The 263,158-nt window shown below is 42.4% G+C and overlaps 5 protein-coding genes across 19 annotated transcripts; all 5 read right to left on the bottom strand.

Moving 5' to 3' along the window:
- Nucleotides 1–2,774: 2,774 nt before the first annotated feature.
- LOC138203188 (zinc finger and BTB domain-containing protein 14-like) lies at nucleotides 2,775–5,930 on the bottom strand. 2 transcript variants are annotated; one of them, XM_069157908.1, is made up of 2 exons: nucleotides 5,489–5,930; nucleotides 2,775–5,053 (listed from the first exon to the last, which is right to left on the bottom strand). In XM_069157908.1, the coding sequence occupies exon 2, from the start codon at nucleotides 5,028–5,030 to the stop codon at nucleotides 3,858–3,860; it is 1,173 nt and encodes a 390-aa protein (XP_069014009.1). In that variant the 5' UTR covers nucleotides 5,031–5,053; nucleotides 5,489–5,930; the 3' UTR covers nucleotides 2,775–3,857. The 2 variants fall into 2 exon arrangements, with proteins under 2 accessions (XP_069014009.1, XP_069014008.1); XM_069157907.1 differs by having other exon boundaries at nucleotides 5,811–5,929.
- Nucleotides 5,931–7,474: 1,544 nt separating this feature from the next.
- epb41l3b (erythrocyte membrane protein band 4.1-like 3b) lies at nucleotides 7,475–60,101 on the bottom strand. 11 transcript variants are annotated; one of them, XM_069157899.1, is made up of 27 exons: nucleotides 59,984–60,101; nucleotides 39,728–39,897; nucleotides 36,586–36,729; nucleotides 30,309–30,413; nucleotides 29,955–29,997; nucleotides 29,759–29,834; nucleotides 29,280–29,498; nucleotides 28,155–28,242; nucleotides 26,679–26,723; nucleotides 25,851–26,003; nucleotides 25,313–25,410; nucleotides 24,628–24,803; nucleotides 23,954–24,159; nucleotides 22,920–23,504; nucleotides 21,432–21,488; nucleotides 20,265–20,300; nucleotides 19,664–19,729; nucleotides 18,761–18,946; nucleotides 18,000–18,062; nucleotides 16,754–17,476; nucleotides 15,847–15,879; nucleotides 15,563–15,634; nucleotides 13,295–13,378; nucleotides 12,907–13,005; nucleotides 12,019–12,099; nucleotides 11,520–11,635; nucleotides 7,475–8,626 (listed from the first exon to the last, which is right to left on the bottom strand). In XM_069157899.1, exons 3-26 carry the CDS (start codon nucleotides 36,637–36,639, stop codon nucleotides 11,525–11,527), a joined length of 3,459 nt encoding a protein of 1,152 aa, XP_069014000.1. In that variant the 5' UTR covers nucleotides 36,640–36,729; nucleotides 39,728–39,897; nucleotides 59,984–60,101; the 3' UTR covers nucleotides 7,475–8,626; nucleotides 11,520–11,524. The 11 variants fall into 11 exon arrangements, with proteins under 11 accessions (XP_069014000.1, XP_069013995.1, XP_069013996.1 ...); XM_069157894.1 differs by lacking the exons at nucleotides 19,664–19,729; nucleotides 59,984–60,101 and adding an exon at nucleotides 48,930–49,106 and having other exon boundaries at nucleotides 39,728–39,924; XM_069157895.1 differs by lacking the exons at nucleotides 19,664–19,729; nucleotides 59,984–60,101 and adding an exon at nucleotides 48,930–49,106 and having other exon boundaries at nucleotides 21,432–21,485; nucleotides 39,728–39,924.
- Nucleotides 60,102–61,975: 1,874 nt separating this feature from the next.
- On the bottom strand, nucleotides 61,976–66,925 carry LOC138203185 (transmembrane protein 200C). Its single transcript, XM_069157893.1, has 2 exons — nucleotides 66,834–66,925; nucleotides 61,976–63,935 (listed from the first exon to the last, which is right to left on the bottom strand). The coding sequence occupies exon 2, from the start codon at nucleotides 63,900–63,902 to the stop codon at nucleotides 62,328–62,330; it is 1,575 nt and encodes a 524-aa protein (XP_069013994.1). The 5' UTR covers nucleotides 63,903–63,935; nucleotides 66,834–66,925; the 3' UTR covers nucleotides 61,976–62,327.
- A 21,352-nt stretch (nucleotides 66,926–88,277) lies between these two features.
- Nucleotides 88,278–247,991, bottom strand: LOC138203184 (receptor-type tyrosine-protein phosphatase mu-like). Of its 4 annotated transcripts, none has more exons than XM_069157890.1 (34): nucleotides 247,571–247,991; nucleotides 210,796–210,918; nucleotides 199,442–199,716; nucleotides 194,513–194,591; nucleotides 192,035–192,150; nucleotides 189,927–190,101; nucleotides 183,138–183,431; nucleotides 166,680–166,988; nucleotides 164,420–164,529; nucleotides 160,203–160,404; nucleotides 159,328–159,430; nucleotides 149,230–149,503; nucleotides 146,472–146,508; nucleotides 145,646–145,720; nucleotides 144,074–144,209; nucleotides 142,659–142,688; nucleotides 132,848–133,065; nucleotides 129,946–130,026; nucleotides 129,271–129,297; nucleotides 125,807–126,000; nucleotides 121,107–121,194; nucleotides 119,465–119,541; nucleotides 113,876–113,912; nucleotides 106,599–106,696; nucleotides 104,067–104,183; nucleotides 102,675–102,829; nucleotides 101,854–101,989; nucleotides 99,761–99,904; nucleotides 99,174–99,347; nucleotides 97,722–97,853; nucleotides 94,685–94,810; nucleotides 92,656–92,819; nucleotides 92,318–92,453; nucleotides 88,278–90,900 (listed from the first exon to the last, which is right to left on the bottom strand). In XM_069157890.1, exons 1-34 carry the CDS (start codon nucleotides 247,641–247,643, stop codon nucleotides 90,847–90,849), a joined length of 4,569 nt encoding a protein of 1,522 aa, XP_069013991.1. In that variant the 5' UTR covers nucleotides 247,644–247,991; the 3' UTR covers nucleotides 88,278–90,846. The 4 variants fall into 4 exon arrangements, with proteins under 4 accessions (XP_069013991.1, XP_069013990.1, XP_069013992.1 ...); XM_069157889.1 differs by having other exon boundaries at nucleotides 99,761–99,910; nucleotides 247,571–247,990; XM_069157891.1 differs by having other exon boundaries at nucleotides 94,685–94,798; nucleotides 99,761–99,910; nucleotides 247,571–247,990.
- A 5,655-nt stretch (nucleotides 247,992–253,646) lies between these two features.
- On the bottom strand, nucleotides 253,647–255,113 carry LOC138203181 (leucine-rich repeat-containing protein 30-like). The gene has a single exon (XM_069157884.1). The coding sequence runs from the start codon at nucleotides 254,795–254,797 to the stop codon at nucleotides 253,901–253,903; it is 897 nt and encodes a 298-aa protein (XP_069013985.1). The 5' UTR covers nucleotides 254,798–255,113; the 3' UTR covers nucleotides 253,647–253,900.
- Nucleotides 255,114–263,158: the final 8,045 nt, after the last annotated feature.

Here is a 263,158-nt window from a genome sequence, read left to right as displayed (position 1 = left end):
TTCAACCGTCCTCACAAATATACACACTCAGACATGCAGCCAGTCACGACACAAAGGCGCAAACACACGCGCGCACGCGCACACACACACACACACACACACACACACACACACAACACACAACACACCCAGCCCCAATCAGCCTAACAATGTGATACAAACCCATATCCTGCATCATTCACTGGCTTTGATACCCCCCCCCCCCCGCCCCACACACACACAACACACAGCACAGTACAACTGGGCCAGGAAATGCAGAAAACAGATCTCGGGCATCAGTGAGGCAAAGGCCCGCCTTTTCCATAAGACGCTGACGTCAGTTTTCCACAAAATTGCTTCAACCACCAAAAAAAAAAAAAAAAAAAAAAAAAAAAAAAAAAATTACAGGCGAATCAAAACTATTCTTCTTCTTCAAGAGAAAACATCAATCTGAGGCAGCAAACAGGACGACAGCTGAGGATGTTCTCTCTCTCTCTCTCTCCTCCCTCCCCGACAGACCGTCACAAATAGGTACAGACTCTCTTCCCATCTGCTCGTCCACGCGGACGGAGCAGCGATACCGCAGAGGCCTCCCTCAGGCCTCCGGACTCCCAATGTATGGAAATATATGGAAAACACCGAGGTGTGAGGGCGCATACATTTCACACAGCCACCATATGGGCTTTTTTTTTCCCCCCTTTCTTTCTTAACCGAGCCTCCTCTAATACAAACAACAACAAAAAAATAAAATAAAAAAAATAAACGAAGTCAGTGTCTTCAGCGGTTCTTGCAAGACCGGGGGTGGGGGGGGGGGGGGGGGGGTGGGGCGGCAGGTCAACATCGGTGGCAGCAACAGGTCAATCGCTGTGAACAGGGCACCATCTAGTGTCGCATGCGGAGTATGGGAGAGCTGGAAAAAGTTCTCTGTCCTGAAGAAGAAAAAAAAAACAAAACGAGGACCTGCCGCGCGTGTGGGTGACGTCCCTCCGGCCGTCCCGCCAGAGCCTGCAGACAAGAGCCGATGGGGGGGGGGGGGGGGGGACGGAAAGGTGCCGGCGCGGGAGGCCGAGCAGCAGATGCGATTGTTTGCATAGGATTACAAAACAGGCCCGATGCCCGAGGCGCTGCTCCGTCATCAAAACTTTCAACTCCAGCTGAAGATTTTTTTTTTTTTTTTAATTTCAGCTGCAACCAATGGTAGCTTTTATGATCCAACAAATGTGATGTCTTATTTTGCAAGTCATTTTTTTTTTTATTTTACCAATGTTAGAAAATGCTTGAAAAAAAAAAGAAAAAAAAAAAAGAAATCGTAAATTCTTGAGGTGGATCTGCTTTATTGAAAATGGATCTGGCCTCGTTAAGGAAACTCCAGCTGTCAGCTGGGACACATGGAGACATCAATTCCGCTTTCCCTCCTGTGATGAGTCAAAACGTGAGACAGGTCATTTTCTCTTCAGGTAGTTCTTGGTTGTGATGTTGGTCGTTAATAAGAGCAAAAGCACAACCAAAATATGACAGCAAGCTGCAATTACATTTTCAGACATTTTAATGTCACCGTGTTGCCCCCCCCCCCCCCCATACCCCTCCCTCTCTCATCGTTTTGACTTTCAATAGCTTACAATTGAATATTTACCATCCAGTGACTCTCGGGAGCAGTTTTTAATTTTTTTTTTACCTTTTTTTGGTCTTACAAAATAAAATACTTTTAATGGTGAAATTCAAACCTTTTTTTTTTTTTTTTTGTATTTTATAATTTTTTTTCTCCATCTGGCACATTTTTTAAGGGACAGAGTGTAAATGACTTATTCATACACGAGGCTGTTACATTAAAAATACTTATAAAACTCACTTCTAGAACGTACTCGCGTGTGATTTTGACCGACACTTGTCCTCGGGTACGTCCCTCTTTCTGTCCAGCAACAGTCGGCCAACACGGACACAGATTCCGAAAACACATTTGGACTCAACGCGCTAAAACGCCGAAGGAACGAGTTATTATTATTTTTTTTGCTTTGAATGGGACAAAATCTTTTGCTAAACAGTGTATTTAGAACTTTTCTCTTTTGCGATTCAGTATTTCCAGAATATTACTACTCGCTTTTAACCTGCGGCCATAAGAAACCAAAATCATCACCAATGGACAGCGACGGAGGCCGGTACTTACATCTCTGACTGCCTATAATATCCCGTTACAAACGTTGGACGTCGCTCGTATCTAATGTTTCAGACCTGAGTTTTGCACGGCAACCATCACGGATCAATAACAAAAAAAAAATAAAAAATAAAAAAATAAAAATTCTGAGCACGCTCAGTCCCGTTCCTCAAAAAAACAAACTTTAGAAAAATAAATAAAACACAGCAAATGGTGTTTATTGTCAAAGTGTAGGAGTAGGACAATGTTATATGTGCATAATTCATTATTGTGTACTCTAATTGTGCAACAAACTAAGCTACAGTATATACAGACATCTATCATTAACTGTTGATAGCTGGATGACAGTTATACTGTATAACAGTAAATCTAGTTGGCCGGTTGCTTGGGCAGGACGGCCTCGGCAGACCATCCGTCGAACGTCCAAGACTTTGGTATCATCTGCGTCAAATGCAAAATGGTGACTCTTACTCTTACAGTGTAATATCAATCAATACAACTAAACACATCCATTAAAAACATCCACATGAATATACTCAATTCAACAAATGTTATGCAGAAATATCTTTTTCTCCCCCTCCCGCCCCACAACCCCACCCCCCCCCCGCCCCCACCTCCTCCCGTCCCTCGCCCCCCCCTCCCCCCAAACTCTGCTTCTCTCTTTTATAGCCATAAAATCCAGTAATAAAACGTCAGTCCCTCCAGGAAATCACAACATAGTAACGCAAGGTCGGCCGATCTCCCGCCATTTGGGCAGTAGCTTGAAATCTTTACTAAATTCACGCAATTTCTTTTTTTTTTTTTTTTTTGCACTAAAAGGTATTCAGTAGAAAGTCTACTGAAGGCATAAACATCGTGTGTTGAATTTGTATTAATAAAAACCTTAAAAAGGACTTTTTTTTTTTTTTTTACAGAAGATGGAGCTTATGTTTTTTTTTTTTTTTACAATTTCAGTGAGTTTGTTTGGTCAATTTGAATTATATTTGTACTTTTCAAGCCCGTGATGGTTGAGAAAAAAAAAGAAGAAAATGATAACTAAAGTTTTTCCAGCTGTATGCTTATTATCACAGAGAGGGATTACATAGGATTCTTTCTTTTTTACTTAGTAGTAAAAAACAAAAAAAGAAAAGGTAATTTGTTTTTGTTTTTTTGCACGTCTTGGAAATTTTTGCCAATTCCTGACTTTATTATTTTTTTTTATTCGCGTCTGCAATTTCCATCGTACTTTTGGAGGAACGCTACGGCACAATAACGTGTTTTTTTTTTGTTTGTTTTATTAAACGCTACAATTACAAAAAAAAAAAAAAAAAAAAAGGTGGAAAAAAAAAACAACCTCGGTGAATTGCTGGAGGGACTGAAATGTTAAACAAACATTTAAATGTTACATATCCCATTAAAGTAAAAGAGAATAATGTTATGAGAACCCTCGGTCTAGATAGCAACGATGCTTTTGTGAAAAATATATGTATAGTAGAGTGAACTAAACATTTACATGATTTTACAGGTGGAAAGGAAACATCGTTTTGACATAACTCTTTAGAATAATAATACATCCCCACAGTCTTATGAACATGCTATGATCTCTCGTTACTCACTCCGCTCTCTGTCCGTGTGATGTCTGTCACAGGGTTGTGGTTGTGTCAAGTGTGTATACATGTTTTAGAGTGTGTGTGTGTGTGTCAGTACGTACGTGTGTGTGTGTGTGTGTGTGTGTGTGTTTGTAGGCTCAACAGTCCCCAGAGTTGTGCGAATGTGGCCCGGTCTCCATTTTCCAGTCTCTCTGGTCGGCGGCCTCTGCCTGGCCGTGCTGGGACGCGGCGGGGGACAGGGACATCTGTCTGCGGGGGTTGCCGCTGTGCATGGTGTTCCAGTGGCGCTTCAGATCCGACGCTTTGATGAAGGCTTTGTCGCACGAGCCGCAGTTGAAGGGCCGCTCGCCCCGGTGCTGCCGCTCGTGGTCTTTCAGGTGGGACTTGTGCTTGAAGGCCTTTTCGCACATTTGGCACGCGAAGGGCCTCTCGTTGCTGTGGACCCTCTCGTGCCGCTTCAGGTCGGGGCCCCTGATGAAGGCCTTGCCGCACACCACGCAGCGGTGCGGCTTGAAGCCGGAGTGGATCTTCAGGTGCTCCTTGAGGTGGGCGGCGGTGGTGAAGGCTTTGGGGCAGTGCTCGCAGCCGTAGGGGCGGTTGGCGGTGAGCAGCCGCTCCTTTTTGGCGTTGTGGTCCATGGGCTTGGCCCCCGCGCTCTGGCAGGAGCCGTGGTCGCGGTGGCCGTACAGCAGGTACTCCAGCTTCATGTCGCTGGACGAGGAGGAGCCCCAGCTGTGGCCGTGAGGGTCCTTGCTCATGTTGGTGTTGTAGTTGTGCGGCTGGGAGACGTGGGAGCCGCCGGGCCCCATGCTGTCCATCCCCTGGTCGTAGAAGCTGTTCTTCCTCACCTCCTCCATGGCCAGCTCCTTCAAGATGGCGTCCTGGGCCCTCATCCCGTGGTCCCCCGGCGCCTGGTTTTCCCGGGTCTTCATGTTGGTCAGCTCGCGTTTCTGAGTGCACAGGTTATCCAGGAAGTTGATGCCCAGGATTTGACCCGACGACATCATCATGTTGATGTCCTTCTTCCTCACCGCCAGCCTGGCCGTGTACATGTAATTCAACACCTCCTCAAAGATGTCGGAGCGGATGAAGTCCAACTCCACGATGGAGTTGTCCTCGTCGCTCTGCTTCTTAAAGAGCTTTTTGAAGTAGTTGCTGCAGGCCGCCAGGACGCAGCGGTGAGCCCTGAACTCTATGTTTTCCACCACCACCACCACGTCACAGTGCTCACCTTCCATCCTCTGCTGGTTGAGCATCTTCAGAAAGGTGGCTTTGTGGTCATAGTCGATATATCTCAGTAAATCAGACATGCTGCAGGTCAAATAGGAGCAACCTGAGAGATGGGGGGGGGGGTGGAGGGGAGGGGAGGGTGGAGGGAGGGTGGAGTACAACAAAAAAAAAACAACAGCAAACTGTCAGCTTCCACAACAAAACGCGGCTGCACAGCTGAGGGGTGGAGCTCTATTTGCACGCTTCTTGCAAAAGAATAAATACACGCGGAGTATGCAACACACTTTTTTTTAAATTTTTTTTTTTTTTTTTTACAAACAATTAACGAGGAGAAAGTTGCGACCAAAAAGCGCGTTTCTTAAGTAAACGACACGTCAGAGTGAAAACAAGTGGCCAAATCAATCATGCAAAAAGAAATCCTGAAGGAAAAAAAAAGCAAAAACCCCCCCGACAGGCCCGACAAGCGATGCAAGCAGCAAGCAGCAGCAGCAAAACTACCAAAAAAAATACAACCAGCAACACAAACTAACTGACGCACTTTTCTTTGCTGCAGCGACGCGATTTCGCCGCAGCGTTCGCGTGACGGTCGCGCGGCGTGCAGGAAGGATAACCTCAGGAAGAAAAATTTCACATTTCACTGCGCCCAGCCATTTTGGTCAGCAAAGCCTCCACGGGCATGTTTTCTGGTGTCTTAAAACTCAGTTCACGCACCGCGGGGGGAAGACGGCGGGGAAGCAGGCGAAGACGCGCGGCGAGAGAAACCCCCTCCAAAAAAAAACACGCACACACCGCGCGACCTTCCCGACGCCGTCCGACGAGACGAAAGCGAGAATTCAAAAAAAAAGGAAAAATGTTAATACCCGAAGCCTGAACGCGATCCCTGTGTTGTCACGCAAGGCAGTCGACGACGATCCAGAGCTGTCGTTTTTCCTCTTCCTCCTCTTGTTGTGACTGTGCGGCTCCACAGGAAATGCGGCACCGCTCGGCCGCCACCTACAGCACCGGAGCGGGTACTCCGACGAGATCGTCTGTTCACTGAGCGGGGAGGAGTCACTCCGTGGGGTTTTTGGGAGCTGCCGTTTCTCTTCCTCGAGGTCTGGTTCGAAAGTTGGGAGTTTTCTTGCATTTGTTTAAATAAATAAATAAATAAATAAATAAATCAAGGTATCCGGACACATTTTGTCATCAAAGTTAAGAAGGAAATTAAGACAACATATTTCACCTCACACAGCAGGGCTCGGTTGTATGTTACACATTATTTGCAGTATCAATACAGATCCATTTCCCGAGCTAAACTGCGTGTCCGGGGAAACATATATGATTATAGATTAAAAAAAAAAATAATAATCAATGATTATAACTGTTAACTGCTTGCACATTTTTTTCACTTGAAAAAACATCCCAAAATTCAATCTGAAACAGTTCAACGAGTCAAAGCGAACAAACTTCAGCTCCATAAATCAAACACACTTGGAAAAACAAATAAGAGTGGAAAGATTTGAGCATTTAAAGAACCCGCATATAACATTTTTTTTTCACTTTTTACTGAAGAACTACGGAGGTTACATTTAACTACACAGTGTCAGTACCGCATACAAGTTTTCCAACAAGCATCATCCCGGAATTTACATAATCACAAATAAGACTTTTAGATCAAAATTGTATAAATCAAATTGAACAGATTTTTTAGAATTTTTAAGGCTCTTCAGAAAAGATTATTTTCACTTTAATTGGATTACATGAGAAATGATTGCTTCCCTTCAGCTTCAGCTAAAACTACTTAAACATGCGGCCGAACGAGATAATAGATTTTCTATATTGTCATTATTTTTTATCATTGGAATTACATGTATGGCGCACACAGTGTAAAATTGCACAAATGAAACAGATCTAGTTTTACTTTTTTTTTTTTTTTAAGATCAAAAACTGGGCAGTAATGACATAAACAAATACAGAAATGACTTGTGAAGTTTTTCTTGCAAACTACTCTGCTCTTTCCGTGTTGGCTGGATGACGTCCAGCAACAGAGACAGAGTGAGACCTCTCACTTTCTGTCACTCTTCGCACGAATCCAGCGGGGCGGGGCTTCGGAAGCCTCCGTCTGTTCATCAGCATAATTACTCCTGGCTATAAAAAATCCGTGTCTGAATTGGACCGCGGGTTTTTCCTTTAACAGGTCAATTAACTGTTTAGAGCTTTTCCTTTCATAAATAATGGACAGATTTTTTTAAATAAAAAAAAAAAAAATGTATTTCTAATTTTAAAATTTAAAACTCAAATCTATCAGATTTCATTTCGAAAAACAAAATAAAAATAAATTATAAGCCCGAATGAATTTTAGAGTGTATCACGTGAAACAATTTGATGGTATTTGCTGCTAATCTCCATTTAAAAGCTTCACGTGGTATCTTTCTAAATGAGCCACACCCTTCAGTTGTCATTGAGTAATTACACTGTTTGATATTTGGAAATCTGTGTTTTTAAGTAAGAAAAAAAAAAAAAAATCACTGGGTTCACTGTCGACTCAAGTTTCAGTACTGTGGTCATTTTTTATTATTTTTAGAAGAAAACAGCAAATTAAAAAGAAATGCGTTCGCCACTTTTATTTCACCGTTTTGAGGAAAACATGGCTGTACACGAACAATACTCACTTATTCAGATACATTTGAACGGATATGGGAGACATACAGCTGAAATGTTCAAGATGGTGTGTGTGTGTGTGTGTGTGTGTGTGTGTGTTTTGGGGGGGAGGGCTTTGCATTTAGTTTGGGCAGCGCTCGGCAGTCTGAGCCCTTCGCCTCACAGTCACATAAACCTGGGACTTGTGCTGCGGCCGATCTTCTACCCCGGAAAACATTCAAAGCCTGCGCAGGCACGTAAAAATCGAGTTCTTTTCACAGAAATCTTGATTCCTTGGGCTTTTTGCCGGAACAGACCTCGAAAATGTTGCAGAGGTGCGATCGAACGATGGGGAAACAATAAAAAAAACAAACACTGAAATTAGAATAAAAAAGGAAAATGCAATTCAAGTAGACGTGACAAAATTCAACCGTGAAAGATAATTTGCTATTTTCCTAGGAAAGCTTTCGATATGTACAGTACTGAGCTGCAGTGATTTCTGAAGTGGCATACCTGATGGCAAAAACAAATAAAAAATAATCATAATCATTGTGTTGTTTGAGGGAATCAGGCAACGCTCGCTTGCAAATGAGGTCGGCACTTCTACTGCAAGGTTAAATAGTCTATGCTCTCTAACATACACAGCCTACAGCGATTTTAAGTTTCTGGAGTGATGGCTTTATTTCATAAATAAAACGTTGCTACAATAATTATTCTCAATAATCATAAAAATGCATCAATGTCATAAGGCAGTGAAAGCAAAAAGGTTTGCTTGCTGCACACGGGGATTCGGCGTGCAGATGGATTAAGAACCAGTTGTGAAAATCATTCGGTTTTCAGTATAATCTTGCCATTGGTTTGGACAATGCAACATTTGCGTCCTTCTCATGCAAAATGCTTTTATTAATTTTGCAGGTGATGGTAGCGACTAGCGGCAAAGCTGCGGCATTTGGAGAGTAGGAGCCTTTCTAGTCTTCTGAGAGTCCCGACGTCGCGTGTGGAGTTGTGGATGTTGGATTCTGGGAGGTTGAACAGAAAACAGCCCTCAGTGTTAGTCCTGGAGGAGCAGAGGGGTCAGAAGTTAGGACGTCCTGAAGCTCACAGTGCAAAAAGACTGGAAATGAGCCTGAGTACGGGTGAGGTCACAGAAAAACACAAGGCGGGCTTGCTGAGCTACCAAAACGCAAACGCGGATGCACGCCGGGCGAAAGACTTTTTTTTTTTTTCAAATAGTGCCGTCCCCAGAATCTATCCCAGCTACAGTCCAACCGGAGACTCCCCGAGGTCATTTTAGTCCATCAGAACGAGACGGAATCGGAGGACTCTTCTCCGGCACGTCAAACTTTATTCAGCAAAAGTTTCCGGCGGCATTTCCTTCGCGGACAGCAGAAGATTTGGAAAAATCTGCTCTGCGAGAAGATGGCGATACGGATTTCTAAATTGGGTCTCAATGAGGAATTAAAGCCACTCTGCAGCACTCAAAGATTATAAATACTAAACTGGAAGTTGCGTTAATGGATGAAAGTGTAAACGTCAAACACAAACTAGCTAAAGCTATTCAAGTCAAGGGAAGGACTTGTTTATACTGTGTTTTGAGTCAGAACAATATGATTTAAGGATACAAAGAGGATAAAAGAATTGGTTGTATATTTTGTCGTGGTAATATTGAAAGAATGATATAAACACCCCCCCCCCCTCCGCCCCCCCCGATTCTTAAGTTAAAATGAAAGATTGTATTTAACACAAAACATCCTGAAAAGATATTTATGTCTTTTTATATTTCAAAACAAAGAGAAATGGCAATTTCTAAATCGAATTTCTAAGAAAAAAACGCCGGCGGTGCTCATCGTTCACGACACGACTGAAAACGGCACATCAGGAGACTGAGAAAACGACCCCGAGACGCCGGCGGGACGACGGCACGGTCGCCGGAAATGTCCGTCGAATTAAAGGACGGCGAAACGGAGACGACTCGTAAAGGGGGGGACGCATTCTCATTTCAAAAAGAGGCTTCGGCCGAAGCCCCCCCCCCCGGGCCCCGGGCCCGACGCCTCGGCGTACGTGCGTTCTCGGAGGAAGGAGTGGATCGCTTCAAACGGGCTTTCCCGGCAACGAGGACGCCGAGAGCACCCGCGAGCGGCAGAGAGACAAACACTCGCGACGCCGGAGAAAAAAAGCTTTAGTATTGTGTTGACAGTGCTATTCAAACACAGCCGCTCTATGACACAGATATTAGAGGCGCGCGCGCACACACACACACACACACACACACACACACACACACACACAGAGAGGGACAGAGGGCAAGGCCGCAGAAACAAAGCCGAGCATTCCCATCTGGTGAGTCACGCAAGTACACGCATGCACGCTCGCTCATCCCAAACCCTGCGCCTTGGGATCGTTTCAGCGAGAAGCTAATGAAATAACAAGCCCCGGGGCCAGAAGGTGAAATTACGGTAAAGCACACCGGTTTCCAGAGACGGTGGGAGAGAGGGGAAGGGGGGGGGGGGGGGAGAAAAGGAGAAGAAGAAGAAGAAGAAGAAGAAGAAAAAAAAAAAGTCTGAAGAGGAAGAAGTTCTAACGACATGCTGCGACAGAATGGAATGAGAAGTTCCCTCATGCAGCTCCACACCTGACAAAACCCTCACGATACTGACAGCGCACAAGTTGAGACACAAATGGCTGCGTTTGCGAAGTTTTGAGGAAACACGAGGAGCTGTTTGTTTGTTGTTGGGGTTTTTTGTTTTTTTTCTCCCCCACTCAGAAAGGAGAAGTATGTCACTACTCGTGGCAAGTGTCCCAGAAACACAGTTTTTTTTTTACGTCTCGGGGATGAACGGCAACTTTCGACGTTTGTTGTTGTTGTTGTTGTTGTTGTTATTGTGTTACATTAGGAAGGAAAGTTTGACACTTTTGCAATTCCTTACACATGTTATCGGGTATTATTTTTTATGCACATTGCTCAGTGCTGCAGACTTATTTTAATCCGGTTTTTATTCACGCAAAACAGCACAAATTGATTTTTTTTTTTTTAAATGTATTTTTGCTTGCAAGTGCTATAAGTGAAAACAAAAGGAGTTCTTCGGTAAATGCGGATACGTTTTCTAGTAAGAACGGACTTGAACACGGGCTGAAGCACGTCTGTGTGCAATCAAGATCAGATTTCAGTCCACGCGGGTGCGTTTGCAGTCGCAGGCTCAGAGCTGAGAAGCAGAAGCCGGTTCAGCCGGTATTTAATCGCTCATCAATGTAAGTCTCCCTCTGTGAGGCTCCACAAAGCGGACACAACAATGTAGGACTTTTTTTTTTTTTTTACAGAATCCTGCACCAAATGAGGTCACCCTTTCAAAGCTTTTTTTTCCGGCTTATTTACTTAAGAAATGTTCAGAAAAAAAACCAACCAAAAAAACCTTTTCTTATTTAGAAAAATTGTAAAGATCGGTATTGCGAACTTTTTAAAGGAACAAAGTCTGTGTTTAATTTGCCGCAAAACACTTCAGCTCTCTAATAAAAAAATGGACTGTGTTTCTTTCCAGCAGGGGGGAGTGTTGCAGCCAGATTACAAGACATTGCGTGAGAGGGCCCGGCAAGCATTACTGTAAAGGTTTTTTAAGCCTTGTCATTACGAGCTGAGGCTATAATATCTGCTCTGTGTGCACACTCGCACCAGCAGTCCGTTCCCCTTCAGGGCGAAGTGGAGCTGGAATGACAACAGCATGATGCATTAAGCTGCAAGTGCTACAGAAGCAGGGCTATCTGTACCAGCGAGAGGAAGTGCTGATGGGAAAGCAGCATGCCCGAGAATGGAGACCAGCTAAAAAAAAAAAAAAAAAAAAAATTAAAAAAATTAAAAAAATTAAAAAAAAAAGCCAAGTCCGACCAAATTAAAACATCAGACCAGACTAAAACCGGACAGGGCCGGGACCAGGACTGGGCTCTCATTGTCTTACCTGGGTCAGTCCTCACCCTCCTCTGGCGTGATCTCTGTCTCTTTATGTACCACTACTTTGGTCACTGACATGTCAGGATGCTGTTCTTTAGCCTCCTTTATGGCCTGAGCCAGAGCCTATGTAAGGGAGTGCAGTGCCAGGAGGGATCACCAGGGGGAGACAGAGAACGGGGAAAGGGGCGGAGAGGGAGCGGGGATGTTGGATTGTAAGTCAGTATGCCAACAGGGAAGTCACTTTTAGTCACATATTGTCACACTTCCAGTATTTGTTAAGCCACATCATGAGTTAAGCATTGTTTTGTAATTTTTTTTTTGTTTTGTAAATGTCACATGCTCCATGTCGTGTGACTCTTTACAAAGTGCAAGTTTAAAGCTCTGGGGATCACGGAGGTCACCACTTATTTACCTTGCTGTGCAAATCAAGTTACTGACTTTAAGAAATTAAATAATGAAGATAGCAGAGAACAAAATGAGAAACAGAATGAAAAACTCTAAAAGACCTCGTCATGGTCGATGTCTGCGTCTCCTGTGATGACGATCCTCTTCTCGATTCTCGTCTCTGATACGCCTCCTTTCACCATCTGAACGACAGAAAACACACATTTAAAATCACAGCGCACGCAAAACATACGGCAACATCCCAATCCAAACACACGGCTAAAGAAACATTTCTCAGGCTTTATAACGCAGTATTTTCATATATATATATTATTGTAAAACCAGTCTTCCCAGGGCTGCTTGAATATACATCTGAAATCCACTCCATTAGTCCATTTTAGGTAATTCATAATTTTTTTTTTATTTTTTTTATTTTTTTTTTTACCTTATATTCACAAATTGTAGCTTCTTAAACAAAAATATCTTCTAGTTTTTCGTAATTCTGTTTGATAAAAATCGGAACGTGCTTGCGATTCGTCACGATATCACCAGGATCTAATTTATTCTGGACTTTGTTCACAATCTGCTGACATTTTTTGGTCAAAATAACTGATTAACGGGAAAAACCAATGTGTAGATTAATTGATTATGTAAATATAAACCCAAGAGTCAACAAACAGTGCTAGAAAAACAGGTATGTCCAATTTGGACTCTGATCTTTCCCCCCCTTTTATTTTTTTTTTTTTTAAGCTGTTTATTTAAAAGAGTAATCAGACTACTAAAAGCTTAATAATTTAATTCAATAACCTTGCAGCCCTTCTGATTGTTTAAGTCAAAATGTCTGCCCTTGTTAACTGCAAAATAAAACGATGTATAAACGCTGGACAGAAAGAGGTTTGACATTTAAGTTTGTGTTTACACCTCAGACGCTCAGACATTCATAAGCTGTGGAGATGTTTGAGGCTTCAAGTGTCAAAAGAGGCCAAAAGGACAATGGGGTGCACTCTGACCTTTGTGATGTGTGTGGTTGTCGTGGTGCTGCTGGTTTCCGAGGTGATGGTCTGAGCACTCAGCAGCACCCCCGGGTCCGCCTCCCCGTTAGTGTCGTTCTGTTGATAAAGCAAAACGGTCCGTATTTAAACTCCGGATGAACACAATACAACAGATTTATCAAGCTCTTTTTAAAATATAGTCAGTGGTAGCCTTGAAGCTCAATTCATTAATTTATCTATGATTGATCTGTTATTCTTAACAAGGGGTCAGAGGAATTCTTCAACATCAAATGCAAAAGCTAAAATAATTTGTGAGCAAACTGTTGCCAATTAACACATCAGACACCATTACTACTTAGCTGAGTTTTGTTTGTCAGCACAGTATTTACTTTACGAACACATGTACCTCTGCGGCCTCATAGGTGATGGTTTTTGTCTCCGTGTGGACCACGGGCGTGTCTTTGGAAGCCACCTCCACGGTGTCAGGACTCTGGAGGACGAAAAGACAAAACAGGAGCAAATAAATAACGGCCGAGGGAGACGAGCGGAACTGAAAACTGTCGACGCTCTGGTTTAGTTCGATGTCATGTCTTCTAACCGTGTTTTTGCACTTAAAGATATCGTTTAAGTTTGTATGAATGAAGGGTTGCGTGACATATCCACAGCCAGTTCACCTGTAGTGGATAAAGGTCACCTAGCAGGCAGCAGCGCGACAGCTGCGGATGGAGGCAGCAACTTTTCGGAAACCGAAGCGCTTACATCGCTCTCCGCCAGACTCTTTTGGCAAAAGCAGCAATTTTACCTCGCAGAACTTCGGAGTTCCTGTTCCGCCGCAGCCTCGAGTCAGTTTGCGTTCTTGTGTGACTTCGGCGTTAGTCCGACTCCGAGCTGGCGTGTAAGGCACTACCGCCGTCACACAATAACACAAACAAGCCGACGCATCGAGGCGGCAGCAGACCAGCAACTCACAAAATAGCCGTTTCTGTCAATCGAGTCTGGTGGCTTTGAGGACACCACAGATGGACAGAACGGCTTCAGTTCCAGATTGCACGGGGATGTCTGACGGCAGGGGAGAGCGGTGAAAATAATATGAATATGGCATTCACCGAAATGGCTAAAATATGTCGTGTTGCTGTCTCCGTCCACATCGGCACATCGGTTAGTTTCCGTGCCGGTGCAGCTGCCTGCTTCTCCAAACTGAGGACGTGACTTTGGAAAGGTACGTCTTTCAACCCCACTTCAAAGAAACCAAATCGCCTCTTTAAAAACAACACCACGCTGTTTTAATTGAAATCAAATTGACAAAAATGAGCACCGCATGCCAACACGCTAAACCAAAAGACGGTAATTGAAGGGCTTAAATCTCTAAACGAGCATGCAGTCATGCATTAGTGTCCCTAATCCGGTGAAGGAGGAGATACCGAAGAATGTAAATCACAAGGTTTCGATCAAGTGTGTGCGCCACATCACATTAAAGGTCCCCTGATCTGCGCAGCAACAAGCTGTGAAATTAGGAAGGGGAGTCACACGTCCATGCTTTTGGTCGAGGTTTGTCATTGATTACTGGTGGCGGATCGTGTCAACAGGAGGGGGTGGGGGGTGGTGGTGGTGGTGGTGGTGGTGGTGGTGAGGTTACAGAGCCGCTGGAGCTGATGCAGGTTACCTCCGACTGGGGCACGGCGGCAGGTGAACGGGCGGGAGGGCCGTCTGACGCGAGCGGTTCGGTCCGAGCGGCTTCACGTGGGCCGGACTCCGGCTCTTCTTGCTCCACCTCTTGGTTTTTCACTACTTCAGCTCCTGTTTTTTCCTCCGCTGCCGTAACGTCTCCTCTCCCCTCTGACTCTTTTCCCCGAACACGGTCTTCCTCTCCCCGCAAATCCTCTTCTGCCTTGCCGCGCTCCACCTCCTCCCCCTCCTTGGCATCCTTCACCTCGTCTATTTCGTCTTCCGAGCTCTCCGTCTGTGCATAGTGGTATTTCTCTTTGGCAAAGGTCGAACCGTTTGAGATCCCTGCAAAGCGCTTTGGCTCGTCCTCATCCTCCGACGGCGAGCGCTCCTCCGCCTCTTCATCCACTTCCTCGATGCTCTCTTCTAACTCTGCGGGGAACTCTTTTTCCTTAAAAACCTGCACCTCATCTGAGAACTGGACTCTCTTGCCGTTGACTTCTGTCTGCTTTCCCTCCCCTGCGTCGTTTAAAGCTGCCAGTTCCTCTTCTGAAGACACTTTTGCGTCCTCTTCGTCGCGTTCCGGCTGTGCCGAAGGCCGCTGTTCGTCTTTTGTGCAATCTCTGCTGCGAACGGGAGCAACAGTGAATCTGAAACCATAGTTTCTGTCTCTCGACACCAACGCCTCCCCTACCACACCCGCATCCTCTTTTTCCGCAGACTCTGCAGCTAAGTTCGCTTCTGCAGACTTCGGCAAAGCGCTCTCGTCGAACCCCGAACTTGTTGCTACTGGCTGCATTTCTGCTTCTAACTGCACGGGTGGCGCGGGGCCAGGGTTGACAGATTTTTCAGCTGGATCTCCTGAACTGTCGCCACCTATTTCTAAATGTGACACCAGGACACAGTCTAGCTGCCCCTGCGCTGGCTCTGCTGACACTGTTGTGACCGTGAGCTCCGCTGTAGGGCGCACTGGTTCGGCCTGTGCAGCCTCTGTAGTCTGGATATTCACCGTTGGCCCTGTCGACTTGGCTGGCGCTGCCTCCGTCTCCGCGGCAACCTTCTCCTCCTGATCAGCTGATGCCTGCGAATGATAATTGTACCATTAGGTGATGATTTTGTATCACTGTGAAAGAACAAAATCCAGTACAGGGGAGTTTAACATCACACCTGACAACAGAAAGAAAAACCGTGATGTTGGTTATGCATTTTGACAATTTGAGTGCATACAACCTGACGGAATTACATACAATAATATTGGAAGACGTTTTATAAGGACCAGAGAGCAGTGGTCACCTTTTGAGAGGAGGAAACCCATCCCAGCGTAGACTGATGGGACAGAAGGATGGATGGACACACGAACAAAGAGAACGGTAAAGAGAGGACAGTCAAAAGTCACAGTGAACACCGGACGAAGAGCAAAGAGGGAGGGAAAAATGAAAGGTCTGAAAAGATAACAATGTAATGATTGTATGGAACACCATTCTGCAGCTTATTGAATGCGCCAAGTTCTGCGACAAGTTGAACAAAATCCCCAAACTTCAAACGGAAAACCGGTTTTAGGATCGCTGAATCCACCATGAGCAAAATTTCCCGCTAATCGGCTTTTGAAAACTGTTCCTTAAGAACAGTGAAATATCTTTTCAGGTTGATCCATACAATTTCCCCCCTCCCCCCTGCCTTGTTTCTGAGGCAGAGGGGATTTCAGAGGATGAGGCGGGGAAAGCTGCAGCGCTGGCACTGAGCCACGGGGCTGTGAAGTCACCGCTTTCAGGGAGCTGATAACGGAGCCCAAAGAAAGGAATGGTGGAGCGTAGCAGAAAACGCTGGAACACAAACAGGAGCCAGCCACAGCCTACATTTCTTTTCCTTTATCAGCTGCGGGAGTGAGGGCAAGGCAAGTTGTTGGAACTGTCAACAAAATAAAAAAAACAAAACACAAACCCAACACAGGTGTATTCAAAAAGAAGCAGCAGGTTTGATTGCAACATAAAACCGGCGGTTTGGCAGGTGTGAGAGTAAAACGCTAGGTGTTAAGGGATCGTTAGCCATGCAGAGGGCTCGATTACACTGTTGTTAGACTGGTTTGATTGCTGCTGGAGGAAAGGCAATGGAGGGTAGGCGGCAGGTGGTGGTGGTGGTGGTGGAGATATGAAGGGAGGAAGCCAAAACTGAATTGTTGCTTTTAGTTTTCATACGGTACCACTGCTAAGGATGTAGTCGAAGATTCAGAAAGCGTAATCTGAGTCAGGCCGGACTTTGACTGCTCAGACTGGACTTCTTCGACGGTGAAGATTTCTTCTTTCAGCCCGTCACGAGTCTCCGTCTCTTCGACTTCCTTTGCTGACACGCTGATGACCTCCGACGCCTCCGTCTTCACCTCCTCGGAAATCCATGACGCCATGGCCTTCTTAGGAGAGTCAATACCTTTAATCTGAGTCATGTCATCAGTTTTTATCTCCACCTTCGGACTCAGCATCTTGACTGGTGTAGTTTGGGCTTCTATAACAGCAGAAGGGTCTTCTTGAAGAGTTTCTTTCTCTTTAGAGGCAGACGTCGTTTCGTTCTCGTCAGCTTCAAGCTCTCCGGGGACGACAGGCTCCTCATTTTCAACCAAAGCGCTCGTCTCTTTGTCCTCGGTGTCCGCTTGATCCTCCGCCTCCTTCAAGATAATGAGCGTGCCTTTCTTGTCGCTGATGGCCTGGGACACTTCCTGCCTCACGGCTCCGGGGCTGACCTTCAGCATCGACTTCTCCGACACCTCCTCCTGGGAGTCGGGGGTTTTCTCCTCCACCTCCCTCAGGGTGCCGTCCACGAAGACGTCGTCGTCCATGGTCGTCGACAGACTAATGCCGTGAGGCCCCGAGGAGGTGGCCCCATCTGTTATGATACTTTCCGCCACGTATTTCACCAGATAGCGTGCCGCCTGGGGAGACACTTGGCTTATTGGAAACGGGTCATGCAAGTTATTAGACAGATCACACAGTTGACACGCGGCGGAAAAACGTTCAAGAGACAGTTGAGGTAGAAATGACACACACAGGCTGAGCTCCACAGGTACATGGATCCAGGTGCTCTGTTTGGATGTAGTCTTGTTGGTAATCTTAAGTTTCTTGCAGATTTATCTCTTAAAGCATTATGAAAGTAAATGGTAGTAATTGAATTTAGATCTGCACTTGATAACATTGGATCCTAATTCCAAAAAAACGCTACAGTTTTTAGTCTTCAAGCAGTGGAAAACAAAGAATATTTTTATATCAGAGTGGTGAAAAAACAATTTAAATGTCAGAAACTTGGTGCTTTTACTGTGCATGTGAAGTAGTGAGAGCCAAACACCGTGCAGTGTCCACATACTTTTGGAGCTGGAAAGATATAAAGGGCAAAAACAACCACTGATTCCCACGAAACACACATGTTCAAACATGACAAACTAACAGGAAGGAGTTTACCTCAGTGACTTTAGTTTCTGCCGCCTCTTTCGTCTCATCTCCTGCCGGCTGCTCGTCATTAGTCTGCAGAGGAAAGTAAATAAAGAAAAAAAAAAAAGGTCACATCCACTCAGACAGACGCGAGCACGGACACGTCCGGTGAAACTACGTGTTCAAACACAGCAGTTCTGGATCCTTAAAGTTCCTCCAGAGAATCAGCTTCTCCTCATTTTAAGACAGATTCGCGATTCGTCTTCAGAGACTTTAGTGGCGCTCATTCGTCCGTCAGTTTATGCTGCACATCGCAAGAAAAGAAGACACTGAGCACAACAAATTATGAACGATGACTTCAAAATCCATTATCTAGACAAATTAATGATAATCAGTTGCTGATGAGATATAGTGAAGGGATGAGAGTGACGAATAGAAACACACCCACTGCATAAAACGCGCATTAAACTTTATTCGCGCACTAGCTCAGAAAGACTTTACAGATCAATTTCCTCTATCCAGGTACCCATCCTCTCCTTTAATACGCACGAAAGCCATTTTAAATATAAAATGTACTCCTCCTGACTCATTTCGATGTAATAAATATTGCTCCAGCCCCGTTATAAATATTGACTTTAATGCCCACTGACTCGTAGCGCTGTTAATCCTGAGACTGATGCCTCTGTTCACATAAAAAAAAAAAAAAAAAAAAAAAAAAAAAATCGCCCCGGTGATGTCATGCTTCACACACACGCATGCCGGCATTGAGGCAGCTGTGGACTGCGGCTTACATCCTGCGGCTCCAGCGGCTCTATCATGGGCGCTTCGTCCGCCCTGGGCGAGCGCAAAGGGGACGAGGAGAGTCTCTTCTCCCATTCTGTCAGACCCGTCGTGCCGCCGGCGGTCTCCAGGAAGGAGCGCTTCAGTTCGCTGATGTTGGTCTGGTGCTTGACCATCTCCGTCGGCGGCTCGCTGTCCTACAGTAAGCCGATCAACCGTGATAACAGGGAGGTGAGGGCGGAGGCAGCGCGGAGGGGGACGATGGCCATGCTTCATGTACGCAGCGGTAGCTTGCATGTCCAATGAATTACCAAACATACATGTTGGACAGCATGAATGCGGCCCTGAAAAGGTCTGGATCCAAAACTTCCGCAGACCTGAATCAGTTGCATTATGCGCTTCCTTATTTTTCACATTTTATCGCTCACATGCCTGTTTAGGAGGCTACCTGTGCAGCATCTTTGCATAAACTGCCAAATAACAGCAAAAAAGAAAAAAAAGAAAAAGAATCCACCCACATGACAGCTGTTATCTCAGAGAGTAGCAGCTTATGCTTAAATGCTAAAGGAGCATTTAAGACCAGCTTAATTCAATGAAAATAAATGGTTTCATGCAGTTTCACAGATTTAGTTTCATAGGTTTAGTTAAGCACAACACTCCCAAATCTCATTCGAGGTTAATGCTGTCTTATTCAAGTTCGAGCTGTTTTATTTTTAAAAATAAATAAATAATAAAGTCGGATGCTCACAGCAAGAATTAATCCACACAGGAGATCCAGAAAGTCGTATCAAATACTGGCAGGTAGCGATAATATTATATATATATATTTGTTATCAGTCCTTTGATCGGTTCGGATTCTTCATATCAAAAACAACTGCATGCATATTCCAGTCATGCGTTGTGTTCTTACCAACCTCTAGCATCAGATTACTATGCCTGATAAAAACGGTTTCCCCCTTAACTCGTCTTATGAAACTATACTGCAAAGAAACAGAAGGGGAGAGGGATTGTAAATAAGGTATTTAGGTGCTCTGCCATATTAAATTCCAGCTCTTAATAGGAGAAAATGGGAGCTTTGTCTTCAACAGTACGACTGTAAATTGCAGATGACATGATGGCAAAATTCAACTCACTGAAAAGTCACCGTAAAAGCGTTGGAGGTAAAAAAAAAACTGTGAAATCTGACTCTCAGGTGTAGCGGCAGGGAAAGAAATATGAACACGACTCCACCCTCACAAACATCAGCAATTGAGAAATGAGGTGGACTGGCGTGTTTGGAAGCAGCGACAGCTCTGCAAGAAGCACTCTGTGAAGTGAATTCAGGCAAGAGTGAATGGTCAGTCTGGTGTGGTGTGATAGTGAGAGTGTGTCAACAACAGCAGCAGCAGCAGCAGCAGCAGGCAAGCCAAGGCGGAGGGACGGCACAAAGTGACTGATGGCTGATTTCTGTGCGGCTCAGTGCATCTGATGGCGGCGTGATGCACTGAGCAGGGCCGTGAAGCGAGCCCAGTGTACCTGCGTTCGCATCTCAGAGTCCTCATCGGCTTCCGACTGACAGCGGGTGAAGAGGAGAGCACAGAGACAGTGAGACAAGGCCACAAGGAACCATCAAAGAGAAGACAGAAAATCAGGTGAAGGGAAAGAAGTGGACAACAAGTAGCAGCAAGCAGACAGATAAGAGTCCCTCTCTTTAGGATGGCATTACAAAAAAAAAAAAGAAGAAGTAACGAACGGAAACTTGATCATTTGCTTATCCTCTTAACTGAAAAGCATCGGTCCAATCATAGCCTTAGCAACTGTTACCAGTAACCGCAGGCGTGAAAAGCTTTGCATCTCCTACATGTTTAAGTGGTGCACACGTGGTTATAGTCGTAGTACGAGTCTGCATCTGTAAAGTTTAGATTTCTCCAAAAGCAAAATTGAAAGGAATGGATTAAGCCATGTTATTTTCTGCTCCAGAATAAACTGCAGTAGTCACTATCTCAAGCTACCAAGCTTAGTACATACAGCAGTAAATGAGTATTTATTTCTATAGCAAACGAAAACACTATTAACTACATTAGTTTGTAGGTTTAGCGGGTTTGTTAAAAGAGGAGACCCCTGCTCAGCACTAATATCTGTCTGTGTTTCTTTACTGCAGATGGTTCTGATGCTATCAAACGTTTAGCAGCTCTGTTCTCCTCTTTATTGTAATGTTACTTGGAGAAAATAACCTCCTAAAACTCTTTGACGTTGACTCTTTTAAAGTAAAAACCGACTTTGAAATTACGCCAAGCTGCTAAGCTAACTACGTTAGGTAAATATGTTTATATGTAAAACACAATTTCATACATGTAACGTTGTTTGCCTGCATGGCACATGTACTTAATATTGCCTGTAAAGTGCTTGTTGTAATCAAACAAACAAAAAAACCTGGAAAAATGTAACGGGTGTGTAGCGACAGTTAAGTAAGGGGCGGGGCTTAGCCACCAGTCAATAGTAAATGGAGGCAAGACATATTGACAAAGGGGAAATTTCAACAATGGTTAAATATGTTTAAAATACATAAAAACCCTGATAAAACAAGTACAAAATGGGCATAACAACATGATGAGCGTGCATCAACATGCCAGACTTTAGTTCCCTTCTCCTTCTACGGTTCTTTCATGCCTTAAACCTGACGTCTTTCCTCGATGTACAAACCTCTGTGGCAGTCATCTCTTCATCAAAGGCAAAGTCAGTTTGTTCGCTGTCGGTCTGCTTTCACAAACAGACCCAGACCGTCCAGAGTGGCGAGCAAGAAAAACGAGAAGAACCCAACTTGTAAAATGTACGAACGTGCGCTTATCTAAGTCTACAAGAGATTCTTTACAACCACAAAATGGGACGAATGGAAATGCACAGGTTGTTGGTTCTGAAAGCTACACACATTATCGGACAACACTACAGACAAGATCTGCAAGAGAAGAACAAACCAAAAGATAAAAAGCAAATGAAAAGTAAGTAAGCAAGCAAAAAAAACAACAAAAAAAAACAACAACAGGCTCAGAGGAAGTTGAAACCTTCGGTCGGTCACGTTGACATTTAAGGGCACTGTTATCAAATCTGTTTCGGATGTGGAAAAGCTACATCATGTATCATGTACATATATTCACTGAAATACATCCATGACGTTTGCCGCGTTGTCATCGGACAAACAAACAACATCTGATTATCTAGATTTGACGTGAGGATTTGGTTGCCAGACAGTAACCTGACTTTCAGGCCCCTCCCCTTCCTCCTCCTCCTCCTCCATGCATGTTGACACTGGGGGTGATCCGGATGCATTTAGCTGCCACAGTCTCTCTGCATCGCAGCATGTATTGCACTACACTGATCCCTTGTGATTTCCAAAAGGATCTTGCTCGAGGGAAAAGTGTCACATCTTGGATGACTCGACACTGGAAGTCTCTACCCAGAAACACTAAAGAGATCTTTTCAGCACAAGTTCAATTTCAATTATTCATTTTAAATTGTGCTGCTTTGCGATGCAGAGGGACTGAGTGCATAGATAAATATGGAAGTGTTCCCATGCAGCTGGTGTTGATCACGTGCTACTCCGTAAAGCGCTGAATGTAAATGAAAACATTGAGATGGGTGAGGGCACGAAGCTATGTTTTTTTTTTTAAATATGGGGCTTAGTGAAGGATTAGTGACTAAATGAAGATAGGTGACTTCTTCAAATCCTCATAATCTCTCATAAACATGCTCAGTCAGATATCTAAATATTTGCACGATGGATTGTTTCACACTTCAGTGATGTTTCATGGTAATTTGCCGGTCATGCTGCTAAGAAATTAAATCTCAGGGCCAGATGAGAAAAAAAACGTACCTGATGGCGCTGACTGTTTGTGTCTAACCCTCTCGTTAAGTAAAATACGAGCCAATCAGATATGAAGTGATGCGACTTGCAGGTTCATCTCTGCGTACTTGTGATGCTGATGAGGATTGGGGTCTACAGGATGAGAGTGACCGGGCAGAGATGAGGTTCTGAAAGTAGGAGACTGACAAGACACTGGGACACGCGCAGTCTCCAGGTCGGCTCTGAACTGGCGAAACAGCAGAGCGAGATACGGGACGGGATGAAGGAGGTTAACCTTTCATTCTAAGCCAGAGGCGGGTACTGAAACATATAGGCGTACGCACACACACCTCCTCTTCCTCTGAACTGTCATGGTCATGGTAGCCCTGGGCTATGGAGGCGGTCAGGGAGGCTGCCTTGGGCTCCAGGTAGCAGAGGCACAGCGCCAGTGGGAAAGAAAGGGTGAGGGCGTAGGGGACGGAGAAAGAGGTGGAGAGCAGGAAGAAGAAGATGAAGAGGAAGCAGGGGATGAGGGACGGGGACTTAATGGGGAGGAAGTTCTGCGCGCACTCGGGGAGGAAGCGCATCTCGGTCAGATCGGGGAAGGTGATGTAGCCGTCCTCGTCCAGGATGGAGGACAGGTCGGGCAGGTGCAGGGAGAAGGAGAAGAGCGTGCCGCCGCGGCTCTTGCCCTGCTCCAGCCTCTGCTTGCGAGCCGACAGCAGCAGCGCCTGCTCCTCCAGCAGGGCGGCTCTGCGGTCAGCGCGGGCCTGCCGGCGGCGGCACCCGTTGCCGCTCTTGGCCGGACTGACCGACGAGGCCCGCTTACGGGCGTTCTCCCTGCGCCTCCGCCGCACTTTAGTTGATGAAACGGGAGACGAGGGGAGGGAGAGCTCGGAGCGGAGGGGGTCGGTTGTGTATACATGAGGGGAGCACTGATGGGAGGGAAATGTCAACGGAAGCGATGACGTGTGTGCAAATGGAGGGAAGCGAAAGGGGAAGGGGGGCGAATACGCATGAGCACACACGAGTGTAGTGTGGGGGTCAAAGGAAGGACAAGAAAAGAAAAGCTAATTAGTCAAGCGCACACAAGATGAGAAGCATTTAGGCCAAGTCTAGTGCAGAGGGTTAAGCTCAAAGCAACTGGGAAATTCTCATCAGCCATTAAGAAATCTATTAAAAAAGAAAACAAAATTAAATAAAATTAAAAAAAAAAAAAAAAGGTTTGAAAAAAAACAACCAGTCCCTTCTCTTTTTACGAAACATCATCTGCTTTGGACAATTATGTGGCACCTCAATGAAGCCGATACAAAAAGCGTCTGAAAGGTGTTTTCGTCCAGATTAAATGCAGCTCTGGCTGCACTGAACCTGAACAGCGGTTTACCTTTGCGTCTTGTCTGAGCGGCGTTGTGGCAGTGGGTTCTGGTGTCTCCGCGGCATCTTTCTGAGCGTCCTCCTGCTCCGCCTTCTCCTCCTCGGCCTTCTTCTCCGTTGTTACCGTGGTGATAATGTCGCCCTTGGCAATGACTTTGGCTGCCCCGTCAGAGGCGTTGTCCTTCATCAGAGTCTCGTGGTTCTCCATGATGGGAGCTGAAACGCCAGAGGACAGAGAGTTGGATGTGACGGACTTGAATCAGTGACAGTTTTTTTTTGGACACCAACGCATGGTTCTGAATTGGAGAGAAAAAAAAAAAAAGGTTTGATTTGTCTACGCTGTTGTACCTATTGTGGTTTTGACACAGCGCTGCTAAATTGTGCCAGAATTTTTTTGCTTTGTCAGCTTTCAGGTGCATTTTTCTTCCTTTTAAAAAGGGAATAAAAAAAAAAAAAAAAGAGGAACAATAGAATAATTTGCACTTTTAACAAAGGAAGTTGTCACAAGTTCCTCGTACAAAACAGCACCAGCAGCATCTTTTAGTGACAGAAGGTTTTTCACCAACGCATTTACAGTTAGAAATGTCTACAATGAAAAATTGGTGCATGTGACACAAAAGGACTGAAAATAACCTGCATAAATAGTCGATATACGCTTAACCAACACCCCAAACTGCTCCTCACCTCCGTCTAAGCTGCGGGACATGTTGTAGCGTTTGCTGGAGGAGCGCTCGAATAACGGGGCAGGTCTCATGATCTGAGAGCTGGCCCTGCGGGTCTGAGCCTGCGTTCTGCCGCTGTAGCGAAACTTCGAGCCGAGGCTCATGAACTTCTTCGGCGGCGCCTCGGGGGACACGAGCCTGTCACACGGTAACAAACGCTCGCGTTAATCAAACCAAAAATAAAAACACAGATTTAAGGCAAACACTGTGAAACATTCAAGCTCATCCGGACAGTACTCAGGCTGGGCTCGCTGCTCGAAGCGACCCAGGAGACCGAGTTTCTGCTTAAAGCAGCATAAACCAGCTTTGCATGTTGTCCAAATGGCAACAACTACTGAGAGTCTGAGCGCTGCCTCTGCTTCACTACAGAAAAAAAAAAAAAAAAAAAAAAAAAAATTAAGTACAGTGACTATCAGTAAACTCATGTTTTCTATCACTCAAAACCAAAGGATACCAGAGAGCTGTGAGTACAGTGATCACATGTGGGGCACCGCAATTATATTCTGGAAACGGGGCAACGTGAAAACGTCCACAAAAGAACGAGACAGTTTCTGACAAGTTGAACGACTCTTTCGTGATAAAACCGACCTACTGCTGCATGACGAGCTGTTTCCTGTCCAAATAAAAGGGCCTCGGGTATTTCTTACCTGAAGAAGGTGTGGTGCTCCACGCAGACCTTCCACAGCCTTTTGGCAGCGCGGTGATTTGGAAGCTTGAAACCAATTGTGCTTTCAAACTGCTCAAACTGCAACACAGACAACATCCCGAGCTCAGATTGACTATGTAGGCAAATTTGATATTTAATCATCTTTTTTTTTTTTTTTTTTTTAAACCCTTAATTCTATTCATGTGTGTTGAGTTGTTGTTTATATCAGTTTTAAAGTAACTGCTTTACTTTGGCCAATATATACGTAGTGCCTCAACATTTTTGCCACGGATCTCAATACGAGTCATTTAATAATCTCCCAATTCCAATTCCTAATTTGAACAAAAAAAAATTTAAATTCACATTAAGTTTTCAACCACTTTTAGGCATAATGCATGTGTAGCGCACATGGGAGCAACACGGGTACAAATTGAAAGGTCTTTCGCAGATAACACCAATTATTAAAAAAATGTAATGGACATCCCTACAAATAAATAGATTAATGTTTTTTCCATCTACATAATTGTTCTGGTCTTTACCTCGCCGGGCCGGATTTTGATGTAAAAGTTGTTCCTCTTGTAGGAGATCTTGAGGATTTTGGGCCAGGCGAATCTGTTGATCCGCAACCTGTCTCTGTAGATGAGGAGGCCACTTGCACAAACTCCCAGCATGATCTCCACGCCCTCGGAGTCCTGGGAAACAACGCACACGCAAAGAAATGACGGAAAACAGAAAGTAAAAAATATAATTAGTTTAAAGAAACTTCTTCGTGATGTGTCACGGAGAGGAAGTCCCTGACTACAACATCGCTCTTCTTTTTTATGGCCTGCAACAAAACAAACTTCCATTAAACTCTACAGGAGATACAGGAGGTGTTCAAGCGTCAGAGCACAGCAGGACAAAAAAGATATTTAAGAGAAGTTTGTGATAAAAATGGGGCTGAAAAGCAGGCAGGTGGAGAGTGGAATCAGGCATGTGGTGCTTTAATCTCCTATACGCAGCTGCGGTGAAGTTGAATAAAGGCTGAAGGAGGAGCACTGACTGGCAAAAGCAACAGTGAAATCTGTTGGGAAAGGAAAATGGTGGATGAAGCACAGAATGATGCTCTTCACTGCACAAAGCGTGAGATGAGCAGGTGAAACCAATGGTGATGTTTTTGAGAGGGAAGCGCCGATCCAAAGCAGGAGCAACCAGTCTTAAGTGATTATTGGGGACGTTGGAAATGACATCTCTGTATGAAACCATGCACAAGTGGAAACCACACACACACACACACACACACACACACACACACACACACACACACACACACACACACACACACACACACACACACTCATTTAAGCACATGGAAAGCAGCCTCTTACCTCTCCCTCAGCTGGAGCCAAGCATTCATAGAGACTCCCTACCAACTTTGCATTTAATGAGAGAGGAGAGAAGACAAAAGAGGGGTGCTGTTCTGATTTGTACACATTTTTTTTCTTGTGTATCAAAAACTGCGACTCACAGAAGCAACACCGAGCCCCGACGTCTGCTCGGTCCGATAATGGCCCGCTTCCTCAAGTCTGTCATCTCTTCCATTCCGATCGAAATCTGTGCGAAGGTAATATCCTCCCCATCGCTCACATCTTTTGGGACTTTCGAAGCATTTTAGATAACCGATTAATATCGAGAAGACTGATGATCGTAATTTTCCTTCACGATGACTGCGGTCTGGCCGTCGGACCGGGGCTCTCTCTTTACCGACTGTGTTCTAATGACGCGTTTGATCCCATCTGGCCGGTGGGACATGAAACGGCAAGAGAATCATCCCGAGTCAAGCTGGGCTCCAGAACCCTTCATCTAACACCCACATCAATCCATCCCTCCCTCCCTCCCCCAAACCCAGAGAGGCAGCACTGATATAATGTCAGTCAATCAGCAGAGCAGCAGTGGCATGTTAAACCGCGGCATCACTGAGGCAGCCATGATGTTTTTGAAGCAGCGGTGTTGTGGTGGCAAGCGTTACTACTGACTGCATGAGTGAAGTATGTTGGTTTAAGATCTCAGATACAGAAACGGTAAATGTTCACTTCATAACTTTCCATGATTCTTAATTCATCTCGGAGACACCCTGGAGGATATTTTTAATATACTGATCATTTATAAAACTACGATTAAAGGAATAGTTCTACATTTTGGGAAAAATGCTCACCTGTCTATATGTGTGCATGAAAAAAAGGAGGTTTCAGCCAGTAGTTGGTTAGTTTAGCACCAGGAGTGTAGCGCTATTTGTTTAAGTACTGGAAAACACATGTAATGCACAAGCACACGGGCAGGCACACGTGTTAAGTTATGTAAAGGCAAGTTTACATGCAACAGTCAAAAATGTAGACTAAATATTTTAATCTCTTTATATTTGTACAAATGAGTGAGATGTTAAGTTGCTGTTAGGTGAACGTCTGACGGTGCCGAGACAAATGTTGTTAGCCTTTGTGCTGAGCTAAGCTAACTGATTTCTGGCTGTCGCATTAAACTTACATTAAGGATATGAGAATGATATAAATTTTCTTATTCAACTCAGCAAAAAAAGGAAATTATATTTTTCCCAAATTGTCAAACTATTCCTTTTTAGACAGTAAAAAAAAAAAAAAAAAAACATATTTAACATTTCATATGCATCTTTGGGACATTTACCATTTACCATTACCAACTTAAAAAGTTGTATCCAAATTCAGTTTCACCAGTTAGATACTGATAAATTATTGATAATCACTTATATACTATGTCTGACTTGTAAGAGGCGATAAAACAAAGGCAAAAATTCTATAAATATGAGTTTACAACTTGTCCCGACTTGTTACCTTGGCGTGGTGGAGGTCCACACCGTACATGGACAGCTTCTTGGCATTTTCCAGGAAGTGCATCTCTGCTTCAGCTGGTGTCATCCCCCTGATTGGACGGGACACAACAATCAGACACCAACAGGGAAACCAAAGACACATTTTATGCTTCCAAACCGGTGTTTGTATTGCAAAACTTAAAAGGGAGAATTGTCATGTATACAGGGATAATTCAAAGTTTATTGGAAAAAAACAAACTTTGGGAAATGGTTATTTTTATGGATGCTTGTAGGTGGAAGTCCACAGAGGGCCATGAGTACATCCATTTTTAGAGAGACCCTAATCCTGGTACTGTCGTTGCCTCGCTCAGCCCACTGGACTAGACAGGACCGCCTCAAATTACACACAAATGATTGCAATACGGGGAGAACGGGGGCGCAGACAGAAGACAGAGAGCAAGATCCGTTTACAGGAAAACATAAATTCAGTGTCTGCAGATATGCTGCATTTCAGAACAGATTATTATTCCAGGTTGTAAAACTTCAATCGGGTAGATTTACTGACTTTTAAAGCTGTTGTATTCAAGGTTTTATGGAAGAACTGCACATCTGGGACACAAAAACTACAAAAGCGGCACAAGTTAACATTTCTTTTTGAAAAATGTCGTCAATGGCAAGAATTGTGATGTTTTCAGCAATTTGGTTGAATCTCAGGAATTCATTCTATATTTAAAGTTAGAAAATATGAACCCAAACTACAATTAGTCCATTAATACAGTTCTGTAAAAAAGCTGTATACGTTGGAAAAATTGCAGTCAACATATGACGTGGTGAAATCAGGCTGATCAATTTTGTCTCGTGCACAGATGCATCAGGAAAACCAAAAATCGTACTTTTATACGTTCATTTGGATTTTTTAATTATTTTTTTGTCGTCCTTTTGCCCAAACATCAAAATATAAATGAGAGAAGCTCCGGGTCGATAAAACACCTTCAGTTACTCCTTCCCGACACCGATAAATTTGACAGATCTTCGATTACTTATTCTTTTCCTGCAGGCATCTGTAGTTATAACTGAACTGTAAATTCTTGTTTATAATGTCGACGACTTTATAAAAAAACTATGACGCAACGGTGCGGACACTAACTTGTAGGTCTTGTGCAGCTCCATGACCTTCTCCTCCAGCTCTTTGGTCTGGTTGGGTGCGAAGCGCAGCTCGCTGATGTAGTCGCTGCCCTGTTCCTCGGGGTCGTAGTCTCCGAGCTCCGACTGCACCGTGTACGAGCCCAGCACTGTGTGGGTGGCAAAGGAGCAGGGAAGGCGACCCGAAACGACGTCATCTCTCAGCTGCAGGCACAGGTAGTACCTGTGAGAAAGAGAAGAGAGAATACAGAACAGTCGAGTCATTTTTTGTTGTTGTTGTTGTTGTTATCGAATCAGTCTGGATTTATATTTTGTGAGCCCACTGAAATGTTTAATTACATTTCATTCACATGATTTGTTAAGTTTTTCTAATTAAACGACAATTTAAGGCATCCGAGGCGATAAAAATGAAATTTAACGTCCACTTACGGGAGAAGACATTATTCATGCCAACGAGCACAGAACAAACAAATGCTGACTCACCGTGTGATATCCTCGGTCAGCTGGGAGGGGTCTGGAGGGTAAAACTTCACGTTGAAAGCGAAGTTCCAGGGACCAGCTGAGATGTAGACAGAATATGAAATGATTGAAATCATAGTTTTACAGCTGCATACACCTCGCTGTGCTAGTCAGACCGAAACAGTTACTGTAAGTGGGTTCACTGGATTACTGCACTTACTCCTGATCTGCTTCTTCAGCTCCTTCGACGGGTCCAACCAATTCTGCAAAAGGACAAACAAAAACAACAAAAAGCATTAATCAGCAATTTGTGAGAAAATTACGAAAAAAAACCAAAGTTTTTAAAGTTATAAATCTTCATGTCTGAAAACACAAGTGACAATAAATTAATGAAACATTATCTTCGAAGGAGGTTCAGCATGTTTAGCCGAGTCATCTAATAAATGTCTTTTTGAAAAATACTTTTATTTTAGTCCATTTGAACGTATTTCCTGCTGTGAGTGAACCACTTTGCCGCAACATAAAAAAATAATATACCAATTAATATAATATGCATTTTTTTTTTTAAGATTACCTTCTGATTCTCTACATCTCTGTACGTGATGCCGAAGTAGTCCTTCTCCAGTAGGTTGAGGTGATCACGCACTTTCTCAAAGAGCATTTGGCCCTTAGCTCGTTTCTGTGAGAAGAAAAAACAAAAAATATATTTAATGCAGTCACTTAACAGGTACACGAGTACATGTGCATCATTTGACCATCTGTAATCCAGAAACTATCATTCAAAACCATTATTCCACCAAAACTTAGTTAGATTGGTCCGGTTTATTCCACGTTTTCCAGATCTTCTCTGCACTTCTTTATCTGTTTTTTTTGTCAGGATCAAAGATGATTTCATTCTGATTATTTCAACTTGGATTTCCTGACAATTAAAAAACACCAAATTAAATAAACAGAGCAAACGAGGAAGCACTATGAGCAATCACTGTTGCCGTTTGCTGTGCAACTTTAAAGATTTCAAGAGATTGCATTCCCTTCATTGTCCCGCTCTTCTCAAATTGGCATAATCAAATAAAAAATGAACTCAAACCTCATTTTTGCAAAACAACCAAATTAACTTAATTTTGTATTTACAAAACCAGCGCAATGATGCAGCACATTAAAATGCACTGCTGCGTGACAGGGCCTTCTCTGCACGGGCTCACCCTCAAAGATATTGGAGCCACAATCGACCGGCTGGGCCTCGCTGGATTGATTCCTTCTATATAAAGCATGATAGTATGAATACACATTAGAATTTCTGTGCTCAAGGTGAACATCTGCAACGTGCACGCTTCCCACCGATCGATTGCGCGTCCCGAGTTTCCGGATGCCGTCGGCGGCTCTGTCGTCTCCCCCCCCCCACCCGAGCAGGGCTGGACTTCATGCACTCAATTTGGCCAGCTCACGAGGGATATTTTAAGGCCCCGAGTCGCCACGAGCCAAAGCCAGCTCCTAATGCACGTCTGGATAGCCTGAGAACTGCCATAGCTTATTCCAGCAGCAGTCACAATGCGCCTGTCTATCTGTCGCATGCAGGCAGAGTGGTGCTCGAATGAAGCCCCCTCGAGGATGTGAACACACAAACCTGGCAGTATGACGCAGCAACACGGTCTTCTACACACAAGTTACAGTTGTACGAGCGTCCACGCGCACACAGAGAATACACCCAACTCTTTAAATGAGGCAAACTCTTGAGTGAGTGAGTGAGTGTGTGTGCGTGATTTTAACGAAGCCATAAATCTGTCTGTGGCAGAGAGTTAATCCTACCAGAACATCTAAAAGGGAATTAGCACAGTCATGTCAAGACGATTGCTTCCTGGCTGCGGCAGTGGCTTCTCAACGCCGCATTTAAAGCCGGCTTCACTGACAAGACACACAAACAAGGTTGTGAAATACAAACCTGTTTAGGATCAGTCAAATAGCTGTCAAACAGATACGGCCATAACCGGAGTAAATAGGTTCAGAGGGTAACGGTTGCAGCTGACTGATCTGGCACGAACTCTACCTTCACTCGGGGTTGTTTAGGAGGAAAACAGCAGGAATCTTGAGACGTAAGCTGATCTCAAATTGGAAGAGAAACATCAATATTGAGTAATTTCAGGATACAACCGTCTGAATTTAGTTCAATTAGAGTTAATAACAGCAGCAGCTGCACTGAGTTTGAAGATTCACATTGATTATATGAAAGAAATGGAACTAATCCTGGATTAGAAGTATGAGTGCAACTAACAGCTGCAGCTTCATTTTCTTGACTGTCTTTGTTGACTTCCTTAAACATCATTTTGGTCAGTTTCCAGTCGTATAAAAGAGGATTCCTTTAAGTCTCCTCTGAAAACTTACCACATCCAAAAGCATATCCTGATTTTATTTGAGCTGCCTGTTTATCTTACTGGGTTTTAATTTCTGTTGATAATCTTTTCTTTTTTTTTTCCCCTCACGTATGCCATATTGGTATTGCGATGTTATTTTCTCTCCATGAAGCACTTTGTGAGAAAAAGAGCACAATTATTCTTATAAAATTACAATTACGTGATGATGAAAATAGTTGCAAATACATTTTTCTGATAAAAAAAACAAAAAACCCGAATTGTTCAGCTCTTTATTAAGTGAGGGATAAAGCCAGTAGCTGTCATGTGCTTTAGAGGAAGGATAAAGATGTACATCTGAACTTAAAAGGGCTTTAAAAAGAAAACCAACAACCTCTGACTGAAAACGATAAGACCAGAGAATGGGGGATTTTCTTTCCTCCTCCTCCTGGGAACGAACACCCTCTGAAGTGAGGGGGAGGAGGTTCGGCCGTTCTGTGTCACAGAAAATGATAGGAAACGATTAGCGCAGACATTTTTCCCGCAGGAGGAAATTGAGTTGAGCTGGAAAACTACAAGGTCAGCGGGATAAAAACGTCAAATCTTGTCATTCTGGACGGGTTTAAAATGGGACTGTGAGGAGGAAGAAGACTCCCTGGCAATTATCTGAGGGTCCACTGACCTCAACTGTATTACTGTCAAACACCAGAAGATGACTGAGTTTATGTCGGCTGTGTATCACCCTCAGCTGTGAGGCCGCGTCATACAACAGAGGTTTTATTTTCGGTTCTAGGAAAAACAAATCTGCCTAGTTATGATTGTGCCTTATTGGTTGCTATGACAACTCTTTTGGTAAGCAGGCAACTAATCAGCCCTTTTTTTTTTTATCTCGGTTTTTATTGTCGTGATCGCAATGTTTGTATAATGACACCTTTTCATCGGGGCGCTATTATAAAAACTATTACCATGGCGACGCTGTTAATGTGATTACAGGTGTTGTCAGGCTGCAAGCAGCGCCAGGTGCGACTAATACCTACTGCATCAGTTAGCACAGCATAACTCTTTAAAGGTCCCATATTTGACACTTTTCAGGTGTCTTATTTGCAGTCTTGATATCCATAAGACAATATTTTGAATTTTTGCTTGATTAGTGACTCAAAATGTTATTGTTTTTTTTTTCAACTGATTTTCTGATGATTAGCTTCATGTTTTGGTACCAAAAGGACAATGAGCTGCACACAATAGCTTAGTAGGTCAAATAAATGGAGATGCTTTATGAACAGTTCGGAGGCTCATGTGCAGCTCCAAGTTGTTGTTGTTGTTGTTGTTGTTGTTTTTTAGAGCAAACCGTTTCAGACTTTTCAAGTTTTCAGGACAGACAACACAATCATTCCAGTTTTTCCTGCATTTCCTTTCTTTCTCAGTCTACAGGTTCCTTCTGCTCACGTCCCTTCTAATGCACTTTAATCCAAGGTCAGCTCTGAGTATTCCTCTTAGAGGAGGTGTCAGTGTTGTGACACAGTGCAGTGGGGTGAGACTCGTGCCAAGAGAAGCCTCGAGTCAGGCTGTCCTAGCAGGAGGGCAGGACGGGCAGATTACAGCAGCGTAAACAGATGGTTCAGTGCTACATTGGCTAATAACTGCAATTACACACAAAGAATGAGGTTTACATTTCTTTTAGGGTGTTTAAGTAAGAAGTCAAATCCCCAGATTAGTCTAATTTATTGTCAAATAAAATCCTTGACATGTTTTTAAGGAGGACCCTAAACATGAACTAATATTTAGGAAGTTTGTTGTGAATAAAAGCACAAGTTTGTCATGCGTAATGTATTACAACATAATCTTGTTTACCCTCCATATCTGCAGGATAATTCATCGACTTTTCTTTCCTGGGGAATTTATGCTCCATTCAAAAGGCCAATTATTGATTTTCTGTTCATACCAATTTGCAGTATATTCACTTAGATAATAATACAATTTTTTTTTTAAAGCGATAAATAAGCCTTTTTTGTGTTTTTAAACTGAGCGGACTTGACAATACAGACCTGTGAGAACACCATGAAGTCAGATTTAGCTGCTGTCCGGTGTTATCCCATCTATTAAAGGGGCAGTCCGCCAATTAGACACGGAGAGATCAGTTTACTTGACATAAGGAGAACTCCTCAGCTTGTTAAAACATCAACAATGTCTTCTGTGGATCTGAGGGAGCTTAGTAAAGCAACAAAAACAACCCCTGTTGAGAAAGGTTATCTAAGCTTTGGCTTGAAGATCTCATATCTTAATAGAAAGCCACGCTTGAATAATTATTACATGGCATTTTCAGGTTTGAACATTTTTTTTGGGGGGGGTTAGACAATATGTTTATTTGACATTCCAATGAATCATAACAGCTTTGAGGACATTTTACTTCATTTAAGTGAACATTGACGATATTTTGTTCAAATCTAAGTGTGCTAATATTTCAGACAGGCCTATAAAATGGCAACAATGCAGAACCTTCTCTGAGCCTATCTCAGGGGAAAGAAGTCCAGACCGACCCTAACCCCTTCCAGTGCCGCAGTGGGACATCAAGTAGTCATGCCAACACACTGAGTCAATGACACTGATTCCCTCCAACAAATGGTCCCATTTCACGGTCAGAACCCATCACTTCACCATCACCGCAAACAGTCGGCTAATCCCTCTATCCAAACCCCTGGTGGGGAGGAATCTGCTTAAAGGAGATTTGCAGAGGAAGGTCTGCTTCTCCGGTTCAGCCTGAACACATTTGGGGAATCTTGCAAAAAAAACTTTGTTTTCTTAGGGAGGAAATATGAGAGAGAGAGAAATGTCAAATAAGTTCACGAGTCAGATTTATTCCTGAATTAATGACGCTTGAACAGAAAGAGAGACTGTTTGAAGGCAGAAAGCAGCTATTATGTTGTGGAACAGTCAGTTACAACAAAAAGGCATTTTCTTTGTGGGCTCTGCTTGAATCACTGGGGGTTATTTCTGAACGCTGGCTCCTGAACAACTATAGATTACCATGGTAAGTGTTCTAATCAGAAAGTAAACAGTGCTGCTTGGAGGACAAACTATCTTTACAAAGCGGTTTGACACAATACAAAAGTACGAGTGCAGAGAAATGCACCAAAACCTTACAAGACATATGGCACAGACTAATAAAAAAAATTAACTGCACAGCAATATATCAAACAAACATTTAATTTCTTTGATACATTTTTTGACCCAGAAAGTAATAAATCCATCTAAAACCTCACCCTCCTCTCTCATTTCTGCCCATTATGATTAACAACCGACTCATGCTCCATTTCTTCTCTTCCAAAAACATCCCATGTCCACATTTAATGTCTCCACATTATGATAAAAGCCACGCTGCTGTGCGAGCGTCACATTTACAACACAAAGACACATGTTTTCCACTAATTGTTGGCTCTTCTTTCCTCGTAGAGTTTATTTCTGGAGAGCAGATGAGCCTTGAAGTCAGAACTAAACATTTAAGAAGCGTTGCATTCATATTTTTTTCTCTCGAAAGAAGCTTTCGAAGAGGAACAAAATCCCATTAAGTAGTTTTGATAATTCAACTGTGAAACTGCAGTGAATCCATGAAATCCCTGCTTCTAAAACGGGTTGTCAAAGTAGTGCAGATTAATTCTTCATTAACAGAACAGGCCAAGTATCATAATTCTAACTCGCACAGACATTATGGGTGCAGCAGAAGGATAATTTCACAAACCATCCAGTCATTCGGCTCCTTATGATTGTATCCTGACGGGCACATCTCAGTTTTCATATATTCATGAATATATCAATCAACCATCATTTTAATGTTGTGGAAACATAAATATGACTTCAGATTTCAGATTAAGTAAAATAAAGTGCATCTGAAATGAGAAAAACTGTTGTTTTTTTCTGTATGGAGCTTAATTTAATTAAGTTGTGTGCTACATGTAAGCATAAAAACAGTTTTAGCTTGAAATTTTAAAGCGTAACCAAGGACAGGGACTGCAGTTAAACAACTACATATAACCATGCATCAAATATGCTGCATTTATCCTTCACAGCATCCCACAAATAAAAACATATAGGTCCAGTGTTGTCCCAGAAAGCCAAAAGATGTCTTAATTTCTTTGTCATATCATAAAATTTGTTTGAAATATATTTCAGCTTTGATATAATTGTTTTATACTGTAGACTTATTCAAATATAACTGCTACTGCATTGCACACACTAAGCCTTTTGAAAAGAGATAAAGTACATATATATTAATTGAAATAACAACAATAATAATATTAAATAAGAATATTTTTTTTTTCCTAACGATCTCAAAGTTAAGGTCTTTTCTTTTCTGGTCCTGAACTGTTACCACGTGGGTCACATCTCCTTCAGACTGAAGTTGTGAGGAAGCTGATGTAAGTGCAGATGAAGATGCCGAAAATTTAAATAACACGACTCCTCCGTGTCAAACTGAAACAAAAACAATCAGCGCCACCTCCAGAGACTCACCTCCACGTTGAGCGTGTAGTCGGAGCCGTCCAGCAGGGTGATCTTACACTGCATGATCTTCACCTTCTTGACTCCTCTCAAAGGAGACCTGGACAGACGACTGGTGGATGATCTGTGGGACGACTGATCCTCTTCCTGCTGCTCCTGACAACAACAAAAAAAGAGAACAAGTGTCACTGAACAGTAACGAACTTGGAACACCAAAAATGTATTTACATCCAGAATAATTACAGTTTTCCACAAGTATGATGTATTTTTAGAGCTGGACTTCTTTGTTATAAAGTGGGACAGTAAACCAGTGAGACGTCTCCGCCTTCATCCCCCTGAATGGCTCCTTTATTGAGAAGTTAATGCTGTTAGATTGAAAGTGTCCACAGACCAGAGATGAAAAATACCTTCTACACACATTTCCTTCCCTAAAAGCCTCCAACTGCCCCAAAATGTCAGATGCTTAATGTAGTTATCTTTGACAAAGCCTCCAGATTTGTCACATTTGCGAAACCTAAAAATAGAGCCGGCACCCTGACTGAATGTAATCAGGTCCCACTGAGAGGAGCTGGAGGTGTGCCGCCATTTTGTCTTGAAGAGAGAAAATCCAATTTTCCACTTGGCTGAAAACAAAGCCTTTCCTGACTGACTTTATACTAAAAAAGAAGCTTTTGGCTCTGAGACATTTTCCCCTTCTTACTCACAAAGTGGATTTAATGTCCCCCTCCTCCTTTCATTCAGCTGAAGAACATTTCTTATCTCGCTCTTCGGGGCTACATCCATCACATTGTTCCTACAATATCTACTGTAACCTATGTGACCAATTCTCCCCTGTGGACTCATTCAGACGAAGAGTTCAAACACAGAAGAAAATTACTTTGAGAGAACACAGGAATTCCAGTGACTCTATCATGTAGATTTGATTAAGTTGGAATTTCCAAGAAAGACCGGTTGATGTATTTCGAGGATTTACAGTTGATTTATGACTGACGAGAACAAGGGTCAGACACGTATGAAATCACAGCGGACAGCCTTGGTTCATATGTTCCCTCTGCTGGAGCATGCGTCTCACCGGACACACTGACAGTGTTGTGTCAGACTGCTGTGATTTTTCTCACTCTTGTTGCTGCCAGTTCGCACGGCTCCGACAATGACGGTGCATCATCCATCATCCTCATTTGTGGCACTAGACGGGCTGGTTCATGTAAATAAGTGCACCTTAAAAAAAACAACAACAATCCTGTAAATCACATACTGTCGTAGTCGTGCCTGTATAGTTACCTCAGCGTGGCAAAATCTCATACAAGTACCGCTTTGTTAATTAACATTAAAACACTCCATTTTTTTTTTTTTGACGACTATTTTGCCACATTGCCGCCGAAGACATAATGGATCTATCCATCACGTCGCCCTGCTTCTGCTGCTCTCTCATTACGGCCCACAACGACACACGTGTGAGCTCGTGCTCTTATTTCTTCTCTTCATCGACCACTCCGTTTCGAAACTTCATTTTTCCACGTCGTGACAAACAGCCAGCCGGGTCGTCAAACTACAGTCACACGCTCAAACACAAGACACGTCATCAGAAGGCAAAACTGTTTCTGCTTTTTCCACATTTGGCTGCAGTGACTTTGACCTTCTGACTTCATATCGGTGTGTCGTGAACGACCGAAATCCACAACTTTAGGCATAATTCAGTGTTGCAGGACCATCGGCGACAATCCTGCTAAGCCCAAATAATGAGACGGGACAGCTCAGAGCCAAAAACCCTCTCTAACGCGCTCTGAGAGTCCTCATACATCAAACGTCAGTCAACCCTTTCACAGCCTTTTATTTTTCATTCAGATTGTTAAATCATTTTCCACTCACAACGTTACATCCATCAACAGACCAATTTTGGCCTGACAAGGAAGAGAGAAAATATGTTAATGGAATTTTTTTTTTTCTACCTTGCAGAATGAGTGAACACATCCAGCAACTAAACTGCCGTGACGACCAACTTGTGCACGGAAAGATGCGGCTGTCTGAAGTCAAAGTGTTTGTTTGGGACGAAACCGTGCCTCGAAGTGAATCAGTAACAATCTTTTGGAGCTGCCAATGTCGCACATACTGGAGACCAAATCCGTAACAGCTGGTGAAAATGTTTTCCTTTCAAGTGGTGAATAAGGGAGTAAGAAGGAATCTGCCTGAGACGGTCACTCTGTAGTTTGGAAGCTCTGGAAATTCAATCTGCAGATCGATTAGATTGTGAGTCCAGCAGGCTGTTTGGGCGAAAAATCTGCAGACCAGCACTTAAGTGTTCAGATAACATCAGTGGATACTTGGGCTTCCTGAGACAGAGAAATGGACGAGCTGCAGGGTTACACTATTCTTCATGACAGAGATCACTAACTAATTTTGGTTTCCCGCAGGTTTGTCAAATCTCAAAAGTCTGGATGATCCTCTCAACGTGCTAATAACGTGAAAATAATCATGAAATCACGGCTTTTTATGTGGCAAAGCAGTCGTAATCTTCGGCAAAACCTTTTCTTTTAAACACATTAAACAGAAAGTCTTCATCGCAGTTCAGAGTCAGCCTTCCCAAGCATTACCAGACCAATTAAACCATCAACCACTAAAAGCCACGAGGTTTTACTTTCCAACCAACGACTTCACTAACTCGGTTTACTCATCACTCCCGCAGCCGTGTGCAGCCGCGCTCATCAGTGCGATCAGCTGACGTAATGCTGGAAATAATAGCATGCGCACTTTGTTGAACGTTTTTTTTTTCCAATCGCCATTCTTCCCCGTTTTCAAAATAAAAGCACGGAGCGGTGAATGAAAGCCAAGTTTAGTAGCACATGAATGCATCTGACGCAGGGTTGTAACCACCGTGGAGGACACTAGGGTCATGTCGTCACCATTTTTTTTTTTTTTTTTTTTCATTCCCATTTTTCACACAAAGACACAATTCAGTCAGGAGAGAGATGAATGGTGTGTAATGTTTTCTCCCATTCAAAGGGATCTATAGTGTTTACACGGCGAGACAAACCGTTTCTTGACAGCATGCTAAACGTCCAAATATGATGGATGAGATTTCATGGATCTTCCGTTCATGTGTCCATGTCTCTCAGAAGGGACAGCAGTGGGTGCGTGTGGTCTTTTAGAGGCTGACCTGCTCTTTCCTGGCCGGGGTGCTGTGTCCGACGGCGGCTGGAAGCTGCTCCAGCTGGTTCTGAGGTGAGGTGGGTTCGTCTGCCGCCTGGCTGGGTTGGGACGCAGCTTTGGCTTTCCCCTTCTCCGCCTCCTTGTTGTCCTGCGGCTGCTTGGCCTCCGAGTCGGCGCCTGATTCAGTTGTCATGGTAAATCACACTGGAGTGGAGGGAAAAAAAAAAAAAAAGAAAAAAAAAAAAAAAGGAGGGTAAAGAGGGAAAACTAGGTGAGTCAGCTGACTTCAATTGATGCACTGCTGCTTTTTCAGGCCTGTGGAGTGAGAGTCTCCCCTCTGATGGAAATGCAGAGATGTGGATATTGTTTGACAGCAGAATAAAAATTGATGCAAGCGGCTTTCGGTGCACTCAGGTCCCCTTTTGAGTATTGTCAGTGGCGTCAGCCGCTGATAATGGTGAGTGCTTAGACTGCTGTTGCTATGACATCCACAAACTCTAAATATATGTGTTTTCACGTACTCTGGGAAGGTTAAAATGAATCTGAACATCTACGGCTGCAACAAATTATTCTCACAGATTAATCATTTTGTTTCTAAACTGTCAGTAAATAGTGAAAATGAGTGCAAGTCCAAGGAGATGTTTTGGTTTTTCAAAAATGTGAATGAAATATATTTATTTTACACGTACATGAACATAGAAAAAACAAAATCTGTGAATCACACTACAGAGGGTGGAAGTAGCGAATGTTTTTGCTTGGAAAACGACCGGAACAGCTGATCAATTACGAAAATATCTGCTACTTATTTTCCTGATAATTAACTCATTGGTTGCAATTGTACTCTCACCTTCTTGAAAAAGTGTCTGTATATCATCTACATACGGGAATTCTTTTTTTTTTTTTTTTTTTATACCACCGCTGAGGCAATTAGCTCATTAATTTACTCATTGGTTAAGACTAATTTGCACATTAGGAGAAAATTAACTGACAAAATGTACTAATTGATTATTGATTTTAAGTAATTAATCAAATGAAGATGCCAAACATCCAATGCGAAGCTCTGCAGATTTCCCCACAGTTAAAACACCATTACTTTGTTTTTGACCTGTTGTTGAAGGTATATATTCCTCTACATTTTATAGACTAAATAATTTAGTTCTTGCAACTAGTCATTTTCATTATTGAATGATTATTAGATATTATAAGAAGAGTCTTGCCTTGTCTGATGGCGCCAAACTAATTAATATTCAGTTTACAAGGGAGACAAACTTGAAAGGCAGCAAATCCTCCCATTGAAGAAGCAACCAGAGAACATTCGGGATCTTTACAATCACCTCATCAATTAAAAAAAAAAAAAAAAAGATCATCAGCCAGTGTTGCACTTTCTCTCGTGCTCCCTCCATTCCTCTGCAGAGTATTTACACGCAGGAATCTAAAGTATCTGAGCAGCACCGGCACACGTCTTTCACACCGTGACCTTCTCCGTCCCTGAATAGCAGCATACCAGCGACAGACACCGTCCCGAGGGCCAAAAACTGGGTAATGAAGGGAAACATTTCATGGCCAGTTTTGACAAACAAACATGACATATAGGACGAATCGCGCTCGGGGCCCCTGTGCTGGCTGTACCCACCACACGCCTCGACACTGGGATGTGGTGTTTTGGAGTGAGTGAGTGTGTGTGTGTGTGTGTGTGTGTGTGTGTGTGTGTGTGTGTGTGTGTGTGTGTGTGTGAGAGAGAGAGTAACACTCTGCGGCAGAAAGTCTGGGGTTTGTAGTACGGATGCCTGTCATTCTGCTTGCTGGCCCGCGCTCTATTTATAGGGCGGTGTTTACTGCGAGGTGGGAGGATTCGGGGGAGGATCTCCGACTCCCAGCCGTGGCCGAACGGGGACAGCAGCCTCCGGATCAACACGGCCAACCCTGCGGGGCTGAGGTGATCCCCGAAAGTGTTGACATGCCGACTTAAAAAAAACGGCTACATTTACGAGGGAGAGCCGCGGCTCCAAGAACCACAGCAAAACAAGAAAAACCTCACGGGGTATGATCGACTATATTAAAGTGCTTCAAGCTTTTTTTGGGGGTCAAGATATTTCACAAGTAATACGAAACCCGTCTCAGAAAACTTTAAAAAAAAATTCACAAAGGCTTTCTCAAAGGCTAAATTTGGCCCACATGTCGAACTTCGTGTGTCCTGCTGTGAACAGGACTGGCGGGCACATTGCTGGATTATTAACAGATGGAGTACATGACCTCATCATGCCTCCGTGTTGTTTTGTTCATCTTACACTGTGACAGATAACTTCCAAATACTTGGAGCTGAAAAGAGCTGATTGGTTTTTTTGGTTTTTTTGTCTCAGATAAAACCCCAAAGGTGTGATTGTTTTTATGTAAACTCTGCAAACAAAAAGAACCTCTAGATTCGGTATAATCAGGTATTACCACTTATTCTAATGCCCAATGATGCGATTTTTATCCTTTGAACACCAAAGGATAATTAGTCTTTGCTAATGAGCAGTGGGTCTGTATCCTGATGGAATTACTGGAAATCGGATTACATTATAATGCAGAATCAAGCTTTGCCAAATCACAAAAAAGCTTCAGAAAAGCAAGTTGTTGGTTTTTAAATGGATCAGTGATGTTGACTCAAAGCCGCCGTAAATCTGGACTCAGAAACTTTCTCTCCAAGAAGTCGATTGCATAGGTTTGAAGCTCCAAGGGTCACTGAATGCAACATGCTGATCAAACTCTTTTCAACTTGAGTGACTTCAGGTGTGATAAAAAAAAAAGACTATAAAGATTAATAAATCGAGATTACAATCCCAACCAGCAGAGATTTAAATGAAACAAGGAAGAAGTCACAGGATCCAAATTCCAACCCTTTAAAAAAAAAAAAATAACAATGTTTTCCACGTGAAGTAATCAAAAAAGAAAAGAAAAAAGAAGACCATTAAGATGAATTCAAGCAGAAATCCAGTCAAAACCTCTGTGCTGTTTTTATTTTTTATTCTGTCATGTGGAGGAGTTGAGGAGCGGCTCGGTGATCAGCTGACAGAAGATGGCTGCGTTGCTAACCTTTGCATCCCGTAACCCCTCCCCCCGCCCCCCTCACCCCCTTCCCGCCCCTTATGAAACAGGAACTATGGTAGGAGGGGAGGAAAGGGACATCTTAGCACCATAGAAATGGAGGAAGAATACGTTCAGTCACTGGTGACAGGCACGCTTCACAGGGCCACACAACGGCACACACAGTGGCCTTGTGTGTGGCCCTCGCCGTGGACCGCCACATACATTATGCATTCAGAAAGCTGTATTCACAACTCATTTTACTGCCAGTAGCTGACGATCGTGCCAACGCGGCCGTATCATATTGAGATTTGGCTAAAGACAAAAGAACTTTACATCTAATCATATGTGTTTGGCAAGTTTTTTTTGTTTTGTTGTTGTTGTTGTTTTTTTTACCGGGACAAACCTCGAGCTCACAGACAGAAAGAGATGCCGCTAAAACGGCATTTGATCAGATTTAAATCCAGACTCATCGAATCCCAATCCTTTCGAATCCGTTGCGAATCTGACTGTCAAGTAACTAAAGGCTAAAACCGCCACAACTCAAACACGAGAGCCTCCAACCAAGTGAGAAGCTGCTCTTGCTTTATCACTGCTCTTAGCTGATAGAAATGAGTCAGCAGAAATGGTCCGATAGGAGATTTGTCAGCTTCATAGCTTAACAAAGGTCTAAAAAAAGAACCGGCTATTGTTATCCCGGACAGGACAGGAAGTTTTTTTACACGTGTTTGTCGCGTCATTGGCGCTCGGCAGCAAAACACAACAATGAGCTCCTCAGACGTCAAAGGTGTCATCAAATTTATCTCTCGGATTAACAGCTTTTCACTCAAATGTCACCTGATGGGAAGCGGATATATATTCTCCTCGGTCACACCTGAAGACGAAAGCTAATGCTCCCTGACTTCCGAAGAAGGACGAGCGGAAACAATCCACCCCTTTGCAGGTACAACCTCTCCTGAGCAGGACAAATCTGTGCTGTTACGACTTCCCTCTTCTTTTTTAAAAACAAAAACGAAACGTTTTTGTATCCTTCTGTGGCTCTAAAGTGGCCCACGGTTCGTCGCTCCTGCCGTCCTGCCGCTCAACAAACCAACCGTCTCCTACGTAGACGTACCGGCGAGTCAACACATCGCAGTGGATGTTTATGTCCGCGCGCACGCTTATCGTGTGGCGACATTACATAATTGATTACTGACACTAAATACTGTGTGCTGTCCATGCATGCAAACCTCCATTTTAAGGTCCATTTGTGATTTGTAATGCACGCTGCCCTTTCCGTGCAGGCGCGCACGCACGCGCACGCGCGCACACACACGCACGCACACACACACGCACACACACACACACACGCACACGCACGCACGCACGCACGCGCACACACACGCACTGGGAGGATGAGGGACGGCCATCTGTGCCGAGTGCTATTAGCCGGAGTACACCACAGCTGGGCCCATCCCTTCCGCCCCCTGCCCCTTGCACCCATAACCTAACCCCCCTCCACCCCCACCCCCCCCGGGGGGGAATTATGGGGGTTACGTGGACGGGATAGCTGGCGTTTTTTGACACGTTAAGGCCCATCCCGAGCAGGCCCGCCGTACATGATTGCGACCCCTCTGCATGGCCGCAGGGGCTGACAGCTGTCACACACAAACACGTCTACTGTAACGGGATACCACGTAGCTGGTCCGGCCACGCAAAGGAGACACCTCCGCCGAGGGGGTTACAGGTCCCCCGAAGGGTTTTTAACCGTCCCGACTCCCAAACAGCCAAATTATTGATATGTTTTGTCATTAATGTGATATTCCGGCATATGGAAGACTTTGACGAGACACCATTCTATACTTTGTTAAAGGAAATGCAATTTTTTTTTTTTTTTAGATCTGCGACAATCGAGTAATCAGCAGTTTTGATCGGTGAATTATTGCTCGTCCTTTTAAAAAGGTCATTTTCAGGGTTCCATCTTTGTGAGGATTTGCTGCTTTTCCACGTCTCGGTCGAACGAAACAAGACATCTGAAGGTGAAATGTTGAGGCAAATAGCTGATTCTAACGTAAACAATAAAGAAAATAATCACCCGATGAATCAATTGCACTTTTTGCTCAAGAATTTTCTGAACCTGTAACAATTTTGCCAAATAAGCTCTGCAGCAGCATCCCGAAGAGTCTACCAGCTAAAAGAAGAAATGGGCGGAGCTAAATGCAGCTGTGTAGGACATCAGAAGAGGTAACAACAACGTGGCTCAGTCGGTCGAGTGTTTTGCACACTAATCGGATGGTTGGCGGTTCAATCCCCAGCTCCTCCTGTCCACATGCCTGAGTGTCCTTGAGCGAGACACTGAACCCTAAAAAAAAAATTGTTTTTGCTCCCGATGGGTGTACCATCGGTGTGTTGTAAGTCGCTTTGGATAAAAACGTCAGCTAAATGTATTGTTCACGATAATATCAGTTTAATATGATAAAAAAAAAAACTAAATTATACTGATGTAATTGAGATGACGTAATAAAATTAAAACATTATGAAGCTATAAGTACGACACGTGCATAAATTACGTGTCTGTAGAACAAACAATGGCTGAAAGCAGCTATGTTTTATACAGAATCTGAATCTCACCCTGAGCGACTGTTGTTGTATCCAAACTTAAGAATTTACAGATGACTTTTGTTTCAGTTTTACTGAATATCTGCAGGCAAACTGGTTCGCTTATGACGACATATAAAACTGTAACACTTATTTTGTTGCAATCAATGTTCTTGTTTTGTTAAATAGCATTCAACTTTGTACAGAATATCATTATCGCAGAAAACCTTAAGCACGTTGATACTATTTCAGGGCTATATCGCTCAACTTTACTTTTTCAGTAGATAATAATGACATGTGACCAACTTTGCTAACAAGCGACGAACTCATAAAAGGCTTTTTTATTTTTTATTTTTTTACAAATGTTGGACAAAGAGCAGGCGTAACACGTCCCTTCATCACATTTCATATCTCGCAGCTTTACTGCTGCCTGTAACAACTCAAGAAGTTTACATAACTCAGATCTGTTTTCTGCCACGGTGGGTTGAGACAAAACAGGCTTCTGCTCTGGGGGCAAAAAAAAAAAAAAAAAAAACGAAGCATAAAGTCAGTTCTGTCAAAACAGACCCTCCCTTTTCATTTAGAGCCAGTAAAAAAAAAACGATCTTTAAAATAAGCATCTGCAAAAGAACCATACCAAAGTAAAAAAAATGTGTGAAATTGTGACATCAGTGACTCAGCAAAACATCTTACGACTGAACCTTCATGAGTCTCTCGTAAATTTGTAAGAAACGCACTATGCACTTCCACGAAGACAGTCTCCTGACAGCTCGACACGAAAAGGCATTTGCACATTTAATTGCGAATCTCAGCAGCGGGTTCAGATGCTTGACATCAACCCTCGTGTCAATGTCACGAAGACCTTTTGGTTGAAGTCTCACAGGCTGAACAGACTCGATAGCGCCGCGGCCGAATTTGGAGAAGGTAGTCTGGTCACATGAAGGTGACTCCGCGCAGAGAGCTTTTTTTTTTTTTTTTTTTTGCTGAGGAGGCCATAAATCCTGTCAGCTTGCTGCGTTTACATTCTTAGCATTACTGTCTGTAGCAGCGATGCATTCAGGGACTCGACAGAGAGCTCGGCCAACTTATTGTTACCGCGACTTCACTGCGCACTTTGTTATGGGACACGACGAACGCGCGGCTGTTGACGCGCGGTTACTCGACGCCACGGTTGGTTGCCATAAAGGCATCCCGCAAACATTACCCGTGTGCCCGACAGGGTTAGCTTGTTGGGGTTAACGGCCGTCAATTGAGTCGTACTGCTCCTTTGACGAAAAGGGCAAAAATCCCCTGTTAATAAAAGATCAGTCACTAAATCTTTGTATATTGATGAGGGGGCTAATAACTTCTTATACAGTGGCTAAAACCGGCCAAAAAGGGATTAAGCATTTGGCGAGATTAGCTACAGGTAATCAGTAATTCAGATGTGATTTGATTACCAATAATGTCTGCAGGCGAGAATAATGAACTGTTAAAATGAACCTTTCGGCTTGTTTACCTCATCTGGGGCGAGTACACAGCAACCTCCTCGTTATTGTATTCTTTTAGATTATTTTCACGCTCACCGGGAAATGCTCCGGCCTTCACCCGGACTCTTACCTTAAAAGTATTTATACTACCGAAACAGGGCTGCGACAATTGATGATTCAAATCAATCAATCCCTAAAATACTTATAACACATTATTAAATAATGCATTTACTATTTCTTCAAATAATTGTATGGCGTGTAAATTATGCAAGTCAAAAATCCATGTTACAATATCCTAAATCTCAAATTAAGTTGCCCGTGTGTCCGGACATATTCATATTGTATATATTAAATATATACATCACAGTTAATAAGGAAATCCACAAAACATGAATCAACCAATTCCATTAATCCATTAGTTGATTGACAGAAAATGTAATGCCAACTGTTTTAATAACCAATAATCATTTTGAGTAATTGTTGTATATGAACAAAATGCTAAATTTCTGATTCCAGCTTTTTAAACGTGAATATTTTCTGGTTCCTTCAGTCTTCCATGACAATAAATTGAGTATTGGACTGACGGCTGGGACAAAATAAGACACGTCCTAACGTCTTTAAAGACCAACCAGCTAATCAATGAATCTAGAAAACAATCAACCGCGCTCAACATCAAATTTGCAGTTCCACATAACCGGGGTGTTTCCTCATCTGAATCACGGGTCTGAGGACTGGAGCAGCATACTGTGAATATTGTAGGAGACATTTTTATGATTTGGGGGGTATAAAACCTGACCCGACTTCTCGATTTAACCGCGTAAACCTACAGCATTTCTCCAGACTTTATGTGCTACCATATATCTCAGTCTTCCTAGCAAATATAAATGCTTGTCAGCAGGTTATTATTATTATTATTATTATTGGTTGTTTTGGGATTAAATAAAAGACAACAAACTCTATAAACCAGCACAACGCAAACCAAAGCTAAAAAAAAAAAAAAAGGGAATGGACTATGAAAGCCAGCTGACGAGGCCCACCGTGTTTCTGCGCCTCCACCCTACTGCAACAGCAGCTTACTGTGCATCTTAATTCAATTGTCAAGTCAAGACTCCGGCCATCGCCCGCCGTGCCTACGAGGATGTAAGGATGCTTAAAAAAAAAAAAAAAAAAAAAAAAAAAAGAGGATCCGGGACTGTGTCATCCTGCCCCCCTAACCACGCCTACCGCACTGCAGATCAAAAACACCCCGAAGTATGTCGTCCCAAAACCTCCGATAACGTTCACACTTTTAATCCATTCGTGATCTACGAATGAAAACCGTGTCTGCCGGTGACTCAGCGCTGTCCTTCACGGATGTAGAAAAAAAAACAGAAAAAAAAACACCAAAACACACACACACACACACACAAAAAAAACGTGGAGAGAAGGGGGGGGGGGGGAAGAGGAGGATTAAAGGTCGGAAACGCATCTGTATCGCGTTGTTTTCACCCATTCCCTCCCCCCCCCCCCCCCGCCGCTTTCTGCCTCGAAACTGGAGCACGTCGGGTTCGACCGCTTCACCTTCAGCGGTGCGTTTCTTTGAAATGCTCCGTCCAAAGCCTCCTCGGCTTGGAGCTACGAAACAAGCACCGCTGTAAGAACCCCCCCCCCCCCATTCAGCAGCAAAACAAGAAACGGCCACAACGTTACGCGCCGAGGGGGCTACGGTGCTAAAAAAACAACAACAACAACAACACAACAACAACAACAGCGGAATCATATAATAAAAGCATATGTGTTTCTTCGCCACGACGACTTCTTTTTTTTTTTTTTTTTTTTTTTTTTTTTTTTTTCCTCTTCTTCCTTTTTTTTTTTCCGCCTGAGTCAATACAGTCAAAAGTGTATTTTAATGGTAATTATCTGTCAGCGGTCTGTTGTGGTCACAAGAGGAGGAATAATAACAAAGAATTGTACAAACCGGGAAGCGTGCGCGTCTCCTAAGAAAGCCTCGGTGTGGGATTTAGAGAGAAGAACAGCGAGGGGTGTGGGGGTGTGGGGGGGGAGAAGAAGAAGAAGAAGAAGAAGAAGAAGAAGAAAAAAAAAAAGGGTTTTTATTACCAGACAAGACCGTCCTCGTTGAGCTGGTTATGCGAGTTGCATTCGTACTGGTGGGCTTCTGTTTCCTGACAGCGGTTGCTGCTCTGCTGCAGTTCCCTTCTCCGCCGGCCTATCAAACTCCACTGTGCAAAGCTGAGTATTGTGGGATACCAGGACAGCCGGGGTATTATTTTAGAAGCACCCCCCCCCATCCCACCCCACCCCACGAATATATATACACACACACACACACACACATACATACATACATGTCCGCACGCGCGCGTGCACGCGCAGAGCAGGGCAATTCGTGGCACGAGGTTTGTTTGTTTTTTTGTTGTTGTTCGAGCCGGGGGGGGTGGGGGGGGGGGGGGTGGGGAGTCAGCTCTGTTTAAGAACATGTAATGAAATGAGACTGAATCAGTGGTGGTACGTAACACATTACGGTTTTAAAGGTGTCTGTGCGAAACGTTCGGCCTCATACGAACACATAAAGTTACTTTCCGCTAATTGCTGTGTCATCCGAGCAGCCGCTATAAACGTCCAGCCCGCTTAACAAATCCTCACCCGAGTCTGTTGAACAAGTTAGGTGACAGACCATAACTAATTGGCAACTATTTTTTTTTTTTTTTAGTGATCCATTCATTCTTAAAGTTATTTTTTTTCAAGCAAAAAAAAAAAAAAAAAAAAAAAATGACAAGTATTCTCCAATTCCAACAACTCGGTTGTAAGAATTTTGCCTAACGTGACCGTAACTGCATACGTTTCCGACCGCTGGATGCTCAAAACATGCAAGTGACGTCTGTGTTTTCTCCCATTTTATAGCCGAAACTTCAAACAGTCGTGGCAACCTCATGAACACCACAAAGTCATATAAGCCTGGCAATACTATGTCAATAAAAGCCCCCCCCCAAAAAAGATTGTCAAAATAATTAATCAGTTTATCTGAGAGTCCCTGTCGGCAACGCAATTCATAAATCTGGAAATATTAGAATAAATACAAAACAAATAGTCAATCTTTCCTGACAGATCATTTCCACATTTTTAACATAGTTTTAAGTCAACATCTGTGTGTACGCTTTTGTCTCGTCTTTGTCCTTAAACGTATAAAACACAAAGGAAAATGGGACTCATCTATAGCTGCTATAGATTCGGCCCCATATAAAGTATTGAAAATGACCCGCCAGCAACACACAAAAGCTTTTTGCAAGTTAGTGCATCAGTACCAATGATCCATTAATATATAATATTGTAACACTAACGGGAACTACGATGCTGCACGATGAGCATTTTGATTTTTGATATTTATAGCACATTTTGCTATAAATATTTCCGAACAGTGTAGGACATTTACTTTGTGGTATAAGCACAGAATCTGAGTACTACTTCAATCATGGAAAAGCACAAAACACTCGAACAGTTGCTACTGAATCCGATGCAGACTTCTATGCAGTCTGGTGCACTTGATCTCTTAACTAAAAAACATAATCCAAGACATATTAATACCAGCCAATCGTGAGCGCATGAGCACAACATCAGACACACATCTGCTGCCCTCCCCTCGGCCCATATGTCGGTTTGTGTGCGTTCACAAACGCAGACATAAAAGCAGCTTTTTAATTAGAGTCTGGGTTATTCCCCCCAGGGATTTGTGGCTTTTTAGCCTCCCGCCTTCCAGTGGGAACTTGACCCAACTCTGTCACCCGTTTCACTTTTATTTCATCTAATTGCTTTCATGTTTAAGTAGCATACGGCATACCCATACTGGCAAGTACACTATGCAAACATAAACACACGGTCATGAACATAACGGCTTAAGAGAATTTTTCTGCTGCAGTCGAACATGAATTCAACAGAGCAACACAGGAGGCGTGCTTTGCAGACAGTAAGAGGTTGAATGCCATAACACACACACACACACTGCAACTCCTACGTGCAGCGGCCAAACAGCTGGCTCCTCATTCAATCTCTGGCTAATTGCGGAACAGTTTGTAAAACAAGCTCGATGACGACGACAACAATAATTGTTACACATACAGTGATTTAGCTACAGTACATGCAATTTTTAAATTCCTGAAATAACAACTTAAAGGGCGAGTACCAATAAGAAGGGTGACGTTTCGAGCTGCAGGATGTAACAGAGATGTAACAAAATACCCCTGGGTTTCTAACTGAAGGAAGTTTGTCAAAATGATCTCAGACCATAAAATAAATGACTCAGCCTTAATGTGATACATCAATAACCGTAAAAGGTCTAAGGATATCTTTTGCACACATCCTTATTCCAGTCATTGAAGCTATTTTTTCGAAAATGGTATTTCTTTCATTTCTCCACAGTGGGATTCTTTCACTTCCCCCCTCCACAGACATTATTTGAATGATAAACACCGCTTGCAGTCCCAGAACAAACTGTCACGTACGCAATCACAAAGAGCCTCTCTGAGAAGACATGTTGTACATCAGACACGACAATGTCTTTCTTTTTTTTTTTCTTTCTGTCCAGCCAAATAATACTTATCTACAATGAGAGCACTGGCACAGCATTGTCATGACCCGACCGATCGTAGCAGACATTGCTCATCAGAGCCTGTCTGGCCCGTGGGTGGTGACTGCGATGTAGTAAACAATCTTAAAATGGAAATGAAGGGATGTGTACTGGCTCGTCTCAGCGGGAAACATCAGTTCTCACTTTGGTATTGTTAAAAAATGCAATGCAGGCAAGTTTGGCAATCTATTTCTATGACCTCTGCAAATATCAAGTCAGGACAGTTTAATCTTAAAAGCATGTTTCAAGGTACAAAGACAGACTGCACCTGATTCCCAGGAATGAAAGCCAGATATGATGATGTATCACAGAAAATAAAATAAAAGGTACGACACTCAAGGCCACATGTAGTAGGAAGAAATACTACTAATAATAGGGTAACTGAGTTCAGCAGAATTTACACAATCACTGTTCTTCTTCCTCTCTCCTTCTTTTTTATAGACAAGAGGAAACTCCCGAGATATATTTTGGACAGTTCTGTAAAGAAGTGGATGTTATGTTCTACAATAACTTGATCAAAATGCTATTGGTGGCTTTTCCCCTTAAAGGTTCAGCATGTAGGATTTAGAGAAATCTATGTACAGGAGTGGAATATAATATACATAATACATTTTCACTAGTGTATAGTCTCCTGAAATTAAGAATTGTTGTGTTTTGGGTCCCTTACAACGAGTCCTTAATATCTACGTTGGAAGCAGGTCCTCTTCCACTGAGCTGTTTTTACAGTAGCTCAGAAGAGACAAACCAAACGCTGGTTCTCCAGAGAGCCTTTCACGAGTTTCATGGCTAGCATAGATTCCCTTACATGCTTGGAAGAGGAGGGTGGTCAGTTGGTTGCAATCTACAACCTCACCGCTAGAGGCCACTAAATCCTAAACAGGTGAACTTAAAGGTGAACGAAGTATTTGTTTGGCCACTAGGGGGCAGCAAGATCTAGATATAAACTTTCAGGAGATAAGACTATTTTTTACAGCAGATTTAAAAAAAAAAAAAATGAAATCACTCATAATGGTGGCCATTATTAAAGTCGTAAATTGAAAAAGCATTATGAGCTTTTACCCCTTTGGGTTTCTAAGGCTATTGTGTTAGCAAACAGCTGCTTACAAAGACCAACATGGGTCTCCCCTTGGAGCTGTTATCGTCCACCTCATAAATCTCCCTAAAGTCCTATAAAAGTACCAAAAGTCCTAAAAGTCAGAAAACTAACATTTCTTTCGCTTGGTGGCATTTCTTGGGTGGGTTTTTTTTTTTTTTTTTATCTCCTAAGTACAAAGAAATTAGCTAATAATAGATTAAACTGTTGGCTTTCAAATATTTGCAGTCCTAAAGTATCCGCCTCTAAACTTCGACACAGATTTCTGGAGCTGTGGTTCTCCTCTCTGTATGTATAGTGTCTCAGAGAGAAGTGTACAGCTATGACTCCTCTGAGCCACCACAACAGCCCTTGGTCAGCAGAATGATTAATACCACATAAGTCAGACAACATGTGATCTCTGGACTCTACTTAGCTTGTGTGGCTGCTTAACTCTTCACTTTTTTCTGCCGCGTACAGACATGAAGTTCCTGTGCAGACCATCTGCTGCGAACCGTAACCTTGAACTCAGTTAACCTCCAAACCTACTCTTTTCTCAGAATCCTTACGAGCATTAGCACATTTAAACAATAAGTGTTTTACTATCATACAAAAGTAACAAGCAATTCTGCCACTGACTCTTTTATTTTACTTAATTTGAAACTTTATATGAGAAGGAAGTTGCTCTCCTGCTTACACAGCAGTTTGGCACTGATTCAAGTTTAATTCAGCATCAGTATATAAAATTTGTTAATTTCAAATCAGTGTTCATTTAAAGGTAATTCTACAACTCTACAAGCATTCTCCTCAAATTTTAACCAGCAAATCCTGGTGTGTAAAATCAGTAACCTTATGAACCTCATTACAGCAATTTAATTTCCAGTGCTGCAGTCAGAACAAGCAAGTTGGCACTTCATCAATACATAATCATATTGAAGCAGATCCCTTCACTATACATGGCAAATCCGCCATTTGATCCAATTAAAAGACAAAAAAAAAAAAGTCCAGGCTAGCATTCCCGGCCATCCCCGGGGTCTCGGGAGGGGGGGGGGGATAATTGCTACTCTAAAAGGATATCTGCCCAAACACAGAATCACACTTTGATTTTGTCCTTTGGGTTTTCACACACTGATCAGAGATTCACATCAGATTATGTACACTGCATTTATGTCCTCCTTATATAAAGTCATTGCCAATTTGAGCATCCACAGGCCATTGTTTCAGTCTGAATACATTCCGTTGTTTGATTTATGGATGAATTATCAACAACTGAGACTTTATGCCTACTGTGTTGATTGCCGCAGGAAATTACACTCTGAACTGAATGAACTCAACGTGAATTAGCGCCAACTCGGCTTTGAACTTCACCTCCAGCCAGCCAAAGCCACTCTCCCCCCGTTGTCCGGCTCTACTCAGCTGTAAATGCCTTCACTCCCAGAGGGCTGCAGGTCAGCGAGCTTACATGCCAAATTACAGTTGGATTTTGACACCCCAAACCTGGGCCAAAGCTCCCAGAACAACCCCCTACCTTGAGCATACTACACCTCATCACATCACACCTCCGATTAGAAAACGTTTCAAGTCTGACACCTTTTCATGTAAAGCCAAGGGGCCACACTGTGGATTAATATGAAAACAAGTTATTACTAAGATGGTGAGGAGCATTCCCTCCTTGTTTCCTGCTTGTAGGAAGCACATCTTATCTTGAGAAATCATAAAAGTGGTGTGCACTTCTAACCTTTGGAAAGCTGCAGGCTAATGATTCGAGTGATTGTGGATGAGACAGCGTGTCGCATGTGGTGGCAGGAAAAAAAAGAAAAAGAAAACTGCAGCAGTATTTAAAATCACAGTTCCCTTTTAGAGCTTTCTTTAGATCAGTATCAGAGGAGAACGATCTGAATAGCAAAGTGTCCTGTGCAGAACAGGTAGTGATAAGATGGAACAATTTTTATCTTGACAACATAGTCCAAACCAACAGTACATAATGTGCTCATTAATCGTGCGTTTTTTCTAATTCTTGCTATCACTATGTGCAGTTTTTTAATCTATATCCATGAAAATATTTAGCTGTAAACCCAAATTCACAAACATAAGTATATATATATATATATTGAAAAAAATGAAATATCACTTCCAGATTCCTTAAAGGAATATTGTAAAACTTTGGGAAACAAGTGTATTTGCCTGTTTTCTGAGAGTTAGATGAGAAGATTAATGTTACTCCCATATAGGTTAATTTATAAAGCTGCCAGCAGCCGGGTAGCTTAGTTTAATATAGCACAAAGATGGGAAACAGGATAAAACAGCTAGCCTGACCAAAAGACCAAAAGTAAAAAATACTTTGACCAACATCTCTAAAGCACCCGAATTAAGACATTATACTGTATCTTGTGTAAATAGTTCAAAAACCATTTGGTTTGTGCTAGACTATTTCCTCAAATTTTTCTTGTTGAGATAGCCAAGAAAGAAGTGGATTCTTAAGGATGAGACATTTGTTTTCAGGGCTGCTGGTAGTAACAGTTTACCTTCGGACAAAGCCAGGCTAGCTGTTCCCCACTGCTTCCAGTCTTTGTGCTAAGCTACGCTAAGCAGATGGGGGCAAAACTTTATGGTCTTGTCTATCACTGCAAGAACATGAATAAGACAATTTACCAAAAATGTTGGACTATGATTTTAAATATACTGAATGTAAAGTGTTTTCTGTGTTTCGTTGATGAAAAACTGACAATGGGTAAAATGTGGTCAAGCTATATTTCAAACAACGCTCATGCTTGTTCTTAGAAAAACTCTAGATTTTTTGGTCAGAAACTAAAGTTCCTGCTCGATATCCCATTTGAGGAGGAGTTGAAAGACTAACCTCTTTGCTCCACTATAAATAAGCTGTGACAGTCAAGGTGCTGTCCTGGAGGCCGCAGCTTTAAGAGGCAAAGACGGTCCGGTACTGCTCTCCACTGATCAGGCAGCGCTGGGAGATAACAATACTCCCAAACAAGCTTATCGCTTAACTCAACAAGATTGAATCATAAATGTTATCTCTTCCGGTCCACCGAAACAACAGCGCTGGGAGATAACAACACGTGTCGTTGTCGGCTCACTTCCATTGAATGTGAATTAAAGGAACACCTGAGAGCAAGAAATCTGTGTTGAACGGCCTCATTTTTCATCTTACTCTTCAGTCTGATAGTCAAGTCAGCGAATTTGTTGATGTAATTTAAACAGTGAGCTTTCAAATACATGATGGGCTAATCTACGACGACTTTTCACCACATTTAGACTCACAATAAAACAGTTGTTTTCTACTATAAATTGGTCAAATGAAATTTGAAAAAGACTTTGTGGGACTGCACATATAGATTTTACTTAAAGTAGTTTCAAGGAAATAGGAAACAAAATGGCAAAAAAAAAATGTAATTACATTTAATTACATGTAATTACATTTTTTTTTTAGGGCTAAAGGTGATGTCTTCAAATTGCTTGTTTTGTTTGATCGACAGACCAAAAAACAAAGATATCCCATTTATAGTGATGTATGGCAAAGAAAAGCAGATGATGAAATTTGGATGCAAACATGGTGATTTGGGGAGGAGGAGGAGGGAGGCGGGGGGAGGGGGTCTGATCTGTTGTTCAGATAAAAACAACACTTTTGAATATGCTAATGTCACTTTTTCTAATGATACAATTAATGAAAAATTAAAACAAAAAATTGTCAAATTTATTCATATAGGTGGTTTTATTTTGAAATTTTTTTGTTTTCCTAATAGTATAATAGTACAACAGTAATCAAAATAGTACATTGCTTTCTAATAAGTGAATGTAATGTGATTCTGGTTAGAACATTTTATTTACGTTGTCAAAAAATGTAATGTTTACAAATGCTTTTAAGAGGTAAGATTGTAAAATGACCTACATTTATAATTCAATTTCAATTCTATTTTGATTAATTAAGGCTCGCCTATCTCGCTCATGCAGGGCTGTATGCGCATCCGGAGAAGTCGTGGGTGTAACGTCACAAATTGCTTGGCTCAGCACATTTAATACAAAGAAAGTGCACACATATTACTTTATACCAACCTTTACGATTCTTATCGCTAAATCGTGATAATGGCGGAGATTTACACACTATTACTTTTAACCTTTAACCCTTTTTTCCTGAGTCACACACATGGCCCCCCCTGGCCTTTGTTTCATCACACACGGCGTAATGAGTCACAGCATCAAAGAGCAGCAGGTAAAACAACGTCTGCTCCTGCAGCACAATGCAAGCGCCATTGATCATGAACTGAACTGACAGAAGGATTGATTTAAATTCCCAAGATGAATAGTCAGAGATAGTCTTCATCACTAGCAACATTACATCAAAACAACCGCAGGAAATCTCTCCTGTATGACATGAATGACTCATTCTTTGAGCTGCGGAAATTCAATTTAATCTTGTTATGTCATCCTGTGTGAGGTGCAGAAGTGCCAAAGAGGAAGTAAGAAATTGCATAACATTTAAAGGCAATCACCTCTCCTGATTCTGATTGAAGGACATTGAGGTCACATGATGATCTCTGATGGGAACATTCAATCATAACATCTTAACGATATTGTCAGACTTAATACCTGATGACATACAGTTTTGGGACATATGCTGCATTCCAGTTCAAGTCAAAATGTGGAAATTCCCGGCTGCTTGCCCGTAATTACAACCTTCGTGTGTTTCCGCAGTCCAGCTTGGAAAAACCAGGCCAGAAACATGGTCATCCACAAAATGTAAATACTCCTTTCCATGCTACAGCTGGTGTCTCATCATTTTTACAGTATTTATGACAATGTTTACAGGATAGTCTTTAAGTGCAGCTTTCCCAGTTGGAATTTTTGCTGCCAAACCACATGTTGTAAGAAAAGAGAATCTTGGAAAGCTCTTGTGTGGAAATAATGCATTTCCACCATAAAGGCCCTGAAAACTTTGCATTTCAATAGTTTTCTTACTCTGGCATAGTTCTGCATGAAAACCTCTTTTTTTTCTGCCAAAGTTAGAACAGATTGGTTGTTTAAAATGGGAGTTGTCAGGATTTCTTTCAGTTTGAAAAAAGGTGTCGCCACTAAACTATGTGCTAATCAGGTTTAAATCAAAGTCTGATGACATTAAAAGGATTGTTTGCTGACTATCAATCAAATCTGCTCAAAACAAATTTACACAGTCCTGATGAAGAGACAAATTAGATGAGATTTTGAGGGTTAACATTTGGTAATTAACAGCCCTCTTTACCTGATTTTAGCATTTAAATTGCCTCTCGTTGATGTTGTTATAGCAACAATGTATCAAGTGACCATATGAAGACAATGTGACAATGTGAAAGTGATGCTTGTAGTGAAGAACCTCGAGATAATTATCCCCTGAAGCTCCCTGTGGCTTTATGGAGCTTTATAGTCGGTTAAATGTCTAGCTGTCAGGCGTATTCACTCTCAAGGCTTGTATAACATCATTATATACTGCAATAGGCAGCTTTTCTCAGTAGAAAAAAAGCTGTAAAATACCCACTAGAAACTACCTGCTCAGCACTAAAAAGTAAACAGACAAATTTAGCGACTAGCTGATGAACACAGAGCCAGACGTTCCCTTCAGGAGCTGGTAGAGACCAAAAACAGAGCAAAAAGAGAGAGGATATTGGGCTTATTGGCTGGGTGGTTTGACGTATGACTCCAAATGATCCACTATAACTGTTGGATATGTAAATAGTTGAAAAGGTGATTACTATGTCCTTGTTATATCTAGTAGGTCCCCAAATGGCCAAAAAAAACGGTTATCGCAGTTTTATAATTTTTTTTATTTTAAGGTTTCAGGGGCTTTTCAGTTGCATAGTTGGGGAAGTTAAACATTTTTGAATTTGATTTTTTTTTTTTACAACACAGTATGAGTTTTAGTTCATGGCTTAGTGAGAGAGTTTCGACTACTCTGGAGAACAATTTTGAAGAGCCATCAAACATTTTTCTTTCTGGGAATCCTTTGGCTTCAGCTCTCCGCACAAACAATTGTAATTTATCCAAGACACAAATGGAATAATGACACAACACTACCTTCTCTATGCTTGTGTTATGATATATAAGAAATATATTTTGCACACTGGGTCTTCTTAAAGACAGGTCACGGTGACAATAAATCTCCGACCTCAGCAAATTCAACCGATCATCCATAGTAACGTGTCGGGCTCTACACGCCGTCACCATCCAATGAACATGATGCATCCCACGGACTTTGCCCGGCCTTATCTCCCTGGTCCTGCACATTCACCTTCATCATTCATAAAGCTGATAAAAAATACTGAACCGTAAAAACGGCCACTATAAAATGCACCATCCCATTAAATTTATATATCTAAGAGATTAAATAAGAATTCATTCCAGCCATATAGACCTCTAGGATATCAGGAGATGAATGTGCCATTCAGAGTCGATAAAAGAGAAGATTAGAACAAAGAGCTCTTCCTTCTTTGATTCATTCACATTTCTATTTTAGGGAGAATCTGAACGGAAACACATGCTGTGACAACTTCCCATTTCCGAACTGAGTGCCTGTGCCCAGCAAACTTTTGATCAGGTGTGTGTGTGTGTGTGTGTGTGTGTGTGTGTGTGTGTGTGTGCGTGTGTGTGTGTGTGTGTGTGTGTGTGTGTGTGTCAAGAAAAACAAGTTTATGCTTTCTCAGCAGTTGTGAGAAGGAATGAGCTCAGGAACCTTTTCAGAAAAAATGCTGATAGTTTATAGACAAGTCAACATGACAGAACACAATAAGGACATTTAAAGATTCGTCAATCAAAGTGTCCTATGCAAATTCAACTGGTTTTGTTGTTGATGTTGTTGTATTTTTAAATTCAGGAAAGTAAAAGAAGTTTTGACGTGGTTTCATTTTCAACAGCTGCTAATTCAACATTTGCCGTTCTCAGTAATGTTAAGATTTTCAAAATAAAGCAGAGCAAAGTAGTAATTCATCTTATTAACACTTAAAATGAATGTGCTTCGTGTTTGACCCCTTAGAAAAGCAAATGTGGCAGCTCCTTTAGATATTTTCCGTTCAGACACCAAAGTTTTGACTGTACTTATCGTGTCCTTAACTACCGTATGTGGACTTTCTCTTTTTGTGTGTCACGCTTCCCGCTTTTGTGAATGAAAACTTGTACTCACCATTTCACAGTCCGTGTCACCGGGAAAGCAGCAGGTTGACGTCGTGGTGGAAAGCCCGGTGGTTGCAACAGAAACACGAATACAAAAACATGAAACAGAACAATAGTGTGACGATAAATCTTTGATCATACGCTGGGAATTACGCTTTCCAGATGTTAGAAACGCCAAACAGCAGTTTAATGCTGCGCAAAGTATGCAAAGCGTCTTAATTCACTATCTCTTGCTTGTAAATTTCTCGGCTCTGAACGCCTCACAAACTGAAATAACACATTAAATACATGTGAGCACTTTACCTGAGTCTTTAGAGAGGAGACACAAACTCCCCCAAAACAGCAGCTGTGACGTGGGTGCGTGTACGGAGACCAGAAATCCCGACTTTGGGGCTCGTCCGGGTGCAAAGGACCAGACACCTGTAAGCGCCTGCTTTGCCAAACCTTCCCAGAGACGGACCGAGGTAGCCCCGCCCCTCCTGCCTAAAAAAAACAACTCCGGCCCCCACGGTACTACTAAAACGAGGCCCGCCCACGACAACGACTCCTTGCAGCATAGAGCCAGCTCCCCCTGTTGGCAGCTTGCAGTAAGAGGGGATGTGACTGATCACATGATGTCACATGACCACTAGATGGCCACGTTGTGGTGAGCTGCACTGGATCCTCCTGTGATGAGTCTGCAAACCAAGGTCAATGTTCAGGAAAGATAAGTTGGAGGTAGTGTCGAACAGCATGCACTGTATTCTGTATTCATAATCAGCGGTGGGACGAGTATTTATATCCTTTTATACAATATTTCAATTTGCATTCACACCAATACAAGTACAAGGTCTGCATTCATGTTCGGTAAAATGAAAGAATTATGAGTAAAATAAACTTAAATGAATGAAAAGAGCGAAGCAGAAGGGCCCTTTTTCTGTTATATCTTTACATACTATACTGTATTATATTGTTGGATTGTTTTTATTTATATTTAAAAAGCATTTTAGTGTTGCAGTTGGTGTACGTGGAGCTCATTTTAAATATTGTTCCTTCTATTCATTTAATTTAGTAAAACTATCATATATTTTTCATGTAAAAAGTAACTATAACTGTCAAATACATGTAGTGGAGTAAAAAGTGCAATATTTTCCTCTTAAATGCAAAACAGTATGATAAAAATGGATGTAAATGTTAACATAAATGAGATGTATGAAGTAGCACAAAACAAAAGTACTGAAGTATCTGCTACAGTGCTTGAATAAATCTACTACTTCAGCTTTTTCAAACTAAAAGCTTCTCAATGATCCTTGTAGATTTAGATAAACACTTTTTAAGGTAGACGACTATGTGGGATGTATTTCCACTACAGGATGTACCAAAGTAGCTTCATATGTGGTTAAAACACACAAAGACGGGTGACAAATTTGTGGGAAGATCTGCACAAAAAGTGGGTGAAGAAACATGGAAAAAAATAAATACAGATGCTTCTATAAAAGGTGTCGCTGGAGGTTTTGCGGAGTATGAAAATGATTTTCACACAACCAAGCTAAACAGCAAAATTGTAGTTTGTGTTCGACACTGCTCTTCTGTACCTTTGTTGGCCAAATGATTTACCGAGGCACTTTTTTCCCCATTTAATTTGTTTCCCATTTAAATCAAAAATCTGCTAACTTCCCCTTTTAGTACTGAAGACAGTTATTAGGAAGACTGTTGTAAAGGGCACGTATAGTTCACCGGTCCCACTTCAGTAAGCACAGATAATGCAACATCAATACCATTGCAGTGCTTCCCAGTAATGAGAAGTACAGGACAACAAAATCCATACAATCTGTAGGTTCGCCACACACTAAATCACTCGCACTCCAAACTTCTTTCACTTTTTAATCTTTTTAATTTTTCTTGATGCAAGTAAAACTATTCGGAGCAAACAAACTATTGAGCATTCGCTGCATTTTATTTAACATCACACGAGGACACCTATTAGACCCGACGACGGAGGTGTTACAGTCAAATTTATTCAACCATGTATGCGTCATATAAACAAGTGTGCACGTAGGGGAAGACCTCGTCCTTAAGGTCCCGATCCTAAACCAAACGTCTACCTGAGATTCAATTCAGTTCACCTATTCACGTGGTATTCACAGAACAATGCAGAGGAACAAATCTAGACTATTTAGGTTTCTGTGGCATATGTTGATGCTACAGTACAACATGTTGGACGGCAGATCTCAGTGACAGTTTTGGCAATTCTACAAGCTACAATGTTTGCCCTACTCTTATACAAAAAGAAAAGTTCAAACTCATTAGATTAGATTTACTTTTCTTTCTTTTTTATGTCGTTTTTTTTTTTTTTTTTTTTACAAATCTTTACTAAAACTCCTTACAAGTCTTTAGTATTGCTCTTGCTACATTGAAAAAATAGAAAAATTACATCTGAATATTGAGCCGTTGAGCTGTGGGTGTGGTTTATTTATAAAGAGCCTTGCTCTTGAGTGTTCATGGCTATGTTTCAATAGTCCTTAGCTGCTCACTCTCCATGTTTCCGTTCCTCTGTGACGGCCGGCTTCACATCAGCAGAAGAAGGTATGAAGCAAAGAACAAGACATCAAAGAGTCTTTTTTTAAGAGGCTCATCAGCAAAAAAAAAAAAGAAAAAGAAGAAAAATCTAGGACTCTGCCGAGGTGCTGGGTGTCACCAGATTGTCCTCTCCCTGAGCTTCTTCCTCCGCTGCCGACGCTGCTGCTGCTGCGTCCGTTGCTACTTCCTGTTCGGTGGCCACTAAAGAAGTGTCTGTGTCGGGGGCTTCGAAGGATTCGCCCACCAGGTCAGTCAGTTTGATGTAGCCCTTGCTGTTGGAGCGCTCCAGACGGGGGCAGCTGAAGCGCCTGGCTCTGTCGCCTTGACGACACGCAGACACAGACAGGCTGCAGCGGCGCGCGGACCTAGGCTGATCCGTGAGGGAGTTGAGCGACATCCGTGACCCCATCGCCCTGGCAACAGGGGAAGGAGGGGACAGCTGGGTCCACTGTGGTTGCGGCAGGGCCTGCGGCGCCCCCTGTTCCTTAGCCGTGTCTGCGGATATGTTCTCGTGGATCTGATGGGGCGGCGGGGAGTCCATCACCGACGCCTCCTTCGGCTTGCCGTCCGTCTCGTCGGTCTGGCTGCTGCCGGCCCGTCCTTCCTCACTAATGTTTTCGGCCACGGCCTCGATAACCACCTCTTCCTCTGTGCGCCCCTCTGCCTCCGCTCTCTCCGACTCCTCCACCTCACAGTTGTTCAGTTTGATCACAGGGAGGGTGAAAGCGTTCACAGAGGACGTGACGATGGAGGTGGTCTCCCACTGTCGGGGCTGTGGCGCCTGCTCGCTGCTATTGCTGTAGTCTTTGTAGATGCTGTAGACAGTGTCCGTGAAGGTCTGGACATCTCTGGACCAGCTGCGCGGCCTGCTGGCCAACGAGGAGCGTCGGAATACCTCATCGCCATCCAACTCGCCCTGGAAACCGTGGATCCCGGTGGAGGGCCAGGAGCTGCGAGTGAGCATCCCGCTCGCAGGGAACGAACCCGACGGGCCCTCGGCGCTCCTCGCCTGAGTGTAGTTCACCAGGCCGTTCAGAGGCGAGTACTCTTTCGACCGGATGCTGTGCAGATCTATCACCGTGGAGTAGATATCTCTCAGGTTAATGATTTTAGTTTTCTTGTCTCGGTTCTCATGGAGGACTGCGTTGGCACAGATGAAGAGAAAAATGCCGATTCCCATCACCAGCGGTCCGAAGACTTTGAGATTGTCTGAGTACAGGTAATTATCCAGGAAGTCACAGAGGAAGCCACAGTTAGGGGAGGGGTCGGGGACGCTGCTGTTCGAATGGCTCTGGTTGAATCGATTTTTTTGGCCAGAGGGAGGCTTGTCTCGGGTCAAGTTAGAGGAAACAGGCGGACTTTTGGAAAAGCTTATCCTGTTGGCGTGGTACGCTCCAGTTCTGCGGCGCTCCTGGTACTGCTGCTGGTTCTGGCTGGGCCAGTAGCCCAGTACAGCCATGGAAATCCCAACCATGAGAACTATAACTCCAACACCGGCCACCAAACCGGCCGGGGAGCAGAGGTTGAGCTTGCCCTTCACCACCACCACGTCGTTCTTCTTCTTTTTCTTCGATTTCCGCTTCCGTTTGTTCTCCGCTCGGTTTTTGGATCGGAGCGAATCCTGGCGCCTGTTCATGCGCAGCAGGCCACCTGTGGCTATCATGGTGGCAACTGGACAGCAGGCTTGTCACTCAGTCTGCGAGAACACAAAACAGAGACAGAAAGATGTTCACTATGTACAAACAACCAGATGCCACACAGCAAAGATGTTGTCATTGATTTAGTTGGATATCTGACTAATAATAGGCCTCATGCACCCTAAAACACAATGTAAAAAAAAGTTATCTTAGTTTACCAGAAAGACCGGAAACAAGGGAAAAGGTAGCGTGCCTTCGTCCAGAGATAAGAAACTCTGCCGACCAGTAACTCTAAAGCTTACAAATGAAACCAGAATGTCTCATTTCTATAATCCAAAATCCAAAGAAAGTAAAGTTTAGGAGCAATAATTTACTATTTTACAGAGGGTTGTGTGCTCGGCTGTTTCTTGGCCGGGGCCAGTAACATCCTCCGGTTGCCTGGCAACTTGTCTGGTCCATAACACCCCCAAAAACAATGAATTCTCGTTTTGACACTTGTGATTTTTACAAAAACACGAGGCATAACATGCTATTTATTGAGTTTTAGAGGTTCAAGTAGTTTCATTTTGTTACCTTTGAATACGGGAAGGTTACCTGCTTCTCCCTTTCCAGTAATTGTGCCTAGCTAAGCCATTCAGCTCCAGGTATATATATACTGTTCAGACACAAGAATGGCATTTTGTCACAAAACTCTCTGCAAAAAAAATCCTTTAAAGGTGTAAAAATGTTATTTTAAAATCTCTTATATTTGATTGTAGAAATACTAGTTCGATTTTGGGGGAAAAATTGGTACAAGAAAAGGGAGAACGGGGGTTAATGGGGCCCATTGCTCATATCGGCCCACAGATCTCCCAGAGGTTTAATCCAGCCCTGCATTAGAGATTATCCAACAGGTACACTGCACTAATCCAGCAAAAAGCAAATGCAATATTGGCCATTAGGTGGAGACTGAACCAAGCGATAGCAAACATCCATCAGCTGCTGCTGAATCTGAAAATACGATGATGTAAGCAAAACAGAGACAACTAGCCAAGTCGACAGCGGAGAACAAGAAGAGCTATTTGTCCCCATTCAGCTGTACTGGTGCGATATCAGCCCGTGAAAATGTAATGTGTCCAGACAGCAGGCCAGCAGGCATGTTTTCTCCACCTCACTCGGCTTCTCCTCTCTCCTACCAACACGCTCCTTCCTGCTTTCCACCCAAATCCATCTCACCATCAACCAATGCAGCTGTGTGTCAAGATGACAGCGTCCTTCACATGCAGCTCATCACAAAGGCAGACACCAGCTATTAGCTCCTTGTTTATACACCAACACAATCTCTGCCATGTGGGATGTTTGCATTTTGGGTTTCGTTTTTTTTATTTTTTTTATTTTTATGATTATGCGGTACATATAATAGTAGAAACTGTGTCCCAAAGGGGGCAAAGAAGCCATCAGACATCTGATGAGTTTCAGCCACATATGGTGACTAAAAATCGGAGGATGATTAATTAGACTGATATTCAATTTGACTAATGACGCCTAATTGTGTATGTTTTAGTGCTCAGGTTCATGAATAACTTACACAACAAATTCATTTCAGAGCAGCAATTAATAAGACGTTTTCAAACGTTACTCCGGGTGTTGCTCTGACTAAAACACGCGGGCAAAATAATGATATAATCAAGGCCCTCGACATCCTTTTATAATTCAAGTTATTACAGGCAGTTCCCACGGAAAGTGGAACACGGAGCTCTGCACCTGAGCTTCAGCAAACACCACGCCGGTACTCAGCTGCTGTTTATAGCGACTTTCTCTGGATATCACATCCAATAACCACTCAAATGCCTCCTGGGCGAGAGCAAGTCAACCTGCACTAAAACAGATAAAGCGTAGGCGGACCTCTCTCCATGTTCGGGGAGAGAAGGGCAGCGGTAACGTGGACCAGAAGTGGGTGTGGACAAGTCCGATTGTGTCTCTGTCTGCGGTGCTGAACAGGAAGCTGCCAACTCCTTCGGGTCGTCTCCCAAAAAAAGCTGCTCGTCTGGCGGCACGGAGAGAGAGGAGGGTGGTCTGAACGCTTAGTCCGTCCGGGCTGCGGGGGCGCATATTTTCGCGCAATGTTGCATGAGTAATCGACTGTTGACATTACGGCGCATCTGTTTCCCTTCTGTTGGAAAAAAATCCCGTGAAGATAATACGAGCTGCTGTGGAGCTGGAGGTGCCCTGAAAATGTCCAGAGCCACGGCGACGCGTCTCGCGCCAGCACAAAGCCAAACACGGTATTTTTGGGTCTCGCAAGGTGCTGGCAAGATGACAAACATCCATACCTCTTCCACGGCCTGACGAAGCCCATGCTTTCATTACCAACACTACAACTCAGAGCCGTGTGGTAATAATTACACCCCTGAGTAAACCATTAATGTCTCCACTGCTCTGGCTTACCAACTTATGAGAAATGGATCACATCACGACCGTAAAAAAAAGTTTAACCAAATAAAGACATTAGCCTTTAAAATATTGCTATTCTCTATATTTTTCTCTGTGTCTATCCCACATTTGAAAAATGAGGCATCCTATATGTACCAAAAAAAAAAAAAAAAAAAAAAAAAAAAAAAATCGAAATATCTTCATCAAAACACGACAAAAATCACCATTTCAATCTCGAATAAAAGTAAACGGACAGAAGTGCGCAGTGCTCCAAGTCCAACGCCTTCCTGACATCAAAACTCTTCCCCGTCGATTTATTCAGGACCAAAAATACTCTCAAACTAAACCCGTGTGTCAAAGACTTCCCAAACCTCGTTCTACATCGATACAATGGAACCAGATTCGACAATAAAACACGAGAGAAGCACAGAGTGTTCAGCTGGAGGAAAAGGCGCAGCAAATAACTGTTGGTTATTAAAATAATAATAATAATAATAATAATAATAATAATAATAATAAAGATCATAAAACAGCGTGTCTCTTACCAGCAATAGTGGCTTGACGATCAAACATCTTCAAAGGCGCACTCCTCGTTCAGCGGTGCCTGCCGTGGTGCGCCACTTTGGTGCCAAGGCTGGAAGAGTGGCTTCCAGTTGAACGCGGATTCACAATCGACCGGCAGGGGCGGGCCAACCGCATTTCCATTGGTAGTGATTATTGGGCAACGTGAAAAACGAGGTCTGCTCAGCACATTTATCATACTGCATGTTCTTCTCCAAACACTTCCAGTTTTTTTTTTTTTTTTTTCGGTTTTTTTTTTTCCCCCAAGATTTCTTACCCATTTACAGAAACATTATGGACTATGCCAGTTGCGTTTTGCCACTCTGCACAATAGTTTGGGAATTTTTATGACAAAATCAGGCCACTATTTGCATGGGCACATCTCAAATAAATAGGGGAAAAGCACAATGCATGATTAAATTACTGTGTGACTGGGTTTCAAATTGCACACCGAAGTCAGAGAAAGGCAAATTCTACTACATCCAATTCATCATCTCTTACATCGTGTCTTCCTCCCCCTCGCTTCTCCCCTTGGATTACATTGCTGTAATTGCTTGTATGTTGCGTCCTCGTGTTTAACAAAATTAAATATGACAGAGTCCAGATGTGTTTCGCTGATGCGAGACTGGAGACACAGGCAGCATCTTATACACTGGGCAGAGCAAGCATGCATATAACAAAACTCAGTGCTGATGCTCAAGAGAGTTGACTGTGAATTTATGACCCAGAAATGTGTTTTGTTTACAGCATAAATTAGTGGAAGGAACAGAGAAAACTCCAGTGTGCATGCCGCAGTCAGAGTCAACGTATACACGGACATGGGAAATAATCCGGGGGGGAGGGGGGAGGTTAAAGAGCTGTCTTTAATCCGTGGTGCAGTGTAGGTCTGGAGGTCTGGAGCAGCTTTCAGTATGGCTCTGAGCTTGTGTAATATAGGAAGATACAGTGACACACAACAGATGTTTCCGAGCTCCTGACAGAGACGTACAACTTCTTAATAAATGTTCCAAAATCAACCCAGTATCACAGAGAAGCGTGTAATAGACGCGCCGGTCCACGACAGCAAAGCATGAAATAGCCACGCTTTGGCCTGTCTAGGCGTAACAGTTACACATTTCGAAAGCGTGAAACTTACACGACCGTAAATGTCATGTGACGCGGGATCACGTGACCGAGGTCCCTCAACAAATTATATTTTTGGACATGAACTGTGTCTTAACAGAATTTAGTGATACAAGGAAATCCATGGTAGATACTTGACTGAACACAGGCCCAGTGGTTGGTGAATTACTGTGATCTATAAGTGCAGGTGGAGGCCTCACCAGCCTCTCCAACTCTCTTTACGCCCTCTCTCGCTCACTTCCAGTAGCATACTGTTTATATATGTATGATTTTTAGCTGCAGAATGCAGCAGCCAACACTTTTACTCACATCATTATCTGCTCGTCAGTCCCATCTCATGTTCAAGTGATTACTTTTTCCCCTCGACAACTCTTGATTCCAATCAGCAATCAGTTTAAGAACACACTTGTAGATTTACAAGTTTATCCTGGTGCATTTCTTCCTGTCACTGTTTATATTATTCTTTGGGGAACTTTTTGCCTTTTATTATTTGAAAGTGCAGTGGAAATAGACAGGAATGTAGGGGAAGATATGCAGCAAATGTCTGGCGAAGCCAAGGCCCAATCTCATTTCCCATCCCATGGCCCTACCCCTAGTATACTACTGGGTAGTGGTTCTTCAGATAGAGGGCTTAAAATCTTAAACTAAGGAAATTAGACACCACTCGTTGCATCCACAGTATCCCAAATTCTCCTAAATTATTTTATTAATAAATTGGTAAGTCTCAAGAATTTGATTGTCAAATTTACGGAAATATACAGGATGATGACAAAACAGTGTATCTCAGGGAATCCGCTATTAATGCTCACAAACAAGACTTCATTGAATCTGTTGAAACATGGAAAACCTTTGTTATCCCAAAACTGCACTTTCAAAATACAAAAATATCCTTGAAAAAAAACAAAAAACATTTTTTTAATTTAATGGACCATTTTTCATGTTATGCTGCTTCAGTTTATCTTCTGCCCATCCATCTGGAGTCTGCATCTTAAAGCACTCCATTTGGAGGGCTAGATGAACACTACCCCTCGATCCCTAAGACAGGCACACGCAAAACAGAGGGGTAGGGCCAAGGGGAGGAACTGGGATTGGACCAAAGTTTGTTTTTTACCTTGCTTCCCACAAAACAAGGTCTGGTACTCAACATAAGCTCCCTCAAATGGGTCCTTGTTGACAGTGGCTAATGTGCTCCGCTCCAAAGACTTGGCAGCACATGTTCTGTTTAATTAATTCAATATCTTAAATGCATTAGTCTTCACACAATGTAGGGCTTTGGGGAAATATTCAGGTTATCGGCTATCCAACAGTTATGTGTGCATGACCTACTGGTGACGGAGTAGACTGCAGGCACCTGCAGAAACTGCACCAAAACCCCCCCCAAAAAACAACATTATTTCTGCAGACTTTCTAACTTGCTCTAATGACTTTACTCTCACATACTTAATCATTTATTATCAAGACATCCCCTGGTAATTATACTCTCTAGAGCAGAGTGATGAATTAGTAGGTTTTCACTGTCATCAAGGAAGAAAAAGGTCAAATAAATGGAATCAAAGACAGATTTTTCCTTATGCCACAGTCTTCCAATACTGGGTCTTTCACCCTTGGGAGGGACATTCCCAACCACATTGCAGCAACAATTCAATAATTCAATTTATTCCTTAGTGATCATATCATGTCTGTCACGGTTATTTAAGACACCACTCTGCCGTCCTGTCCGCTGTGAAAGATGTGTCTCCTATACGCAGTTTTTGTTGAGCCCCATCGGATCTGCTCCTATACCATTTTCTGGTGCTTATCAAAAAATAGATCGTCCCTCACACACGCGGGCATCTCGGGAGACAGTGTACCACAGTGAGGCTCACATATACTGTAGTGTCAAAAATAATTCCAGTGACTCTCCCGCTGAAATCTAACCGGCTTTGTTACTGTATCTGCACAGACATTCACTTCGTCCTCGAGCTTCCTTTCCTCGTCCGACACTCTTTCTGCTGTGCAGTATGCTGGTTAGCAGCTGAAAGATCCCTCCGATTAAGCTTCAGGATCTGCGGGGGTTCATTTAGTTTCTTGAGCTTTGGACTCTACCAACTAATTGGGAATGCGGAAACTTAGAATACGGACTCAGCGAGAGATCGACTCCCTCCGGGAGGCGTTGTCATCATTAATGCCCAAGTTGTTTCTGCAGAAGTCAGAGGTCTTCACAGTTGGAAAGATAAAAGCCACACTCCCCCCTCTGTGACCTGAGGACACAGAAACAGCTAAAGGACATGATGGGTCATTAATTAAGCTGAAAACCGCTCTGGTCTGAGTTGTTGCGGAGTGAAGAATCGGCCTGATGTTTGCTGAGACGTACAACCAGTGCTTGAAGGAGAAGGCTGACATTATTCAATCTGTTAGACTGATATTTTTCTAACTACAAAACAAAAATAAAGACAAAAAAGACCAATATGTTGATCTCTCTTCCCTATTCAAGCCCACTGCAGCTTCAAATGTTAAGTCTTTTTCAAAAGATATGGAGTTAAATTTTATAAAACAGGCTAATTATTTTCGTAAAACAGCCGGACTCTGGATTTTCAAATGTTACTCAAACAGAAATAAACTGCGTGTTTGTTTGGGACGCAATTGATTCTCTGTGGTATTTACGGCAGCAGAATGGCATGTGTGGTGGAAAATAAACTAGAGTGCCCATATTCATTATAACAAAGGGACACCCAGAGTAACTGCGTGCCTTCCCCTACAGAACAAAACACAACAGTTTCCCATGGATTCTACATGTATGACACATGTAAGACACATGTTTAGTACATGTTGCAACATATGATAACATGGGGAAAATATGGGGAAAAGTTTTCACATGGGAACCTACATGGGCTACATTACACCATGAAAATGTTCAAAAACCACATTTCCCATGGGCTGAATACATGTTTCATATGTGGTCACGAGAATTTGCACATGTAAAATTGCTGTGGTTTTTCTGTAAGGATTTTTGTACAATAATGGAGCTCTTTGTCACAGATGAATAAGCTTGACTAGACCAAGGCTATATGGACAATGTTTGTTAGTAGCATCAGGTTAATCTAACCTAACCTATTGGGTGCTTTTCATCTTTTCATGGTGATTTTTGACGGTAAGAAAAGAATATGGCTCACCAGATTTACTCTTTAACTGTTGGAACTCAATGAATTCATCAAATCCTGACGTGTAAATCAAAACAGATGCTAAAAGCACACAAACGGGGTCAAAAACAAATAATAGGATTTAAAAGGGAAAATATTCTTCCTCGCCAAACCACAGCGCAATTAATATCTACTGAATCCAAACACATTAATCTGTCGACCCAGATCGAGGCTACACTTCTGTTTATTATCTTGCACAATGGTATCTCACAAATTGGAATCCTCATAAATCACACCGCGGCTTCACCACAGTAACCATCTCCTGCACCATTGTCTGCTCAGGTACTGCAGGGAGAACACCTTCTTGTGATGAATGAACATCAGGGTTCATCTGCAGCTTGTGGCTTAATGAGATGCGCGACGGCACTGCGACTGATACAGGTCATGGAGACATATGGGCTTTTGTGGCCCGTCCGTTTCTATGTCGGGCGGCCGTGTGTCTCTGACATTGAGCACAGCGCTGAAAATGGAACGAAACACCCGGTTGCAGAAAGGAAGAGTTGGTTGGATTACCAAAGAGAGAGGATCAGGAGGGGGCAGGCGCGTGGAGGATGAGCAGAGAGCAGCAGGTGGACACTTGCTCCCAGCAGGTAGCCGGTTCCCAATGGTGACCTTGTTTCATCGCCACAGTATAAATGGCTGATAAATAGGTGGCCGAGGACCAGAACACAAATAGAGGCCAGCATTAGCCCACATATTATCAGCTTGTAACACTAATGGGAATTCATGGGTAAAACATGGAGGCAATATGTTCAGGTAAGGGAAAGTAGCCCCAGAGAACAAACTCGGACAACTCTTTTAAGTTAAAGTTGTGCCAAAAGAAAATGTAAAAACGGAGTCTTAGTTTTTCACCGCGTTCTCTGAATATGCATATGAGACGGATGATAAAACAGCAAGGAGCAGAGTGTGCATCACCTCCTAAACTGCAGGATCATGAATCCCGTAGGCTGAGCAGCTACAAAAGAAGCAGTTCTTTCCACTGTTTAGCTTCACGGTCACATTTTGCAGTGCAGCGAGGCGGTTGCGCAATCAGGACTAATTCTTGGGGCTTGTAAGATGCGAGCTTCATGAGATCAGTGAAAGAGTCTTCTTTGATCTCCCATCCTAGATAATATAGGTCATCTCTTCTGGGAGAAACAACAAAGACCAAATGAGGCGGAAAATACCATTCAACCCACCTCTGTGGAGCAAGAAGCAAATAGCCCCTCAAACGCGGACTGAAACAAATAGCCTCGCAGACCTATTTTTAGGGTCTTGATCTTTGGCATTTTTAACACAACGGTCCATCAGCCTCAGTGCTGACGAGATTAAAAGGAATTTCTGAAATGTGAAATATTGCATCTGTCATTTCCTATTCTGCAGCCTGTATGTGGAGCCTGTTCAGACTCGGTATCCATGGCAACCGTTTTATAATGCCTCGCGAAACACCTTAGAAGAGGTTCCTTTTTTATCTGGGCTGGAGTGCTGGGACAGAGGCAGCGCGGAATCAAATGAGAGGGCAAAAGTGACATCTGATGGGCTGTACACCGGCTGTGTTATTTTTTTTTTCAGCTGACATCTTTGAAAGTCGCCCCTCAAAAGGGGTGACTTGCAAAAAGGAAATGGCTAGAGGGGGAAATAGTGCAAAGAGCTCGCACAGAGAGACACCAGAAAAATATATGACGCCATAAGAACATGACAGATTTACTGTACGTCAAATACATAGAAAGGCAAAACGTGGTTTCGTGTGATTCAGTCAGACATGCTGGCGCTGACATTCACTGTACGGGAGCGTGTTCTCCGGGTTCTGGAGGACGAATCTGGTCATGTGGAATACAGTAGGCGTGAGCTTGATGGGAGGGGAGCACACAGCCAGCTGGGTCTTCTGCAGGGGTGAAGCCAGAACCCATGCCAGGAGCTGACAGGACCAATCAGGGAAGAGCTCCGGCCTCAATCCATGCATGCTAATCAGGCCGTCGGAGGAGGCCGGGTCGAGGGCATCTGCAGGGGTTCATTGCTATGGATACGGCAGCCGTCACACGGTATTACCTGAGCAGGTAAACCGAGTGAAAGGAATGCGGTGGTCGTGGCACCGGCTGCACGAGGCGCCGTGACCTTCGGTTACGTCACCGCCCCTCACAACATTCAGAAGCTGCAGACAGACTGACATTTTGTATTTTTCTGGACGTTAAATAGCAAACAGTTTGGTTCACGGAGGAAAACAAAACAGAATAATTGCCATTGTTCCCTCAAAACGAGCTGGGTAGAAAACAAGAACAGTGTGTCTTGAAAAACCAAACAAGAACACAGTGTCTTAAAAACATGTCGGCTATAAGCAAAATAAACCGTTCATCACTTCAACACAATCCTATAAATGGATTTCAGGCTAATGTGGCCGGTTTGTCTTTTTCACAGCTCCGCTCTCTATTTATATTTTCTATTATGTGACACATACGGTGTTGCTTCAACTTGTGTCAGGTGATTTTGGAGACTCGGTGGTGCGGTGGGAGACCAACACGCAAACTCCCAAGTGTTTTATTCTTTAAATAAGCTCTTTAATCACTTTAAAAGGCTCCAGTGAGTCACCAGGGTGAGTGACACAAACAACAGTAGATGATAGATAGATGTGACTGCTGGGATAAAGGACCCCATTGTGTTATTTTTTAATTTGGAGTCAAATGTGCTGTAAATTTGACAACATGCACTGCCTCCAAAATGGATTTTCCTTGTTGAAGCTCCACTACAGTATTTTTCAATGCACATGTTTAGCACATTCATCACCTATCTCCATCACAACATTGCCAGTTGTGTAGCAACTGGCTGAAACTGTATTTCCAATCAAAAGGGTTTCATCTCGGTGGTCGACCTAACACAACCACTTTTGACTGCTTTTATCCCGAGCATCTTTGAGGTCATTCATCTTTTCATATGCTAATGCCTTTAATCAACATTTCCTCCTGAATTAAGCCGTCGCAGGGCTCAGGCTCATTTGTGTTATCAGGCAAATTAACCTTTACTGCTGCAAAGACAGTTGAAAAACCCCCAAGTGTACTCAGAAGATGTCAATTTTCCATCTGCCGACCGCATGAATGACTTGAGTAACGTTATATTATTAGGGGTGCCTTTGGACGAGCTATTCATTTTTCAGCCACAACTGCGAAATAGACCGACCTGACTGACCTGCAGCTTTCATCGCAGACCATAAAAATGGGCAAAATAATGAAACAAAATGATCATAAAGGGGATTCAGACCTTATTTTGACACACTGGCGGCTCCGTGTAGTCCTAATAAATACTGATTATGTATTATCCTCTTATCTGCGAGGTTTAGAAAAGCACAAGCTGTACTGTCATTGATTTTTCTTATGAAAACGTGACATGAAAAGATAAAAATGTAGAAAGACAAAAAGCAAAAAGGAAAGAGGAAGGCGACTTCTCAAGGAGATTTCATTCCAGTAGAGACACAATAGAAACATTGTAGGAATGTTACTATCTGCTTGTGAACAATGTTGAGCCCACGCGAATTGATTTTATGGCCAATTAGGACAACACAATAAGCTGTCGACGCAACACATACAATCCGCTTTATAAAGTTGATATGGTGACTGGTTTAGCAAACTGTTCCCTCTTTTCATAGCCAGCAGACATCGAGCACCATTAGCTTCTATTTGGAGTTGTGTTTCTGGCTGCCTGATGACAGTAAGTCCGATAGTCACTGTCCGCACTTATTGGTTTGCAGTGAACCGACTCCTGAGGGAAATAAGTGTTTCTTTAGCTGCTTAAAGGTGAACCATCTTCATCCTTGTTGTCTGGTTGAGAGAAAACCACATTTATCAGAGCTTTGTGTTACTACGAACTACCCGTTTCTCTCTCTCTCTCTCTCTCTTTCTCTCTCTCTCTCTCTCTCTCTCTCTCTCACACACACACACACACACACACACACACACACACACACACACACACACACACACACACACACACACACAGTCATTTGAGCAGAAATGGAGAGGTACTATGGAGCCATACAGGGCATTATAAAGAAGGAGTTACATTTTAACATTAACCAGGAGTCTGAGCAGAGATCTGAGAACAGGTGTGAGGAGATGAAAATTGCTTTTTTTTTTAATTTTTTTTTTTTTATGTTAGGCGACTCTGGCAGCTGAATTTGGAATTAACTGTACTTAGCCCACATCTCTATTGTTACAGCAGGCAGATGAGTAAAGAGTGTGTTGTAGTAGCACCACCAACAAGAAGCAAGAAGCTTTTAACTTCAAATATATTTTTAGCCATACCAGCAGCATGACTCAATGGATGTCAGCCTGTCGATTGTCCACCACTTTGGTTCTGACTGAAATATCTATCAATGTTTCCCATCTCCAGTATCCCTCCATCCTTCCATCCATCTCTCTCCCCATCTGTCTGTCCATCGTATAGATTCAGGATGGACTGTAATGTTGGGTGATCCTTTGATCTTTCATTTTGCACAATCATCCAAGTCAAAATTTTACATCTGATTTGGTTAGATTCAGGCAGAAATCGCTTGGTTAAGGTGAGGGAAAGATAATGGTTTGGGTGATTGCATCATGTTGTGCGCTGAAGTTACCATTTAATTAAAGTGATTCTACTTTTGTCATCATGGCAACAGTAAACGTGGTTTAAAAAAAACAAAAAAAACCTGTCCCACTGTTGTATCCAGTCATTCTATCCATCTCCTCCTTTAAAGGAAAAAAACTCACATTACAGAAAAGTAACGTAACGTCACGTCGCACGTCACTATATTTTTTTTAAACCGTTGTTTATGCACATGTTTATGACAATATTTTGGCCTTTTTGAATGCATCATATTTTCTGAAGAATGGGCTGTTGCTAATCTATTCAAACCATATTTTGAGCAACTGTATTAACTGTCTTTAATCAGCTTCACTGCCGATGTGAATAGTTTTGATGCAAAATATTTGCCGGCGAGTATTTAGCATTTTTGTGTCGCTTATTTATTACACCTCTGATGTGTAAAGGCCTTTATATGCTACACATCAGCATGCTAGCGTTATCATTGTCAGCATTATAACACTCATTCAAAGCACCACCGTGTCTCAGTTCGGCCTCACAGAACGTACAGCGCGCCATCGCGCTCTTGTTTTCGACGATAAAAGTCGGTTTTAATTTTGTTGGTCACCATTAACAATAACACCCAGGTGTCTGACCTCTGCGGTAAACCTTGTTATTAGGCTTCCTGAAAATACAGCCTGAAAAAACCAACAACCGAGGGGGAAAGAACATTTTGTCACAGCACTGGTCATTATGATAAACAATCCCCTCTGCCAAAAAGACTCCTAACATTATGAGCCCAGGCAGCAGAACATTTTGTGTTAAGCCACTCAGACATACTGTTCACTCTGCCATTATCACCTTTTGCTGCCGGGGGGGAGTGGGAGATGGGAAAGCAGAAAAAAGGGAGGCAAACACAGCACAACAAAGCAGCCTGTACATTGGCTCAAGACCAATCGGGCCAGTGAGAGTGCCGATTCATCACTTTCCTCTGTCTCTGAAACACACTTGGAGCAGTGGAGTGAGGCAGGATAAAGACGGATCGCCTCTTTTGTTTTAACTGCCTCATCGACACAGGCAGGGCAGAGCTTAACAGTTACTGATATAATCTGACATTTGCTTTAGGTTTGCGCACCGTCAGCGCTCATCATAACAATGGATCTTCTGTTTAGAAAAATCAATGATTAGGACCTATAGAAAGATTGCTTTTAAATGAAAGCAATCATAATAATAGTTTTATAATAGCGGTGTGTTAAATGACAATGTAAAAAAAAAAATGTCTGCGACGTCATGGAAGAGAACACTGATAAAGCCTTAAAGAATTATCACCCAATACTCCGCTCTGCAGCTGTGGAGCAAGTTTCAGCTCATCTGCAACTCAGGACATTCTTATAGCATCATTTTCAACCTTTAACAAACATGCTGCACTCACCACCAAACAACAGTAAGCAACTAGCTGGTGAAGATGAAGGAGCCTTTAGAAGAGAAATAGCAGTCAGACCAAGAGGAGCTAGAAGAGTGTCAACACTGGACTTGGACTATTGTATTAATCCAACAACATCATTTATAATAGGAATACAGTGTCCGGAAACATTGACTGCATATAGACTTATTGTTGTTCAAGCGATTATTATTATTCTCCGTAAACAGTTGCATTTTTGGCGGCTTTATCATATTCAAAAACTCATGAAAGTTGGTACACACGTCTCTTCCCGGCAAAAAATGGTATGATCTTTTTTAAAGTCATGACACAGGGTCAAGTCGAACCTCGTTGCTGAAGGATAACCTTGGTAACCACCGCACCAACTATCGCCTTAGGAAAGGTTTGCATTGTGACAAATCTTTGTCTCACTGCAAGCTATAACTTCACCTTCCCCAAATATTCTTTCAAATGCGACCAAAATTGCCGCAGACATTTTTTGGATGGTAGCTATACATGTTTTCAAGGGGGTCTGCAGTGATATTAAATGTGTCCCTTTAATGTGTAGTGTATGCAAAACTTTTTCAATTTCTCCAAACATTTCAACTTCACTAAAAGTTGAATCATCATCAACAGGCCAAGGTGGAATCTGAACCATTAATAGCAACCTTGGTGAAGTAGAATCTTCGAAGACACGGGTTCGAGCCCCGGTCAGGTATCACACATGGTTTATGGAGAGCGAGCCCTCTTCATAAGCCACACAGTTCATAGACTCACAGAGTTACCTGTAAGGGTAAGCCACGTGGTTCACGCAGCGCGAGACCTACTAAGGAGTCCCTCTAAGGGTAAGCCCCAAAACTTGTGTCAAACCAAAGGTCAACAGCAATATAAAACTCAAACAAAAAATAAAGTCCAAAAGTGACCTTTTTTTTTTTCCCTCGCAGTGAGAAGCAACTTGTCAGTTCAGAAAAAGGTCATACTGTGATAAAAAAAAAAAAGTCATCCAAAATATCCAAAGTATGTTGTCCAAAATATGACAAAAAAAAAAGTCATACTTTGTTGTCTGAAATATTCAAAAAAAGTCACACGTGTCATGTCATCCAAAAAGTGACCCAAAATTCATTTTTGTATAAAGTATATAGTATATAGCATAGAGTATAGAGTACATAGTATATAGTACAGCCAGGGCAATGCGGCTAAGTTTGATGTTTCGCCGTGACACAGGAAGTTGATGTTTAAGGTCAAACGATGCTCCAAACCTCATGAAACTTGGGTCAGGCACCAAATTTCAGGAGATTTTGAAGATGTTAAAGCCACCAAAAAAGCCTTTTTTTCTTCTTTTTTTAAAAAAGAAGAATAAGGAACGCCAGCGGGACTATGCGGACCTTGACGTGCTACACGTCGGGGAGCCAGCGGCCCCGACCCGCTGGATCCCCGACGTGCAGCGTGCGAGGACCTGCAAATCACTGCTTGCAGTTTTAATTTTACATCACGTTCGTAACACGTCACGTAGCCTATTTATGTTACGTCACGTGTGCAATGTCACTATTGTACTTGAACACAAAACATGACCTTTTCTAACTTGAGTATTCCTGGTGCCTATGATGTTAACAACGTGTTTTGTTGCCATGACGACGAAGGTTCAGTCCCTGCGTAGGCTCTACAATATGAACTGTATTGCCTTCGTATTTATTTGGCCATATAGCCTATATATAAACTATAATACTAACATACTTTATATACAAAATACATAAAGTATATATCCTAACTATATAAAGTATTATTGTTCCCGCAGCACTGTCACAACAGCGCTCAAGGTTTCATGGGGAACTTCAGACACTCAATCATTCAAAACAGCTGGAACTGTTTCAGATATGCTGATAGAAATGTCCCTCTGGGATCTTAGTCCAGCTTGACGCGGCTGCATCATTCGCCTCCTGTAGCTTTTTCAGCTGCAAATTTATGCACTGAGCGCGTTCGCTATTACACCTAATATCAAGGATGCTCTGAGCTGAGGCGAGACAGAAATTTAGTCACCGTCATGTTCCTCGGTCCATTAATGAAGGAGCACACTCAGTCAACAAGCAGGTTTTGAAAAGCTGCACACATAGAAAGGAACCCAGAGGGTGAAAAAGCTTCACAGCAGCATCGTATTACAGTCACCTTTGACACAAGGCGGTACAGATTAATCGGCTCATACTAGCAACAGCAAATTGTGACTCTGACATCAGCATTTTGTGACTTGAATTGCAATTCATCAAACCGGTCAAACATTTTCCACTGAGCTGTTCATCGTTGCCGGTCAGTGAACCCAGTGCTTGTTTCCAGCTGAAGGAGACGCTGAGTCCAGCTGCTGCAGTCCGTCCACTGGTTACAGAGCTGCCTGAAGCGCTTCAATGACTTCTCTAATAAGGAGGAGTTCCTCAAGACAACTCCCACTACGGTGCAAAGGACTGTGACACCAGATGTAGATCCCCCCCCCCCCCCTAACATCTAGACAGAAATGCTTCAAGACATCGTGGCCTAAGAACCAACCTCCCTGCCAAGCGTGACATGAAGAAGAATAGATTACTGACACATGTATGTGATGGCAGAATGTGTCCGTTTCAGCCCTGCAGGTCCTAAAGATGGATGGATGAGCACGAGGAGATCACATGGAGAGCATGTCGAAAAAAATTAAACCCCAAAGACATGCATATATGCTGAAACATGCATTGTCGGCCATTTTTTCTTCTCTGGAGAATCTGTTCAGGGGCTGTATCTTGCTGAGTTTTGATTTCCATATCAGACGTCAACTGTGGAAAGACCTGACACAGTGCGTTGCATGTAACAGGAGAAACTCTTCGGTTGGGAGAAAGGTTTTTTTTCATTAAAACAGATTCTGGGCTCCACAAAGATCGGTACATAATCCCCCGTAGCAGCACATTTTTACATTTACACACACATTAGTGCATCAGAGAGGTGTGGGAAGGCAGATTTGATGACCTTTGATCAGAGCCACGCTTGTTGTTTCCCCATTTCAAGTCTTATTATTTAAAGAACCTACATGAGAAAGGTATTCATTTTTTGATTTTACTCTTGGCAAGAAAGCGTCTTTCTCAATAAGTCAAACTATTCCTGAGCCTTGGTCTGAGCAGAAACAGGCCCCGAGTGGAGGAATGCCTCAGTGTTGAGCGTAAGGCGTCCCACTCCACGCCGGCTAAGGCTGCAGACAGGAACCCCGACACGACACTTCACACTCTCCACACTGGTGAATCTCAAGATGATGAACATTTCCTAGATTTCCACAACTAGATATCCATCAGAGGATTGGCACACAATCGCAACAACGAGGCATTAAGCCGTCCTTCGACAACACGACACCTCCACGCCGCCCAGTTGCGCTCAGCAACACGCTTCCTTGGCTCACCTTCCTCTGATGAATGGACAAGTCAAGCACCAGCAGCAGCACCGGGTGCCAAACAAGAGTCACCATGCTCATTAGGTTACCGCATGGCGGGGTGGTGGTGGGGGGGACGACGATGGATGTTGTCCCACCACTGGTATCTTCTTACCACAAGAAAAAGCCTGGTGGCGACATGAGGCAGGACCAGCGAGGATCCCGACCACAGAACAACCAGAACGGGCAGCCGGCAGTCATTCTCGGCCGTGTAGTACCAGCTGAAGAAAGGCGACCGACGCGATAGTGTTACCACGACCGTTTTCTACGGGAACGGTCTCGGTGAGGTTGGCTGAGCACCTGCTTTGAGTGCGAGGGGATGAGGACGTAAATAACAAGGCTTACGAAACACAACACCCTCCATCTGAAGGTGAAGAGTTATGTCATGTACCTTGAACACTTTGGACATCACTCATTAAAACAACAACAACCAAAAAAATCCTTAAAGTGTCTGTCCGCAACCACAGAGAGAAAAATGGTGGGGAAGATGCTGTATTTTGGTTTTGTGGCTTATTTTTTGTTTTATTTTCACCTTTTGTTTTTTTCTTGATTTGGGTATCAACCATTACTTTGATTTTAATTTGCTTTTAGAAGCTTAATTGTTGAAGTCCATCTAATTTGTTAGTTGTATTTGATGTCTAGAAGCACTTTGATTGTGTTTAAATGTACCATATAAATAAACTGGCTCGACTCTGCACTTTTTCTTCTTACTTATAAGAGATTTCCATGCTGGTAGTTTTGGTTCTATTCATCCAGGGCTTTGAGATATTTCTCTCTTGGATTTCTGCATCCAGTCCAGTACAATTAATCAGTTTAGACTTTTCTTTGTAGTGCTCAAAGCTCTGAAAAATGACATGAAAAATGAAACACCTACAATTCTTTCCAAAAACAGTGCTCTAGTTACTCTGGATAATGTCATCAGCATGTCATCATTTCTGTTTCAGTAAAAAGTATCCCAAATGAAACCTTTTCATATTTTTTTTAGGGTGAACTGAAATTTTAAAGACCCTTACTAATGAGAATCCTGTGTTTACCGTTGTTAACATGTCCATGCGGTGTTTCTTTTATATGCGACAAGACGTATCGTGACAAAATAAGCCGTCGTTGTCATGGCATTTCCACTTTGCAGCTGTAGTGTATCAATGCAGATCGGTATAAAAAAGAAAGAAAGAAGTGCAGCTCGTATGACGAGGGTCGAAGAAGGAGGTCATTTGACAAAGTAAAAAATTGGTATCGTCCATAAGGGGAGAGACCAGGATTCAAGTCCATAAAGAGGACATTTGATTTCTTTAAAGAAATCTTAACCTAACCACGTCGTTTTTCACGCCTTGGCGAGGCATTGATAAGCTGAAGTGGACTGACGTGAGTTACAGTTTTTAATATGATACAAGGGTGACCAATTTTATACATCGCATATCTAAGGAACCAATTCTGTCAATATGGAGGGTTGTGCTTTCCATACCATCGGACCGGCAGGTGAGCAGCGGAGGGGTGGGTGGATAAAGAGGCGGGGGCTATTTCCATATTCATAGATCTGCACATACACGAAGGCAAAGGTATAGAGTTATATATATGCCACTTTAAGACATTAGGGGATTTTTAAATTGGAAACAAAGATGAGTTTTTAGGAGTATTAAGGATGCCAGGAGAGAGACTTTAATATCTTTTTTTGTTTTTCTGTTTTAAACCTGCAATACCTGAATTTTGGCCACTTGGCAGCAGCAGAAACAAACTGTGAATCTGACATTGACATATCATCCCCATTTTTTTTTTAAAGCTGATATGTTGAGTTTGTTAGGAAGCAGTTGCTTAATTACACATCCAGCAGTCATGGAGCAGCATTATCATTCATTTGTGGTGTACGTTCATTACCACAAACAACCCGCTCCACACTGTCAAGACTGTTTTCACATTGTCATTTCATACAATGTTTTCATTGAAACATTCATTACAGCAACTTTAAAGTGGATTTTTTTTTAAAAAATGCCCGGCTCCCTCGCTGCACTCTACATCCTCACTGTGACTGCATCAGATTTGACTCCACACATCGACTCATTTTAATACAAAGCGAGTCAGCTGGAGAGTCCACTCCAGGTTACCTTGTCAGGCTTGTCTCTCGAACATCCACCACCTCTATGTACCTCCTCATTAGCACGCGATGAGCACACGGCACATCTAAGCGCAGCGCCGCTCCAGATCTCAATATAGATAAACTATCTTGAGATCTACCTTCTTTCCCCCTCGGCTTCCTTTTGTCTGTTCACCATGTTGCGAGCAGTGAACGCGGGCTAGCTCGGCTCAATATAATGTGTTGGAAGATAAAGGAACTGACTCCCTGCCATGCCAAATCTATCCAGAACGCTATTACGGTGCCATGGCAACAGATGAAGACATGCAGGCCGCTCTGGACGGGGGCACCGGCGGTTCACTCGTCTTCCCTGCTAGGCTGACTGGCAGGAAAGCTCCACGGGGCTGCTATGGCAACAGACTGATCATATGCAGAAGGGGGGGGGGGGCTGTTGGCTGCCACGGCAACATGGGGGCCAAGTCGTCAGTTTCCCTCTGAGTTGCAGGAAATTAGATTGACTTTGATGAGGACTTGACCTCGGGCAGATTGCCCAATATTGGTTTGCATCTTGAAGATTTTTGACATGATGGAGACTGATGTTCCAACGTCAGCATGTATGTATGTGTGTGTGTCTGTGCATACATTTTGCTTGTTGGACCCACAAGAAAACGTCACAAAAAAATTTACGCAATGAGCCAGCCATACACCAAACTAGGCTATCCACTTGTGGGTTGACACTAAGCTTGCAACTTCTAAAATATGTAGCCTCAAACTACTGAAATATGTATGCCACGTCTGTGCCCGGGAACATCGTTCCTCCAGCCTTCGCACATCCAGCCTCTAACCGAGAATACCACATACACCAGCAGACTCGGAGGGCTGACAATGCAATCACATCAAACTGTCAGGGGAATAGAAACAATGTCGGGAGAGCAGAGACATCTTACTCTCTCCTGTGTCCCCCCCCCCCCTCCATCTGCATGAAAATGGAGGGAATATGAGATATGGATTTGCCTCAGACGTGAGAGCTCGACAGGGGTGCTTTTTGTATGTTGAGCCGGTCCACCGATTGATCGCTCGCTCCCCCTTGGAAAACGCTCGATGTGCAGGAGCTGGGACCGAAAGCAAATACCCGGAATTATTGGAAGTCAGCTGCTACATCATTCTCCAAAAAAAAATAAATACAAATAAAGTCACGGGGACGACGGGATGATTACAAGCTTTTAAATGTGAGAAATCCCTGGCCGAGCATGACTTATTTTGAGAATGGGCCAAATTCAGATCACGCCCGGGCTAATTTACATTTTCACCTGCAGGCCTCTCTGTTGCAGCCACTTAAAACATGGAAAGTCAAAAGAGGGCAATTGAGGAGGTTGTCCACCTCTGCTCTCCCAGAAATTTACTTTCCAGTTTGTGCATTTGTTTCTGGTGGAAGAGCAGAGGAGGGAGAGTGGGTGATAAAGAGATAAAGGCGGGGAGAAGAGAGAATAATCCAGTCCCTGGAGATGGAAACAGGCTGTTGTGCTCCAGTTGCTTCAGCTACCCTTTGACCTGTGTGTGAATCTGCACTCGTGTCACGTGTGTGTGTGTGTGTGTGTGTGTGTGTGTGCGTGTGTGAGACTGCACGGATGCATGTGGACTTGCTGGAGGGTTGTTTGCCTGCAATTCAGCGAGTCATCCTGATCATGAAAAAGCACACCACTTAATCTTTTATCGGCAATTGCAGAGCGTTTAATTATTCATTGTGTTATTCATTACATTGTTACATCAGCGCAGAGGAGACCGAGAAAAATCATTTGAAAAAAATATTCTATCATGATGCATACGCAGGGTGGAGAAACGGGCAAATGTAATCCTACACACCAATTACATCCACATATCAATCTATTGTTGACACGCAGAAGGGCTGAATCACTGGTGACACAGTGTAAACATCACGTCTTTCTTCGGCTCATTTCACAAATCAAACAATTTATTTATTTCCCATTTTCATAAAAATGCAACTTTTGGGGAATGACTGATTATGAGCACACAAGTAGAGGTTAAAGGTGAAGTGTATAAACAGAGTGAAGTCTTCACTGCTGTTGACTTTTTGCTGATAATGTGTGGCTGCCAGTGTTGCCTGCTCCACGCTGCCATCTCCTGGACGAGTAATGCCATAAAAACAGTTCTCAAGGCCAATTTATCTGCAGCAGCAACCTTGCTCATTTTATCTGCTGGGCATACATTTTTTTTTTTTTTTTTTTTTAATCTCTAAATGAAATGACTGCTATCTTGGACAACTTGAAATCTTTCTAAGCTGTATTTGGAGCCTCTTCATTGCTGTTTTGCCTCAGTTGGTGGTTGCTGTGCATCTTTATGGTCATTTTGTGCCTCTCTTTGTGGCGGTTTAGAGTCTCTTTGTTGCAGTAATGGTTCTTTGTAGTGATTTTGATCTCTATATCACCATTTTGCACGGCTTTGTGATAGTTTTCGAGTCTCTTTGTCCTCGTTTTGTGTCTTTTTGAGGTCATATTATCTTTCTTTGTGGTCTGTATGTGATCATTCCAAGTCTTTCTGTACCTCTTTTGGATCTTGTTGGAGTCGTTTTCCATCTTTTTGCGGTCTATTTGGTCTTTTTGAATCTGTGGATATTTTTGTGATTTCTTTTACAGTCTGTCTGGTTGTTTCGAGTCATTTAGTGGCAGTTTTACTTCTCTTTGTCAACATTTTCCATCTCTTTGTGGTTTTGCTAACACTCGTGTGCACACAAATTGCTAATAGACACTAAATACTACAGGAAAATATATAAAATCATCCCAACCAGACCCTCCCTTTGCCCTGCAGGCCTGTTCAGTAATCCATCCATGCACACAGCAAATAACTTATTAATACGATTAAAAAAAATGTCACTCGGAAAATACATTTGAGGAGCATTTTTTCTGTTCAAGTCCAACTGAATAACATCAATTTCCTTGACCACGATTGATACAGACCACTGCTGCTGATTTCCCTGCTGCATAAATTACTACACAGCTCTGTGTGTCTGTTTGTGTGTCCATATGTTGTGCCTGTGGACTTTAGCTCAGGAAACATCTGGTGTGGACTCTCCCAGCAGCTCATCTCACATCCAGGCTCAGCAGCAGGATCAGCTCCCATGTCTCCTCCATCTCATCAGCTCCTCTGGTCTCCACATGTGAACACAGGAATAATTCACCAGCAGTCTTGCAATGAAATATGAAACTCTCTCTGGTGCCCCGGCGCCTGCAGTTCTGACCAGCTGGAACATTTGTAGAGGGAAAAGATGAGACTATCAAGCTTCCGTGAAGATGTGCCAAAGATTCCTTCCTTGCCATCCTGCAGAGAGCCTTCAGGGTGATGCTACAACCTGCAGAGACACACCAGCAAATGTGAAGCGGATAAAAGCCAAATATGGCATGTTTTAGGAGCTGGGATGTTGTTATGTTTTTCTGTTTTTGAATGTACAGAATATCTTGGGGGGAGACATGGAAATTGTGTTTGGTTTTTAATATTGTGCGCTGCTCATTAGCAGTCCGAGTCCAAGGCTAAATTTCTGGGACTAATAGCGGTTGAATTACCAAGAGATGCATAGTGTTTGCATAATTTGTGCTCAATTATAACAACCTTATTTCAGAGGAGCAGAGATAGAAGAGTAGCATAACAACTAAACTGAAAAAGAGCCATTGACTGACCTCTTGTGGTTGACAGCTTTGAGTCTGTTGCAGCATGTGGTCTAAAGCTGCACCTGACAGCAACACACCTCACTGTGATCTCTGGTTGTTGTTCTACATCACTGGAGGAAGGGAAAAAAAAAAAAAAAAAAACTTCAACCAGTAAAATTAGGATTCCATGTTGGATAGATTTTCATGTTTTTCTTGTGAAGAATTATCCAATAACCTCCCACTATTTTCATGTACCCACTAACCAATCAATGCAGGTGACTCATCATTTCTGAAGCCCCACCGTGCAGGGCTGATTGATAACAGCTAGTCTGAGTTGTCAATCAAATCATTTTATGTAAGCTGTGTAGTTCCAGCTCTGCCCACAGGGGCGTGAGAGAGACAGCTTTTTAGGAGCAGCAGTCTAAAGCAGGCAGGAGAGTGAGTGGAGACCTGCTGGTTTTAATCGTTGGACTTTAGACCTGCAATGTCGGGTGAATTAGCCACAAGGTTTGTGATTATTTTGCCTCCGGTGCTGCCGACGTGCTCCTTAATCAATGTGAAGGCACACAGATGATAGAATTTGAATCATACTGTTGTTGTCTGCGGTTGAAACATCATAGTTTTATGACCAAACCGCCGGCTGGTCAATTCATTGAACGCCTGATAATTCTGGTTGGGTCGAGTCATTACAGCAACTGATGTGCAAGACTGAGATTCGACTGATATGAGGTGCCATTAAGCCCATATATCAAGAAAGCTCGCATTTATTCCCACACGTACACATAAAAAGCTTACACATCCACAATTTTTTCCTCACACATACAAATAAAAGCTTGCACATACAGGACTTTTTTCTCACACATACACATAAAATGCTTTTTTGCAGGTAAGAAGTAGTCTGCGTGCAAGCTTTTTATGTGTATGCGTGAGAAAAAGTGGTTTATGTACGAGCTTTCTTGATATATCAGCAACTCGTAGCTCAGAGTGAGCAAATCCTCACGGCACGCTTGTGTCCTCAAGGTGGGAATGTAAAATTTGAATGCTGTCAAAGACACAAGAGGCCATGGACAGTTAATTGATTAAGATATCACATCTGTTTTTTTTTTTCCCCATTTGATATCGTTCCCGCTTTAGACACAATCGAGTAAATCCCTTTAGTATCTACAGTCTTACTGGACTTAAACACACAATGTGTATTGATCATACAAGATGTTGGCATACATAATTAATTCCTCGACTAACTCTGCAGTACAGTGATTCCCAAGCTTTGATTTGTGTGCCACTGGAAGTACACAAGAGCCTTAATGATGGGTCCGACAAGTTCACTCCAGCTGAGCAGGTCCACAGAATTTTCATCTAATTTCATTTTATTACAGACGACAGTCATCCTCATCACATTAGACTAAATGTGTGGTGTAATCATTTCAGTATTTCAGAAATGAAATTTTCCCGTGCTCAGTAGGTTGACATCACGTCGATGCACAAGAGGAGTTGGAGTTGGTAGTTGAGGTGCCGAATGGCGCCATTTCTGAGGCACACAGTGACTGAATCTAAATTCATAGAGCAACAATTTAAAATGATTATTTTTTTGAATTTTTGAAATTTCTTTGCTCCTTATATTATTTTATGTCAGAAAAATCTGTAGATTTTTACACGTAAACAGTGGCTGCTTTCCTGTCCTCCATGGTTTCCCGTATTATAAAGTTTGATCTCAAAACATACTCTTCTGCCTTTCCAACTCTGCAGGAGAAGACACTATCATATCTTTTTTTAATTTAATATTACAAGGACTTCACTTGCTGAGCTGTTAAACTTTTTGAATTTACACAACCTCGATAAAATGGTCACATGTATCAGTGTAAGAGATATTACTCATGTTAAATGTTTCATGTCACAATCAATTGCTTCCCTTCGACCACACATTGCATGTGTTAGAGAAGGTTCAGTGAAGTTACTCATGGTGACCACTAGAGGGAGAAAAGCTCTGAAGGCACAAACCTGCACGTCAGTCCAAGAAACACCAGATTTTACTGATATCAGATTTGCCCCAGTTACATTTTAGAATAAAGCATTAATTATACACGTTTTTACAGGAAATGATTCAAAACTTGCACCACTGGATACCAAAGAAATCAAACCCAAACCCACGCTCATTTTAACTTCATACAATCGGTCTAAAAACATGGCAAGGCTAAACATTATGTCCATTAACCATTTACTTCAAACAAGCCAGTTCTCTGCATTTAACAGTAAAGTCGAGGAGCCTATTTGCTAATCAACATGATTTAAGTTTGTTTACTGTGCTGGTACGAGTCCTTGACAAGCTATTTATAGGTCACTCTTTGATTTAACTGTGAAAAGAAGCTCAGGTCTGTTCTGGCTCATCAGTCGGTGCCAAGACTAAAAGCTCGGCGGGTCACATTACGTTTTGAGATTAAATTAATTGTAAGGAAGTGAGGCTTTGATTTGGATCTTAACTTCTCAAAGTCATGACACACTTAGCATGAAAAATGTTAAGAACTTTTTGAAAAGGAGTGTGCCGATGGACTGCGTGAAAAGAAGCAGACATTTCTTCAAGGTTAAATTGCTTATTATTCTTATTTTTTTTCCATTATAGGGAGCACCTTCACAGTATGTGTCCTTATGAACTGCGTACTAGACTCTCAAAACATCCACTTAAATCAAAACATCTTGAACCTTTTCAAAACTGAATGATGACCATGAGAAATGGAGCTGGTGTCTCAGGTTTGCCGTGATGAATTACATTAAGCGAATGCGTTGACAGGTGTTTGTTATTTCGTCAACATCATTTACATCAATGAGGATGGGCTAAATAACAGCAACACCTCATTTAAAATGCAATACAATTCAACAGGACCGTAAGCGAAATCCTCCGAAATGGTCGGAAACAGTTTCATCAAAACATTCATGAAGGGGCGACACTGTTGTTGTTTAAGCTGGGTGTGAATAATAAACTGAAAATCCTTGCAAACACTGAAGTTAAGTATAGTCCACCTTTTTGTAGATGAGCAAACACAATTTTCAAGATCATTATTAGGCAAAAGTGATCAGTAAACAGAAAACACCTAAAATTCTGGTAAACTTCATAAATATCATGAATTTACAGCAGTTATTTTGATTAAAAAAAAAAAGTAAATGGAATAAAGGTTGGTTTAGCACTCCTGATTTGTAGTTTAAAAGGGACTTTTCTTTAAATATTCCTTATTTTGATTTGATATTGCATATTATCAAGATTGCCAGATAAAAATGTTGTTTTGTTTCAAAGTGTAAGAGAATAAATGCATTTTTGGGACTTCTGCCTGTTAATATAATAATCAACTTGTTAATTATTAACTCTTTGCTAAAATCTAAGATAAATTTACAGTTTGATAGTTTTTATTAGACACTTTACTGGTGTTGTTGACCAATCAGGCTCCAGTATTATTACAGCCTTGCCTTTACGGGCATTTCAAATACATTTTATAATTATGCTTTAAAAAAAAAAAAATCTATTACCAGAAAAGTCACCATTGTAATGTTAAAACAAATTCATGTCATGTGAATCCTGTGGTACCCGTAGAAGTTCCTCATCTCTCCCGCAGATGTCGCCCTAATGTCACGTTTCCCGGCTCCATGCAGAGACGAGGCACAAATAGAGAATCCACAGTTTATATTGTAGATACATTTATATAATATCTTGTTTTCTTTACAATGGAATTGCTCCGTCATACAAGATGACCAAAAAACAGAAAAAAAAAGAAAAGAAAAAACCCAGCACACAATACAGTCAATAACCCAAACCTATAGAACATATGATTGTCACTTACTGCGAATCACAAAAAAAGTACATACCGTGAATAAATAATCTACAGAAATATGTACATTATGCACAACAAGAGATCAATGGAAGTGCAAATAAAGCTTTGGATCCCTGTACAGGAATTAAGGTAAGCAAATGTAGACCGAGCCAGCTGTCCCCAACATACAGTATGAAGCAATAGTCATCTAAGAAGTCATAAATTTACAGGACATTTAGTAACATTTAGGCTTTGAGCACCTGCATTTAATGACTTTTAATAATGAGCTGAGCAGAACAGAAATCAGAGAGAGTCAAATGGACACGTTACATTATGTACAGTATATCGCATTCCATGGAAAAACTGGAGAGCATTTAATGCTCGTCGTCCAATGAGGATCAAGGCAACAACCACGGGACTACAGGCAGCTGAGAGAGATAGAGACAGAGAGAAAGAGGGATCCAGAGAGGAGGAGACTCGCTGCAGAGGGGGAAAAAAATAAACTCACTGTGCTCCTTCCTCAGCCGGCGCCGACAGAAATGGGCTGTGATATTTAACACTGTACAACTTGGCTACCTTTCCCGTCTACAACCAAAGAAGAAGAAGAAGGAGGAGGAGGAGGAGGAGAAGAGCCAGTCAAAGGAGCTGCATGTATGGTTGTGTGTGTGTACCTCGCATCCGCTGGGTCGGTAACACACTCGTAGCTTAATGCACAAATGTGAGCTGCAGTCGTCTGTAATGTCCCAAATGTTTCATTTCTCGCGGGTGCACGGGAGCTCCGAGTTACCCAGAGTTCAAGTACTCCAGCGCCACTTCGTAGCAAAACTTGTACTGGTCCTGGGAGACGAGAAGAAACAGACAGAAACGTGAAAGAGATGTGAGGGACGTGACCCGGTCATGCTGATCTAGGAGGGCACGACGAGCAGCACGGCTCCTGTTGTCCCCGCAGGAAAACTGTCAACCCGAAGTCTGGAGGTCACAAATTAATTTAGGACGGCAAGGCAATTTCAATTGAAATAATGAAAGTCTCAAAACTATCGTTTTTACGAGGGACTGGGACGCAGAGAATTAGGTCCTTTCACTGTCGGTTAATATCGTGCTTTCGCTTTGTCAGATTCACATTTTACCAAAGTTACAAATGATGAAATCACCCGGAGTCGCAAAGTAAAGTTGGGCAATCTGGGAGTCAAAAAGAAAGGTTCTGCTTTTGCTTCAATCCAGCCATTCAACACTTTGACTCAACATCAGAGCAAGACATTTATGTTTTATAAATCTTATAGTCAGAGCTGGCTCAGGTGAACCTGAACCGTGGCGATGCTGCTACAGGCCGAGGTTGCTCGGGGGACCTCTAACGATGCGCTGAACACATCTCCTCCGCTCTCTTATTTTGCTCTCCATGCATTTGTACGCTACTTTACCTTTTATTATTTTACTCACTGTGTGCTCTAGTCTTTGTATTCTTTGGGTTGTATCAGGAAAGTGCTGCGTGGTGATTTTACACTTTACTATAAAAAAAAACGGCGGAGCTTACAGCAAATGCACTCGGCTCTGGACGAGATGAATACGAATTGATAATTAAGTGCAAGTGAAACAGGTGGAAACGCCTTAATCAGGTTTGCTTGTCACTCAGGAGGACACATCACAGATATAAATATATATATATCATCACGCAACTACAATCTCCACATACATCACTGTGCAGCGAAGGAATTTCACAACCACTCGGTTCTACTTCTTAAAACTTGTAATAAGCAGACGCAAAGTGCACTGCTCTCTCTACCACTTGCAGAAAGTGCTTAAATAATTATCAGTTAATTTTAGTTTTCTTCATTTATGATTTTTCTATGTTGCCTCAACTCTTTTATTCTGTCTTCAAAATTGTACCAGTGGAACTGGATTTTTTTTTTTGACAACTTGCGAATGGTTTAATCACATTTTCAGCTTAATTTGTACAAGAACCGCAAAGTTTCTTTCCTGATCAAGGTTAAGTCAAATAATACAAAGGGAATCAAACTAAAAAACTAAAAGTCAGTATATTTCAGTCTCCGCTGCCTCCGTTTGGACCGTCATACGTTGACCTTTGATTTCTCAAACACGGAAGTGAGCTGAACTGTTGGGTGTATCTGTTCGGATACGATGTTGTGCCGCGAGGAACTTAAAACAATCTGACAAAGATTTATAAAGTATATATAAACTGAATAAACGATGTTTTACGAGTTGAGAGAAAGTGTTCAGCTGCCACTATTTTCCTCACCAGTAGGTCCACCATGTTGGGTTTATTGTTCCTCAGTGTTTTGACAGCGTGGAAAACATCCACAGATCGCTGGTGTTGAAGCATCTCGCACACGATGCTGATGGCGCAGAACGTCCCGCTGCGGCCGCCTCCGTTCCTGCAGGTGTGATGGAAAAGTCGAGCATCAGAAAATGGTAAAAAGTTATATAAAGGAAAGCTGGTTTTCACAATAAAGCTGAGTTTTTTTTTTTTGTTTATTTTTTTTAATTTTTTTGTGCAATAACAGTTTTTAGTCAGTAGGTGGAGATGTTTCATTTTTAATGCCAGCGTGGGATTAAGTTGCTGCTGAGGAAACTTACAGGCAGTGGACCACAGTGCGTCCCTCTCCCCCGTCGTACTCCTCCTGCCACTTGTCCACCTGTCGGATGAGCTTGAGGAAGGAGCGCTTGGACATGGGCGTGTCTCTGTACATGGGCCAGCCCAGGAACTGGAACTGCTGCACCATCCGGTAGCCGTCCTGAGGCTGCATGGGGGTGGGGGGTGGGGGGGGGGGGGACGAGGACAAGGACGAGGACATACCGGTTATCCCAGGTTAACACGCATATGGGTTGAGGTTAATCGCTGCTGCACGAAGATGCAATCAGACTGTAAAGATGCAGCGTGAAGCTAAGCCTCGGTGAGGCTGGGTATGGACGAATGAAGGGACCCGATGAGTCACTGAAAGAGATGAAGGTGCAGATACGACAGGTCGATGGGCGATGCAGACAGATAGTGAAGCGATCTGCAATACAGACACTCTAAATCACACTCGGACATATTGATCAATAACACTTGTCAGTGATCATGTGTGATTAGATCCTACTGCTGCTGGTGCCTCCGCCGGCCGGAGGATGCTACAGCGCGCTCATACTGTATGAGGAGTGATTATTGGCAGACTGTTGAGAGAAAGAGCTTACGCAGGTGACTGCAAGTGATGTCAGCGTTGGTCAGAACCCTGTCTGTGCAGTGATATCTGGGAGCTCAAAGTTAAAGGGTCAGTGCACCCAAACCCCCCCCCCCCCCTCCCACACACACACACACACACAGCTGTCGTGGTGTCGAGCCGTGCAGATATTTTTGGTTTTTAACGTGAATTTGGCCCGTGTGCTCACGTCGCTCAAATACCAGATTTCAAAACCTGCTCCATATGCTGTCAACAGTTTTCACAAAGACCATTTCTTTATTAAAAAAGTAGCTTCAATAAAAAACAGTGTGGTCTGTGGATTATCTGGAACAGTGGGGGCCGTCTGTGACCCCCCCCCCCCCCCCCCCCATGAGGATAAATCTCAAGGGCCACAGGATGATTAAATGGATGCCAAAGAAAAACACATTCTACTTATAGAAATTTAGGGGGACTTTTTCTCCCAGTTGCGCTATTTTGTGTGTGAAATACAGGAGAAATGAATCCCTTTTGGGCTCTTAAAATTATTCAAATGAATTAATCTAACGAGAAAAAACACTTGGCCTGGATCTGGTACTCTGGGTCACTGGTAAATATCACTTCACTTAAAAATGGTTGGGGACCACTGATTTAAGGCATAGGGAGACCGTTTTGGCTTGAAATGTGACTCCTTATCACAGGTTCAATATGTCTGTGGCTTGTGAGCAGTGACAACAAAGGACGCTTTGATTTCAGCTGTTTTATAAGAATGATGAAAAAGGGTAAAAGTAGCCGGTATTTAGCAAGAAAGAACAGGTTGTTTTAAATAACTACAAGAAATATGTCTAATAATAATTCCCTCTTATCCCATTAATCACCGTTTGAACCCTTAGATTCATCTCGTGAACACTTTGAGGGGTCCTGACCTCCCAGGTTAGGAGCCACTGATCATTAAACATGGGAATCATCTTTCAAAAGATGAATTGTGTATTGTGCATTGGCTGAATATCACTCGTAAATGAGAAAATGTGTTTTTTTGTGTGAAAAAAAAAAACCTGAGACAAATTCACATTCTATTCAGAAAGTGTTGATTGATGAGAAACTCCGTTTATTTTTCTACCTTTTCTAACTACGCGTGAACATTCGTGAAGATGTCGAAAAGACCGACTTGTGGTCCAGTCACTGGTGCAGAGGCATCGTTAAAGAGCAGAATGACTCTGCTTCTGCACAGCTTGAACGGACAGGCCGGCGCATGAGTGGGACGTGTGAGGTGTGCAGTCACAGAATAAATTGGCTGTTGTGATCTCCGCAGGGAAGGCAAACAAGTTTCAAAAGTTACAGCAAAAGGGCAGCAGAGCAGAAAAACTGCACGTCAGCCTGATCACGATTTCATCACTTTTTCCTCGAAAAAAAAAATCTTTTAATTTTTTTTTTGGTCACAAAAAAAGGACACCACTGTGTCGCCGTACCCGAGCTGCGTTGTATATCCGAAATATTCTGCTGATGATGTCCTCCTCCAGGTCGGCAGAGACGAACTCCACCTGGATGGGTCCGTGGCGGTGGACTCCGTTTTCTGGCCAGTACTGTGGACACAGCTAAACAAAACAGGCATGTGCGCACGCACACGCACACGCACACGCACACACACACACACACAGACAAAACAACGAAAAACACACAAAAGAAAACAGAAGATGATTCATTAGTTTCAGATCCAAACTACACTGACTGAAGCCACTGACTCTTATTTTGACTCCCGACACGCACGTTGCAAGGCAGCGAGACACAAGGGGACTTCATTGGATGTGAAGTGCTTTCTTCAACAGTTCTTTTGCCGCATATCGTTTAATAAAGAAGCTGAAATATATTTTTGATACACTAAAAAACAGATGTGCTCGAAGTTTGAGCGCTTTCTCCTGATCAACTGACCCTTTGTTCCACAAATCAAACAGATAAAACATCGACTAATTCTTTCCCTCAGAAAAACAAACCCCACACGTTCTTTGGTTCTAAAATATTTCAGGCAGAGGGATAATCTGTGACTCATCTCCATGAAGAAAATTGTAATAGAAGTTTATCGAAAGATTGGTCGATGGATAGATACGTCACTGCCAACATTTTTGAATTATTATATTTGAATTGTTCCCATCGTTTTTTTGGGACAACCCGACAGCCCGACCAGATAAACACAAGACGAGATTCTTACAATGTTTTTTCATTCAACTGAACTGTTGATGTTTGAGTCTGTTTAGATGTTTGTATTCTACTAGTGTCAGAAGCTTGATGTTCATTCATTTATCCATTGTTTTTAGCTACCCGCTTCACCTGCTCGCTCTCCATTTGAAACATTTATTCATTGCTTATTGCTGGTTGGGAATCACAGAATCAGTCATTCATCAAACCAAATACCTCAGAAATGATCCCATTGGCTGTTTTTTTCCTCTATCAAACGCAATTGCAAATTGAATATTTTTCACTTTTGCAGTGTTGGTTGGACAAAGCCAGTCTGGCTCCACCTGCCTGTTGGTCACTGCTTCAGTTTTCACTCTGATTATAGTCTTGGAAACCCTGTTTGTATAAAGGTTCGCTCAGCAACTGTGAAGGTTAGACCAATCACTGACCAGCGGGGTTTGACGAAGTTAAAGACAAATGTTTGTTTAGAAATGCAGTTCCAGCAACGGTGAATGTGCTCGAGCTCCATGAAGCGATAATAACAGTTTTAGCAACACAAGCAAATATCGAGCAGAGGATCTGACTCGATCTGGATGGAAATCTGACGATACTACATCTCGGCTACCGATGGATGTAACCCTGACTGCAGCACAGGCCTGTCAATCAAACAGACACGCCCCCAAAAATACTGCTTTTTGAATCTTATTTTCAAATTAATGACAGGATTATTTGCAGATGGATGGCCAGAATACTAATAAGAAGGAACGACTTTAGCTAACAGAAGTTAAATAACTCATGGAAATTTGTTTTATTGGCGTAGAATTTTATTAGACTAGTTGAATGGGAGTCGATGGAGACAGAGGCTTTTTGGAGCCGACCTCTAGTGGCACCCTGTGGTATCGCAGCTTAAGGCACTTCCACGTCGGCCCTTATTTTTCAGACCCTGAAGCTACATCCACTTTTATATACTATCTACGGTATCGCCACGCAACATACGTCACATGGTGGTCAATACCGATTGGCTAAAGGTTGCAACTTGTCTACGACCTTTAAGATGCAACGATTGCACACAATAATACATTATATTCATACAGTGAATTTGGGTCTGATAATACCAAAATAGGACAAAGCAAGGTATTTCAAAAAGTTAACCTTGGGCTTTGCACAACTTTACAGTATACGTTCAAGTCAGTTAATCAAAATTCAATCAATAGATTCATGTACAATAACAATAATAAACCGTTGAACCTAATAAAAGTATTAAGAAACCGTTATTGATTTTGTTCCTGACTGTTCTGGCACCTGTACTGAAAGTGTGCAGAGACGTAAACCCCTCGCTCAGCCTCATAAGAGCAGTGAAATCTCTCGTATTTCTGCTCCTCAGGAGAGAAAGCCCAGTTAAGAACACGCACCTGTGAAGCAACCGCCGGCCTCACGGCTCTAAACCAGACTCGAGGAAGTGTACACACAGATGGACAGATTCTCCGCTGACAGACATACCTTCATGCAGAGTCGAAGAGTCGTGAACAAACAAAGTGAGAAAAACAAAACAAAAAAAAACGACCTTCTACTTCAGAAGAATGCAAATAACAGGCCTGAATAACCGAAATACGGATGGATACACTTCCTTTTCTCCAAAAACACAAAAGCACAAATACATATGCGGTCCGTGTGGCAGCTTAAGCACCACTTTCTAGTTTCCTTTGAGAGCCCGTCAAAACTTGACAAATTCAACAGATGCAAAAAACAAAGATGTTGATGGAGAAGATGGTAAACCTTCACCCCCCCCCCCCTCCCCATTTCCCCACCTGTGTGCTGCTTTCTTGGCTGGGCTGACAGGCTGGCTACAGTGAGAATATTGAATGAAAAGGCCCTTTTTCTATCCATCCAGTCAGTCACCGAGGGAAAGGGGATTTGGATGGGGAGAGCAGCCTGGCTCCAGGCTTTGATCCCCGGGTGTTATGACAGAGCCTCGGGCTGAGAAATCTGGAGAGTCTCTTCCACAGGGCCTGTCTCTCCGTCTACTTTCATGGCAAGTCCTCTTCCACTCTGCAGCATCTACCTCATTTCAAACATATTCTGTGTACATATAGGTTTTTCTAATGCTGGTACATCCCTGGGTTTTTTTCCATGGGTTCATGCTAGAAGAAAAACAAAAAGCAATCTCTCTCTGAATCCAATTCCCACACTGTGCTTTTGTTATTAGATACAGACTTCTGATGAAAGGAGCTGCTTCATGTGATGTCTGTTTGCGAGGGAGATCCTCGAAATATCCCTCGGGGATTATTTCTGTGTTGTTTGCGTGTCTGAGCGCACGTATCAGGTCGGGTTTACCTGGGCCGGGTCAACATCGTTGAGCATGACTATGGACGTGCAGTGGTAGTCCAGCACCAATCTCCAGAAGTCCTTCACTGTGTTCGGCAGCGGGTGCTGCGTCACTATGAATGCAGACGGCTGCTTGTAACTCTGGAGGAGGGAAGGAAAAAAAAGGAAAGAGTTGAAATCACGGCACGGGATAGAACCTCGTGCATATTTTATAGTTTGTAACTCTGTCAATTTACCGAGAATAAACCATTTCTGAAACGACCTCCATCCTTTGACCCGCCTCCCGTGGAGAGTTGTTATCTAATGGAGAGTTCATGTCTGGAGGGATTATATCAGGGCACTGCACTTTTAATGTGGTTTCTGGCTCCCAGAGGTAGTCCAGTGGTGACTGAGGCAATCCTCTACCTGAAAAGGTCAACTGCTCGATCCGAGCAAGAGCCAAAAAGTCCATCAATGAACAGGTGGCCTTGTCAAGGTGTTCTCTGTTCGGGGTAAATTTAACACCTCAGAATTGCTACACATTGCATTTTTTTTTTTTTTTTTTTTGGGGGGGGGGGGGGGGGGGATATATTGTCTTGTCCTTTAGTGTATCTCAGATATTAGGAGATTTCTACTCAAACTGCAATCAGACAATTAGACGTGACGACAATACAGAGGTGTTTTTAATGTACTTGGGGAAAATTCTAAGTCTTAAGTCTGTCAGAGGAATTCTCTGCCGAAGTCTCAAGTAAGTCCTTCAATCCTAAATCCTGGCTATACCTCGAACAAATCTTAATACTAAAGGTTACCGGGCGTTTTCTGTTCGGGCCCCTCAGTTTCGGAAAGACCTGCTGGAGGAGATCAGGGACGCCAACACGTAGTCTTCTTTCAAGTCACTCTTTAGGTCTAAATGCTGACATACATTTGTACACCACCAATGTTGTTTTAATGTGGTAGTCTTAATTTAACTTACGTTATTTCAATCGCTTATCCTTGACTGTGTATTCTTTGTAATTGTAAAATGTATTGGCACCATGTTGCTTGGTGAGCTTTCATTTTGAACCAATTGATTAAATTAAATCTAAAAAAACTTAACATTTAACATCCTCTACACTACTTTTAACTCTTATTGCACATTAAGTCCACTTACTGGAACAATAACTTATAATTGACAGTTTTGTTTTGTTTGTCTCGTGTCTTCTCTTTTGAGCATTGGTAGTCAGGAAGGAGTACTTCAAACGTGAACAATGTTACATAAAGAGGTCCATTAAAAAATAGGCTGAAATACCAATGTCACCCGTGACAGCCTTCTATTAACTCATAAATACAAAATCCCTGCCTTGATATCAGTGTGTCTGACCAGAAAAGCAACATGTGGGAAAGGCTCGTGACTCCGTGTCACTTTAAAATTATAGCGATGCAATTAGCGAGAATATCCAAGTTGCAACTGGAAGCTTAAGGTCCGAAATGTTTGACACTTACATCCATGAGGGCGGCGTTGATGTAATTGGAGCTCTCGCCGTCGATGGTGATCAGGAAGGGGAGGCAGCGGTCCGGAGGCAGGACGTCCATGCAGCGGTTCTTCTCGTGGTTCCTGGGCAGCAGGGCGATGCTGCAGTCCTCCACCCGCAGCGTGGGAGTCACCATGTTCAGAGTCTGTCGAGTCGAAACGCGGAATTACATGCTGTCAATTCCACGCAGGAAGCGAGGCACTCGGGTCTCGAGAGTGTGCTAATTATATCCCAAAATGGTAATTAACAATGCAATTCTTTAATAAGTTACATTAGCGATAGCTCCGACTCCCCTGATGTGACTGTGATGAAACTTACGGGGACGATGTGTCTCGTGTAACACTGATTGGTCCAAGGAGGGGTGCTGCTATTACACATTAATGCAAGGTGATATATTTGCCACTGATTCGCCCAGAGGGGGGGGGGCCGCGCCATTCATCAAGGGACAACATGTTTACCGTAATTTAGAACTGATCCCGCACTTGAGATAATGCTTCATTACGGGATTTGCATACACTGTTTGCGTGATCTTTTTGATTATGCTAATAAGCTCCTCACCCTGAACTCCTCTTTAATGGGGCTGGAGTTGGTCTGCGGGTCCAGGCGGTTCATGTCGTAGTAGACGGAGCGCAGCTGACTGGCGGGGATGATGGTGTCGCCACATAGACATGCCTCCAAAATGACATCGTGGATGAAGACATACTGCTCCTGAAAAAAACAGCATCCTCATTGCGGATCCATCAGACTTCTAAGACTCTGAAAACACCAGATATGAGTGGTATTTTTTATCAGCCATAGAAATACACGAGCCTCCTGTATGTTTTTGCCAGAAGAATTCGATGACCTTTCCATTACCGTTGCATGATTATTCTTCACCCTCAAGGCAATTTCAATGAGTAATATTTGTCATTGTCCATGTTCAAAGGTTACATTACATATTTTTGCATTTTTTTGGTTACATAGCTGATTTAATTTTCCCTTAAAATTTTCGAAACCTTCAATTATTTAGAGGCCTTGCAGAAAGTATTACTTGAACTTTTCTATTTTTTGTTTTTTTTTAATGATCCATTTAAACCTCCGTGATCTTCGCCAGGTTATGATTTTGTCATGATTGTTGACATGACCAACGCACGCACAAGGTTGATGTCTCAAAGACAAAAAAGGCTGCACTCGATGCCACGCAGGTCGGAAACAGGAAATCTAAACACATTTCCTCCTCGTCCTCGTCCTCCTCCCATCAGTCAGTCAAGCAGCGGACACGGTGACACAGCTTCAAGCTTGATGCAAATCTCTTCTGAAGTGACATTTCCAGCTGACACTTCCTTGTCACTTCGGACCAAAATCCGCACACATGCACAGGGGTCACTGATTTACAGATTGAGATACATGTGTTGCCATTTGTTAAGTCTACAAGCACGACGTGAACCGCCGACCCGGCGGTTCGACAATCCCGGGCCGGGGTCAGCGGGTCGGCGGTGACACGCTTCGCGCACGAGAACCCGCAGATTGGTAGACGTTATCTGAGCTCATGAACGTTAAACAACAACAAGGCGTTTCGTTTCCGCCGACAGATTAAAATCCGCGTTGGGGGAGATGGTGTGTGGCTGCGGGCGGAGGAGCCGTGCCAGCGAGCCTGAACACCTGCGAGGGGAAAACCGCGCACACAGACACACACTTTGAAGGTCACTGAACTTGAAGGAGAGTGACTCAGGGTGAACAACATTTGGTCTCCGGTTGCTCAAATCCCAATTCGGACGTCAGCGATGAAACATTTGCCCATTAAGTCCAATGACGCTTGTGATTTAAAGGGAATTACGGTGAAATGATGCATTCAACGAGACTACGGACACCTCCAGATGGCCGGTGTTCAGGAAAGTCGCTCCGGTTGTCCACGCCGGCATAAAGCTGGAGGATGAGCCAGGGATGTTTTTCAGCCATCGATATGAGCTAAATCCTCTCAGTTACAACCCTCTAAACCCTTTTATTACTGCATGTGTTGCCAGGCACTTGTGCTTAGCACCCTGGGAAATAGTTGGGGTGTGCACTTCAATAAATGTCTTTTGTGTGAAAAATGCTCATTAAAAATGTAAAAGTTGGTGTGAGTGACGACGATAAAACCCCCACCACTGCTCTGGCAGTTAAAAATATGTCTGCTGTAAATATAAACACCATTCGCAAGGTATTTAAAGCCGGCTTACACAAGTAGGGCACCTGCTTTACAGCCATCGAACAGAGGTTAATTAATATTTGGATTGTTTAGTTACATCATGAAAAACCTGTTTGAAAAACGCGACACTTGAACTTGTGCTTTCAAGTGAACGACAGCAAAAAATTAAAACTATTATACTGCAATTTAGAAGATAATGAGCATCATCAGTAAATGTCAAAATGGTTAAAAACCTCTCCTGGATCACCTAAGCTGCAGATTAATGACTAATAAATGACAGACAATCATTTATTTAAATAATACATGTTTTCTGTGGAAGTGCTTCTTTCACCAGAGAGGAATTATTTGCAAAATACTGTCCAATCCACTTTTGGTGGCTGCAGCCTGTCAAGCTGCATCTCTAACTCTTCCATATTCTACCGATGAGTCTCCGGGGACGGACGCAGCTCTAGTGAAGCCGGTGTGACGACCGGGTTTGCCGTACCTCGGTCTGGACCATGTTGACCCTCCGTGAGCGCAGCTCCCTCACGCAGTTGTAAATGTCCACCACGCCCTCTCGCTCCGCCATGTCCAGCATGATGTCGATGACGATGAAGCAGCCCGTTCGACCGGCACCGGCGCTGCAGAGGAACACACAAACACGCACATAAAGAGTCTCATTTATGGAGAGACTCAGGACATCTATTATTGCACAGGGTTATTCCAAATGTTTGCGATACCAGAGGCTTCAATAAAAAATTTTTGTCGTAATTCGCACACTACGCAAGTCATTGTTCTAACATGGAAGTGTGTGAATTGGATCCCAAAAATAGTCTTGGATTTAAGATATTTGCTGCCTCTGATTACTCCCTCTGCCGACATACACTGGGGGTGAAAGTGTGCAACACCACAAGCAGCAGTGACAGATTATATTTTAGACATGTTAAACATGTTTTAGACGTGTTAAATAACACTATGGTCTTTCCGGAAAGATTATTCCAGTTACTATAGATGATACTCAATAAACTCTTAGGGACTGTTTCTTTGAAAAAAAGGATTTCATGAAAACCCAATCATTTTGATGAACTGACCCTTTAAAAGGAAAAAAGTGTTTGGAAGATAAAGTGATTTGACTTTAGACTGAAATATATCCCAAATATTGGCTATGATATTCATTCATGCACAGCTCTACTCTGCTCTGCTGGCTTTCAGTCCACAGACTGTATAAAACAATGGATGAGGGACAAACACAAGTACACACTGGCTGCTTAGACAAAGTAGAAACACCAGCCTGAATCAGAGTGCTCAGTTCCAGTGCAAACTAACCTGCAGTGAACCACCATGGGCCCGGCGTTGGTCAGGGTCTTGGACTTGACTCTCCTAATAAAGCCCAGCAGGCCTGTGGCGTGATAGGGCACGCCGTGGTCCGGCCAGCCCGTGAAGTGAAACTGTCGGATCTCCCGGATCTCGTGAGCTCCTCTCTGGGGAACAGAGTCATCATGTTAAACACACAAAGCGCAGCAGAGAACACGGCGGGGACGTGGGGAGGAAGTGTACAGACGATGCGAGAGGTCCATCCAAAGCAAACACGGAGTCGAATTGAATACAAACACACACTTTATGGACACGGTGGAAAGAGGGTTGAGCAACGTTTCCTTTTTCTAGCAGCACACGGCATGTTTAAGGCCTGCGTTGCCTTATTTCTTTACCGACTGTAGCACTTCTGTCCCGTCTTTGACCTTCCAGTCACAAATGCTTACACTGTATGTTACTTCTACGATCTGGACACTGTAGAATATATGCCAAAAACAGCTTCTGCAGATGTAGTAAGTTGGAAAGTAAGGTAATTTTCTAGATGGCCTCATTAGCTGAAGATCTAGATTATATATATATAGAAATCATACTATACTGCAACACTTGTGAATGTAAACTAAATGTTTTTCAGGTTTTAAGGGAAACCTAAAAGTTATATGGTTCCAATAGGTTCAATTGAGAACCCTTTTCTGCCTTCCAACAGTGTTGGGGGTAAAATGCACTGTATTACTCTGATTACATGGTCTGTTTCTGTTTAAATCCTCTCTGAAATACTTCCTTTTTAAAGTGTGTAGAGTTTTAATTCAAATTTTATTTTTATTTTAGTGTCTTTCATAATATTCGAGGAATACAAGTTGTTGAAAAGAAAATGTGAAAAACCTAGTTAAAATGGACACAAACTATGTGCTGCCTTCAGCCAATTCATCAGTGATCTGCCAAGCAAACAGCACAAACACCAATAATGTTCAAATCCTACAAACAGGCTTTAAAAAAAAACAAAAAAAAAAACACATTTTGTCATACAAATATTTCTGCATCAATCTGATGGAATGAGAGGAAATCTGCTCATTTTTACAGCAACCATTTGGTAGTTGTATTGCCATGGCCTTGATGAGCTGTTAATAAAAGCAACATCTAAAACCAATTCAAACATGTAACAGTAGCAAAGAAACTTGAGAGGCTTATCCAAAGCCAACTCTCTCCACGTGCTTATGACTGCGGCGCCCATTATTCCTTCAGCTGAATTGCTGGGGAGCCGAAGGTTGAGGTCTAGTACTTATGTAAGAGGATCTCAGTTGTATGACAGAAAGCAAAAGCTAAAACAGAAAAAGGTATATGTCTCTTCGATTGTCTCCGAGATAAATAAAAAAGTTTAGAAAGTGTCAGAAAGGTCAAAAAGTGTACCTTCTCCACAGCAAAGGTCCTGATGACATACTCCGACAGCAGCTCCGTCTCTATCAGCGTCACCTTGATGTCTCTGTAGATCTCAGTGTCATCAGGCCAGTACTTACAGCACTTCACCTGCGAGTGACGAAAGCAAGGGTTTAATACCACCCCCACATATGCTGCATGCTAATTACAATGCTTTTACTTTTCATATGGCTTTATTCCACTGCACACACTTCGATTTGAATCTCTGCGAGTTGCTCGGCTGTCATTTTTTCCAATAAAGATAATTGTCACATCACATTACCTCCCATTTGCCACCTGATATTTCACTTTCTGGAGCATTTCTTTCAAATGGAAATGAGATTTGCTTCATATTAGTTTCAGCCCCCGGTCAAGGATCTGCTGTAAATGGGAATCTTATGTATCGATGGAGAGTTCATTCGCACGTTATTGCTTTTTCATTCTCACGTCGATAATGTGAAGGAAAAAAAAGAGTCTAAAGGTGGAACCGTGAACAAACCCAGGGAACAGAACGGAACAGAACAAAACAGAACAGAACAGAACAGAACAGGCGACTAAGAGGGCGTTGAGATATCTCCACCTTAAAATTTTGACTACCGGTGTGGATAAATGGGACGAAAACAAAAAAAAAAAATAGTGTGCTACAATTGAATGAGGGAGATATAATGACAATCCAATAATGATATGAAATAATAAACCCTCAGCTGTTTAAAACAGATTTCCCAACAGAAATCTAAAACACCCCACTGGAAATATTACTTGTATTAGGTATCATATGAGTGCAAAATTACCCCCACCCCCGCCCCCCTCCTCCTTGTGCCCCCCCCCCCCCTCCCCCCAGCTATCCTCCTCCCTCCCCCCCTGTTCAATTAAACTGTTGATACTGGGGGAGTAAGGCTGGTAATAGAGATTGCGATCACGGAGGTATATCAGAGAATGATAATTTTTGATGAGGGATAAATGCGACATCAGCCACCAGTAGATTCAATTTTCATTTCTGGCGTCTGTGCACTGATTACGAATGAAATGAGATTTTGGTTTGTGGAGTGACAGAGACAGAGGGGGACTTTGAGGGTCCCTCTCCCTGACACCCCTGATGACTAATCCCTGATGACAATCACAAATCCACCGTCCGCTTCCAGCCAGATTGAATTAGGCAAAAGCCATTACCTTATTAGATCACTCCGAATCAACCGCCTGGTTTTGGGGGAGGGGGGGGGGGAGAATTAGCCTTTGGGTTAAAACATGCCAGCGTCGACACAGATGCTCTTTTGTGCGGGCAGACTTCTGAGCACGTTTCTCGTGTGTACACAGTCTCTTGAACTCGTTCGCTCGCATGGATAAAGTGTACGGAGAAGAAGCACGCGGAGCATCACCTCATCTCACACATCAGCACACTAACTTCCAAACCAAATCTCTCGTACATCAAAGTGCGCCGAGCGCCGCCCCTGTGCGCGAGAGCGGCGGGACAGAGGCTGTGTGTGCTCGTCTGTGTGTGTGCCAGGATTTCCCAGAGTTCATCAGCAACTGTGCCGAGCAGATGGTCCACTGTGATATGGCGGAGCGATTTTTATGGGGCCCTCTATGGAGCCACCGTCACTGTGACCAACTGTGCCTCCCGCCCGCCATTGGACAAGGATCATATAACAGACGGTTTGGGGTGCCGGGGCCCGCCGAGGACGGCGCCTCAGCTAAGCAGGTGTGGAGAAGGTGTGGGGTGGGGTGGGCTCAGCTACTGGAGAGGAAAGGCCTAATGAGGTACCAAGAGATGGGCCCATGAATCATTATCAGCTCTGCTACATTTAAGCCCCCCAAAAATGCACATCAGCGAAATCAAGGTGTGCCTGTGTTTGAGGGGCTTTCGGTGTGAATGTGTTAAAAATGTCTTAGAGAAAATCCCCTGGCAGTCACAGCATTACACTGCGCATTAAGACCTTCATTTTCCCTTGATTATAACCTAACCAGGAGGAACTATAGTGTGAGTTAAGTGGAACAAATTAGGACTGAAGCAGGGCTGTGTTTTTTTTTCTTCCAGGGCACATGCTGTAGTCAAGGCTCTACCATTAGTTTGAACATTATGAACTCTTCTCACCACTCAATAACGGCCCCATTTTGTCCAATGAGGACAACATTAAGAGATATTTCTGCTCGGAGGAGTCCGGTAGGTGCTGGTGGCTTCGGCGGAGTCTAATCTCCTCTTATGGAGTCGCTCACATGAAACAGTAGTCAGTCGCCTGAATGCCTCTCTGGTAATGAAGGCCATCAATCAGTTTCTCCTCACTTCTCACTGATCAGATAGATGGAAAAAGAGCTGGCGGCACCCGACCCCCATGCCTCGCTGAGTTAGCGTACACACACGCACAGAAACATCTGGGTGCTGATGTTCAAAGACAAATAAAAAATAGATAAAAAAAAAAAAAAAGATAGCTGTGTTTGCCTCGAGATACAATCAGGCAGTCAGTCGACTCGGGTCAAGGTAATCTCATTTGAAATCTGAAGTTTGAGTGAAACGTAATTGATACCCACCCTGCCCACTTCCACCAGGTTGGTCACCATGACGATAGCTGCCGTGTTCTCCTGCCAGACCATCCTCCAGAAGTCAAACACCGTCTCCTGCATGGGGCCTTTGAGAGACACAGAGAGAGGGAATTCAATTTTACTTGTTTTTGTTGTTGCACAAATTCACCTTACATTCCAGAAAGTTAGTTTCACAAAGGTGATGGGGAGATGGAGTTCTGGTCCGTGCTCTTGTGCATTCAAGTTCTTCAACAACAAACTCCATTTTTTATAGACCTGACTTTGTGCACCAGGGAACCATCATTTTCAAACAGGAGAGGGCCTTCAAGGGGCCACGAAGATAGAAGCAGACAATCTTCTGCAATATTGCGATGTTGTATCCCGCAGTAAGATTGAAAAACAGCTCTGGACCAAAAGCACACAAAAGTATTGGTGTTTATCACACGTTAATAGTTATGTAAGTCTTCATAGGGCTTGCAGGCAGAACTCTAAGTGGGGAAAAGGTTCTTTTTAAATACTGTGATACATATAATTTTGCAGGAGAAATGAGAGGAAATGAATCATAAATTCAAAGATGAGGCTGTGCCAGTGTGTGTGGCAAAGCTCAAAGTAATTACCACTCCATCTCATCTGCTCCGTACCAACCTTCACACCGAACCGGACCCAAACGTGTCTGGCAAACATCAAAATAAATGAGCAGAGAGCCATTCAGTGCCTGCAATATTTAAAACTTCACTGAGCAATAATTGTAGGTTGAATTTAATTATTATTCTGGTTAATTAAAATTATTAATATTAGTTTTAATCAAGCACCAAGTGGAAAAAAATTACTTCTGACAAATTAATTAGTGAATGCAAATCTCAACAACTGTGCAGTCCTCCTGCGTTGGGGCCAAATTACCTGGAGACATCACGAATTATGCAGACACACACGGGCCGAGACACAACACGGCACATGCACAAACTGTTAGTGGTTTATTTTTTTGCCTTGATATTTGTGTGGTAAGTAAATTTAATAACGCTTAGTGCATGAAATCTCTTAAAAAAAAAAAAAAAAAATCAGATCACGCACTCTAATTTCTAAAGAATAAGCCCACGTTTCTTGCTCCATCTCGAAGTTTTGATTTGACATCCGTCATTTCAGAAAATATGTCATCCACTTACTGCCTTTAAGATTTACTACAGATTAAGCACTAAGCCACCAGCTAGTAAATAAAACACAAGTGACAATGGCGGCAGCCAGTGTCCAATGTTCTGGCCATGGTAAAGCATTTTTGGTTTTAGTGTCTTGCTCAAGGACACTTTGAGGAGTGCCAGAAGGAGCTGGGTATCAAACCAGCAACCCTGCAGTTAAAAGAGTAGTACAGCAGTTTGTGGGAGGAAGGGGCGGCTAGCAGTCGACAGTTAGCCTCGCATTGTTTAAAGGTAACAAAATTCTGCCGAGCAGCACCTCTAAAGTTCACTGATTGACGTGTTATCTCTTGTTTGTTTTATCCACATAAAAACTAAAGTGTGAAAACATCCCATCGTCAGTATTTCTTGACCAGACACGGTGACCTCCTGGAGTATTTTGGATAATTTTGAATCGAGCTGGACTGAATACTTCCCCCCGTTTTCAGGCAAAGCTAAACCCATAAGAGTGCACTCAACTCAAACCATCTTCCTCCATATTTACCTCCCGAGCCAAAACCACCTGAAAGTCCTGATTTGCCTTAAGAACGTATTTTTTTTTTAAGATAAAACCTTAAAAGATATCCTCGGTACTCAGACCGAGTTGAGTCCACTTCATTCTGCATAAACACTTGTGATTAGTATCTCTGCAGTACTGCACAGCTCGATGGAGTAAAATGATTTCAATTTTGCTGATGAAGTTAAAATACAGATTTTAATATTATTTACATATTTAGTTTGTGTTTCTATAGTTTGGGTAGCTTGTAGACGCCAGTTGCAGCACTTCCTGCATCCTTTCCTACGATTGTACTGTTTGTACTTCTTATTGGCTTCTGTCTTCTGCAACAACCTAATTTCCCTCAGGGTATCAACCAAGTGTCATCACCATTTTATTCACTTGATTGATCAAGCCGTGTTTGATCTGCTTTCTGGGGTGCCGAAACACATCCTGACTGCCTCAGCGTCTAATTGTACAGCCTTGTGTGACACAGCTTAAATCACATCTATTTTTTTGAATAAAAAACAACAACTCTGGAATGAAATTTAAAAGACTTTCTAAATAAAAGATTAGAAATGATTCCAAGCCAACCATTGTTTCCACGATCAGGTTTCTGCTGCCAGCCTGTTCATGCCGCTCGCTTTTGAAAGCAAAGACATTTTGCAGAGAATAATAATTGTATTTTAAATACAAATTTTGAAATGAACTTCTCCTGACTTTCTCCCATCCCAATTGGATATCGAGAAATCTGGAACAAAACTGCTCGATATCTTCCATTTGTATTCCCTCGCTTCTTCTGCTTTGCATGCGGTGGTGTGTCTCGATTTTAACTGTAGGACCTCAATCTCCAATTCCAGTCACTTCCAGTCTCTCCAATAACCACCCAACCTGATTGAACCACCCACTCCGCTTCCTCCTACACTTGTCCCTGAGGGAGGATACACACTGCCGAGAAGTTTGGGAGAAGGAGACAGAGAGGCAGGACAGCTGGTGTGTAGGACTTCAGTAACACAATAACACTTGGCATTATATGGTAAATCATCCAATAGGGAGACTCCTGCCAAAGCTTCAGCCGGCCAATTTATGTTTCCATAGGAATGCTGAGATGGCGGAGAGATACGGAGTAGTCGGTGGGCCGCGATGAACTTGATGACACTTGTGAGGAAGTGAGTACGGCCTTTGATGATATAAGTACGAAGAGATTTGCTAGCTTTATTCGGGAGTGGTCAACAGTTTTCAGGTGTTGAGATAAACTTTGGGTGACACTTTAGAGGAGGTTGGATATTTCTCAAGCTCGTTGTTTTAGTTTTTAATCAATCTCCACTGAAAATAACATGATTTTAAATAGGTTGTTCTGTCTCCCACTGCAAGTTGATAATTATTACTGCAGTTAATGCGGTATAAATTAAGCAGTTTTCCAATATTTGCATCTGAGAAAAAGAGTCAGATGATAGAAAGAGAGATAAATGGCTAGAAAGCATTGGTTTATTATTTTTAACATGTGAAACGACCAAGGTTTTCCAGACTCTCTTGTGGTCATTTGAATACTGACTTTTATCTGTCAGGAGCAGAGGCTGAAAAAGCATAATGCTATCATGGCACTATAAAGATTCTTAAAGAGGAGGCTGAGTGACCAAAGTCTGCTTTTAACCAAGACCCTTATCTTCCAATGACTTCAAACAATGCTTTAATCTAAACCAGAAGTTCCCAAATGTTTCAGACCATTTACCACGATGTACCAAATCAAATTTCCAAAGTACCCACTGCGGATACCAACAATAATTAAATATAACTCCCTGTATTAAACCACACAACAGCCCCAGAAAGGCCGCGTCCAATGTTGTTGCTTGCCTTCATTTTTTTGGATTCCACTCATTTCAGCTTGCTATTATCAACGACTGAGGAGTCGGAATCCGACTGCCTCTCACTAACATTAGCGTTGTGCTACGTTGAATGTGTCGAAACGTCTACAGCTAAATTTGATTTTACATCATTTTACTGGTATGTGTATATGCGAAGACTGTTATATGTAGTAATTAGTACAATATTATTGTAATATTTTTGGACTCGCAGCGCAATTGTTAGCCTTTTTCTCTTGCGTATGATCAGTGGTAAAAGTATCACTGTAACACAAATCATGAACCTACCCCAACCTTAATTACTGCCACGGAAAGTCTGAAAATAGCCATGTTTTCTCTTTTTTTTTGGACAATGCCCCCCCCAAAAAAAAAAAGGTTTTATGAGTTTTATGCTGAAACCATTTCTTGGCGACCAATGGTCATTTTTACATTTCTCTTTGTTTATGGATTAAACAACAAAAAAAAAGATACAGCGTGCTGATTAGTGCTAAGCCGAGCTAATCTGCCACTGGCTCTAGTTCTACACTCAGCGTACGCACGAGAGAGCGAGTGTCCATATTACCCAAAATGTTGAACTATTCCTTTAAAATACAGACCGCAATCGTTTAGTTTTCATCACGATTTTGTGTTTCTGACTTTATTGACTTTCACCCCATTTTCTCGATCACCGAAACGAATTTCGGATATCTTCAAGATAAAAACCAGTCAAAGTGAGAAGAGCTGAAGGAAAGATGAGCCTCGATACGAAACAAATCATCCCGATAACAAGCCGTGCTTAGGGAACGCTTTACATCCTCAAAGGCTTATCCGCAGGTTACCGGCGAGGAGCTGGTTTGAGAGCTCACTTGGGGAACTCGGAGATGAGAGCAGTGTTTGTGGTACGACGCGCGTGGAGCCTAGTTGGAGAAGTTTGGAGGAGGCACTTCACAGGAGAAGAGCACCGGTAGGAGCTTCACTTCCAGCTGTCAGGGAGCTGCGGCGGCTGATGCTGTGTTTGGGGACTCGGCCTGCTCCTCCTCAGAAAGCAAAGGAGTGTGACAGCTGCAGAAAATCCCCCAGCCAGAACTCCTGATCAACATGTGCGCATACACACTCGCAGACAAACACGCAGGCTATGTACCCCTTTTTGCCCATTAATATTACATGCGGCAGACTTTGGCATAATGTACACTCACTTATCATTGATTTGCTCTCTCGCTCTCGTTCCATCCACCCCCCCCCCCCCCCCCCCCCCCACACACACACACCTCACACACACACACACACACACACACACACACTCCCCATTGGGCTTTGAGATGTTAACCTGTAAATAATAAAACTTCTGCGCTCCTGGTGACATTTGCTGCTCGCGAAGGAGTGGGGGAAGGTGGAGGGGGGAGGGGAAAGAGAGGGAAGAGCAATGAAGACCGGAGGGGGAGAGGAAGCTTGATGAAATTGAACCCTTTCCCCGCGCCATGAATATTTTCCACATCACCGGAAGGATGCTGGGACTTATCAAAGGTGTTTTTGTATATCCAGGTGTAATTCACAGTCTGCACCAGGAAGAAGAAGCAGCCTGTGTCTGATCCGTATTTAAACGATCTGCAGGACATAAAAATGGACAGAGGCGAGGCGGCGAGCAGGGAGGGCGCGTGCACGCTGTCTGCTTTAAGTAGGTGAGCTGCAGTTTGGGTTTGGAGAATTACCGACAGACAGTTGTTGTATTGCAGCGGAAAAAAAAAAAAAAAAAAAAAAAAAAAGCCCTGGATGAGAGACTGACCTACATAATGAGGAGCAGAGCTTGGGTGATGAGGCTTTTATGGAGTGACAGCTGTTCTACCTGCCGTTGTCACCTTGACAGAGCAAAGGGACTCGTCAATAAACCCCAAACTAATGAGCGTCATTGTAGTTTATAGCGTCAGAGAACGGGGACAACGTTATCCCACCCGTCTGCCGCATTAAGCGCACACACCCCACCAACCACCTTTCACAACCAATTTATAACAACCATTTTTTTTTTTTTTTTAGCTTAGCCAGCACTATTACAGGTCTCATCATTTTCTGAGTCTCCTGCTGGTCCCAGTGGACTCGAGTGGAAGTGTCAGTCACGGGGAAAAAAAAAACTTTTTACTGTGGAGGGGCGGGGTGTGGGGACTACTTCCACATTTTTTTTTTTTTTTTTTTTTTTGTGAGTGTGTGCCAATGCCCAGGTGCTCTTTTCAGGTGCTCCAGTATGCAGTTTGTCTGACTGAGAGAGACAGGTCTGTGTCTGGCGCTCCTATCATCTCTCGCTGCTCTTTGCCTCAGTGTCAGCAGACGGAGCCTTTCCTTCCTGTCAGTCTGCCGGAGCTGATGATGAATTATAAAAGGGCCTGCTTTCCCAGAGAATACAGATGTTTCCACACACACACACGCACACGCATGCGCACACACACACGCACACACACACACACACACACACACACACACACACACACACACACACACGCTTCCACTCGCTCATACTGGATTGGCTCTACACGGTGCAGAGCCTTATCGTGCTCGCGATACAGTCGATGGAAAATGAGGACTTATTATGCAGGCTCAATGAGAAAACGGGCTAATTAACTTGAATGGAAACACGTTTGTCTTGTGGAGCTTTTCATCTTAGAGAGGGCTTCTGTTTGCAATATTTCTTTGACTGCTGATCTCCATATGCATATTTTTAAATGAAATGTGGAATTCTCTTAATGACTCCGGGACAATTATAGCAGTCATAATAACCCAGTGGAAGCGATTTCAGAGTCGAACGCGGCCTGTTACAGCGCCTTGTTTTCGTGAACCGAAGAGAGGCAGCACTTGACACACAGGCTCGTTTTCTGAGCGTTTGACTCGGGTGGTCAGCGCGAGGCAGAACATACCAGGTGCTGTGCACACAGGCAGACACGCAGCGCGATCGGCCCGTCGCCCGATTGGTATGCCGTCTCTTTTCTCAAGTAAGAGCAAACAGGGGGTTGTTTTAATTGAGACACTGAGGAAGAGAGGCAATGCACTAATAAACAGGTAATTATGCAACTCCCAGCTCCGCCAAAGCAGATTGTGAATCCATTAAGGCCTCTTCGCACAAAGAAAAAAAAAAAGAACGCCTTTCTTTTTTCTCCTCCACTGACTTTGACTTTTTTTTTTTTTTTTTTTTTCCTAAAGTGCTATGCAAAATCCCAACGCATGCAGGCCCTGTTGTGAGGGACTGAGGCTCTCAATGCAAAATTCATAACAATTAACCATCAATCAGACTTAACCTCTGGGGTCACGGTAAGTACTCCTCACTCTGTGAATCTGCCGGCCAGATTAACACAGTGACAAAATGCGCCTGTACATGTCAGCTAATCCATTTATTTATTCAGCTTTCTCCCAGTCTGCCTGATTAATCGCTCCCACACCACCGATGGAAAGGAAGGAGGGAAGAGACGGAGAGAGGAAGCGTGCTGTTCCGCTTGCTTAGACGTGTGTGTGCGCGTGTGTGTGTGTGTGTGTGTGTGTGTGTGTGTGTGTGTGTGTGTGTGTGTGTGCGCACTGAGCGGTGCCAGATTTCCCCCGAACACACACCTGACTGAGCATCAAAGAGTAGTTTGCAAGAGCGAGCGTATGTAAACAGCGATGGGGGATGTTCGGAGAGATAGTCGCGAACACCTGCACACATCCATCCGCCCGAACAAAACAGACAACCTTTAAATTCTCGCCGCCCACACATTTCCAATCCAGAGAGCCTGGCAATTTTTAGAAAGATTTCATTCTTACCCTGAGTGGCGATGTAGTGATTTGGCCTGTGGTAGCCCTGTAAAAAAAAACAAACAACAACAACAACAAAAACAAGAGAAAAGTGTGAGAAGAGAATATGAAAGTCACTTTAGGTTCCTCCTACTCCTAAAAGCACAGCTGTCGCGAGACTATTTGTCAAAGAAGACGAATGCCAACTTTGATATTTAATCAATTTTTCTGACAATGGAAGTTGACCCTCGGTTTATTTCTGCATCACAAACTTACAAACAAACACACACATCACTGCACAGAATATATTCAGACTGTATGGAATCCCAGTTTAATTAGGCAATATTACACGAGAGGGTGTGCTTTAACGTCATTATTGGCACGACAGTCAGGACTGAAGCGCTTGTGGTTATACAAGCTACCAACTAAATAACATATGTAATCAAAATGTATTCATACTGTGGGGCAATTCACTGTCAAAATTATTAGTGTGATTTCCGTTTCCATGGCAATACATGGGGTATGACCAAGCGGCAACCAGCAGTGACGTGATCCATCAGTTTGTGAACGTCCGTAATGAGGCCTTGAGTTCAGAATTTGGCCGGTGCCATCTTGCCTGTCCCGAGCGGTTTGGATCCGGTAGTGACCATATTTGGGCGAGCTGGGGCGGGAGGGAGCGGGGGATCTGACTGATTGGAAACCCGGCGATACTACGTCCCGCACACCGATAGCTGTTACCTTACTGCACCAGATGCCTGTCAACCAACCAGACACGCCCCCCTCAATACCCGACCTTTTGAGGCTTATTTTATAATTAATGATGGGATTATTTTCAGACGGACCGCCAGAGAGAAATTTTATTGACTGAGAATTTTAATGAGAAGTTGAATGGGAGTCGATGGAGCTGGAGGCTTTTTGGAGCCGACCTCTTGTGGCATCCGGTGGTATTACACTCCCGCATCCACCGAATTATTCGGAGCCGGAAGCTACGTCCACTTTTATATACAGTCAATGAGTATGACTAAGAAATGGAAAACAATAAGTCTTGTGTAATATATGCAACGTTTCCTACTCCAGGAAGTCGGCCGACCCCTCGTAACGACCGAGCAACAGAGATTATTTCTCGTCTGTTTTATTGGTTTCTAGAGATCGTTTCTCAACTGGAATAAATAGATCACATAGAAACACAAAACTGCTTAGTTAGCTCAATCTTGTTGTAATTAATATATTAGCTGAACAAAGACATCGATGGACTTCTGATTTTTTAAAGATTTTAGCACCGTGTCATGTGTTAAAACCAAACCAGTAAAGTTAGCCGCCGCTAGGATTTGTTTGGTTGTTACGGTGTGGGTGCTTGGAGCAAAAGAAAAGGACCAAAAAAGACCCGATTGCGCAAAATGGGTCACGTATAATGGGCCTAAAACAAGTTAAAAACAACATTATATTGCACATTATACGACATTCAATTCCAATTATATATTTGCCATCGACAAGGCGGAGTGATACTTCTGGTGATGGGCAGGGTGTGCTGCTATGCTGAATTGAGCACGTCTCCAAATGTACAGTTGACCAATCAGATCTCAAGGTCGGAACTACTCGTTGTATAACAGATGTTTCTGCAGCCAAAATGAACTCTTGCCTCCCCGTTGCTCCACTTTAAGAGGATTTGTTTTGAGAAATGTCCGCGCCGCTGTCAAGAAATACTTTGCATGGTAAGTCTGCCAGCTGTTTGCTCACTGTACTACCCATTCAGTTCAGTGTTTTTGAACATGTGACAGAGCTGGAGTGACGGAGGCTGCAAAAGCACTCTCTTCGTCACGCACTCTATACGCAGCACACCTCTGGAGTAAGCAGCCAAAGTGTTGATAATCCCCAAGATACAACTAACAGCGCTGATCTTCACAATAGGGCCCTCGTCTCTCAGATTACTCTAATCCCTTCAAGTTTTATTTGTCCAATTCCTTGTCTTCTCTCCAGAGATATGAGACAGGAAACAAAACATTAGGACTTAAAGGCTCTTCCCGGGCCCAGCCTCCTCTTGATTGTCTCTCTCCCCCCCCCCCCCCCCCCCTCCTTCCCCTCCTTCCCACCCCTGCTGCTCTGCTTATCTCACTCATATTCAATTTAACTTGGACTGTGATTAACGTTCCTCCAATGAACGGGAGAAAAGACACAAAGGATATTTTCCTCACACTCACTCACTCTCTCTCTCTCTTCATCCAACGGGGCTCCTTCAGCTATTCAACTGTCCTCCATTTTTAATGACTTCTTTATCTCCGGACTGAGGAGGAGATTTGTTTGTGCTTTCATGTATGTTCTGTCAAGTAAAGTGGAGGCCCAGTACGCCGTCGGATTAGAGAGGGAGAGGCAGGGCGAAAGAAAGGAAGGAAGGAAGGAAGGAAGGAAGGAAGGAAGGAGGGCCATGACAGTGACTGGCAGGTGAGTAGAGCCGACCGTAAATGGGCTTGTGGCTTTTTTGTGAGCGTGCCACATTAGACACATTATTTCCCCATGATCAACACAAAATGTCAATACCGAGATGATTAATTAAGGTTTTTTTTTTTTTCCAGGGATGTGTAAATTACTAAAGAGGAATTAAATATGTGTTTTGCTCTTTGTATCGTGTTGCATTGCTTATTACAACGATCATTTACATGAATTCTTTCCAGTAGGAGTGGGGTGTGTAAAATATGCAGCATGAAGTGTTTTTGCCTGTGGGCATGAGCTGGTAGTTTCAATTTGAATATCATTAGATAGCCTAGGTTTTGCAAATCTGGGGTTCCAGCCCTATCACCTGGAAAATATGTTTATATGCTACTTATTTGCTTTGCCAAATACATTCTGGGGCAAACACAGGAAAAGTGATCCCTCCAATACGTTTCCTGGCAATGTTTTTCTTTTGCTATCTAGGAAATGTAACATCCTTGTGCTGTACTGCAGACAAGTCATAGGGAGGGCCAATGCCAAGAAAAGGCATTATTTTATTTTTTTTATCTTATCTGAGGAGTCACATGATGACTTATGTTATAAGAAAAGAAAAAAAAATGACATGGATCTGTTACACTTGTATTTTTGTTTGTATTTTTTTTTCCCTTTCTTTTTCTTTTTCACTGGACACTTTTACCTATTCAGGTCTCTAAAAATCCTTCAAATGAAACTGAATCTGAGAAAAAAAAATAAAAAAAATAAATCAATCTCTGGTTGAACTGTTCAAGTCGAGGTCATTACCTGTGAGAAACAGGTTTCAAGCAGACATTGATTTGTTTAAAGTGGTCACAAGCCCAAAAAATGTTGCAGAGGGCTGAGTGCCAAAATTTTACACAGCATGTATTCCTCAATAAAACCTCATTTTAACAAAATTACCATAAGTAGTGGGTCAGTGGGGGCCCACTGCTCGGTTTTGCCCCGAGGCCCTATGTGGGATTAAACCAGAGAGAGGATGCACGTGAGGGGTACAAAGCACAGCGTCGAGGTTTGCGTCCGGTTACTTTAGGCTTTAAGAGCCTGAGGTTATGGCTATTGATTATGCATGAGGCTAAACACTGGAAAAAAAAAAAACCCAAAAAACTTTTGTTTTACATCTCATGTCAGTTTAGTGTCAGAAAAGTCAGTTTGCTATGTTCAATACATGTTCAATATCGACATTTTGTGGTTATACTGTAATGTGAATGGGATTATGGTCTTTTTTGAGGCCTAAAAATTGTGAATAAATATTTAAAGATGCGGTTGCGAGCACCTGAGTGACTTGATTTCTGTGCACGCGAGTAAATCTAACCACTGTACCACGCGCGCACGCACGCACAACGCTACGGCCATTACACTACGTTTCCCTGCCTCTCAAATGTTTATGAAAATACTCGATCAGCTGCAGAGAGGAGAAAGACACCTGGCTGTTTCTGCTTACTCGTACATGACTCGAAATAATCGGCAGTATAATAGAGTACAATAACAAACACGGTGGGAAATGTTCTACACACACCAGTTTATTGGGCAGGACAAGCTTTTAGATGGGTTAAAAAGCTTTCTGAAGAGCAAAAACACCATTACCCATCTGCCTGCGTTTCGACTAAGTACTTTTCCAATGAAGCTGGCAGAGCGGTGGAAATCCTTTTCAATCAGGGCCCTCTTTAATATGCGTATATTCTTATCTTGTAATGGGGCCCGCTCGCTTGCGAGACTCTTCTCCGCAGCACCCCTTTTCGCAGCATAATGGGCCATAAACTGAATAGTGGGAAAGGTAAATAATTTAAGCCCCCTGCATTTGCAGTGGCACACCTTACATTATGAATTTATGTTTGAGGGCGTAACAAGAGATTACAAATTACCACATTAGAGGGGTGGAGGAAGAGAGGATGGGAGACGGAGTGAAGAGTTCTCTCCTGAGCAGAAAACCACTTAGGGAGTCGGGTACATCGCCAGCCCATTACACATGGAGCAGAAGCATCTGCTCGAAGAGGCCGGCGAGCTGCTGTGATTGGTCACATCCTGCTACTAACACTGCTATTAACAGCAAATCAGGTCAGATGAGGAGGTTCTATATTGCCGGAGCTAAGTGAGTTGGATCTGTTTTCAACCACAGCCGCGTCTCACGCCACTTTTAAATGACTTTTACTTACTGTAAAGGTGTGCCAAGTCTCTGTGGTGCATGTAAAAGCCGTGTTGGAAGTACTTTCGTGTGGTAAAGAGTGCAACTAAACCTCTGCAGATAGCTGGGTGTCTAGTTCGATTCCAGAGTGTGGGAGTTTTCAGTGTCTGACAGTACAGAAGGAGGCAGCGGCATTATGCTGATATGAAGCGGAGATGTTCAAATACAGCTCTGCAATCTTTCAAGACTCCACTCACCAGAAAAAAACAACAACATCAGCAGTTTAAAAATATTTTAAGTCTACAATTTCTGACCATCAACGTCTTAACATTGTGCAAAAAAAACAACAACTGTCCCCTCGTAGAAGCAAAGTAGAGTGACTTTCGTGTTGTGCTACAAAATATCTAATGCGGGAAATGGGGGCAAATAGTTAACCAAACTTAAGTAATAGAGGTGGAAGATCAGAAAGAATTCCCATGAATCATTTATTGTATTTTGCTTTTAACGGTATAAAAAGTCGTTAATCTAACTTGATAGATTAAACATGACAAATCTGTGAAGTTTTTCTATCTGTGGTGTTAAATGCAATGTGCTTCACTCTGTATTGGAGTTTCATGGACTTTAACTGTGCGAAATAATCGTCCTTCTTTTTCTTCTCATTTTTTGGGTCTCAAAATGCGTTCACACTGTTGTTCAAAGTGAAGTCCGAAACGATAACCTCGGTTCTCCCTGCGCACCGGTTAGCCTTTTCTGTCTCCCAGTGCTGTCAGCCTCTGATCTTTATTCCTCTTAATATATCCAACGAACAGAGCGATACAGCAGCTCTCTAAAGTTGAATACAAAGGCTCGAATTGAGTGTGTGTGTGTGTGTGTGTGTGTGTGTGTGTGTGTGTGTATGCGTGTGATGGACAGGCAGCAGGGGCTGCGTTTGTCCCTCAGGCCCCCCCGTGTCGGCGGCACCAGCGCCCTCTCTCTCCCCGAGAGGAAGCGCAGTGACCTTTGCGTTGGTGGCGCTGGCTGGTGTGTGTACTTACATCAACGTAATTTGCATTAATGTAATCGGAGCTCTGTTCCCCCTCCAGGGCCTGCAGCCTGACACGGGAGTGATCATCTGGAAGAGAGGCAGAGAGGAAGAAACCAGTGTTGAATTAATCATATTAACGAGGGCATCAGTAGAAGAAAAGAAGCAGAGGGTAGTAGAAAAAGGAATAGAAAGGAATTGATGGTGACGGAGGAGTGAAAGCACGACCAGACCGGCGTCACACAGAAGCACGGATGAACGTGGAGTTTGAAGAAATGCAACATGGCTGATGGACAGATAAGGTCATGTGACTTTGGCTGTGTCCCAAATGGCGAACCGCATGTACAAACGCTCACTATTTTGAGTGCGCAAGCGCGTTCACACTGACAAGTATGGAAACTTGCGGTGAAGATGATGTTTTCAAAATGTGTGTGAAACGCTGGACACTTTAAACAGTGGTCGCCATCTTGGCTACGTAGCGGATAAGGACGGACAACTTTAAAGTATTTTTACACCGCAAGAAAGGTGTTTTTCCCACACAGTATACTGCCATTGGATGGAAGCCATCGGTATGTTTATTGTGTGCGCTACACAAAGGGCACAAAATTACCCATTTCTGGGTAAAATATTTAAGCCAGCAGACATGTTGGCAGGTGATGCATTCAAATGCTACTTTCCATTTAAGCGCAGAACAGCAGTGTGCAGTTTGAGAAAACATTACTCTGTTGGAATTCAAGCACTACACAAGTAAGTGTACTAACATTTAAGAGTATTATGAGTGTACTGAAATGTAAGTGTACTATATTTGAGTGTACTGAGGGAAGTACATCATTTGGAACACAGGCTTTGTCAGCATTACTATCATACTGGTGTCAAGTTTAAAACCTTGATGATAGAGAATTGGAAATTAAAACCAAAATCATATTTTTGTAACTCCCTGATAAAGTGTGTGAAAACTTGCTTCTTCTTGTAAAACTTTGTAAGCATTTAATTAATGGTAAACGGGGGTAATAACTGTGTGACAATACAGATGCTGTATAACAAACCACATTACAATAAGTTGATTTAATAATCAATTAATAGAAAGACAAGTTTAAGAACCATGATGTTAATTTCATAAACAGTGAATAAAAATTGTGGCAACTATATAATTTTCCAGTCTAAAGTTATCTAATGTACCTTTAAATTGACTTTAAAAGACAATTTAAAAGGTACATTACATTACTGTAGAATTTTAATTTAATTTAAAGGTCAATTTAAAGGTACATTACGTACCAGAAGTAGACCTTCAAGGTCTGTCTGTGACAGCAGTGATTAAAGAGTTCAAATGAACTTTCCAATCGGCATTAATTGGCAACTTTGCATCAATTTAAAAGGCACATGGGTAATAAGAATTTTCGGTGAGATAAAATTCTACATTTTGTGACCCTGTCTAAGGTACATGTGCCACATTGTGCACATAACTAAAGAGACGGTACAGGAAGATGAATATAAAAGTAGATTGGAAAGGTCAAAGCTGCTCTCATTGGCTGATAATAAAAATCTGTTTGAGCAGCTTATAGTTATCTAGTCACAAGCCTGGCCAATAAATCAGCCAGAAGAATGGGAACGGCACACAAAAATTCATGAGCGCTGAGGAGGTGCTTTGTACACACATGCAATAATATTCCCATATCGGTTCTTCATGCGGTTCTCATCCTTCTTGGCAGAGTCCCACGGTGCAGACTGTCCTTCAAAAAAGCTCTGAAAGGAAAGAAAACAGAGAACAGAGAGCGCGAGATGAAATATGGTGTCATGTGTGAGCACTCTAAATGATAACCAGGCTAAAGAATACAGTCTTCCTCTTTCAGCTCTACAAAAAAAAAAGAAAGAAAAAGGAAGGAAGCATTGGCAATAGCGGGGAAGACAGAGAGAGAGAGAGAGATACATTCACATCATCATTAGACATGAAACACGGAGAGGATGGTGGATCCCGGGGAGCTGTGTCAAACAGCGAGTGCCATTCGGGCCGAGGCAGCGGGCGCCACACTCAAACCATTCCCTCTGCGCCGCTCTGCCGGGCGGAGCAACCGCAGGGCTGTCTGTCTGCCTCATCTGAAGGACTCAATCAGCTACGTCGGCGGGGGGAAAGAAAAAAATAAATAAATAAAAAAATAAAGCCAGCTCATCGTCTGCAGATCAAAACTGCTCTGCTCAGATTACCCTCATGAAATATTTATCATCTCTCGCTGGGGAGATTTCCATTCTGATGGCACACCAGGCACAATTAAGCCAAATTATGAAAATACCTCTCCACTGCCAGTCGACCGCTGTTCAGCGAGGGGTGGGTGGGGTCGGCGTCAAGAAGACTGGCCGGGACGAAAACATGTCATTGTTCTGCCATTTTTTTCACAGCGAGCTAATGCACATTTGAAAAGTCAGCTAATACATTACAGTGCAGATCCTCTGCAAATAAGGAAAGTTTATTGGGGGGGGCTAAAGAGATTGTTTGAGAGCTCCTTTTAGTGTGGAGGAGGAAGCATTGTCTTCAATCATCACTGCTCTCGGACTTGATGGTTCCATTCATCTCGGCGCTGTGGCAGGCAGCAGGCCGTTTGTCTCGCATATAAAACGGCCTCTCAGACACCACACAAGGACGTATTCCTGTATGAAGTCCTGAGGATTAGTGATTTCACTGGGAAACAGCTTTAATATGCTAAAAATATGTCCCATCCTTCCAGTGAAGATGGAGGCATGTCTCGGAGATGGATTATATAGGCCTCTCCTTTCCGCGGCAGTATGTCTTGAGCAAACGCTCGGGCCAATGTCGCTCTCGCTGTCACTCTGAAGGATACAGGTCTAATATCAAGCATCTGAAGACAAATCATCCTCGAGAAGAAAGGCGTTACATGGCAACTTGAAAACAGTTCTCTTTTAAATGAAGCGACCCTGCTGTGGTCATATTCCTCAACATGTTCGGATGCTGTGATCATGTGATAAAGTAGGGAGAGTCCCTAAGAGGTAAAGATTACATGAAGGCTTTCAATTTAAAGACTAAACCGAGTGGAAACCAACAACAAGGTCACTCATTGGTTTGTGAACGGTCGTTATGAAGCCTCAAGATCCGATTTTGGCTGGCGCCACCTTGCTAGTTCGGAGCGGTTTGGAGCCGATAGTGACCACGTTTGGACGAGCTCCAACTGATTGGAAACCCGGCGATACTACGTCCCGCCCACCGATAACCTGACAGCACCACAGGCCTGTCAATCAAAAAGACACCCACACCCAAACACATTTTTTTAAGCTTATTTTCTAATTCATGACGGGATTACTTTCTAATGGATCGCCAAAAAACTAATGAGAAGGAGCGACTTTAGCTAACAAAACCGAGGTAACTCGTGAATAAATTCTAATGACTTTGAATCTTATGAGACTAATTGAATGGAAGTTTGTGGAGCCAGAGGCTTTTTGGAGCCGACCTCTAGTGGCACTCGGTGGTATTGTAGCTTAAGGCACTTCCGCATCGGCCTCATTTTTCAGACCCGGAAGCTACGTCTATATATTCAGTCCACGGGCTAAACACACACAGTGAAAATTCACCAGACAGACTGTAAAACCTGTAAAAACTATTTAGTAGCAAAAGTACGCAATGCATTTTACTTCCTTGCATCTGCAGGTAGTTTTTCCACCATCCCACTGGCACACAGCCAACGTCGTATGTTTTTAATTAAAGGCTACCTACTCAAATCCCAGCTCAGTTTGTCTGCTCGGCAGTTTCTTTGTCTGTAACCATTTAACTGTTAGTGAAAAGGACAATTCTTTCTCTGCATATGGGGAAAACCTACAACACTACAACAGAGCACTTGACATACAGCGCACACCGTGGACAAGTAATAAATGAATAAACAAAAATGGTAACACATAGAAGCGGAATTCTATAGTCAGTTGCTTCTGTGCTAATTAATCATCCGTGTGAGCGAGGAGACTCATTCAAACTGACTAGTGTTCATTTGGGGTTGGAGCTTAAAGAATTTCTCACAGGAGGCTCGATGCAACACATTCCTGTTCACATTTAACAAAACAAAAAAGAAAACAGGCTGAAAACAAGCGAAGTACAATGACAACATGGCACTTTGGATGCAGCTTAGACTTGTTTTCTGCTTCCTGTTTGCTCACTCAAACTCTGCGTCAACGTGCAGGAGAATTTGGACATGCAAATATTTGGTTACAGCTCATATCACACGTGGCTTTATAAAGCTTTTACAAAATACACAAAGTGGTTTTTGAAGTGTTTTACAGTCTCAAAATGTCCTTTGTTGAATTGGCTGTGATAATTAAAAAACACAAATACTTTTGGTGATGCAGCATACAGATTGTGTAGTCAGAAATTACTGGTTTGTTCCATTTTTATCTTCCAAATTACTGACTTGTTTATCAGGAACTTTGTGTATTTAATATCAAGTATGCTTTTGAAAAGCTTTATAAACATCAGATCTATGTTGTAGAGAATTTTTGGATCTTACAATTTCTCATCATGGAAAGAAAAACATTCCACAGTGTCCTTGTAAAACTAACACTGACAAAAGTTTGAGAAAAATGTTACTGTTCCATGTCAAATAATTTGGCTTCTGTTGGTAAATGCCCTTTTCAGAATAAATCATAAATGTGTGATGTTTTAATCCCACATGGCCTTAAGAATAATAAAAAAAAAAATAGCCAACAACCACCATCGATCTGTCGCGTTTGTGATATCATCTACAAGTCTAAAAAAGAAATGGACAAATAACCAAAAGTATTGGCTTACCTCGTTTATCTGATCCAAAGTTAACGTACAGAATAATAAGAAGCATGGGTCGGAGAGAGATATAGTACAGTGTAAGTCAACAGGTTTAGAGGTGCACTGGGCTCCAATCTCAGCATCAAAAAAATAAAAAAAAAAGGGCATTAACCTTAAGACAGATTGTTATAGAGAAGACAGCAGTGCAACACAACATACAAATGAATCGCTCTAGCCAAGTGAGAATGAGCTCCATTACACACTTTAAGCACTCCAACAATTCAATTTTTTTTTTGCAGCTGGGCGACAGCAGTGTGAGGGGATGAGGGGCAGTTGTTCATTGTGACGTCCCGACTGCTATGCATCCATGCAATGCTGCTCGCCTCCACCCAAAACACCTGTAATCATAATGGATTAGGCCCAGCCCAAAGCACTACCAACCCCTCCATGATCTGATGCTGCAGGTAGCAGCGGGAGGCTGCATTGTTTCATTCCGTAGTCATGATGGGGAATAGGGGAGTTAATTACTGATAAATCTGACCCACACATGGCACAATGAAGCAGGGCGGGAGACGAGGGGAGGGAAAGGAAAGCCGGGAAGGAGCAGGTAGGTGTCGATGGTAAAATTACAAAAACAAATTTGGAGGAAATAATGTGAAAATGTGAAGAAAGAAGTGATGTTAGTCAAAAAAGAGAGAAGGTGACGGAAGGGAAAAGGGACAAAGAAGATCTTAAGTATGAACAAAAAAAAAAGTGGCAGCAATATCAGTGAAAAAGGCCAATAGGATGTCAGACTGAAGTGAAGGATTTGAAAAAAAGGATAGCTTGAAGCCAGTCTGTTACGACGTGGCGTCGGGGTGAGGTGAAGCGGGCTGATGTGGTGCTTAGGGACGGCGAGGAGAGGCTGGAGCGCCGCCAAACCCTGCCAGCCTCTCGCACTAATGAGAGGAAATGAGAGTGATGTTCTTCTGGGGCAACATTTTTTTTGTTTTTGGTGTCAGATTATGGATGCTGCCGTGTGACAACGGTGTTCAAATTTGCGGTCAGACTGCCATCGCCGGAGCCTGATTCAGGTAAACGGAGGGGACACGGGCGATCCCTCGCACTTTTATTGGGGGGGGGAGCGGGGGGGGGGGGGGGGGGGTGTGGCACATATTTTGATATTTTGCATTTCACGGCGGTCTGCGGCTGAGTCTCGGAGGAGAAATGAGGACAGCAGCATTTGACACAAACGCACTCACGTCACGCAAAAATGCACAGTCGCTGCAAACAACAAGGAACAGATGAACGACAAAACGAATCACACCGTAAACACACGGAGACGGGGGTACATTAACAATTTATCATAAAAGTGCATCTGGGGAGAAACAAAACAGTTCTGCTGCGCGGTGCAAAACAGAGAGACAGAGAGAGAGAGAGAGAGAGAGAGAGAGAGAGAGGGGGGAAGAGAGCGGGAAGACAGACAGAGATGTTCACAATGACACAGATGAAGCCTCGTACTAGACTGAGGCTCTCAGTCGAGTTACAAGTCTATCACCAGGCTTTATTTGTGATTCCAACCTCCGTGGGAGGGGAGGATGCCAGCCGGGCGCGTCCTACCTCGTACTCCTCCTTGAAGCCGTAGCCCTCGGCGCACTTCATCTGGGTGATGTGCTGGAGGAGGTCGGCCACGCGGATGGCCGGGTGCAGCTGACCCGTCTGGTACGGCACGTCGACGGGCTCCCGCTTCCTCAGCGAGTGAGTGTGCGACTGCACCAGGCTGCTGGTGTCGCTGCCCATGTTCTGGCTCTCGTCTGCGGGACATAAAACAGAAGACAGGCCAGAGCGGGTCAGGACGGAGAAGAAGGGAGCCAAACACAGCACGAGTTCTCAGTAGACTGCTGTAAGATACATATTAGGTGACATAATGCTTGAAGCAGTAAATGGCGGCTGTGTCTTTAAAAAGGTTTGGTGATTTAAAAGGTCACATAACTAGCTTAAATGTTTCCACTCTTCAGACCAGTACATTGCTCTCAATACCAGATGGCACATTATCTCATTTACTGGTAAGCATTATGTCACCACCCTCCAAAATGACAAACAACTCTCAACTAGTAATCTGTTTGTTATGGATGGTCACAACAACACAACATCATTGAGTAATAGGATGAGTCATGTGGTGGGAAGGTTCAGGTCCATCTGTCTCTGCGTGGCTGGGAAATACTGTACTGTACACCCATGTAGGTACAATGCCCCTTAAGGATAACACACTTATAATACTGCAAGCATTTTAACAGAGTAAAATATGTAAAGTGGCCCTCAGCTGTGACAAACTGTAAAGATCAATCCTAAAAGTCTTCACGAAGATGCTGTAAAACAACAAGTTTACTTCTTTTTTTGTGTTTTTTTTTTTTTTTTGTGTTTTTTTTTTTTAAACTGGCAGTACAGTATGCTGGTTTGGGGGATCATATTTGAGAGTCAGACTCCAGTCCAGCTCTTTCATACTGTAATCCAGTCAGTGGCAGACATGAGGCACAGATGCTGTGGGGAGCCAGCGGACGATGGAGGGTGTCCAGAAACATGGAGGAGGAGGAGGAGGAGGAGGGAGGGGGAGAGAGAGGATGCGAGGGAGGCGGGGGGTAGAGGGGAGGGGGGGGGGGGGTGCGGTGGGCCACAGTGAGCATGTATTGCAGCAGGCACCGTCAGAAGAAGCATCACACAGACACAGCGTGGATTCAACCCCCTGCCACCCTAACCCCTCCCTTCCCTCCCCCCACCCTGAAAAATGAAATAATAATAAAAAGAAAAAAGAAAAAAGAAAAAAAAAAAAAAAAAATAAATGAAACAAAGAAAACCCAGGAAGGGAAGCGGAGATGGGAGGAGAATGCATGGGGGTGATGCTGCCATGGGGGCACTGTATGTACTTTGACCATGCTAAGCTAATGGTGGCTTGGTGGCACGGTACGGAGGGTGGTGAGATGCTAACACGTCCACTTTGTCATGCAAGAAAATGTCGGTAATGCCCGTGTCAGAAGCAGCCTGTCACTGTCGGCATTGCTTTCTGACTAAACACCGCCTCCTTCCCCCCCCCAAACCCAGGGCCCACATGGGAAAACTTACCATTAATGGGCACTTTTTAGATAGCAGATACATAAGAGGTTACGTATGTAAAGAGAAAGAGAGGAGAAGAGACAGGAGAGAGAAGGGGATAAGCAACAATACAGCATGAGAACCTGGTACAGTAGAGTGTTTTTAGAGCTACGCTAAAGGGCACGATCACATGCCTTCTCAGTTCAAACTGCCTACGTAGAAAGCCTATAGTCAAAGGGGGGAGGGGGGATGTTGAGTGGATGGATGGGGCAATTTCAACAGTGCAAGACAAAAAAAAAAATAATAGAACAAAACAAAGGAAGTCATGGATTTCAGGGGAGAAAATAATGGTGGAAACCTGGTCGTCTTCGGAACAAGCTATAATTGTTTCACATCTGTGACTTCCATATTTTTAATGATGCCAATTATTGTTTTTGAGTATTCTGACATTTTGAGTTGCTTTCTCTAATTACAATAATTACATCTGCATGTGCTAGTGGTGGCACCTGCACTTACATCGTTTTATTTATTTTTTTATTTAATGGGACTGTTCGATGAAATCCAAACCGCCACCGATCCTCTATGATCTAATCAGTTTTGATCATTAACCTCGACTGATGAGACAATGCTGTGACTGAATGTGTCACAAATGAAAGCACGCAACCTTTTTCTGGCTGCTGTAATTTCATGTTAATTGTTGCATGCTTCATTAAATGTGGAACTAACATAAGCAGCTGTCACAAGAGCGGTGATGAAAGACGCCGCTTTATGTTGCACTAAGGTGAAAAAAAAAGAAGAAAAAAAAAAATACGCCCTGACTGTATGATAAGTATTTAAAAATGCAGTTGTGGTGAAGCTGGAGTAGAGTTGCTTATTGCATCTTTCTTCTTGGCCTTGAGTATTAAATGATTACAGTTCTACTGCCCCGCTTTGCAGCCACAATACGTGCTCCGCTATTAGAGAAGCATCTGCTTCGTATAAGACGACGCACTTTGGGCTGTTCTGCATATTCAACGAAAGGCTGGTAATAATTAACAGAAGAACAAAATGCTCACCATAATTCTATGTTATCGCCGAACGAGATGAACAAAACACGGGCAAAAACAAAACAAAAACAAGTAGGTCGATAGCAGTTGGCCAAAGGCAGGGGGGGGCGACATTAAAAAGAATAATAGAAAAGGTTGTTGTTTTGGAGGGAGGGAGGGAAGTTAAAATGCGTAGTGAGGAGAGAGGGGAGGGAGAGGGGGGAGGGCAGCACAGCTAATGCTAGACGTTAGATGTTCAGACCGAACGCATCCTGGTTTTTGGAATTCTGTTTTTTTTTTATTTTTTTGTTGTTGTGGGGGGGCGGGGGGGGGGGGTTAAGAGAGAGCGTTTTTTTTTCTTTTTTTCCCTTCTCCCTTCTCACACTGTTTGCCTGTTGTGTCTCAGTGCAGCTGTCTATATGGCTTCAGCATGCTGTAGCCTGGCGTTGCCGGGGTCAACTGCCCGCCCCGTTCCCCCCTCCGCCTCCCCCCCCCCCACACACACACCTCTTAAGACACTCCCCCCACATCCAGTCCACATGTCTGTCCATGCATATGAGAGGTCAAACACGTATGTGACATCACACGCACGACACGCAATGCGGATGGGATGGAGTGAAGCCAGCCTCAGCCCGGGAGAGAGCCCCTCGTTGGTGGACGGGGGAGGAGGGGGGAGGAAGAAGGAAGGAAGGGGTGGAGAGGAGGACGAGGACGAGGAGGAGGAGGAGGAGGAGGAGGACGAGGAGAGGGGGAAGCAGCAGGCAGGTATGAAGGTGAGGAAGCCATCTTTGGTAAAAGAGCCAAACAAAAGTTAAAAAAAAATAAAAAAAAAAATAAAAAAATATTTTTTCTTTGGCCTCATATGTCTTTAAACAGCCATCTTATGAATGTAATGCACTGTAACTTTCTTTAGCAGAGAGGTACGACTAAATAATCAACAGCAATGGGGAAAAGAAAAAGGTGTCTCACCTAAGATAGCAGTTGGCACAAAGGGATCTGCTCAATACCCCCAAAACAAGTGCAGAAGTTGGAGGAGGAAAGAGAGTTAAAGTAAATAAAAGAAGCCAAGATAATCCACAAAAAAGAACAATAACAACAACAACAAAAATAAAATAAGGGACAGCAAAACAAGAAACTTATCATATTTTCCAGGACAGCTAATTACACAGTAAGTTCAGTTGATTATAGATGTAGCTACCCTTTACTCCGTCTAATCAATGAGCTGTGATCTGATTACATAAGACACACAATTATGGATATTATCTGGTAGAAACTGAGGCCGTAATTGAACAGCTAAAAATCCATCTTGGCAAAGTGGTATAAAACACAACCAGAAGTGTAGCAGGGTGCAAACCCATCTACAGTTAATTCATCTGCCTTCTCATTTGTGAAATCGTTTCCTAATTCTAAAACACATATCGGCTCCGTTAGGTGATTCCTATCACACATTACAGCATTAGTCTGTAATTTACATAAAGAGAGATCTCACTAAGAACATAATGCTTGTTGGGAAATATTGTTTCTTCTTAATCTGTTTTGACACTTAATTTTGCTCATTTCTTGATGACTGAGTTGGCCAACATCACTGCTCAGACTTTGCAGTGATTTGTTGGCATTGGTGAGAGGAAGTAAGAGTATGCTTACCTGGGTAGTACGAGTTTGTGGGGATGGAAGTACTGAGAGTGTTGGCTTTTGGCAGCGTGAAGGAGGACGGCGATGATCCAGCTACACACGGGGAGGAGGAAAAAAAAAAAAAGAAGAACAGCATCAATAGCGTGGTCTCGTATTGTTAGAGGTAGAGTAAACACGCAGCACTTACAACGCGTTGTGTAAAAATACAACTTACGAGACCCGCTCTTCAAAATAAAACGGACTATAAAGGATCGCTTCACGTTTACCCGACGGTAAACGCTACTTTGAGTGCACAAACAAAAATATTTTCCATTTGCCTCCACGACATTGTGGTGGCAGCAGAAGTCTCAGAGACCTTGAGCAAAGGCATAAAGCTGCCAGGAAGCCACAATGCAAACAAAATGACAAAAGATGTTTATGAAAGTCAGCAAATCTTGAGACGTAATCATTTAAAATATGAATATAGACGGTCGTCGCTGGAAGAAAAACGATATAGTTTCAGAAACAGAATACAGTCCATTTTCACTCATTTGTGGGTTTTTTCTCCCCACCGACATCTTTTAAAGTCTGTGTGTGCGTCTGTAAATCTCTTGAAAATATTAATAATTCAAAAGATTCATGGTCCTCAGACATAAAGGAAATACTGTGTGAATCCCCAACTCGTTTCATTTCTCTTCATCCTCTCGTGTCAGTTGCTTTAAACATATCATCATTGGGTGACCTGACAGAGCTACAGCAATGGGACCACAAGTAAAATAAGTACGTATCTCGGTGGGGTAGGGTGTTCACTTCCTGTTTTGCTTATATGATAAAACCACTGAAATCTGTGACATGTTGAAACAGCTGAGCGTACTAAAATGAACAAGAGTGTGTAAAACTGCTTCTAAATATCCCTTTTTATTTGTAAGAGGGAGTTTTTGTTATTCCTTCCTTGGTTGCAATTATATTTCTCATCACTGATAAATCTGACAATTACTTTTTTTGTAATCATTTGAATAATTCTTTGGTCCATTAAATGTAAACAAAAAAAAAAATCAATCACAGTCCGCTGAATCAAAAATTTCAAATTAAAATATCTGATTTCGGCACATTTGGGAAATGTTTTTATTATATAATAGGAATTTATTAATATTAGGTACTTCATACACTCTTGTAAATTTGACAAGATGATCATATAATCTGTAACTATGTCCTTAACACTCAAAGTAACAAGTAACTATAGCTTGTCAGATAAATGCAGTGGAGTAACAAAGTGAAGTAAAGTGCAGCTATAAAGCAGCACAGGAAGGAAATGCTCAAGTAAAGTTGAAAATAAATACTTGAGTAAATGAGTTATCTTCTCATGCAACATCAACAGAACTGTCATGCCGGAGTGTGTGTGTGTGTGTGTGTGGGGGGTGATGGGGGGGTGAGGGGGGGGGGCAGTATGTTGGACTATAATCTGTCAGCCATGAGGTTTTGAGATAAAATGACACTATGACAGTAATGTAAGGTCACGGAGTGTGAGCGGGTTTTACACACTGACGGGCCGGGTAAGAAGTAATGCATTTAAATAATTTGTGCTGGCAGACAGTGGGCTGGATTTGAACATGTACACTAACAGACAGTTAATCAAGGTCAAAGCATCTTTTTGGGGCTCAGTCCCTGCAGGGGTGTGGAGACAGAAGCTGCTGTGCAGTTTTAATCTGATGGTTTTGACTGGGATTATACCAGGTCAAGCCCCGGGTGCAGATTTAGCCGCGCTGTCCATCAACAAAGTATTAAGTTTAACCTGGGACAGAGAAAATGAATAGGTTATCGCACAGGAGCCCATCGAGTATGTGTTGTGTGTTTGGAAGCAGCACGGGGGCTGAGGTTAGGACCTCGTGACAGACTTCTTGGAGCTCTAATGTTTACTGATAAGCCTTGAGGTCAGGTTTGGGATTTCAAGATGCCGTGATTATTGATCTAAATACAAGACTCCCTTCAGGCTGTTTACAAGCATTTACACATCTATTACCACGGCCGAGCAGCTACAGTGCAGGTATCAGGGACTGAATGCTACTGGTAAAAAAAAATTAACAATGCTGATTTAAGTATATTTTTAGTTAATGTAACAAAAAATTAATTGGAGAAAGAACAAATTTAAAAGGGAATGTGTAAAAACGGAGGGAGAAACCCTCGAGGGCTTGTGAGGAAGGATGAAGCTCCAACTGAAGGAAAAAAATTTCACAATCTTTTTTTAAAAATCGTATCAAAGTGTTTCCCGTCAAATCAAGTGTAACTGTTTTGAAAAAAAAAGAAAGAAAAAAGCCGTTTCCCTGCTGACTCGCGCGTAGTTTTTCAAAAGCAACAAAATTACAGTGAAGTCGTTTATAACGACTGAGTAAAGTCTCGGCAGCTAAAAAAAAAAAAAAGGCGAAAATCTGGGGGGAAAAAAACCCAAAGACATGTTAAGACAGTTCTTTATTAAAAATCCATTTTCAACACTAATTTATGCAACTGGATGGGGTAAATGATGAAAAAAAGAAAAACACATGTCACGTTAATAAGAAAAAGTCTCAGTCTGGACTCACACTGAGTTTTGATCCCAGTTGCTGCAAGAGAATTGAGATTTTCTTTTTTTGTAAAGGAAGTCAAAACAAATTTACTTTAATTTGAGTTCTCGCTCAAAAGCAATGACGGATATGAGGCTTTAAAAGCAAGATTGGGGGTTGTTTCTTTTTTTCTGAACATGTTTTTAAATCAACAGTTCATTCGAAAGAGGATGAAGGCTCACATGCTCAGGTAGTCCCGAGGTAAATATATATATTTCCCGCTAACCCCAGTTGGATTTCTTCCTCACCTGACCAAACCAAATAAATTGCTTGCCCCCCCCCTCTCCCCGCTCAGTGTTGTGTGTAGCTGTGCGAGGAGGCAGGTGAGGCCGTCTTACCTCGGCCGTTGAGCGTGAGGGTGCACTCGCTGCGGCCGTTGAGCGTGAGCGCGCACTCGCTGCGGGTGTTCAACGTGTGGCTGTGGGTGTCCATGAAGGACAGCGCCTCGTCACAGTTGGTGCCCTGCTCCGTGTAGCTCTTGTCCATGGAGTTGACCATCACTGTCATCTCCTGGCGGGTGCTGCTCAGCGTCTCCTTCCGCTTTTTGGCCAATTTCCTTCGTAGGGGAGGGGAAAAACACAACAACAACAAAATCAGGAAAAAAAAAAAAAAAAAAAAAAAAACACGGCAAAGACTGGGCGTGAATTGATCTGATATGAAGCCGGTGGTGATGAGTCAGAGATGTAATGAGATGGCGGGGCCATAATGTGCCCCAGGCAGTGGTCACATTAGGTCCTATTAGGCACCAGATGCTTTTCCACGCAGTGGAATATAAATCCTCGAGAATGTGGAAAGGTGTGACACCCTAACCCAAATACATCAGCGGCCCTGATGATTTAAAATTAACTATAGTATTTTGGGGTGGAAGAATTAAGAGTTGTGAACTGAAACAGTCAACCTGTTTTTATTGACCTACTTTGAGTTGATGTGCTGGAGCCCACAAGCAATCTGTCCCTGATCAAACATCTAAAAAGCATTGTGTACCGACTAAACGCGCGCACGCACACGCACACACACACACACACACACACACACACACACAAATACCACCAGCACACAGACTCTTCTTTTGTAGAAGCAGTTGTTCTGGCCTCAATATTTGACCCATGATCAAATACCATCAGATTCAAGAATACTCCTTACTTTAGTAGGACTTTTCGGTCTTGGCCAGAGATTGTTGCCTGTCCTCTGGTTAAAACACAAAGCTAAGGGTCTTAAGCTTTTCCTGTTATCACTCCAGGCTCTTAAAAGGCCTTCCTGTTTTAAACAGTCTTGTACAGAGGATCATTTTTTATTGATGCTGTTGTTTGCATGGCTTGAAGGTCAGATGGTTCACCACTTTGGCCCTGACTGAAGTATATGACCTCCATAGATAATGTGAAGAAATTCATGTTCCCCACAGGATGAATCCTATCGAGTTCGGTGAACCTTTGACATCTCTTACATTCAGTGCTACAATGAGGTTCATATCTGTGTTTTTTAGCTGAAATCTCTCAGCAAGTATCGGATAGACTGCCATCGAATTGCAATTTATCCAACACCACATGCATTTAAACCAAACACAAACAAAACAACAACAAAGAAACATTAAAGATGCTCTTAACATGCCTTAAAGAGTAATACCAATGTGCTAGCTCCAAAAAAAACCCTCCAATATACTCATATTCAAAAAGCCTCAAGTGCACTAAGAAAAATACTAATTTTTCCAGCTCATCATTATGATGACAGTCGCTAAATTCACTCCTCGTGATCAGTGGCCTGGTGTTCATTTGAAAAATAATTCCAGAATGAAGTAGATAACAGGTTTCAGAGAGAGGTACGTTTGGGGACGTGACTAGTTTGATTGACAGGCCTGGTTTGGAGTGATTGACAAGGGAGAGGCAGGACAGGAGTGACCTTGAGTCTCATCGTTTTGATTCAGTTGTAATGCCATTTGTTGAAGCTGGTGGAGACCTTCAATTTTTCTTAATTTTTAAATACTTATGAAACACTTTGTTATGCTATTGATTTGTACAACATAGAAATTAATAAATAAACTTTGATGTGACCAATTAACTTTTCGTCAATTTTTTTTTTCCACTTTTCCTATAATTCATCTGTATTTATGTATGCATTTGTGGTTTTTCTGTTTATGTGAATGTGAGTGCATTTTATTCCTGTTATTTCTATGACCATACGTCTTGTTTTAAATATTTCCACCTGATTTTCCAAACTCTCTGAAAAAAGGCTGAACTGTCGCATTCACTGAATTTACAGTGAAAAGTAAGAAAGACATTTGCTGCAACGTTGATTTTCTACGACTTCGACTTGTGAATTTAGGACAACAACTGAGAACTCTTACGGACTTGGAAACTTTATTTTGGAGTGAGAGCCAGTGACCACTGACCCTGCAGAAGTATCCCAAGCGAGCCTCCGAGTGCGCTCTGAAACTGACCCCGACCTTTGACCTCCCGAAGACAGAAGTTAATTCCCCATGGTGGCAAATAAAACAACGCATCGCATTATCACGTTGACGAGTTTCCTAGTTCCTCAGAAGTTGCACTGCAGATGAATGGCAAACAGCTTGAGAGTGGGAACATACTGTAGCAGCAGCCCTATCTGGTGCCTGCCACTGCTCTGTAGCTGGAGGGGAGTGAGCGGTGTAAAAATTAACTATGGCAGCCCTCGCACTGATCCTCGCACTTTGTTACTCTCTGCGTGACCCCTCTGCCTATTTGAATTGCAGTCTCTCTCACGGACAACTGCTGTCTAATGATGCACTCCTGCTGCTTTGTTTTCGCAAATCTCCTCTGTTTATTCAATTTCGTCGCTGTCTTGTGCCATATGGCAACAGTCCCCCGCTGCCTTCAAACAGTCATTTGCTCTGAAGGCCGCAACGTGAGGCTAATAGTGGATCCGTTCCTCAGAAAGCAAAGTGACAAACTAGTGACATTTTGTTGTCTGCCGGACCCACTTTTTTGTCTTTAATCTGCAATTAGAGCGGCAAACAAAATGGTAATCTTGTCTCTTCTCTCCGTTATAGCTTCATTTTGTAATAAGGAGGAGCGAGGAGGGGAAGGATGGGGGGGGGGGGGGGTATGTACCCAAAGGCAATATTCAGACTGATTCAGCACTGTGTGCACTCATGGAGACGACTATTGAGAACAACCATAATCCCGGTTTTAATACAGTATCACTCTTCTTATTCCTGCGTCTGGATTTCCGCTTTCCTGGCCGGCGTAGCAGTCGAACGCGCGAGCGTCAAAGATAAACGAGGCTGCACAGACACCAGCGCCAAAATGAGTAAAGCACCGGCAATACTGGGATGTTTGCAAGGCACCGTGGGTGTTAGATGAAGATTAATTGGCATGCTATTCTTTCCTCATTTGTAAGAGAGGAAAATTTAATGATAGATGACTATATTACTGGGTGTGATATGCCAAGCGAGATAATACAAGGAAGTGTACAGTAGTGTTTGTGCGTGTTGATGAATGCGACTATTTATTACATCCCCAGATAGTTAGTGCAAAGCTGCACATGGAAAGATCCCAACACAAAAAAATGTATAGAAGTCGTTTGCTTGCAGGCATGCCTGACAATAAAAATCACAGCAAAGCATTGAAGGTGTACATGAAGGGCGACAAAGACAGACAGATGTCAGAGGTGTTTCTAGAAGTAAAGACTGAGCAAACACTCCAGGTAACTATATTAGGCAACTCTCATTAGAGACCTTGTCTGCAGTTCAGTACATGACAGGGCTGGCGCGTCTAGGATCTAAGGGAGCAGGGGCTCCAGGCTCCATGAGTTCAGCTGCAGTAAAAGAGGAAGCTGCACGGATTGTGTGTCTGCACGTGTTCGCCAGAATGTCGGTTCTGTGGGAGGTGACGCTGCCGCGACTTCTGAAACGAGCTTCAAAACCTCAAGCTCAGCATGGTGGGCCTGATTTCAGCCTAAACCTCGTGACATTGGGACAAAGACGGCTTCATTAAAGGATCTGCACACATCCGTCAGTGCATGTGTGTGTGTGTTAGTTGACTGACATCCAGCTGGGAGGGGCAACAGAAGCATCTTTGATTTACCCAGTGTGGGCATTTCAGTCGTTGTTTGTTCTGTGTCTCATTTCAAACTTCTCTCCATCTTTAAAACAATCCTCCAGGATGTTATCTGCCATATACGGACATCCACCCGTGTATGTGTCGATGCAGAAACAGCAGATACAAATGGGTTCTGAAGGAGCCATTCTGTCGACACTTTTTAAAGCACTTGTTTTTAAACAATAGAATAAAAGGTGTCCTTCATAGTTTTATAAATTTTGAGTGGATCTATTCAGAGACAGAAATAAATTGCACTTTAAAAAGAAAAACTAAAGTAGGATGTGGAGCTGAATTAAGTTGAATATTGACATGGACTGTAGCCTCTGAGGCCACTTTATTAGATATACTAGTACAATGTAATGCAATCCAAAGCAACTGTTTGCCCATCAAACCTACTTTTACGGTGTCTATTAATGTTCCGTTTAGTTTTTACTCTGTCTTGGTGGCGTTAATTGAATTATAATTTAGACAGGCCATCGTTCATAGTGTTGTTGTACTTGACTCCATTATACATATATATATATTAATGTATTTCTAATATGCTGACCCTGTAATGTATGTAAAGGGGAGGACAAAAATTAGTTTAAGGCCACCTTTCCTTTTGATATTGATACTAAACATACAATGACATTTACATATTTCTGACAATGTCACCAAAAACGGATTATTATAAACACGTTAAGTTACATTTATGGCTAAGCTGTTGATTTGCATTAGATTGTATGAGTGTACATTATAAAGTGACCATCAACTGAATTTTTAAATTTTGTTTCTAAAACCATGTGCCTGTGCAAAATATATCACTTGCTCATTATTTTTTTTGATTTTTAGTTATTAAAAAAACATACTGAAAGATGCTCGTCAAGTCAGAAGAAAAATCTTCATCACGATCACAACAATGAACATTTACCTTCACATCAAAACCTGTATTGAAGTTGTCTTCCTACAATTGCAATGTTACTGTTTATATTCTGCCACCACTGTTACCAGCAGATGTTTTGTAAGTGACACACGGTTTTAAACTGAATCCATTTAAACTATATCATTCCATGCATGACATCCCTTTGGCCTGCTTGAGGCGCTCTTCCTCTTTCCCCTCCCTCATCAACATGCACAGCTTGTAGGTGCAAAAGTCTGCAAGGCTTGTACCAATTAATGTGATTCTTGCTGCATGTTCGACTTGTAAGGTTTAATGAAGGTGTTTGCCCTGAGCACATTGTGTTACACATTGTACATTTAGTAGGGCTTCCTATTCTGACACTGAGTGCAACGGGGATGATAATGAAAAATTAGATTTATAAAGAATTGGATTATTGATTTTCATGTCTCTACATGTGTCTTTTGGGGTTTTTAATAAAAAAAATTGAAACAAATAGTGGTAAAAGTTAAACCAACACAGTCTGGTTCTATTTTAATTTATTTTTTTCTCTCCGTTTGGTAAATTATGGCAGGTTTTCTTAAAAAAAAAAAAAAAAAAAAAAAAAAAAAAAAAATCATGCAATACATGTATACCTTAAGGGATTTATGATATAAGTGGCCTCCTGCCAGATGGAAATGGAACATGTCACTCCTGAATGAAATTACTTTCTATGAGCTGATGTGATAAAATACCAGGTAAACAACACACCTAGCGCCACTATTTATAGACCGAGATCATTAATGGATATATGGTGCAAACACAACTTCTTATCATATATATATATATATCATATATTAATCATTATATTTCAATATAATCACACTCTCTTTGCTACCTGTATTTTATATTGTTCTGGAGAGAAACAGATGCAGGCCATTATAGGACATTAAACTGTCGGTATATATTGAAAATATTTTTTTTTATAGTCAAACAGAGTTTTGTCAGACTCCTTTTAGTTCTACTTTGTTCTTCTACAACTTGTGTGCAAAAAAAAAAATCTATCTCTTTAAATGCTAACTGCGCTATCATATCATGTTCATAGGTTAGCTGCTAAATTGATATGCTGTTTGACAGAGGCACAGGTGTGAAATGTGAAGCGGGGAAGTTTAAGGAGGAAAACCAAAACAACGGGCTGAAAAACACTAAACTGCTCGATAGAGCTGAAGGGAACTGCAGAATCGGGTGATTCCTCTTTCATCTTGTTATTAGCAGCAACCTCGTTCACATTGGACATTGGATTTAATCCAACCGTAATGGAACAAAATGGACTAGTGCAATTTTAAACAAAGAAATCAATATAAGGATTCTATGCAAATTAAAGTGCAGTGCAAGCTTTTATGTCGCTGAAATTTCAGCATCAAAACAGTGACATCACGATTAGCAAGTGGTCAAAGAAAACAGATGTGTGTCCGAGGTCACTTCCCTTGCAAACAAGTATTTATTAGTATCTTACATGTTAAATCCAGAATTTTATGTCTTGCGATTTTTTTTTCTCCCTGAGTTAAATTAAAAACTTTCCTAAGTTGTGTGTACAATCTTTTTTTTACTTTATATTTATAGGTTTACTATTGAAAGATTCAGTTTGATCCTCCTCTTCTTAATAAAGAGAGACCTGGCTAATCATACTGAATACATCTACAGAGTCAGATCACATACGAGAGGTTCGGGGATCATGAGACGAGGCCTGAAACATCCGCCAGCGACACAGTAAGCGTGTTTTTATTTAACTGGCCTGCTGCTTGATGGATGAATCCACCTCTCCCGGGAATAAAGACCCAATCCCAACCTTTGCCCCGCACCAATTGATCTCTCATGTCCCCAGCAGCAGCGGGCACAGTGGCCGGTACGGCCACCTGATTAAAGAACGGTCATATATTTGATCACACATGTAACCGCATCCCTAATGAACGCTCTGACTGATGTTGTGCTTGCGTGCTAGCCCTCGCAGCCACCACTGGCAATATACCTAGAGTGCATATTTTGGCAACTGCGGGATGTTCTCATGCCTTTAAAAGACTTTGATGAATGCATGAGAGCATTAATGGCTTTCATCAATCATAGAGGTGTGGTAAGCTCATGGCTGGCAACAGGGTTGTCATCAGGACTGCAGATGAACTTAAGAGAATGTTCTGTAGGAGAGAGGCTGAAATATGCTGGCAATAATTCATTTGACAATATGTAACACATTAGTTATATTTGCTTGTGAGCTGAGCTTTGACACCCCCGAGGAGCAGAGTAGTACAGTAAGGCGCGAAACACCTCCATGGCGACATTTTTAGCTTCTAGTCTAAAACACCCGAAAGTGCAAATCTGGGTTTTTCCAATGAGCTAACATGCATCTGCACTTTTCTTGCTCGTGTTGCGGTTCCACCAGAGCTTCTTCCACGTATGACAACAAAGAGATATTAACAGATGATGGGAGAGATGTCTTATTAGCCTTGGACATATACTCTCTCCAACATCATTTTAGACCAGGGGTCTCTAACTGCTAGCTCGCAAGCTACTGGTTTAGTATGCGTGTGTTGAGTATCAATTTGTTATTTTTCACATAAAAGAAGCTTTTTCAGCTGGTTTGGTGGAGCTCAGCTATGTGAATAAATGTTACAATGACAAAACAAAATTGTTAAAGCTAAGTACAACTTTCCAGTGGGAAATATTAGTTCTCGGGAACAGCTCAACACGGAATTTGTTTTGGTAGCTACGATAGAAGTGGAAAAAAGGTTGAAGACCCCTGACATTACCCATGATGCACAGCTGTAGCACACCTTAGTGGCCTCAGAGAACTCCTTCAATTTGACTAATGAAAGCCTTGAACATATTGTATTTGACTGAAAAGTTATTATTATGTCCTTATTCTTTTGTATTTACTCCAACAAACCACGACAGATGAAAATGAGATGCGAGATATTATTTGCATTACCCTGACATAAATTATTAGTTTGCATCGTGTTACACATCCATACATGAAGTCAAACAGCAATAGCAGAAGACTGGGTGAATACAAATCAGTCAGACAATAGTTAAACTTGTTGTGAAGTGAATTGTACCCTTTGAAATAATGTAGAAATAATGTAGACACCCTCTGGCTATTCATGAATAAATCCTTCAAATAGGCATCTGGCTCAAAAACGTCACCGGGCTTTTTGCTGTTTAGATATTTCATCATAGTAATTTAACAGACGGGAGTGTCACTGGCTACATTGATACTGTTAAAAAGAGTTAAAGGATGTTAAAGGAGGGGGGGGGGCAATCATGAAAGGTTTTCTATCCATTTTAATACATCCGTTCAACCCTAATTTTCTCCGGTCTTGTTTATTTCCACAAGTGCATTTTTGTTATCTGTTCGTATTTGCTGCCATCGTGGCATATTTTCCCCCAAGGGCATCATTAATCCTTCATCTTCACTAACTGCACATCATATTGTTATCTTGACAGCTTTGGAGGGGAGTCCCAGCATCCGTCAGCCCTCTCCCTCCTCTTTTTTTTTTTTCTTCAAATTGTTAAAGCAAACCCGCATCGCTCCTCTCCCAATTCATTTTGATACAAGAGTACGGACAAAAAGTGGACGGTTGGACTTTGTAAAGCCTTTGATATAGGTCATCTCGTTAAAACCTGCCAATTAACACAAAGTCAAAAATCACGAGCATTACTCATAAAATTAGCCAATACTGTAATTTTCGCATCAACCTCAAGCACTCATTTTTGGTTGTTTTGGTACAATAAGCATTACTCCTCCTGCTTTAAACCAGGAAATCAACATATGTACAGTATGCAACAATAAAATAACCACAAAAAAACAACAACAACAACACAAAACCGCTATTTTAATTATTTTACTGACAACCGATCTTTCCCTGCTCGGCTGGGCCACTGTGAGCGCGCTCGGCTTTTTGAAGACACCACTGCTCTAAATCACTGGGGCTTTCCATTCAAGACAGCTGTGATCTAATATGAGTGACACGCAGAGTATTCAGAGTAGTATTATCTCCAGGTGTATTCTGAGATGTTCTTTGATGTGAGGCAGCTTCCATTCTCTTCTCTGATCACAGTCATCTCAAGACAGATTAGTCGGCATCCATCACAAAGAGCGTACGGAGGGAGCCTGTGAGCTACAGCAGGGGGAAGGCAGAGCTGCGGAATAAGCTGCTTTACCATTCAGCGGCGTGATGCGGAATCATCTGTTATATTAAGAGCGAATAAAGCGGTGCTGCGGCGATTGTTTTATGATGTCGAAATAGAAAAGAGGTTACTCTGTGATCACATCAGCTCGTTTGGTAGCGATGCAAACATCTTGTCAGCTAAAGACACAACTCCACCATCACCATAGAATCAATGGGATGGACGTGCAATAACTCATGCCGGGGGGTAAAATAAATAAATAAGAAAAGGGAAGGGAAGAAAAAAAAATGGTTTGATGACAGAAGCTTGATGGAGAAGAGTGGAGAAAAACTACAAATTATCACATGCACATGGAGCCAAATTGATGAGGTCAACAAGTTAACACATGCTTCAATTTTCAGGGTAATATAGGTCTGGTTAATCCTACGTAGAGTTATTGATTGCATTTCAGCATTTGCAGAGTATATAGAAAAGTGGAATATTTGGACTAACTCATTGAAGTTCCAGGCACAACTGAAGCGCAGATGCACTGCGAAAGGCACTTCAAAAAAAATTGACAAGTCAACAGAGATGAAATCATCGGAGGCAAATAAAAAATTCACACTCAGTAAAAATGCAGTAGTTGCCGGATTGATTTTTGTTTTTTTTCCTCTCCTCCTTTCGTAAGATGAGCTTGGCAGCCGTACAATCATTAAGACAGTTTAGTTCATCATTTGATAAACAAACTCCTTAAAAGTCGAGCAGAAATTATGTCTGCAATAACATTTCAGTGGCAGGTTTATTTTTGCGGGGGTGTAGCTGCGTCTATCTGCTTTTCATCAGAAGCCGTGCCAATGTGACATACAGTATGATGTGCTCATCGTGTGGAGATGCATTGGAGTGGCGTCCTCCGCTCCTCCGGCAGAGATTACAGTTGTGGCCTCTGTAATAGCTCTGGGCGGGAGGAGGATGACATGGCTCTTTGCATGCAACGGGGGGGAGGGAAACAGCGTGTGGGTGAGAAGCATGGCACTAACATTACACAAAGTGGTTACTTACAGGTAGTAAGTGTAGGAGTGATAGGTTCTTCTGCCGAGTGGGGTGGTGGTAGGATTTAAGCAGTGGAGGAGGGGGGGAGGGGATGGAATGAAAAGGAAAGAAAAAGTAAAAATATATTAATGTTTGAAAAAAGAGTAGAAATGAACAAAATCAGATATGGTGGCATACGTGGAGGTAAACTAGTGATCGTGAGGGCAAAGGTGATCGCTTGGAGTCATGTCATGCTTTGTAAGGGGGGGGCGTCTCAGTACAGTACGGTCGAAAAACTCTCTTGTCAAATCGATCGACAGCAATGTGATGGCGAATCGGAGGCAACCGCGCTGTCCCTAAAACCCCCCCTTTTGTGAACACATAATTTTATACACCTATACAAAATTACCATATTTGACCTCCGAGGTGGAAACTTAATGAGCGGTTTGAATGTCTAAACACAACTCTAGAGTCCCTGTTGGTAACAGTAAATTACACAAAATTCGACCAATGAAGTCGTCTCCATCTCTGGTTTGATTAAGGCTAATTGAAAACAATTCCATTACTGTGTGCTGATTTTCACACCCACCCACTGATTGCTGTGCTACACAGACAGGCCCTGCTGGGGGAAAATGAGGAATCTTATATTACTGTCAAAAATAAACATGGAACTCTGTGATTATATTAGTACACAACTATGCCTTCCCACTCAGCTGTCTCTTACTTGCACGACTGTACTGACCTTTACACTTAATTCAAGACATGCGATTAAATATTAAAGAACAAATTACACCTAATACATACCAGTTTCTCTGGGGAATGTTTTTTGTTTTTTTGTTGTTGTTGCACTTCATAATAAAGATACTGCAGGAAACCAACTATTATCTGCCAAAGAAATCTCTGCACAAACTGAAATTGTGTTATTTCAAACCTTGCTGTGGACAAAACGGGGGTTGATATTTGCTGAGCTTTAGCTCCTCTGATTGCTGGGATATGTACAGAAGACCTCTCTCCAGCATGGGGTCCAGGGCTAATGTAAACTTAGCCTTCAGCTATGCGGTCATCCTCTTTCCTTTTTGAGCCTTTCATCATATTTTCTTTCTTATCTCCCCCACCCACCTCTCTCTCCATACCACAAGCCTCAATAGCATTTTTTTTTTCTCTTCTCTCTATTCCATTCCAATGTCACTGAAGCGCTGCACATTTGTTTGAGGGTGCCGTAGAAATGGATTAATTTTTCATGGCACACTGTATCTCATGGCTGTAAACAGCCTTAATGGGGCGTATCAACATAATCAAATTAATTATTTACCACGACGCTGACAATGCTACCGTTTGAGGGAGAAACACACAAAATGATAAAAACAGAAACGACTTGTCTGTGAGCACTTCTGCAAGTTAAGTTCTGAAATAGTATTTCAACGAGTAAGAGGAAGACGACGTACCTTTTCTTCATGAGGAGGACCACTCCTAAGAAGATGATGACGAAGAGGAGGATGCCGGCGATGACCCCCGCGATCTTCACCGTGTGGTCTGTTTGTTTCTCCGGCTCCACTGCGTCGGGTTTGTGAGTGGCTGCACCTGAAAAACATCACGACGCGTAAGGATCAAACACGGCCTATGAATCAATGACCATTTACTGTTGTTTTGCATGAACTAAAACGCAGAATACACATCTATATATTCAGTATTTTCCTCTCATTGACTAATAAACACACTGATATTCCATGGATCATCAACATAAATACACATTTATTGGCCGAGAGTAAGACTTATTCTAAAAGTAAGTAGCTCCCTTTTGTCCACCTTTAGTTCTGTCCTCAGTGGACATCAGCACTCTGTGGATCAAGCTGCACTGAGAGAGATAAGTGCATACCATCTTTACCCTTGGTTAATCACATTTGGGGCAAATTGTAGCCAGGCTTGTCGAAAAAAAAAATGTAGGATGCAGGGCGAGAAAGATAATACCCAGAAAGATAAAAATGCCTGAAATAACCAAAAAAACATTAAATATCGTCCCGGAAAAAGGAGATAGCCGAACAATGAGAGGCACAAAGAGAGAGGGGGGGGGGATGCAGCTTGTTTTAACAGCATCTGGTCTTTAGGAAGTGATAAGAAGTACTCAGAGAGAAGGCAACGCTGCTGGAATCACAACTGTCCACCTGAACAACACCATTACTCCTTGTCAGCACAGGTAAATTTAGAATGATAAATTGTTATGTCAGACAAATCTTCCTTCTCTCTTCAGTATTGCCATTTTCTCTCCCTCCCTATCAAAAAGGTAAAATATCCATCCAGGGCTGCTGGTGACATATTGTTCTTGCACCTACGAGGCCGTTATCAAAAACCCTCAGCCGCCTTTATTTAAAAATATACGTTTTTAAAAGGCAGAGCGGCGGAGGATTTGAAGACCGGTGACATCATCGTGTCTGAAACTGATGGAGCTGATTTTGACCCAACGTATTGTTACAGGCTAATCTTACAGACATGCTGTCAGTGTCAAATCCCCCATTTAAGCTGTGAGCGCTGCGCGTTCGCCGCCACCAGTCACTATTTTTCCATTCAAGCCTGAGAGAGCTGGAGGATTCGTGCACAACAAGGAGAAACTGAGCAGAATTCGAACAGCTACACTTCAGCGTCCCTTTTTGTGTGTTTACAGTTGTCACACCTTCAACAACCAACACCAACTCGCATTTAATCTCCAAGAAATAATGAGAAATATTCATGAAAGGGGATTAACTCCTGTCAAAAAAAATCTCCGACATTGACACATCAAATGACAATCGCACCTCAAACAGGTCTTTCATGTCCGGTAATTCTGAGGAAGATGAAGGCAGAAGACAAAGTCTGCAATTCTTTGATTTAATCATAATGACTCTATGCAAATATGCAAGACAATAAACAAAAATCGCACACATGCAGCATTCCACTTGTTTGTTTAGTTTCCTGTTGGAGGAGTTGCGAGTATGGCCGACACATTGAACACGTTGAATCACGGAGAAAGCTGCGGGTCTGACCTGTTAGTTGGTTGTCGCCGGCCGCCGGGGCGATGCGGATGTACGGAGTCGTGAGCTGGGTCACGAGTATGGCGGCTGAGTATAGTCAGTGGATCCAAGACGGCATGCAGTGAACAAAACAAAACAAAAAAAGAGACAAAGAGAGAGGCCACACTGAAGCTGAAAACAGCCATACCAACATTTCCAAACATCATCATGCAACACTGAGGCAGAGAAACAGCATTAGAAAGGATTTTACAATCATTTCAAACAGGTTAATATCTTTGTTTCTAATGCGGTGCACTAAAATGTATACCATTAGGTGATAAACTGAATCTATAATCCCTTCCACTTCTAATATCTGACTTCAGCCACGTAAATGGAGACATTTAGAGCTCCACTGGAAATCTATAGCGGAGCTGCTAGCAAACTACACAGTGTAGGAGAGCGTCAGGGCATGTGAGAGGACCTCCCATGGCCCACGACGGAGTGTGACTGCGGCTCCCTCTGGCCTTATCAATTCTGCTCCCGGATCAATGGCGCTTTGGCTCCGTCGCCCCTTAATGTGTGCAGCCGGACGTTCAAGCAGCATAGCTAAGTACCTACAGACCTCGGCCGGCACACAGGCTGCTTTCCCAGTCACGGAAAAACACATGTTCGGGATCGATATATTGACCAAATTTATGTGAAAACTACATGAGAGTTTTGTCTTGTCAGACAAACCTCCTGTGCGAGACTAACATGTGATTTCATTTTTAGCGGCTCATTTAAAAAGTTAATTTTGTTAGTTCTCAGAAACCCAAACGCGACCGACGTCAGGAACCACATGTGGCAAACACCTTCGTACCTTTGGTTGCAACTCGAACGCAGTCGATTTTGGTCTCCTGCACAAACAGATAAAGAAAAAGGAAGGGGAAAAGAAAAGAAAAAAAAGAAGATCAGAGGTTATTATAAAACACACACAAACACGCAAAGATACACTTATGTCGACAGCAACACCTATTTGAGAACCCGTCGGTTACAACAGAGCAGCGTGGCCAGGTCCGTGCTGTCCCCTATCATCTGTTGAGCTCAACGACTGTGACACAAAACGCAGTTAAGCGAGAGGGCCCACAGCACAGATTAGCGGTGCTGAGCTGCTGATTTGTCAGCCAACAGCGATCTGTCGGCAGCTTGCGGCTCAAGGTGGTCAGCCACTGTGGAAAAAAGCAGAGCCCTGTGACAAGCGACACCAGCCCGGCATGCAGGGGCTTCAAAACGACACGTCAGGGAGACTTTCTGAATATGTAATGGGACTTTCAGCTCTGACAACAGCCTTCAACAACATACAAAAAAAAAAAAGAAGAAGAAAAAACACCGCTCTCACTGTTGGCAATGAAGTTTGTTGTCAACAACAGGAAAAAAAAAAAAGAAAAAAGAAAAGGACACAGGCAGGAACAGGGAGGCAATGAGTAATACAGCACAAAAGACATGAGTGCTGTGTCCCTGTGTTTGTCCCAGCCAAGCTGTCCAATGAGCAACGAACACACATGGGAGAGGAAAAACATTCAGAGGCCATGACAGGCTTATTGAAGAAAAGAGGAGGAGGAGGAAATAAAAAAAACATTCATGTGATCCTGGGTGCATGTGCATTTCCCATTACTGCAGCTTTTAAGCTGTCATATGGTCCTTTTATTCAAGGTAAGGTTACAAGAAGTCATATTTAGATTTTTTTTTTAATTTGAGCAGAAGGCTGAAAGAAATTCTAGGTATGGATGGCACACACCTCCTCTAAGTGCTAATTTTGTTTATAAAAAGCCCAAACAAATCATAGCACATCATTAGACATCAATTAAGGCTTGCAGGACCGTGTATTGACAGTGAAGGCTTCATAAAAGACAGTATTTGGCCATTCAAGATACAATGTTAAAATAATAATGTCAGAAATGTCTCCATTACCGAGACGGAGCTTTATGCTGTGTCAACACAGGCTCTTTTATATGGTTTGTTCAAAGACAAACACCATCAGCCAATTGATATTACTCACTGATTCGACCCCGGAAGGCTTCAGACTGCCAATGCTTCACTCTCAGGAGCAGAACTTGCTAATTGGATTCAGCCCTGCCTCACGTGTTATACGTATCGCCTCCCTTGAAGACGTGACGGCGGATCTCAAGGAGGGCTGTTTACGGCGATTCTCATTCAGGACCACAATCTGCGAGGTTCTTGAGCCATCGAGCTGTCTAGCCCGTGGCCCCCGCGGAGGGACGGCCCTGCCAAGTGCCACTCGATGACAGAAGCCTGCGACCTGCACGATCGGTAACCCCATTGTTGTTCCCTGCCTCCCATACTTAGCCGCCGCTGGGACGAGCGCCTCTCCTAAACGCCGTTGATCAAAGGCTTGTCTGGCGTTTGGCATAAAGCTCCATTAGAACAGGCAGAAGAACGGGGGCCGCGGTAATGGAGGGAGAGAACGTGTCACGGCGTCGAGCTCTGCATTCGAAAGCCTGACCCCGCTGTAGCCTATTAAGGCTGCAGACACTGCTGCTGCTGCTGCACCCCACAAGAGTGCTGCCACATCTGTCAGAGGCCGCGTGAAATTCAGCTATCTCATGCATGTGTCTGCCTTTGTGAGCAGCTACTGTGTTGTCAGGCAAGTCTGGTCTCTGCACTTCAGTTCCTTCAAGTCACCTCATCAGTGAATCTGTCAGTCATACTTTCACTCAAGCTAATATTTACATTTTGCTCATGATGTGGATACGTGTAGGATTTAATAAGTAACGTGTGCTTTGACAAAGCGGTACAGTATTGTTACAACGAGTCTTAACGATTATTTTCACAACTTATATCCAGTTTCAAATTAAATGTATCAGTTTGATTTTCACTGCCTGTCGTTGATTAAATTAAGATGCAAATTAGTCCTCTTCTCAGTTATGCTAATCTAGTTATCTAATTGCTGAGTGAACTGTAAATTGGCAAAAACACAATGTGGAGGGAGTTGGACTTTAAATTTTTTGATTTGTTTTCTTTGTGTTTCATTTTGTTTTGTCACCTTTGTTATTATTCTTCGGTTGTAAGAAGTGGTAGAAGAAGTATTCAGATCCACAGTGACATGCACAGAGCAGAAGCAATAACTTTTCTGTTCCAAGTTCCGTTGCTTGATCAACAACTGCACCTGCGTTACACGTATTTGCGTAAGAACTGGTGTGTGCGCATTTGCAATTTCTCCATGGACATTAGCACGTCGACCTTTGTGTCAAACTCGGGAAATCAGCAACAAAGTCTCTTGAAATGCATCGGAAAATCTACAACAATGAAGGAACGAGCCAGGTGAGGTGTTTTGAGCGGCAGAACGTCACTGTCGAAGACTGAAGAAAGCACAAGACGGGTGAATCCGTCCTTCAGGGTCAGACTGTCAACACCGAGTTCAACTGCAACGTTCAGAGGCGTTTGAGGTAAATGTACAGAACTTGGTGACCTTTTATATAGAAGAACTGATTTGATTTTTCAAAAAAACTTAAGTGCAAGCTTAAGTGTTCCAAAAAAAAAAAAAAGCTTCAGTGTAACTCAACATCTTGAATAAAATAAAAACCGAAAAGATTAGAATAGAACTAACAAACACCCACCCCGTTGGCTGTGCTGACAGCCTGGTAGTAGATGCTGTAGCTCTTCTGCGGCAGTAGCGGCGCGTTCCAGTAACCGTTGTAGGTCTTGTTGTCCCCCACAGTGAAGGGTTGGGGCGAGTGGATGCCGCCGGCAGGGAACTGAGCGGTGAAGTAGTACTGCGAGTTTAGGAGCGTGGCATTCTGGAAGTGAATGGGAACCGGGTAGCAGCGCAAGATTTCCGCTGTGCCTCGTGCTCTGCGTGGACGTTCCTCCTCCACCACCACCTGGTACGCACTGCAAACACAACACACAAACAGAATTACCAAACTCAGACGGGCCAAACGGGCACTTGTAGAAAGCTGTTGGCAATAAAGGCAGTTTCTGTTTTTGCCAGTTTGCTTTGCAAAGTGTAAAAATGGTTTCCTTATGAATGGCACGGACATCCGTGTTGCAATGCTCCAAATCTCGGAGTAAACCAAGTCTCTAGAAATGATTCTTTATTTAGACGAGAGAACAAGAAATGTATTGGATTTCTCATCCTACCACTTCAGCATTATTCATTCAAAGTTTTTAAGTTTAAGTAATTACATGATAACTTATGCCAGGACAAAATATTATATGGATTTTTGCAACATATTTCTCCAAATATTATAAAAGTAACCGTATGCAATCTCCTGATGTGTGTGCGCTCCTCATAGAATTGTTTAGTCTTCTGCATATTTCTCTTTTCACACACTCTCTTTGCATCTATAATATAAAAAATGAGATTAAATGTGTAGAAATAATAACTGGTAGACGTCAACATTTTCAAAACTACTTTTAATCTTTTGGTGTTTAAATGTTTGAATTTAAGCTGAAAGCTTAAAGCTAGCGTAGCTTCACCGGTGCTGAAAATGGGGCCAAGCAGTTATACTGTACATTGTCTGTAGAAAAAGTTAAAACTTTTACCACTAGCACCATTTGGCTACAAAAAGACTGACGAAAAAAAAAGAAAGAATCTGTGCAATTTAATAAGGTACAAATGCATTAAAACATTTAGAAGTCATACTATAATTAATGAAATATACAGTGTAGTGTGTATTTCAAAAACATGGAGACAAACACAGTCTTTTACTTGAATGAATAAATCAGACTTCCATCATCAATAAAAATGTTTCAAAATAAATTCAACTGGACAGACTGCAAAAGACAGCACCAGAGATATGAGCGGTGACACGCGATGGGGCCCGACGTTATTTGCTTTTTCATTATTCAGCAACTGAAAAGGTTAACGGCTCTCTCCATTTCCTCTCCGTCCGAGCCTTGTGTCTAGCGAGATCAAAACTGCAGCCCTCTGTGCCTCTGACAGAGATGACATTGTCTCTGAGCCGGCCACTTAGCTCGAGGGGGAGACTGACTGTCTTATAGACCTTCATGTTAGTATGCATCACGCATCCACCTGGTAAATCTATTGAGTCGCTGAGTGACAAAGAGTCTGTTTACAGCTGCCACGGAGAATAACCAGCCATGATTGGGAACTAGTGTTCCATTTCCAAAAGAGCCTTGGAAACAACAAGTTATTACCACGAAATATGGAGCAAAGGTAGACTGCTCAACAAATGGATGAATGAACTGGACTGGGACCGGACGTGCTCTGATTTTCCAGTTATGGAAAACGGATTTCTGGTTTAATAATTTCTTTTGATCATGTGTTAAGAATCAAATCAAAAAATTTGCACATTGTATGATTTAAAGGTACTCTGTGGAATTCTTGACCACAAGTGTCAAAAAAGAGCACTGTTTTCAAATGATAAGTGGCCCCCTTGTAAGCACAGTCATACAATCCATGCAATAAATATTCAAGTTATTCCACTAATTGTTGATGGCAGCAACAAAACTGAAAAGCAGTGGAAAAGGAAAAATGGATGCTGGAAAAAGTAGGAAACACATCCATTATGTTTGTCGGACCTCAAAGATACACAGTGTGTTTTGGTAAGAAACGCCAAGGGTGCATTTGCGCCCTGTTCTCTGGAAAATAACATCCAAACCATGCATTCGCGCCTACTATTAGTAAAATGTTACTTTTTCCTGACTCTACCTGCAATGCAATTGGACTTTATTGGAAAGTTGAGTTGTATGGGCGTGTCTGAAGTCACTGCCGTGGAAGGCTTTCATCATGTTTTGCAGGGGAAGACTTAGTGATGGGGCATAGTGTCAACTTGATATAAAGACGGCAGAGAATCTATACCTGTTCGAGAACCTCCAGCCGTGTTCTGGCCAATCAGATCGTGTTACAGTCTCAATGCATTCTGCATGCATTGATACCCAATATTGATTGATTTTCCCGTCATCCAGATGCACACTGTTAATTTAAATATGTAAATAGGGTACAGATGTAAATATAATTTTTGTTTGTTAACAGTACAACTTGCCAGTGCACATTTATAAAATATTATGTTTAGAGTAATCCAAAGAAACGTATTATTATAACTTGATATGAATACATTACAAAAAAGATATTATAGAAATGAAACATATACATTACTCTCGTATACACGTTTCTTTTTAAATAGTTTGATTTATTATATGTCTGTTGTGCAACCATTTTAATCATTGTGAAGCATTTCTATCTATCTAATCATTCGATTGTACTGTGCCATATAAAAATGACAATGGGTAGAGCCTGGCAGGATGTAGAGCTCGAGTGACCATGAACATTTTCCCTCAGACCACATTATTACAATAAGAAGCAGGACAAAATTTATAAATATCCTTGTTTAAAAAAAAAAAAAGGATCTGCACTGTAGTGGGTGTACTCTTAAACTGTGTAGTTGCAGTGCAAACAGCCCTGGAGATGATCAATTGTTCCTGGCGGTTGGTACTGGATGATTAAGTATCCCCTTGTGTGTACAGCATGTGCTCTTTAACCCTATAGTTTATCATAAGGTGCTTGCAGTGTCATTAGAAAACCCTCCCCCCTTTGCTCTTGGTGGGTGTGTCCCAATTCCTCAGAGCTCTCCTATTTAGCAGTGGGTTGTGAGGTGATGAAATATTTAATCCTGCTGAGAGTCTGCAGGAGAAATCAGCCTTTAATTACTGTCCCCCTATTGAGAGCAGAGGTCAAAGGGCAGGTGGAGACGGTACATGGGAGCCACTTAAGTAGCTGCAAAGCAGCAGAGAAATAAGTGATTAGGCTGCATGGAAGCCTTGGCTGAAACACTGTGGATCTGATGTGAAGTATAATGGGACGGTACAGTATTAAATATTATATCTGCTGTCAATCATACAACTGGTCAGGTGTGATGGATTTTAGGATATAGCCTATTAAGGGCTTCCTTTGTCTACATTTGTATCATAAAAAATAACAAAGCAGTTATTCCCAGAACACATTATGGCCACAATAACCGTGTTTGTTTTTGCTCTGACTCAGCTCAGCCATATTAGTATTTATATCCCAAATTAATCTGCACATAGTGAAACAAAAACAAAAGCTGGCTCACCCCGGGTAGCTCCTTATGATATGATGATGTGGCTGTGCTATGACTTAATGACAGACACAGTATGAATAGAACTGTTTTTTCTTTCCTCAGGCAAAATACCAAGTGCTTTAGGCTATGAGGCTCCAAGGGTAAGAACTCCTGTAATGCGGAAATCTAAACCACTGCTTTTTCTTCCACAGTATATTCACCGCACCAAGAAACTCAAATCTAGCTCACAATAAATTTGCAATTTAATGAGAATGCTTTGTTCATCTTTTGTAACTGATGGAGACAATAATACCTGCTCGACTGCTGTTACTTAAAACATTTTTCAGCAGCAAGTTGCTGTATGCCTGTCAAATATTTAAAGAAACATGCGCAGTGTTTGAAAACATATACTATTTTTCACTTTAACCGTTTCTAAAGTGCTAAATTGACTGATGAGTTCACTACTGGTGATACAAAACTGCACTATTTTTTTTTCCATTTTCCTGCCATTACTGCTGGTGTGTTAACATTCCTCTGAGCAACTGACACCTCATCACCTCATGCTCAGTTCACAATTTACATTATGAGTCATTTTGACAGGCCGGAGTCATTTAGTCATTTTCTTGATTGAGTATGACATGAATGAGCAATGCGAAAAACAACAAACAGCAGATGAACAACAACGGCTCTGATCACGAGAACAAAAATCCTCTGTCGCTAATGTTTCTTTTAATCTGACATCAATCCGGGGAATTGCAAGATACATGCGCTCATATTAATGATGGAAGATGTATTCAGATCTGTTCCTGAAGTAAATGCAGTTATACCACAAGGCATAAACCCTCCATTACAAGTAAAAGTTTTGCATTCAAAATGTTACTTGAGTAAAAGCATAGGAACAAAAACTACTTAATGTGATAAAGTACCACTAGTCATTATGGAAAATGGTCCATGTCAGTGTAATACTATTGCATTAATGGTCAATTAATTCATTATTATGTTGGTAATACTTCAGTTTTAGGGTTGGTCAAAGTATTGGCAATAAAATTGACTTGGTATCAAGAGTAGAAGTACTTAATAAGAAAGTATTTTTCAGTGTAATATCACAATATTATTGTTTCATTACAATTGATACCTTGTTATGTAAGCAGTACTTTAATGAGTTTAATGCGTATACGTTGGCTTGTATACAAACATATGTCATTATATTTTTACTAAATATGAACATGAAAAATATTCTTGGGGTAAATTGGAAATACTTCTATTCGTGAGTCTAAAAAACATAAAAAATTCATATATAAATAATGGAAATAATAAGTAATAATTCCCAGTGAAGTTTACTATTTCTGTGTACTGATGTCAGTGTGGAAAATAAACTAAAATATCCTGCCTCCATTATATATCTGACAACTGTCAAACGTCTTACACCATATTTCAGGGATCATTGCAAGAATTGTATTTTATTATTTAAAATGGGTCAAATCGAACTTAAATATAATATTTTGGGAAATTTACTTTTTACTTTCAGATTTTCAGTATGCTATGTTGCAAATGCCCAAAACATGTTGTTACAAGGCAAATGGTGAACAGACTCAGTTGAGTGTTAGCTACTAATAACATGGATACAACAGATTAAAAAGAGACTACAGTTAAAAAAAAAAAAAAAAAAAGACATTTCATTCCAAAACTGCTAAAATCTTCAAGAAGCCGAGACAGGGCGATGAAGAGAGACGCTGCGCCAGAACAATGGTGGAAGCTGTTAAAAGTGGTCGACCACAGGGGCCGGCAGCGCAGACCTGGACTCCTGCAGTAGCGCTGCAACCTGAGCTGACACCAATTAGGCCTCCTCCAGCCTCGCTGCCCGATAGATTTCAGCTCTGCTGCCATGTGACGCCAACCAATTATGGCGGATTGACTCGGAATCGACTGGATTGTGACCTGAAACTCAGATTTATTTTTCATGTGGGCTGATCGGGGGAGAACTCCGGGCTGTTTGAGCAGATGAGGGAAGGGGTTATGGGGGAGCATTTCAATCACTGTCTCTGTCTCTCTCTCTCTCTCTAATGCTAATCGGTCGGCTCTATATGCCTATATGTCTGATTTAAGAGCGGTTGTAAGTAACACACTTCTCCTGACCCAGCATCCTCCTCCGTGCCTCTGTCTTCCTCCTCCTCCTTACATTTCCCTGGTGTCCACGAAGCTATAAAGCAAACAAATTAGAAGGTGCCATAGATTACATTTGCCATTAAATCGTAAAAAAAGCACCGAGTTGTGTCACGTTTAGGCACAGCTATTACCGTTTGCTGTGCTGTGATCAAAGAAAGTTGGTACTTATTTTAGGACTGTAGAAAATCACAACTGATTTCAGGCAATGGATAAATACAGATAATCTGATGCTACAGGGTAGAAACACAATACTGGAACTCCCTTTCTTCAATATATGCTCCTAAAACTGGTGTATTTTATCATTTTTTTTCTGTTTGTGTACATGTGTGTGAGCTTGCTCAAGGCAAAGGTTACGGCAGAAAAAGAGAAGGGGCTGATTTAGTGTTGTGAATGATAAGGAAAGCATCTCAAATCATTTATTCCTGCAGAAGCATGTAAACATCTATTTTGATGTTATGGAGTGAGGAGGCGTATTCTGGCCTTGACGAGGGGCCATTGCAAACATTAGTTTAACACGACATGACTGATAGACAGTTCACTAATCCTCTTAAAGAAACAGTGTCCCCTCTGGTAAAAATTGTTCCCGACAACGCGTGTCGTCCCCAGAGATTAGAAGCAAAATCCAAGTTGGAAATGTTATACCGATTAGCAATTACACAAATGAAAAATTGACTGCCTCCCTCAGCAGTGGCAACGTCTGCCCAGATCTATCTGAAATATGATTTGACTTCAGCATGACTGCAGGCAGCTGGAAGGAAATGGACATTTGTCGTCTGTTATGTCTCGATTTGCCTTATTTTTTCTGAGCCGGAGCTATCGTGTGATCTTCCAGTGATCTCCCCCTTCCTGTATTACAGCAAAACATCTGCCGTAGGAAATTCAAACGTCTGGAGGTCTATTACCTCCTAAACCCAATCAGCATGCAAGATTAGGTTATCAAATCAAGCTTCGTGCTGCTCTGCTCTGTAGTTCTGTGGATCAGTGCTATCCCTTGTCAAATCCCTGTTTCATAGGGGGCTTTAAAAACTGATTTCATATAGTGTTCAATTTCAAAATGAGTTACCCATCACTCTAAGAAAAGTGATGGGTGCCCTTGCAACACGAGCGGCAGAACAAAATGAAGTCTAACTTTGGGGGTGAAATCTAAGTTTTTGGTTAACAAAATGCAAACAATATTCAACTGACCGTTTTAAAATTTGGGACTTCAAGGACTCTTTCCAGTCCTGCAGATCCTTGAAGATTCCGAAAAACACGTATGTATACTGTATGCGCCTTAACTTTGAATGTCACTTAGTCGTGCATCTGAACCCTCGAACCCCAAAAAAGATTAGAGATGTTATTATTTATTTCTTTTAAGCCGAGGAAATTCAGATGACTACATTTACATTTATCGTTATTGGCCAGACAGCAGATCCCAACAGACCGTCTCACTCAACTCCCTCTGAACGGAGTCTACTTTATAGTCACCTTAAATGTTCAAAGGCACCATGTGTCACTTGAGGTGGGTTGGGGAGGAGGGAGGGAGGGGGTCCGAAAACACCTTCAAAAAGACTGCCAGTATCTCGTCTTGGACCTGCATCATAATCTCTCCTGTTTGCTGCCCTGCATCACCCTTCCCTCTCTTTTGCAATTCATATTTTTCTAGACATCGGGCGTGCACCTGAAGGCAGCAGCATGCCAGCCTTTACGTCCTGCGAGAGAGAAAGTGGGAAAAGGAATGTGCACCTGAAAACCTCTGGAGTTTAGATGTGGAGAGGCGCTGCTGTGATCAAAGGATGCCTCAATTAGTTTGGAGGTGTAGTTTTGCCATCTGCTGAACTCTGCTGAAGATTTGTTTTAATGGATTGTCTTGAGACTCATCAAACATACATGATGCTTAAAACTAAGTGTCTGTTTCAAAACACAGGATTTTCTCTGTGTTTAATAATTAACAAGAGCTGAGCGTGTCCTCATCTAGAATATAGATAACAATCACCACTTTTAAGATGTTTTAAAGCACGACTGCACAGAATGAAGGTCTCAAACTAAAATCTCCGGAGACAAATCTACTTCATCTTTTTCTGAGGTGTCCGACGGTAAACAAAAGAGGAGCCCCAGCATGCTAATGAATGGAAGCTCCAATTCACAAACCACTGTTAATTATAATTAGGTCTTGGTAATTACTCCACTGAAAGAATGGCAGCCTGCGTAAGGCCTTGTGAATTGTACCTGAGAGAAAATTAAAAACCTATCACTCTGTCTTTCTTGCTCAGGCCTCTGGGTTCGGCGCGGGGGCATTTATCTGGGCAGCTGCACGTACGGTAAACATGAGCTGACAAGCCTGACTAAAGATCTCCAGGCTTTAATCTTTAAAAGGACTCAGATGAGTTGATAGTGTAAAATTTAGTTTTACAGCAAGCCCAAGTGTTTATCACTCCTCACACGAAGAGGTTAACCCACTCCTGGCGGCTGAAAGCCCGAGAATGTCATTAACACAACTCTCAAAATAGACCCTTCTTTTAAAAAATATTGGTCAGTTCGCAATGCGCTTTACCACCTTCCCTCTGTGCGCTCAGACAGGGTAGAAAGACGCGCGCGTCTTCTGTCGTACGTTCGATTCTTCTTTAAGCCTCGAACCTCGTGCCTTCCTCCGGTGCCGCCGGACGCCATCCAAACCATCCGACGGGAGCGGCAGGAGCTGGATCTCGTTCTGGCTTCCCTCTGCCGGTTTAGTTTGAGCTGGGGACTGCTAGTTCAAACGTTTTATCACTCCGCGCCACCCGAGCAAAGCGATTACTAACTATTTAAAGCCGAAGTCTCCAACCCGTACCGGTAGCTCGCCACCCGTTTTTTTGTAGCTCGCGAAAGGTTCTAACAATATGCGGTGTTTTTCATACACAAGACTTTCGCACAGGTATATGGACGGCCGCCCAAGTATATTTGGTGATCCGTTTCAGCATTTTTTTTTTTTTTATATCTACTTATTTTTCAACCTGTCCGAAGGAACGATTCCATCAAGGCGATTGATGAACGAGCGGGGTAACCCGCTCCGAATGAGGCACACGGAGATCAGAGGACAGAAACACAGCAGAGACTCTCACGCGGTGCCGAAAAGAAACCGGCGCTAAAAAAAAAAAAAAAAAAAATGGAGGTGAATAACAAATACAATATTTTCGGCCGAACAGCAACGGCGGCGTCAGCGCTATAACGCGAGTGTCGCTGAGCGCGTGGGAGATAAACGTTACAACGCAGGTTGGCTGAATGCGCGACTTTTCAAGTTAAAAGGTAAAGAAAAGACTGAATGCATAACACAAGCACGTGAACGACAAATGAAGGGAATGTGAAGGGATGTTAAGTGATAAAGTGATACGTTGACAGACAGAAAATAAGGACGAGTAAAGTAAGTAATAAACACAGATGTGAATAGTGTGAGCTTCAATTAAAAGAAAGAAATACAGAAAAAGAAAGAAAAAAACATTCACATGCTGTTGAATTTAAGCTGTTGTGATACAAAACGTGTCTGTTGCGTATTCATTTATTCATTATTGTTTACATAAAAGGAGCTTATTCAGCTGGTTTGGGTGGATCTCTGCTATGTGAATAAATGTTAATAAACACGAGTGGATCTCGGACGCTCAGTTTGTCAAAAGCAGCTCTCAGAAGATAAACGGTCGGAGACCCCCCCGATATAAAGAAATAGCTCAACGGACAGCAAGAAAGACAGAAACAATGTGTTGAATATGAAACTGCATCCACCCGCCAGCGCTGCTAAAACTCACTAATTAACACGAGGGATATCTGTTACTTTTAAACACAGCCAGGCTAACTGGTTCTCCCTCCTTCCAGAGCTGAGGTAAGCCAACACAAGCAAGCAAATACAACTGAACAACAACGAGAAGAAGATGATGAAGCGAGGTGAACTCCTGCCAGAAGCCCGCAGTGGCCCTCGTAAACTAGAACCATTTACTTTTGCCCGACAGCTTGGCATTTAAACAGAACAGCTGTACTGCTTCCCTAATAATGACTAATAAAGGCGGCATCAAGCCGGCAAAATTCCTACATCCCTCCCCCCCACCCCGCCCCCCACCCCACCCAGAAGCCCGTGGTGGCTCAGGGTGGGCAGCCTGCTACATAAAAGACATGTAAAGGGAAGAGATCCCGAAGCCAGCCTCGGCTGCACCGGCCTTTGTTCTCATCTTCAAAGGCTCGGCTTCTTTTTCACGGGATCTAAATCCACAAACAAATAAAGCTCAGATAGTGCAGTAAGGTGCTGAATTCCCTGGCAACTTTCTTTCATGGTGGGATATTGATAAACACAACACGCTCTTTGATAATTATTTCTCGGTGATGGTGGTTTCTGGTGTTTGAATATGCTCTTTTGTTGTTTTCACACTGTGCTGTGTGTCGCTGTGTGTGTGTGTGTGTGTGTGTGTGTGTGTGTGTGTGTGTGTGTGTGTGTGTGTGTGTGTGTGTGTGTGTGTGTGTGTGTGTGTGTGTGTGTGTCCGTCCTCCTTGTGAAAAGCCTACCTGACGGGTGCACCTCGGCTCTGGGCGGGTTTTAGCAGTACGGTGACCGTGCTGTCCGTCTGGTTCAGGGAGGTCTCTTGGTCATATGCTGGCATGGAGGGAGCTGAGGAGCAACACCAAGCAGAGAGTTTTTATTTTTTATTTTTTTAACAACACACAGTTAACACAGTTGAGTTCTGGTCAAGGGCAAGAGCTTAACTTTTTTTTCTTGTACAATGAGACGTTCAGCTTTAGCCTGGTGCGAACCAGACACAATTTCACTCTGCGAATATGGGTCTGGGCACGCTCCGTCGGGAATTGCTTGCGGGTTCATTTAAACCAATCAGCGTCCGCCAAAACCGGATGACGCTCTGCCACTAATCACGATGACTAATCATCATCAGCAGATTGACCAGGTGCTGAGTGTATATTCTGCGCTGAGCATTCAGGTTGTTTTCTTTCCCGGTCACCGAGAACATTGTTAACGCTGCGCTCGTCACAGCCAACAGACCATCCAATCACAGTAAAGAAGGGGCGGGACAAACACGGTTAAACACCGACACCGGTCCGCCCTTCAGAGTGGCTGAACGAACGATAATAAGAGCCGAGTTCCCAGACTGTGTTTACAGCAAAGAAATCTGAAGCTATATGACAAAAAATACAATTCCCATGCTATCATAATAGACACATCAAAAAGCATAAATTTACCAAAACGTGTAGCCGTTTCAGTGGTACGGCTCATATATAGCAGATGAAAGCAAAAACAGTTCTATCTATTGCAGTGTTCCATTTTGCTTCCGCACATTTGGACAGAAAGACCTCAAGCAGCGGTAAGCGGTGCATCTCTTCACACCCATCCCGCACACTAACCAGCCTTGCAGTTTGACACCGCTGACCTGAAATCTTGGTGGTGAACTGGGTGATGACAGGGGGGCCGTAACCCTTGGCTGTGCTAGCGCGCAGGGTGAAGGAGTAGGTGGATCCCGGGTAGAGCCCTGTGAACATGTGGGTGGTCTCGTTGCCCAGCTTCACTACTTTCCCACTCTGGTTGGAGAGGTCCAGCTCAGGGTCAAAGGAGCTCACGGCCTTGTAGGAGATCTGGGAAGAAAGAAGATGAATATTCTCACAGTGGCCTCTGGTACGCCGCGTCCAGCAGGAGGAGGATTTGTATTCGCACAATAAAAAAAAATATTTTGTGTTTTAGGCATTCAAGCGGCTCGGCGAGATAAAGTGTTTACTGTAGTTACAGTGCTGAGGTTTTGTATTCCACTTAGGGTATGTGTTATCTCATTCTTCCAGTTTCCTCCCCCCCCCCCCCACCCCCGCACTACTCTGCTGGGCTAAAATGCCATGAGGCAGTTTTGAAAGCCTTGCTGCTGTGAGTTAACACCTGCGTGCCCCTGGGTTACCATCCTATTTAGATATGCAGTACCGGTACAAACGTATACAATCATTTCAAGTCTGGCATTTTGAGCTCGAACCAGAATTAGTAGAAATAGTTGCAAAAAACAAATAGATAAACGTGCAGGAGTAGAGATAAGATACAACTTGATGTTAATTGAGTTCCACTGATGTAACACATACAAAAAAAAATGGTTTGTACGCGTAAAACAAAACAACTGATTGCTCTGTGGAATTTGGCTTTAGTCCTAACGCCACTGTTTCGAGCAATCTTTCGAGCTTCTGACTTCATGTCAGAAAGGTTTTAACAGTTATTACCAAATGTAGTGAGGTACAAAAGGACTACGAGTGGAGCTGTCTCATTACAGGGGTTGGATTCGACTGTAAAAAGCAGAGGTACACGACTTTAAGCCTAAGCTGATCCAAGCTTGTGGTTTTCAAGGAGAGAGAGGAAATACACTTAATATATTCCTTCTCCATTAATAAACACGGGGAGCTCTGGAGGGAAGCATTAAGGTGAGTGTTTTTGCTAATATCCATTTTGAATAACTGTAAAGCCCCACTTTAAGAAAATACCTCTGCTTGTAAAGGAAAAAAAACTCCATTATAATTCCAATTAAGGAACACAAAGGGAGTTTGGAGAGCTGCATAATTTGTGTCCATCAAGTTCTGAAATGCTTGGAGGCCTTCTCATTTAGTCTTTGTCTGTAAAATGAGTCTGTGATGCCAAATCCTATATCATAACATTTCAGGGACAGGAATTTGAAATGACTTGTCAACACTGGGCACATGGACAGGTTTTTACCACTATAATGGAACTGATGGGAAAAATATTCGAGCAAATTAATTCGGGCTGATTTGACCTGATATATTAAGCTTTTTAATTCACAATGGTTAACATTTTTTTTTATCTGAAGGAAGCAAATGTCAAATTTTGATGCATTCATAAAATATAAATGACTGTATTATCTCCAGCACCTTTATTTGTGAAATTTGCAGAGCAAAATAAGTGAAAAATAATGCATACTCTTTTCTGTCATATGACAAAATGGAAAAGAAAACCCAGCTAAACTCATCTCAACATATTTATTTGCATAAGAGTTAAAGGGAACTTAAATGGCTGCAGACTTTCCAAGAATAGTGGCTTTTACCGAATAATACTTTTGTTTTTTCTCAAAAAATACACTCGATTTTTATAATATTGGCTATTTCCTTAAAAAGAGGTGGGAAAACCTGCTTTTATTTACCACTGAATTGTTATGATGAACAAACTGCTACACCACAGTCAATATGTATTGGTATGTATGGCTGTAGAACTGGGAATGAATCAAAAATCGTCTGTATATCTTTCAGTACATGCTGGCTCATATCTGTCGGAAAAGTTGCCAATAAAATAGCGCTCGCAGAGCGTGGTCAAAAAGGAATGGAGCTGAAATCTCTTTGATATCAGGCCTTGTCAGATATATTTCACTTTGAGTTCTTTGATAATGTCAAATCAAAGCAAGGTCCTGACATACAAGAAGCAACTTCTGGGGAATACTGGCAGAATACATTGAGGTTTACTTTCTTACAGTAGATCGTAGTGGTGTGAGGTGGAGACACCTGCAGCAAGCTGCCGGCGTGCTACGCTTCTCTTCATCTGTCGCCCCGTTTCAAACAAGGTGACGTGAATTAATCCTCTAGAAAATGTAATTCTATGTGAAGTTGGTAAATCTATGTTGATGCTTACTGTATATTATTACCTGGAAAGAGCAGGATGTCAATGACATATTGCTTACCTGAACCAGGCACATGTGGTTAAAGCTTTCAAGACAGAGAGAAGTATTTGCTGCAGTTTATGAATATGATAACCTGAAGCGGTTATTTTATAAAACGCCTCAACATAACAGAGTGAACCTGACAAATGCAAACCACGCCATTTGCTCCGAATGCTTTTACCTACCCAATGAAATTTTAAACAGATAAACAACTAAAACATGTTCCTCTAAAAGTGATTAAGTGTGCGGCAAAACCTACCGTTTTTATGGCCTTTGTTTTCATGCACGTCTTAGTGGCATACAGCCATGCAGAAGACATAACACTGCACCACAAACGCTTGAATAAACAGAGTGCTGTTATGATTCTGACTTTTCTCTGCTTTGATTAAAATGCCTCGGCCGTTGGGAGATTATTTATTTCATACTTCAGTCACCTGACGACATGGCGGTGAATAGAACACCCTATGCAGAAACCCTGTTTACATTGCTTTTTCTATTCAATCTCTTCCTCTCATGTGAGAAATAGCCCTGTCTATGAGTGCTAACCTAGTCAAAATACCAAGTGTAGAGCAAACGGTGACAAGAGGGAAAATCAACAGAGGAGAATCAATCTGTGGGAAAGGCAGGAGGATTACCTCCACCTTAAGCTGGTCAAGATCAATGTGTACATAAAGTATATTGTGAGTGTGTGTGTGTGTGTGTGTGTGTGTGTGTGTGTGTGTGTGTGTGTGTGTGTGCGTGTGCGTGTGTGTGGAGACTGTATTAATCGGGAGTCAGCGCAGCTCCTGGACGAGGCTGTGTGGAGCCTTATGTCAACAGCTGCTCAGTGCTGGATCGTGATGTGTTTCAGGTGTGTTTCAGAGATTGTATTTTCTTTAGAGGTCATCAACTGTATGCGTTATAAAATGCCATAGCTTTCCCGTTTTATTCTGTCAGACATTTTGTCATAATTTTGTAAAAATTGACCTTTGACTACCAAAATCGAATCAGTTCATTCTAGAGACCAAATTAGAAGAAATTCCCTCAAGCCATTCCTGAGATAACACGTTCATGAGAATGGGATGGATGGATGGAGGGATGGAGGGAGGGATGGAGGGAGGGAGGGAAAGAGGAAAGGAAGGAGGGAGGCGACAGACACGAGGTCACAGTGACCTTTGACTACCAAGGTCTAAACACTTCATCCTTGAGTCGAAGTGAACGCTGGTGCCAAATTTACAGAAATTCCATCCTGAGATATCGTTCACAAGCATGGAACGGCATACAGACGGATGGAGTACGGAAATCACGCCGAAGCCTGTTATACACCCGTCAGTCCGCTGGATAATAACGTGTCAGAGTCATGTTCTGCTTTGCCAAGGTGTGAAAAGTAAGGTGCCTGAGGATAAGCACCAAATCAGGTGGTTAGATTGCAAAAAAAGATCATGGTGGAGGATAAATGTGACGTGGTCGCGATTCGGTTAGGGCTCAAAAACTACTTGGTAAGGTTCCAGAAAAAAAAACATGGTTTGGCTTGAAATAGGTAATTTTACGTAAATTACATACAAAAGAAAGTTACTCAATGTACATTACATAATTTCGTTACGCAAGTAATTTACTTGTAAAACAAATCTGCATTGACTTTTGCTTGAACACCAATCGTCCCGAGGAAACGCTGGTTCCATCCAATCACCCCCCCCCCCAACCTCCGTTTTAATGTGACCTCGATCACATCAACTCCCGCTTCATCCTTTGGTCTGACATTAGTGTATTTTTCACACCTGGGCGAGGCGAACTGTGACACTGACACGATATCCAGTGGACAATGTCTCCGACCAAGGCTACAGCTACCGGGGAGGCATTAAAGAAATGCACACAATTAACAATGAGGTAGAGGAGAATGAACAGCGTAATCCAGAAACTAACTCTGGTCACGACTATAACGGGTGAACATTTAGCTAATGGTGGTACTTTCGTACCTCGTACTGAGTGATGATCCCGTAGGTCTGCGCTGGTTCTCTCCACTTCAAGATGATCTTCTCCTCATAGGCACTGCCCTGAATGGACTCCAGAGGAATGGCCCCCGGCACTGTAGGAAACGACCACAGACATGTTGCTCAAAACTGGTGGCAGAGCGACAGTTTTCAAGTTACAGATACAGTTCGTTTTTAAAAATTCAACACGCTAGGATTTTATTCCATATTTATGTTGCTGTTTTTTTTTTTCCATATAGTGACTGTAGATATTAAAATGTTGTTAATAAAAGTTCATGAAAGCAGCTTTAACCTTTTCTATCAGGATTTTTTTTTTCCAATCCTAGCACCTTTCTCTAATGTGCATGAAACAATCAATAAAAAGCTTGTCGAGGACCCACACTAAACAAATGGCTATAAGCCAAAGCCAAACACATCTTAACAGGAGTGTGTGAGAGTGTTTAAAGTCATTGTTACACAAGACAAACACTCCGAGACGTTTTACAGCAAAACTGAACACTTGTCATACAGAAAAAAATGTGTTGCAGGCAAAGATGAACTTGTAACCCCAGGGGAATTGTGGGAATCTTAATCTTTCTGAAATGTTTACTTGTACTGAGATACTGCAAAATAAATCTGCTCCTTTAACCTCTTGTGTGAATTGCTTTCATTCTGTAAGTGACACAGAGTGATGGGGAGATATTGCGTTCTTCGAGATAAATCAAAAAAAATAAATAAAAATACTACAGCTACACCCCGTCTGTACACTTTTTTCCCATGGGATCCTACATACACGCAGAACTACATAGCAGTCAAGTAGTGAGAAGCAGTTGCCACTTTTAAGTTTCCAGCCAGAGATATCTGAGCCAGACATGACTCTCTTTTCGTCAGCTGAGCCTGTTTGTTATCTGGCGGCCGGGGTTCCTTGAGACTTCTATAGAGTTCATTTCCTGTGTCTGCTGAGGCAACACAGGAGATCTTTCATCTTTGAGGGAGGTGAAACAACTACACCATACAGAGGCTTACTGTCTGACTCCTGAGCTCTACTGAAAAATATTTGGACTTTGTTTATGACTGTTCTCTCAGGTGAGAATTATCCGCCCATTCTAAATATCAAAACATCATAACTTTATTAATAAATATGAGATTTTCAGATGTCTGAGACATGTTTGTTCTCATCTAAAATGTTCCGTTAAGTAAAATGGTAAAAAGAATAAGGCACCTTTGGATATTGACTGCAATTTTTACTGTGAGATAATAAAAGATAATTCTTTTTGGAGTTTTTCCATTAAAAGCGTATCTAAATTTGATGGCTTAGAATAAGCAACACTACCATATTACAGATTACCAATTTAATTCATTTAAACAAACAGAAAAATTTATCTTAATCTCCTAGTTAGCAGTTTACAAACACTGTTTATATCATAGTATAACACAATAAAGTAGAGTTCTAAGTAAATATAAGATAATTTGCCAAGTATTTATTCATGTATTTGTCAACAACTAAACCACGTCCAATTAACATCCATAATTGGTTTCATTGTGATCAGATATATATTATATATCACATATGAAAATCCTTAACAAGTTAGTTTAAGAATTTGTATAAACTGGTTCAAAACTTAAGACCAATTTTAATTTGGTATGCTTACAACTACAATAGTTTAAAGGTCCCATATTATACTCATTGGAAATTCAGATTCCCATTTCTTTTTGTATTTTAAGGCAGGTCTTGGTATACATACTGTGAAAGTATTAGAACGCTCTTTCCACAGAGAAATGCATAAAGCCATCCTGAACTGTGCTGATTGGATGAGCCATTTGGATTGCAGCAAGTTTGTGATGTCACAAACTCGCACTCATGTCATGTGTCAGGCGTCAGTACGGCCTACTTTACAAACTTTATGTGGAAGACAACACCGAATGGTCATGCTATCGCAGAGCTAGTGAGCTACAAGACTGAAGCAAACCTATGATTGGCCTGGGCTTACGTCATTTAGAAAATAGTCAGCCAATCAGAAGAAAGGGTTATTCTTATCATTGCACCTCATAGATACAGACACAAATCAACCTGTTCTTGGTAGAGCTCTGGAGAGAAGTATAGAGAGGAGATGTAAATCTCTACCGAGATAGTTTTTGGTATATGAAACAACAAAAATATATTCTAATGGCTATCAAGACTGGAAATAAAACACCTGAAAAGTGCAAAACATGGGTCCTTTAATATTGCTTATATCTACAGCAACAACAGTGCAGTGTCACTTACCATCCTCATCAGTCTGAACCTCCAGCTCGGTGCTCTCCTTGACACCCTCCAGGTTGTGCAGCACCAGCTTGACACTGAGGTTGGTGAAGGGCGTCAAGTTGTGGATGGTGTGCTGAGGGTCGCGGCTCTGCGTGTCATAACACACCTCCTCTCGGGTCTCCTCCTTGCCAGCCACTCTGGAGCGGTACTGGACGGTGAGGTTGTAGCTGTGGCAGCGGGTCACGTTGTAGCCCAGCGGCTCCCAGCGTATCGTCACCTGCTTGGACTGGATGTCCACCACCTCCAGTCGTCGCGGGCCGTGCATGGGCTCTGTCGAAATGGGCAGAGAGAGGAGGTGTCAGCATACATCAAGATAATCAATTAGGCCATATGAAATGGCGGGTAGTGAGAGATAGTTTCAGTAAAATCAAGGAAATTACTGAGGTCTATGCCAGGGCACAGAGAAGAATGTTATTTTGGGTCGAAGAACATCTAGTACCGGATTTTTCATAACACTCGAGACCCAGTCAGTACTTTTCTTCATAGTGAAATACTATTTCTTCTGTTTGTAGTTCATATTTCCTGAAAATATTTTAAAATTTCAAAGCCACAGCCTGATACTGGGGCGTTTCCAAATCCAATCACCGTTGTTAACTTGGTCTCACAGCAGCTGCACACACCAAGCCACCACGGGTCTGTTGGTGGGAACCCTCAGCGGGAGGTGTATCATCCCTTCAGAGCGTTCCTCTGCTCCCTCTGCCTTGTCCTCTGCCTTTTTCCACTCCCTTTTTCCATCTCGCCCAGTGGCGGTCAGCTATTAGCGCCACACTGATACAGAGTCAGCCGGCCTGTCAATCCAGGCAGGACACAACCCCCACTGCCATCCTATCACCTCTAATCACATACACCGTGTCTCGCTTTGCCTTTTCTCTTCGACTTTCTCCATTTTCTCTCTTTCTCCCTCTATCTCTTCTTTTTTTCCTCCAGTCGCCTTCTCTATTTCCCGTTTTCTGTCCATCTCTTTTTCTGTGACTCCCCCTTTTCTATTTCTCTCCCTCTCTTTCTCCTCATTCTGCCTTTCCCCATCTATTTCCCCCCCTCTTGCTCTCTCTCTCTCTCTCTCCTTTCCTACGGGAGGAAAGCAACCCAAGCACAAGGTAATGGGATCAATTTCCATTCCAGGTTAAATTCGCAGTCCATTTCTCTGGAACTTAACACTTTACCACCTATTAGGAAGAGCCAGGGCTCAATTTCCCCGTTCCCCAGGAGACACAGTCCAGCAATTCAGAGGCAGCCATGGCAGCCATGTTTAACATTCTGAAGGTGCATTGGGGGGGGAGACTGGACTGGAGCGCCAGCATGCTGTGCATTTCTACAGGATGCGCAAAGGACATAACAAACAAGCAGCAATCTGCAAACAACATCTCAGAATATGACTCCTCTACACGTTTCTTCTTGTGAAGTACCTGGATACCGACTGGCATAATGTCCAGCTGATCTTTTTTTTTTTTCTTCTCAAATCGAAAATCCTTCCAAATGAATTTACAGGAATATGATATTAGGTTTTATGTAGTGCGAGAGAAAATCTACAAGACACAATGAATCGTTTCAGAAAATTAGGTCATGACATACGATATGATAGAAGCTTGTACGAGTGAGAAAGGATGGTGCAAAAAGACAAAGAGCTCCTCGGCAAATGAAAGATTGAACACTTGTAGATCTCACAAGGTGAAACAACGGATGTGAGCTCTCCTGCACTTCCAGAGCGCAGATGAAATAGCATTAGAAGTGCCCGAAGGAGGTAGAGGAAGAAGCTGTTGATGACATATTGGGGAAGGGATCTCAGCACAGCATACAAAAAGAGCTACACATGATAAAGTAATGTCTGGAAAACAGAAGAAAACTCCACTTCTAAAATGAAAACAATGGCAATTAGCTTATGTTCGAGGTTTCATCTCTGTAGGTCTACAAAAGAATTGACTGATCATGTAAGTCTATTAGCTTTAATCACAATTAAAAGAATAACCCAAGAAAATATGATGCAGTGTATAAAAGTTATTAATATTCTTTGAGAAACATTCCTGCAATGCTGTGCTGGAGTGCTCCTTTGAATTTAAAAAGGTCACCTTTGAAAAAGGGTCTCTTAGCAGGACTGACCTCCAGTGATGAATGTAATGTTAAAATTTTAAAGAAATGTTAAATCTTTGGCAGAGAGTGTGTTGCAAGACATCTGCCTTGAAAAAGAAATCAGCTGTGGAGTGAAATATTCATAATAAAAACTCTAACAGCCAATAAGTGAACCGGCTCAACACTGCTAACAAACAATGTGGATAAAAGTCATTATTTAAAAGCCGGTTTGTCATTTTAAACAAATGTAAACACACCTCAAAAAAAAGAATTTAACACAGGAGTGGTAAGAATTGGCATAGGAAAAAACTGGCTTCCTCAAATCAATGTTGGGAGAGCCATCCAGAAAATAGAAGTTTAAACCCTTTTATTTGCGGAACTATCTGTTGGCCGCACTCAGTAGGCAACGGTTACACTAAAAGCACAGAGAATTGCAGGGTGGCCAGGCACAGAAATCAAATTAAACCAGATGCTCTCAAAGTGACAAATGCACCAAAGTGTGAATCTCAAGCAGACGTGCACGAGGGGCTGAGAGCGAGTCTCATTTCTGGAGCGTTCAAGGAGAATGTCACACTCCCATCTTTGTGGAACATCATAGATAATGTCCGCTGCACCCTAATTCTGGCCAATGGAAAGATGCCAGAACGGGAAGCAATTGTGGAAAATATAATCGTGTGGAGAAATAGCACGTGGAGTAAAGAAGGAGAAAAATGGAAAAAGGGGAAGCAATTATCCATTTGTAGATACATTTACATTTGTCTTTTTTTGTTGGCGGGGGAGATGTTTTCTTTTTTATCCTGAATACACATGTAGTTGTGAAGGTGCATAGAGAAATACAGGCCATTTAGCAAGTAGCTCTTCTGATTATTCTACAGCCCTCTGCCTGCAGTTTTGTAGAGAAAAGGCTAATTGTTTGTTGCCCCCCCCTTTGGCTCCCTGTAGTGCAAATGCCAGCTGTCTGAGGGAGGCAATAAAAATGTGAGGATCTGTGGCGGACGTCCAATCACAACTTGTAACCCGTGACTCAGGATGACATCATCTGTTTTGCACGAACAACAAGGTGCCTCGTCCCTTTTAGAGCACGGCCGTGTAATCAGAATCAGCTTTATTGGCCAGGTATGTTTACAAGTACAAGGAATTTGAAATTTGTAACTCGCCCTCTCGATGTACAAACGCAAAAACAGACATGAATGGGCATATACATACGCTGTATGCACCTAAACAATGGTGCAACTGCACCTGGCGCAAATGGTGATGATGCAAATGAGTGTCGTGCAAATGGTACAGCGTTATTGCTGACTCTGGATGTGTACAAGTCCTGAACGGAGGGCAGGTTGGCACCAACGATTTTCTCTGCAGTCCTGACTGTCCGTTGTAGTCTGCTCCTGTCTTGTTTGACGGCCGATCCAAACCAGACGCTGATGGAAGTGCAATAGGCCCATCGGCCCATGAATGACAACTGATGAGATGAGCCTATTACCCCAGTCTGCTGCGACTGCTATTTTACTTTTATTGACCGAGCAGTAAGAGGCTCAGTATCAAAATCACGAGCAAAAAAAAAACACAACAAGGAATAACAGGGCCATCTCAGGAAATCCATAAAAAAAAAAAAAAAAAAAAAAAAAAATTGTAACAGTTCTCTCAAGCTATCACAGGCTGAGGGCGACAGTGGGGTGAAAGTACTGAAAATATGACTCTAATATCTCTCCAGTATGGCACATATTTCTAGTGGAATAGAGTTGTAATAATGGCGATGAAAGCATCCCTCGGAGCAGGAAATTACCGAGGTCTATCTTATGCCAGGGCACACCGAACGAGCTCCAGTGAGAGCCAGATTGGTATTCCAAGCGGTGGACAAATTATCACCTGCCCCACACTTGACGGTGTAATTGAATAATTTGAATTTGACATTTACATAGGACTATTAGTGATTTTTTTTTTGTCATTACAGTGTGACATTTAAATAATGTTTTTAGAAATTATCAGCACATTATTGCCTCTCGCTAATTTGAACGGGCCCCCGCGTACATGTGACTGCAGCTGAGGCGATAACGTGATTTCACCAAAACATGATACAAAAACAACAAATATCCGCATGTCGCAACTGCCTGTCCTAGAGGGGGCCTCAAATGGTGCACTTAGCCCCCGGGTAGAGCAAGACATTAGTCCTGGATGAAAGGAAACAAATTGGGCATGTCTGGAGCACAGCCACTTTACTGCGAGACAAGTGTGTGTGTGTGTGTGTGTGTGTGTGTGTGTGTGTGTGTGTGTGTGTGTGTGTGTGCGTGTGTGTGTGTGTGCGTGTGTGCGTGTGTGTGTGTGTGCGTGTGTGTGTGTGTGCGTGTGTGTGTGTGTGCGTGTGTGTGAGGAGGGGGTGGTGGGGAGGCAATGTGTGTTTTCTGGTGTGTTTACGGTCTTACGGGAGTACAAAAAAAGACTTTCCATACACGTGCACAGTGGCACACGTCTGGTTTCTCAGCATCTTTTTTTTCTGGCGATATGTACAAAAGAACGATTTACTTATCAGATCTTCCCTCAGGCTCCGCGGCGAACGGAGTCATTCGGAAAGCCGAGATCTTTATCAGATCCGCATCGATTAAGAGCACAGAAATGCCTGGTGCTGGCATAGACTTCCATCTCCCTGCTCAGCAAACAGACCCAGGAAGGATGGGTGGGAGGGGTCGGGGGAGGTGCGGGTGTGCAGTGAGGAGAAAAGACTACTTCCCCCAATGATTAGAAACCTCCTGCAAAGTCAATGTAGCTCCTGAAGCCTGGTCGCTATCTCATCGGGATGAAAGGACGCTCAGATTGTAGGAGCGCTTGTTGTCTGCAGATGAAATGACTCGGCTTGATCGTAAGACGCTCGGATTTCCCGCCACACAATGTCACGCGCTCAGGCGCCGAAGACGGCACCAAAACAACACGGCGACGGCGAAGATTAAACCCTGGTTGGAAGGATGTTGTCATGTAAAACACTCCATTCTCTGCCTGTTTTTTTTTCCCCGCTGTCACTTATCTTCTCCATTGCTGTGTGTGTTATTCACTCCGTTGTGTTTGAGCATGGGCGGGCTGGGAGCACCGCACATTTGTTTGCCTCTTTTTATTACATCTCAGCAACAGCACTGCGACCATTGAGGTAATGACATGGGTTTTACACTTAGGAAATCATTTTCATATCCCACAGAAGCGAGCCCGTAATGATAGCTTTTGATAACCGACAATCAAAGCTCCATCACCCTCCTAGAGTGCTCCTCTGTGCAATCCTCTGGAGGAAGCGAAAGAGCGGCGGGGTTAAGAGGGGGAGATGGAGGGAGTCAACGTGTCAGTGGATGGGTGGGTGACTGGAGAACGAAAGCCAAGACGGAGGAGGGAGGAGTGTGGAAATGCCAAGGTTTTCCGTTGCCATCAAATGCAACAAGTCAAACGAGGCCTTGGGGTTGACGCGTATACACATGTTATAATTGATAGCACTTTAAAGGCACTGTACATGGACCTCTTTGTGTTCCAACATTACCCTCTACACCCATTACAAAGTCAGAGACAAATGCTCATGCTCAGAGCACACACACACACACACACACGCACACACACACTTCGCCCATACACCTTGGAGGCGTGGATAATCACAAGGATTTATTGAATGGTGGTGGTCGCTCCTCAGTCTATCAAGTCCTTCTTTATAGGCCTGGTGATAAATGAGACTGCCATGATGGGTGAGGATGAGGGGCCCCACAATGCTCTGGATCAAATTGAAACCACCGAATGAGCCCCGGCGCCGGACCGGGCCGGGCTGCCACCTTGTCTGATGAAACCCCTGAAGCTGTAGGGGTGGAGATCAATGAGCGGACGGCTTCCTTCTCACAGCACCGAATATAAAGGGAGTGAAAGTACTCCACCAGCGCCGATGATGAATGACAAGATTCAAGACTGTCAAGTCATTCGAAGTCAGTGCTTTTCTTTGTTCGTATACAACTATGCTACTGTATGCTGCTCTAAAAATGACAAGAAGCTCAACTGTCTGAAGAAAGAAACCAAGGAAAAAAAATCTGTCTGTGTGCTCATTATTTTTGTGAGGAATTGTAAGGCTAAACCTAAACCCTACAATATTTAAGATTCTGGTTCTGCTTGATTGATGACATGTTGTCCAACCACAACAGAAAGCTTTTTCACACCCGTTCTTCACCGTCTGAAACCCAGAGGATGATGAAGTTGCGATAATCATGTGACTTTGGTGCATATTTGCTAACCTTCTTTCCTGGAAGGCATTCACAGTGTCGCACTTGGTTTTTCATATCAAAAGAACCAGAAATAATTGAGTAAACAATAATAAAAAAAAAAAAAGAGCTCGAGAGAGAGAGAGAGAGAAGTTCAAAGCTCCTTTAACACCTCCGCACAACGACGCCAGTTTTTACGGTTTCCAAAGCTATTCAACCATCTGACAAACACTTCTGAAGAGTTTATCCTTGTAAAAATGATTTTTGCTATTTCTGCGTTGACCCATTTTTTAGAATTCCTCAAGGTTAACTTTTTTGGAAAATCTAAACTATACTAATAAAACATCATGCTGTATTAGCTGACAACGGATGTACAGAAAAACAATCGACAAGATAATTTTTTGGGTAAATTAATCAGTTTTAAATGTACACTAATAATCAATGGAGATAGGGAAAATGTTTTACTAGAAAGAGAATGCATCTACCGGTATATACATATATAATGTCTATTTGCATGGAATCATAAATTTCATGAATTAATAATGGTTACTTACTGCCATCATGCTTTGCAACATAATGAACAGGGCAGTAGTTTAAAGCCCACTATAGCTAAAAGGGTCTCTACAGTCTATTCATCATGACAGTAGCATTTAGCCAGGTGGAGATGAACGAGTACAGTTGTGAAGCACTTAATGTGATAACCCTAAAGACATTTCGACAAGAAGCAAATAAACTTGTTCCACTTTGCTTCAGCTATTCAGCACCTACAGCTCATAAAAACTTCTACTCTTGATTGAAGGAGGAAGACTTCTATTTGACGAATGGAAACGGAAGATATATATATATATGTATAGATAGATAGATAGCTATAGATAGATATAGATAAAGATATAATATAATATAACATAATATAATGGTATAAAATTTCAATATATATAGCCCCTTTCTGATTTCGAAAGATTTAGAAGATTAAAAGAACAAAACTAGCAAGTGCGCCTCGGGGGCAGAAGGTGAAGGAAGTCCAGCGACCAGATGAAAACAAATGGACAGACAGTTGATGGAAGAGCTGAGACAGCGGAGGAGGAACTGGTTAAATCAATCTTTCATTTTGTTTCCACCAATATGCTGTGCAGTGATTGGGGTCAGAGTGACAGGTGGAATGACCCCCCTCCCTCCCTCCTCCTCCTCCTCCTCCTCCGTCTGTCTGGCTTAACATGCCCACACATCCATCTTTACTCTCAGGCCAGGCTTTGTCTTCCGTGTTCAGGTTCCTGGGGAAAATAGCGGTGGTTAAGACTTACAAATGGGACTAAACACAAGCCCTCATTTACCGACACAGTCTCTACAGGAGCAGTGGGAGGCTACCGAGGTGATTCTTCAACTTCAACACTTCCCAGATGGCCCGTACATCCGTCGTCATTTGTCGCCAAAAAAAACCTGCACATGTCGCGCTCAACTCTGGGTGTTACCCACAGTGTAAATCAAAGTGAAATGCTTGACTTTGCGAAATGCCTGTCGCGTTTTCTGAGCCACCTACTTAGGAGATATATGAGATTCAACATCTAGCTATGCAGGCAGGGGAATACAGGGGATAAATCGCAGCCTTCCTGACATGCATGTCCTTTAGTTTAGGAGGAGACGCTGAACTGTTCTTGAGTTAAGAGTTATACAACCAGACTGAATGAGTGCTTGTTGGACGCCTAGGAAGGGGGAAAGGGGCATCTATAATTCAGCAAAAGGATGGAGAAAATCTGTGACAGAAATTACAGCAGATAGACCATGAATAATTAAACACGGAGAATAGAAACATTTAAAGACCTTGAGAGGCGTTTCAGTTCAAATTTAAAAACAGCAGAAAAAAAAAGGATCTCGCCAAGCCTGACTAAACTACTGCTGTTTATCGTTCTCTTGAGGCTTACGAGTGGAGGTTACAAACAAATTCAATGATAATTGTTTATGAGCTGAAGAAGCAGCTCCAGAGCAGAAAAGGGACTAAGTTTATGAGGATGTCACCAGAGTATCATTTGCGCACATCTGCTCTGAGACTCTCAGTTCCTTCCTGTTTGGGGAATAGATGGAGTGATGGAGGTAAGAGAAATAATAATAATGAAACAGCTATAAATGCAGAGACTCTCACAATCCCTTTCCTTTCCAATAGCAGTTGTTTGAAGACGTGTCCTTGAGAGGAACACAATTTGCCTTTTGCGGAACCAATATCATAGAACACAATTCACCATTCTCCTTCCAACTGCCTGTGATAAAAAGACTTTTATTGTGGTCCTCCTATAACCTTCCTGCACACCACAAACTCAATCTACCCTGTTTTCTCTGACAAAAGAGCACACATTCAAGAGGCCTCAAACCAAGGCTTTTCATCCACCTTCCCATAAACAACATATAAACCCTATAGGTCACATGACTCGCAGCTATTGTGGGTGACAAACCAGACCAGTGTTATCTGAGATGGTGAGGTGAAGTGGTTTTCTATTCATGGCTCAAGGCAACAATGGTGTTAATTAGACACATTCCTTGCAAACAATTTCCTTTCCTTTGAGCGACAGGGGTTAGATTTAGCTGAAGCAATCTGCCCTGTAAAACTGCACGGAGCTGTGGAAGGAAACAAGGCGGAGATCACTAGCAAACCAAGCATCACTAAGTCCAACAGCCTCCTTCGTTGAGTCCAAATAAAAGAAAAGAAGTCTGCTGGACACCGAAAAACAAACCGATGGTTTCTGTCCGTCAGGACAATATATTTTCCCGCCATAACTGTGTGCTTTTACCCCGGGTGCTCTGATTTCTTCCCACAGTCCAAAGACATGCGTGTTAGGTTATTTGGCGATTCTAAAATGGCAGTAAGTGTAAATATGCCCTGTGATGGACTGGCAAACAAATGTACCCTGCCTTTAACCAAAGTCAGGTGGGATAGGTCCCAGTCCCCCTCTGACCCTTTAAAGCTGGTAACCCCCCTAAATGTTGGAAACCCTTGAATGTTGCAGTGTCCGAAACTACACGCGTAGCACTTGGACACCTTCATTTTGCCAAAGTAGCTCTCAGAGGCAAAAAGGTTGGAGACCCTCGCTGTAGAGGATAACGCGGGTAGAGATAATGGATGGATGGATGTCAACCACTGAATAACAACCTCAGTAAATTCTTTGTTCATGTATACTTTATGTATAGCTGCTTAATACTGGAGTGCCTCAGTTGTTAAATAAATTTATAGGCATTAACTTGTAATTCAACTGTTTCTGTCCTGTTGTGAGGATTGTTGCGGTTTGAGGAAATTCCCTCTCGAGATATTGCGTTCACAAGAATGGGATACAGGTACGATCAAAGTGACCTGGAATTTAGTTCTTTTGCCCCCCCCCCCCCAAAAAAAAAAAAAAAAAAAGATCTGACCAGTTCCTCCTTGGGAGCATGTTAATATTTGTGCAGAGTTTGAAGAACTTCCCTCAAAGCGTTCTCGAGAAAAGGCCTGAAAAAACTGAAAAACACAATGCCTCCTACCAAGATTGTCACCTGCATGCCGGAATATAAAATAGCAGTTATAGCTGACATATCTTCAGTCTCATTTTGTTTAAAAAAATGTAAAGGTTTTCTTGGACAAGAATTGGCAAGGCAGAATATACTGACTCAGTTAAGTATGACTGGAAATAATCTAAGCTCACAGAGCTAACGTGATTACAGCCAACAACAGCACCCCCTACATTGAAAACTACACACATTTTTAGGAAATGTGTGTTGTTACCCAGTATTTCTGTCCTTGGACTTACTGACAGCTATGCAGCATCCCTCTATTTCTTAAATTTTTTTTTTAAACGTGCATTTTCAGAGAATATACAAGGACTTAAGTAGTTCTTCTTGAAAGAAAGGTCACGCACACCTTTGCTATTACCACATCTGGACATCAGTAAACTCTGACCTGTGAATTTGCTTCAATTGGCAAGAAGTTGCACCAAATCGAAAAAAACTAGTTGAATGCTTGACGACACTTATCATAACTGCCGAGACCTAACTGCCCTCAGGCCAGGTCATTAAATGTTCTTGTCTATCAGAATGAATGGTTTCTTGACATATTAACTATACACTGAAAAAAAAGGGGCTTTTTATACTGTGGATTGCACTTTTCAAAGCCCTCTTTGGCAGCTGAACAATTGTAGAAAAAAAAAAGAGGAATAACATTAACATAAATCCGTTTTACCATTACTCATTACTTTGTCAGGATTAAAAGAGAGGATGGTGAAAGAAAAGTTAGATTTTTCGTGTTGTGGAACCAACACGCGGTTAACTGTACAAGCAAGAGCTTGTGTGCGATTCACAAGCTTTTCAAGGTCGAGGCAGCGGTGGTATTCTTTAGATATGATTTTTCTGTGTATAATACAGATATTCAGAGGTTCACTTTCATAATCTAATTCAGGCATCTCATTCAAACAAGAATCATTTGTTCGCGAAACACTGCTCCAACGCTAGTTACTAGCAAAATGTATTTTCTATGAAATACTTTGTCCAGAAGAATCCCTTAATGAAGAACTCAAACTATGGTGAATATTCCACACAAAGTTGCATTCCCTAACCATTGTTGACTGCTAACCCTTAGCACGAGTGGGTCTGTTAATATTTATATCGAGTACAGACACTACAGCTTCTGTTCATTGTATATATTTAAAAAGTAAAGGGATTCACATGCTAAAAACTAACTTTCTTCTGACTTGTCTACAGGAAGAGCCGAATTTTCTTACCAAGCACCACCTTTTATTTAATTTTAAGGGACTTTTTTTTTAGTAATAAAACTTAATACAGAAAGATTTTACCAAGCAGGAGGTAGCGTCTAAGCGAAGACAGTGGCGAGCTGAATTGGAAATGTTGTCATTTTCAGAGAAAATTTGTACTTAAACTGAAAAGTCCTTGCTCTAATTTTTTTAATTTTTTTATTTAAAGCTTCTGACGCACATTCAAACAGAGAAACAAACTCCAAGCATTTGTAAGACCACTGTAAATGTAAATGTATAAATCTACAAGTTTACAGGACCTCTTGTGCATCTTGTTCCTTTAAATTTATGCATGCAAGCTTGAAATGTTATTTTCTTCCCCCTTGGCATTTTAGAAAGCCGCTTTTTACTCAATGTATATGACATGTTTATTTCGTATACGACCAGCTTCACTGAGTGTGGATGCCCGAGTACCTATAGGCTCAAGTGTTTTCATTTTTACATGCAATAATAATCTTTTTCTTCACCCTGTGTATATAGCTTGTGGGTATGTGTATTTTTTTCACAGGTCTTTATTTTCAAAAATCTTTTACTTGACAGGACACCACTGGCCCTGCAAATGTATGAATGGACAGATTTATCATTAAGTTGAGTTTAATAAACACTTGTTAAAACAAAGCTAAATTTTCAAAAAAAACACAACAGCATGGATTACTTTTGTACAATTAGTGTCAAACCTTAAATATGACATCAAGAGAAGCGAAATAAACACGATTTTCTGAAATGTACGTTCACACTTTTCCCTCAATTTGTTATTGTACTTGGAAAATAAAGCAATTCTACCACTACCACCCTTTTCATGTTGCCAGACTGGCACCATTTTCCATTTGCATTATAACAGACATGGTCTTTCACAAATTAACCAGGAGGCAAAATGCAAATAACCAACCTTGGTGTGGGTGAGCAGAATTATGCAGCTCCTCCCCACTCTCCACTAGTACAAATGAATGTTTAAGCGAGGGCTGATCCCTGATTAACGCAGATTCCCCTGTGTTTAATAGCACTCAGTGCAACAGAATGGCAAAGTAAAAACAAACAGATGAGACTACTCCCACGTGGTACCAGAGCGCAGATGGAGAGAACTTATAGATGGAGATGTGGAGTTGGCAGAGCCGGGAGTCTGAGCAGGTGTTTGGACCCAGCATGGACATCGTGTACTGCCATTTTTAAAGCGCCCGAGAGCCAGCGGGACAGCGGAGGCCACAGGGTGGAGATGAGACACACAGGACAGACTGTGACAGACTGTTCCTCCACCATGGTGATGAGTATGAAATTATATCTGCTGTATCCTGACAAATACTGTTTGGAAAAACTTGCAACGAGGAGACTTTATTATATTACACGAGAAGGTGGGCTCACGGATCTCCAATAATCACGTTAAAGAACACCTTCTCGTGTAATATTGCGATTATACAACAAGTTACCAACTAAATCAAATATGTAATCAAAATGTGTTAATATTGTGGGCCAATTCACTCTCACAACATGTTTCCATGGCAATACATGGGATATGACTAAGAACGGGAAAACAATCAGTCACGTCAGTAGACTTTTCTGTAACTTATCTACTGTTTACTACTCCAGCAAGAAGGCCGACCCTTAGTAACAGACGGCTTCTAGTCCCTTTTATTGCTTTTTAGACATAGTTTCCCAAACTGAATAGATACATCACACAGAAACACAAAACTGGTTAGTTAGCTCAGCCTTGTTGTAACCAAGATATTTGCTGAAAACGCCATCCATGGGACCCCATATTTTTAAGATAGGAGCCCCATGTGACCCACTCACCAGACTGATCAAGTTATGTTGTTGTATAACCTGGTTCAATCTCTTCCAAATGGTTCTAAAATAATTATGAGAGTTCATTAATCTAGATATAGTTTAGGTAACGGTCATCAGCAGATCATTATGAGGACTAAAGTCTTCCCAATGTGTCTTAACTCAAAGTCCCTGCTTTGAGTTGTGGTATATACTTTTCCACACAGATCTCAGCTACAACTCAGACTGCAGACGAGTTGTTGTTTAAGGTTTGCTCGTCTGCGTTCCTAGTGTGGGCTGGAAATGGGCTCTCTGTCAGATGCTCGCTGTAATGTTGTTGAAATGCGGGGAACCATGCTGTGATTCCAGGGCATCACCTGATAACACAGTGTCTTCTTTCAAGTAGCAATTAGAGTGGAGGACACTCCAGTGTGGTAAATAACTTCCACACAAACACAAATTTCACACGGAATGAGAGCGCAGTTACCGAATACTCTTCTCTTTCAGCTCCAAAAATGTTGGCCAGCAGGGGGAAGAAAGAGGGGGGGGGGGGGGGGGGGGGGGATGACAAATGTTAACAAGTCGTGAAATTCAACGTCAATGGTCCGAAGACGGGGGGGGAGATATGCAAAAAGCAAAAATGTTGTTTGAATTGGTCTGCGAAGCCTTGAAACTCACAAATAACCCCCTAGAGAAATCACAGAACCTTGGAGAAGACATTCTTTTGTTATGCCGAGTAATGGAAGTGCTTCATGGGAAAGAAAACCTTTCAAGGCTGCCCTTTTCTTTCCTCCTGTCGCCGAGTTGAATTGGTGGCGTCCTTGCATTATGCATTCTCCGTTTTACAGAAGATTGAATTAAAACATCCTTTGTCATCAGAAACATTGCTCATTCTGCAAAGTGACCAAAGCATGGCTGTGAATAATTACGTGAGAGACGGTACCTTAAAGTGTCCACAGATTTTCATTAGCGCCTCCAGACAGCGGCGCAGGGACAAGGGGGAGTGAGTCTCCAGGCCTGTCTGTATCAACAGTGATGTATCACACGGCCCTGTGAGTCTTAACCGTTCAATTAGGAGCGCTGCTGACGCCCGGGCCTGTCAGTGGGGAAGATCAGCAGAGAGCCGGACAAGATCAAGAGCCGCTTCCTCAAACACACTTCAGGAGCCGGGGCCATCCATCTCCCCGACTGTGACCGGCGGGGTGGCCAGAGGGGGCAAGACCCCCCGCAGAAACCCGGCCTATAGCTCGGGAGGGCTGCGCAGGTAAAGGCCCATTCATCCCTATCAACCAGACTCAAAATGAATGAGCTCGTGACCTTCACAGTGGGGAGAGGTGGGGTACACCCCTGCTGGAGAGGGGAGAAAAAAAACTCATTTTCATCAGCGTTTCCTCTGGACACCAAACAGCATTAGCCGAGGAAAAGTGCTGAGGCTACGTTTGTTTTGTTCCTCGAGTTGGCATCGGAGTCCGGCGAGGGAATTTAGCTGGTTAATGTTGTGAGAAGGGCAATTTGCACAATATCATCAGGCCTTCTCAAAGTGTTTATGTACATGTTTGAGTTTGAATGCCCACAGTACAGCGGCGATAAAAACGATCCAAAATTTACGGTGCCACTACGCTTCACACGATATCAATCTGTGTTGCTGATGTATTAAGAAGCTCGCAGGGTGTTTGGAATGAGAATTAAGCAGAATAAACATGTAGTTATAAAGTTAACCATGTGCTTGGGCAGTTTTTCAGCTCTGTAGCCGGGGACAACTATAAATCACATCACTTCTCTGACCCACTTCAAACAGAAAGGCAAGTTGAAAGCCTTTACTTGTATTGCTTCATTGGCTAACAGATGTTTTTTTTTTTTCTGCTGTGCTTAAAAACTATTCAACTCTTCGATTGTTCCAGGTACTCAATGCAGAATACATTTACTTCGAAAAGAAGACCGTTTACGTCCAAATGATAAAAACAAATCTTACTGATAATTTATAGGTGGGAACAATAAGAACACAAAGGGCTTTGTCTACAACAGAAAAATAATTACCAAGTAAATTGGCAGTGATGTATGCTGGGCAATTGTGGGATCCAGTTATTTACTTCAAATGCAATGAGGCTTTAGAGTAAACAAATGGGGCTTTACCAACAATGGAGCCCTGATGGCTATTTATTGTACGCTGGGGGTGCATTAAAAAAAAAAAATAGAAATCTTTTTTTTAAATATTTTGTTTGTAGAAGTAAATCAGGTACAGTACAAACTCAACAGGCTGACAGGAATAATAATGAAATAATGGACTGCTTTGACCACTCTTATTACTGTTGCAATTTCCAGTATCTCGTTCTCTATTTAATCAAATGGGGCACATTTGTTCTTTGTTGTATCGGACAGTCATTGTGTGGCCGATGAAAGTGGACCTATCCCCCCCCCCCCCCCCCAGTTGTTAGCGCTCTTAGCTGTGATAGATGTTATCCTTATTTTCAGATGCTGAACACCTGTTGGCTCTTGGTGGCAGCTTACTCACAAACTGAACCATTCACAATCAGCAGGCAGCAGAGGTTTTTAGGCATTAAACAGCCCTTTCTGATCGGGAACTAAAGCTGCTATATCGCTGTATTTAAAGACTCCTCGAACAAAAACTGTATTTTACCTCTCAGAACACAGAAGTTAACTGTTCTAGCGATGCGGCGATCAATTCGTTTGTGTTTTTGTGTGACTTTGATGTTAGTTTGGATCCAAACTACCATGTTAAAAACAAAAAAATGAAGGGAATTAGGGAATATCCTAGCAAAGCCCAAATTTGAATCCCATTTAAATGTTGTGGGGGAATTTAAAATGGGCAATACCAGCAATGAAAACCCTCAAACATCTTGCAACTTGAAGGGATTTTGCATGGAAGAGTGGTCAAAAATGTCTTCAAAGGGATGTCAAAGAGTGGTGGGCAATTATGCAAAAACGCTACAAGAGGAAAATACTAGCAGAAGAATTTTACATCTATTTATATTTTTGTTGGGAAAAAAAAAGTTGAGCACCTACAGCACCTCATCTGTAGGCATTGTTTTAAAGAGGATCAAATGCTTGTCTCATGATGATTCATCTCACTCAATCAGAGTTTTGGCTTTAGGATTTCATCGTTATGTGAGTATTTATGATATACAAGAGACACATTTAGCTTATTTGCGTGACACTATAAAACAACACTTTGTATCATTGTAAATAATTGGTGGCGGCACAGTGGTGCAGTGGTTAGCATTGTCGCCTCACAGCGAAAAGGTTCGGGTTTCGAATCCGGGCCTTTCTGTGTGGAGTTTGCATGTTCTCCCTGTGCCTGCGTGGGTTCTCTCTGGGTACTCTGGCTTCCTCCCACCATCCAAAGACATGCACCTCAGGTTAATTGGTGATTCTACAAATTGCCCTTAGGTGTGAATGAGAGCGTGAATGGTCTTTGTTTCCGTCTGTCTGTAAATGTCGGCCCTGTGATAGACTGGCGACCTGTCCAGGGTGGACCCTGCCTTCGCCCAATGTGAGCTGGGATAGGCTCCAGCCCCCCCCGTGACCCTGTTCAGGATAAAGCGGGTATAGATGATGGATGGATGGATGTAAATAATTGTATTTTTTTTACTCACCTGCACATTTGGTCCTGGCCCTCAGAGGCGGTCCGGGAGCTCCGGTTCCTCCCTCCAGAGGTCTGGTCAGCAGGACACTGATCTCGTATTCGGTGTCTGGGTCCAAGTGGCCGATCTTGTGTGTGGTCTTGTCTACGGGCTGCAGGTCATACATGGTGCCCGACACAGTGCGGTATTCCACCTCCCGGTCAATTATCGGACCGTCCCCGTTGATGGAGTTGGCGTTCAGCTGGATCCAAAGGTAGGTGGCGCCTACAGCAGTCAGCTGTGGTGGTGCAATAGGCACCGGGGGCTCTGGGGATATAAGATGTTTTTATTGACATTCAATATCTATTAAATGGCAGAAAGTCTTCACAATACAGACAACAATTATATATTTTTTTTAGTTTTGGTAAAAAAGCATGGACATTTTCACACAAAAAAAATGGATACTTAAAAGCAAACGAGATGCCTAAAATCAATGTTTTCTTGTAAACAATCAACCACATCAAAATTCTCCTGAAGCACGTAAAAAATATCTTCATGTTTTTCAATAATCGAGGTATTTAACAAGAGCAATGTTACAATCAATAGTTCCTGCTTGATGAATGGAATATCTCATCATCAGTTGTGCACTGAATGAGTCATGTAATCGCTCACATTTTGAAAGAGATGGAACTTTGAACAGAGGTGTAAATAAAGTTACCCAGACCTTGGCAAATGTAGCTCACATTGAACATTGTATTGATTTTAATCAGTGTACTTCAATGGAAAAGCCTCTGGTAATTGACAACTACTATAGCTGTCATCTCGCTTGTCTGATTGAGGAGCTGGTTTAATCTCTCAATTTATGACTGTTGGAGAATTTTGTACATGTATTTCAAGTGAAAAAGGACTGATGGGGAAGCTTAAAACACAACTTCCACAGAATATTAACTGCAGTCGGTTAATTATTCCTTCTGCTACAGTTAGTCGGTATGTATGGGTAATAACTAATTAAACGTTTTTACACAATATAAGTGCTAATAAAAAAAACAACAACAAATAAATGCAGTTATGTACTTCTGCATGAGATACAGTAAGTACGTGTAGCATCCACCCCGTGATGCGTGTGCAAATTCTTCTCATGAAAAAGTTACTCTGCGTTCTTGAAATTTGATTTAAAGTGAATTTAAAGACAACAGGCCTGCAGTGGTGGAGGATAATTTCAGATCTTTCCCTGAAGCAAAAGTATAAAAAGTAACAAATTAAAGTCCTGCATTGAAATAATTACTACAGTAAAAGTATGCAGTATCAATACTTTTTACTAGAAGAGTAAAAGCACTGTATGCAGAAATACGGCCCATGCAAGAACAGGAAATTGTGTCACAATCCGGCAAATAATTGCAAGTTTAGTCAATCAGTTTCACCCATTTTTATCCCTCCGCAACATTGTTAAAATATTATCCAAGTGGCAGGAATTGTATTTTTATATCAAACTTTGAATACGTCTCACATCAGAATTGTGCTTGGGCCTTTCAAAGTGAAAGACCTTCACACAAAGTTAATTAAAAGGTACACAATTACAGGCTTATTTAAAATGTTAAGGACACTTGATATTTCCACTGTCGTTATTGAACAAATATCTAAAGAAATTAAAGACAAAACTAACACCATAATAACCCAGAATAGATATTTTTGTCTGTTTGGATTGTCGGAAAAAAAAAAAAAAAGAAAAAAAAAAACCTTGGGGAAAAAGTTCTTCAGTACAAGTTTTATCCCATTCAGCAAAATATGGAGTTCAATGACAACCTTGAAGATTACCTTTTTCTCAGTTATGTCACCACTGTTTGTTTAATCTTGCTTAAACCTTGTGCCATTTCTAGTTTAATGAGGCTTCTCGAAATGCCACACAAGTTATTTCAACTGTGGGGTATTTTCAGGACTGAATTATCATAAAACCAGGTCAGGTTACGTTTCAGTAAAACTTGAGGAATTGTTAAGGGAAACTTCCGAGGTCTGCAATAATAGTTTTTTGTTTTCTTTTGTTTTCACAGTTTTTAAGTCACCTTTGACAAAAAATGCATATCCTGAAGAAAGTTATGTATTTTTATAACATAAAAACTATATATTCTTTTAAAATCTATGTGCCATTTTGGTTTAAATGACCTGTTAAATATACAGAAAACAAAACAAATTCACCTCCACCATCACACCATTATGTATTTCATGCTTTGAAAACAGTCTCCCGGTGCAAACAAAAACCTGCCACAGTCAACAAAGAGCTCTGACCCACAGCTAAGGAATTGCTCAGGAATCTCCCTCTGTCACATACTACAATAGTTAAGTGTGCCGGCGGCCACGGTGAGTAGCTCTAATGAGCACACACGTAACAGAATAATGGCATTAGTCGCCCGGCTGCTTCTTATGGAGTTGTCATGGTGAGGGAGAAGTCCCCTTGCAAATGAGGAGCAGGCCGAGGTGTCCGACAGAGAGTTGGAGGCTCGTCCCTCAGCAGATGGTTACCCTATGGTGACCTCCGTCGCAGGTCCCTAAACTCCAGCTAATCCAAAGCCTTCAGTGTTGCCGTCAAATATCACCTAAAGCGAACCAGCTAATCCACCAGGGCGTCTTCTACACTTCCACGCGGGGCATTAGTCCGAACTGATAGTCTGCCAGACAGGAAACCGAGGTAACCCATAATCGGGGTTCAACCATTGGGTTGTTTTGATGGTCTCTTAGGGTCTTTTGTTATGTCTTAAAAGGGGTTTAACTGCATTAAGTGGATGTATGCGTAGATTCATTTAAGTATCAGAAAACATCACAACATCATCCCTCACAAAAAAGTTTGATGTCATAGACAAAAATATTGGTTTTTAATCATTTAAAACATCAAATGAAACAAAGAGCCGAGATGTTAAGCTATTCGGTCTTTGGATTATAACACCAGGTATAATTAATCTTATTCATAATAAGTATCTTTCGTCATTAAAGACCCAAATTAAAAGCAAAAATTGCCGACACTCATTCTTCACTAACACCTGGTGATGCACTGGACCAAATGGCCCTCAAAATATGACAACGCTTTCCCGCTGCTGACTCAGTCATGACTGGTTCACACAGGCCGCAGAATTTAACCAACTAAATGGTTCATAAAAACAATTTAATTTATGATACTGCGTCAAGCAAGAGCTTCTCAGTCATCCAATCAATCCTTAGTCTCTGCGGAGAACGTGCTTTTCATATGCGCTGCAGTGGATGGACGCCACCGCGGCCATTCAATCCAATTTTGTTGCTGTTATCACTTGAGACCATTGCTGCAACAGCACGACTAAGCAGCATGATGTATTACAGCAATGAGCATTTCATTTAACTTTGAAAAGTTACTGCTTGACAAAAGCAACAGCAGCTTATGGTGATGAAATAATTCCTGTAGGTGCAGTAATCCTCTGTTCAACAGCCACAGCAGATGCATTGAAAATAAAGGATTACCGGTGTGAAATGCACTGAAGTGCTGGAACACTTCAGGATATTAACTACTCGTTGGTTTAAAGCCTAGCACGGCGGTTTGGCAGCGTCGGAGGCCGCGGAAAGGTCTTCCGACTGAGCTCCGCGCTAGCTGGAAACGGGCGACGGTGCGCAGATGACAGCGCCGACCGTTACGCGAGGGTCAGTGAGCAGCTGTTGCCATGATGTTGACCAGACAGGCAAACGGCCTGGCGACAGCTGCTTCTTCCTCCACCACAGCACCTGCCCGCCTGCTGGACCGCAATCACACGAATGCACACATATGCAGCAAAAAAAAAAAAAAAACACACAAAAAAACGCTCGCACATGGCATGCACATGGACCCACAGACATACCGTAGTAAGAACTACTATAGTAAGACGGCAACTGACGGTTATTTTCATCATCAAGTGAAGTGAGGTCTATTTTTAAATTCATCTTTTATATGGGCCAGCAAAGTTTCCAAGAACTGCCACCTCAATGACTTAACCCTTGAAACCCTGGGCTATTTCCAAGGTAATTCCACTACCTTCACTTTTAAGCTCATATCTCGTCGTTATAGGGGCTAACCGTTCATGCTACGTCTTGGGGTTTTTTTCAGGGCAGTCTAGGCTATCCAGATCTTGTATCATTTATTTTGATAATACTTAGAGATTTTTTTTTAATATTAGCCTTTATATCAAGGAAGAACATCTGTATTATGAAATTGTTATGTGTCTCACCAGAAAATATTGTCAATAGAGATATGTTTTTTATAGTTTTTATAGTTGGGATTGTCTAGAATCTGGCAATATCTGAACCATGTTTGTCAGAAAGGGTAAATTATGATGTTTATTTTGATATGCAGTTACGTTACGAAGCGATCAGGACTTTGGGAATTATTCAGTTAAGAGTAGTCGGTGTGGAGATGGACGTAGCGCTTCATGCAAAGTGCACCAAAGATGCAACTTCAACTTCGACAATCTACACAACGCTTCACGACACAGACGAGACACCGATATTTCTGTAAAGCTTAAGTTGTGCAGTTTCATGGGATATGTGCTGCATCTTTCTGTGATGAAAACCTGCTGTGCTATTCAACGGACAAGAAGGGGTAGGAATTTGGTCGCAATTTGCGTCCATCTGGTTTTAACATTACTTGTTTGGCAAAACCAACCGTCTATAAACCCAAATATATTTAATTTACAATAACAAAACACAAAGGAAAGCAGCAAATTTGCAGCTGGAACCAGTGAATCTTTGACATTTTTGCGAAATCACTTAAATGATTAAACGGTTCTCTAAATTGTTAATTTTCTTTCTATTGACTCATCAGTTAATCAACTAATTGTTTCAGAGCTTCGCATACATCACACACACACACACACACACACACACACACACACACACACACACACAAATACAGACACATGCGCACACATCTTGCCACCTATTTGCCATTCACCACACGGGGAGCGATAATAAGAGCTGCCACTCTGCTCCGTTAGATTAGTTAGACCTCACCGTTTTTAAATCCTTCTTTCATTTGCGTGTTATTCCCACCGAGCCTCTCTTGTTAAGATGCAAGAGGTCCTCATTACGTTGTGTGCTTTCCTAATTGGGCTGCTGCGAGTAAAGAATTGATCCACTCCTGACATGAGGAGAGGTGGCCACGAGAAAATGACGAGCCCGACTGTCCGCCCTTTCGATTTTTCGGTGGCTGTTCTCATTAGACCCGACACGGCTGCACCTCGGCATCTTTGGAGTCGGTGGCGTGGCGCAGAATACCGTGTTAGAGCTCAACGAAATGCTTTGCGGGCTCCAGGTGATTTTAACCAGGCCGAGAAAGGAGCCAAGCTCTCGGACGGGGAGTAATTATCGTCCTTTCAAAACCACTGGCTGCACTACAGGAGAGCTCATCACGGGAGGGGGAGGGGGCAAGCCGCACGGCACTCGGGGAAATACATGCAGCGCACTTCCACCATAGGCACATAAATCTGACGGAACACTGGCATGAAAGGCAGAAGTGATTATCTGGGATAATCAAGCATTCACTCTCCTCATGTTGAAGGAAAAGGCAGTGTATGGTAATGAGGGTGGTGGTGGTGGTGGTGGTGGGGAGCCGGCGTTGGGACGGTAGCGGGCTCATAATCCACAGAATCGCTCCGTGGTCACTCCTCCAAAAAACGAGTCACGGACGCGGTGAATACACATTTAAGGAGGATTTACAACTCAGACACATTGCTAGGAGGGTTAAGCACTTGTTTTACGACTGCTACGATAAGAGGAGATATCAGCCTTTTTATGTGTGACACTTATAAAGTGTGAAAACGCCTCTTTTTCGCCCTCCGATGAGTTGGCTTATGTCAAAGTCATTGAGGTGTGAAATCTCTGTGGAATTTCAAAGTGGGATGAGCTGCAAGATTTGATACATGCCTATACAACCCAGCAAAATTACTGCATTTTAGATATTTATGACAAAGGCGCTTTACACTTAACTGGTTTATCCTGTGCGACAAAATACATCCCGAACACACCGAAGGCAGCGATCAGCAAAAGTATTGCCGTCGAGTGTGTGAAGCGTGAGGACGTGCGGGTGATTGTCTTGCTGAATTTATGCACGAGTGTGGTTTTGAGTGCCTCCAGTGTGTCAGTAAATTTTCCTTGAGTACACCGCTGAAACCCACTGATACACTCGGGCAGAGAGACTTTATCTCCCTGTACACTCTTACACTGTGTCTGGGCACAGCCATTCTCGCATGATTGACAGACCTCGATCTGGACAGCCAGGATTAAACCTATCAATCACATAAAGCTTGGAGACAAAAAAAAGGAGAGGGGAAAAAGAAAAAAAAAAATCGGGGCAGTAAATTCAATTGAGAGCGCGGAGAAAATTGAGGTGAAGAAATATAGAAGGCCATTACCGGGCTATAGGGCTGTGGGAAAGAGAGGCCTTGCAGGATTTAGTTTCGGACGACTCCATAAATTCATATCAAATGACTGCAGGAGTGAAATATCAGTGAGGTTACTGTAAACCCTGCTGCCTATTGCCTTTGTGATCTTTTAGGTGGAATTGTGCTTAGTCAAGGACAGCCTTTTACAGGGGCAGTATTAAAGTCCTCCGGATAACAAATCAACATAAAAAGCTTGTATTTTTAGTACGGCCTCAGAGGACGTTTTCATCTACAAACATGCAGCACTTCCTGTTTATCTCCGGTTAACTTTACTGAACGCATGGAGGTCACGAGGATGGGGGAAAAAAAAAAAACATTCCAGCTTTCAGTGCCGTTTTCATTTAAATGGGCCCATGTTTGTGTTTGTCTCGGCTTTGGGACAAATACTCACGTTTTATGGTTAGTTCTCCATAATTGGACACTCCAACCCCTTTGTCTGAGTGGACAATGCAGCGGTAGCGGCCTGAGTCGCCCTTGGTTGTGTTCTCCACGTCGAAAGTGCCTATGAAGCGGCGGTTGTTCCAAGGTTTAGTGGCTTTCATCGGGGCCTCCCGTCCACCGATGCCCTGTTTTGGAACGGAGACAAACACACGAGTGAACCTCCAAAATGGGAAAGGTTTAATAAGCAAAGTGGCCCGACCTTGTGGGTTTCACAAACTCTGGTGGAGTGTGCTTGTTGTCTGCTCTTGTGCGTGTTTGTTTGTGTCCTACCATTCCCATCGGTGGCTGATTGTAGGAATACATTTATCACGGCGGAGTGCACGCGCACACACACAGGCACACAGTGGGCTCTCCCCAGCTGTCACCCCTCACAGCAGGCAGATGGGGGACATTTGTTCATTAGAAATATTTCTTCATTACTGTCATCGGGGGACTTCACTTAATGTTTGTTTTCCAGCTCCTGTGCTAATGAGGACGTGTTTGTTAAAATGATGGAGTACCTGGCAGAGGACCTTTACTCGGCGTCATGCTCCCACTGATCACACGTGTGACAGTGTGCTTAGCAGCGGAGCCAGCAGGGTTATGTCTGCCAGATGCACTACCTTCGCCGCTCAGAACAAGGTCAATTCAAGACTGCTGCGCGGCTCAGCTGTGCCGGATATAGTACACGGTATCCACAGAGCCAACATCTATATAGGTTAAGACCATACTGCGGTGATCTAAAACCACTGCGATCCCCTGCCTTCCAGATGCAGAGGCCTCTGGAAAAATCTGGCGAGCAGGTGAAATCGCAAACACAAAATAAAACAAAGAGTGAATGCTTTCAGCTTGAAGCAACTTTTTAAAAGTGGCTGTGTGGTTGACAACCAGCTGTGGTTCTTACATTTAAAAAAATATATATATTTAAAATGTTTTATGTAGGTTTAAAACATGAAGGTACAATGTTATCAGAAGAAATAAATATGACTATACCGCCCTTCTTTTTTACTTGTTATTTTATCCTTGCAGTGCAGAGTGCATTAATGTGCTTCCACAAAGATGAAAGTTTGACTTTTATTTGTAGCAAAGTAAGTTCAACACGTGCCGTGTTCCAAATGGTGTACTTGTGAACTAACACTCACTATTTTGAGTCCAGTAGAGAAACATGCAGTGCACCACAAGTACTTATGCATTCAAAACTGTCCAAAAAAAATTGTATGAAACGCTGGAGACCTTCCACCCTGAACAGTCGCTATCTTGGCGATGTAGATGAAGGGCAGGGCCACCGATGTAAAACATGTTCAGAAATAAACGAAGGCTTCTGAGAAAGCTGCAGCTGTTCCTGAACACCAAACAAAAGCGTTTTTTGTTTTTTTTCGCTTCTGCTGCTGGACAGAAGCCATCAGTGTGTTTGTTGAGTGTGTTAAACGGAGGGCACGAAAACATGTTGATTTCTGGGTAAAATACTTAAAGCAGCAGATATTTTGGCGGGTGGTGTAGTGTACTAAGGGAAGTTTGTCATTAGGAATACAGTAATGGTTAGTTTCACTTTAACAGTTAACACAGTTTAAAACATAATTACAGTTATAACTACCTTGCAAACTGATTAAAGGTTGTTGTTAAAGTGCTAACCAGATGTCTGAAGACTGCGGCTCCTTCTTCCTCCCGTTTCTACCACACTTCTCCCTCTTACCCAGCCATTTGGATGCAAATAATGTGATTTTTCCAACAAGAAATGTGTCGGTGTTGACTGTACCATGGGTTCATTTTTGGTTTGAATGGCTTGTCAGTACATATTTAATTCAAAATGCTGTTAAAAAGGCTGTTTCACGTTTAATCCTGTTCTGATTTCATTTTTATTCATGCATTTATCCTGATTGTTTGGAAAACATGCTACAGTATATTTTAAAGAAAGCCTTACAAGTCTGATTTCAGAGGCGAAGATTTACTTTTCAGATGGCCGGTCTGTTCAGTTAATAGACATGAATTTCCAAAGGGGGCTGAGTTCTAATACTAATTCCTTACTCTGATCTAGTGTCTGATGTCGAGTGTAAGAAACAGGATAAAAACCTCTCTCACCTGAAGCCAGAGGCGGAAGTTGTCTCTCTTGCGTCCGTTGACGGTGCAGTGAAACGATGCAGTCTGTCCAGCGTTGACCTCCACTCCCTTTATGGTCAGGAAATGAGGAGTATTCACTGGGGGAGGGGGAGGGGGGGGGAGGAAAATGTTTATATAAGAGATTACTTTCTTAAAATGGGTTTACATTTTATGAGAATTATTTGCCAGAACCGGCCACTAGAATAGCCACTCATTGTCTGCACCAGGACCAAGCGGCAACCAACAGTGACGTCACCCACTGGTTTGTGAACGGCCGTAATGAAGCCTCGAGTTTGGAATTTGGCTGGCGCCATCTTGCTAGTTTGAAACGGTTTGGACACGGTAGTGACCATATTTGGATGAACTGGGGGGAGGGGGGGGGAGAGAGAGGGGGGGGGGGGGGATCTGACTCGATCCGATTGGAAACCCGGCCATACAAGTCCCGCCCACCGACAGGCGTAACCCTGAACCACAGGCCTGTCAGTCAATCAGACACGACCCCAAAAACACAGCTTTTTGAAGCTTATTTTCTAATTAATGACGGATTATTTTCAGATGGACCACCAGAAAACTGATAAGAAAGAGTGACTTTAGCTAACAACACCGATAACTCGCGGAGAAATTTTATTGACCGAGCATTTTATAAGACTAGTTTAATGGGAGTTTATGGAGCTGAAGGCTTTTTGGAGCCAACCTCTAGTGGCCCTCTCTGGTATTGCAGCTTAAGTCACTTCCACATCGGCCTCATTTTTCAGAGCCGGAAGCTACGTCCATTTTCGCAATCTACGATCAGAACTATGTTTTCGCACTGTTAATCACTCTTGACTTAAAATGTATATGTTAAATTGGAAAACTGAGAAAGTACTGAACGAATACACAATACACTTTAGTGCCAGAGGCCAGCAGAGTTTTGTGAGAAACATTCCGCACAAAATCTTTAAAATAAGATGCCACAGGCCAATCTTACACCTAATTAAAGCAAATTTCTGCTGTCTCTTAAATGCATTATTTCTATGATTGAGGAGATTTTTTTCAAAAAGCATTATTCTCTTTTCCAACTTTTTCGCTCATTATCAGCATGTTTACTAACTAGGATAGTCCACAGAAACTAACTTATGTAGAACATTTTTGATTAGTACCGCTATTCTGCATAGAAAAATAGGGCAATTCGGCGAGCGACCTTGATACGAAACATAACCAAATCTCTAAAGACTTGGCAAAAGCTAATTCTATCACTTTCATCATCAAGACGTTCACTTCTACTTAATATTTTACAGCCTTGTCTTTGAACTGCACCTCCTTTAACTTTTTTTTTTTTCCTTGTCAATCCATCCAGCGACAAACAGACAAATCTATTTTTCCTCATCGCTTATGTCTTCTTTAATGATGGAAGGAGGGGCAGACCACCCAGTGGCATAATCACACCTTCGTGCTAGATATTCCACATGGTCTTATAAATAGAAAATGAATTGGCTGCGCTACGCTGAGGAGCCACTCTGATCACTTTGCTTATCACTCAAAGAAACTCCAATTGCCACCAAGTGGGTTATTGATCCGCTCACACGTACACATTTAAACACTGACCACGTCGTGAAGGTTGCATTGATTTACTCCAATACATTTATATGCAACACCTATTGCTATATAAATCCATCTTATTGACATAACATTTGTAGGAATTCAGCCACTTTCAAATGGTTAGCAGGTCATTAGAGCCTCACAATCGGAGCTTGATACTTCAGCTATGAAGCGCAGAGTAAAGTATAAATCAATCGATGAAAACCCGTGTGGTATTGATTTAGACTTTAAAGTGTGCAGTGTGAAAACTTCTTAGTATAAACTTAAATGAGGTGCCATATGGATTAACATGAGTCTCAAAGAATAGACACGAGGAATACTAAAAGAGACTTCTTCCTTCTGCTGCCAAAGCAGCAGCCGAGCCCAAAAACCTAAAGCTGAAAAAAAAAAATCCTAAATATGCCGGTGATTACATGTTCATTACCTCTGTAGTGCACTCTGAAGTGCTCGTACTTATATTCAGTAAAGATGGCAGATCTGCGAACAGATGTTGATGAGATACTTTATTGAATCTCCTTCAGGGAGACAAAAAATAGAGTAATCCAAACAGGAGAAGCGGCGTACTGTACTGAGATTTGTTTCTCATCCTTTTTTTTTTTTTGTACAGTTTTCTCCCATCTCTCACAGGATATATTTAACACAGCCACTCCGACATTATATCGCGAGCACACTTCGGCGTGTCAACTGTATGCTCGTAAATCTTGAGGGAGCTGGGAGGAGGCAGCCTCACACTTGGATTGACTGTAGCATATTCTTTGAAGGCCCTTTGGTTGACTGGGAGGCCTTGAACAGAACAACGATACAGGTATTTGGGAGGGTGTCATGGAGAGGACAATGACTGTTTGATGATATTCTTTTATGGTGAAGGGAAAAAGGACTTACTGCACTGGTGGCCCTGGACCACGACGTCTTTGATGGCCAGCATGCCGCGCTGCCCTGAGGTTACGGCTTCAAACACAATCTGAGGAGGAGAAAGGAGACTCATAACGCCAGTGATAAATGGCCGCATGTCTTCAAATGGCACCTGAGAGCAGCCGTCGGCGTGCGCAGGGAAGTCCGGCTCCTTGCTAATGCGCTCTGCTCCTTCGCCGGGGCTGCAGCTGGTGACACAGCTGTGGGCCACTGACATTATTTCCACAATATGTCACGGTTGATAGGTGTTGTGACATGCAAGTGTTAAATTAAGTTTGAGCCTTGAGACGATTAGCACACAGTCTGTGACAAACACAGAGAGTATGAGGGGTGAGACAACAAACATCGGTGCAGTGGTTAAAAGGACAATTCCGCCCAATTTCCCTGCTCACTCAACTACATCTTAACATTTTAATTTCTACTTGCTCAGATTCTGCCTTCGCCCCAACCCAATGTTCGTGAATGGAATTGTGTTTGTAAAAATTAAAAAGAAAAAAAACAAGATATAAGATATAGACATATATAATATATACACATTAAAATATATATAAAAGCATCACCTCTTTCAAAGATCAGGTTGCACCATCTACTTGTAGCTTCATCATCAAGTTTGCATGTACCGTCTACGTTTTTATTAATGCTTATTTTCAAACTGTTGATTTCATTAATTGGGTTGCACCATTAAAATTGAATGGCTTACATGGCATTAGGTGGTTGCTAGGAAACATTAAAAAAAAATCTATTCACATATTTGTGATCTTAATGTTTAGATTGGGTTAGATAGACTGTCAATATGTGTCAGCCTTAAAGCTTGTGTGCGTTCAGGTGGAAAGGGAAACTATTCAGAGGGGAGAGCATGAGCGAGACCAGGTGAACAATTACAACAACAAAAAAACAATTGCAGAATTGTTTATTATGTATTTAACTCTCTCATATACTGGAGAAAAAAATTAATTGAATTATTAATTCTTTAAATTAAAAAAAAAAAAAAAAAAATTGTTAACGGGAAGTCACTGCAGCATCGCAACATGGGATATAACTTCCAGATAAAGGGGGCAAAGGATATACTAAACCTACCGGCCAAAGGTGTTGTTTTATTTACATTGTTTATGGAAACATGGACAAATATGCATTAATCAAAGTTATACAAGTAGTTCCGACCCAGCAATCTGACTGGTCAACTGTACATTTGGAACGTGCTCAAATAACCATGAAGCTTCACACCCTGTTCATCACTAGAAATATCACCCCGCCTTTTCAATGGGAATATATAATTGGAATTGAATTTCATATAATATGCAATATAATGTTGTTTTACTTGTTATAGGCCCATTAGACAAGACCCATTTGGCGAAATTGGGTCTCGTTTGATCCATTTTTGTCGCTCCGAGCACCCGTACCGTAACACTACGGATAGTCGCACACTCATAGCGGCGGCTCGCTTGACCGGCGATGTTTCAACACGACACGGTGCTAAAATACATGACTCCATTCATACCTTCTTTCAGTGGACATCTTACTTGCAACGAGATTGAGCGAGTTAAGCAGTTTAGTGTTTCTATGCGCTGTATTTATTCAGTTAAAAAAAAAAAACATCTCTAGAAAGCAATAAAACTGACTCGATCTCGTCTCTGTTGCTACGTCGTTACTAAGGGTCTTTACGGACCGCATCACTGTCGTGCCAATAATCACATTAGAGCACACCCTGTCATGTAATATTGCTTAATTAGAAGTGTTCTTTTAGGGTGAAATATACTGTTGCACTAACTTAACTAGCATGATTTGGCCACTTATGTAACATTATTGGCATAAATCTATTGTCATTTTATTTTTGTGAAATGACGCAACAAATTTTTATCCATTTACATCAATATCAGTCAGCAAGTGTCAGATCCGGATACCATATTCCATTCCATATTTCTTGTTTTACTCTTCAGTCTAAACAGATGATATGTTGGCATGTGGGCAGCTGGCTTACATACCGTAGGTATTGAAACTATTACTCTCTTGTGAGTTACTGAGTGTAAATTTTTAGCAACAACTACTGTGATCTTTTTGTAAGAGCTAGTTTGCGTTTAAACTTTGTGACAATCTCCAGTAACACTCTGCTCAGATTATAACTACAGGTTAAAGTTTAAATTTACAAACATCTCGGGTCCTATTACTCTGGATTTACCACAGTTTTCATTGGCACTGATTTCTATTGAATAAATAGTCCCGATGAAAACTGTGGATTCGGGTGGAAAGTAAAAACCTAAAAACCCTGAAAATGCATGCCACTGGAGGTAAATGTGAACATATCATATTTCACTTTAATACAAAATTAAAACGGCATCTCTTCCACGAGAAGGAACTGCTGCCTTCAACAGTTGCTCTGTGTCTAGCGTTACTAAGCTGACATGTTTGTTTCTATCTCTGAAAAGAGAAATGTGAGAATCAAGTGCAACTGTGCAGTGTAGGACTAGTATGACCCTATTTTAAGGGGCCAAGTTCTTGGGTAAAAACAAATGGCCCTAAGCTCTGATGGAGGGCGTGTCCCTGCATGATGCCAGAGTTATGTACTCCCTGGTCTGCTGTGTGATAAAAAGGGAAACAGAATGCCAGTCCCTTCCCAAACCCAGGGTGTGGTGCCGAGACCCATTACACCACACACGCTGCAGCTACACATGTTTTGCATTCCATTAACCCCTAAATATAATCCTGTATGTTACAGCCAATCATATATATTGATGGTAATGTTCCATGTATGGTGCCATCCAGAAACTTATGTCCCGCAAGCTCCACACAGATATATCTCTGAGATTCCTTTTGTAGCCGAGGAATGTGGAGGCGGGGATGGTTACCATTGTCATCTGGGAGGCAGGATGCCTTCAGATAAGGCTGTCTAATTATACATTTCTTTTTTTGTCTCATGAAATATGAAAGTGAATGTCTTGGGTGCCAATTATGGCCTCATTACAGGCTAATTTAAAGGAAATTAAAAGGCCAACCACTCCATATATCGCCACCAGACAAATGAACTGGCCCCCACACTCTAATTGAAATCCTTTGTTTGTGCAACAGACATCAGTCAGCCTGCCTAATAGCTGTGATATAATTGATTCCAACATCAATGATAGTGCAGTGCATAATTGGGCCTGACCCACAGAGCGAAAATATTCACACGGGACGAAGCTGTTGATGTCACAGGAAAGTTCACCATTCTCATTTGTCAGAGAGACAGACAGTGAACCCAATGTTCAGTGTCTACATCAGCGCGCCAGCGATCCCTGAGGGACACGGCTAAATACGACATTACAGCGGGATTGATTAGCTCTGCCATGGACTCTACTGTATTCAAATCAAGACAGATGAGTACATTTGGGTTTTTCTGTCTCACTGTGCCCGAGGATAAAACAGGTTTTCTTCTCATGCACAAAGTACATATTTCTAATGGCATGTGCACAACATATAAAACGTATGAAGTGTTTTGCCCAATTTGGGAAATGCATGACAATCTCAATTAAAAGTTTTAGGGATGGCCTGACAGAAGAGTAATTATTAGAGGCTGAAAGGCTCTTGATGACTAAAAGCCTTACCGGTAATTAAAAAATAATTTCCAAGTATCAGGTGGCTTCCCTTTGACAATTGCGTATGTTACTATGCAATTAAAGATACCTATAATTAGCGCCATGTTGTTAATTAGTGAAAATTTCCAGCATTGGTCTCTTGTCTTGACTGTGGCTAAGATCATTAGCATCCTCACATTTACCCGTGTTGTCAATTTGGATCTGGAACAAAGAGACAGAGCTTCCACTGGGGTTTGAAAGGCAGCAGATGATGGGAATTTCCCCGAGCACACTGGGAAAGCATCATATGGTATCTCTGGGTCTAAACACTCAACCTTTCTACACGCCAGAGATTTGCTGAAACATAAAATGTCAAAATGTCACTAATATGGAAATCGGTTTGTGACACAGAAGCAGCAGTTCAAGTGTCTGAACTTGCTGAAGCTGATCAAAACATTTCGTAACTTAAAACGAAGATCAATGACAGCGCTCAGACTTGGCTCACTTCTCAGCCACAAATGTCGGCAGGCAGGATGAATCCAAACGCAACAAGCTGCGAGGCAGACTCCTTCAGCTTTACGTCGTGAGCCAAACTGAAAACATTTGACCGGACTGGCTTTGTATTATCTCACACGAGGGTCATCTCCCTGTCAACAGCGAGCAGTTACTATTGCTGGAAGCTGCAGCACATTCTGTCCTGCTCAACTGTTGCCCCCCCCACACACACACACTCCTGTCTTCCTTTCGTCCATGTGCCTCTCATTAAACCTCCCGTCCTCCATTCAGCAGCAAAAAGCTCAGCGGTATCCCTTGTTAACTAAGTTATCAGAGTGGCGATGATGAGCAGGCAGGAGGACTCCCCTCAGCTCGACCGTGGACCGGCTCTGCCAGGCCATAATGAAATAATTCACCCAGGGACCATCTCCCATTGGGAGGTTAAGGGGTCTCTCTGCATCAATTAACATTTGTTGGATTCGTGGAACAAGCCTGGCGAAGACTAATAGCCAGGCATGTGTGAAATCACCTTGCCCCAGCCGGCAGTCATGTGCATTGGTAAGTGAAAATGAGTTTTCAGGATTGGAAAAAGCGAACGGGCTCCGGTGGAAAGGAGAGAGAAAAGATTACCATGGATACCGAGGTAGCCCGAGAAATCAATAATCTTAGGTGTTTTCAATGGGCTATTGTGGAATTGTTTAGGCCATCGAAAATAAAAAAAAATTTGTCTTGCTCCTCCCAGTGAAAAGGCTTTATGACTTTGGCCCAACCACAAAGACCGCTTACAATGAGCAACCCAGATTTGTAATGAGACATTATGCAAAAAGACGGCTTGATTTCCACCACACGTCCTCACCTGATAGAAGTTGGGCCAGTAGGTGCTGATGGCCAGCTCCACCTGTGCCCAGGAGCGAGAGGCCGCACCCGACACGTTCCAAACGGGCATCCCCATGGGACTGTTGTTCTCTTTGATATAGACGTTCAGGTGACCCGGGTGGCTGTTGTCTCGGCCTCCTATGTAGTAGTTAAAGATGACGCAGTGGGTGTCGTTCTCCTTCAGCTGGGGCGTCAGCAGTAAGGCCTTCTGTCCTGCAAAGCGTCCGGACGTGTTCACCATCATAAAGGCTGAACCTGCAACGAGAGGCAAAATATTGTGTTGAACGGGGCTCATCCAACCACCGGTTCAAACACCGTGAGGGAAATACACTTTCAGAGTAAGAAGTCCTGCAAAATAGTATTAACTCTTGCAGTGACTTACAGTATACGTGTACAACTGAAAACCCATCTACGTGGAATGATAGGATGCCAAAATAAAATACAAAACTCTTTACAAAAATATTATTTGAAAATCTTTTGTTAAAGAGTTGATAAAACTGGTGATTTATCCTTTTTAGCCAGTGTTGGTCAGCTGGTTCAAACAACTACTGGATGAATCGCAATAAATGTCGGCACAAACATTCATGGTTCCCAGATGATGTATCCCTGTAACTGCTTGACTTTCCCATCTGTGACCATCAACAGGTTAAAATACTTTCTGGCCAAAACTAATGACATTTACTGGAAACTCAGCTATACTTTGTGTTTGATGTTACCTGCTAACAGACAAAATTTTAAAAAGGTAAACTTCAGTTTTACCTGCGTCACGTGAGCATATTTTCATTGCATTTTACTCAAAAGCTCCGCTGTGATATTAGTGTTTGGTATTGACTCTTACCGTTATTTTACAGGCGACACAATGTGGTCTATTACAAGTGTCTAAACATTTGCATGTTTTGAAAGTTGACGTGTGAGGATCCACCACCGGCTGACAAAACCTTTTTCCAACCCCGAGTACATTGTGAAAATTTAATTGTGCCGATTTTAAACGGTGAGATTCGGACAAAAACATTTTTTTTTTTTAATTCACATAACATAACTAACATGTTATTATTCTGGGAGTACTCCAATCCTGTTGTTTTATAAGTTACATAAGACTCGGAACAACTTCGTAGTGCTTTAGGTAGAATAATTGTGTTCATGTTAGTTATTGTACGCGAGCCTGTGTTTTCTCTGGCAACACAACTTTGATGTCTTGATGTTTAAAGGCAAACCGTTAGAAACAAAACAAAGCGATCAGAGAATCAGAATATTAGCGGAAATTCTGAGGTCTAACAGCGACCAAATAAAAAGGAATAATCTCATAAAAGTATGCAGAGAGCAGGTAAAAAACTGTTCCGAGAACTTTTCTATTAGCAGCGATGATTCTAGCTCGTGACCTTTGATGAGAAAATGCTCTTATCTTTGGATTGATAGAAACTCTCCAATAATTACCGTTCATCAAAACACAAAGGCATATCCCCCCCCCCCCCCCCCCCTCCAAAAAAAAAAGGATACGGGATATTTGAGAAGAGTGTTTTTCCTCAATGACAGGGAGAAAGGAAATGATGAGAAATCAATAAGCTAAAATCTATTTGCCAAGAAAGCCCCATTTAGATTTTATCGCTGTGGTTCAATATTAAAGGTTAATCTAATTCTCTACCCTCTTGCCAATAAAACACAAGTGAGAATTATGATATTGGCAAACTTTCAAGGAGATGCAGAACACATCCTATTTGTCATCATCGTATTTAGCTTGGCTTGGTAATGAGATGGCACAAATCATAACAGCATTTGAAACACGGCCAAAAGAGACACAGTATATATTAAAATATCTTTTTTTGGTAGCGTGCCTATGATTGGGAGGCACATTTTGCTTAGAGGTGAGGCAAACAACCTGTAAGCAGACAGCTCTGCACCGCCGCATGCGAGGCAGAGCTGCAGTGAAGGTGAATCTCTGTCGTTAAATTTAACATGCGGTGATTCACTCAGATGTGGCGTTTAAAAAAAGGGTGAATAAAGTCAACTAAATCAGCAGCCTTGGTCCCCTAGTGTGTCAGCCAAACAGCCTCTCACGAAACCCTATTTGTTCCATCAATGACTCGAGCTTGCCCACTTGTCTTGTTGTGCTGCTCTTGTAACGCTCACCAATTCCATCTGCCTCCAGCTTCAGATAATGAGTGTGGGGGGGGGGTTCTGTCATGTTCACACAATGAAATGGGGGGAGCGGGAGTGGAGGCGGAGGAGGAGGAGGAGGAGGAAGAGCGGTGAGCTGTGATGACACGGAGTCAGCTTCATCGGCTTTGTTTGTCAGGTACAGGCGAGTTGTTGTTTTAAATGATCTTAACGTGTTTTGGGTCAACAGGAGGATGATAACTGATGAGAGGTTGCATATCCATCCAGCACTGTGGTGAAACTATGAATGTGCCAGTGTTACATGAACGATGTGGGTCACAAATGAAGCAAGTGAGGATCTGATGTTTGGGCCAGGAAGTGCACTGTATTTCAATAATAAACTGAGGCTCAGATTTGGCCAAGACAAAAATGAACTGACTGATAATGTTTAAAGAGTTGGTGTAAAGAGATTATTAATAAATGATATAATAAATATTAAATGCAAATCAACAAATACGTGCTGAATTATTAAAGTGTAATTTTGATCCTGACAAAAACTAAATTGTAACTCCATGCCCATTCACTGGCTTTTTCTAGAGCTTTCAGCTGCATCTAATGGTCTTCATCAGTGGATGGCGCTTGCTCAGTTGTCATGGAGATATCCAAGTTGTCATCACATAACTTCAGCGTGAAACTTCGGAACTTCGGAAAGCCAGAACTGTCTCCTTGACGACTGAGAAAAAAAAAGAAATCACATGATGACAACTGAGATATCACCATGACAACGTAGTATACTATCGCTTGAGGAAAACTAGATGAATGATGCGATGGAGGGTTGAGAAAAGAATTTGTTTTTTCAAAATAAATTCATAATTTCAATAAATTGATTTTAGAAAGTGTTTTATTCGTGTGTGCATTCATTTTTTTTTTAACACGTGTGACTTACATTGCCTCTGCTATTTGCGGTTTCACTGTGAGTGTGTGTGTGTGTGTGTGTGTGTGTTAAAGTTCGAGTGTCATACAAAGGTCCATCATACCATCTCCCTGTTTATTGTAACAAAATGGACTTTTTAAAGTTGTGATTAGCTGTTTGTGATTGTGGCTTTCTGATGTGAGGTATGGATTTTTGCTGCATAGCATGATCCCTATTGTTTTGATTTACTAATGTTAAAAGCCTACTGCTGTTCTCGAAAAGCTTTTTAAAATGTATAAATTCACTGATTCCAGTGTTGAAGCTAATTATTTTTCCGGCTGTGCAGAAAGTAGTGTAAAGTACATGAAGAAGGGCAGGAGATGAGTCGACTTTGAGACACTTATTTGTCCAACCTCGATCAGGTGCCTCTATGTGGGAGCTCTAAGGTCTCTTTAATAACATCCAACCATCTGCTCAGATGCCCAAAACATTATTTCTTTTTTTTTTTTTCCCCCTTTGAGGCATCAGCAACCCTTGGTGTGATGTGAACCAGCACTAATAATCAGTTGATGAATTGTTCAGTTGTAGCTCGTGTTACAAAGACAAAGATGCTGGCACCATCGCTTTCCACTATGATTAAAACAGGCTGTTTACTATTCATTTCAAACAGCCTTGTTGTGACAGTGTTGCGCGGGAGATTTATGCACAGCACTGGTCTTTATTGGTAATTAGAGATGAAAATATCAGATCCCTCAAGCTGCATTTGTAAAAAAAAAAATTTTTACTGCTAGGTTCATAAAATATTAATGAAACAATAGGTACAATGTGTAAGAAGTCATTTCTTGTTTAATAATACTTAATGCAGTAGCCATAAATATTAAAGGAGATAGAAATACTAATGTAAATAGAGAATTTCTTCCTCGCTATCAGGCAGGAAGCAGAACTGTCACAACAGGGCTGTGAAGTTCCCGTCACCAAATTTTGAGACCTACAAATTGTCCTGATTTGGGCCAGTGAAGCCGAACACAACAAGGCAGGGAAACTTTGTTCCTTTTCCTTATTATTGACCATCACGAAATGGAAGGATACAGTATTTCAAGTGACAGCATGCCACCTCGTCGTTCTGCCTACGTCACTGTCTGACAGAAGCGAAGTAGATGACAGGAGAACACTGATTGTCATTCAGTTTCTACGCTCTTCAAGCCTAATGACCACATACTCTGCAGGACCTGCTGCACCATGACAAGCTAATTAGCCAGCGAGACTAAGAGCAAATTATAATGACACTGTGTTAGTGCTGTGCTAATGTGCTAGTGATGCACCAGGGTGTTCGTTCTCTCTCTCTCTCTCTCTCACTTCCTCTTCCTCCTTTTTTTTTTTTTTTTATCTCTTGCACCTTAACAATGGCGTGTTCAAGACCAATTAAAAATAGAGAGCTCTCAGCACACTCTAAGCCTGTCTCTGCAACTCCGTAAAGGCCAGGGCTCGGCTATTGTCGAAGGTATTCAGGGGAACAGATTTATTATTATTCCAATGTAGGCCACCTTCACCTTCCATTACAATGATGGCTGAACATGGAGAACATGGAGTCTGGTGTGAAAAATGAATGAGCAGAAGATGAAGTGTTCGTGCTGCCGATGCTACATACATTGAAGCTGCTGTTCTTTGGAAATGAAGGGCACCACGTTGAAATAGAAATGTGCGACTTTCCTTATTCTGGAATATTTTAGTTATTATTAACAAGGATGCTGGGCCTGAAAAAGAGCTTCTGCAAAATTTAAAAAAAAAAAACCACACATTTATCTACCCATATATCACTTATTAATACAATGATTATCAGGCAATTTATTGGCAGTAGCCATAAATTCAAAGGTGTCTCAAAATTTGTTCAGTTTTGATTTTGGCCATAGTCTAAAAAACAATTAGGCCGATGCGAAAAGCGCCTTAAGCTGTAATACCACAAGAGGTTGGCTTCAAAAAGCCTCCGGCGCTATAGACTTCCATTCAACTTGTCTTATAAAATTCAATTCTCAATTCAAAAGTCAATCAAATGTATTAAAGAGTTATTTCGGTTTAGCTAGCTAAAGTCGTTCCTACTTATAAGTTTCCTGGCGTTCCATCTGAAAATAATCCCGTCATAATTATTAAAAAAAAAAAGCTTCAAAAAGCTTTGTTTTGGGGGGCGTGTCTGTGTGATTGACAGACCTGAGGTGCAGTCAGGTTGCTGCTATTGGTGGACGGGACGTAGTATCGCCGTTCACAAACCAATGGGTGACGTCACTGTTGGTTGACACTTGATTGTGGCTCAATTTATTCCTTTGCCCAGTTCCAGTAGATTTCTCTAAACCATCATGAGGAAGTTGAATATCTGGTCAGCATTAGGGAGGTTGTTTGCAATCTAACAAGTGCCTTCTACTCAAATTTAGTCTTTTCCTGCAAGTGTGAACCCACAAATGTTCAGGTTCAGCAGGACATAAGTAATCCAAAATAACAGACTTGGTGGTTTCATGGTATTATGAGCAGTACAGACAGAACCTTGGACTCCAGGGGAAGGCTTGCATCAGGTTAATCCTTTACCCCGACAGCTCACTCAACTGCCAGAGCAGTTAGTAGTTGGACACAGCTTGTGTTGCTCCATATGGTCAGAAAAGTTCCTTCTGCTAAGAGACGAAGCGAGTGGAAAACTGGTAGCCACTAAGGACATTTTTTAATTAGTTTAGTTTGATGGCAAAAAAGTAACGACTGTAATTTGCCGATAGTCTAAAAAAGCATTGGACAGGATGAATTTCTGCTTTTCTGAAATAATCAAACAGTTACAAATGACAGCTATTCAGAATTTCAACGAAGTGACACGACCGCATCGATTTCCTCACGTATTTAGAGTCTCTTTTTCAAATCATTGTAAAATACAGGGTTGGTGAAGTAGACAGACAATTGTCAGAAGAATCCTTTTCTAACCCTCTTCTGTCGAATTTATTCTTCCTTGTTTGACGGCATAAATGTAAAACCCTTGAACCACGACTTTAAAAAGACAAAAGGACAATGATGTATGGTGTTGCAAAGGGTCCCAAGCAAATTGCTCGAGCGGCTGCATTTGTATATCTCCTTTTTAATCCATGGTTCTTAAAAAGATAGGAAAGTCTTCTTAATGGGAAAACGGTCTGATATCGTTTAGTTTGCACAAATAAGGTAGTGTCTAATCGTAATCATCAAAGTCTATAGGTTGAAGGTATTTAGATTAATTATCGGTTGAGTGATGGTGTGAGCACAGGATATAATTTGCAATAATGACTTGCGCTCATTATTTCTCCTCCATTCAGGTCCTGAACTCTGTGAAAATCATTATGTGGGGGGGGGGAATCAGAATGAAGGGGCGCTCTTTAAACCCAAACCCTCCAGGTCTCATTTGCTAATAAAATTCACAGAGGTCACCGCCGCAGGAAAGCACGGGCGCCGCTTCGGAAATGTCAATGAAGACAGGGCTATTCTCACTGTCTGCTACCAATCAAAAATGCTCTCACTGTGAGGGTTAGGCTGCTAATGTGAACAGCCGCGGCCTCCACTCAATTTTCCAGAACCTTTTCTGTGTCCTTTGAAACATGAAAGGAGCCTGATAAAATAACACTGAATAAGTTTGGACTCTCTATATGAAGGACCTGCCACGTTTCTTTGACGGAGTCAAACAGGTTCACCCAAAAACCATCCATCATGCGGAACACGTCACAGACCCGTCACTTCAGTCAGGTGGAACAACTGACCCTTATTATGTTCCCTGGAAGCATCCTTTGTTGCTGCGTGTCAATCAACAGCAATTCTTAATGGCTTAATATGTCATCTTAATATGCAGTACGCACTATTGGCGCTCCGCCGCAATAAATGGGTCATATAATGGCCCATTTGCTAGCTACAAACCCATTATACAACACGTGAGTCACCTACCATTAGCCTTAATTGTTCAAACCATGCACACTCAAGACACAGAAAAGATCCTTTATGCAAATATGTCCTCCATCATGACGGCGCAGTGTGCCGTCTTAATCCTGTTTATGGTGATGGCTAACCTGTTTGCTCGGACGGCGGGACATTTTCGTAACCCCACAAACTTGCTAAATTGAAAAATCGCAGTCTCTCGCACTCGGGAATTAATTCACGAATTGATCAGACGTCCTAATTTGCTGTTCGGTTTGGTCGCCTAATCATATAATGGGGTTTCTCCTTAACCTCGTAACCTTGCCAAACACCGCACACGCATAGTTGTGAATGGCTCCAAAGCAATTAGCTTATTTTCGCAATGTGGTGCCCGCTCCCTCCGCAACAGCAAATCCCATCTTTTGCTGATGTGATTTAAATTCTGATTAAATTTCTGACGTCCTTCAGTCGGTGGGTGTTCTCTCGTCTCATATTTTAAGTGGCCGGCCTTCTCCTTTCTCATCTGAACAAGCACACTCAGCGCCATAAACACTTGCTGTCCAGGTGAAGCAGAGGGACTTCCAAAGCCTCCGAACTGAGACGATCACGAAGGTGAACACTTTATGACTTTTTTAAAATGATCCGTCTTATCCATGCACGGCAGTCGAACTCCACAAAAGAGTGAGCTGCATTTGCATGAAGGCATTATGGACCTGACAAGACAGAACAAGAATGAGAGGAGATCACTGTTACGCTGTGAAGAACCTCACTCTGCCAAATCCTTCGCCATTGTCTCGGTGTCATTATCGACCAAGGACGGGCCATCAAAACAAAGACCCCGTGCAACAGTGAGACAAAAACATTCAATTTCTCTCCTGCAACATATTTAGAGCGGACATTAAGAATAAAACAATAAGTAATTTAGCTGGAGCTGCATTTGCTATTGTGCCTGGCAGAATACAAAAACCCTAATTAATCTCCGTTAGAGGACCTTCTTTCTCCTCCTCTCGCCATTATTCCCCGGAACGAGTCTCGGGGGAGAGCCAGGGAGCAGCAGCCTACCATCAGAGAGGAGGCAGCCTCTGCACCAGCTGGGGCTCACTAAAAACAGCTTCCTTCTTAATGGCATCTGGACACCCCCAAAACCACACTGCTTAACTTCCCCATCAAGTTAGCTTCACCCATTCTTCAAAGAAGAAGAATCAGTTTCGAGACAAAAGTCTTTGATTTAAGTGTTGTAATTTTCCTATCAAATGATATGCAATCCAAGCCAATGCTCAGTTATTACAGAAGTGCATCCAGCTCCGTTCTCCAAAGCTGAATGAACATTGGCGGCGACGGTTGTATTATCAGCGTCCAGGACAGATGAGGCTTGTTGGTAATAACAGGACCGGCAGTGACAGTTCTGCCGGGGGTTTCTCCAGTTGGCTTGGGAGAGGAACACGCTGGGGAGTGCCCGAGCAGACGTGCAGAGCCTCAGAACTGGGCTGAACCGCTCTAGAAGGAGCCAAAGCATGCAATCAGCGCCACGCGGAGGGACAAACAAGGCGACTCTCCGTCCAGACATAGCAATTAGGTAGGGAGCAGATCGTCATAAACAACCAAGACTTTCAGGCACTGTTTGGCTCTTCTTCGTGTGACCAGCGGGCTTGTTTTTTTCTCTTGTTGCGTTTCATTTCACTTTTTCCGTTTTGGTAGTCTGATTTGCATGCCGGGATTGGAACTGGGCCAGTTTGGGCTTTGATTGCAGGACGAGCTTTGTAGGATGAAGGAGAGTCCACAGCAAGACTGACATCAAACTCCGCTTAACATCTCCCAGGAGTGAATTCTGTACACTCGCCACACAGCACCTTAATTCAGGATGCCTCGAACTGATTTCACAAACCTTTGATGCATATTTTTGCATGCATATACTAGCTAGTGTGCAGCTGTCAGGTCTGAATGTTATTAACCTCTAATAAAAAGAAAAAATCATATTGCATGATGAAGTTTTCTTAAAAAACAAACAAAAAAACAAAAACTTCTCTAGTTTTTAAGACTATCAACTTCTTGTGGCACTGAAGTCATAGACACTGCTTGGAAATACTGGAGTTTCAATCAAAGACAGACAGAAACGTCAATTCAGGACGACCCTGCAAAACTTGATTATGTTTAAGGACAAATTATTCAAATCTAGTCCCAACATCCTTTAAATTTTAGCTTTATACAACATCTCAACCGCAGCTACAATATGGCTTCAGTCAGGAAAGATTAGGGATAGGACAATCAAAGGTTGAGGGTAGAAAACAAATCTACGCCTCACTGTAGAACATTTGGCAGGTGAGGAAAAGATTGCAGGTTAAATGCAGGTCTGACATGCTACACCACTACGAACTCCCCACCCTCACTACATTAAGGCCACACAACTTCCTTCAACAGCACTGAAGGTAAAGTCAATGAACTTGAACGGTGAAGTGCAGAATCGTCCAAAATTCTAAGGGACTCTGGAATTGGAGTTTACATGAGAGCTAGATATCTAATCCTCTGAGGGGATTTGATCGGTAAACTCAGCGAGCGCATGGCACACCTAAACTATCATTTAAATCACACATTCACATTGACATTAAGAACATCCCTATTTGAACACATACGGCTCCGTCTACAGCCAATTTTAAAAAAGGTGTTTGAGGTAGCAATGCCTTCTGTTCTCTGTTCTGAGCCCATTTCAATTCCATTTCCATCCTGACATGCCAGGTAGGATAACAATCTGTTCTGAGAGTATGATAAGGTCGTTTTGTGAAGATTCATAAGTGCAGGTTGAGAGTAAGACAGCAATCAGAGGTGAGATAGCTTTTCCACCGGCGTGGCTTTCACCTAAATGCATTTTTACCCATCGACCTCCTCTCTAGTAGCCGTAAAACAATTTCACCCGTCAAGTGCACTACATTTCACATCCCTTTCGATGTGGTCAAAGAGGAGAGATTACAATTTTGCACAGCAGGTTGAGTGCTCACACTGTGAAATGGAGAAAGAGCTGCAACCTGTTAATTACGCACAATTCAAGATGCGCAGGTAGAAAACAAGCCGATCTGAAGTGTACTCAGACTAGGAAGCACAATCAGGGACGCCTCTTAACCAGACATGGGATTTTAATCAGATGTGTTAAATTTAGACCGAGCGCCGCTGTGTTAATTTGTAGGTCAAGGCTTTTCCAGATTTCACTGTAACCTTTGCCCAGCCTCCGTGTGTCCCGACATTAATCAATTGCGATGGAAAAAAGGAGACGCTTCCCCTCCGTGGAAAGTAATTTCTCCGGGGCAGTTCAACACGCATCATCCTGATGTGCACACTAAACAGGTCTGGGCACTGACTGTTTAAAATTAGTGAGGACCTGCTAATTAATTCCCCCTCTGTCACTGGGGGGCCCGATGCAATCTATCTGTGATGCAGCCTTTGTGAGATTAGGCGTCAGATAGGGGAGGAAAACAATATCCATTAGTTTGCAACGCTACCTTTGTTATAACGCCAAAAAAAGGGAGGGAAAAAAAAAAAAAAAAAACACGTCATTCCATTAGTCTAATTCCTTAGGTGCTTCCTGCTCAGTGGTGGTGATATCTCTGCATTTCAAATCAAATGAAAAGCGATCAATGGAACATTAAAGAGACAAATTGTGTGCGACAGACACAAAATGCAGGGAAAGCATTTTAATGAATTTCAATATGTGGCTGACGGATAGACCTCTTCAATTAAAATGGATCACAGTGCTTTGATATCAAATCGTGCTTTTGTCTCGGTTCATGTGACTGTCCCAAACATCCCATGTATCAGACACTTTTGAGGAAACGAGTTGCATCAACATCCCACATCAATAACAAAAGAGAAGAAAACAGTGTTGGAACTTGAGAGAAGAAAATTACAACATTGTTTTCTCTTTTAATGCAGTACAAGATTAAATAGTAGCACATACACATGTAAGCTGTAATCAATATTTGTTAGTGTGGGACACTAAAGTGGTTTACATGGAGCCTTACAGTATATTCCAATTACAGTCAGACTTATAGCCTAATCAGAAAAATGTCTTGTGTGAACGTCTAAATCATCAAACTGAAGTGGTCATTTGGTTATAAATTTTTCTTTTCCCGTTTTTTTTTTAGAGCTACATTCATTTAATATTTAATGAATTAACTTGTGTAAATGGAACCAGGGTCAAAATGTGAAAACATAGAGGTTAATCTCTTCTCAGGCTTGAATACCATTTTGAAAGCGTGATATTTGCATTTAGAAAATATCACTTCTTAATGTAAAAGGAATATTTGTTCAGGGCATAATCCTGCCCCTGACATAAGACAGACAGTGTCAGATGTGCAGGCCATTGTAATGATGTATTCGCAGTATGGTGATGGAATCGCCTTCACCGAGCCAGGTGTCACCATCCTTACCTGAGGGCACCCATGGATCTGATGAGGACTTCTCTCTGGTATTGGCCTGCTCCCAGTCAAGGTCATCGTCTCGGCCTTGACTGTATCCACACGCTGCCAGCGGCTTCTCAAAATTACAATCGCCTGCGACAAAAGGAAGAAATTTATATGGTTATACAGTTTTTCCATTAACTTGCTGCTCAAATGAATGAATATATAAATTAAATTCTTCTGTTTTTTTTTTCCCCAGCGGTATTCATAATACAATATGCCAGACAATGAGATGCATTTAAGTGAGACAGAGTAAAGGATTACTGTACTAGGCGAGGCACAACATACATTACCATCATTAGCAACACGGCAGTCCAATTTCACAATGACAAGTATGAAGTGTCTAAACTCCATCATCGTTAGGCATTATGTTCCCAAACTGCACCACCATCAGGGATAAATTGATTTATTTTCCTTGCCGGCCACAGAACTTTGCTGTTCATGCGCCCTTACTCTACAGAGTCACTCTAATCCTTTTTACAAGCTGCTTGCAAAAATGACAGCAAGCAGCCATTAGGGCCAGACTTCAACCGGGCTTGGCGTGTGATCGATTAATACAAATGCCCCTTTATTCTTCTCACCTTAAAGGCCACACGGAGAATGTGAGAGTTGAGCTTTTCCCCCCCCCAAAGTGTTTTTCAATCCACTCATAAATCTACAAAAAGGGAACGTCAGAACAATATGTGGCTGGAAAGGAGTTCATACCAGGTAAAAAGAAATAAAAAAAAAAAAATGGATGAAATATAAAAATGGCTTATACACTGTGGTTGATCGTTTTCAGAGAAGGCAGACGACTTAGAGAAAAATTGGACAAAATGATACACTGCTGCTTCGGATACATGATTACATTAGATCTTTGTTGAGAACAGATGTACCGTATATTATCCTGCTACTTGCCAGAAATGGATCCAAATGGTGAATCTGAAAATGTTTGCTGGCACATTGCTAATAAGTTTCTAAACACAGATGACATACACATTTTATTGCCTCCGGAAATGTCCTTTGAGCTGGAATCTGTGCCCGGCCAAAACCAATATCTCATCTCTTACAAGCTCCCTCTGACATTCTGCTGCATAAAGGCTACGAGCCGGGGTTTTTGTTTTCCAATTTATCTCTCTGGTGACATTTACAGTACATGTGCAAATGACTGGCCAAATGAGGAGAACACAGGATAATTAATACCCAGCACTACAGGCCAACTGCTCATGATATATTTGTTGCTTTGTCAGGTTTTTTTGAGGGAGTTGGACATAGAAAAGGGAGTGATTGCGTGTAAAAAAAAAAAAAAAAAAAAAAGGTTGAGCGATCGTAGATAGCTTGTCCAGAAATTGATTGCCTTGTTAGGACAAGATGTGTAGCCCTTAATGGTGCTTTCAACTGGGGTTGAATTTACTGTGTACACGAGAAGAGTCCATATGAACAGCTGTGTGGTATTCACAACGTCGAGTTCACAAGTCGTGACGTGTTTGGTGACGTTAATGGAAATGGCCATGAAAGGTGATTTTTTTTTTTTGTTGTTGTTTGTCTTTTGTTGTTGGATGTTAAGCTAATGATTTCAGTTTAACTACTGGAGGCTGCAACTGTAGGTTTGCTATGCTACATGCCAAGTGTGAAACATCAGTGAGAAGCCAACAAGTGAATAGTTGGCACATTAAACTAAAATAAAACAGAAAATTAACAAATAGCTTTATACATGTCAAAATTGGATAATATTTCTGGATGTACCTCAACATGGTTATCTTCATATAGCTACAGTAGTTTTTCCCCCTCACAGCTATTATGCTAAGCTATTATGCTAAGCTCATTAGCATTCTGGTGTAATTGGGTGAGAGCTGGTTCATCGTTTGTGGGGCGGCAGTTTCGTAATGAAGCCACCATAGAAAGCCAAGTATACAACCTGTGATGTTAATTGTTGATTAAATGTGAAACGGCGGTAACAGGTGGCGAAAACCCCTTTTCCCCAAGACTGGCTGAGAATCTCAAAAATATCTGATCAACATGCCCTTAATAAGGCTCTTAGCACTCGATGGTTCGCTTGAAGCTGTTCACTGGCCAACAGTAGAAAACTGTCATCGTCCTCCACCTCCCAGGAGTGACTGTAAAACTCCATGAAGGCGGTGCTGAAAAAGAGCAAGTACTTCATACTCAGTCAACTTCCTCTCCAAAATAAATAAAAATGCCCGTGTTGCCAAGATGCAACTTGGAGAACATTAACATGAGTCTGTGGCCGCAGCGTCACGGGGACTGGCTCCGGTCCATCAATATTTTGACTCAATAGTTCCAAGATCCTTTCGCCCCATGCCACCCACCTTCCCCTCACAGCATGGTGGAGCTCAAACAAACCCAAAGAGGTGGCTTTTTTTTATTGGCGTTTGATATTCAAATCGATGGCACTGGCGAGCAACGAAATGTATTCAGTCAGTGGGAGTGGAGGGAGTTTCGAACACTGAAAAAGAAAAAAGGAAGAAAAAAAAAAACTCAAAAAGAAAATGCATGAAGTAGAACCCATTTTCTTGTTTAATTTTGAGGGGTTTCTTTATTTTATTTTTATTTTAATGTCAAAGTGTTTAAAAACATATTTGTTAAAATGAGGCAGGGGAGGACTCAGTTTAAAACTTCTGCTTCAAAGACATCATTAACAGTTCTATTACATTAATGATTCTCTTGTTGCTCAGTTAATTTGAATACAAAAGACATTAAAAAAAAAACCTCAACTTTTAATTGCACACATTTTCAGATGGACATATCAGGCGATTAACAAAAAATACAGCCTATATTCTAAATAAGTTACAATTCACCCCTTCAAGAATGGTAATCTGACATGTTAAGCAATATGTGATGCCAGACGTTGATACAGAGGCAATTAAAAGACCTTCATCTTTGCAAAGTACTAAGAAATCCAACACTAAATGAGAATTAAAGTGACAGTAAACCAAATTTAAATGTATATTCTTTTGGTAATTACATTATCTGACTGACTCTATATGGATGTGATATTTGAAAATGGTGGGCGGAACAAACCTACACTGCCTTTGCATTGACAATACTCATTGCTGTGAAGCCTGGGGACCATAAAGACAGGGTGCAAACAAGCAATAAATCAATTTGCAGTGGTTTGATTGTTACGCAGGGCCCTTAGTATCAGACTTTAGTATTGGGAAATTCTCCAATAAAGCCTGCGACTTGTTATTGATCTGCTCTGGAGCTGTTCTCTCTTGAGGTAAACAGTAAAGCATCTTGTCCTACAGAGATTACATGGCATCATAAGGTTTCTGAAATATGTAGCGTCACCTCTTTGTTCCATAAATCAAAAACAAAATGGATCACAAGTCACATGTTGCATGTTAGCAATACAAATAGGTGCTTCCGAGGCAAGACTTTGTACACATTTATGCAGATGAGCGCATCAGTCAATAGCATCTTAATGGTCCTTTTCTCTGTAGGAGGTTTATACGGCTGCCAGTGTGTGGCACAACCTCCTTATAATCAGCCTCGACAGCTGCTGAAATAGATATCCCAACGTGAGGCTGCCAACTCTCTGAAGGAGATTTAACTTTCAATAAAAGCCTCTATGAGGTGTGGGTAGTCTGGGAGTACAGATGAATGTGCTCCACCCTGTCAACATTCCCCTTTCAAGAGAAGCAAGCAGCTTGAAGCTAAAAAGGTGGCCCTAGATATGTCATGAAACAATTTATTCCTGAGTGAGAACACACAATAGTCTTTATATTCTCACGCAGAGTGCATTTCAAAGAAATCTATCCATCTTTTCCTGGACTGAGCCAAAGGCCAGAATCAATACCTCAAGCCCTCAACGCTGGAGCCAATTTCTCCTAAAGATTTTCAAGTCAGACTTAAAAGGCCTTTTGTTATTGCACCTGTAACAAAAGTAAACTTTTAGCATTAAAAGCTGTGTGTGTGTGAAAGTTTGGGACTGTAGTGGAGTGCTTTGCACACACTGCTGTGAATGTCAGTGAATGAGAGGGGGAAGGACTGTGAGGGAGAAAATTGAACACTGAAAGAGCAAGGCATTAAATGAAAAATAACATGTTTGTGAATAAAGCACCACGGTCAGGTTGACCAGCGCTCGGTCATTTTTATTTCCTTGGATGATTAGATTTGTGAAGCTTTTACTTTTGTAGGTTACATTTCTAATTTTGTCTCTTTATTGCTTAGGATTTAAAGAAAAATATGAACAAAAGCATCAAACACAGGGACGCCGACCTCACAGCAACAGTTGTTCCTGGGTCCTGGACATTGTGAAGAATTGTTTTCATCTTAAATACACATACTTGCTTTCTTGCCGATAGTTTGACCAGAAGATTGATCTAATAACTGTCTGTTTGAGTTTCGGCTGGCAGCTAGTTAGCTTAGCATAAAGACTTGTATTGGCTTGGTTGGCATTGTCTGGAGGTAATAAATTCCAAATAGTAGCACCTTTAATGCTCATTAATCAACACAAATATATTTTTTTGTTTAACTCGTAAATAAAACAAAGTAAAAAAAACAATTAAAAAAAAAAAAAGATTAGTTGTGGTTTTGCACAAGCTTAAATGAGGCACTATTTCTTGGCCGAGAGCAGTGACTTCTAGTCATCATAGTGAGGGTGCCAGGCAACCTGCAAAAACTGAAGGAAGTAACTCATCTCTGTCGTCAAAAAAGTAATTACGTTTCTAGCAAGACTTCAAAAATATTGGTCATTTTCATTGGTCATACCTTGTGCCCTGTTACTAAGGAAGCACAACAGTGCCATTAGTACGGCGTGCTGCTGTTTGTATGGCATCAGATAGAATATCCTCCCAAGAAGGATAACCAAGCCCTTTTCCAGCATGCCTCAGTCCCAGTGGCAGATATCATTGCTGCAAGACCTCCTTAGCCCCTCTGCCAATTCTGCAATTACCAGCCTTCCAACCTGTTCTGTCGGGCTAGGAAATCGCAGGTCTGCCCTTCGCCCCAATCTGCTTCAATGTCTGCACTTGTTTTAACAAACATCTTGTCTGCTGGCGTCCCCGCAGACTGAAACCACAAGGCAATCTTGGGTAATTTAAAACCAATGCCGACTATCTCCCCCCACCATGGCCAGTTTAGAGCTTCAGAATCCTGCAGCTAAGCCCCTTAGGGACTGATAGGCCTTTTCACTCTGGCCCTATTTCACTTATCTATTGGCAGCTCCTGCCAAGCTCCATCTCGGCACTGAATTGCATGTATATATACTATCTGTTTGGGGACTTTGAACTGTGGGAAGGGATTTAGACAATCAATCTCAATATCATTATCAATCACGTCTTGCTGTTCACCACATTGATTCACAGGGAAATAAAGAAGTTGGAGTGGAGATTTCCACAGATAATCTGCCTGGCTGAGCCTTGCACTTGTCAGCAATGTTTTGCAAAACAAAACCGACAAACCACATCTAGTGTGACGGAACAAAATCCGGACACGAGCATCGCGTTTTTAAGTCAAGACAGACTATGAATATTTTGTTTAAAAAAAAATATTGTCCACAAATTCATTATTTAAAAAAAAAAAAAAAAAAAAACTCTTTGGCTCTATGTTTAGCTCAAAACCCTCATTATAAATACCTCTTTGCCTATCCAGGGCTTTTTTTTTTTTTGTCTTCATATCAACTTGATGAATGTGCTTTACATCAGGAGTATAACACAGTTTCTGATCAAATCCAGCCTTGTGCAAGGTTAGATGTACATCGAAGATGACAGGCAACCTTCTCCTTAGATATGCTAAATTTTGACAGATGATTTTCGAGCTATGTATGCCAGCGCAGGGCTTGACGTTCTCTTCCACTGCGCCTGTCAAGAACTTCCAGTAAATGACTTCAAATCCATCTCCATTCTGTATAACATGCCAGGCACCAATTAAGATGAATATGGAATCTAACTCGGGGACGTGGAAGATCCTTATTGTCACTTTTCCCCTAAGTAATAAAAATGAGGACTTCAGGTCTGCCTGTATGGAAGTATCCTGCGGTGATTACACCAAACATTATGCAAATTTTCAGAATTTGAATTATGAATCACAGCTTGCCAGAACTTTTCAGGTAGGTTAAGGTCGTGGAGCTAACAGAGCAGAATATTGCTAAAAAAGCAGGGGAGCCATCGAACGTTTAGGAATGAGATTAAACCGATTCTGGTGGACTGAGTACAACCACCTGCTCTGCACGGTGTTCAGTTTACAGAGTGCGGCTCCTGCTGCATCCCGACTCTGACTTGACAGCAACAGGGCTAGTTAACAATGACTTCTCCTCCTATTGTTCCCAGCATCCTCATTCTTGTCTCTAAAAAAAAACAGAGAGCTACAGCCTGTCTGTCTCGGTGCCTCCGCCCTCCAGAAAGAGAGAAAGGGAGAGGGAGAGAGACAGAGAGATGTTGTTTCCTATTCAGCTGCCTGTTGATACACTGAATGACGGAAAGAAATAGGCTTGTTTGGCATCCCATTTTCTGGTGTTCAACGTGCCCCCAGAAATGATACAGTAACTGAGCATAAAAGGCGCTATATATAAAAAAAAAAAAGAAAAGAAAATCACTGCGTATTTGTTGCACAAGTTAAAACTGCACAGAGAAGCAGATGAATTTTGATCAGTGAGGTGAAGAAAAGCTGTGAAAAATACTAAGATTTAACAAGTCAAATACTCAAAATAAATTTTTAAAAAAAAAACCATCCTGCTGTGTCTGGAGGCCCTGTGATAGTTGATGTGTATCCTGTACCGCAGAACCAACTGGTGAAGATGGTTTAAAGGGGAATTAACCCTCTGCATTGATTCACAACACGGTTTTGGCTCAATACCGCAAGACTAGAAATTAAAACTTCCCCCAGCTTGGTTTCACATTTGATCCAAGTGTGATGGGCCATTGGCCTGAGCTTCAATCAATGAAAGACAGTGTAAGAGAGGAAAAGAAACTCCCTGGTTTCCGGTGAGAAATAGATCCACACCTGGACAGGGAGCCCTCTGCAAGAGTAAAAGGAATAAGAGCTCAGCCTGAGTTCAGTGCTAAAAAAGCCTCTGGCTCCTCCAATAAAAAAAACAATACCCCTATTCCACAGTGGATGACCCTCTAAACTGAACCCCCTCAATCCTCTCAAAACCTGCTAAGTCAACAAACCTTTTGAATTCTGCCCGAGCAGTGTAAGAAAGAGGGGATGAAATGCTAATGTCGGTATCCGTAGCTTTCTCCCTGTTCTCACCGAGTTTCCCAGAGTCTAATTTGTCAAACATGCAAGTAACAAAGCCAGAAATTAGCCCAAAGGGAGATTTCCTCCAGAGGAGAGAATGATTATGTTTGATCATGGAATAAATAAGAACGGTAACATGCTTTGTTGGTTTTCCAGAACTGAAACAAATGCTTGTTTTGTTTTTTTTGTGTGTGGAGGAGGGAATAATTCAAGGTTGAATGTCAAAGAATTAGGGAATCACTAAAGCTAATTAGAAAAATGTAGAAGAATAGAAGAAAGGTTGAATCAATCCCTCTTGAGAAGGAGAGAAAATCTAGGCCACAAGGCGAAGCTTGCTGCGCATTCAGGCAGAATTATTGGCTTGATGAAATATCATTACTTTGCTTTGGTGTCATGACATATCGTCAATCACATGTGCGGCGACTTTATTCCCTCACCGCGCAGCCATATCGGGCTTGAAACACCTGATCAACAGGTGGACGGACAGGTCTGCAGGTGGAAGGTGGATGCCTGCCCAGGTGAGAGGTTACCGTGACGATCTGAGCGCTGCCTTGACAGCTGTGGCTAAAGAGCTTTCAATCCCAGCGGGAGCTTCTTCAAAAGTGCCATCTCGGGGTCTCCACCTGCACACTTCAAACACATTCAGACCCTTTGTCTCTCAGCTGAAGCCCCGTAAATCAGCTACCTGAAAGTAACCCTCTCCCCCCCTACCCCGTAGACCGACTTTATCCCCCCCCCAGGTCACGGGGAGCCAATGTGGGAAGGCATGAGGCCGGCTTTTTTTTTTTAAATATACCGCATGTGCCAAGTTGTTGTTGTTGTGCTTGGCAACGGGAGCGTCTGCAGACCAGTCAGTGTGGATCGCAAAACAAGTGGGAGGAATGTGTTCAACTGCAGCCATGACATTTTAAAGACAATGCAGATAATGAGACCAATAAAGATCACCAACAGCATTTACCATGACATGTCTCTCCCATGTGAAGCAGCTAACAATATATCAGCCACATGATTTTGTCCTGGTATAGCCGAAAGCCATTTCTGAAAAATGACATTACAGTCCGTTTCCGCCGTGTCAAAATGCTGCCCATTATCGCAGTCATATTGGCAGTAAGGTTGTTTCTAATTAGGGATGGGCCAAGTCAAACATCATAACACTCGCAGAAGACACAAGTTATAGGTTAATAAAGTGCCGGGTTTCCCCAAACTTTTCAACCATGTACCACTTTGTCCCAAACTCAATTTCCCAACTAACGTTAGCATAATGCCATGCCCGACGGGGACAAGACGTCACCCAATGCGGCGAAGCACAAGCAAATTTGAATTACTAATTTTAACATGATTGTAATGTGATGTGTGTGTATGTATAATAACTGTCGTCTGTAGTGAAATGAAATGCGAATTGCACTTGGGCCAGTTGACACAATGGCCAGTTCACTTAAAGGAATAATTTGTCATTTTAGATTAGAAGAATTACTATTAAAAAATATCACTCTTGTGTCTGTTGCATGAGGCTGGCACAAGAAGTTAGCTGACCTTAAAGACTGGGAACTAGGGAAACTTAAGATTGGTACTGTAATGTGTGATGTGATTTGTTTTTTTCTTAAAATAGATTTTTTTTTTTTAATTGGTTTTAAAAAAAAGAAGTGGTATCAAAGTTAAGGTATTGGATATTTTTTAACAATACCCAGCCCTCACCTGACCTAATATGGCTCTGACGTAGAAATAAGTCAGCAGGTAACCGTAGTGATCAGGGTGGGAAACCTGTTTGTCTCCCTGACCGCTCTTCTAAATCTTTTAAAAGTAGATTTCAGCCTCGAAATAGAGTAGCAGTTCGATTTTGCTGTTGGTTTACATTCCCTTTCAAGTTTTAAGACAATAGAGAGTAAAGCAGTTACTCACAATAGGACTAACCCTAACCCACTATCTGCAGCTAACCCCTGTTTAATATGATAATAATGCACAGGTCACCTCTATAGTGAGTGACTGAATAACATAAAACAGATTAAGACTTTTCAACTGGTCTGTTATCAGTTCAGACAGTCACGTTATATGAATAAGTCAAGGAAACAAAGGAATTCCCAGAGTCTCATTAATAGTATTAATTTTTAAATCCAATTATTGTTTGACTGCTCGTGACCTATTTTCTGATTTAAGTGTCCTATCAAAACCTTACACGTCAAAGTGTAGAGGAACCTTTAATGTTTTAGATGGATCTCGAGATCCTGTCAGGTGGTTCCTTCGGGAGAATTCGGCTTTCCAATCTCGGCCGCCTTCTGTCGTGTCTCCTACAGAAGAATATTACGATCTAGCTACTGTACCAGCCACGTGAATGATTGCAGGTATTAGTCTGGAGCACACAAACTTCTCAGGCATAGCACCTCTCTTTTTTTTATTAATAGTGTGACAAACGTCCGTATAAAGTCGTAGTGCAAGCACATTGTAGGCGGACAGAGGAGGATATTTACAATGGAGGATGGCCAAAATGTAAGAGACTCGCTGAGTATAGTTTGTGTGGAAGCAGTTGGTCGGGCTGGTTATAAATGCGTGTACTTTTCACGCCTGCAAGCACAACAAATAGAAAGTGATTTAAAAAAAAAAAAAAAAAAAAAAAAAAAAAAGCATGTTAAAAAGGGTCCAATTGGTCTGCAGGAGAACTGAACTAAACAGGGAACGTGTTAAGATTATAGTTCAAAGTGTCATGTGTTTTTAAAGAGTGATGCTTTGATTGCCAAAATCACTAAAACGAAGCAAAATGAAGCACTTAACGGGCCAGCATTGAAGGAATAAAAAAAAAAAAAATAAAGTAAAAAGAAAAGTCTAAAAAGGAACGTAATGTAAATACCCTGAAATAGTTTGATGTCATGTATTTAACTGCTAATTCACTGAGCAATTTGAAATCCAATAACAGAAGCTTAAAACTGAAAGTAACATTGAAGCAACAAAGAGAATTAAAAATAGACGTAAAGTGCGTTTTATTTCTTTAACGTGGCGGTGAGTTCTTGCTGTACACATCAACAACAGCACTGCAGGACTCAGTAATAAGAACCCTATGTGCTGTATATACAGCAGTAATTATATACAAGTGTATAAGATGTAAACAGATCTCTGCAGCGAAGCCAACTGCAGACTTGCACTAGAAATAAAAGATGTCAGTCACTTTATAATGTGTCATCTTGAAATGCCACTTGAAATGAGGCATGATTCATTGAATGTAGTTATTTTCTAAATTAGTGAGTGAATCTCTCAAATTTGAGCACGGGAAAATAAACATGCTAAAACCGTTTGACTAAAAAGTTATAGGGATCAACTTTTACTTGCAGCACCTGGAGGGTAAATCCTTCAAACAAACGGCGGCTTCTGTCAATCTGTCAATCCCCTCCCCGAGGTCTTTCTAAAAAAGCGTCACCATCCGAATGATCACGAAGGTCGCGATACTCTCGATACGCGTACTTTTGAGGAAAACGTCTCATCCAGTCAAACATCACTTTGAGCCGTCTGCTCTGCTTGACCGTCCCACGGGCCCTTCGACCTATATCGGTTTGGCCAGAAGAGCTAAATCAATCATAAAACGAGGAGAGCTGCCAAAGCTTTTTTTCACACCCCAACACTGCAGCGCTCGCTGCTTTGTTTAGGCTATTTTGACGTGGTCTCAGAAATGTCACGGACATCAAGAGGGACAAGATGCACATGCTGCAGGGCTTGTCATGAATTGAAGCATTGGAGGATTAAAAAAAAAAAAAAAAAGAAAGAGAAAAAAAAAGAAGAGACAGGGGCGGGTAAATGATAGATGATAAAAAATTTAATAACGCTCAAATCAAAGAAACTATTAAAGCTCAACTTCATGACTCATTTATGGCAAAAGCAATAATACCCAAGAATGTTTCATTTTATGTGAAATTAGCCACATCGTCTACTTAATTCCCACACCAGCAGGTTCAGGGAACTTCACATTAACTGCTGCTAATTCAGAACAGTGAACCATTTGTACCACTGATCAACGGATGAAACTAAACCACAAAACACACAAAAGTACCTACAGGTGATGTAAGATCAGTGAGCGAGAAGGAGAAGAAGGGAGGTCGGTTGATTTGCTCAATCTCACGAAAAAGCTGCAATCTAACTGAAGAATCAACGACGTCATCGCCAACACAGAGAAGCATAAAACGGGCCTTAAACAAAGCTCATGTACCTTCTTGTGTAGGCTATAAATAAATGAGAATAGAAGACACCATCGCACCAGGCCGGTAGATAAAGACATAGAAACGCGTCGAAGAGATGAGTGACATGTTAAAAGCAAAAACGATAAATACAAAAAGTGGGAAAACAGCACGCTTCCATTTGCACTCATGCGTGTCCGAGTGGTTCGGTGAGTGTAGCGGAGGTGAAGTGAATAATACGCTGTGGCCTTCGTCCTGAACCCGAAACACCTCACAGGCAGATTATAGGTAGATGCCACAATTGTTCCCTAAATGCTTCACACGCAGACTATTGGTTGATGCCGACATTTTTCGGAGCAACATGTTAAACAGTGCTCTTCTTCATCTTCATCATCATCATCATCATCATACAAAACGAGGGAATGTCTTTTGGAAGATCAGTGTTCATACCTCGATTTAGACTTCCTCACATGTGCACAAAGGTACTGTTCTGCGGGCTTTTAACGGTCCAAACAGTTTCTGCCTCGCATATGTCACCATAACGTTCAAGTCACAGATATTAGCATGAGAAAATATTACACTGGAAATCTTTGGAAAACCAACAAGGTTGTTAAAAAAATTTGAAAAAATAAAAATTGTTTTCTGTAGGAACTTCCAGAAATCTTAAAGACCTTTAATTTGGATGAGAAAATATTTCAAAACCAAGTTGGGCTTCTTTTTCTAAATCTAAAAAAAAAAGGTAGTAGCCAGAAGATACATTTAAATTTTAGACATTGTGAATAAAAAATGTTTTTTAGTTATATATAGTATAACAGTATATGTTGAAGTATCTACCGAATTTGATATAAAACAATACTTTTTCTTGTGTTTTACAAAATGAGCAACTGTACACATATATAAACATCACATGGACGTTGCAACTTGGAAGCAGGTGTAAAAAAAAAATTTAAATTTTAAAATTTTAAAAAATCGAATGATGATACACGACAAGCACAAACTGGGGCTACGTCCAACAACTTGGTGAGACACTTCATGTTGCTATTTTCTTTAATTTGTCACCCATCTGCAGATCAGCAGTCGTCGTCGTCTGTCTCTTGTTTTTATCCGATTTCATGTCATTTGGAAGCTGTCCACCTCAATTTGCCTTTTTCATAGGTGGATACTGCCAGAAACACACAGTGTGCATCTTTATAAAAAGATACCACGGTTCAGAGATGAGATGCGTACCTTTATAGGTACAAGTCTGTGTGGTGCTCATCAGATGGCCCGAGTAAACACAGAAGGACAGGATGGATGGGTTTTACATTCCTCTATTTTTGTGTGCATAGCTGTGAAGAAATGTGATTTTAACACAGATTTTTGTCTCATCAGATGGAGACTGGAAGAAAACCAGGAAGTTATTTGCCACCTGTGACGGCTGAAACCTACCAGGAAGCTTTTAATTTAACCTTGAGTAGCCCGCTTCCATATGGTAAGATGAATTTCAGAAAGAACACGGTGTGATTACACAAAATATGGCCAGCAAGAGCTGCAGTGGATATTAATCTAACACCCAGATGTTTAAGTGGAAAACCGACAAGGAATTATACACTATGACCATCTGTAGGGCTGACCTGATGCTACAGTAGAAAAAAGAAAAAGAAAAAGATGCAGGCGTGAAAAGCTGCTCAATTTTCTTCTCCGGCAATTAAAACCTCTTTTATTACAAATAGCACAAACATGGGAAACTTTTAACTAACACTCTGGCACTACAGGATAAACCATATGTGTACACAAAACAAACAAACAATGCACAAAACACTAACTCCAACAGATTGAGCGCTGGCAAACTTCCCAAACTTCTAAATGACAAATCTGAATATGATGATAGCAGGCGCCGGGAAAAGCATTTGCTCCTTAAAAAAGGAAAAGATGAACATTCAGCTGTAAGCGTGCATAAATGTATTATCCATCTTGTGCATAAAATGAACAGGCTGTGCCTCATTGTGACATTCACAAGCTTAATTTTCTAATGATTAAGGTGAGAAGTTGCAAAGTAAGCGGTAAATTTAGTGCCGGAGCATTTTTTTTTTTTTGTGGATTGTGCCTTCGGCTTCAGCTTTTAATGAATTAGATGTATGAAACTTTTCAAGAGGGATCTTCAATTTCACACACACATTTCATTAACCTGTAGCTCATTCATTATTGCTGTGGGTGTGGAGGAAAGTAGCAGCCACAGATATAATTGCCTTATTGGAGATGTAGGGCTGTGGCTAATTACTGGCTGAGAACACAACATAGGCACCCAGACATCAGTCTGATGGAACAAACCACAATGGCTTGTGACAAGAGCCGTCTTCCCTGAAATTTCAGGACAAGACATGATAGCAGAGTAATTCATGACTCATAACAGAATCACATCATCTCCATGGCATGGAAAATGACACAAGGACACAGAAATAAGTCAACAAGTTTTCTACCGCTCGACTGAGAGAACACATCTGACAGCGAACGGCTAAAAGGGGAAGAATGTTTTACAAGAACTCAAAATTTAGCACAAGAAATCCCAAGCAATTTGTCGTGGTGATACTGGGAGCTGCAACACAGTGGTTACACTCGCATGCACGGAGTAACCTGGCTGTGGGCCATCGAGCCGCTAAGGTCTTATTTGAGTTAAGCTGTTTACTCAAGCCTTTGATACTCTGCAACTGGGTCTCGTCATCACCAGAATATTTCTGTAAACCTGCAGCGTCCTGCTCGCAGATAATAAAAAAATAAAAAATAAAAAAAAAAAAAACAGTTTACTGCGACAAAGGAAAAGTCAATCAGGTTTATATACGCGACCTAAAATTAGAAGTTCGTCTCAATGGCTTTACAAGCTACACACCATACAACACACTCTGTCCTTACACCCACAGTTTAGTGAAGAAAGTCCAACAACTTTAGAGGGGAAAAACCTCAGACTGGAAAACGGAAGCAAACACACAAAGCAGCTGCAGAATATTATATGAATACGGAGAAGAGTATAATGGACGGTACATAAAGTAGTCTTATAAATAAAATTTTTAAAAAAACGTGTTATCAGTTGGAGTGAAGACTGGCTCAAAGGGAAGATCAAGAAACGTCAAGGTGCTGCCAAAAGCTGGTAGGATATGATATTTATAGTATAGTATAAACAAGAGTAACAGAAAAAAGCCAAGCTATCAACTCTGAGAGGTCTTTGTTTTGGTGTCCAGAATCAACGCTGTAATGATTCTAAGCAACTTTGTTTGAGTTTGTCGTGTTCACGCCAGCGAAGTGACAAAAAGATACTCAACCCAGCAAACTAAATATGGCTAACATTGGAGAATGCAGCTGATGTGCACTATTCTCCCATAATAAAACAACATTTTTGGAACTCTTTGGAAAAAACTTTGTAAAGTCTACTTGTAATGTTTAGCTGGCTGTAGATTTCCAAAGCTCGATTCACATCTGAAATTGTACATATTGTAAAGACTCCTTAATCCGTCAGTATAAATTGGTGCATTTCGATTTTTGCGTACTAACCGCTTGAACAGGATAATGATTAGTTTATAGTACCAGTGTTTCCCACTGGTTGAGAATTTACTGATGCTGGCGGATGGTGTCGCATGTAACCAACGTGCATGCGGAGACTCGAGCGGTGTAGGACTAACAGGTTTTTTGTTTTTTTTGTAACTCCAATTTACAGATGTCCCCTTAACGCCTCTCATGCAGACTATAGGTCGACGTCACAATTTACCATGTTCGCCAAATGCCTCACAAGCATGTGATGAGTTTACACTCGGTGTCTGCAGACAGCAAACGCACCATGACCTAGTCATCACTCAGTTTCTGCAGTGCTACTCGCGGGTGGCCAAAATAGTGGGAAAAGGGTGAAGGGGGAAGAAGAAGAAGAAAAAAAAAAGAAGGTTTTCTAAGATAGAATATATTGGGCATAATTTATACATACTGTAGATTTGGGACAAAGCTAATGCTAACATGCTAATAATTTGTAGGTATAACCGTGTTTGCCGTTTTAGTCGAGCATCGTATGCTGGCATCTCTTGTCCATTAAACTGAATCCAAGACTAGAAAGGCCTGAATTTGGAGCTCAGTGAGGATACTCCAACCAAGGTAACCAAACCCAACGGAGTTTAATCACAATCATAACAATCAAATAACCAGGTCACTCTGTGCATGTAAATAGTCGGACAGCTTACAAAAGTTTTATGAGCGTACCGACGCACCTGTTATACCGATTGTACTCCCAAAATAGAGCACGAAGGAAGAAGGTGAGGCATTGACAGGCCGGCAGTCAACATTTCCATACACGCCCATAAAAGACGTTTAATGACTTCTGTGTTCAGTTGAGCAAAAGACCAACGGAGAAATATCAAACCCGCAGGTGCGACATTTCTCCGTTCTGTCTTAACGGTGCCTTCGAGTCTTTAAATTGGTTGCAGCTCTTTTCAGGCCGTTCTTGTACAAACTAAACTCATGACATGAACACGGCTTATCCTACAAGTCAGAGCAAATGAGACGTCGTCTGTCACCTAGCCTCCCTTATCTTCTGGCCAACACAATGTCTGGCTCATGTAGCAGCTGCACATTTTGGAGATCGTGAAAAGCGTTTTAGACTAGACGTCCACAGCAGCAGCAGCATATTTCCTCACAATCAAAGCTTCACAAAGAAAGAAAAAGGAGAGCGTAGACGCTGTAGAGTTATCCTCATGAATCTCTGGCAGTTTTTTTTGGTTTTTTTTCTTTCTTCTTTATCCTCCTGTCGACAGCTCGTCTGATTCTTATAAAATCCATCATTCCCTCATGTCTGTCTTTCATTGAATTGGCTGGAGATATCTTCTCCACCAGCTGACCTTGAGAAACGGTTTTCAACGCTTCCCAGATTTCAACAATGAAGCAGTCAACTTAAGGAAAACATAAACTTTTGTTTTAACACGGAGAGATAAATGGAAAATCATTAACGAGAGACGCAAAACTCTCCATCTGTCTTTCTCTGAAGGAAAAAAAAAAAAACACCAGTCCCAAAGATTTGGGTGTCGAGACGGCAGGCCAGACACCGGGGGCTGACTAGTTTATTTTCTCTCTGCCATTTTTATCTCTCTGTTCACATGCTGTTCAGTGTCCATTTATCCGTGGTGAGGGCTTCTCCTTGGCAGGAACGATCACTTTCAACAACAGTCCCCGCGAATCAGAGCGAAGTGTCACATCGTTCCAGTGACAACTAACGACTACCAATGTATCTGGGCAGGCTGCCAGTGCACTGGGCTAGGGAACAGCTGGGGGAGGGGGCGAGGGGGTGAGGGTGGAGGAGATGGCAGCGGCGGGGGCCGCCCGCACGCTCCAAGGAGACAGAGGTTTAGCTCACTTGTGGCAGCATCAAACCCTCACATCACATCCCTTCAGTCAACAAAAAGTCCCTTACACATCATGTTCGGAGAGATGAAATCAATCTGCTTTGAGAGGCTGACTGATACAGTGTGTCTGGAGGCCCAACTGAGACAGGAGTCAGAGTGTGTGTGTGTGGGGGGAAGGGGGACGGGAGAGGTGGGGGGGGGGGTGGGAGTGGAGACAATGGGGGTCATCTGATTCATCCAACCGTGGAGCCCTTATTTTCCTTCTCTTCCCTTGTGCTCGTTTGTGTTACCAAGGTCAAAAGGGTCACTGAAACTTTACTTTGCATATTTTTTTTTTTTTTTTTTTTTTTTTTGGGGGGGGGAGCATTATGATTATGAGTAAAACACACTATACCCCATAAATAAACACTAATTGGTAGCTAATTTTCTTAGTTCTTGCCTGGTTGATTCATTGCCTCTGGGCTCGTATGAATTATTCATCCAAGTGGCAAAACAGCTTTATGTAGAAACCTACAAGGCACCGCATTCATTATGCTATCATGCCGAGTAATTCCAGGCACTGACGGCTGGTATTAGAATAATATGCATATTGGGTATTCTTTTTTTTTTTCCTGGGGCATTGGCAGGCAGTAATAGCGCTTCCGTTGGCAGGGACTGAGAGGGATGCAACACCCCTCATGGCTGACAAAAACCCCTTGTTTTGACAGAGGATTGAGCGGGGAGGGGAATGAGCGTTTCAGCTCTGCCCTCGTGGAGAGAGGATTAAGCTGTGTGGTCGTTCTGCCTGGTGGCGCGGGGAGCTGGTAGGCTGCGTTATCGTGTCAATCCTCCCTCCCGTGGTACCGCGGATCCCGCGTTGCCCCCACGACTCGACAAAAAAAAAAAAAATAGAAGCACCTGGTCAGGCCGCGGGGAGCTCATCAGGCTCAGCGCTCTCCCTCGGGAGCAAAAGGCTGCATCACACTTCCTGCACAATCCCGAAGTCTGGCCGACTGCAGAAGAGGGACAATTCAAAGACACGTACACTGCGAAGGCCACAGGTTCTTTTTTGTTGCCTCGGAATAAGCTTTTCCTTCCCCATCACATCTAGGCTCCCTGTGTTTTTTTTTTCCCGCCCCTGTACGCAAGTTTGCGACGACAGCTGCAGAGCGAGGGCGGCGAGCCGGACGAGAGACGGTTAAACAGAAATGTCAGTTCAAAGCAGGGTGAGACCGTTAAATGGCAGCAGGCGCCTGGCTGAGGTATCCGTCTTCCCAAGTGTTCGCTGTCTCCGCAGATCTGTCTCTGAGCCGGAGATATCTTGCCTCCAGAGGCCCACGTTATGTCCTTAGGCAGCAGTAACATCAGGGCGAGGAAAACACGCGGGGAACGCGGGTGGGCTGCAGCTGGTTTCCTCTGCCATGCTGATATCAAAGGCTGAACTCGAAGTTTCCCCAGTAAGTATTTGGTGATTTAGAGGCAAAATATACATCTAGAAGTGCATCTTTAAATGAGGCTCGTTTTGACGGACATTAAGTGATTTCTTCTCCGCATGTAGTTAGGGACCATTTCACATTGAAATGTCTTTAGAAGCTCCTGAAAGGTCTTTTAACTGGAAAATGTTTGTGGAAATTTTGCTTTATCCGAACCAGGTCTAACAATATATTATATTCTATATTATTAAAAAAAATTGTCCTTTTGGGGCACATATAGCAATTTCATTTGACTTCAGATCACTAAGTATAAACTTCCTAGGCATTCTTTCATCTAAAGCCAAACGTGTGTATTAAATTCTTGTCAATGGATTACCCTTATTTCCATAGTGACAGTTGCATCCTTAAAGATCCCCTCCAGACATGTTTTAGGATGTATATAAAATATTTTATTTTAAATTAAATAAATTTGTCACTGATATGGTTTCTCCATGGAAAAAAAAAAAAAGAAATTCACTTATCTGGTTAAAATCCTTAAAACAACATCTACTTCTACCTCATTAAAAAATTTAATATATGAACATGCAAATGTTTCCCATTTCTGAATTTTAACTGCTTGACACAAGATGTCTCATTGTTCTCTGTAATTTCTATTCTTAGTGTGTGCACACTGGAAGTTTCAGGTTTGTACATCACACTTGTGTAAATTGAATTGGACGACGATTGGCTTCCAAACTATTTGTGATGTCACAAATCATGTTTGAAGGCCCGCCCCTTAAAACAAAAATTCTGAATTTTAATTAGCACTGACAAACGTTTTTCATCAGCAGATAATTGTGAAAAACACAAATCCTTCTGTTCATCGAAGCTAAAACATTCAACTGTAGGATCAAGAAGAAACAATTTTTTTTTTTTAGGGATTCACAAGTAAAGATAATCACATTATTCACTCAGGGGTTCTCAGATGTTAAAATGATCCCAAATTGACAAATCTGATCACTGTAAAATTCCATCTTTTAGTAAAGCAGCATGCAGGGAGTATGACATGTGGGGTTATTTTGCCCATTTTATTGTGCCTGGTGTCATTTAAGAGATCTCTGCTTAACATGTCATCCTTTTGTTGGCACCAAAAATCCCTTCCTCGGCCCAGACGAGCAACAACATAATGTAAGCTGTCTAATAGAGCGTGCATGTTTGGAGGAATTATCTGTGTTTCAAGTGTTTTCCTCATTACCACTGATACTGTATCGCATCAGACTGTGTGCTGCCAGATATTAGGAGGCATTAGCATCATGCGTGCCCACTGGGGTGGAATTCAGCTCGTCTCTGGACGCAAACTGGGAGCGATTTTTACATGACATTCGTTTCAAGAAATTAGACAACCCAAGGCCAGTTCAGGTGATTGCCTCCTTCCTTCCAAACAAATGTGCTGTCAAACTACTATCAATCTAAAGGCGCTCTCGGTACAGCCTCTGTTTCAGAGACCACTTATATCCAAGGACAGCGCTCTTGAGTGTGCTTGATTCGAGAAAATGAATGTAAAAGGACAACAAAGAAAGATTTCCTGAGGAAAAAAAAAAAAAAAAAAATCAAGCCTGCAAGACAGCTGCTGTTGACTTCCTCCTATGAGAGTAATAGTGTAGATATATTAAAACATGTTAAGCAAATCTCCGCATATTCCCCAAGTAAATTGAAAAGATGTTTAAAAACTTATTAACGGGCAAAGGATAATATCCCTCCTGGAATTAGGGATTGACAGAATTGGAGCAACTCGGGTGAAACATTAATTAAGCGAAAGGGTTTGAATGTTCCGCTGCTGCTGCAGCCAACGGATCGCCTGGCGTCCAGTCCAACATCATAACGAGAGGCCCCGTGTGCAGGCCTCACGCAGACACCCAACATGTATAACTGCACAATGCCCACATATTCCATACATTTTAAGCAACATTGGAGACCAAACGATTCAGACAACTCAATCTTTACTCGGAGGGCAAATCTTATAAGCCATGACAGAAAGTCACACACTGGTAAGAGTACGACAGTAATGAAAAATTGCGATGGAATCCAGATAAGAGTGATATCATAAATCCAGAGGCAGAAACCAAAGGTGAGTTTTCAGAGTAAATGTCAACTCCTCCCACAGGAGGATAAGCCTCTGTGCCTCGCCACTGTAAGTGCTCCACAGTGTGCGCGTGTGTGTGCTGGCGTATTAGTGCGAGATAAGGCGCACACATCTGAGGGCGTCCTATTTAATTTCTGAAAATAGTACCCTTTTTACAAGTGTGCGAGATGAACTTCCACCCCACCAAGCGACTTATAACGATTAAAATGAAATTTCAAAAATTGTCTTCTCCCACAATTCCAGATAATAGTCCAATGAGCTCACAAAACAATGTGACCCCCTCCACTGACCCTCTTTGTAGCAGGGAAATTGCCTCTAATGACATGCTGTAGCACACACACATTAATAGATATTTCTCTTACAGCTTTGCCAATTGACACATCCTCAGAGAAATTCTCCACATGCAGTAAATATGGGAACCCACAGTACCAGAGTGTGGAGAAAAAAAAAAAAAAAATCCATTTTGGCCTAAAGGAATAATCTTGCATCAGTCACTCTAAATCACAATGTAGTACCTTGATGTAATATGGCAACTAAAACATGATTTTGAAGAGAATCTGGAGGATGAAATGGCCCAATTTTACATTATAAAGTTAGGGGGGAGTGCTTTTAAAAGATATGCATTGCCGGGGTTGCAGCGGTACACTTGGGCATATGAAATTAAGAGGCCAGCCTTCAAATGAAAACACGTTAATTATCTTGGAGAAAATGAATGTGCATGAATGCATTAACAAAAATTAATAAGACTAATCCTAATCTATCTTCTTCTGAGTCAGGTGCTCCTGGAAAAAGCTGGACAATCTTTGGGGATTTCTTCAATTAAAAATGTGACACGGAAGCTCAGACCTGGTTATTATAAATCTTACCCCACCTTCGTTTCATCTTCCAGCCAAAAAAACTCATATTTTTCCTGTTGTCGCTGCCGAGGCAGACACTAATTACGACTCATACATAATCTTCTATGTAAATGTTTTTGCCTACTTTGATCTCCGCCATGTCGTCTAGGATAGCCAGATCACAGACTTGGGCTAGATCTGTCACTTGAGTCAGAAGAAGAGAAGTGAAGTAGAAGGAAATCTGATTTGTTGTGATGCTTGTCAGCCCATGAGCACAGAGGATGTTTGATCAAGTCATTACATGTAGGCATAAAACAACATGGTCAACCCGCCCTCCGGAGCTTTCATCACGATCTTTTAGGACAAATAAGCTTAACTTCAGATGTGGACCAGTGAAGATAGAGGATAGACGGGGATTTGAGCACCTTTTGCTTTCAGGATTAATCTTTCCTAAGCTGCAATGAAATTGCTTCTATACACAGTTCTTTAACTTAATGAACTGCTGGCTGTATGTTAGAGTCAGTCATTCTTCATAATGAACTCTTAGATGGCTTATATAATTCTGAATTTCAATGACAGATCGTGATAGGTGCTCGAAATAAATGCAGCAACTAGCGACCATCGGTTTTACACCGGCTGAGTAATACACCGCATACCTCATCTGCTTTTACTACGCTTACTAACGTTTTATAACGTTAGAGTAGGCCCATGTGGTTCTTTTCTGAGGCATAAACACAGCTGGGGGCATGACAGATAGAGGCCGGTTGTACGATACTCCTAACAACGTAAAAAGGTCAGCTCTGACACCCTGGAAGGAAGCCTCCAGCTCTTATGGACATTAGGGAGCCACACTGGCTTTCCGTGAGGCAGTAGGTTCAGACAGCCGGCCCAAAGCAAGGCAGGAAGAACTACTGATGACCTCTGGCACTTCCAGCCAGACCAAGCTTAAAGGGTCGGTTAACCCAAATCACAAAAACAACATGTTTACGCACTAGTTGTATCCAACTGTGCAGAAAATATTGTTTTTCATTTGCCTGGGTTTTGACACATCTTTATGAAATTTCTGCATTAATGTAATAGACTGATCACCTTTTCATTAGTATTTAGTTTATAGAGAGTCATCTGCGAGTTAATCGGGGAACAAACGCGTTAGTTTAACCTTTTAAATGCAAATTATGTTCCATTTACCTCCACTGTATCGTAGCCACAGTATCACAGATGATGAACATAGCAAAATCCAGAGCAAATGAAACCAACACTTTCTGCATTGTTACATACAAGACTATCCATCCATTATCTATACCCGCTTTATCCTGAACAGGGTCACGGGGGGGGGGGGGGCTAGAGCCTATCCCAGTTTACTGTGGACGAAGGCAGGGTCAGGTCTCCAGTCGATCACAGGGCCAACACTTATAGACATTAACCACAAAGGGGAATTTGTAGAATCACCATGCACGTCTTTGGATGGTGGGAGGAAGCCGGAGTTCCCGGAGGGAACCCACGCAGGTACAGTGAGGCGACAGCACTAACCTCTGCACCACATACAAAACTAGGTAGGAGAAAATATGTTTGTTGTTTGGTAGGTAAAGCCTTTCGGCATCAGACCTTTGTCCCTTGGAACCAGTTCCTCGTTTGGGTTCAGGTGTCACACACCCTCTCTATTTTCAAGATTAATCTTAAGACTTTCCTTTTTGAAACGGCTTATAATTAGGGCTGTGTAAAATGACCCGAAACCACCCCTAATGCTATACTCTCATTTGCTCTCCCTGCATTTGTTGCAGATGCTAATACAGCTTGTTGTTTTTATATGTCCTTAACATTGACACTTAACATTGTAATTGTGAAGTTCATGACCAAGTCCCTCAGTTACGCTCTCTTTTTGCTCTACATGCTTTTATATACCACTATTGCTTGTTACTGTGACATTTCCTCAACATTGATATTCTAATGTGAATGTCTTTCATTCTGTTCATTGCAATTGTAAAGTGCATTGGGACCATGTTTCACTATGATACTGCACTGTAAGTAACATTGAATTGAACACTGTAATTTAAGCAAATATGCGACATTGCTTAGGTGGTCAGAGTGGCCCAATGGCAGCTAATGCTTAAGCTAATGCTCGCGTTAAAAACTACAACGTTATTGCAACAGTGGCACGAGCACAGAGGTCACATGAAGGCAGTGAAGTGGCTCAGGGATTTATGTCATGCAGCCATATCTGCTTCAAGTTTGCCAACATTAATTTACAAAAGCCACCATATACTACTGGTCGCAGAAGGCCAAATAATGCTACAGTGGTAAAATGCCTTAAAACGTTACATACACTAAAGGGTGGTTATTCTTAATAAATGTAACTTTTTACTTGGAGGGAGAATGAATGAGTTTTTCCATTCAAAAATTGTCCCGCATTAAGGGCTCAATTTGGTTATGTTACTTAAATCCATGCCAATTCATGATAAAAAAAAAAATAAAATAAAAAAAAAAAAAAACCAAGCACCCTGAAGAAAAGGGACTAAAGTTTGTCACAGCCAAACCTGAAGAGCGAAAGACTTGACAAGGTAGAATGAAAAAGGAATAGATCGAAAAGGAAAACTCTGATGAGTAGAAAACATGGTTACCAGGTTACCGGGGCTATCTTTGGGGGGGGTTGCCTTTGCAGGATTTTGATCAGAAGAGCGTAAGTGTTCTTCCTTTCGGTGTGTTCTACAAATGAACACGACACGCTTAATTCAGCGGCGTGAGGGCCGGACCCGCTGTCCTCTCCTTTTCGTCCTGCCAGTCTGGTTCCTGCCTCCCTCATTCCCTCGCGCCGCGGTGTCACCAATTAGCCAGGGCCTAGGTTTCATTAAGGCATTGGCGCTGCTGCCTGCCGCCTTCTGTCACATCCCTGATAATAAGCCCGAGATGGGTCTACTACCTGACACGCAGAGACGGTGGTGGTGGTGGGGAAGTGGGGGGGGGGGGGGTATTCATGACAACACGCATCTGAGCGCACGCCAGAGACTCACACACTGTAAACACAGCCTATGTGTTTATGTGCACAAACGCCTACACGCAGGCTTGCTTGGATGCAGACGATCTGTCAACGCTCGACTGTCTTTTGTTCAGACAATTATAGAAACGAAGGCTGAATGATGAAACGAAGAATGATGGGAAGAGAGGAAAATTCAGCGGGCTGATCTGAGACTAAAAGTTACGGCGGGTTCAGCATGCTACCGTTATGCATGCAACCCACTGGGGGGGGGAAGAAAAAAAAAAATCGACCTAGAGATGAGCAGCAGCGGTAGTAGGCGCACTCAGGGCTGAGTATCATTTGGAATTTTGTTATGATGGCACCAATGTAGTAGTCGCTCGGTACTTGACTCCAGATTGACTGCGAGTGGAAAGGGTCCGGCCTCGCGCTAATGGCGATAGTTTCCCATTGTTGCATCCCAGTGAGCGTGGACCTCTGGTTAATTCTAAAACTACTGGAGCAGCCTTTAACCAATGCTGATTGACCACTATATGACGTATGTTGTGTGCCATAACTCACCCAGCTTTAAACAACCAGACCTTTCACCAACATGCAATGCAATGTCGGCAAATGACCATTACGGATTTTCTCCCTATTAACTTCAGGCATTTTTGTTCGTCCATCCCTATTTTTGCTCGCGCATTCTACAACTGTTCGTATGGCTTCATCGCCGCCATTGTTAGAACTACATTTAGAAACACTTGACTTCAGTCGTTATCGCACTTAGATACTCCCAACGGTCGCTGATTGGTCCAGCCTTCGGAGCGAACATTCGTGCAAATATGGTTTCCATACTATCGGCACAGCAACAACCGAAGCTTTGAGCAACAGTCAGGTGAAGCCGGGCTACCGCTATATCGTCATTTTTAGTAAAAAATACCTAAAGGATACACACAAGCAAAAAATTTTACGCTAAAAAAAATGGCAAAATGTTGACGTTTAAAGTCTATGTTTGATGTTGGAAGCGACAACAGTTGAGAAAACAATCTCACTACATGGGTTTATGAAGAAGCCGTTATGACTCAAAGCTCCAGAAACGCTACTAAACGGACCTTGTGGTGATACAACTTTCTCGAACTGTTGATTTAAAAATCACAGGGTGAACAAGTAAGATTACGAATCTGAGCAAATATTTGACACCAGCTTTCGGTACTCGACCGTTTTCAAATCGGATACATTTCTGTCAGTAGCTTAAAAAAAAATATGATTGAGGTTCGACACGGTGCCCTCATTATGTTCTCAGTACGTCCCGAGTCCAGTCACACAGAATTCTACAGCGCTGATCTATTTCCTCTGTACATTTCCAGCCAGGGCAGTGCTATTCTGACAGTTTGGAGGAAGCGCAGCTGAGGTGATGCCGGGGTGAAGTTTTCCCCAGGGAGAGGAAACTGGTGGGTTGAAGAGGGGAGATTTTTAGATACACAGGTGCTGTTGAATATTAGTCTCACGGCAAGAAGTCTGGGCTCGGGGGAGTGAATTATTCATCCTCTGAACTCAGCCTCTGCACTTCTACTTTACCAGGCCACTGTTTGAAGCTGCTGCATCTTCCCCGTCACTAAATGAGGCTATGGAGCTGCTCCAGAGTTGGGCCACACTGGCCTTACCAAAGGAGGCATGGGTGTTATAGAGAAAATTCACTGATATCCACATTTTATTCTGCTCACGTTTATGTCCAAAAAAAAGTTGTTCCTATAGTTTCCTTTAAGGGTAGCACTATCCAGTCAACTAATGTCAGTCCGCAGTTCGGTATATTCATTCGTTATCATTATTCAACAATTTCTTATTGTAGAAAATAAATGATTTAAAGAATATATTATGTAATTATTGTTTGATGCTGGCGAGGACATGAGTAGGTTGAATGTAAGATCTGGTGCATTTTGGCTTCTACAAATTGATACGTAGTGGTGTGCAATGCATGTTTTAGAAAACAATGCCAGCTATCAAAGGGAACTCAAGAATTTGGTTAAATCAGCCGTCGTGTAATACACAGACGGGTGACAAATTAAAAGGCAAAAAACATGAATGCTTGGATCCGATAGTGAGGGTATCCATTGGCTTTGTTGTGGTGTGGGCGGCATTTTGCCGCTTGATTTTGGGTACACCAGTCCCCTTAGGAGGGAAGTGTCACTGTAAATCAATGCAAAGTTGGTCTGAATGATCACGTTATCCTATGATGAAACATTCCTGATCGGAGTGATCTCTTCCAGGATGACATGGGTCACGAGGAAGTCACTGAAGGGTTTGATGAGCATGGAAATGATGTGACTCACCTGCCATGGCCAACACCATGCCAAGACACTTCACGTTGGTATTTCATTTAATGCATCACCTGTCTATGCTTAAAGAAGACAAAATAAATTTTTAAAAAATGTGACACATTGATTTTAGTTTTTTCACTGCGGGTATAAATGTTCAGATTATGACAAAATACTGCAAGCGTTCCTGGAAAAGCCAACGAGTAGGTGGCTGGTATAAAAAGTATTACACTGAACTAAAACTCTTAAGTTCAGAAGAAAAGAGGCCTGCATCCAAATGGCCTCATATGTTTAATGTTGAAATCAGATAGTCAAAGGTGATTAAGAAATCACAGCTCATTTTTTTTATGAGCAGTTAAACAATGGCATTAGCTCGGCGAAAGCAAGCAAAATGTAATATATTACAATTTATGTAACTATTATATTGCTGGTCATAGAAATATTACATTAGGTTACTGCCAGAGTTACGGTAAGAAACCGAGGCCTCTGAAAAAAAAGACTATCAATGCTTACAACATGCCAAATTAAATTTCCAAGTAAACCACTAACAAGCTATAGAAAATATCTAACGTTAAGTTGTTCTGTTTTTTTGTTTTTTTTCATTTCTTTTCAGATCCTTTGATGTAGGCTATATTAGCGAGCAATAAGCTAACCAGCAGCCATCGGAATTACAGCTGGAAGCACAGTAAAAGATTGCAATCATTTTGCATATGTAAATCAGAGGTACATGCGCTAAAACTATGACAAGCAAAGACAATTAAATAAAAGATGTAATAATATTTCGTTTTATTAGTCAAAGACTCTCCTTTGTCTCAATTAGTGTGTTTTTTTTTTATGTAGCTGTGGTCTAGGTTTAAAAGTCAAAGACTTGTTGTCCTTACTTTCCATTTCTTTCATGTAGCTATATTAGCTCGCATCACACTCACCTAGAGCCACAATAAAGAGTGCCGATTCAAATCATTTGAACTGAAGCAAGCACCAAGTTTAGATTTGGTCAAACGCACGTATGTGGCGATAAAGCAGAGAAACCTATTTTGCGCTGGCTTTCTACTTGTCCGTGTCTCTTCTTGTAAATCTTTCTCTACAGGCTACCCTCAGCTGGGATCCTATTATGAATAATGCCCCATTTAGAGATCTGGGAACGGCATGAGGGAAATCCTCTGTTAGCCCAGGGAGTTGCTCAAAGACTTAGTAGAACAAGGAAAAAGATATGTTTGCATTTTTGTCAAACCACTGCTTCAGCGGTGGGCAATGGTATTCACACTGCAAGACAATATTCACACTGTGTTCAGAGTGTTTTAGCTGAAAGCCCTCCCCCCCCTCCTCCCCCCCCGAGGCTGAAATGTACAAAAAAAAAGCTGCACTCAAAATAAAAATTTCAACCAAGTAGGATTGTTTTACTTTAATATGACGGTTTCTTAAAGTCATAATAAACATGTCTGGCTAATTCTATTGTAATTAGTTTTAAGTCTCGCGCTATTTGCGACGATGTGCGACACACCGAGGCAGCCGGATTGACGATAACGCTGCTGAAAGACCAACCGATGCTTCGAGGCTTTCCACATTAATCACTCCTTCTCCTCGCCCCGATACCGCTACGACTGGGAGGCATCCCGGATCGAGCGAATCCATCCTCCCGGCCGGCCGCGTGCCATCATTGCCATCAACTAGTCCGGTTTTCACCGGTTTATTTATTTAGATGTGCATTATTCCCCCCAAAAAACATGTGTTTTCAACTTTATTTCCGTTTGCAATGCCGAGCTTCACCACCCCCACCCCCCCCCCCCCCCCACACACACTTCTAATGACTCCTGTGCCCTGTAATTTCTTTAGCGTGACAAACTGTGATTACAGGGTGGGAGTCAAGCTTCCAGCCACGCATCATCTTTTCCAGTTATTGTTTCGCGTTTGCTCCGTTCTTCAACGCGGGCCCCGCAGCTGTGTGTCGTTTCGATGAAGCAGTGTTTAACACCAAAATGACTTAGTACAACAGTTTGCCGTGGTACAGCCCGTGGCGGCTGATTTGCAGTGCATTATTTGCTCTGGCACGTTGGCAGATTAAACGAGGAAATGCGCTACAAACTGAACTGACATCGGTGGCACAGATCACGTACAGTAGAGGACAGTTGTCCCCAGAAGAGCTGTTAATAAACTTGACCGAGGTCAGATTTCAGTGAATTAACAGACTGTCACTGGGACGACGACAAGTGAGAATATGATTTATGTCGTGATAGGAGGTGTGCTACTTGGTTTAAAAAAAAAAAAAACTAAAACCTTGATTGACATTAAAAGGAAAACACGACCGCATCAGCCGTTTCCGTTCCCACGCTACCTCGAGTTCAGAGGGAATAAAAGGTTCATTCACATTATCGTCCTCATTTTCCGAATGTTTAAGCACGAAACAACAGCGCATCTCTTCTCCTGCATCGTTCCCAGCAGCTGACTCTCCCTCCTTCTCTGTTCTTTTTGAAGGTACACACACACACACGTACACACAGGTGTACACACACACACACACACAAACACACACCCCCACCGGCTTTGACAGCTCCAAAGTGACCACCCTGCGCGGTGCAGAGCGTACAGTAATGCCATTAAACCTCCCCCGGGGAATCAGTCATGCGGAGGTTTGTGCTTAGGGGCCAATACAAAAGAGACCCATCTGAAAAGGAGCCAAGCGCCACAGCCTGCGGAGGTCAGAGGGCTGTTTACAGAACAACAGTCTCTTATCGGCTGCATGCTTCCCCGAGGAGTCTCCACCGCAAACAGATAACAGCCTGCAAATAGGCGCCGGAGTGTGACCGATAGGAGTATAATCAGGTGCATTCTGCTTTGGGAGGAAGAAGTGGAGGATAAGGGTGGATAATGGTACTTGACTGTTAGTTGTGCGATCATATGCCAGAGGGATGCCTCTGCATAAAATTTTTTTTTTTAAAAAACATCCTGTCAAATAGGTAAATAACAGCTGAATTTTGCCACATGTCCCCCTTAAAAAACACCATTAAAATACACTGTATAGTTCATGTCTTTTCACGTGCTGATAACTACTATTCAACAGGACCACTGAGCCCTAACTCATCCTCGGGGATTGCTTCATTATTGAACAGTTAAGTGGTCAATAGGTTCAGCCGAGGCAGCTTTTAGCACAAGGGCAAATAGGAAAGTGTAGAAGCCAATGCAAATAACTGGCACTCAAACAAGGCCTAATGCATTAATGACTCGGTGACGTGCGCTAATGTGACGGCAGCAGATTCAGACCGACAGTAATGGAGAATTTTGCCCCCGGTTATACTCATAAGGCCCGGATGGGGAGACGAAGAGGAGGAAGGGAAAGGGATATACACCTGCCCACTGCTTGAGCCTTGACAGAAGCCTAATAACTAACAGGAGACAAGGTGAAACAGAAGTAGCAGCACCTCCCCACCCTCTTCCTCCTCCTCCTCCTCCTCCTCTTCCCGCTGCCACCACCTACACTACCACCCTGTGCGTGAGCAGCAGCAGCAGCAGCAGCAGCAGCAACCTACACCAGACAGCTTTTTGGCATGAAACAGAGTCTCCTCCATGTTAGCAAGTGCACTTGTCACATGAAGGAGGCAACTTGAGTTATTCATGAAATTACAGTAAAAATACAAGACAAAATAAAAAAAAGTCTGAACTGCGTGACTGCGGCGCCGAAGCAGCAGCGGGAGTGTTGGTTTTTTTTGCTGTATTTTTTTGTTGTTGTTTTTTTAACAGATTTGAAATGAAGTTTCAGGTCAAGGCTAGACGCTCACCTGAACCAAATCACATCAACGCGTGCTCTATCAGAATCAATTTCGATTCCCTTAATAACCCCTGGGTTATGGGCGACAATGCTGAATAGATCCAGCTGATTGAACGGCAGGTTTGTAAAAAAAAAAAAAAATTTTAAATTAAAAAAAAATACATGAGGAATTGTGCCAGGGTCGGGGTCAATTCAATCTGAATGTGACACCACTTGTGCGACCGCCAGTCATTTGTCACAGAATCTCGCAGCCGGAGGAATCGACTTTCTGGTGTTTGAAAAACGAGTAAAAGTGAGCAGACACCCGACGTGGTACGCAAAGAAGGCCTAGCTGAACAAACGCACTGTAAATGTCCTGATTTAAACTGCTTCCCCTACTCCTCCCTCGTTCCCCTCCTCTTCCTTCTCCTCCTCCTCTTCCTCCCTCCTCGTCACCATTAATAACAATTGAGACCCTTGGAGCATTAATTAGTGAAAATTTCCAGCGCCTGGATTCACCGAGCCACCTACAACGAATGCACACTTCTGTAAACACGATCCGCTGCATAGTAAGTTGTTGTTTTTCCGACAGGGATTTTTTTTTTTTGTATTTCTTTTTTATTATTATTTTTTAGACATGGTGAAGAGCATACATGCACACAAACACCCCCCCCCCCACAACAACTCCCCTCCTTCCCTCTTCATTAGGCAGCCCCTGCGCTGGCCTGTGTGCGATTCATTAGCTTTTATCCTCTTCATTCGAAGAAGGAGCTGTGTATAATTAGAGCATCTCTGTTTGTCCGACACCCTTCGCACAGTCGCATCTCCAGACATTATCATTCCGCTGCAGAGCTCCCAGATAACGCAGCCGCATCGGCCGCCTCGAGAGCGAACTTCAAAACTATTACTGCCTCTCAAGAAGGTAAATAAAATCACTTGCGAATCAACAGCTAATGATTGAATGCGGAGTGGCACTCCAGGGATATGAAGACGATGAACCACGTTGGTAGACATTGCGTGGCAGCATTTTATTCACTTTCTTTCGCTTGAAAGTGCTCACGATAGGCCAATTTGAACACTTCCAGTGCAATCCGCGAGTACTTGCACAGTCACGTGTTTGCTGTTGTTGTTGTTGTTGTTGTGTTGGCTGCGTACCCCAGCACTTTAACTCAATACGCTATTGCGCTTTCAGCTTTAATTTGAGCTTCACTTAGTCATTTTGGATGAACAGTATAGAAAACATAGCCTTTTTTTTTTTTTTTTTTTTTTGCACGTAGTCCCCAGATTTCAGCGCAATCAGCAGAACAATGATCTTAAATATATAGTGAAAGCTCCCAAAGAGGTTTTTATGGTCAACAGTGGAATGTCCCTGACCCGCCAGGTCAGTGATCCGACTCAATTATCGTGCGTTTCATTCACTAGCTCCATCTAAAAAAAAAAAAATAAATAAAATAAAAAGGTGCAGTTCTCTGCTGAAGTTAAACACCTCCAAACCATAAATCACCTTATGATTTTAGATCTAATGTGCTAGTTTGGTGCCCCCCCCTAAACCCCCACACACACACACACACACCTAAAAAAAAAAAAAAGCATCACTGTGCAAATTCAGACTGCACTTTGCTTTTAACATATTAGGGCTAAAACCACTGCTATTAAATTCCAGTTTGTTTTCCCGACGAGTTCAATATAATAAAGGTTGCAGCAGGACATATCCAGGTCTGATTTTCAAACTCAAAACAAAATTTGTCCATTTCCATTGACTCGCAAAACAGCATACGAGTTTTTTTCAGCGCCCTCTGTTGGACCAACGCCTCCTTGAGTCAAAACAATAATAGGTAATTTGCCACAACAACAACCAGCATGAGGCATATTGGGCCTTTATTGTTATGGTGGTTAAAATAAGTTTGTTTGTTACGTAACTTGCGTATGTGATGCAAGTTAAATACGTTAGCTAATTTAACTTGCACACAACTTAAAAAAAAAAAAAAAGTCAACAATGACACATGGCAGTCTCATCCAACCAGCCCCAACCTTTTCCCTTCTACTTTGCTCCTCTCATAATTACTATGACCACTAGAGGTCGCTACAAATATAAATATGGGTGTCATTAAGCTGCTTGCACAGACAAACCTGTACAGATGTGTTTTAGTGGAGGACGTTCAGCTACCTGCTGCCTGAATTCAAGGAAAGGTCCACTGTTGGCTACACGTGTACCGCTCTGCATCATCAATCTGGTTTTAAATGCAACTCTGGAATCATTTTGTGATGAAGTGTTGTTTATGTGTTGACTTGGACTTCAGTAACTGATTACCTTCATTTCCTAGAATCACTTTTGGCCACTTCCAGAGAACAGAGGCTGACTTTTCCCATAAAACTGAACAATATGTCAAACCGTGTCCTTTTTTATCAGAATGCAACATATTCTTATTCTGATACAGTGAGTAATAAGAAAGGCAAAATGTTAGATAACCTTCTCTTCTGTGAGGCAAACTCCTGGTTTGGGTCTTATGTTTAGAAAGACAGCGTTCATTTTAAATCTGAGACATTGACATAAGATCTGGACCTTTGCTGCTCATGCATCAATAAGTCATTTTTATTTTCTAATGTGGTTGGTTTTGATATCTTGATGTGATATGTCACTATTTGACCAGTAATCTGTGCGTTGAAGAAGACTTCCCAGCTGTTAGGAGAGTGCTTTTAAACAGTAAAGTACAGAGTTCTTTGCACTGTTGTCTGCCATTGGCTGTCAGATGGACCGGATACTATGTAAATAAGGTATTTAAATATTGTACCAAGAGACATCAGACTGCACTGACTTTCATTTTTTACACGAAGTAGTAAGTTAGACCAACTCTACAAGTGAAACATGGATAATACTGCCAGTCTAGCGACTTCAAACGATGGTCTAAGTCTGTACAGCAGCTCTTAATATTTCCAAGTTCTTCAAGTTTAGGTTTTTAAAGTGACACCCCCCCCCCCCTCCATGTCTAACAGCAATGATCAGTCTTAAGACAGCTCGGCTGACAAACTCAGCGGACCCTTTTCTCGGAAGTCACACATGTACCCGCAGTGTTTGAACAGCTTCAGTAAATCCATGTGTTTCCACTGCCTTCATTATCATCATAATAAAAGTGTCTGAAAAGCAAAGTTACAGAAGAATGTAGACACCTCACTTTCTGCTTTGTACTATCATCAATCACCATGGAGCGCTTTTTTTCTCCTCCTTCAACATTAGTTGAAGCCATCGTATTTAAGAAGAAAAAAAAAAAGAAGAAAAATCACATGCATATTTAATTTCATTCTCCACTGGCTCACACAAAGGAAACTGCCACCCTTCAGGACACCTTTCGGAAAAGTCTCTATTAAATCTGAATCAGCTGGGGGAAGAGGAGGGGGGAAAAAAATAAACATTTCATGAGTGAAAAACTATCTAAATTATTGCCAGACTTCAAATGAAGTGCTGTTTATCTTCCCAAGCAGCCAATGTGTTGTTTCACTCCTTAGTCACAGCTTGGATGGCAATCAGGATCGGTCAACCAGGACTCTATCAGCGGCAGTCACTCCGCCGGTGACAAACTACAGCTCTGCACTCCAGGCATGAGCATTATTCTCAGCACACGGCTCACCCCTATCAGAAAACAAGGCAGGTTTTATGGCTGCTGGAAAAAGGTGGTAAACATAACAAAGGACTCAGCTCCCTGGAATTTAATGTGCTCGGTCAAAAGACAGAGTATAGATATCAAAGGCCTGGCCTTCTGGAAGGAAAAAAAAAAAAAAAAAAAAAAAAACTGTCCCCATAATGTAGAAAACACAAGCACTGGCCATACACAACAAGTGATTTATACTGGGGGGTTTTTATTTTTTGCTTTCTCGCTGAACTTGGAGCATCCAGCGGGCATTGTGAAAGCAACGGGGAGGGAATGTAACAAAAGAGCAGTTCATCTGTAGCGTGCCTCTGAAAGCAGATAAGCAGGTGCACAAACAAGTTTACGAAGGAATGAGGTGAAGCTAATACAGCGTGACTCTGATTATGGAGTCGGTTTGAGGTTATTTCTTCTTAAATTAAAAGACTTCCAAAGGGCCGTTGTGTGTGTGTGTGTGTGTGTGTGTGTGTGTGATCAAATTGAGGCTGCACAGTCACAAGGTGCTGATACTATACACGCCGAAGTGGACTGGTGCTCTGGTTACCTCAGTGATCTAATTATCACATGAGCTGTTATCACATCCATAACAAATGCACCCCCCCCTCCCTCCCTCCCTCCCTCCCCACTGCCACATGCACAGGCTCATATTTAGCCTCTACCGCTCCATCCGTGTGTGGCTAATCCGTCACCCCGGCCGGGGGGGGGGAGAGTAAAATACGTCCAATTGATTTCTTCCTGGTTTACATATTTACACACGCACTCATGCAATTAGGAGCACATTTATCGATGGTTTCGGCACCACCGGGAGCCCCCGCAGTGCAGCCCACTCCCATAAATCTCCCCACTCCCGCGGTTTGCCAGCGGGCAAGACTGATAAACCTCGCACTAAAAAAATGGACTGGAACTACTTTGAGCTGCAGGGTAAGAGAGTTCTCTGTTGCTAAAATTGACCCGTGGTGTTGATACTGCTTGATAAAAAAAAAAAAAAAAGCTCTTTGTTTACCATCAAATGCTCGAAAGGTCTTCGGTAGGTCTCCGACTGTGCCAGATCTCCTCTATAAAAAAAAACAGTCTGGAGACGTACAGCCACATAAAAAAAAGGTAAAATAAAGCAGTGGATATTCTGCAGCTTAGTGGTTTCTGTTGTAGTTGTGCACACTTTTGTCACAGCGCCGACACAAACAGTTTCCAAAGTGTGCGTGAATGCCGATCTGTGTGTCTGAACGGTGGCAGGCCACTCTCAGCGGCTCGACTTCCTCATCTGGGAATCATATTATGTGTGTGCCATGCTGCCCCCAACAGGCGCTCTGAAAACACATCAAGCTGTCTGGTGAATCCCCACAGCATCCAAGAAAACCTGGAGCCCCCTCCCCACACACACACACACACACCAACTTGCCCAACACACTCCCCTCCCTCAGAGTTTAAGCAGCATATGAAGTCATTCAGAGATCAAATCAGTCTATTCCACTCGTTTATGAATTTTACAAATGCAGGTCTAATTGCGCAGGCAGTATGGATTGCCCTCAGACTGGACACTCATTGTCCATACATTGATTGGCATGAATATGGGCTAATGTGCCTTTTTTTTTTTCCCCCACATAGATAATGCCGATGTGGAGACGGCGGAGAGAAGCCCGGGAGGGGCTCATTTAGAGTCTGAATGTCGAGTCCCTTCGGACGACCTCCGGTCATTACACGGGAGGTGAAAGTCTGCGCGATGAATCGAGTCGTTCTCATAAGTGAAATCACTATCCGATAGTAATTCCTAAACTTTTTGAATAGACTAACTGCAGCCGAAGCGACTTATGAATGAAGACTATTAATTCGAGAGTTGCGTTCGCATTTACGAGGAGAAGAATTTGCATTCAAATCAGTCAAACGCTGAGACAATAAATTTAAAAAAAAAAAAGTCAAACTCAGAAGAAAAAGGAGCATGGAAACACTTCTTCACGTTCACAGCCGAAAACGCAGCACAACCAAAGTGAAAGCGTAAATATGAACTTTTATAACTAATTCGTTTCATTAAAATAGCCTTTGCGGCGCGCGGACTGCACACAGACAGTCCTACGGAAACACGAAGTGCACATCCATTCCTTTAAAATGTAGAACATGAATAGAAATGGAAAGCGAATATCTGCTAACACAAACTACACGCGAAATGCGATATTATTAACAGAAGTTTGAATTGTTTTTTTTTGTTTTTTTTGCTCTTAAAACCAAACCAAACAAATCGAAAACGAAGAGCGTTACGCACCAAATATTATTCAAACTAGGTATGTCAATCAGGGAACTACACTTGAAAGTGACCGAAATCGGAGTCCGGGCAAACATTTTCACCTTTTTAATTGACCATCGACTTCAGGGTTTGGAATAATGACACGGTGTTGTCGTCGTCGGGCTTAACGCCCCGTCGTGCAACAATAGCGCGCAGCGAGTGTGACACGTCGGTGCGCGAATCCCTTGAGGTTAATCACATTAGACAACAACTTATCAAGATAAAGTTAGGCGCAAATACCGAACTCATTCAACTTGTTGTCATGAACGGTGGCGTTTACAGCCGCAGAGCGGCTCCCGCAAGCGCACCTTGCTCGCTTTTGCGCACGCCGAGGACCAAAAAAAAAAAAAGGTGAAAGCAACCGTAAACCCGCCGCTAAATCCGAGTGCCGTCGCAGGTCAAATTCAGGCAATTGGAAAATAATACGCGAGCAAAAAAAAATTCACGTTTGAAGCTCGTTCGTCTCACGGTTTTTTACCCTCATCGGCTGCAACATTACTTTCGCGTTGGCTCAAATGTACAACCGTCCAAAAAAAATAATTACAGACTTAAAACTATCAGTCAAAAAAAAAAAAATATAGTGGGCAAACTCGTTTTAAGTGCATTTCCTCTCCGCTTCGTGCCCCGGCTGTGGCGTTATAAAAAAAAAAATTAAAAAAAAAAAAAATTATAATTAAAAAAAAAAAAAAATAAAAGCACAAAGCATATGCTCGCTACCTACATACGTCTCCAAGGGATCGTCCTTACCTTTAAAAACTTCCCCTCGGGCGGACAACAGCAGGGTTATCGCAGCAAACAAGCAATTGATAACTTTATCCATGTCGGCGGCGCCGTCGTAGCGTTAACCCCCCCCCCCACCCCTCCACTTCCTCCCTCCAGCCGCGGGGTTAACTGGCCAACTCTTCTCCCTCTCTTCGCCGGAACTTGAATCCCTACCTCTACTTTTCAGGAGCGCAAAATCTAAAAGTGCCTTTCGCCCTGCCCCTCCGGTCCCTTGGCGCGCTGTCGGGGAGTGAGAGGAGACTGTCGCCGACACACGGCTGCTCCTTGCCGGCTTGCTCCACACTTGGAGGAGGAATGCGTGTGTGTGTGTGTGTGTGTGAGTGAGAGTCCTGATTCCTGAATTACGCCTTGGATTGAGTTGGTCCGGCAGCTCCGGGAGAGCGGCGGCTGCGCGCGCGCGCGCCGTCTGGCCGGTAGAGGGCACGTGTGAGCCCCCCCCCCCCCGCCAGTGAGCGAGAGGACAGGCGGAGGTGTCCCCTCCTCCTCCTCCTCCTCCTCCTCCTGCTGTCTGACTGTTCGTTGGGAACAGCTGCGAGGACTGGAGTTAGTAGAAGTCAAGTAGTGGCTGTGTAAAGTACCTGCGGGGAGTTAAAACAAACCGCTACTTTGTTCAATCTTGCCTTTATTTCCTCATCGCGTTGGGGTCCAAAAAGAAATGTAATGATTGCAACTGCAAAATCATCATTTTGCTTCCCTTTAAATGGGTTACGGCCTATTTAAAAAAAAATACGAAAACATGACGTGGAAACCTTTTTGCAACAAACTGGACTTGGAACATTTAATGAACAAAATAGGCTACTTAAAACTCACAAAGCGCTGTTGTTACGTTAGATAAGGATGTTTCACGTTGAATCGGTATAGTCCTCTTATTGGCCTACAAAATATAGCGGCGTTAACCTACAGATCTGTCTCCTTATTAAATCTCTTGGGGACAAACTGTTTAAACACTCTAAAATAGGAGATTAAGTCGACGTATCTGTGATTTGGGACAGTGGCGCTGTGTAAGAAGTACTGTCAACGCCGATGACCAATAGAGACCTTAAGAAAATAATTTGTATTTGCATGATTTACAGCTCGGGTCAGGAAAGGTCAAGAAGTGCCAAACTGGTAAAACAGTGTTTTGGAAGCTGTAAAAGGCCTCCACGACCAAAACCACAGCATTATGGTCTAAACCCTGTGATTACACAATTGCCATCACATTTCTGTTAAGACTGTACAAGAACCTCTGGTTTTCCTTTTCCTACCTTTGGCAGGTAGCGAAGGCGATCATTAGATCACCGTTATAGATGTTTGAGGGAAAAAAAACATGAATAACTCAAAACAATTAGTCTCCATCTGCAGATGAAGACCATGTGATGGTTCCTCAATACACTAAATGTTTCCAAGATACAGAAAAAACAACTTCAAACTACATCATTATACACCCAATACAAAGACAACGCTTCCTAATATACCAAAACATTACCGCAAATCACATGGTCAGGTTTAGGAAAAGTTCTTGGTTTGGGTGTCAATTTGGTTATGTTTTGTCATTGAATCTAATGTCTGCCTGTTAGAGAAGTTAAATTATAGGTAAACTCAGTTGGCACCAGAATGTAATGCAAAAATATCAGACATATGTTCACCACTGGTTAAATCCTTTTTTTTTTTTTTTGCCAAATATGAATATAAATCCTTGGAGGTCATTTATTTAATCGCAACGCTAAATAAGCTACGCTCAACTTGACACCTTCATTTTACGTAACTTATTAAATGAATATCTTCACCATACGGATTCCTATTTCGCCTTGTGTGTCCTTTCTGATCACATTCAGGCATTCATCCTATTAAAGGGAAACCCAGACTGACATTCAAGAGGACTTCATTAGTTGACCTAAAAAAAAATTAAAAAAAAATAGGACGGCATCATCACATGTTTTTTTTCCCCCAGCTTCTGTGAATCAATAATGGTGCTTCGCTTTAATATATGCAAATATTTGTTCAAAATTAGTCTTATCTGAGACTGCAAGTGCAAACAACGCTGGGATATTTTTCCGCTGCTGTATCAAACAGTGGGGTGGAGGAGCAACTAATGACAAAGTCAGCCAATGTCATTCCCTTATTGTTTTTGCATGCATAAACACACATGGCGATTTTACTTGTAGCAGCAGTTTTCGTGGCTAATTAAAATGCAGGCAGATTGACATGGGTCTACATTTAGTTTGTAAATGACCTCCTCTTGTCAAGGATATATGGCTCCAGTTGTTTGTGTTTTTTTTTCCACGCAAGTACACAAACAACGTCTGCAGCATTTCACAGAAATGCCTCACGTCTCTTTGTGGTGTTTAGGTATTGTCTTGGCTGCCACGGTTATGTTGCCAGGAATGGATGAATGCCGGTCTGAGCAGCGCTATCATGGGAATTGGGGAGAATGTAAACTCCTGTGATTGGATAGAGGAGCGAACGGATAGCATCATTGTTTGCGCTTACAAATGCACGGAGAGGGAACGCGAGCGCGTTTGTGAGTGTGCGTTTTTTGGAGGGTGTGTTTCAGTGGTTCGCCATAAACACAGTCTCAAGTCATGTTCAACGAATATATCCTATCCCACTGCAGTGATTCCCTTGTGGTGTGATGCACCCTCACAGCCAAAAAAAAACAACAACAACCCGTTAAACGGCACCACCAATCACGTCCCACATTTAAATTGATTTTAAAACTGGATGTTATTTATCACACACGTAAAAATGGACATAACAACCATTTCTTCATGCAGTTGAACTGTCAATATTTAGGTCATTTTAGTCAAGTTTTTTTTTTTTTTTTGCTCATCATCGGTAGCTAAAAGTTCTTTCGGGGAAGCGGCTGAAATTTCTAAAACACATTGCGAGGACGACAGTCAGGTCAGATTTGGTCTTAACGCCATTCTGACTATTGTGAGCAAGTGGCTCTGTCGGAAATCGTTGTCCCCTCGGAAAACCAAACAGAGGAGGCCCACGAGCATAAGAGGTCTCAAACTAGCAGAGGGATGGAGAAAGGCACCGATAGAACGCTGCAGCGACCCCATTGTGGTGGTCTGCGTGGGCTTTGCAGGTAAGTCTCTACATAGGACACTCAGCCTCCTGGATATTCAGAGGGTCGCCGGAGAGAAGAGTCACCGCCAACATCATCGCAGCGGTAGAAAAAGCGTTGAGGTGTCTGTAGATCAGGAGGAAGGATCAAAGCCAGTTGTCCATTCCCCAGGTGAGAGGTACTGCCTTTGTCAAAGCCGTTGGCGTCAGAGAGATACGCAGAAGGTGCCCTTTGCCGTCGCCACCGTGACGACCCAGGTCGAAGAAGAAGGTTATGATCAAGTATAAAGAGTGACGATGTAATCCATGTGCGAAGGAGGGTAGGAGGGGTTGGGTGAAGAAAAAAAAATACAGTTTATCCATCACCTTTAGCTATATGTTAACCTTTTATCAAATTTTTGAAAACTTTCAACCCTTTTTTTTTATTACTTTTGGTTACAAGTTGGATCATTTTATCATTCTAGTGACCTACTTCAACCTTTGTCTAGAACCTTTATCTTTTACAATTTAGACTTGCAAACTGCTTTTCACACACGATTGTAAAATTGTTTACTGTTGCATACTGTTCAGATGTTTTATTGGACTCAGAATGTGGATATATTTCTTAATCAAATCATACTTTCTGTTTCATCAAACTAGCGGAGCTGACTGGGAATCACTGTCCTACTCCTTGTGTGGTGATAACAAAAACAAGCCCATGTACCAGTCCATCACTGAAAATCCTGAATGTTCGTCAATTGCTTTTTTTTTTTTGTAATATCCTGTAACCTTTTCACAAGCTTACTTTCATCGTGCTCTCAAAGCAATACAGAGAAAAGTCATGACATTACACTGATTGGAAGAGAGGAAGTGCCTCCAAAATTGATGCCTGACCGGGATCAAAAGATTCCGTATTTGGGCTTCAAAAGGTTGTGACAGTGGTCCGCTGTGTCCGTGACTCACTGCTGCTGATTTCCGAACAACATCCAGAGTTACTGAATAGGTGATATTGACATTTCATCCTGGATAGCCACCACCAGCGGGGGGGAAAAAAATCCTGTTGGCCTTCAGCAAATCCATTTTCCTTCACATTTCTTCCTGCGGGGACAGTTTACATCAGTTAAATATAGGAATGATGAGCTAAATTACACTTTGTAATTGACATAAATAGCAGTATAATGCTTTGTCAATAATTGCCAATCACATCACCCTATGTGAGGAGTCTCAGTGTGACCGAATAAATCATAGAACTTAAACTGCACTCCAAAGAAACACTTATTAAGTCTCTCCTCATGTGGCTGCCAGACAACAGTGGTTTTGTCATTTAATTCCATTGTGATTATCCCCATGCCTTGATTGTCAAAAGCTCAATACGAGATTGATTAGCTGTCCTTCATTATGGGAAGTCACTGGCAGCTAGTGATGCTAAACTGTTTTCTAAGCTTTGGCTTATGAATGCAAAATACCTTGGAATGAAGAACACGGGTGCCAATCTGCGTTCTCCCAGTTGCACAGTGTCTTATTATAAAACAAAGTTATTGGAGCACGTCGCAATTAAATAGGATCAGCAAATCCTACAAAGCCTGCTAACTGCAGTCGTGGGCGATCCCTGGTGTACGGCTGACCACCAAGTTAGCACCGTTGACTACGCCGAGGTTGATTGCCGATCACCTTAATTTGTTGTCACATTGCTTGAAGTGTTTTTTGTGTGATTTATTTAGCCGTAGAGACTGTTTGCATTTCATAAACGGATCCCAGACTTTACTTTAGGTCATGAATTGAATGAGACTTGTTTCTGGCAATATATAATGTTCAGTTGGTGTGAAATAGATGGCACGAGCAGACACTGTCATTGTATGTTGCATTAGTACTAAAATAGTAACAGCAACATATGAATCCAGGTCATTTCCCTCACATTGAAGCAATATCTTTATAGGTGCTTTATTTGACAACATGTCCCATGATCATTATCTAGGACAAAGACTTATTCAGGAGGGGTTCATCTATCATGAATGCATGGGTTGTGTGTGTGTGTGTATGTGTGTGTGTGTGTGTGTGTGTGTGTGTGTGTGTGTGTGAGAGAGAGCATTGCTCAGAGAGAGAGAGAGATAGAGAGAGATAGTGGATAACTCAACAAGCTCGCTAACACTCAGACTGATGTAGTAACAAGTACAAACCAACAGAGGTCACTTTTTTGTCTTTTCAACAGCACTTTCCACCCTCACTGTGATTGGTTAAAATGTGATCTTTGTGTCACCTTGACTGTGACAACAAAGTTGACACAAACGCTGTACGAACTAGTCATTCACGTATATATATATATATATATATATATATATATATACACCATTCAGCCATAACCTTGAAACAACTGACAGATGAAGCATTAAGTATAATACAGTAGGATTATAATGTTCTGTTGTTCAATCTAAAATGAGAGAAGTATTGATTTATATTAATCGTTATTTGTGGTGCTGTTGACCTGCACTGGGTTATACTTAAAGAGGTGTTTCTAATATTCTGTCCCTCCTATCTAAATGAATTGGGTTGACAAAATATTATTTTCAGTGCAGTTCAACGCCTCTCTCAATCAAATTGAATAACTGAACATTAGCAGCTCTGCTCTAATCCAATTGAGTGGCACAACATTAAATCGGAGACTAAGTCTCTGCTGTGTTGTGTATTGTGTTTTTTTTTGTTGTTTTTTTTGTTGCAGATCTTAAGCCCCCTCTCCACTTTTCTTTCCACTGACTTTACACACCCGATCCCTATGACCTGAACAAAGAGAATGGTGAGCTGTAGCTGAACTTACCCCCTCTGCCCCCCTCGCCACCACCAACGGGCCCAACAAGATCAACTGACCAGTAATCAGCACCCAAATGTAGACCTGTGAATTTTTTTGCGTGAGCTGCGCGACTTGTGCTGACCCCTTTACTGTGCCTCAACAAATGTTTAGACGTGACACGGTACCTACTAGTTGTTTATTTATATCCAAAATTTTATGTTACATAAAAAAATGGGAAATCTATTTGTCAGTCAGTAAAAACTATTACAGAGCAATGGTCCTTTGGCTTGAGTCATATTAGGCAGACAGTAGGAGGTAACAGAAGACTCAGAGCATGACTACCACGTGCCAAGGGACAGATTTGTGCCAGCATCCCCTTACAACACACTCTTGTAGACATACACACACACACACACACACACACACACACACACACACACACACACACACACACACACACACACACACACAGGGGTCGGCCCTCATGTGGGCTTGAGGTAGTTATAAAGAGCACTTAGTCCTCCTTGCAGCACCTCCTGGATAGGCTTGAGGAGGGGGTTATGGATAATATGGAGGCCCTTATCCATCGGGTGGCAGGCCAACCGCCCGAGTCGGCTCAGTAGGTACAGTTCCATCGGCACACTTTGCAGGTCATTGAAGTCAACGTTGAGGAGTTCTAGAGACTCCAGGAAGCACAGCGTCTTAGGCAGCGTGTGTATACTGTTTCCCTCCACGATGAAGATCTTCAAGTTAACCAGGTCCTGGATCTGGTCCGCGATGGTCTCCAGACGGTTGCAGGCCAGGTGGAGGAAGACCAGGCCCTTCATGCTGTAGACGCAGGTGGGGATGTGAACGATGCGGTTGTGGCTGAGGTTGAGTTTGGTCAGACTGTGTATGGCTGCCAGGCTGCCGGGGAGGGCCGTGATCTGATTGTTGGCCAGGCTGAGCACCTCCAGGCAGGCGCAGGAGCCCAGCTCCTCGGGGACCTCGCTGAGGCGGTTGCGACAGGCGAAGAGCACGCGGAGCCTCTTCAGGAGGCCGATCTCGGGCGGCAGGCTGGACAGGTTGTTCCCCCATAAGTTGAGAATCACCAGATTGTCCAGGGCGCCCAGGGCAGGGGGCAAAGAGCACAGGCAGTTCATGGACAAGTTTAACTTCTGAAGCTCTCGCAGCTCCCACAGCTCAGCGGGGGTTTCGCCGAGCCCCCGCATGGCCAGACTTAACGTGCTGTAACCGAAGTGCACCGTGGCGAGTCTGCGGAACCTCTCAGCAGCCGAGGACAGGCTGGGCTGCTCGTCTCTAATGCTCTTCCTCCCTTGACTCACGCTCACCTCGTTCAACTCTTTGTTGGACAAACTGCGAGACTGCTTCCCGCCCATCGTCCTCGCAGTGCTGTCGATTTTAGCACTTATAATAAGATGTCAGCATGACAGCTGAATCACAAAACTCTTGGAACATTGAGGATCGCAAAGGATAAATGCTTCTGATTGATCTCCAGGGTTGTTGAACCTTGCCACGCAGAACATCATCAGCTCCAGTGGCGCTGTAGTATCTGGTTGAAGCAGAACTCCTGATGTTTGGCAGCAGTTACATGAAGTCCTGGCTGGGTTTTTCTCACCGTGCGGAGTAGCAGGCTGCTGTAACAGAGCACTGTGGGGGCTCGTGGTCTGCGTCTCCCAGACCGACTGCCTGACTTACTGGATTTCATTCCCCAGCTGGTCCTGTCACTTCTCAAGTCCACAGATAGCACCCTGCTCCCCCTCCCACTGCCCGAGGCCCGGGCTGGGCATAGGATGTTGGGTAAGCTCAATCAGTTGAGGTCACTGCCATGATCTCATAGACCAACACACAGAAATACTCTGGGGCTCACACATGCTGTCACACATGGTACATAACCACGTCTATTTTGCTTGTAAAATGGAAGCTACACCTTCTATTTTTTTGTGAGCATTGTTGAAATTATTTTTACAAAAGGATTCAGATATTAAAACACACACTATCTGGCTCGCCACAATCTCTTCTCCCATTTTATCGGCCCCTGCTCCTTTGTGCATGTTCTTTGGTCTCCACTTAAATATGGCACCAAGCTGGCAGCCGTGAAAACACTTTATCATCTCTGAAAAAAGACACCGTTTTTAGAGGTATTATGCACTGATATGCACCGGTTTAATCTCAAGTGCAAAAGGACATGGAACATTCCAGTAAATTCCTAGAAATCTCTATTCAAAATCTCACTCATGGTGCCCTCGAGGGGGAAAATCTCTCTTTATGTGAAACAATATACCGTAGCGCATTTACATTTTTAAATTTGTCTTTCCCCCCAGCAATTTACACAGAAGTAAAAAGTTCTTAATGCATTTTCCCTACAGATTTTTTTTTAAAGTATATTCCCCTGCATTGCTCACTTGAAGCTATTAGTTCCATTTTCTTTTCAAATGTCAAACAAATTTTCAAACATTATAATGTCCCGGCATTTACCTGGATTTGTTTGAATATAGTCTCAATATGTGTGCCCAATCACAGAGCCGTGCAGATATCCCAACATGCTCTTGGTGAGACAGACAGCATGGTACACTCCGTAAAAGTTTGTCACAAGGCTGTACACACAAACACAACCCCATCTATATACAACATACAGTATGTTGTGTACTTTTACTTTACACGAATGGGTCCTTTTCAAGCTGCTTTATATTTATATTGCACTTCTATAAGATAATGTACATTCTCACCACTACATGTATTTCACAAAATGAAGTAGTTACAGATAAAAAAAAATATCTTTCCCAAACCATGGTTTTTGTGCCAAAACCAAGCCAAGGGCACAAATTTAGGAAACACTGCTGTGGGTCATTATTTGAGGTTTGGAGCAAACAATGTGCTCATTTAGGTTGGAGGACTTGTTGAAATTAAACTACACCACAATATCTACTATTTTTACTTGGACATGAATGCCTCAGTCAGAATAATCCAATAATACTGAGTACTATCTAAAACTTGGAGCTGGATTGGCCATTTTTTTTGCCAGACCTCTCCTATTGATACTTTAGGCGCATATTGTAAATAACACCGGTTTCATTTATGTAATATTTCCAATGCAGAATTTAGATTTGTAATGGAGTATGTTTGTGTTGCAGAATGCGGGGGCCTTTCTGCTGTGCTTTTAGCCCCCCAAAATTATGTTTGTCCTCAAGAAATCTATGTATAGCATGTGTCAACCTCTGTCCTTAGTGCATTAATATGAGAAACCTTCATAAAACATTAATCAAATCCAAAAAGAGCAGCAAAGGAGGGATCCCTCTTTCTGCCCATTTATCATTTATACACAGTACATAAACATAAAATATGTTGTTCATGGCATGTTATAAACATGTAAGGACATTTTAAATGTATGTGTACATTAAGTATTGATGGATTTTCAAAAATTGCCCTGTGAGGACACGTTTAATATGAATCCATTGGTTGTGTAGCATATTGTTGTTGTTGTTATTATATACCAACATACAACAATGGACTTGAGTTGTAACATCGGTAAAATCTGTAAGAGACCAATTAATAAGCCACTTTTTTTATGTTTCTATGCTGCTCATAAATGCTAAATTCCGGATTTAAAATAACATGTTGCTCTGTTCTCTGGTACTTCTAAAACAATACCCATGTGAACGTGTTAAATAAATGTTAGGGGTGTAAATGCAAGCTTGGACTTGATCCACTTTGCTCGACAGCCTCACAGAGTCTGACCAGCACTTAGGGCAGCCTTAGTCATCATTCTTCTCCCAGTCCAGTAATCAAAGTACTCGGCTGACAGTTAGCAGTGATATCCAACTCTGGGGACTCCGTGGCTCTACTCTGAGCGCGGCTACATCAGCACTTATGAATGACAGGTTGAACCATGTGTTTGCTGAAGTGGACAACAGAGCTGTTGAGGTGCATTGACCATTCAGGCAGCTGCTTGTGCAGCACGTCTCATCAGGACGTTTTTGTTTTTTTTGTGAATGTTAATACCTTTACATCACAAAAACTTTTGTTGAAACTGGCTGACTGGTAGATTTCTTGTGTGTGTGTGTGCTTGCTTCATCACAAAGTCTTTCTACAGCCCTCTGTTTTCAGGGAGGAGATCTGCACTGCTGATCTTGTGTATACGTGTGCCATGACTAATTTCCCAAACAGCAGGATCGCTGTATCCTGCCATCCTCTATTTACATGAAAAATGACACCTCAGCTGTAACCGTCAGAGCATCCTCATCTCCCCTCCTTTCCATGTGCAAACACATCCCCAGAGTGGCAGCACAGGCCTCGGAACACATGCTGTCAAATATGCAGAAAAAACCTTGGCTTCATATGCATATCCCTCATTATGGGTTAACTGTAGCATCGCAGTACCTGGAAAGAGCTGAAATGGATGGACAGATGGAGGGAGGGGGTGGGATAGACGCTGAATGGGTAGGTGGCTGAATGGACAGTGGGAATAATGCTCATTTCGGTGACAGAGAGGTGTCATCATAGCATGCCTCTATATAGAACAATATCACTAACACTTTGTCATATTCTTGCGAGGGATGAATCTTTATTAAATGCTCCTTTTTTGTTTTTGCTTGCTTTTTTTTTTCGTGCAGAAACAGCTTGAGATTTAAATGACAAGAAAATGGGACTTACCATTCCTATTGCATTCACACAACACCTTAATACAGAGTCCCATTATTACCAAATGAGGATGAGTTATACACTGTGAGAACAGTTACACCCTCCAGTCCTCAGGGTGACAAAAATGATCTCATTTGAGAACGCTCATCTGGTTATGTGCACAATAATGACTCTGGATGAGCTACCTTTAGAGACTCCACTTCAAGATATATACCATTATTACTTGTTCATTACTGTGGAGGCTTCTGGCGATGACAGATGATATATGGCCTCACTGCCACGGAGTCTGCTGTGGGTGTCTCTGGCCTGTTGAAATGTAAGGAGTACCTGCCAAGACCTGCAGGCTCTTTAGAGTCTATATTCCAGACGCATTACCCCCCGAAGCCAGCACTCCCACTGATGAATATGTTCCCTCTTTAGACAGAATACAAGACAAGATCGGGTCTGAGAGACAAGAAATATGCATTTTAGCGAGCCTTTCAAGTATTCCAGACAAAATTAGCACCGCGAAATGGGAGAGAGCATGTGAACAGGCGTGGATGGCGAACCACCTGAGCTGATAATCGTCTATTATTCAGCAGGTGCAGATGTGAATATTCACACCAGTGGACAGCTTCCACTTTCCATTTGTGCACGTGTACGCATCCCCTGGCTAATGGAGTCTGCGGAAGCGGCCGTGCATTTTTGTCAAAAAATGGAGGAATATTGCACACATTTGGATTGCCATCTGGAAATTGGCTGCAACAACTGCTGTGCCCAAACCTCCAGGTGACACAAAGGACCCACTCAGCAATGCAAATTAGCAGGGAGCAAAATTTGCGGGAGTGTCCAACAAGTCTGCTCGGAGGCTGAATGCAAGGCCAAGAACATTTCATTTCAGTGTTTCAAATGTTCATTTATTTACAAGATTGGATGCACTGAAGTTGCCCCCTGGCTGCTTGTGCAAATTGTCAGCATGGAAATAAAGCTGGTTTTAACATATTCTAGCATACTTTGAAGACATATTGGTGTTAGAGGAGTGCAAACATGAATTCAGAACTGCTCGGCATCTTCTTAGAATATTTTTCACCTCCTTATCAACTCTTTAAGCAAAACACCTTCACCGGGTATCTTGTAATCTCCTAATCTCCCTCCCCAGGCCACATGCCAGGTATCTGTAGTTAGATCTGTGGCAAAGCAGCCAGATTCATCTTGAGATAAACTGGGACAACATGATGAATAGATAATAAAGGCACCCAGGGGAGAGCACTATCCGGGTTAACTCCACTGCAAAAAGATACCATTTGTAATGATGGTGGGAATCAACGGGGAAGCGCAGTGTGCAAAGCTAACTGGGCTCCAAAGTGACCGAATCACTCGTGACTTTGCTGATACAGCAGATGGGGAGTACAAAGCAATTGTGGCCGTGACAACAACAAGCAGGGTGATGAAGCACCACTGAGCCGTCTATCTGGGTCTCACCTGCTCACTGCTATAGGTTACTGAGTGCTAAACAAAAACGGTTGTACGGTGAGTACAGTTCTGGACCGATCGCGGTGAGATAAACTGTCACTCGTTTGGGATGACGGTGAAACTTTGTGATTGATTCGGAATCCGAAGTTTGACCAAATCATTCCCCTCGGGCTCAGTACGGATGTGAGGGGTGACGGTAGCAAACTTCTTCCTGTGCAGTATAGATACACAGTCTAATATGTATGATGTCTAACGAGTGGGCCTGGCGCCAGCAACCACGTGGCGACTCCCCTTCTAGGTACCTCACACTGCTGAGGTAGGATCTTGTACAATTTCTATGTTAAGGCTGGGCAGACGCCACCTTGTGCCTTTTTCTCAACAAACCACCTAAAACCTTTGTGGGAAATAATATAGAAGGTAGGGGGGGTGGGCATTCCAAGAAAAATAACTATTTAATACTCTCTGGGAACTTGTCAACTCATTCCCGTAAACTCGCCTCAACAAATGGCATCAAACGTTGAAAACCCTTGCTTTCGACAAAGCTGATGGGAAGCATGTTTCAGGGCAGGGGTCCCCACCCAGTAGCTACTGCTATTGTTCACACGAACAAAGCTTATTCAGTTGGTTGAGTGGAGCTCAGCCATGTGAGTAAATGTTAGAATGTTGCACCTACCCGTAGCTCTCAGAGGTAAAAAAAAAAAAAAAAAAAAAAAAAAGTTGGAAGCCCCTGTTTTAGGCTCTCATGTTTAAGATGAGGGCTGTTGTTTGCTCTGCATGTCGAACATCAAACTTACTTCATCTGGTGACAAAGCTCAAATAAAACCAAAATAATATAAAAACTTCACTTCAACTGCATCTCATGAACAGAGTTCGGTCCAGTGCAGTGATATAACATCACCTACGAGCAAAGTAAAAATGATCAATCAGTCACGGCATGGTACTGCAGTAACTAACTAACTAATCTCAGACCTAACCTTGGATTTTGCTTTGAAAGTGGTTTGGTGCAGTTACTACACCGAAGCTTAACCAATGCTTTTTTTTTTTTGCTGAAAAGTTGTCTGCAACATTTGAAAAAAAAAACACCAATGAGACCGGACCTTGTGTAGGAGCAACTCCTAATGTAAAACAAAGTATTGATCAAAAAGTGTTTTAGCCTGGTTCCAGTTCACGTAAAGTCTACCCACATCTTTTGATTTTTCCATAAGATCAAAATGCCAGTTTGGAAGTGATTATCAGGCTGATCTTGAAGCCACAATCAGGCTTTTGGCATTTGAAATTTCTTGTGAAATGGCGGCGGCAGCGGCAGCAAGTGTTTGCATTAAAAAGAGCAAATTAGCAGTGCAGCAGAAGGACAGCAGAGCAAAAAGAAAGGAAGGATCACTGCCAGTTTGAATCAACCCGCTTATTGCGGAGGTTTGCGTTGGATGTTTCGGTGAGTGAAGTATGCAACGCGAGTCTCTTGAGCTCGGCTTTGGTACTGTGTCAGATGTGGTGAAGGGAACCCACAGAACAGAGTTCTTGTTTTGACCACAAGTGACAGTCCAGAGGTTTCAGGGCTGATGATTTTTCTGTTGCTGCGACCAAAACTTGAAACAATAGGATCTGACAAGCTCCGTCCTCGAAATTAGGATGCTTGCCAGACCGTCACTGCCAGCAAGCCATTAATGTTTCATGTGGCGCTGTTATGGTAATCATTGGATCCCTACAATGACACCTTGTGAGAGTTGGATAACGATGGCTGTCTTTCAGGCCTGTGTGACTCTGGACCCAGTCCAACAGCTGAGGCACAGCCTGAAGTGTGAATCTGTTGGAGAGAGAAAAAAAATAAAATAAGCAGCGCTGCAAGCAATAGGTAGATAAAAGTCTCTATAGGATGAACAAAATAAAAGATGCACTGGGATTGCTGCGGGCATCTTTGCAGCTATGGACCCGTCGGTGAGAGATGCCACACGAATGCATTCCTCGGACTTCAATTCCGGTTTCGTGAGGTTTGCGAGAGGGGTCCAGGTGCCCGTTGGTGGCACACACCCAGCTGGAGGATGTGGCTGACTGGTGCCCAGGCTGGCATACTAACAGAGCCAGGGGTGCTTTCACAGCGAGTTGAAAGAGGCACGCACCCCGGGTTCAGAAACATGAGCTCCAGCTGCATGTCCACTAGCTCGCATAGCTCAAGAAATTAGAGACTGAAAATCGAAAATGATTATTTTTCTTTTTTTTTTTTCTTCTTTTTTTTTTCTTTCTTCTTTTCCAACCGCGCTCACTCTGCAACACGCTTCGTGACGGGAATACCGATCTCATGACATTAGCAATCACACGCAGAAACCTTGATCACATCTCCCTTTCGTTGCGCGAGATTAAATGTTGGTGTGAAAAAAAAAAAGACATTTTCAAATCACAAGGGATGAGGGAGTAAAAGGCCAACATGTCTAAAACGGCTTAATGTATTATTTCTGTGAGGCTTGTGTAAGCCTTTTATTAAAGTGAAACAATCTTGTCAGACACCTGTTGTTCTCGCAGGGGGTATTTATTGTTGGCCTATGTCAGCACACTGTAATCCCTGCCTAGAACATGGCTGTATTACCAGTGTGACCTATTCTTGGTCATCATAATTTCCTGTGTGTGTGTGTGTGTGTGTGTGTGTGTGTGTGTGTGTGTGTGTGTGTGTGTGTGTGTGTGTGTGTCACACAGAGGCAGAGAAAGTGACAGTGTTCATGTGTACGAGTGTGTATTCATGTGTGTGTCCACTGATTGTGGGCCCCATTTTTTTTTTTTTCTTTCTGACACTCAATGTCATGCAGAACAAATCGCCTATTGCTGACACCAGTGATTTCTTCTCTCCACTGCTGAGAAGTGTGTGTGGAGGCAAAACAGTTGGGTCTTACTGACGGGGGAGTTGGACATTTCTGTGATTAAGTAGTAATGGCCCGGGACGTGACAGGGAAACCGGGGATTTCATCGGTCACAGGGCAGGAAAAGCTGAACAGCCTTGGGCCGGTTCTATTTTTTTGAGAGGGAATATAATTATTTCAAGAGTTTTGCTCCAAAAAGTCACTAAAATGGCTTTTAAACCGGGAGAAAAAAAAACCCAGCAGTTTTACAATATCTGTCTATAAAGACTGCAACACTTCTGTTTGTTATTGAGGAATGATTGACAACAGTAGAGTTTAAAAGCAAAGAGGACTCTCATCATTCCTCCACCTTCGCCACGCCTGCCTTGAATTCCAGTGTCTGCATATGGGCTTAACCCACTAATTGTGGCCTGAGTTCCGACGGTGTTGTTGCATGCCTGTGGTTTGGTTTAAGGTCTCGGTTATATTAAGATCTGGGTAGTTTAAACATAATGGAATAGACAATCAGCTCAGATAATCAGGGATGTCTGCCGTCTGTGTGAGGTTGTTGATTTGTTATGACTTGGTCCAGCTTGAGCAGCAGGAAGTCCTGAGAGTGAAGCCAGAACCAGAGATGGAAATAAACAGTAATTAGAAGGTGACATTTCTATGGGAATATAAAACTGTTACTTGAGCGCTGATGGATAGGTCTGCTTATGGTACTCTGAGCAGCGCCTGTGTGAGTTATGAATGGAGTTATGGGGACATCTACTGGCCAATATTGACGTGTGTAAAGGAGGTCCACTTACAGGTTCCCTT

The sequence above is a fragment of the Embiotoca jacksoni genome, unplaced genomic scaffold (assembly GCF_022577435.1).
Source record: "Embiotoca jacksoni isolate LCO1_2020_lvr unplaced genomic scaffold, fEmbJac1.0.p SCAF_22, whole genome shotgun sequence".
In the NCBI taxonomy this organism is placed as follows: domain Eukaryota; kingdom Metazoa; phylum Chordata; class Actinopteri; family Embiotocidae; genus Embiotoca; species Embiotoca jacksoni.
Note: the sequence above shows the minus strand (reverse complement) of the source record. Positions and strands in the feature narration are given on the sequence as shown.

Bases quoted from the DNA above. Each gene is read 5' to 3' on its own strand.
- LOC138203188 (XM_069157908.1), bottom strand. From the start codon at position 5,030: ATGTCTGATTTACTGAGATATATCGACTATGACCACAAAGCCACCTTT.
- LOC138203184 (XM_069157889.1), bottom strand. From the start codon at position 247,643: ATGGATAAAGTTATCAATTGCTTGTTTGCTGCGATAACCCTGCTGTTG. The intron at 194,592-199,441 runs GTGAGGACGTGT...TCTCCTCCTCAG, and splicing joins ACTGGCCCAACTTCTATCAG to ATTGTGTTTGAAGCCGTAAC. The intron at 144,210-145,645 runs GTCAGACCCGCA...GATGTTTTTCAG, and splicing joins CGGCGACAACCAACTAACAG to GTGCAGCCACTCACAAACCC.
- epb41l3b (XM_069157894.1), bottom strand. From the start codon at position 39,913: ATGACAACTGAATCAGGCGCCGACTCGGAGGCCAAGCAGCCGCAGGAC. The intron at 18,063-18,760 runs GTAAGCCGCAGT...TTTCCTCTGCAG, and splicing joins AGCCGCTGGAGCCGCAGGAT to ACTAATGACGAGCAGCCGGC. The intron at 15,635-15,846 runs GTGACCACTGCT...TATCATTCGCAG, and splicing joins GGGTTTCCTCCTCTCAAAAG to GCATCAGCTGATCAGGAGGA.
- LOC138203181 (XM_069157884.1), bottom strand. From the start codon at position 254,797: ATGGGCGGGAAGCAGTCTCGCAGTTTGTCCAACAAAGAGTTGAACGAG.
- LOC138203185 (XM_069157893.1), bottom strand. From the start codon at position 63,902: ATGATAGCCACAGGTGGCCTGCTGCGCATGAACAGGCGCCAGGATTCG.